Source organism: Ceratotherium simum, chromosome 8 (genome assembly GCF_057802395.1).
Source record: "Ceratotherium simum simum isolate JZ-2026a chromosome 8, ASM5780239v1, whole genome shotgun sequence".
NCBI classification, from domain to species: Eukaryota; Metazoa; Chordata; class Mammalia; order Perissodactyla; family Rhinocerotidae; genus Ceratotherium; species Ceratotherium simum.
The window spans coordinates 29845745-30062619 of NC_141907.1; the positions used below are offsets into that span (position 1 = coordinate 29845745).

General features: G+C 36.7%; 1 protein-coding gene across 5 annotated transcripts; it reads right to left on the reverse strand.

Moving 5' to 3' along the window:
• Positions 1-4407: 4407 nt before the first annotated feature.
• ARAP2 (ArfGAP with RhoGAP domain, ankyrin repeat and PH domain 2) lies at positions 4408-185902 on the reverse strand. Of its 5 annotated transcripts, none has more exons than XM_087434169.1 (33): positions 185838-185902; positions 170626-171688; positions 160893-160951; positions 159725-159801; positions 158918-159006; positions 157075-157428; positions 145270-145339; positions 138104-138224; positions 129676-129854; positions 117891-118006; positions 114754-114953; positions 111559-111644; positions 110611-110793; positions 105609-105783; positions 105019-105153; positions 93513-93657; positions 91262-91364; positions 90415-90613; positions 90157-90220; positions 77253-77416; positions 73628-73840; positions 70215-70320; positions 66679-66826; positions 65110-65178; positions 62460-62534; positions 59579-59696; positions 44374-44502; positions 31091-31230; positions 21859-21941; positions 20769-20804; positions 18517-18580; positions 11975-12109; positions 4408-6713 (listed from the first exon to the last, which is right to left on the reverse strand). In XM_087434169.1, exons 2-33 carry the CDS (start codon positions 171528-171530, stop codon positions 6330-6332), a joined length of 5124 nt encoding a protein of 1707 aa, XP_087290295.1. In that variant the 5' UTR covers positions 171531-171688; positions 185838-185902; the 3' UTR covers positions 4408-6329. The 5 variants fall into 5 exon arrangements, with proteins under 5 accessions (XP_087290295.1, XP_087290297.1, XP_014642182.1 ...); XM_087434171.1 differs by having other exon boundaries at positions 59579-59624; positions 158918-159009; XM_014786696.2 differs by having other exon boundaries at positions 158918-159009.
• Between the last annotated feature and the right edge of the window lie 30973 nt (positions 185903-216875).

The window sequence follows — 216875 nt, forward strand, 5'->3', positions numbered from 1 at the left end:
ATTAGCCCTAAGCTAACATCTGTTGCCAATCCTCCTCTTTTTACTGAGGAAGACTGGCCCTGGGCTAACATCCATGCCTATCTTCCTCTACTTTATATGGGACAGTGCCACGGCATGGCTTGACAAGCAGTACATCAGTCCCAGCCAGGGATCCAAACCTGCGAACCCCAGGCCACCAAAGCAGAGAGCACAAACTTAACCGCTATGCCACCAGGCTGGCCCCTATATGGTCGTTTTTTAATTCTGCCCCTCTCCCTGGGCTCTCAGTCCCTTGAGTCTCCAATTTTGCCTCCTTTGCTACACAAGGGTACAAAAGCTCTGCCGGTTTTTCTGTCTGTAAAAAGCATCTCTCAACCTGACCAAAGACCAGATTATTTTCCACATCTTGCACTGTGTAGAGAATCTCTAAATGCTCTCAGAAAAGGAGCAGCTTTACAATATCAGCGCACATCTCTAATGCTCCTACTTCTTCAGAATCTTGCTACCTTACCCCTATTCATTTCAGCAACAGCCTTTCCACAGATTTTTTTAAATCCATTGTTTCTAGCTGTTGGTGGGATTATTGCTCTTCTTCAAGCTACTTCATTATACCATGACTTCAGTTATTCAATATATATTTCACTAGTGACTATGAGATATGGTACAGGCACTATTCTAGATGCTGGGAATATAGTGATGAACCTAAGATTCTGCACTGGAAGAGGTATATCCTAGTGAAAGTAATTAGATCATTAAAATATATACTAATAAATATACAAATTATCAGGTGATAAGTCCTATGTAGAAAAGAAGATAAAGGGGATAGAAGGCGGTGATGCTATTTTACACGGCATGTTCAGAGAAGGTCTGTCTGGTAAGGAGACATTTGATGGTGACCTACATGAAGTTAACCGAGTGAGCCATGTGTATGTCTGGAGAGCATGTTGCTGACAGAGGAAATAGTAAGTGCAAAGCTCTAAGGTGTTTTCATGCCTGGTGATTTTGAGGAACATGTATGCTTGTAGCAGTGAGTGAAGAGTAGAAAGAGATGATAGAAGCAGCAGTTGGTGCATTGGTACCAATCATTTCAGGGCTTGTAATGTATAGAGACATTCCTTTTTAACTAACAGAAATAGGAAGCTATTCAAGGGTTATTAGGAGGAGAGACATGATCTCATATTTAAAATGATTACTTTGGCTTTTGCTTGTCTCCACACAGCACAAGGGGTTGGACAAGTTGAGTTTTGTCATTGTTCAGGTGAGAGATGATGATGGTCTGAGCAATCTTAATGCAGAGTTTAAAAGTGTGGACTCTTGGGCCGGCTCCGTGGCTTAGCGGTTAAGTGCGCGCGCTCTGATGCTGGCGGCCCGGGTTCGGATCCCGGGCGCGCCCCAAGGCACCACGTCTCCGACCAACCCGAGGCCGAGTCCCACGTACAGCAACTAGAAGGATGTGAACCTATGACATACAACTATCTACTGGGGCTTTGGGGGGAAAAAATGAATAAATAAAATCTTTAAAAAAAAAAAAAAAAAGTGTGGACTCTTGAGCTGGACTACCTGAGTTCAAGTGCCAACTCTGTCAACATTAGCTGAACAATCCTGCTTAATCTTTCTGTACCTGAGTCCTAGAAACGGTAGGACTGTAATGACTACACCTGAGTCCTAAAAATGGCAGGAAAGAGTGGAATGGAAAGGATGAGGAGTAGGTAAAGAGCTTTAGATATGGTGTATTTGAGATGACAGTTGGACACTCCAGTGGAAATGTAAATTACCTAGTCTGGAGCTTAATGGGTAGGTTGACTGAAGTTAAATATATTGGATGGTCAGACAATGTACTATATTAAAGCTATGAGATTAGATGAGTTTCTCCAGGAGTTAGGCTATATAGAGATGAGTATCCAGTAAATCTGAGAAGACTGACTAGTGAGAACAGAGGAAAACCACAAGATAGTAGTGTTCTGGAGACCAATCCTGGAATGTAGTCCACAAAGGAGGGGTGACCAACTATGTGAAATGCCACACATGGTGATAGTTCAAGTATGATGGCTGAAAATGACCATTTGAATTGGCAATGAAGTAGTTCTGACCTTGCCAGGGGCAGTTATGGTAGAATAGTGAGAAACAAAAGGCTGAATGAAAAGTGTTCAAAGAGAGAATGGGAGGCAAAAAGAGAAGGCAGCAAGTGAAATAAGTTTTACCAAGAGTTTTGTTGCAAATAGACAAGGCTATAGCTGGACGGGAAGATGAGATCCCCTCCAATGAGATACAAACGTGACTTTTATCTGATGAAGGTTAGTGTTGATCCAATCTTGATCATAGTGTGGCTCATCTGGTTTGGTTCAAATGACTTCTTGTCTCTCTCTAGTCTAGTGACTGCTCAGTTATGTAACTGAAAACCTCTCTGGTTGTTCTTTGAAAGGATTAATAATATTCTCTATCAGATGTTGTGAAGAATCAGCATCTTTACTCTGCTGGCATAGTGGTTCTTGATATCATAAAACTTGAATCTTTATAACTAGCCCCAAACTATAATTTTGCTGGGCCACAATTTTGAATTCTTTATTCTGTATTATTTCAGTGTTCAAGCTATTAGCTAGTTGACCTCTAAGTAGTTACATCTCCACATGGCTCTCTTATCCTCCATTATTCATTATGATAGCTGTAACTCTGATGTAATGCTACAAAGTTATTCTGAGATGTGGGGCAACCAGAGTGCAAGGACTAATACTTGCAAATACAAGGGAGTATCCTGCTCATCTGATGTACTAACAGATTAACAAAAAAAGGGGTGTATTAGTTTGCTAGGGCTGCCATTAACAAAATTCCACAGACTGGGTGGCTTAAAACATAGGAATTTGTTTTCTCACAGTTCCAGAGGCTGGAAGTCCAAGATCAAGATGTTGGCAGGTTTGGTTTCATCTGAGGTCTCTCCTTGGCCACCTCCTTGCTGTGTCTTCACACGGTCTTTTGTCTATGTGCACACACCCCTGGTGTTTCTTTGTGTGTTCAAATTTCCTCTTCTTATAAGGACGCCAGTCACATTTGATTAGGGGCCATGCTGTTAACCTCATTTTAACTTAATCACCTCTTGAAAGGCCTATTTCCAAATATTCCACATTCTGGGGTACTGGGGGTTAGGGTTTCAAAATATGGATTTTAGGGAACACAAATCAGCCCACAACCTGTGGTAATCTGTTCTATTAGTACACAACATATTTTAAAGAGGTTGAGGAAAAAAAACAGTTAGAAGCAATTTGAAACCCAGTAATAACACCAAACCAGTATTGACTGACCACATGAGAGCTAGAAAAACTAATACATTAATAACTAACATTTACTAAACCTCTAGTATGGAACAGGTATGTGATTTTATATATATACACACATGCACACATTGATACACACACACATAAATATAAATATATACATAGATATATGAGTAGATAAATAGAAATATATATAAAATTAGTTATCACAAAAAGCCTACAAGATAGGTGTTATTCCCACTTCTCAGAAGAGGATATTTAGATTCTGAACTTTAATCCAATAATTCACAAAAAGTCTTAAATCTGTAGAGGTATCTGAATTGTTAAAAACTTGACATTCAACATATAGTAGCCGTGATAGAGAAGATAGGGATTTACAATTTAGAACATTTTCAACAAAAAAATTAAAACAAAAAGAAACTATGGGACGTAAACAAGATGAATTTTAGTTACCTATAAGATGCATTTTTGTGTTCAGCATGTCCAGATGATTAGAGATAAACATGGTGATTGTACCTGACATAAAATTGTTCACACTGTAAATCTAATTCTGTCTTTTGTTGAGTGAATGATAATATGAAAGTCTTGGTGCAAATTTTGATGAGATGGTAAAAGTTTTAATCATCTTCTCCCCAGAGTATCAATAATTTGAGAAAACATGCAAATATTTGGATATTACAATCTGTCCAAATGATGCATTTTCAAAAATACTTTATATTGGAATATGGCTTATGTGTATTTTAGAAGTAAAAACTATTATATGAACAATGCAAATTGGCAACTAATAGTTATGTAAACAAGTCATATTTTTGCTTTAATTACTTTTGCTTAGTTTTAAATTCTCAGTGCCACTTTGATAAATCATCTACAAAATTACAAAAAAGTAATGATTTGTTTAGAGGTCAAATATGTAAAAGGCATGTCTAGTAATTAACTTTAGGCTATTGAAATGAAAGTCAGTATCATCAATCTGTGTCATTTCCGCATATATTCATCATTTAAAATAGAACAATATTCACATTGAAGCGTATGAAAATAATGACAGAGCTAGTTTGAAGTATATATTAAATTCAAATTTTTGAAAAGGGGAAAAAAAAGACTATTTCACAATAATAACCTTCAACTTCTGAAAATTATAATAAAGACAGTCACATTCAAGTGGACTTGTAAAACAATTTTAATTTTTACTCAAAGTATGAGATGTCATCATTAGTCCTTATCTTACGCTTGAAAAATGGAGACAATTGTACAGGAAAGAAAGGGAAACAGAAGCTATCAGATTTTAAGCTCAAGTTTCAAAAAACTCAGATAAGGCAGGTAAAAACTCCAGATACTTTCCCATTGTCTAAAATTGTCAAACATATTAATTTTCATATGCCTCCTTATTTCATAAAACATATATATTATCATTAGGATTAACAGTTTATTTTAGATTTTTTCCCTAAATACCATGATTTCTTGTTTTAAAGAAAAGCTCCCCAGTAGTGCTACCCACTTCATAAACTGACCTGCAGTTTTTTCTTTTTTAAAAAAATTCCAACCTATTTGGACTTGAAGAATAAATATCATATACCCAGGGTAAACTATTTTATCCCCACCAAATATAAGTGATCAGTATTTTACAATGAAGAAATTCATAGTATTTAATAGCATATTAACTGTACCAGGACTGGACTGACTGAAGTATGGGCCTTTGTATACAGACAAGTTCTGATAAAAAAGATATCTGAAAAATAGAAGGGGAAAAAAAGGAAATGCTAGGAATAACGCTTAGCTACATAAAGAATTTTTAATCAAAACTTACCAGATCTAATAAAATTCTAAAGAAACTGATGAAAAGCGATGCCCCTAATGTGAACTATAATTAAACTACTTGTCTGCCTTAGGAAAATCAGCTCAGTAGCTGATCTTTATGTGGAAACAAAAATAGAGGGCTTTGTCATTATTCATTAGGCACAGGAAGGAGACTACTGCTTTATTTAAAAAAAAAAGACTAGATTAACTGGTAGCCCCCCAAAGAGTAGTAGAGTTAAACTATCTCCCGCCCCAAAATGGCCATATGTTGTTTACTTCCAGTTAATTCTGACATTGCAGAGAAAGACATTACAACCTGACTTAAAATAACAAGAAATGAACATACAAAGTAAAATAACAAAAATCAAACAACAAAACAACAACAACAAAACCCTATGATGATGAATTTTGTTCGTACCAAAAGCGTAGTAAGAAACTGAAAAAAAATTGCTTGTAGATAGCAACAGTGCAAAGGTATCATGCCAGGTCCTGTGCACACAACCTCTTCAACGCAGTGTAAGTTTCTTCTCAGCAGCCACCTATGAAGGCCTGAAGTGTAGTGAATGTGTACTGTGGCTGCTTCACTAACACCATAAATAAGAGTGGCCAGGGCCATTATTCATGTCTGTTGGCTGAAAATTACTCTCGGAAAACACTTAGTCACTAGACTCTTTTTAAACAAGCAATTTCTCATTAACAAGTTCTGGTCAACAGTGAACTAGAATGAGTCTTAATGGACCTTCTTGGTTATTAGGACATTTGTTAACTCCTTGCCCGTTTTTAAAACTCCAGTGTTTGATAGGCAGCCACTAAAATAAACCCTCCCCCTTTTCAAATTACTTCCCTTTCATCTCCCTAAAGAGGACCCTATGTAAACCTAAAAACATATGGTAATATACAAAGTTTTCCAAAGTGCAAAATGTGTTACATATAGTTTCATAGGCTTCATTTAAACACAGCATTTTATACATTACAGTACAGTTTTGAGACTTCTGCTCATAAATTACACCACTTAACGGACAACTACTTTAAAAGGTTGGCCACTCAAAGTAACCCAATGCCTTCTTACACAAGGTTAATACAATTGAACTGTACAAGCTTTGTTCAGACCAAAATAAAGTTAATCTTACACTTATCACATATATACATACATATTTTTAAATGTTCTTTAAATGCTTACGTACAGCTAGACAAATCTCAAAAACCATGAATTATCTTACAGTTTGGTTTCTGGTTTGCTTACAAACATTGTACACAATATTAAAAAAAAATAATTTGTGAAACAACTCATTTTATTTCTTTCTGTAAGGTCTGCTCACCCTGTAACTCTTTTGGTTGGGTTCTTGACCGCTGTAGAACCACGCTAAGTTCTTCAATGACATTTGATGGTAACTTATTATCAGATCCCAAGGTAGCCTTGCCATTCCTGTCCTCAGTCTTCCTCAATGTCTTGAGACCTTTATGGCCTTTTTGTTGCTCACGAAGGACCTCAGCCTCTGTGTCCTCCAGACAGTTGAAACTTCGATGCTTTCTGGTACGATGTCGAAGTTTATCGTCCTTGTGCTCCAGGCAGTGGGCCACGATGGAGGCTTTCTCCTTTAAGCTAGAATCTCCAGACTCTCGATCACGATTTTCACTGAGCCGCAGCCTTTCAAGTTCTGCTCTGGCACTCTAAAAATAAAATAAAATATCTGACAGATTTGGCACAATTTCAGTTTAAAAAATACATTCCACATAAAAGCCGACGCTTCTCACATTAGAGCTTATTTCTATGACGTCAGTTCTAACTTTACTTTGGCACAAGTGACATGTCTGAATTTATATACTGATCTTAGAGCTACAAATTCAACTGAAACATAGACCATGGAAATTCATTTTAACATGCATTTAACATACCACTTTAAAGATGTCTTTAAGGTTATTCAAATTGACTCTCATTTCAAACTTGCCTCTTCCAATTCAATGCTGCTTGTTAGTGTCACCTATTCGTGCATCTGTAATTCCTACGGTGTCGTACCCACAGCACTGAGGAAAAACATGGTCTCCATGGCCACGTGAGTTGGGGAAATACTCCATACTACAGCTCTCTCTTTGAAATTCACAATACATATTAGCATATTAAAGACGCTGCAAAGTATTATGGCAAAGAAATCTGTTTGACTAGTGAAATCTTTTCCCCCCATATAATGCCTATTAGAATTCCACAGATATATATACATTTCAGTGTTTTCAAAACTATGTTTATGTATTAAAACCCACTTTTGTATCAGTAGATTAGAGTACACCTTCATCCAGTAAAATGTAAGGGCCTACAGGTACCAGAAATCCATTGTGACTCAACACCTGCAATGGTATACAGGTGGGCTTTCTTAACTAGTGTTCAGGACGTCTTGTGACTGGGCAATTTCTGGCGTACAGAACTTTCATCAGATTCTCAAAGGGGACTACAACTTTATCAAGTGTAAGATACAAGAACGAACGACAGAGAGTCAAGCATATAGGGGCACAGAGCCACAGAGAAAGGATAGCCAATAAACTGGGTCAGGGGGTAGGTGGCGTGAGAAGAAAAAAGTTATTTTTCATTTCATAAGTAAGAGTGGAAGGAATTTCTTCAAAATTTCCCCAGTAAAATTGCAAAGCACAGAAAGCAGAAATCTCGAGAAGTTTTTAAGTTATGAATGTTTGCTAATATATTAAGTATGAAATTAAGTAGCATAAACAGTATAGTAAAGATGTTTCATATAATAATGTTTAAAAGGCAATACTTCACCTTTCTCTATATTTTTCTACAGCACTTATCACTTTCTAAATAGACTATAAAGTTACTCCTATCTCTTGTGATTGTCGGCAGGCCCTGCTAGCAAGTCAACTCAATGCAAGCAGGGTTTTTGTTTTTCGCTTTGGTTTGACTGATTCACTGGAGTGTGAACCTAGAACAGTGCCTGCACACGGGAAATGATCAATAAATATTTTGTGAATAGTGAATGAAGGTTTAAAAAAATTCAAATGTGTAAGACTCTGCTCTATTTTCCTAAATTCCAGCAGATCCAGACACGAAATTATACCAGACAAATTCAAGCTGAATAAAAGTACTTTCATAAACATAATTTATAAATAATTTGCAATTTGGAGTTTTCTGTCAAGATTATGATTAAACATCTCAGATAAATATATTTCTTCTACTCTAAAACTGATAGAAAGAAATATTTATTATTTAACTTAATTTCAAAATTTCATTAGAAGGATATGTTAAAATATTGGGAAATAGCAGTGATGCACAACAATGTGAATGCAATTAACGCCACTAAACTATACACTTAAATGGTAAAAATGGGAAATTTTATGTTATGTGGATTTTATCACAATAAAATAAAAACAGCAAAAAAAACCCAAAAGGAAAAAAAAAATATGAAAGGTTAGTGAAAATGATGGCTAACTAGCATAGGAATGGGACTGGGAATTTATAAACAAATACTAATCCTGTTCAAGTTTCACTTGCATCTATTACTTGAAGAAAACTAAGGATCCATATAGAATGGTTTTACAGATCATAGTAACAGTTCTCATTATCTTTCAGCTATCAGCAGAAAGACTTTGGGAGTCTCTTAGATGTAGAACCTAGGGGCTAAGTATTAACACACGTAATGCTGAAATTTCAAGTTAACTATAATATTAGCCTAAATGATGTAACCTTACATGAAGGTGGGGAGAGGTGACGGAAGTGAATCGGTAAGAGTCAAGAGGATGGGACAGCGTGCTTTGTATGAACAATATGGTGTGCTGGAGTGCCCTGTAGGCTGTGGCGAAAGAAAGCCAAGGGCATGGATACTGGGGAAAGAAGGACAGAGTTTATGTGCTGCACTGTCCTTAAAAGATAAGGTGTTAATAACTTAAAAAGAAAGATAGAAAAGGTATGAAATTAGGGGAGCAAGAGGTGGCCTGGTCCAGACGATGCCAGTTTGTGCCAGAGGGTGTTTAGAGAAAACCATTTGTTTGAATGGAAATGATGATCTGAAATGGAGTCTGTCTCCCTGCAGAGACAGGAGTTTCTGCTGTCATAGCCAGGGCAAGGTGCAAGAATGGTTTCTCAGAGAAAATCTCTCACACGGCTTTAGTCTGTGCCTGCATATATTTTCCATTATATCCAGATGTGGGCCAATGGTTACGGAGATCTCATAATACCAAAAAGTGATATGACCAACATGTACAGCTTACAGTAGAAACTCTCTTAAATGACGTTCACCAGTAAACTCACTGTGTTAGTTGATAGTCTCCATGCTATAAAATATATAATTGTATCATTAATTTAATCCTCACAATAATGCTTTAAATTTTATGATTATTTACACTAAAAAGTATATTATTTATGGTTTAAGATGCAGAAATAGAAACTCAAGGAAATAACAATTTGCCCAAGGTCACATAAATGGGAGTTTGGAATGGGACCCCAGGTTGGCCTATCTGAAACCAATGTGCTTCTTTCTACCACATCAAACTGTGCTCCAGGATGGAGACAGGGGAGATAGGTATTTAATGGGCAGGATTCTAGGTCACTATTTTCTGCTTTAACTGCATCATTCTTCTTTGCTCATTATTTTTATTGGTTTTACAGAAGGCATTATTAAAAGGAATGGCAATTTTGGAAACTAGTGAATTATTCCATATTGTCTTCCAAGTTCCTTATTATTTTGTCTCAATGAATCTTAACTATGTGCCAGGCATTATTCTAATAAATTCCCATGTATCATAATATTTAATCCTTACAACCACCCTACGAGGTAAGGGCTTTTATTGTCCCCACCTGCTTACAGATAAAGAAACTGAGCACAGGAAAACTAAGCAGGTACCCAAGATTTTATAGGGAGTAAGTAGGAGAGCCATAGGTAGCATCTAGCTTGTGCATTCTTAAGCACTATGTTTGCCTCTTCATGTATAATTTCCTTTGCCAACAACTTACGTTCCCTGGCTTATTCAGCTAGCTCACTACTAATTTACTCAATTTTTCAGAAGTCGCTTCCTTCAGGAAGACTTTCCTGCCCAGATGAGGTAACTTCATACAACTTTCACTAGAACCTCATGAAAGCAAGACAAGTCACCAAATTTATCAATCTGCCAACAACTTGTTTGAAAAACAATTCTTCTTGAATATCTCCATTGATCCGACTATATTTTTTCTCATGAGTATATTCTACTTAGAAATATTTTAAGTCATGTTCCATTTTTAAAAGGATCAAACTGGTTAGTCATTTTATAAATGTTTTCTTATATATTTACATGATTCTAATCTAATTTTATAACAAACATTTTAATGGTTCACATGAAAAATTTTCAATTGTTATTAATTTTGTTTTAACGTTTTTTAAACTTTCAATGCTTTTGCCAACATAAGAACATTTAAAAATTCTTTGCCAAATTGTTGAATTACCACGTCGCTACATTTACGAAACTTACAAAAAAGCTTGGTTTACTTTAACTACTCATATATTTTCCAGCAATTAATATTTCAGGGAATTGTTTTAAGAGCCTTTAACGATTTCTTTGTAGTTTTAATTCATCAGTTTTCTGATCTTAAGCATGCTAAAAAAATTGTCTCTGAAATTTTGGATTTGGGATTAGGTAACAAACTATTGTATATTCAATCGTCATCTCAATTCAATACTGAATGGCGGTTAATGTATCTTGATCTTAATAACTTGGCTTTTGCTTTGCTCCATAATCAATCATAAGGCAATGTCAGGAGAAGCTGGGGTCACAGTAAGGCATACCTACTCCCTACATTTGCTCCATTTGTTCCACCTGTGTCCTTTAACCTGGGGTCCTGGGATGTGTGACTTGTAGCTAATCTAGAATCTTCAAATTCTAAGGAACCCATAGTTCTGCAGAGCAGTTTATTACCAAAAAAAACCTGTAAGTGCGGAATGGCAGGAGGAACAAGCTCATGATTTCCTGGAGTCTTATTCTCCCCTTCGATTATACCAATATCAGTGCAGAAAGACTGAGCAGGCAACAGAGGAAAGAAACCATCATTTTCAAAGCTTTTATCTTTTCGAGAAGAGGAATATTACAGTGAGAAAAATGTTCAAGGAAAGGTAGGCACTGAAAAACTTTTAAAACATCTGATCACTAAACTAAAATGCTTTAGTCTTTCAAGAGTTATTTCTGTTTGGCAAGCAAGAAATTCAAATAACTTAATCCCAAGTTTAGGCTCTAAGAAGAAATAATATTTTTCACATGCTTTTCTTTTTGCTTTGAGGGGCTCAATTAAGGCACTGAAACATGCATTAGTCTTAAAGTGTCTAATGAGTTTTGAGTGCAAACAGCCTATTCCTTTCCCGAAGAGACTGAACTTCAAGTCAAGATTGATGCTACTTATGTTCTCCCCTCCCCTCAAGGTGAAAAGGCAAACAAGTAGCAGCTTTCATGAAAGATGTCAGATATTCTTTATTGATACATCTTGCAGGTCCTTAAATTAACTGAGACACCCCATCAGTTCCCAAAACACTTTGATTGTTACTAGAAAGTCTAGTTACCATGGCTCCAGACACATTCTGCCATAGGCAGTTCACTTAGAAGTGAACTTCTAAGACTAATTTGAGACTGTAATTTTACCACCAGAACTTCTGTATATATATTTAAAATTGCTTTGCTACTTTAGGGATAAGAAAATAAGTGGCATTGTGCATTTTAATGGGTGGTCAATGACATTATTAAAACTAATCATTTAAGAGGTTAAAATATAAAACTTCAAAAGAGTGGCATAGGGTTATTCATAATGTTTTCTTGATGGCTGTGATTTTTACTACGCTTTTCAAAGTGATGATTATTGTGCTTTTGAAGCTAGTGAAGTAATTAATGCAGTTGCAGTTAATCACATTAAGACATAAGAAAACAAATGCTATAATTAATATAAAACAAACAAAATCCTAACTTACCTCGATATTTCTCCGGGCTTGGGTTGCATCTCTCTCAAGCTGGATGGGAATTAGAGGCAAACCTCCGATTTTGGGATTTTTGGTTATAGAACGTTTTCGCTCCTTTCCAGCTGGTGGCCGTATATCATTTTCATGCTGTAGAAACACAATTTCTTGCTGTTGGTGTGTGATTTTATTTTGTGATACACCATGTTATATAGTCACTTGGCTCCTCTTCCATACATCCAAATCAAATGGTTTGCTTTCCATGAGAATGCCATTTGTAATTATGATGTTGACTCTGGCGGTGGCATTGCTCGAGGATATAAAACTCTTAAGTGAACTGAGCTTTGAGGTCTCAGTTCAATTTCTAAGTTTCAACTACATGCCTGCTGTACCACTTATCAAATCAAAAAGGGGGAAATATTTAAGGAAACTGGCAAATCTCTTTGTGAGAGAAAAATAATACATTTGTCTACATTTCTAGGCCCTGTAATCAAAGTAACTATACATTCATTTTCTGTCTCCTCCAAAGATGACTTTAGAGTAAAAATAATTTGACCTTATATACCCCAAGTCAACCTAAAGCATGGTTATCAGAAAAATCAGCCTTATTTTATGACCTTTTGAAAAATCTGACTTTTTGATCTAATTGAATTTTAAATAAACGTTACTTTGTACACAGACATTTATAGCGAAAATCATTGTACAACAGAGAATGTGGCACACTGCATACTCTGGCCACTGAGCAATTACAGATATGAGTAGAGAAAAGTTAATTTTGCATTGGGGAGAAATATCCACAGGTAAAGACATAAGCTCATGAGTGATAAATCCTTGAGATATATATATAAAAGAAAAATCTTTAAAGAATTTTTCTACTCCTCAGGGTAGATTAACTTTTTAGAAGTTGGGCAAAGCAAATTGATTTTCAGACAACAACCTATGAAACAAATACAGAATACCAACTATAAAATGAGAAGTTTACAGATGTTAAGATGAAAATCATTTGGTAAACTATATAACTAAATGTCTACTCTTTATTTTCCTCTACTCTTAAGATTCAATAGATTCTTGTTCCTATGTTGCAATTAAAATTTCAATGTAGTGTTTTACAGCAAAGAAATTGTTTCAACAAATAGACTGTGTATCCATTATATAATAGCTAATTTATATTGAGGGCCATACTGCTAGACTTTATGCTTATCAATATACATACATCTCATTTAATCCTCAACGATCCTACAGTGTAAGTCCTATTATCACTAGACTTCGTGTATATGCATCAGATCTACCCTTGAATTTCAGTGAAGTGTTTACTTTGGTTCAGCAAATCTACAATGGTACATTATGCAATATTTCAGAGAGAAAGTTACAAGCTTCATAACATTATTTTTATGTCCAGGTGCCAAACCTGGTAAAAATAATTTTGATATTATATAACTGGGATGTAACCAACAGGCAAAGCTGGGAGAAAACTGGCTCGGAAGCAATTAGGTAACCTTATGAATTATGCTTACACTTTTATTCACTGATGTATAGTACATGTGCTAAATGATATTTTAAGGAACCTAAGAGCAAATGCAGTTTTCAAACACATATTTCTTTTTTTGACATGATATACCATGCTGTGAATACTGGCTAATTACTTCTCACTGGATTGATCCGAGAGGTGTTTTTCCCAATATCAGAAATCATTAGATCTAAGTAATATGTTCTGACAACATTTATATTATGTATAAGCGACTTCAAAAGTCATACTGCATGGATCATATAGCTGAGGCTCATACGTTCATTATTATAACCAATGATCACACCCCAAAATCTTCATTTCTGCCTCCCACTTTCTTACTTTCTGTCTTTATAGCTCTACTGAGGTACAACTGACAAATAAAATTGCAAGGTATTTAAAGTGTACCATGTGATGATTTGATATATGTATACATTATAAAAGGATTCCCCCCATCGAGTTAACTAACACATTCATCATCTCACTTATTTATCTGGGGGTGGGACATGAGAACACAAGTTCTACTCTCAGCAAATTTAAACTACACAATATAGTGTTATCAACTATAATCACTAGGTTATACATTAGATCCTCAGACCTTATTCATCTTATAACTGAGAGTTTGTACCCTTTTACCAAATTTTCTCTATTTCCCCCACCCTCTAGCAACTATTTTTCCACTCTCTATGAGCTTGACATTTTTTTTTTAGATTCCACATATAAGTGATACCATGCAGTATTTGTCTTTTTCTGTCTGGCTTATTTCACATAGCATGATGCCCTCCAGGTTCATCCATGTTGTTGCAGATAACAGATTTTCTTCTTTTTAAAGGCTGAATAACACTACATTATATATATGGAATATATACATATACACCACATTTTCTTTATCCATTCATCTGTTGACAGACACTTAGGCTGTTTCCATACCTCGGCTATAGCGAATAACGCTGCAATGAACATGGGTCTGCCTCTCACTTTCTGACCTTGACCTCTTACCCTTCCAACTCACTCAATTTAGCTTCATTCACTCTAAGTATTCTTTAGACTCCTTGAGACCTTCAATCCATTCTCCACCACCATTCTACTTTTCAATTTTTTTCCCACTTCCTTCATAGCCTGGCTTAGATTTCATGGTCAATCAATATACTCACCTCCTTGTAAATATCTTCAAGTCCTGTGCTCCTTCTCCCTCCATCCTATATGCCTGGCAAAGCCCCAAACCTAGTTAAACCCAATTCTACTTACTCTGTGGGTGCCTACCAACTGATGCAGAAAGAAAAAAATAGAAGATCACTCTGGGGATTCATCTCACTTTAAATTTAACCTTAAATTTCAAGTGAACACTCAGCATTACCTGGACGTTCTACTATATGGCAACTGGCTTCCTCACTCTCTGATTAGTTCTCCTCTTTTACTCTGCCCCCACACTTCTAATATCCCCAGCTCACTCACATGTGGGGACCTCACTACTTCAATTTAAAAAATGATTAGTAATCATTCAATAATTTCATTTTCCCATCATGAAATGTACCATTCTCTCCTCATCTGTAGCCATATAAGTGAGGCTCCCTTCTCTTCCAATCAGTATTTGCTCTGATTACAAATAACTTTTCTCCAAACATATCTATAATTGCTCAGTGGGCCAGAATATCTAGTCAATAACTTGAGAACAAACGTGCTACACTCTCTGTTGTACAATGATTTTTTCAGCAACAATGAACAAATGTGCACTTGCTTACATTGCTTCAAGTCTGCTCAGGGCCTCTGCTGGTTTAATAATCTTTCTCCTCCTCTATTAAATTTTTCTTCCAATTACTGGATTGTCTCCATCAGCATATATGCCAAGGATACACTCTCCCATCTTAAAGACAAACAAATCAAAACCCCAAAACCTACCTTGACCTCTTACTTCTATCTAGTCACAGCCTCATTTATCTTTATAGCAAATTCTTTAATAGAATTCTCTGTACCCATCACCTGGTTTTCTTCCTTCCTCAACTCTTCTCATTTCTTTTGCTGGTTTTTTCTTTTCTGTTTGACCTTTAAAGTCTGGAATGTCCCAGGGCTTATTTGTCCTCTCTTTCTCTCTCCCCCTACGCTCCCCTCTTTCTCATTCTATATTCTCATTCTCTCTTTCTCATTCTCTTTCTCTCCTCCCTCTCTCTCATCTCACCCAATCCTCCTACGGCTTTCAATACAACCTAAATGCTGACTTCCCCCAAATTTACATTTCAGCTTCAAACTTCTGCCTGAGTTTTTGACCTATGCATCCAACCTGCTACTCAGCATATCCATTTGTATGTCTAATAGGCATCTCAAAAATTTTTTTGTGTGTGTGAGGAAGATTGGTCCTGAGCTTACATATGTGGCTCTAACATATCTTCCTCTATTTTGTATGTGGGACACCACCACAGCATGGCTTGATGAGCGATGCATAAGTCTGTGCCCAGGATTCAAACCTGTGAACCCCGGGCTGTCGAAGTGGAGCATACGAACTTAACCACTATGCCACCGGGCCAGCCCCATAGGCATCTCAAATTTTACGTGGCCAACACAGAACTCTCAATTTTCTTCTGCATCTCTGATAATATCACTTACACTTGCCAGTTGTTTAAAAAACTAGGACTCTTCCTTGGTTTCTACTCCTTCTCTCAAACTGCTATAGCCGATCAATCTGCAAGCCTTATTGGTTCTACCTTCAAATATTCTTGAATTTGAATACGTCTTGCCAGATCCACTGTTACAACCCTAGTCCGAGCTGCCATTTTCCACACAGTTGTTCTCCCTGCTTCCATCTTTGACCCCTACAGTGCAGCCTCAACAAAGTAACCAATATTATTATTTTTTCAAGTAATATAAATCTGATTATATCGTTTCCTTGTTTCCCACTCAAACTCCTAAACTGGGACTACATGATCTGTCCCCTGCCTTCCTCATCGCTTACATCCTTTTTCACACAGGCCTTCATGATGCTCATAGAATATTACGACATGTCATGACCTTACTTTCCAGCCCCCAACCCTGGAATTCTCCCCCTCCTGCATATGTGCAGGACTCACTCCCTCATTCCAGACAGGGCTCAGCACACTGTCAGCTACTCAGAAAGGCATTCCCTGAGACTCTTTCTCAATTAGTGCCCTTTCTTCCCTCACACACACTGGCTTTCCTTTCCCTAGCTTATTTATTATTTTATTTTATCCCACTAATATCTATTTGAAATTTTATCCGGTTATTTATTTTCTTCTCTCTTTTGAATTTTAGAAATACTGAGTATGGACTCTGTAAGAGGCATTGGGTTCTGTGATGCGGATATACATACAGGTCTAATAAGACTGAAAGAGTCCTTCTTCTCATGGAGTTTATGTTTTAGTAGGAAAGACATATATGAAAAATCTAAATACACAAATGCTTTTTAATTAGCACTACCATGTTGAAGTATAGGCTACTAAGGGTTTCTATAGCGTGAAGGTCTTATTGGTCTGAAGGTCAGGGGAAGTTTCTCTCAGAATGTGACATAAAAGCTGAAATTTAGAGGACTTTTGAGGCAGAGATGAGGATGGGGATGGATATTAGAAAAGTATTCCGGGCACCAAAAAGAACTCATTGTAAAGGCACTCACTGTTGATTAGTGTGTGTGTGGGTGTGTGCATGTGTGGGTGTTGTAACATATATATTAACATTTGCTACTTTCCTGTCTGTTTCCCTATGGAAGTGAACCATTAAATCCTTAAATCCAAAAGGACCTTTGTGTTTATCTTAATCCTAAAAAGTGGAATGAACAGAGGAAAGGTAATTGGGCCGAGTCTCTGGGGCCAAGACAGCAAAGAATAGGTGAGGCAGGGAAAAATAACTTGGCCATGAGAGCAACCTCTGTTTCCTGGCTATTTATACCTTGATTTTCAACTACAGAGTCTACTGACTTCAACTATAAAAACAAAAATATCAATTTAGTTGCACCATAAATAGACACTGTACCAGTTTTCAACTCAATGTTCCAATTTTACTAAAATACTTCAAATTTAGTTTTCTTAAAGTAGGACTTGAATATCTGAATTTTTAAAAAGTCAAAAAAAAGAAGAAAAGTCTCTAAAAGTTAGTAACCAGTCTTTTTCAGCAACTGTATTCCCAGGTAGTAATAGTAGGTCAGGCTGAGAAGAGCAGTGTTTATTAACCACTGGAAAGGTTAATAAATTAAATGAATAGAGAAAATGGTTTTCAAAACAAATAAAGACTAGATTTTGGGGTGAATTAACTTTTCACTTGTAAGAGGAACAGGGACGTACAACCTTAGTAATAAAGAGTGGCAGCTTAATCATTACCAGTGAATTTCAATGCTCTTGTGGGAAGCATCACTGGGAATTCAGCCAGACAAGGTTGGGGGAAAAAAACCAATCCTATTAGTGGGACTATTTAACCCTTCCCCCAGAGTGAGTCCTCCTCTAGGGAGGAGAGTGAATGGGGAATTGAGTACAGGTGTTGGCCTATGGCATCCTTGGCTTTAAACCACTACTAAATGTACAATCCTAAGCAAACGATGGAACCTTTGACAACCTTTACTCCCTCATCTATAAGCAACGTCATGCACGGTTTGTTACAAGGAATACATAAGTTAACCCTTTTGAAGCATCTAGCACACAATAAGTATTAAAGAAATAGGTTCCTGTCCTTGTTTCTGGAAAAGCAGAGGTGCAGAGAGTAGGAGGCCATAAGGAGAATAAGAAGGAAAATAGCACACTTTTCTAAACGAAGATCAGTGTGGAACCCTGGTAGGATGAGAGCTGAGATAAGCCCGTCTTTTTACAGTACTACCATCTTGAAGCAACACACATCTCCTAAGCTAAGAAGGTGCTGGGCTGGCAAAAAGAGGTCTCCACAAAGAGAGTAAACTGTCTTTCAAAGAGAATGGATAAATCTGGATTCTCAAATATTTAAAAAATATGAATGAGAAAATAAAAGTATAGACATAAAACTCAAATTCTCTGAAAATCACCACCACACTTCCTATAAACAGTTGTTATACTTTACTGAACAGTTGAAACAGATATCATACCTGGGCAATAAAGAGACTGGCCATCCACTCCATCTGACTTTGTAAGCTATCACAACACAGATGCCTGCAAAACAAGTTCATAATTCAAAAAGACAATGGAATTCTCCGGTGTATTTGGTGATTAAGTGATCAGAAACCTATTTGAGTTTCTCCTAATTAATGATTCAATGCAATCAAAACGGGAGTATTTCAGGACAAGTTGCTTCTGGCTTCTGTTAAGTGTACAATATCAAAATAATAGTGTAAATATGCTAGTTTAAACAAAATACAGCTAAAGGCTTTGGTAACTGCTGAAAAATGATCGAAATATTTTTGGAAAGGCAGAAAGGTCAACGTCATTTGCTTTTTCAGGTACACAATGTTAAAACATCTTTTTCCCCAGAAACCCCGAGCCTAAGAAGCAAAGTATGTACACATTTTCTTAAGAGCAGATTTTTAAAAAAGGCTTAGACAATCTCCATTATGATTATAAACATTAACACCCACAAGACTCATGAAAAATGAACTACATGAAAAACCACTGCATGCCCAATAACACTGACTCAGTGACCTTTCATTGAAAAGCTACATAAAACAGAGATCTCGCCTTCAAGGTTCACATAGTCTATTAGGGGAGCCAAGCATGTAAACAAATAAATTATAACATGGTGAGAAAAAGAGAAAGTAAAGTTAAATGCAAACACAGAAACAGCACATTTGGGGATGAGGTGCAGTTTGTTTCCTAGAAGAGGAAAACTTTGTAACTGACATTAGAGTGGTACAATGGACCTTTCAACGTAATTATATTTTTTATATTCCTGTATATAAATAATTGGGGGAAAAAGTTAAAATGAAACTTCTAAAAAATTTTTGCTTCCTTCATTAGATTCTCATGAAAACACTGTCCCTTCACACAGCCATGTCTAAGAAAACTGTTCTCTCCACAAATCATTTTAATTATGCACCCATGTGTACAAAATACTGCAGATGCACAGAAGAAATAACGATTGGATGTGAGAGTTATTTGAGAAGACTTTTGGGATATTTGAGCCATGGTTTGAATGAAAAACGGTAGCTGAGTCAGCCAGATCCGCAGGAAGAGGATGGAAGTGACGAGGGGAGGGAGCAGCATATAGTGTGGGAAAAGGTTCAGGAAAGGGACCACGTATATCAAACAGGTAGATATGAAGCAGCAAGGCATGCATGGTGAATTCAAGACAAATTATTATTTTATCATTAAGCAAAAAAGGGAAAATTGTGGGAGATAAAGCTGATGGAGCCCCATATTAAAGGATCTTGCAGCTGTGCCAACAGTCCTGTACTTTATCCTGTAGGTATAGGATTCATAGAAGAGTTTTAAAGAAGGAAAGAAACATGATACATTTTAGAAAGTCGCTTTGGTGGCTGCGTGGAGTATGTACTAGAAAACAAAAGCAAAGTCAGAGACATGAAGAGCACTTAGGACTTCTGGAACAACCCAAGTCAATGAATGAAGGCAAGGCCCCAAGGATAGAGGGCATGGTGGATCAGAGAGATAATTAAGAGGCAGATCTGGTATAGCTCAGTGATGGATTAGACACAGGCAGGTGAGGGAGAAGGAGACACCTAGTACACTCTAGGGAGAGTGTCTAGATCCTGATGATGTCAATGGAAAAAGTACATATATGGAAAGAACAGGTTTGAGACCAAGATTTTTCTTTAAATTGAGTTTCGGCTAGTTTTTTTTTTTTTTTCTGAAGAGATCAGCCCTGTGCTAACATCTGCCAATCCTCCTCTTTTTTTGCTGAGTAAGACTGGCCCTGGGCTAACATCCGTGCCCATCTTCCTCCACTTTATATGGGACGCTGCCACAGCGTGGCTTGCCAAGCAGTGCGTCAGGGCGCGCCCGGGATCCAAACCGGCGAACCCCGGGCTGCCGCAGAGGAGCACGCGCACTTAACTGCTTGTGGAGTTTTGGCTAGTTCTTATCCTTTATTTAAAACTGAACTTTGCCTCCTTATCCCATAAAAGCTGGAATTGTTCACTCATATAAAAATTAGGAAGAAATCAGATATAGTTTCTCTTAAGAGGCAGTGGCAAATAGGATACAAGGGATTGAAATGGGCCCAAACCGAGAAGCAAATCTATTTTCCTCTTCTTAAGAGTATTTAGAAAAGGTTTTAGCTTACTTAGGTGAAACATTTCCTGACTGTAGATCTATCTGCCAAATAATAACATTATTTACTAAAGTTATCATCAATATATCAAATCCCAAAATTGCCAGCTGTACTTACCAGTGATGTTTTTCAGAATATACTGTCAATCCCCAACTGCATCACATGGGAAAAAAACACACATACATATTAAAAACGACAAATTTTACAAGACTGAAAATAGGATTAGCAGTTAAGGAGGTGATATTTAATGGTGGGAATACCAAAGAGAATAGATATCTGGAAGTGAATGATAAATGTTGAGGGATTTGGCTACAAATCTATGCTGAAGGGAGACAGGGAAGGAATCTCTTGATGTCATGGGGCAGAGGAGGAAATCTCTCAAAAGATACTCTTGGCTGAGTAAGGACAGATGTCTAGGAAAATGGCCAAAATAAGATAATATACATATTGACCTACTGATATTGTGAGAAATGGAAGAATGAGCCAATTGCAACACAAGTATATGTGCTGGGCTTAGAAATTAAGCATGGAGGCAAAAGTGAGGACAATTTCAGTAATAGAATCTCAAACTACATACAATTCGTTAAAATGAGATTTCACAGTATTAAGTATTAGTGCAAACATTAATTAGCTAATCAAAGTAATTTGTGATAAGAAAGTGTGGTATACACCAAATGCTGGGATGATTCAAGTATTAAAGCGGAACATAATGGATAAGAGGGGTCCACTTCCTCTCTATCATCTACACGCTACGGGTTTACTACCCAATTCAGCAAAACAAAAAGGGCAAATTACACAGCCAGGCATCACGAGGCTGGAGGGTAGCATTTGTTTTCCTGTATGTAGACTTCCCTGGAACACCCCTATGTCCCCAGACTGTGACTGATCACGGAATAGGATGTGGAGAAACCCATGTGTTTCCCAGTATACAGGGCCTTCTAAGGATTTCTTGCTTTACATAAAGGAGATGCAATCACCCAGGAGCTTGACCTTAGTCTCAGTGGGAATATCATCCCTCCTTATTTACCCAGACAAGTTTCCTTGGTCTGCAATAGGTCCCCTGCCACATGTCTGTGGCAACTTCAGGAATGTGTCTCAAGCTTAATTTATAAAAAGTTAGACTAATGCCACTGATTCCTAAATCCTTGAACAGACATATATTCCTGTAACTTTTTCTTTTCAACAATCCTTTCCTGTCAAACTTTACCTTGTTGGAGGCTTCATTTTCTTTTTCACTCCAAGATAAAACTTCATTGAACTGAGAGAAAACATTTTGTCATATTTACTACTCTGTAAGAAAAAGAAAATAATTTGTAATTAAACAGATTTTATAAGTATCCTTACATTTTCCTTGAGTGTTAATGACTAAATTTAAAACTGTTTAGTCTCTCCAAGGTTTCATGAATGTTTTACCAAGATTTTAGTAAATGAAGATTGTTTTGACTACAACGTTATAAATTTAAATAGATAATTTTGGATATGTATGTATGTTTACAAATGTGTGTATATCTATAAACAAACACACAAACACAGGTCAATAATTCTTTATTCAAGACACCTGGGACCAGATGTGTATCAGAATTGATAATTTTTCAACTTCTTCATATTTTAAAAATACACTACAATTCATGTGCAATGTTAAGTAACTCCACCACACCACCAGTGTTGTTTGGGCTAGCACGCTCTATTCAAATATATTCATAGTTCTGTACTGAAATGCATGACATTTATTAAAGTGTGAGATAAATAAAGGCTATGAATATTATGGACTGAATGTTTGTACCCCCTCAAATTCATATTGTGATATCTAATGCCCAACATGATGGTATTTGGAGGTGGGGGCCTTTCGGAGATACTTAGGTCATGAGGTTCAAGCCCTCATGAATAGGATTAATGCCCTTAAAAGGGCCCGGGGAGCTAGCTCGCTCTCTTTCCATCATGTGAGGATATAAGGAGAAGTCAGCAGTCTACAACCAGGAAAATGGCTCTACCAGAACCCAACCATGTTGGCACCATGATCCTGGAGTCTACAACCAGGAAAAGGGCTCTACCAGAACCCAACCACATTGGCACCATGATCCTGGACTTCCAAGAAATAAATTTTCTTTATAAACCACCCAGTCTATTGTACTTTGTTATAGCAGCCCAAATTACCTAAGACAAATATCTTCATTTTGGTTTGGGTCAGGTTTTGCCACCAAATGAGTTATGATTTTCTGTAGATTTTGGAGTTCATAATTATGGCAAACAGACTGTGAGCCTTTATGGAAACATAATGAACTATCTCAAATATCCATATTAATGAAAATCCTCACTAATAATTCATGAAAGTAGACTTAAAAAAATTTACATTTGCTCTGGATAATTATATATTCTCCATACAAATCCCAAAGTATTTATCTGAGATTAATATTTAAAAAAAGTAAATCCTTGAACATGGACCATCAGGAAAGCTGTCTGACAGAGGCAAAACTTGAATCATTATACTCTAATTTAAACCCTTAATATAAAACCACACACATTTTATTATTTATCATTGGATACCATGCAATAGATTTTATAAAGATAAGAGCTATGGAAATAACTATGAACACAGCCTTTCCTCACAACCTAAAAATTCTCAAGGAAATCTCTTGTTTCAAACTGTAGTCAGATAGCCTTCATAACTGAGAGCAAGAGGCTTGGAGTCATAGAGACCTGGGTACAAATCTGGCTTGCTACTTACTTAGCTTGTAACCTCATATTACTTCTCTCTGCCCTTATTTCTTGTTTGTAAACAGGGACAATAAAAATATTGACTATTTCATAGGGTTATCATGAAGATTAAATGAGAAAGTAAAGGGTTACTGTGAAAGGTTATCATACAAATTAAAGGAGAAAAATGCCTATAAAGGGTTTAGCCAGTAATTGTCATAGAGTAAGCACACAGGAAATTACAGCAATTGTTGTTACAATACATTTAAAACACACTGCTTCAGAGAAACAGCAAGAAAGACAAGTTGTCAGGACCCCAGGACAATGCACAAAAGCCCACTTAGCAAATATTTGGCTCAAATTACCACCAAGTTCTATACAAGTTAAACTTTTACTATGAAGTCCTTTCTTTATGAGATCAGTCAAATTTGAAAAGTAAAGGGTGGAAAATATGTTGGTAAAATTAAAACTTGGTTTCCGTAAAGAAAACAGGTTAGGAGAATATAGAGAAAATATAGAGAGAAAAAAGTAAGAGGAAGAAGATCAGGAACAATGTTTTGATGACCAACGGCCTCTGGCAGCGATGATAAGGCCTGGAACTTACATGGTGAATTTACTCCTAGTTACTATTATCAATGTTGCTCTTATTATCATGATAAATAATTAAAAAACATATTTTGGAGCTTTTTTTCCCTTATGGCTAGGTTTCTAGACATGGAATCACTGGGTCAAAGGATAGGAACATGATTAAAATTTTGGCTAAACTGATAGGATACGTTTACTTACAGTTGAACATATATTTGTGTATTTGCGAGCGATTTTCAGTTTTGATTTGGTCAACAATTTATCCAATTTTTTACTTATTTGTTTGCATTAGTTCTTTATATATCAAATACGAAACTGCCTTTTTAAGTGAAATATTCTACTCAAATTTCTATTTGCTCTTTACTCAATCCCATGGCCACGTAGCTTGAAGGGTTGCTATTTTTAAAGTTTTAATTCTTTTGTCAATCTAGAATACATATTTTATATACACTATGGATGAGAATTTAAATTGAAATTTTTTTGTGAAAAATTATCCCAGCTGTATTTATTAAACAAATCTTTCTTTAGATATGCATTTATGATGGCATATTGATCAAAATTCTGATATACAACTAACTCTTTTACCTGACTGTATGGTACCATTGCTCTCTCTGCCTATTTTTATGCCAGGATCATATTATCTAAGATATTTTAGTTTTATTGTACACCTTAATAGTTGGATGAGAAATATTTCACAATTATTTTACTTTTTATGCCCCCCAAACACTTGCAAGTATTCTTATCTGTTCATCCTTTGAGGTGAATTATCAAATCATTTTTGCCGAGTTCTAAAAGCAATTTCCTTTGGAATTTTGAAAAGAATTACATCAAAGCTATAAATCTATATTAGATATTACAAGAGTTTTCTTTTATTTCTATCAGTAAAATTCTGTAGTTTTCTTCATATAAGCCTCTACTTCTTATTAAGGTCATTTTCTGGTAGTTTATATGTTTTCTGGTAGTTTATATGTTTACCAGTCCAAACAAGGACTGGTTTTTGGGTATTGATTTTTTAGCATGCTACTTTACTGAACGTTAAGGAATTCGAACTATTTAATATGAAACAGTGAGGTAGCTTTGCGAGGCAGTAAGTATCCCATATAGAAAAAGTTAAGGAGAAGAGAACTTAAAAATGTACACAGAAGAGGAAATCCCGGACACTTCTGTCAGAGGTTAAATCAGATTACAACTGAGGTCAATGTCCCTCCCCGTAGTCAGACTGCTGTTCCCTTGGACACAGTCCCAAATGAGGCAGCAGGGTAGGGGGAGAGGAAGCGACCTCAGCAGTTTGGGTAAGATGGGACTTGCATATTTGAGAATGAGAAGCACTGTGCCTGAACGAGGCAGTCCTCATTTACACAGGCCATTGCAAAGTCCAGGAATGCCTACATTTTGGTACTTTGGGGAACAGACTGCGAGTCGGAAGTAATACAACTGATTCCCAAGCCACTCTTGACATGCAAGCTCATTACTTTACACCATATCCTGTCCAAAAAGAACACAGATGACATAATTTGAGAGGAGATCAGCAATGGTGGGAAGAAATCTTTTTTAGTTTCAATCTTTAAAGTGAATATGCATAAAGAGGAACTATAAGGATCCTAATGGAAAGTTCTATAAAAAGAAATCTCATTTGGCAAGAAAACTTTACTGTTGGCTTATTACAACTCTCTCTTTTGGTATCTGTATTTTCTGGAGAATTTCTTCAAAAAGTTCAATATACTGGAGTGTTATCAAGTCTGTAATGTGTTGCTTCAGGAACCATATTTTAAAATAAAGTTTTTAAATAAGCCAATTAAATTAGTGTGCTTAAAAAACTATTCTTGTGGTTAAAAGGAATTTGTTTATTACTGTATGCAATTTTTAACCAGCCCCCCTTACTCATTTGCTTTTTTTCATACCATTAACAGTGTAATGGTAAATTCTTTGAAACTTCTCACCTTTTATGTAAATCAAGTCTGAAAACATTTTAATTAACATTTTCTGTGCAGGGAAAATTCTCAAAACAAAATATATCTTCCCTTGTGTATTACCCTAATTTGTTGTTAATGAGCATTCATAAATTATCTCTAATTAACACATAGTCTCTTTAAATACACTTTCCAATTTGTAGTTTCTATTCCCTTCTCAGTAAATCATTTTCTAAATATATACAAGCACAAATATATTAACAGCAACTGTCAAAACCGGAGCCGAATCTTTATTCAAGTAAGTTAGGAGATTTTTACTATTGATTATTTACTGTAAAATCATCTGAAAAGTTAACATTGCCAATGATGTGACTGTCAATAACAAAAGGGACAGACCAGCAACATGAAAAAATAACCGGCAAAATAAAATCACGTGTTGAAAATAATAGCAGTTTGAGTTTAAAGGAAAACCATGTCTCTCATTTGCTTGCCTTAATGTGCAAACTAAAGTATCAGTTGCACTAATTCTGACAGATGTACAAATACAACTTTCAAACACTTAATAATTAGACTATAATTCTGTACCGAGGTCACTGTGATAGGAACAAAATGTGTTTAGCCCCCTTAAAGAGCAGTGTCTTTCTGACAAATACTATATGATCTCACTTATATGCAGAATCTAAAAAAGTCAAATTCATAGAAGCAGAGAGTAGAATGGTAATTGCCAGGGGCAGAGCGGTGGAGGATACGAGGAGATGCTGGTTAAAGGGTACAAAGTTTTAGTTATGGAGAATGAATAAGTTCTGGAGATCTAATATACAGCATGGTGACTATAGTTTATACCATATTGTATCCATAAGATTTGCTTAGAGAATAGATTTTAAATGTTCTCACCACAACACACAAAAAGATAACTAGGTGAGGTAATATATATGTTAATTAGCTTGATTATAGTAATCATTTCACAATGTATACATATATCAGAACATCATGTTGTACAACGTAAATATATACAATTTTTATTTGTCAATTATACTTCAATAAAGCTGGGAAAAAAAGAAATCATTCCAAATGTCAAAAAAAAAGCACTGTCTTTCAGACAAGCTCTCTAAACTATCACTGTCTACCAGTTTATGTGAATTATCTTAGACTGAGCAAGACGATCCTTTCAAAAGACACAAATTCTTAAAACAAAACATACTCTGTTAAGGGATATGAGATTCCTTATCTTGCTTACAGAAACAATCGATCTGAAAAAGTCACTTCTCCATGAACAGATTTCCTTGTGGCAGATTTTTAAATTTACATCAGCTTAGGGGAAAACATAATAAAAAACTGAGTTGTATAGATGGTCATATTTGAAAATATTTGCTACTATTTAAATGAAAAAGACTTATCCTCTTTAAATAAAATTCTGTCAGCAAAAACAAACCAAGCCAAAACAATGCAAAGTTATTGTTTCTTTACTAAGTCCCTGCATAGAGCCTTTGGAGTCAGACACCTGGAAATAAATTCTGACTGTCGCTTACTCGCTATGTGATCTTGGGCAAGTTATGCAATATCTTGGTAGGCTCCATTTCTTCATCTGTTAAGTGGGAGTACCAATAACATAGGGTTATTGTCAAGATAAAATGAGAGAATCCAAGTGAAATGCAGAGAATTCTGCTTTTCATAGAGTAACCACTTGAATGTTACTGGCTGCTACTATGATTGCACTGCTATTACTACTACTAGTGACTACCAGTTGTTTCTAGCAACTTTCTGTTGCTACACAATGGAAGTGTCGGTTCCTCAATGGGACTAAAAGCTCAGGTTGATTTTAAAATACCCTAAGCAGACATCCAACTATAAAAGTGATCTATAATCAACATATTATGTATTTAGAAGGGCAAGGATTAAGGAAGTCAGTCTAATGAAGATCAAGGTGGGTGAGCCGTTGAAGAAAATGAAACCAAATTCAATCGGATTCACTTGTAGATGGCTAGAATAATCAGCTGTGAAGTCTAGCATTTGCTTTCACAAACGCAAACCTAAAGTTCATGTAACCTTAAAATTTGATGTGTTCAGTTCACATAACCCCGAATTCTTATGTGCCTTATTTCTGCAAACTCCATTCTTCCTCTACTGAAAAAACTGAAGAATGATAATAAACAATAACAATCACTTGATACCCAGACTCCCTGCTGGGTCTATCAGATGGAATAACAAGGTGGGAGTTCAAGTAGGGTATATAATACAGCTATCTGAAAAGAGGGATAAGGGCTGCAGAATTCAGTGCTGTCTTATTAGTCTCCTGCCTGGGCATTCTACTGCCCTTGAAGAAAGTGAATATGAGATGTGTACTCAAAGTAAGAATGCTACTAAGATTTATTTATGCCCACATGGAGGCTTCCCTGCTGGAGGAACATGCAGGGAACGAGGTCAAAGCGTGTAGAGAGCTCAACAGAAGTCACAACAAAATGCAGCCGCAGAGCTTTGGAAAGCTGCTTAACAATTCATTCTTCATAACATGTTAAGAGATGTTACTAACCTGGTCTTTCTTTCTTTGTGCATCTCCACAACAGAACACAGTGAAGTGCTACATACTTAAAGTATGCAAGCCATGTTTATTCAAGTGAATTTTATAATTCAATATAAAAAGGTGTCTCACATGAAAAGATGTTCAAAATCATTAACTATCAGGGAAATGCAAATCAAAACTACAATGAGATATCACCTCACGCCCATCAGAATGGCTATAATTAACAAGACAGGAAACAACATGTATTGGAGAGGATGTGGAGAGAAGGGAACTCTCATACACTGCTGGTGGGAGTACAAACTCGTGCAGCCACTATGGAAAACAGTATGGAGATTCCTCAAAAAATCAAGGATAGAACTACCATATGATCCAGCTATTCCACTGCTGGGTATTTATCCAAAGAACTTGAAAACACCAACGCATAAAGATACATGCACCCTTGTGTTCATTGCAGCGTTATTCACAATAGCCAGGACTTGGAAGCAACCTAAGTGCCCATCAAGGGACGAATGGATAAAGAAGCTGTGGTATATATACACAATGGAATACTACTCAGCCATAAGAAATGATGAAATTCAGCCATTTGTGACAACATGGATGGACATTGAGGGTATTATGCAAAGTGAAATAAGTCAGAGGGAGAAGGTCAAATACCGTATGATTTCCTTCATTAAGTAGTAGATAATAACAACAATAAACAAACACATAGAGACAGAGATTGGATTGGTGGTTACCAGCGGGGAAGGGGGGAGGGAGGAGGGCGAAAGGGATAATTTGGCACATGTGTGTGGTGATGGGTTGTAATTAATATTTGGGTGGTGAATATGATGTAATCTATGCAGAAACATAAGTATAATGATGTACACCTGAAATTTATACAATGTTATAAACCAATGTTACTGCAATAAACAAAAAATTAAAAAAAAAAAAGGTGTCTCGATGTCCTGCTGTCACTCTACATTTAAAATAATTGCATGGGTATTGCTTGAATCTCAAGGAAATAGAGATGTTACTGTATACACCCATGTAAGCACCACCCAACACTGGACAGAGAACATCTATTTTTAACATCTTAGAAAGTACCCTACTTACTCTATCTCCTCACAATTCCACAGCAAGCTTTCTCCACACTCCAGGCAAACAATTCCTGACTTCTATCACTACAAACGGTTTTGCCTGTTCTCAGATTGCTTATGAACACACTCATATGGTACTATTCTGTGTTCTTTTGCTCAACAATGATTTGAAGATTCAAACACGTTGTTGCATGCATTAGCATTCACTTATTTTTATTGCTGAGTAGTATTCCATTATATGAATATATCATTCTCCTATTGATAGGTATGTGGAATGTTTCCAGGTTGCAGCTTTTATGAATAAAGCTGCTTATGAACATTCTTGAACAAGTGCTTTTGTGGACATGATATCTAGGAATAGAGCTGCTGGGTCATACATGTAAGATGTACAAATAACTTTATTTTAAAAACTACCAACAGCTCTACACAGCGTTTGTGTGATTTTACCCTTCCACCAGCAACTTATGACAGTTTTAGTTAATCAACATCCTTGTCAACATTAGGTGTTGTCACTCGTATTATTTCAGTCATAGTAATGGGTGTGTATTAGTATCTTGGGGTTTTAATTTGCATTACCCCAATGACTAATGATGTTAAGCACCTTCTGGCTCAATGGCTTATGCCAATGGCTTAATGCCATTCCTAAGTCTTCCATTATGTACTGTCTGTTCAATACTCTGCCCCACTGTTTATTGGGTTGTCTGTCTTTTTATTGTTGATTTGGAGGAGTTATTTATATTCTGGATATAAGTCCTTTTTTTTTTCAGATATATGTACCGTGAGTATATTTTTCTCAGTTTGAGACTTGCCTATTCATATCTTAGTGGACTCTTGTGATGAGCACGCTATTATTACTATATATATATAAATGTTTCACTGCTTAAAAAGAACTTTTACACATATTCTTATTTAAGCATTAAAACAATCTGGCATGCAGGACTCACTATCGTCATCATATTAGAGATTCAGAAATTGAGGTTGAGAGGTTAAGTTTCTTATTCACACAACCAACTCAGTGGATTTGAGATTTTCTGATGCTAAGTTCAATATTCTTATGGCTGTATCATTTATCTACTCTTTCTTTTTCATCTCTACTTCCCCTGCCCATTCTACAATTCTTTAACAAAAGCTTTTCGGGAATTCAAACTCAGAGAAATACGTCAATAAGATTCAATGAATAAATACAATATTACATGAGTCAATCCATTCAAACGTATAGGAAATATATTAATCAGATTTATTTTAACTTTTGGGTTTTGCCTTTTTATTTCACATTTTATTAATTTCCAATAGCTAAACTCAAGCCACTTTTGCCTTAGGGCATGACACATTCTCTCAGTCAACTTTATTGACTGAGTTGCTGATTTATATGCTAGCTTCTGTAACACATCATATATTAGACTTTTCTTTAGGACTTAGGTCATTCTCTCACTAAAAAATGTGAGGGGCTCAGAAAGGCCATATATGGAAGTCTTTACTGTGATACTGAGCACATTAATGTCATATCCCAGAGACTGAAAGAAATCATCAGCTTACTATGCATTTTATTTACTAAAGGCCTTGACTTCCAAGAGGGCTGAGAGAGGTATAAAATAAGAATATTAATACCCACACAAAAATGTATGCATATTCAAATACTACATATACAAATACCTTCACATCCTTGTAAAGAAAGAGATAACCATCTCGTAAAACGAAATATCGGTCTTGAAACTTATTTCCAGATAGTATTTTAGATGGCTCTTCTTTGATTTTCAAGACTCCCTCTTTGATACTTTCCAGGGCCCTCCTCTCTGTAAAGTACAACATTACTTTTGTAAGTTACATACATTTTCATTTATTTGGAATAGAATATAAAACATTTCTATATTTTCAGTTCTGATAATATAAATAATAAATTTGTTTCCTACAATTAAGAAGCCTATGGTTAATTTCTGGGAACACCGTGTGTCGAGGGGGTTTGAACAAGTCATGGATCCAGTGACCAGATCTATTTATGTCTATTTATAATTTAGAGGCCTGCCTCTGCTGTCCAATTAGCCACTGGCTAATGAGCACGTGCTTAGTCTCAATTGAGATGTGCTACAAATATAAAATATATACTGGATTTTGAAGACTTAGTACAAAAAAAGTAAAAATATCACAATTTTATAATATTGATTACATGTTGAAATGATAATATTTTGGATACATGAGTTTAAATAAAATATATAAGTAAAATTAATTTCACCTGTTTCTTTATGTATATACTTTTAATGTGGCTACTAGGCAATTTAAAAGTACATAATCAGCTTGCATTATATTTCTTTTGAACAGCACTCGTATAAACAATGCAAATACACAGGTAAAAAGGGAAACGTCTCCCAGAATTCTGACTCAGGAATCCAGAAATTCTTAAGGCATTAGAGAAATTCCTGTACATACGAAACAGGTAAGGGTAAAAAAAAAAAAGGCAAAACTGCTAGGGTAGAGCATTTAAAAACAATTGTATTTCACGTTCAATACTGGCCGGGTCCCACACTTAGAAATCATTTCAACTAATTCTATTAAAAAACAATTCTTGGTAAGAACACCAAATTTGTACTTGTATAAATTTATCAATATATCTCCAGTCTAAAACTTTCTCCTCGAAATCCAGACACTACTCGACTGCCTGCTTGAAAACTGAAGAATACTGGAAAGAAAAGGACCAGAAGCCAAATAGCCCTGACACGGTCATTATGGTGTCAACTTCTGCTTTTCCTGTAAAATAGGAGTAATGACACCTATCCTGCAGATTATTGTGGCCCTCAGATCAGACAATGTCCGCAAAAGATACAAGGTGGGGCACTATATTAGGACTAGGAGCTTTAGCAATTTCCTGGTATTAAGGTCATACAATTTTTAAATACTCATGCATAGTTTCTGAAATTTACAAAATAATTTGAATGGTGTTAGAAAGAATTCTTAGTCTTAAACCTAACAATCCCTTGGTTTGGAGAAAATCTTTACTTAGCAAATAACCCACAGATGTTCAGAATTATAATTAGCATAAGAAAACAAAAGTTAAAAAAATAAAAATAGTTGCTTATAACTCAAATATGAGCATGGAATGACTACCTGGAAGCAAAAATCCCCAGGATTAATGACATCACGGATCCTAACCACAAACTAACAAACAAACAAAGGTAATTAACAACCCCCAATAGTTTTCATGATATTACCTATTGACCACAGATAACATTCTTTTAATCACACTATCATACTAAAACAGGTTCTTTTTAGAAAGTTTGTGACTTTAAAATAATTTCTGAAAAACATATTGCTAAAATTTGTCTTCTGGTAAAATCTTAATATTCAATTTCATAGAAAAATACTTTAAAAGATATTTATAGCTAAATAGCTTCTATTTTAATTAAAGACAGCACTTTTCCAATTAAAAGACTTGAAAGAAGACATTTTAATACAAGTGGAAGATGAAGAAAAACATTACATAAAACTAACATTCAGTGAAATTCATATCACATCAATTCATTCATTTCTTCATAAAGTATTGAGGGTCTAGTATGCACTAGATTCTACTAATATACAATAAACCAGATGAGATGGTTTCTGCACTTCCAGTATAGTGTTGCAGACAAAGAGTTAAACATGGGCTAACAAATAATGCTTATACATCCTGATAGAATTACAGTAAGCAATTCAGAAAATATTTGGTGGCTCAGTGATTCAGCTGATTTAGAATAGAGAAGTGGAGAAAGGCATTTATAATATTGTTAGTTTAGAAATAGGTAAAGCATTTTTAAAAACACTAAATTACAATCAAGTTGTGAGATACAGATTATTATATATTGTTTAAGCCAAATTTCACTCATACCTTTTGACTGTAACTTTCTCATTTAGATTTTTGTTCTAATTAATAAATCTTTCAAATTTTACCCATAAAAAATAATCAAATGCTCAGTGTCTAAGCAAACCATTTGTAGGTCAAAGAGAAAACAAGTTTATGGAAAAAAACATTGTTTCTACCTTTGGGTGCATATTTGTTAAAATGTATTTTAATAATCATTGTATATAATTGAGTTATTAGCTAAATCTTGGAGCATACATTACCAAGGGACTCAAGAGGAAGGCTTTGAGAGGAATACATTTTAAGGAAGAGGTAAGAACAAAAATAACTCTGAAATATGAAGTTCTATGATAAATATTAAGGACTTAAAAGAATTTCTAAAAGCTCTCACAACTAAATTTCTGTCTGCTCTCAAAATGTTAAAATAAATAGATAAAATACCCACCACTTAAGGGCCAAAATGAAGCTATATACTTTGAGGGACATCATGCGTGACTCAGGGTAAAACAAAATTCAGGTTATGAATTAACTGGCTTCCAATAATTCATTTTTACAAACTTTTCCAGTATTACTTGGTCCCTCAACTTTGGGGTACTTTGATGTTATACTTTCACTCCCTCCACCTCATCCTGGGCAAAAAGCTTATTAACATAACCTTGGCTCCAGAAGAATCTGGTTCAGGCTAGCTGTGTCCACCATACCTGCTGTCCAGACCCTGTCCAGGTTTGAGCTCAACTCTAGTTTGTCAGAATACAAGTTTCATGCCCTGCCTGTCCCTTTGGAGCTGGAGTTCAAATTTCTCCTACTCAGATCTTTGCAGTGGGATCTCTGCTTTATAATTCTTGAGATTCTAGCCAGAACTCCTGTCTCCATGCTATACTTTGGGCTCCTCTCTTCCTTGAAATCTTGCTATCTTTGTAGTCTTTCATAGCACACTGATCTTTCTAGATCTCAAATTTTTCTAGCTCCTAACTTCAGAGCACTAGTATTTCTCATTCTACATATGCAGTCTTTTTGGCCACACCATTTGCTATAGTCTTTCAATACACACTGGATGCCTCTGATCCAATCAAAAAGAATGATTTCACATATATATGGTCCATAATATAAATCCTAGGCATGGTGCAATATAAGTTACTAAGCATGGAATACTTCTATGCAATAAGAATTAAAAAAAAAAAGAAAAAACACGACATATCGTGTATATTTGCTTTCAATTGAAAGAGAAACCAGCTATATAGCACATAATTAATGCATTAAAAGAAGCTATTAAGTAAGTGACTTGGGAAAACAATCTAATTTTTTTGCAGGTGTAACATCTGAAGATTTAATGTACTCCCCAAAGCACATATTTCCTTCAGAGAAAAATTATGGGATTTATCTTGATAGGTACAATTTCATCTACTACCTTTTTTGTCTTTCATTCGAATCAAATTCCAGCATACTGTTATCTCTAGAGAATCACAAACCCCCTTCCCTTCTTGGTGGTTGCTAGGACAGGAAAGGCTCGATTGGAGTTTCGTGAGGAGTCTTTTGAGTTAACACTGTGGGTAAGAAACTGGTATTCTTAGTTAAACTGTGCTATAATTTTGTTATCAATTAGAAGAGCCGTTAAAAATCAGATCTTTGAAACAAAAGAGAATGGCCAAATTTATTTAAACAGAACAGACATATTACCAGGACGATGAAACTGATACCCTCCCAAAAAAGTTTTTCCAAACCATCTGAAAACCTCAAGTTCTCATACAAAAACAGTAATTCCTAACTAGTGATCCCTAATCCCAATAAAATAACTGATCTGTGGAGGAGGTGGGAGGGTCCTGGGAAGGAGAGACAGAGACAGACAGAGACAGAGGAAGGAGGTGAGGAGAAGAAGGAGTGGAGAGGGAGAAATATAAATCTGGGAATGATATTTCTCAAATGTATACTCTCGCTTTATCCTTCATGTCCCGTCAGCTAGCAATTCAGCCTTTGTTCTTTCAGAATTTCTCTTTAGAGTTCAACTCCACTTCATTCCCAATGTCTTCACTCTAACCACTGCCTTTCCTATCTAACACCTGGATTCCAGGACTCCAGGACTCTATCCTCTGTTTTTCTAACGGCTTCAGCATACAATTCCAGATTCGTATGATGCAAATGCTTTCATCACATTAATCCCCTGTCCAAAGCTCTACTTTCTTACTCTTTAAAGCCATACTTTCCTAATATCAAAAGCCTAAATTTATTTTCCTGGCTTTTAAAGGGCTAAATAAATGGGAATTCTCCTATTCATTTCTATAAAATATTAAACTAAATATTGATAATTCAGTTGATCATTATACACTATTTGGAAAAACCAATCGCTGTCTCTACGGCGTGACTCAAGTTGGTCACCTGAATGACCCTGAGAGTAGTTCCATTCTCCTTGCTTCTATACAAATTCTATCCCCACTTCTGGAATGCAACTCATTCAAGAAATTTTTTCTAACTACTGCAGTTCATACTTGTTATTCATGTCTCTAAACACTATGCCCCTGAATGCATAAAAAGTCATATTTGTTTCATAATTTAGCTCTTAAATACATAATAATTTCATATTTCCTTTTTAAAACAACGTGTGCTTTGGATTTTCTGCCCCAACCTACATGAGAGCTAACATAGCACAGTGACTAAGAGCATATTCTGGATAGACTGCCTGGTTTGAATGACAACCACATCTAGACACTGGATCCCAGGCAGTAATCTCTAAATCTCAGTTTCCTCACCAGCATAATGGGATACAGACAGTACTCACCCAGTGGATTTGGTATGCAAAGTGTTTAGAACAGTGCCTGGCACATAGCAAGCCGAATGTATTGCTTGTTTAATGAATGAAGGATGGACATCATTTTTCTCTGTACTGCAGAGTCTGTAGTAAGCAATCAACGACGACTCTTCCAAAGGTCTGATTATTCACAGACTGAGTTTATAAGAGTTTCAAAAACTAAAATCTGATTTATCCTTGATTTCAATACAGTAAGTGGTGTAGGACAGAATACATGGCCTGCACTGGAGAGATCTTCACTCTAATGCCTGGTCCCCCACTTACCAGCAAGTCAGTCACCTTGAGGGAGTTATGTAATGCCTCCATGTCCTAATTTCTCCATTTGTAAAAGGCCTAGTAAGTACTAGTAAACAGCTCTTAAGGCTACTAGGAAGATGAAATGAGACGGTGTATGCAAAGCCTTCAGCCCAGCATCTGGTAAACAGTAAATGCTATGAACTACTGTTATCTCTCATATCTGTTATGTCATCTCTCTTCTACATGATCTGAGCAGTGACAAGCCAATATAGAACCAATGGGTCTATTTTTTAAGGTCTCTACTTGTCTCTCTTTTTCTTTTGCTGGCAAAATTCTTTCCTGAGGCCGACACATTATCTGAAAAAATTCCTTCTTCCAACTTCTACCCTTCTCATGTACTCTAAGGGCTGAAGGAAACAAATACAGCTTCCTTGAGAGACATCCTTTTGAAAATATAACAAACCAAGTGACATCTGACAATCAGCCTAATATATCTAAAAAGTTCTTTCAAATTCGAAATTATGCCTATACTCCTTTGTTTAGTATTGATTGTATAGAACACATGTATTCTTTATAATTTGGAGGGAGCAGAATTACTGATATATTTCACTCATTGTATAACATTCACTCAAAATGCATTTAGTAAAATTTAGTTCTACAACTGGGCAGAAACCAAACTGGACATCATAGCTGCTTGAAAGGAATCTATTTCTTAGGATAAGCCAAATATGTTCCCCTACTCCCAATCTATTTTCCTTTATGTTACTTGTATTGAAGAAGCAATGCTTAATAGAACTAGGAGTCTGATAACATCGGTCTGTAATTAGATTATCGATAAGCAGTAAAATTATAAATATACTTACTATTGGGGGATTGACCAGAAAAGTGCCAGAGATTCTATGCCATTTTCCTGATAATGTAGCAAATTGTAGAAAATAGAATACTACTTTTCTATTCTGTTTTTATTATTAGATTGAATTATAATAAACTATTTCTAAAATACAATTTAGTATACTAAATAATATATTTCTTTTATATTAAATTATGGTGTATTCTTTAGCATACTCTTAAATACACAGATAACACTTTAGAGTTTTTAAAATGTTCATATATTTCATCTCATGTGATTCTCATGCAACTTTCTAAAGTAGGGAGTACAGGTAATATGATCTCATTTTATAAATGAGAAAATTGTGGCTAACAAAGGTTATGTGACAAGGTTAGAAAGCAACTGTATTAGAATTACAGCTCAGGTCTCTTAATGTCTAACAGAATCCTGTCTTCTATACTGAGATACTTCTCTTATAAGTAATGATCATGATTATCACGATCACCACAACCATCATCTCCACAAAAACAATAAACGTCCAGGTGTCTTTCTTGACTTCGTGCACCATTTTACACTGTTAAACACTCTTTTTCCTAAAACTTAACTCCTTTGATGATTTCCATGGCACTGCTCTCTCCTTGTTTTCTTGCAACCTTTCTGACTGTTCCTTCACACACCAGCCTCTCTCGCTACATCCATCCCTTAAATGCTGGTATCCTATGCTCAACTCTCTAAATAGGTACTTAATTCCCTTCTACACAAATACCCATGGACAACTGATAGATAACTAAAAACCAACACATCCAAAACTGAATTCAGTGACCCCACCACTGTGTCACTCCAACCAGCAACTTCTATTCTCCCTATATTAATGTCTTGGGAAGCATCCAAACCAAGAAACCGAGACCACATACAGCTTTCTTGGTAATAATCTAATGGTAACTTGCTTTAGAAAGCATTCCCTAACTACCTAGATAAAAGTGAGTTTGCAGATCTGTGAAATGTTGTCAGTAGTTGTTCAGTTACAAAGTGTTTTTTTAATTTATATTTTAAAAAGTTGGGGCTGGCCTGGTGGCGTGGTGGTTAAGTTCATGTGCTCTGCTTCGGCAGCCTGGAGTTTGCGGGTTCGGATCCTAGGCACGGACCTATGCGCCACTCATCAAGCCATGCTGTGGCAGGCATCCCACATATATAATAGAGGAAGATGGGCACAGATGTTAGCTCAGGGCCAATCTTCCTCAGCAAAAAGAGGAGGATTGGCAACAGACGTTAGCTCAGGGCTAATCTTCCTCAACAAAAAAGACGTTTACTCGACATGTACTTTTAGTAGTAAAAGTACAAGAATAAAAAAGATGAAGTTTTGTTACAGGAGGACAACATGTACAAGAAAAATTAAACAAGGAAATGATATTTCTTTGAATGTGAGACATTTAGTGTTCAAAGAGATGTCAGTGATCATCTAGTTGAACCACGTTTCTGTGCTTGAAAGCTCTTCATAAACATCCTGGCCAACAGTAATCATTTATTGCATATTGTGTTTGTGGTCTTATATTTAAAGGGGCTTCAAACATTTAAATTTTCTGTTTCTTGTGGTAAAAACAATGTTGAACAATTCTTTAAATTTTCCTGCGTGAAACAGGGAGCTAACAGAAACTTACCAATTGGTTTTTTACTACAGAATTATATTATCAGAAGAAGTCAGGACATTCATACTCTATAGTGAAAATCAAAGACTACTAACAATTTCCAAGAAAATTTGTCCACTTGAAACGGACTAGGTATTACCTTCAACTTTTACACATCTTTGGATTTAAAAAGATTTGATGGGGAGTGGAATGTACATTATTTCAGCTAGACTATGATTTATGGACTCATGCTGTTTTTGCTGGAATTTTCTTAAGTCAGTTGATAGTGGATGGCTCAGTTTTCCAGGTTTGAATTTGCTGGAAGCAGTTGCATTTTGAACTATGCTATTCTAATGCAATTTTAATTTCAAAGCATCTGTCATATGCAGCCATCTAAATTTAGAAATCCACAGAGATCTGCAGTTGAGTTACATCTTATATCTTAAAAGTATTTCTTCCCCATTGAGATCATTAAAACTTGAGGTAATTTTAAAAATACTTCAGTGCTTTAGCAACAGAAAAGACTTTAGCAACATAAAACTATTTATTCTGGAACCTTACAGAAGCTGTAAATTTATGGCTTTACTTGCGATAGAGATGTTGAAACTTAACTCAATATAAGAGATGATAATAAAAGATGGTCTAATAAGATTAGCTGTGACAGGGCTGGCCCCGTGGCTTAGCAGTTAAGTGTGCACGCTCCACTAATGGCGGCCCGGGTTCGGATCCCGGGCGTGTACAGACGCACAGGTTCTCCGGCCATGCTGAGGCCGCGGCCTACATACAGCAACTAGAAGGATGTGCAACTATGACATACAACTATCTACTGGGGCTTTGGGGGAAAAAAAAAAGGAGGAGGATTGGCAATAGATGTTAGCTCAGAGCTGGTCCTCCTCAGCAAAAAGAGGAGGATTAGCATGGATGTTAGCTCAGGGCTGATCTTCCTCACAAAAAAATAAAAAAATTAATTAATTAAAAAAAAAGATTCTGATAAGATTAGCTATGACAAAGTCTAAATGGCAATTTAAGTGAATTTTTATTCTCCCTATCTCAAAGTCTCAGTCATAATCCTTGGTAGAAAAGAAATTTGAGGACTATTATCTTTCTTTTCAAGTTAATTACTTAACTCTTCATTACAATAATGGCAATGTCACAAAATGTTTCTAAGAAATAAAATGCTGCTTTTGAAAAACACAGAATTGATTTTTAAGTAGAGGCAACAAAAAAATCATTTACTCTCATATACTTCTGTAAAAGTGAAGTATGTAACTTTATTACCTTAAATGAATGAGCAGAAATTAAGTGTTAGATGATTCTAAAATCTATTCCTACTTATTATGTGTACATTTTAAACTGTTCAGATAAAGTGAGAAAATTGAGGAAATGAAAATCCCTAAACTACACTAAACCTCTAAAATTATTTGATAAAATTCTTGATTTAGCAAGAAGGTGGTGAAAATATAATATCAAACAAAAGTATATGCTTATAATTTGATACATAAAATCAGAAAAACTATCATAGAATTAACGAAATGCAAGTCACATATAGGTATGTAAATATATATATATTTATATGTGTAGATACAGAGATAGAGGAAAAGAGATACAGATACGTAGACAGTAAAGTTTGTGGCAACTAGGGATCAAGTGTGAGGGGACAGGGGGCAAGGGATGTGGTCGTGATACTTTACGTCTTAACAAAATGTTAACACATTAACTATTTGTTACTAAGAGAAAATGTAGTTGCAACCAACTACCTTTGTTTCACACCCTGCTAATTTCCACTCAGGCCCTAGGTTAGAGTAAGAAAATCTTAAGAAAGGAAAACAAATCCTTAACATTGTTCCCTTTCTGCTGTGAAGAGCAATGTGTTTCTGAGATGATTCCAGTTTTTCTGCTAACAAATTGACAGAGAAATCACATTTGATTTACTTTCATTACTTTTCTTTTGGATGCCAATTTCAAGGAGTATTAGGTGTAATGAATGGAGCAGTAATTCTGGTGTAGGTGATCACTGTGATTGATTTAGAAGACATCTGCTAAGTAGACTGAATATCTAAGTAACCTAAAATCTATCACAAAGTATGCCCCATTAGAAGGAAGCTCCAGGCTGCTGCAAGACACAACTATAGGAAAAGATCATGACTTTTTAAGAAATTGATTTAAAAAACAAACAACAGGGGCTGGCCAGGTGGCACAAGCGGTTAAGTGCGTGTGCTCCACTGCAGCGGCCCGGGGTTCGCCGGTTTGGATCCTGGGCGCGCACCGACGCACCACTTGGCAAGCCATGCTGTGCTGGTGTCCCATATAAAATGGAGGAAGATGCGCACAGATGTTAGCCCAGGGCCAGTCTTCCTCAGCAAAAGAAGAGGAGGATTGGCAGATGTTAGCACAGGGCTGATCTCCTCACAAAAAAAAGAAAAGAAAAGAAAAAAGAAAAAAATATATAAAAAACAAACAACAGGCCAGAGCTTCTTTAAAACGACAATCCTATATTCACACAGAGGCAGAACCGACCATAATGAAAGAGATTTTGCTTTGACAATCTGAATTTAAATCAATCTGTAATTAAAAACATTTATAAAACTTTTATTGGCTATAAAGTTTTTAAAATATTTACTTCATAGGCAATCCTATTTTTGACCAAAATTACATAACTACTACTATGAAATGGTCCAATTAATGTATTTCCTAACAGTATTACTCTAAAACTTGATTCTTTTTTTCATGCAAAGAGACATCATTTCCTGGTAGAAAGAACTGTAGGAATTATAATAACAAGTTGCAGATTGGTTTGGCTGAGGTAGGGATAGTGCAGGGACAGGGATATGTTTTACAGTCCCGACTCAGTCAGAGGAACGAAGGAGATATGAGAGTAACACAAAAGTTTCCTGACATTTTACTCTATAGAACATTCCATCCAGATCCCTATAACTATCATTTAAGCCGGCTGTTCACTGCTTAGATTCTCCAGTTTTTATGCAAGATGCTTGTCTAGACCTTACAGAGGCTGGATGCTTTCACAACAGAAGGACACACTCATAACTCCATAAAGAGGACACACAGGAATATGTGAGGCATCATTATAATGCCCAATCTTCCTACCCAGTTTGTGGATAGAACCAATGTACAGCTTGTCACTCAACCATTTTTTATTGCCCTTAAACAACAAAGATTTTACTCAGATGTGATTGCTCTCAGCCAGCTCGATCGGTACATTGCTGATTTTTTTTTCCCCCAAAGAGCAACAGCACTTAATAGTATCCTTGCTTTGGGTTACCCCTCACCCCCACCTGCACAAAACTTTCCTTTATATCATAGCCTTTTAAGATCTTATTCTTGTCTATTTTTATTCCCATAGCCAGTCCACTAGCATTCAAACAAAAGCTAAGGTATTATGTCTAGGTGTGGGTTTCAAGTATTTTAGAACATGGAGAATTAGAGACATTGCAAAGGAATATTAGGAAAAGGAAAAATTTCACCGGAAAGATAAAAATTTACCTGAAAAAATGACCTTATGTTCTAAAAGAAAACAACCTGTAAGAACCTATTATATATATATATTTCATAATGTTTCAGGACCTAGTTTACAAGCTCAATATTTTTTATTTCAAAGTTAAATGAAAGAATAACAGAATTTAAGAGCTAGAACAGATTTCGTAGATTATCTAAATTCAAGATTCTCAAGATCTTGGGCCAGATAATTTTTTGTCGTAAAGAGCTGTCCTGTGTATTGCAGGGTGTTTAGCAGCATCTCTGGTCTCTACTCACTAAAAACCAGAAGCACTCTCCCCACCTAGTTGTGACAGTCATAAATGTCTCCAGACACCACCCAATGTCCCCTGGGGAGGGGCAAAATTGCCCCTACCTGAGAACCACTGCTTTATTACAGGATGCATGTTGACTAGAGAGAATTTCTATTGCAATCCTTAAGACATATAGGGAGGATGTGGTCAAAATCAGATGGAGGAATAATAAAGAAATATAGAATAAGATAAAGTCTCTAAAAGGCCAAATTTCTGCAGCAAGAAGAATAATATTTATTCTGTTTATTTAGATACTAGTAAGACCAGAATGACACAGAAGTTGTTACACTGCCTGCATTTTATAAAAATACTTTCATGTAAGTATAAGATATGAAGAGTACTTTTAGGGACTGAATGTGTGTGTCCCGTAAAATTCATGTGTTGAAATCCTACCTCCCACTGTGATGGTATTACGAGGTGGGCCTTTGGGAAGTAATTAGGATTAGATGAGATCACAGGGGTGGAGCTCTCATGAATGGGATTAGCACCCTTATAAGAGTCACAAGAGAGCTTGCTGCCTCTCCCTGCCATGCAAGGATACAAGAAGTTCAAAGTTTCCAACATGGAAGAGGGCTCTCACCAGAACCCAACCATGCTGGCACCCTGATCTTGGACTTCCAGTCTCCAGACTGTGAAAAATAAATTTCTGTTGTTTATAAGCCACCCAGTCTATTGTATCTGTTATAGCACCCTGACTAGACTAAAACATTATCATGGAATCAGAAATTTATCAGATTAGCCTCACATTAACAACTTACTGACCTATGGCTATTAGCTAGAGAGCCTGCAATCATACCAAGTAGGTTTATCGCATTTAAGAGCTGTACCAACTTCCTGCCTTTTTTTTTTTTTTTTTAATAATTAGAAATAAGACCAGTCTGTTCTCAAATCCAATATTTAGTAACTGTGCAATGTGGGGCAAGTTACTTCATTTCTCAGAGCTTCTTTTTCCTCATTTGTAAAATATAAATGATGACATAACTCAAAAGGAAGTTAAAAAAAAGTTTAAATGAGCTTTGGGGTATGTAGAGCTTCGTTAATGATATGTCATTAATGAATAATAATGGTTATTAATATAAATTATAAAAGTTGTGGTAAATTTTGTCTTATAAAACTTGAATCCTTTACTTTTGGGGTTGGTTTATATACAGTGCTGGCAGGAAATCTTTTTCTAATCTGCCAGTTAACGACAACACAACAGAAGAATCAAAGTTTCAAAATAAAAGTTTTCTGATATCTCATACAGGTTCAGAGACTGTCTTATATGGTTCCCTTGTGCTAGCTAACTTCTTATTTAACCTTACATGTGTAGACGTCTTCTCCCAGTTGGATGGCAAGTCTCTTTATTGGAAATGTTTTATTTTGTATTTATTTGTTTTCCAGTACTACTGAGAAATAAATGAGAATTATAACAAGCACACAATCTCAGAGTTTGCAAAACGTATTGCTCAGATGCCCAGAGAAGTTTCAAAGGTAAATACAATTCAGGAAGAAGATTCACCATCTATCTAAAAATTAGGTAATCACATAAGCATGGCAAAAAATCCTTAAAAAATAAAGTATTCCTTCCAAAAACTTAAACTTGGTACCATCAATTTATCCAACTATTACCACAGTGCTACCCACATGGAAAATCTGACTCTAGCACTTGGTCTATACATTCTTTCTATCCTATAATACTACATCAGTAGATTCTGTATTTAGCTATTCATTTTTTACATTTTCAAATAACACTTGTGCCATAATAACTATCCTTTAACCACATGAATTTTCAATCGTAGTTGCAATGTAAAATAACAGCACCTACCATTATAGTGTTTAATTGTGTCAACAGTTAAGAATCTCTTCACCACAAGATAAGCAGAGCCAGGTTCAGCTAATGAACTCCACCGAAGCACCTGCTCCAACACATTTTCTGTGTAGTGAAGAGGGCGCTCTGCAAAAAACAAAACCAAATCACATTGAACAAAGAAATTAAGATATAATTTTTTTCTAATTATAAATGTAAAAAAATCCTTTTAAAAATACCTATATGCAATCATAAACATAACCATATCTTATGTTACACAAGAATAGTACTAGGACTACATACAAGAGACCTTAAGACCTAGATCATCATTAAGCATATAATAAAACACACCATATAAATGAATCTGTGCAGGGACATTTGTTTGCTACTCAACTATTCAAAAAAAATTCAGAGGTGCTATCATTTACACAAAATCTCAGAAATAAAGCTACCTTTTTGTAAAACAAATCAGTGTCTTACTCTATCTTCTTTTTAATTTAGATAACATTCTGGTTTGCTTATGAAAAGCTGCCTATTTGCACATGTAAATAAATAACTGTAAGAGAACTAGTAAAATTAATCTTGTCCAGTACTAAGAAATAACATAAATTAATCTTTTGTTTGTCCCAACAAGATTAGCATGTTATAATTTCTGATCAAAACTAGTGAACAACTTATAGCTATATACTCAAAGTCAATTAATATAAAATTATAAAATACAACTTCAACAGAGAACATATGAAAATAATCATAAAACAGTACTGAGTAATCTACGTTTAACTACTAGCAGAAATATCAGAAATATGTAGCAAAATTATACATTAACTGGTTGATATAACAGGCCAACAAGCAAGAAGTTAATGACATATTAAAGATTTTTCCTTGATAAATACTCAGCCATATACATTTTGTTTTAGGCAAGCATATTTTTAAAGCATCACAAGTTCTTAGAGAGACTTAAAAAAAAAACACAGGTTGAGGAGCAGGATCAAGATGGTGGAGTAGGAGGATCCTTAGCTCACCTCCTCCCACAGACACACCAAAAATACAACTAAATATAGAACAGCTGTCGCTGAGAACAACCTGAACACTAGCAGAGCAGATTTTCCACAACTAAGGAAATAAAGAAAAAGCCACATGGAGACGAGTAGGAAGAGCAGAGATGCAGTCCAGTGAGGACCCACACCCTTGGCATGGCAAACCACAAGCGGGAGGCATATCACAACTGTGGAGGACCTTCCAGATAAGCAAGGGGCCTGAGGCTCCCCTGCCTGGGGGGATCTGTACCAGGAAGACAAGCCTCCATAATGTCTGGCTGTGAAACCCAGCGAGGCTTATGTCCAGAACAGCTGAACGGCTATAGGAAACCAAGACTCCTCTCTTAAAGGATGTGCACACAAACTCACTCACTCTGAGGGCCAGCACAGAGGCAGCAGTTTGAAAAGTGCCTGGGTTATACGTGAAGGAGATTCATTGACTAATATTAGGGCACGTACCAGAGGGGCAGAGATCTGTTGGAACTTTCTCCAGGGATGGAAGCACTGGCGGGTGCCATTTTTCTTTTTTTACTCTCCTTCCACCTAGCTGACCCAGCCCTGGCAGGCATCATTTCTGATACTCTCCATCTACCTTGCTAGCACCTCTCACTCTGCACTAGTGTTCCCCTATGGACCCGCCCTGGCTGATGCTCCTTCGAAGCGGTTCCCGTCCCACCCCACCCAGCAAGAGGCTCCAGCTGTCACCAGAGCTCTTCCAAAATGCCTTCCGTCCTGGGGGGGCCAGCCTTGCACACAAGCATACCCACAGCACTTGTGGCCCAGGCACAACAAGAGGGCACACACAGCCTGTACAGGGAATACACTTGGAGCAACTAGTTCTGGTGACCAGGCGGGATGGCACTACTAGGCCCCACAGGACATCTTCTACATAAGGCCACTGCTTTAAGACCAGGAGACATAGCTGATCTACCTAACACAAAGAAACAAATATGGAAAGTTAGGCTAAATAAAGAGATAGAGGAATATGTTCCAAATGAAAGAACAAGATAAAACCTCAGAAAAAGAACTAAATGAAATGGAGATAAGATATCTACCAGACAAAGAGTACAAAGTACAGTCATGCACCACATAACAACACTCCAGTCAATGATGTACTGCAAATACACCATATATACAACAGTGGTGCCATAAGATTAGTACTCTATAGCCTAGGTGTGTAGCAGACTAAGTTTATCCAAGTACATTTTATGACGTTCGCACAACGATGAAAATGCCTAACATCATATTTCTCAGAATGTATCTTTGTCATTAAGCAACACATTACTGTAATGGTCATAAAGATGTTCACTGAACTCGGGAGAAGAATGGATGAACACAGTGAGAATTTCAACAAAGAGAAAGAAAATATAAAAAAGAACCAATCAGAACTGAAGAATACAATAACTGAAATGAAAAATACACTAAAGGGAATCAACAGCTGATTAGATGATGCAGAAGGATGGATTATAATCTGGAAGACAGGTTAGTATAAATCACCACATCAGAACATCAAAAAGAAAAACGAATTTTAAAAAAATGAGGATAGCTTAAGGGACCTCTGGGACAACATCAAGCATACTAACATTCACATTTTAGGGTCCCAAAAGGAGAAGAAAAAGAGAAGGGGGCAGAAAACCTATTTGAAGAAATAATGGCTGAAAATTTCCCCAACCTGGTGAAGGAAACAGACATCCAAGTCCAAGAAGCAGAGTCCCAAATAAGATGAACTCAAAGAGACCCACACCAAGACACATTATAATTAAAATCTCAAAAGTTAAAGATAAAGAGAAACTCTTAAAAGCAGCAAGAGAAACAACTAGTTATGTACAAGGGAATCGCATAAGACTATAACATAATTTTTCAGCAGAAACTTTATAGGCCAGAAGGGATTGCCGTGGTATATTCAAAGTGCTGAAAGGAAAAAACGTACAAGCAAGAATATTTTACCCAGCAAGGTTATCATTCAGAACTGAAGGAGAGATAACGAGTTTCCCAGACAAGCAAAAGCTAAAGAAGTTTATCACCACTAAACTGGCCTTACAAGAAATGTTAAAGCAACTTCTTTAAATGGAAAAGAAACGGCCACAACTAGAAATAAGAAAATTATGAAATAAAAAAACCTCACTGGTAATGGCAAACATATAGTAAAGGTAGTGGATCAACCATCTATACAGCTCATTGGAACATTAAAAGACAAATGTAGTAAAGTCATCTATATCTACAAAAATTAGATAAGGGATACACAAAATAAAAAGATGTAAAATATAACGTCAAACACATAAAATAGGGGGAGGAAGTAAAAATGTCATGCTTTTAGAACATGCTCAAACTTAAGTGACCATCAACTTAAAATAGACTGCTATATACATAGGTTGTTATATATGAACCTCATGGTAACAACAAACCAAGAACCTATAAAAGAGTCACAAAAATTAAAGAGAAAGGAATATAAACATAACACTAAAGAAAGTCATCAAATCACAAGGGAAAAGAACAAGAGAAGAAGAAAGGAACAGAGAAGAACTACAAAAACAAGCAGAAAACAATTAACAAAATGGCAATAAGCACATGCCTATTAATAATTACTTTAAAAGTAAACAGACTAGGGCCAGCCTGGCGGCTTAGCGGTTAAGTGCGCGCGCTCTGCTGCTGGCAGCCCGTGTTCGGATCCCTGGCACGAACCCTGGCACGCGCCGACGCACCACTTCTCCGGCCATGCTGGGGCCACGTCCCACATGCAGCAACTAGAAGGATGTGCAGCTATGACATACAGCTATCTACTGGGGCTTTGGGGGAAAAATAAATAAATAAAATCTTTAAAAAAAAAAAAAAAAGTAAACAGACTAAATGCTCCAATCAAAAGACACAGGGTGGCTGAATGGACAAAAAAACAAGACTCATATATATGCTACCTATAAGAGATTCACTTCAGATCTAAAGACACCCACAAACTGAAAGTGAAGGGATGGAAAAAGATATTCCATGCAAATGGAAACAAAAAGAAAGCTGGGAAAGCAATACTTATATCAGACAAAATATACTTTAAAACAAAGACTGTAACAAGAGACAAAGAAGGGCATTAAATAGGGCATTGATAAAGGGATCAATCCAACAAGAGGCTATACACTTGTACATATTTATGCACCCAACATAGGAGCACCTAAATACATAAAGCAAATATTAAAAGACATAAAAAGAGAAACTGACAGAAATATAACAACAGTAGGGAACTTTAACACTCCACTTACATTAATGGACAGATCACCCAGACAGAAAGTCAACAATGACACATTGACCTTAAACAAAACATTAGACCAGATGGACTTAACTGATATATACAGAACATTCTATCCAAAACCAGCAGAATACGCATTCTTTTCAAGTGCACTTGGAATGTTCTCCAGGATAGATCACATGTTAGGCCACAAAACAAGTCACAATAAATGTAAGAAGACAAATCATATCAAGCATCTTCTCCCATCACAAGGGTAGGAAACTAGAAATCAATTACAAGAAGAAAACTGGAGAAAACGCAAACACATGGAGGCTAAATAACATGCTACTAAACAACCCAAGTGTCAAGGAAGATATCAAAGAGGAAATCACAATATACCTTGAGACAAATGAAAATGAAGACACAACATTCCAAACTCTACAGGATGCAGCAAATGCAGTTCTAAGAGGGAAGTTTATAGCAATACAGGCCTACCTCAGGAAACAAGAAAAATCTAGAGCAATCTAACTTTACACCTAAAGGAACTAGAAAAAGAAGAACAAACAAAGCTCCAAGTTAGTAGAAGGAAGGAAATAATAAAGATCAGTGTGGAAATAAAGACTCAAGAAACAATACAAAATATCAACGAAACTAAGAGCAGGTTCTTTGAAAAGATAAAGTTGATAAACCTTTAGACAGACTGATCATGAAAAAAAGAGAGGGCCCAAATAAATGAAATCAGAAATTAAAGAGGAAATGTTACAACTGACATCACAGAAATACAAAGGATCATAAGAGATTACTACAAACATACAAACACCAGCCAATTTGACAACCTGGAAGAAATGGATAAATTCCTAGAAACATACAATCTTCCAAGACTGAATCAGGAAGAAATAGAAAATCTGAACAGACTGATTACTAGTAATGAAACTGAATCAGTAATCAAAAAACATCCCAACAAACAAAAGTCCAGGACCAAATGGTGAGAGGCAAATTGTACCAAATATTTAAAGTTAATACCTATCCTTCTGAAACTAATGCAAAAAAATAAAGAGGAAGGAATGATTCCAAACTCATTCTAGAAGGCCAGCATTACCCTGATACCAGAACAAGACAAAGACACTATAAAAAAAGAAAATTACAGGCCAATATCCCTGATGAACATAGATACAAAAAACCTCAACAAAATACTAGCAAGTCAAATTCAACAATACATCAAAAGGATCATATACCATAATCAAGTGGGATTTGAGGAATGCAAGGATGGTTCAATATATGAAAATCAATCAATGTGATACACCACATTAACAAAATGAAGGATAAAAATCATGTAATCATCTCAATAGATGCAGAAAAAGCATTTGACACAATTCAACATCCATTTATGGAAAAAACTCTCAACAAAGTGGGTATAGAGGAAAAATACCTTAACATAATAAAGGCTATATATGACATATCCACAGCTAATATCATATTCAACAGTGAAAAGCTGAAAGCATTTCCTCTAACATCAGGAACAATACAAGGATGCCCACTCTCACCACTTTTATTCAACATAATATTGGAAGTCCTAGCCACAGCAATCAGACAAGAAAAAAATAAAAGGCATCCAAATTGAAAAGGAAGAATTAAAACTGTCATTATTTACAGATGACATGATACTCTATATATAGAAAACCCAAAGACTCCATCAAAAAAAAATTAGAGCTAATAAATGAATTCAGTAAAGTTGCAAGATACAAAATCAATATACAGAAATCTGTTGCATTTCTATACACTAATAACAAATAAACAGAAGGAGAAATTAAGAAAACAATCCCATTTACAACCGCATCAAAAAGAATAAAATACCTATGAATAAATTTAACCAAGGAGGTAAAAGACCTGTACACTGAAAATTATAAGATACTGATGAAAGAAATTGAAGATGACACAAATAATTGGAAAGATATACCATGTTTTTGGATTGGAAGAATTAATATTGTTAAAATGTCCACCCAAAGCGATCTATAGATCCAAGGCAATCCCTATCAAAATATCAATGGCATTTTTCAAAGAAATAGAACAAATAATCTTAAAATTTGTATGGAACCACAAAAGACCCTGAGCAGCCAAAGCAAAGGTATATGCTCCCTGATTTCAGACTATACTATAAGCTAGTGTCATCAAAACTGTATGGTACTACTGGCACAAAAACAGACACAGAGATCAATGGTACAGAATAGAGAGCCCAGAAATAAACCCATGCTTATATGGTCAATTAATCTACAACAAAGGAGACAAGAATATACAATGGGAAAAAGACAGTCTCCTCAATAAATGCTGTTGGAAAAACTGGACAGCTACATGCAAAAGAATGAAACTGGAACACTTGCTTACATCATATACAAAAATAAACTCAAAGTGGACTGAAGACTTAAATGTAAGGCCTGACACCATAAAATTCCTAGAAGAAAACACAGACAGTCAGTTCTCTGACATCAGTCTAAGTAGTATTTTTTGGATCTGTCTCCTTAGGCAAAGGCAACAAAAACAAAAATAAATGGGACTATGTCAAACTAAAAAGCTTCTCCACAGCAAAGGAAACCATCAACAAAATGAAAAGGCAACCTACTGAATAGGAGAAGATATTTGCAAATGATGTACCTGATAAGGGGTTAATATCAAAAATATATAAAGAACTCATACAACTCAATATCAAAAAATAAACATTCTGATTAAAAAATGGGCAGTGGACCTGAATAGTCATTTTTCCAAAGAGGACATACAAATGTCCAACAAACACGAAAAGATGCTCAATATCACTAATTGCGAGGGACATGCAAATAAAAACCACAATGAGATATCACCTCACACCTGTCAGAATGGCTACTATCAAAAAGACAATAAATAACAAGTGTTGGTGAGGATGTGGAGAAAAGGAACCCTCATACACTGTTGGTGGGAATGCAAATTGGTGTAGCCACTATGAAACAGTATGGAGGTTCTTCAAAAACTTAAAAATAAAATTACCATACAATACAGCAATTCCACTTCTGGGTATTCATCCAAAGAAAACAAAAACAATAATTTGAAAAGATATATGCACCCCCATGTTCACTGCAGCATTATTTAAAAACAGACAAAATAAGGAAGCAACCAAAGTGTCTAGTGATACATGAATGGATAAAGAAAATGTCATACACAAACACACAATGGACTATTAGCCATAAAAAAGAATGAAATCTTGCCATTTGAGACAACACGGATAGATCTAGAGGATATTATGCTAAGTGAAACAAATCAGACAGAGAAAGACAAATACCATATGATTTTACTTACATGTGGAATCTAAAAACCAAACACAAAAACAAAAAATAAAAAAATAAAAACAAATTCATAGATACAAAGAACAAACTGGTAGCCTCCAGATAGGAGGGGGACAGGGAGATGGGCAAAGTACGTGAAGGAGACTAAGAGGTACAAACTTCCAGTTATAAAATAAATAAGTCAGAGGGATGTACTGTACAGCACAGGGAATATAGTTAATAATATTGTAATAACTTTGTATGGTGACAGATAGTTACTAGACTTGTCACGGTGATCATTTTGTAATATATGTGTCAAATCACTATGCTATTTTCTGAAACTAATATAATATTGTATGTCAACAAAAAAATTTTTTTAAAAACACAGGTTTTACAATTACAATCCAAGTTTTATAGGAAAGTTTTTTGCTGATCAAAATATGCCAATCAGTTAATAAAATGTTACAACAGAACCGTATGCTGGGAAAAAAGAAATTTAAACCTTTTCACAGTACACTGAAAATAGCATAATTGAAATAGCAAGAACATAAGCTCTAACATGATGATGATGATGTAGCTTTCCTAGTATCGTAGCCATATTTAAGTCAATTCAGCTCTTTCATATCCTCCTAAATGTAAAGCAAATAGCACTTGGTCTTTTCGTTTTTGGTTAAAGTAGTAATGCTAACGACAAACAAGAAAGAGTACGTTAATAGCATCATACTCATATATGACACAATATTTTAATGGATAATAAAATCACAAGTAAGAAAGACCAAATATATCACATCTTCCTTAATACTGGTCTCCCCTGCTATGATCACAGCATTCTCAATTATCCCAGGTCCACAGAAGAAGAAAACAAGTTTTCTGCTTCCAGTGTAAATAAGCAGATTTTTGCTTCCTATTCAATACAATGAAATGCAGTTTGCATCCTGTGCATACTGGAGCAAGCCTACTCATTATGATGCCAATTACAAAAACAAAACAGAACAATGATGCCATACATCTTGAAGACAAATCTACTTCTTGTTTACAAATATATCCCCTGCACACAGCAGAGTGCTGAGTACATAACAGAGCTTTAAGTACTCTAGGAATGAAGTACCGTATGAATTTCTATAGTGACCTATCAATTAACAGAAAATATTTATAAATGGATCAGCAGAAAAAATATAATTCTTGGTAAAATCAGACAAAATCTTTTGTGCTATATCAATTCTATTTTTCTTCAAATGATTTTCTAAAAGGTTTGGCAAAGATCAAAATTGCCCATAATTTGCCAAAGTTATAACTCAATTGTTGATTAACCCATAAATTGGTTGTCTTCTATTAATGGAGGTTATAATTAGAATTAGCTGTATTTAAAAATTAAACTCATTATAGAATAAGCACTCTCTTTTCATTTGGGTATTCTGTAATTCTTGGTTCCACTACTTGCAAACTCTGGGGGACAACTGATCCCATTAATAGTTGCCATTTCTGGAATAACAACTAGGTGATCAGATATTATATATACTGGATACTTTGCATCAGTTATCACTTCTAATTCTCACAACATTCTTTAGATATTATTATTATTCACATTATATATGTAAGGGAACTCAAAGACCAGCGAGATTCAGCCACTTGCCTAAAGTCAAACAGCTGGTTCAAGTAAGGAACAGAGATGTGAACCTCAAATCTATCAGACTTTACAGACCCAAAACTATTACACTTAGTTGTATTTGGGGCAAGTATGTAAACCCTCACATGATGATTTTCTCACATGTAATTGGGTGAAAAAGTATCAACTCAACAAGATTTTTTTGAGGACTGAACAAGGTAACATAAGCAAAGTGAAAAACAATATCATTTCACACTTTCTCCTTCACTTGTTCCCCTTCACTTTCCTATCCTTAGTGAGAGGATGGCAAGGAAATAACAGCAAGATAGTTTCAATACCCTACACTTAGGAAATTGATGATACTACATTTGGCTTGGAGGTGAGAATGATATTCTTAACTGGAAAAAAGTTACTAGATTGAAGTAAAAGCTTACTCTTCTTTATTACAAGATTAAATTGGTAAAGAGACTTCCAAATATCAGAACATTTATATTAAAGAAGGTCACTATTACAAGTAGATACTACAGTGACAGCTCTAAAGTGTTCTTGGTTACACTGAAAAATATCATTGCAGATATAGAGGCAAATATAGACTTGCAAAAAATTAGTCAAGTATGTTTTTCACATCAGTATCATTGAATGAAATACTTCAGGAGAATGAAAATCCTGAAGATCCAAATTCCTGCAAAAAGACAAAGCTGAAAAATGACATGAAAAGATATTTATTAGACCATCAAATGCTACAACTATAAAATGGCATTAAAATCCACCTTAAGAAAGAGATAAGAGGCAGGAAAAATTGGTTGTCATCAAATATTGTTGGAATATAAATTCCTACAAATAAGAAAGTTTTTATTATAGTTACAACCATCTGTTATGATAGATTACATGGTACATAAGTCATCTGGCATTGGGAATTACTAGAAATAAACAACTTATTTGTATACTATCCACAGAATAAAAATTGCTGACAACTCAGTGTAGATATTGGAGAACAACATGTAATGGCAGCAGTCCTTTAGCTAGGTAAATCACATTATCACTAGTTTAAAATCTTGTTCACACAGTAAACCTAGCCTTCCTTGTTCAAGAGAGAGTTATCTATTTTCCACTTGAAATAACATGTATTGTCCTTAAATTTCTGGCAGTAATGACAGAGTTACGACTGTGTCATTTACGACTTCCCCAATAATTAAATTCTTAGTGCCAAACTCAGAGCCGTGCAAGTCTTTCTCTGTCCTGTGCAAATAATCAGAGAGTGACGGCACTTTCTGTGTTGATCAAGAGAAGGGCCGGAAAGAATTCTGATTAAAAACGAATAAATCTTCCATATCACAGCCAGTATGAGGAAGAAACAAGAAAACATTTTGTTATGATGTTCCTGCATAAAAAGCAACAGCTTCATAAACTTGAACCTCTCAGTGAAGACCCACTTAAATGAGGCCCCTCAAGCAGTTAAATTTTTTCAGCATGTGAAGGACCTAGAAGGTATGGGGCTCCACTGGCAGAGGACAGGTTCAGTTTTCAGGTGAAGCGTTTAAAACAACAGCATACTTCAGAAGATTAGCTCTTGATGAAGGTGATATCCTTCCTAGGGTAGGTTTCAGCTTGCCCTAATGATTGGCAGCAGTGGGTCAAGGATGCTTGGCATCTTTCAAAGAAAGATATTTTTCTATCCAGTACAAATTTCAAATGTCCCACCAAACATTCATTTAGAGGGAAAACCTACTTATAAATTAACTGCGCCTAGCATCTAACTCAGCTTTACATATAAATTCTCAAAATATTTTTTTTTTAAAGGAACTATTTCTTTATTTTATTTATTTTTTTGTGAGGAAGATCAGCCCTGAGCTAACATCCATGCCAATACTCCTCTTTTTGCTGAGGAAGACCGGCCCTGAGCTAACATCTATTGCCAATCCTCCTCCTTTTTTTCCCTTTTTCTCCCCAAAGCCCCAGTAGATAGTTGTATGTCACAGTTGCACATCCTTCTAGATGCTGTATGTGGGACGCCGCGTCAGCATGGCTGGACAAGCGGTGCATCAGTGCACGCCCGGGATCTGAACCCAGCCGCCAGTAGCAGAGCGTGCACACTTAACCGCTAAGCCACAGGGCCGGCCCCTCAAAATATTTTCTATAGTTTTAATATGATGTATTTTTTCTGTGAATCTATCATATAAGCATAAAAAGATCATGTTTTGTTTGTAAGTATTTGTTTGTTTGTAAGAATTTTCTAAGAGTTGTTCACCATTGGCTATGGTCTGAATGTTTGTCCCACCCAAATTCATATGTTGAAACCTAATCCCAATGTGACGGTGTTAGGAGGTAGGGCCTTTGGGAGGTGATTAGTGCCCTTATAAAAGAGACCTCACAGAACTCCCTTCCACCACGTCAGAACACAGCCAAAAGACAGCCTCCTACAAACCAGGAAGGGGGCTCTCACCAGACACCAAATCTGCCAGCACCTTCGTCTTGGACTCCCAGCCTCCAGAACTGTGAGAAATAATTTTTGCTGTTTATAAGCCACTCAGCCTACAGAATTCTGTTACAGCAGCCCGAACGGAACTAAGACACCATTTCACCAATGATGGCAATGCTGCTAATGAAGTATGAGTCCCAAACTGACAAGTTGATGTCAGTCTGCATTTGTAGCTGTCACATCCATGATAATTCCATTTATAGGTTTAAGAATCTATTTTCATTTTCAACCATATAGGAGTGTCTGAGCATTTATATGTTATAACACATTTTTTCCTCTTACTTATATTATAATTAGAGTAGTATATTAATTTTTTAAAAAAATGAGTATAATTATCTCAGGAGAGTAAAGGGAACACTACAAAATATTTATTGTACAAAGGGGGTACTGAATATGACAGGGTAGAGAACTATTCTTTAACATTTACAGACACCTAAAATAAAATTCAGCACTTCTGGTTTACTTACTTATTTATCCAAGCACTTATTTATTTATTTTTGGTTACTTGGAGGATTTATATTTACATTAGAAAAAGCACCAATTCCCTGCTGACATTCTTCCTATCAACTACAACTTGTGACTGCCAATGCCTTCACTTTTATCTTCTTCTTCTTCTTCTATTTCACTTTATCTTCCCTGCATGTTACCTGAAATAAAGCTTTCAACATTTCAGAAGGTCAGGTGGAGCACACAGGTTCCATCTGGTTCAGCAAGCCAACATAATCACAGGCCCCTTTGCTGCTTTCCCAGCTTTGTTCCTCTAAAAGCAGTAAAAATAATCTTAGTTTTCTCTTCTGGCAATTTCCACTTGAGCAGCTGACCAAACATTAAAACCATGCCAAATTTGAATTCTTAACTCCATCAAATATATTCTTTCTTGGTCTACATGGGGTGTTTCTTTGATTATATATTTGGACATTCACAAATCAAAACAACTTGAAGTTTCCTAGTCTTTTGATATCTTCATCAGAATAACTTTTTCTTTAATTAGAGAGAAGGAACCCCCAAAAAAAAGAAAGCCACTCCAATACAATCTTACCATTTGTAATGTACTAATCATCACATGCAAGTTGATAATCAGTCATTTTCAGGGTACACATCCCTTTCATTTTCTCAGATGAATCTTAAAAAAAATGTTACCAGATATATTGCCATCTCTTCTAGCTATATATAATTCCCTCTTATTCCCATCCATTCTGCTTGCTCCTCTCAGTCGGGAGGACCAATGCCCAAAGGCTCAGAGCTCCAAAGCTGTGACACAGGGATATGCTTTGACTCAACCCTTGAGAGAATAAGAGCGGTAGGGAGAGGATGCCTACCCCAAATTCCATGATTCATTATTCTGCTGTGGACCTCCTAAAAAAAACAACAGAAACAAAAGCACATAGGAGACAATCAGTTGTCTAAGAGCTAGCCAGGCCCTTGAGATCTCCTAGTGGTTCCTAATCCACAAGCAGGAATCACATTTGAATACGTTTATTTGAGGACCAACAATCCAGGTCACTGAGGTTCAGAATCTATCTATTTTTTGTTCCACCTCGGTTAACATGATATTTGTAGGATATGTTCTATATCAATGCACTACACTAGAGGCAGTGAGAGATATAAAGGTCTAAAAGATATGGTAAATGTCCTAAAAAACATATGGTCTAGGGCAGAGCCAGGTATATACACATTATTATTCTACAAGTCAGATAGTATGCAGTATTATAGATCTATAAGCAAATAATCAGAAAAAGATCAGTGAGAACTATGTTCATCTAAACATCATCAAGGAGGAATGAACATTTGAGCTGGATCTTGAAGGATGGCGAGGCAATGACGAAATAATGAAAGAGCTTCAAAGGGTGGAACATATGATCCCATTTGTGATTTAGAAAGATAATTCTGGCAGTAATGCTGACAGTTATCTTTTACATATCTTTTTACAAATATGATGAAGCTGGTAACATAGCCTCTTTCCTTAAATCAAAAGACTCTACCACCTCTGCACCATATAGTAATGCAAAATTGTGCTTCACTTAGTCAATAGATTTTAATTGTATGGCAACTATGTACTAGGCATTATGTCAGATACTAGAAATAGAAAAAGAGAATCCCTCCTTCCTTCCAAGGAGCTCTCACCAAGAGAGACAAATATAAGTCCTAATAGGCACTATAAACAAAGATAAGACAAAGTGCAATGGAACCCTTAGTCTGGGTTTTAAAGAGAGTAAACAGGTGGGCCAGATGGGGGAAGAGTAAAGGTATATTTGGGAAACACCAGCTCCCCCACATTAGTCAACCACATAGAAGGGAAGAGAGTATCTATAAAGAAAATGTAAAATGAGAAAAGATGGCAAAGGAGATTGCAGCAGTGGAAACCCACCGCTTAGGGGGTAGACAAAGGAAGAATTGGCAAATGAGATAAAATGATTAGAGCGCCAGGAGGAGAATCCACTGACAACAGTGAAAACCTTCAAAGAACAAGAAAACGGTCACTAACAATAAATGCCACAGAAAGGACAAGTAAAGTAAAGCCTGAAGCAGATCACTGGACTTGGCAGTTGGAGGTCACAGGAGTCACTGCCAGAGCACTTTCTGTGAGTGGGGAAGACTATCGAGGAGACACCGTGTGAACTGACACCAAAGCACCAGAGTTGCTGAATCCTCACAATGAATACTGGAAAATAACATTTTAATACAAACTAGACTTTTAAAGAATTGTGCATGATAAAAAGAAATAAAGGATTAAAAACATCAAGGTGGAATAATGAAAGAAAGTATTTGATAATCCCATTTCCTTCCAACACTGATTACAACACTCCCAATAATACACAATGGGGTATTTCAATGTTGAATTTTAATTTTTATCTTGAGCCTGTGGGTGGCAAGATTTTACCTTCGGCAGTTTGACAGCTATACCTGAAAGGGTCCCAAGACCCTAGTAGGTATCAGCTAGACAGATGGTCAACATGCAAAGACACTCTGTATCTTATTTCTTTTTCCTAGAGGTCTTTAAAACCAAATGGTGTCATTAGAATGTTAAGCTTATTCAGCACTTTACTATTGGGGTAGTCAAGGTGTTTTAAAAGCTCTCTTTATCCTTCCATGTCTGAGATAAGAGATGACAGAAAAGCTGATTCACTCCAGTAAAGAGAGATGAAAAGGATAAAGCCAAAAAATAAGTTTCTGCTAGGCTTAACAGAAAATTATTTTTAAAAATAATCTTTTAAAGCAACATTCTTTGTTTTTGTTAAATAAGTAGCATATAGAATAAGGTGGATGGTGGTGGTGACACTTAGAATATTGTTACAAATCAAACTGCTTGCCTTTATAAACAAAGGCCTTACTTCCTGAGGCAACATAGAGAGCTAATGCTTTGCACTCTATTGTTAGAGTCAATAAAATAATCTAATTATTTTGATGAGTAAAATCACAGGAAAGTAACCTCAAGTGGCAATAACATACGTCAACACATACACTGAGGTAGAAGGGAATTCACAATAAGATGTTCATCTTTAGAAAAACCTAAAATGTTAGTAATGATTTGTCACAAAAATAGTATTTCTTCATATTACACAGAATTTAAGAAACCCTAGCATGAAAATCACTTACCTAGCTCTTCATTTTCAATGACTTCAAATGTGGCCCAGATATCACCCTGCATAGGAACGATATTTTTTATTGCTAACATATCATTAGTTAATTCTTCTGCTTCCATCACAGGAGATATCTGTAACAGAGGCAAAACTTCTTCAGAACATACGTCAGATACAGGAGGAGCCTTATGCTAGAGCATCAATACTCCCCTATCCACCATCTTATGATACCCCAAGTTTCTTCTTAGTATGTTTAACTACCTTCTCTAAGCACATAGAGAAAACAGCCTGTTTAGATCTTCTTCATAAAATGTAATACATTTTAATGTGAGTGCATAAAAAGATATCACAATATAGACATAATCAGGAAGAATTTTTTTTCTTACTTAGTGAGTAATTACATCACTCAAGGAGGGAAGAATTACCTGGTCATGAACAGAAAGGCCTTCACCAGACAGCAAATCCAAAGGCCTTCGAAGAGTAAAACTTTTCACATGTCAGTTCTATAAATCAAGAATTCAAAGTGGCTTGGTTTAGTCAGCCTTGGCCCTAAATTTACACAGCCAACTGCTGTCTGCCATGCCGAAAAGCCCCACGGTTTTGTGGTCTGTGGCGTGTCCTGCCATGCCAAGTGACAGACGGTGGGATACCAAAGTATGCTGGAGCCAGGGTTTCATGGCAAAGGGCAGAGTCTGCGGTGGCAGCCTAGGGGTCCGAGTCCCAAAGCCTCAGGCCAGTGCAGAAGTACACCATCCTCTTCGGGGACTTGGGGGATTTTTGATTTGTTTGTTCTTGTTTTTGATTCTGCCAATCTTAAATGCATGCTGATCAAAAGCAAGCTGACTTTCTTCAACTAGAACTTAGGGTTATAATGCTAAACAAATAGAAGATGTTTTAAGCATTAGAATATTGCAGCTGCAACCTAGTTTGCACGTTTTCAGTAAAAGTACATACCTATTTAAAAATTTCTTAGAAAAGGAATGTGCTCATTTCCATTTCTCCTGTCCATTAATGATCATAAGCATATGGCACATACATAAATAACAAAACATTTTTCATTACAGGTAACTTGTACAGTCTATCTTGAGGATTTCGTGGAATTTAGTGCTTTCTTTGGAATATATTAATGATACAGTGAAGTCCACTGTTTTCTATTCAGAAAATCCCAAAGAAATACAATCTTAAAAGAAAAAGAACTTAGCATCCGGGAAAAGGAGATGAAGCAGTAGAAACATTAGTAGACGAATCATTTCAATGATGCTGTTCATCTGCATGGATTTAAAATTTCTGGATTTAAAATTTTTTAAGAAGTATAGCCCTTTCTTAAAATAATAAATTACTGAGAAACCAAACTAGTACAAAAGGCAGCAAGGGAATGCCTCAGATTGACGTAGGAATGGAAGACCAGAACTTCACTCCTTGTCCCAGGAGACACCCAAGGCCCATCTTTAGAACATCTAGAACGCCACAAAGCATACTTTGGCAGTCATTAATCTAAGGCATATACAAATCAGTTTAATGAGCATCAGGTTTGGAATATGATGATCAAGGTCTGCACTCCGGCCTTGATGCTTTTAATTCCTAGTCTCTACTCATATAAACGTGAGACGTCACCTGCTTCACCTATTTGCTTGCGTTGAGGTAATGATCAGCTGAGATAAATATAACTCAAGGGTTCTGCAAAGTCTAAAGCATTAAATAAATGTCAAGGATTATTTTTGTTTAGTTTTTGTTGTTTGTTTAAGAGAACTTGGAGTTGTCGTAGGTAAAACTGGACAGTCCTTTATGAATATACACTCAAAATAACGTAAGAATTTTTCTCAGTTGTAATAGCTTCTGTTATGGCTTTATTAGTAAGAAAATTAAAATGAGCTACTAAAGTGTTTCTGTGTAGGTAGAGTTAAGTCATGTGCTTTGAATACCTCTTCTGGCATTAGTGATGGACTCGTGCTGTTGTATGATGAACATCACGCGTTCAGCGTTAAGAAGTACGATATGCCCAAGGAGTGGCAAGGCTACTGCCTCATAAGGACAAAGCCTATGATGGCAGTAGTTCAGCTTCATGTTGTAAGTAAGGTAACTGGTGCCACAGAGTTATAATACATAATCATTAAAAATACCGAAATTAACAATTACAATATATTTAACAAAACTAAGGGGCTAAAACTGAATTTCAACTGCTACATGGCAGAACATCTATTCCTCATACAGAGAATGTAGTCTAACTAAGTAGGAATCTGAAATATCAGTGTTTCTCTACCTAAGGCACACTAAATACTGAATACGGTAGCATGAGAGAGATCTTTTTAATTCAGAAAAAATGATCAATAGTCTCAAGAAGAAAAGAGCTATCCAATATCTAAGCAAATTGGAAGACTGGAAGCTAAAGTCTAGGATACAAGGGTAGGAGATTATTATTAATAACAACAATAATAGTACCAATAGTAATAGTTAATAAACACTTATATGCTGAGCAATTTGCTAAGTGTTACATGCATTATCTTATTGAATCCTTATATCAATGCTATGAGGTAAATACTGTAATTTTTCCTCATGTTACAGGTGAAACAATTGAGACTCAGACAGAGTAAATTAACTTGCCTCATGTTAACAAGTTGGGAAGGGGAGAAGCAAGTATTTGAGCTCAGGTTATTTTCCAGAACCTATAGAAAACCCTAACCATAACCTAAGCACGTAAGATGATGTTTTCTTTCCAAATAACCAAAACATGGAATTCCCAGAGAATATTGGTATGAAAGTCAATCTTTTCATCAGTCATGTTTGAATTAGACATGTAAAATAAAATGTAAGACACAACGGAAAATTCAAGATATGTAAACTAATGCTAACACCTGTGATTCCCAACAGTACTTTTTACAACCATCTTTAGCACTCACCCGAATTATAATACTGCAGTCGGGTTCCTTCCTTTCCACAAACACTTCAATTAACAAATCTCCAGCCTGAGAAACCTAGAAAAGGGCGGATGTGAGGACAGCAAATATAAGTATGCTGCAAGAACACACATATGACACTTAAGACAGAAAGTTCTAGTTCTATTTCTAAATATTTTATAATAATGAAATGAGCCAATTTCCCTGTTAACAGCATGATGACACCCATTTTCCAGATGCATTTGATTAAGGACAAGGAATCTACACAAATAACATAATCAGCAACAATAATCACAACGCGATTTTTTCATCTCTTACTCAAGAGTTTAGTGTCCTCAAATACCCTTACATTTTTACTGAAATAATGAATCTCACTACAATGGAAATATACTGACTTCAACAACAGAAGTTGCAAGAGCCATCACCATGTATGTTAACAGGATAAGCAAAACAAGGAGTGAAAATGAGCCATATGTAATTCTCTGAGATATAGTGTGGGCGTAATACCAATAATTAAAAGGGAAAATAGGTCCTGCTAAATTTTCAAAGAGATAATATGTCCAAAAATGGAAACTTGAGGATAAATTAGGTCAGAGCTATAATAAAACTGCAAATAGAGAAAGTATACTCAGCAAGAAAAAAAAAGTGAAGTGATAGGAAAAGAGAGTAATAAAGTAATAAAGATAAGTTTTTATTTTAATTTTCTTTAGTCAAGAATTAAGTGCTAAGTTATTTGGGTCACTATTATGCCCCCAGAAAACATAATAAGTGAAGAAGATACAAGCCAGAAAATAAAAAGCATAAGATAACACCACGTAGACTGAGAGTATTATGTGCAGAAGATTAACAAAGAACTAAATGAATCTATGAAAAATATTTTGAGTAGCTTTTTTCAGAAATTCCCTCAAGTTATGTAACCACTTAGAAATAATATCCATCACCCAATTTTTTAAAAGTGATCATAACGGAGAAACAATCATTCTGAAGTTAAATTTGCCTCAGAATAAAACCTGATGAGAAAATTTGTGGGGAAAACATTAAAAACATACTTTGAAGCAGTGTTCTCAATTATTCTGGCACTGTAGACTTAGAACAGCTTATTCCCAATTTTTCTTCCTCACTTTTGATGCTACACAAGAATTCTAGGGATGATACAGTTGACATTTTCACTTTTCACTGTGTTTGCATAAATAACTCTCCAGGAAGGACACATTTTAAAAATTAAAAAAGCAAACACAAAAGAACTCATAGAGTGAAGCCAAAAACAAAAATAGCTAAGAAATTCAAACAGGGATAAGACACAGAGACTATCAGAGAAATACTCCAGAGGAAAGTTTTGAATGGATTAGAGAAAAACTCAAGTTAAGAACAGATTTCTCCAAACTCTTCTACTTTTCTTTCACAATTACTCCATTTTATAGATAATTCTTTTCTTATTGTACTTACTTATACTTAATTAGAAAACATTCAAGACTCATTTTTTATTGTAATATGAATATAAAAGAAAAAATGCAGAAGGATAGTCAAACTTTATCTAAGAACAATATTGATAATGCTACCAAAGATGATCCCTTGGGCTCACACAATCCTTCATTTTATGACTGAAATTCTCCCCAAAAAGCAAGAGTCCCAGAGAACTAAGTGATTACAAGCCAGATTTTTTAGTGTTAGAGCCAATTCCTCTGGAGGCTGCATTAATTACTTGGGGTCAAAATGGAGAAGATACTTCCTTAGGTAATTAATGTCATAGTATCAGTACTCAGGGATGTAGGCACTAGAGTGAAAGCCCTTCCTCATCTCCTTCATATGGAAGGATAGCTCCGGTGACTTCTCCAATTAGTAGAGGATATTTCAGGAATTAGATGAATTTAGTGTGTTTGACTAAGAAGAAAGCATTTGCCTCATTCTCTGAGTGTCTCTATAAACAGAATATATTTGACCCATATCTATTATTTACATTGGTACCCTGAATCCACTACAACCCCTAATTATTAGAAGAGGATTAAATATCAATTTTTAGAAAGTCCAATGAATATTCATCAAACAAGGCAAGGTACCCTGGAAAACTATAGTGCAACCTGAACGCACAAATCCAATATAACGTGACTGAGGAAAGCAAGAGAAGATCTTAGAAAAGTCAACTTGAGACAGTAATCAGCATATGTGACAAAGATCACATTAGAAACATTCCCACTAATGTAATCATCTGAGAGCATGCAGAGCAAAAGCATATAAGAAATGATTCATGTTTTCAAAATCATAATGGAAAGAATCATTAGGGAGTCTGAATTTTCAATTTATTTTAGTATTTCTTTGGCTTTAAATGCTTCCTTTGAAATCCACTGGCATTTTCAATAGTGCTTTTATAACTAAAAATTGACTTTATAAAGGATATTTTGATAAGATTAAAACTGTTCTTTCCCTCTATATTTTGAAAAATTAACATACTTTGGCATTTTGTATATATGCATCATGCTGCAGATTACACAACTGTTTTATCTAGGTTCTTTTTTCCCCATGACTTTTACTTTGCTTCATATAGGAACTTGAAAATAAATACAACAAATGTCTTTACTTACAATGGAAGTTTTTGTTTTTTGTTGTTTTTTGTTTATTTTTTTTATTCTTTGGAGATCTAACTATTACTACTCACTTGAGTGTCTTTCCACTTGGTTATAAAGCTATTTTCTATGTCCATTTGTTTGACTTGGTCTTCTTTAACCTGTTTAAAATATAATTTGGGACATTCTAATAAAATACAAGGAGTGATGGCACTCATCCTCACATAACTCTTCAGGAATTTAAAGACTAACAAGTTAAAAATAAATGAGAATGGCCATCTTAATCAGCATGGGTCCACACAGCTAGGGCAGAAATAAAGCCAACAAGATAGAGCTTTATAAAGTTCAGAACATTTTATGATGATACCACTTCAGGCTACGGATTCCATCAACAGAAGCCCTATTGCTCAGGCGCCTTAATAAGCAATGGGGCTTATTGATGACTGGTTTGTTAGCATTTATGTAGGTTGAGAGACAAGACTCATTTCTCAAACTGAAATGTGCATTAAGAGCTTATGAAATTCCCACCATTAAGTCAAAGCTGGATTTAAAAAACTATGAAGGTAACCACTTAATTTTTATTAATTTAACAGTCAAAAAAAAAGAAAATAAAGAGAGCATGTAAAGCCACATATTTTTTTTTCTAATTCTTTCATTTCTCAGTATCAGAATTATTGCAAAGAAGCTGCTATTGATCAAAAACAGTGGACACATATAGAAAGAAATAAAAAGGAGATCAAAGAGCAAAGAGAATCCAACAACTCTGGTGTCCATTCCAATATAAATTAAGACACAAACTGTGTTATTTTATTAAAATATAGTTTCTTTCCCTTTGCTAACGAATCTTGTGATCAGTTATTACAAGAATGCAAGAACTCTAAAAATGATAATCTATTACATTAAATCATTTGATTTCATCTGGTATACCCATAGCCTGCAAAATAAGTAGTCTTATACAATACCATTTCATAGAATGCTCAAAAAGGTTAAATGACAAAACTAAGATTCCAGAAGTAGTTAAGCGATGGAGCTGGACTTTTGACCCAGATCCCCTAAATTCTCCTTCTCTTCAAATCCTGGGTTTATTTCCTCTATTTTTACTTCTTTGAACTAAGAAATCATCCCTATGCAAACGTTTTCTGATGAAACATGAAAATATTAACTTCACGAAATAGTAAATTGAAAAGTCAAATAATTAGATAAGAGATGACTGAGTAAAAACCACAGAATAAAATTTCAGAATTTTCTTTTATCCAATTTGGGGCACAATTAAAAGAAAACACTAAAATGTTTTAAATTGCAGAATTTAACAGCCTGGTGTTTATTACTGAACTTGTGAAATTCATAATTTAACACCTCTAAGTAGACATACTCAATGCACACACATACTGAAGAGAAAAAAAACATAAAAACACTATAAATAGAAATATTCTGTCCAACAGACACCAGATGGTAAAAAAGCTTTAAAAGCAGCCAAATTTAAATGAAGGGCTATAGCTTAAAAAGCTAGTTATACATAAAAAATTAAAGATCATATAACTATCTTTTCTTTATTTTTAAATATTCATAAAGACCTGAATAAAACATCCTTAAATATGTATTTTTGTTTGCAAATAGTAACATCGAAACTATTAAACAAGAGCAGGATATAAAATATTTACCTCAAATATTTCAACATAATTATTAATTAAGTCCTCGATCACATTCACTTCTTCACTAGTTTGTCCCTTAGTTTGAAACAAACAGGAGGAGAAGGCCAAGGCCAAATTATGGGCGTCCATGTGATTAATTTCTGAGCATTTCTGAACCCTGTTAGAGAAAAGCGTAGCTCATCACAACACATTTCTATCTGAAAATCTCATTGAACTACAAGTCATAATACTCATTTATCACTTTTAATACACACATATTGAAAGTTTCTGATATAAAAGGTACTGTGGTGATTTAAAGAAAAATACACGATTCTTTCTTCCAAGTAGCTTACAGTCTGGTTAACAACATAAGAAAAAACTACTGTTAAAGGAGATATTACTACAAGTTACAAAGCAGTCCTTGAATGTTGATTTCAAGGAGGGACCCACCATATATAAACAATTCCAGACAGTGGGACCACCTGTGACTAAGGCATAAAGGTATTCTTGCAGAAAAGTGTAAAATGACTTGCAAGACTGAAGCATGAATGAAAGAGGGAAAAGGGGGGCAGCAGGTGAGTAGAAAACAAGGCAAGAAAGGTGAATTGGGAGGCATAGAGTAGAGTTCCAAATTCAACATTCAGGGCTGGGCTGAACTTTCCAGAAAGCGCATATCAGGTGAGAAAATAACTGGCAGCATGTGTCTGTACGGTTATTCAAAACTGGATATTATCTCTCAAAAAGCAAACAATTTAAAAATACAATAACACTTTTCTGGGATATAACTAAGAATGCTTTTTTATAATGAACAAACAGGAACAGACGAGTCAACTCTCTGAATCAGTAGGCTACAACACTTGGGTCATACAAAGAGCATCATTTAAAGTAAGTTCAAAGTGATTTAAAGTAAGTAAGTAAACGTAAGTTCAAAGTGATTTAAAAACAACTACAGCCATCAGCCCAATAAAAGGAAATTTCCATTGATAAAAATGCACGAGACGAGAACTATAAGTGATACACATGGAAGTATCTGTTAATGCTCTCGATTTGTCACTGGCTGTATACATAGCAGCTGCTCAAGGGCCTGTCTAATTACATTTGCAAACTTTTTAAATACATACTAAACAAGAGAGACCAACTCCGTCAAAGAAATAAAACAAGATTAAGGTAGGTACAGCTGTCTATAAAGAGCAGAGATTCTAATAGGTACAAGAAAAAGTCAGTAAACATGACAGCAATATTATATATGATAATATGAGAAACATAATAAAACGCCAAATTGCATAGCAGAGACAGAGCAAGTACAATCATATGATTTATGAGATGCAAAAAGAATTACAAGTTATTAGAGGAGGATTAATAATTGTGGACACCCCTCTCAAAACCACTCCTATACTTTCACCACACTACACTGTAAACATGTGGAAAATTTATCTGCAAGTCTGTTACTAGAATCTAAGCATCTAAGAATCATTCTGTTACTAGAATCTAAGCATCTCACAGCCGGAGACTGTTGCTTTAATCACACTGTAGTGCGTAATAAATATCTGGTGAATGGAATTAAGTAAATGTTAGTCATGAAGAAGTGATCTTTTATCTAGGGCAGGAATGGAATTAAATGCTAAATCAACCTGACCTTATCCAAATTGACCTCTCTAACTTCTGACAACACTAGCAAACATTTCTGTCCTTCTAGAGACTTCTTTTTGCAAAAGCATTCTTTGACACTCTTCATCTCCCTTCTCTTTACTTTCTGTAGCTGCCTTAATTTATGGCATTAAGTACGTATTTTCCTTCCCTTCCTTTATTTCCCTGCTCCCTTTATTTCTCTGCCTAAGTGTTCCATATTCAGCCCATGTAGTCTCTTCTCATTCAGGCCTTCTCATCAGAAGCCCAAGGAAACTGTTCCTAATTAGTTTCTTTGCCTCTATTCTAACCTCGTCCCAACCCATCCCATTACAGGGGTTATTATTCCTAAACAGATTTGATCAGTCACTCCTTATCACCTAAAGGAATAAAATCCAAATGTTTTTGTATGACTTACAGAGCCTTTCGCAACCTCCTGCCAGCTAACTACAAACCATTTCAACTCTTTGCACACCTATTTCCTAGAAAATTTCCTTCACTCATTTCTCATTCCTATCTTTCTTTCATGCCCAGTTCACGCATTCCTTTAAATCTGAAGCATTCCCTGGATGTCAATACAGTATGACTCACTCAATCCCTCCTCTATAATTCAATGTCTCACGCTAAAATTTTCTGAATTAAAATCTGTCCCGATGTTGCTGTGTTTCCCTAAAAAATGTAAAATGCCCTGCAGCACCCGTTAGTTCACTGTGATGTCCCAGGGCTCCTTGGTACTCAGTTTAGGAACTATGGACTTAAGATTGTTTTTGTCTTTCCTGTATTACTATCAAATATTTCTGTTCACATGGAATCTTAATCGGCATTGTCTTGTACATAGTAGGAGCTAAAACATATGTTAGTTGAAGAAAAGAAAGGAGGGAGGAAGGATGGGAAGGAACTTGTTACCTCAAATTCAAATCTGAAATAAGAATTTTAAGAATAGCCATGGGTAACTCAATGTTTAAAATATTAACTTAATAAATTGTAGCAGCCTGGTCACATATTAAAATTTTTGAAGAAAATAATCTGTCTCAATGTCTCATGGGCACAGAGATAGGACTATATATTATATAGACTATATTTGTATGGTACAATAAGAAAATCAGTTTTACAGTAATGGAGTTTACATGGATGAGAAGTGGTGGTTAGGGAAGAAAGAGAAACGACAAATGAAGGATTTCTGAATCTAGACTCCGAACAAGGTACTTTTAGAATTCAGCTTCCTAGAAAAATATATTCAAGGGATTACTGCATCCATGCAGGAAGCTACAACAATATATTCCTTAAGCAATATTTACACTTATTAAAATTTTGTAATAATTCTTGCTGATAGCAAAACAAACCTTTTGTTTTAACTTAAAAGGTTATTTTCCAACACCCTCATCCTTCAGATCTCATTTCTCAAGCTACCATTATATTCCTCCTATCCTCCCAAATGCAGGGGACTATAAATGTTTTTGACTTATAACATTTCTCATCTGATTAAGAGTCTGATACCAAAATATTAGAGTCAAGTTAGATACAAACTGATAATAAAGAAATACGAGTTTATGAAGAGTCCACCATGAGAAAATACTGAGCTCATAGATTCCTGCTATAGAATTCTGGTTGCTACACTTCCTTCTCTTCTCCAGCTTCCCTCTTAAATGAGTTTTAAAATTCTTGCTTATGCACTAGACGTATTTGAGGATGCTGTACATGATTATTTGTAATTCATTTAAGAAATTCTCCAGTGTTATTTACCTGAAATGCATCTTGACTATAGAAAGAGACACTAAAGTGATAGGGTAATGGGAATTTCATTTTGAAAACATTCTTAAGATAGGTGAAAGTTTCATAGTCACATGAAGAAGGTTAACCACAGTACTTTAAATTTAAGAAACAACGACTTATTGAGTTCCATGTTTGAAATGTCTAGAACAGTTCATGAATCCACCCACCTGTAAAGGTGTTCAATTATAGCTGCCAATGTTGCTCGGTTGACCCCTGGAAGAGTACGTATAAATGCTCCATACTTTTTAATTCTTTCCTTATCATCTTGGGTATCTAGAGGTAAAAAAACAAACAAAAAAAAAACTTTAGACCTAAACTAATAATCTGTATTACAAATTTGCCTTTTAACAGCATTTTAAAACAATATTCACAATTGTATTTCACTAAGTGATATAATCAAGTTTCAAAAGAAAGACATTCAAACTTCTATCATTCTGGAAAAGTATTTACATAAACCTTCCATGGCTATATGCTATAGTTCTTATACTTTGTAATTCAAAATGAAGCACTTTCAAAACCCAGGATTATATTTTATCCTCTACTTTATGGACTACTGAATTTCACCTAATAGGAAGATAATCAATTAATGACTCAAACTAGAGTGCGAATTGAAATAAGCCAAAAGCATTTTAACTCTGGCTACAGAAAGATATCACTGTCTGTATTTGAAAATGACATCTCCGATCTTTTTTCCTTATGAAATTATAAAAATCTTCCCCAAACTATGAGCCATCCCAGAGCTATGAACTGTGCATTACTCTGAAGATCCATGTAAAGGGTCTTTTATCAGTCTTGGTATCGTCAACTCTTTGGAAACGGTAAGTGGACAACGGAAGAAGTCATGTGCAGACCCTGATAACTACGATACACACTTAGAGGAGAACAGATGCTCTGCCTCTGTCATGGACAGAACTTGGTTAGTCATGGAGAGGAAGATAAGAAGGAATTACCCTCCACTTTCCTAACCCCAAGAAGTCAAGAGAAACTAGACACAGGAACCTCCAAAGTTCTAGTAGTGGTGGTTTGGTCTAACCTATTAGCCCTCAGAGGAAATAAAATACCTTTCTTCAAATAAATAACTTGTGCTGACTTTGTAACTCAAGAGGACTGCACTTATATATTCCCTCTCAATTCCCAGCTACCTTTGGAAACAAGACTTTTTTATTTTCTGCTTAGCCCTACCTATTCTATTCACAGAGAGCCAGCAGCACATTAATGATTCTTTAAAAGTACACAGTCACTTGTAATAGGCATTAGGATCCCTGGGGAGGTAAGAAACTCTGTGACACATTTTTGAAGTACATTCCTATTCAAAACTGCAATGGATAGCTCTTTTGTACTGACTTAGCCTGCATATGAGATCTATAAAAGTAAACATGGTCATGCTGACTTAACTGCACTAGTAGCTGACTCTCTAAAAGCAAGAGGGGAAGCAACTAGAAGGATGTGCAACTATGACATACAATTATCTACTGGGGCTTTGGGGGGAAAAAAAAAAGCAAGAGGGGAAAACACCCAAATTACATGCAAAGACTATACCGGAAGTGAATTAAGAATTATCTATCATTCCTAGTATAATCCAGACATTTACCCTCATGCCATCTAGTTTCTAACTGTAGAGGTAATTGTGTATTCAATAAAATGTAATTAATACTACTACACTTATAACAAGAATTCATGCTAGTACAGCATCTTTTCACAAATCTTATAAGAATAAAATAGATGATATTTTCAAAATAAAGCTCAAGCAATTTGAAAGCAAATAGATAGATTTCAGGTCATATAGAAACTACAATGAACTAGTCAACTCGTCACAGACTTCAGACAGTTTAATGGTGTCTTTAGAAGGATAGACCATACATCATATAAATAGGTGGTATGCCACAGTACGGCATTCTTCACCCCAGGTGCACAAGACCCAAGAGAACTCTTCTATGAGGTCACCCAGAGAGTTCTGGTTTATCCTTGTCAGAGCCAACATGCAGCATTTGTGACAGATCAGGATGAGCTACGTTGAATCTAAAAGCAAAGGACTTTAAGGCTATTTGACCCAGTATCCAAAGCCTTCTTCAAGTAAATTCTCAAAGAATTCACATCCAGGTGAAAGGTGAACACGTTCCTCTCTGACACATTCTACCATTTGCCAACTCCTGGTGGACTGAACATTAAAGACATCTTTGTCAACGAATTTGACAATTTCAGCAAAAGCATGTTTGTCACAGATTTTTGATAACTGATTTTACAATAAAGACAAATTGTAAGTCTTTATAAAACAGATATAAATAACTTCATAGTTATAAATTACAATAAAATCTTCTTAAAACAAAAATAAGGGGGGCAAGACAATTGGGCTTAAAAAGATATATGATCTAATTCCATATTTTATATCCCAGAAAATTATATAATCAACTCTTCTTCTGATTAGAGTTAAACCCATTGATTTGAGAAATATCAAGTGGCAAAAGACTTCTGAATTAGGTAGTTAAATTGTGAAAAGCTTTATTTTAATAATAATACCACTGTCTCCTTGCTGACACTAATAAGGGTCATTCTTGGGATAATTTTTCAAACTCTGGGTGTTTTGTGACATCATTTCAAAATTAATCACTTCAAATGTCATATTTGTGTTTTAGATTAAGCAAATATCTTCAATGAAAAAACCATTTTTCAACAGAGGAATAGCGTATCGTCAAATTCAAAGGTCATTTTTGAAAAAAATCTTGAAACAGATTAAATATACAAGAGAAATACATTAGTAAATTGTGGTATTTAATAATAAATTTTAAAAATTGAAAAAAATGAAGATTGCAAATCATCATTTTGGAAGCATTACAGATATATGGGAAATGGTTGTGGTTTATTAATAAAGATTATATGTATAAATTGCAAGTGTGGGGACAGAGACTATAAAATAATATATAAAAATGAAAATAACTATCAGAAAGATGGGATTACAGGCAATGTATATATTTAAAAGTCTTTATGTTTCTATAAAGGGAGTTATTTTGAATTAATGGATGTAAACATAGGTTTTATTGAAATCAATTTGACCCAGTAACTAATTTAATAAACTGCTTTTCTAGAGTCATTTGTTAAATACATTCTCCTACAGTGTAGCAAAGCTTTTTTACTTCATTAGACAGAATCCAGGGAAAATGAACAAAGAAAGAGTAAAAACATTGTTATGGCTCTAAAGAGGTAAAATACTTGAGAAACAAAAGCCAAAAGAGCCATATAGGGAAATAGTGTAAAACTAATCTTGTGTTAAACCTTTCATTTTAATCTTAATGAGAAATTAACAGCACACATGGACTTGACTATAAAACTTTGAAGTTAAACAAAGTACTAAGAAATCTACTGAAAACTAAGTATTACTATAAAACACTATTTAGCAATTATTACTATAAATTTCTTCTGAGGTAGATATAAACAACTATTAATATTTGCACAATTTCTGTTCTGACCCATTATGTACATTGTTCCTTTCAATTAAATGTTCAGATAATCTAAGAAGATTTAAAAAATCTAATTAACCAATTAGAAGGCAAGCACTTATTATGTTCTATATGCTAGATATTACCTAGAGCAGAGATCCAGTATGGATAGAGCTCCTTAGTAAGAAGAGCATCGTCAATGTCGGAGAGAAAACTTTTCAACACGCCTGTCACATCTTCAAGCTGATGTTTTCCAGCCCTCAATTTGAAGCTTCTTGCATCCTTTTTGAAACTCTCCAGGAGTTCACTTATGCGCAAAGGATCGCCATTCTTTTGATAGATATATTTGCATCCTAAACCTTTGTTTAAAAGGAAAAAAAAGGTTATATGAAAAAAGTCTAACATCAAAATCCACTTTGATAAAAATAAAACAAACTTTTGTGTTGGATGATGAGCATGAGGAAATCACTATCCAAGAGTTGATATAAACATGCACGAGCAGACAAGGGTTTTTCCCCCTATTTTTAGTATTTAAAACATAAACCTGATGAACAAACCATTCCAGGCTCAGCTCTTAGCAAGTCCCGTCAGCCATTCCCCAGTTCTTTGTAGCGTCATTTTCAAATGTTCTTTTACCTCAACTGCCCTATCTTCACTTAAGTCTCTCAGAATACAAACTTGTTTCCAGTTTCACTGACAAAAGTGAGGCTCTCTGTATGTTTCCTCAGCCCCCTGCCCTCATATTTGTATGTTAATTTCTGTCTGGTCCCAACTTCACCTTCTGCCTGATGAAGAGTTGGGTCATCTCCTTTTCAGAGTTATTGATTCATCAAGTGCTCCAGATAAAATAAGAGGAGTAGGAGTGGTGAGGAGGAGGGGGAGTGGTGGTGGTGATGATGATGATGATGATGACGACGACGATGAAGACACAAACAGAAAAAAAAAAATCATCCCTTGTCCCCTCCCAGGTCTCTTGTCTCTCTTACAAAACCAAGCTGAGTTTCCTATATTAATTCTTTCTACCATCTCACATCCCTGTTAATCCTTTAACCACACAGTCTTGCTCTATGCCCAATTCCCACTCTACTTGGACCATCTTCATCAAGCATATCAATGACATCCTATTTTCTAGATGCGTTTCAGTTTCTATCTAATGAGAATCCCCTGCAGTGTTTGACACTCTAGATGAATCCCTGCTAAAATTCTTTTAATCTCGTGGCTTTCTTGATATTATGATCTCTTACCTTTTTTTCCCCCTTCCTTCCTCTACGGCTACTCCTCCGGTCTCCTATGCATTCTGCTCATCTAGTATTTACTGGTGGTTCCAGGAATCCATCCTCAATTCTCTTCTTCTTCTTCCCTCCCCTACAAAATTCTCTGGGCGAACCCATCCAACCTAACCACTTCAACTACTACATACATATTTTCACCTAGGTCTTACTTCTAAGATTTCAAACACACACACACATCCTTTAATATACATATACTATATAGACATACATGTAACACACACACACCATACTTAAACATATGGACAAATCAAAATAATCTTAGGAATTAATTCTTCCACCTTATTCACTACTCTTCACCTCCCAATCCCAACATGTTCTTTATCTTGTTCCTGTATCTCAATACATTTACACGTTCTGACATGTTCTGAGAAACGCGTCCTTAGCTGATTTCATCGTTGTGCGAACACTATAGAGTGACTTATACAAACCTAGTGGTATAGCCAACTGCATGCCATGGCTTTAGAGTACGAATGTTATGGGACCCCCGTCATATATGTGGTCTGTCGTTGACTGAAACGTCATTATGCAGCACACGACTGTATATGGCACTGCCTCCTCCCCAGTCCTTTACAAGTTAGAATCTTTCTTTCTTACCACATTAAAAAAAATACGATGTCACGTATATCTTTCATCATGACCTTGCTCTGTCAAAACTGTCCCCTTCTCTCCTTCCCATGTGCCCTTATTTTGAGCACTCGATTCCTCACCACGTTTTCACAATTTCCTCCCCTTATTCCACTGCATCCCTCCAGTCTGTCTCGACAATGATAATAGTGTGATCTGAGATACACGTCTGTTGGTCTCACCAATATGCTAAAAAATCTGGATACTGCCCTCCTACTGCCTAGATGGCAAGTTTGAGGATTTTATTCTGATATATAAGACCCTACAAGAATTAGCCTCTTTTATCTATCTGCTCTTCTCACACTAAATCCTGGACACATTTAACTACACAAAGCTCCCTGAATATACAACTTCCCTCATGACTCCACACCTGGGCACACACTGTTTCCTCCTCCTGGAATCCCTAGTCCCTTCTCCTAACTAGCTCCTATTTTTGTCTTAAAGACTCATGGTAGGCACCATGCCTCATCCAGAAAGCCCTCCATGACCATCCTACTCTGAATGAAATTCACCCCTACACCATAGACACTTGTACTAACCACTGAACCTCTCTACCATAGAATTCTGTAGACTTAAGATATAACTGCCCACTTGTTTGTCTTTGATACACATATCTGTAAACTAGAAGGCAAGAATCATCATGTCTTATTCTCTGTATACACCTAGCAGCTACACAGTGCCTAGAAGAACTCAGAAGGTATTCAATAAATGACTACTTAATGCAAGAATAAGCAAATTCTACAAAAAAAAATTGTGACTAAGTTTCTGAGATATATTCCTAGTTGAGTGAATTTCTAATAGCTGGTACTCTTAAGTTTAGTGGACTGAATGTGAATCTGAACATAATTTTGTTTACATAAAATAATTTCCCCCAAGAACTAACTACTGTAACTCATTAAAAAAAAACTTACCCTTACAAATTATACTGTGAAGTCAGTCAAGTTCAAATTTTCACAACACAAGCACAAAAAAAATCGCCCTTTAGATTTTAACCCAAAGGTCAGGAAGTTCAAAATAATTGTGACCATAAAGGCTCTGAGTTGATTAAAAGGAAGATTTTATTCTTAAATTAAAAGGTAGATAATATTCTTATATTAAAAATATAGTTAAGAAACTTCCACCTTTGAGAGTATTAAGGAAATATGTTAACAGAAAGAAGGATTTTGAAGAATTCACAGTAATTTGAAAAGAACCAGGAAGAATAAACGCATACTTTACTTTTCAGGCTTATCTAAAATGCTACCATAGCATATCAAATTAAAACGAAACTGGACGATGTAGGTATCAGTCAAGCTGTTTTTTATGTGCAAACTACTCATAAAAATATCTGTTACAATTAAGTCAAAACTATTACAATTAATAACCATGATTCTTAATACAAATGTGTGACCAATAGCATGTTGAATGAAATAAATACACACACACACTTTGTATGCATGCCAACAAAAAAGTAAATTCTTTCACACACTGCCCCATCGTTGACCACTTCTAAAAACACGCTTAGGCAGCACACTGCCTTCCCCTACACTTTATTCTAGGCTTGTAACTTTTAAAAAATATAGTCTTTAATCTATTTTTAATATACACTTTACAATATAGATTCTTTCAATATGTTACTGAAAATTTTTATGCATATAAAGGAAGAAGGAAATGGTAAAAATACATTATATAATTTAAATGAATTTTACTGGGAGAAGGAATGGCATTTAGCTGAACAGTAACCATGCTTTTATTTTTCACTGATGTATTTACAAATATAGCAGGCTCTAATTCAGTCCAACGGAGGTTCCACTTAAGAACCGCAAGAATGATATGCTGAGCTCTCAGGGTTGAATAAAAACTCTGTGATACTTACCATACTGTGTAACAAATGCTACACAGCTGTTCACAATAATGGGAACGTCATTTTTGCTGAGCTGTTGATCGTGTAATGCATGACCATCTGTACCTGCTGCTTTTTCAATTGCGGTATGCCAGACTGTGAAATCCAACTTGGTATGCCCATGGATGTATAATGTTCTGTAAAGTTTAAAAAGCATTTCAAATTATAATTTTGCTTTAAAAAAAACTCTTACTTCTCAACAGATTATCCTTAAATCCATATAAAGGTGATCTTGTTTCACCCCTCAGAAGAAAACCCTCCATCTATCACTAGCTTCCACTCAACCCCTCCTTTGCCTGCACAGCCACATCGCTCCATAGAGTACAGGAAGTCTTCTGAATTTGTGCTCTCACCTCCTTTCCTTCCCCAAGCCCTTTTATTCTGTTTCTGAATAACTGAACTGAAACTGTTCTGGCAAGCCTCACTAGTGACTTCTAATGGATATTTCTGGCTGTATTTTTCAAGATTTTAGAACTGCTGCTGATTTCATTTCTTAACAAAAAGAGAGAAAAAAATACCATCCAATTTGGCTTTCATAGAACAATTCTTTCTGGCTTTTCCTCCTATCTTTCCAGTCACTCAGTCTGTTTCTCAAGCTCACTTCCTCTTTCTGGAAGGGAAGCTGTAACCTCAGTGCACTCACATGAACTCCAAGGACCCTGCAAGGACATGTCCTTCAGGCCAGTGGTTTCATCCCCACATGTACGTTGCTAACTCCGAAATCCCTACCTCCAGGCTATAACTTTGTTTTACAAATCAGATCTCCATGTGATCCAAAAGCCGCAGCATAAAGTAGCTAAGGGACTGGGAAATGCAATCACTTCCCAAACCCAAACTGCAGCTCTGCTCTCACTTCCTTTGTGATCTTAGACAAGTTATCAATCTTCTCTCGGCCTCAGTTTCATCACTGGCAAAATGAGGATAATAATAGTACCTACCTCAGCACTCAATAAATGTAATATTAGTAACTAAGTAATAAACCATAATACTAATTAATATTTATTTTTGGACACCTTCGCCTCAATGCGCCACAGGCATCTCAAACCTTTCTCCCTCCTCCTACCAAACTGGTGCTATGATTCTCTACTTATCCCACCAGAAATTTAGGATTAATTAATTGCAGACTGGTCCCTCCCCACTCCTGCTCGGTCACTGCCACATGAATTCAGTCATAAAATTCTGTTGATTCCAGTTCCCTGACATATTTGCTCTGCCTCCTCTTCATTCCAACGCTGCCTTATTCCAAGTCTTTATATTGCTCCTTGAGGTCACTAAAACCCCTCCTAATAGGATTCTCTTCCCAATGATCTATCTCTCTAATCACTACTCCTCAGGGCTGCTAGAATGATCTTTCTAAAATGCAAAGCTAATGACCTCACTTTCTGATCATTGTCCTACAGCTCTGGAGTTTTCTAGATTAAAAGGCCTTCATGATCTGACCTATATTTTCTCCTTCAACTTTGCCTTTCCTGTACACTCAAGACACACTAAAAAAAAAAATTTCACATTTTTCTTGTCTTGGTAATAAATATTTCCTGCTCTTTGGTTGGCTATTCCAACTCCTCCCCAAAGTACATTCCAGGTGACCTTTCCTGATCTGTCCCTGATGTCCCTCCTATGCTTAGTGTGTAATAGGTGTCCCTTCTTAATCCTGAATGGCTGCTGTGCCCTCCATGATACCATCTGTTCTGTCTGTGTGAACGTTTTAGTGGCTAGACCCCCAACTTTGGGCAGGCAAGCAAGGGCAGCATTTCAGTATCTCTAGTCATTAGCACAGTGCCTGGCATTTAGTGGGTACATAACAACTTTCAAGACCTACCACTAGATCTAAAATTTGATTTGAAACACAAGCTAAAGTAATCACTGATGTATTTAAGTATATTTACACCAAAGTAAAACTATTTAATCTTGGTTTCAAACTAGGAGAGGGCTACTGTGGATTCAACCTAAAGAGAAAAGATTGAGCTGCATGAACTCTGGGCTGTTTCAGTGCCTTTTTTGGGTGGTGGGGAGAGTGGGTAAACTTGCACATTCCTGTTAATTCACTGGCCCTAATTTAAAAAGAAAATAAAAGTCCTCCTTTCTTTCCTTTGGTTTCTTTTCTTAAAATGCTCCTCTACGAAGACAAAGCTACCTCACTACACTCACTTCTAACATCTTCTGAACTTGCTAGAACTACTGCTTCTTCACTGACATTCCTGCCTGTAATCTTCATGGCTTGCTGTCTGACATCTGTATCTATTGTGCTATTTTCCACAACACCACAGCAGCCCTAACCTCCAGGTCTTGTAGTTTTCTTTTTGAAGAATTCTGACACTTGTTCTAATACTCTGATGTACTTTAGCCTTTTCTCTTTATATCATCTTTAGCTCAAAAGCATTCTATTGCTGGGTATTTGTCTAAATGAAACTGTATAATTCAGGTCCTATCTCTGAAAAATATCAGAGATATTTTGCATTATGCAGACTTAAACAAAATCATGACTTGCTAAATTCAGGACCTAAGGTGGACCTAAGGTAAAGAGAAGATTTAAATTTTTTCATCTTAGTTTTTTTTTTTTAGCCTGACAACTTAGCTCTCAATATGATGTAAAATATTTGAAACTGTTTGCTTATAAACAACTACAGTGGGTGAGTATTACAACTACAATGGGTGAGTATTTCAGCAGCCACCAGAAGAAATCCAAAATGCATTGGCCCTCTTAAAGCACCAGTGTAATTCTACTATTAACTGTGAGCGTTTCAAATTTCAAATTTTCTTTCGAGTCAAAAGAAATCCTGTGATGACAAGTTTAACTATCTCCTTGTGAACTAGTGAGGGGTAGAATAAGTAAAGACAAGTTAACTCCTGAGTCAACTTGTCAAAGACTGAATCCTAAAATACGTCACCTGGTGCAGTAGATGTTTGACATTTAATCACATCAGTTCAACAAGATTCCTCTCTGATGCTTATATAAATTCTGTGCACACTGAACGAAGCATCGAAAGATATTTTCAACACAAATGCTGGCCGACTTTATGATTTCAAGTGTTATCAAACAACGATTTTACATTTCTGGATAAGAATTCCAAAGAAACATTCATTTACGTCTTGCAAATCTGAAAAGTTATTTTGAAGAACTCTAATTATAGAGAGAATTATTCTAACTGTCCATTCTCCAAGCATAAATTTTAAAGGGTACTTTAAAGCCATAAAAAGAAACATCCCTATATCCTATAATGAATCAAGGCAGTTCAATAAGACCTAGAAATCAAGTCCCAGGACTAATAAAAACAATTTTCTCAAAACTGCAATATAATAACCACAAAGTGTCAACTATCATTTTTGAGCCTAGTCTACCGACAAGAATCAGAAGTATCTTCACAAATAATAGGATCAATAAATTTGACTGTATGAAAAATAAATTCACTTATATAACTACAGAACATTTTAAACACAACTAAAAAGCAAACAACAGGGCCGGCCCCATGGCTTAGCGATTAAGTGCGCACGCTCCGCTGCTGGCGACCCGGGTTCGGATCCTGGGCGCGCACTGACACACCGCTTCTCTGCCCATGCTTGAGGTCACGTCCCACATGCGGTAACTAGAAGGATGTGCAGCTATGACATACAACTATCTACTGGGGCTTTGGGGGAAATAAATAAATAAATAAAAATTAAAAAAAAAAAAGAAGCAAACACATTCCACAAATATGACTGAGAAAGATAATATCTTAAGCATATATATAAAAATAAAAACACTGAATCTTGTAGTATAAGTCAGTATTTGTTTTGCCAAAAAATACATTGTTTTGCTTTCATTTCTGAAAGATATTTTTGCTGAATAGAGCATTTCAGGTTAACAGCTGCTGGTTTGGTAGTTTTGTTTTGAGTTTGTTTTGGTTTGGTTTTTCACCAGCACTTTAAAACACTTCATTATACCATTTTCTGGTTTGCACTGTTCCTGACAAGACATTCTCATCTTTGACCCCTATATTTAATGTCTTTTTTCCTCTTAAATTTTTTTTTCCTCACACTCGTTTTCAGGAATTTGATTATGACATGTGTGGATGTCATTATCATGCTTAAGGTATGCTGATCTTAGTACACGTGTGGGCTTACAGTTTTTATCAAATTCAGAAAATGTTTAGCCACATTTCTTCAAAGATTTTTTTTTTACTCCATATTCTCTTCTCTCATTTTGGGATTCTAATTATACCTACATGAGACTGCTTGATATTGTCCCATAGATCACTGAGGCTCTGCTGAGTTTATTTAGTCTTTTCTCTTTGTGCTTAAGTTTTGATAATTCCTACTGTTATGCCTTTAAGTTTATTGATTATTTTTAGGTAGAGTCTACTCTTGAGTTAAGCCGATCCAATGAAATTTTCTTTTCCAATAGTGTATTCTTCAGCTTTAGACGTTCTATTTGATTGTTTTTTTAGTTATTCCATTTTTTCTCACTATGTTTATGTTTTCCTTTACATCTTTAAATATAGTTCTCATTTATAATATTTAAAAATCACCATTTAGATTCCTTGCTAATTCTGTTGTCCTTCTCATTTCTGGGTCTGTTCCTATCAACTGACTTGCAGCTTTTTCACATCACTAGTCACTTGAACCACACGCTAGACACTGAGTGTTAAGCTGAGTGTCAGGATTGTGTTGTCTTCCTTTAGAGAGCACCCATGTTTGTTTTGGCATCATCCGCCTGTTTGAACCCAGGCAACTAAATTACTTTTGGAGCAGCCGGTCCTTTGGTTCAAGTTTTTAAGCTAAGTGAGGTAAAAATAGAGCAGCCTTTACTCTGGGACTGGTTTAGCCTTAATATTACGGAGTTATCTTTCTGGGGTCCTGACTAATACCCTGTGTGTTTAATGGGTCTGTCTAATCTGGCTGGATGGAATTTGAACATACTCCAACGCTGCCTAAGCTCTGGGAATGGTTTAACTCATAGCAGCATGGGAGTTGTTTCTGCCTGGCCTCTTACAAGTTTCAACCTGCAAATATGTAAATTAGTATTGAGCCAAAGATGGAAAGGAACTCCTCGGAAGATTTCTGAAACTCTTTCTCTACATAACTCCCTCTGCTCTGGTACTCTATCCCACAAATTTTAGCTACTACAGATTCCCTGAACTCCTATCTCTAACTCTTCAATGTAGCAAAACCACCCACTCTGCGTGGGTCTTCCCCATTCCCTGGGCCACGGACTGAAAAACACCAAAAACAGAAAAGCAAGGTGATCTTAAGCCTTACTTCATTTGTTTCCCTTCTCTCCATGATCAGAGTCCTGGAACAACTAACGTCCCAAAGTCTGAAAATAGTTTGTTTCATATTTTGTCCACTTTTCTAGTTGTTTGAAGTGGGAGGGCATATACCATGCCAGTTATTTCTTTATTGCCAGAAATGGGAGTCTGGCACATTTTGTCATTGCATCCATAAATTACCCTCATTTTAGTTTATAGAAATACCGTATTTTTTCCTATACCTTCAGATAAGAGTCTGCTGTATAGACATGGAATTTTAGACAGAAAAAGGCAAACAATTATTTAAAAAATATGTAGATGCAGAGACTGTGTCACAAGAGTAATGCAGTAGAAAATATTATTTTAAATAGCTGTTTCTTCTGAAGCTAACAGTGTCAAGGCACCTGATTCCCCAAGAAAGGCAAAGCCTCCAGTTTTTCAATCTCATCTCTACACACTATCAGACAATCACCTAAAGGAATTTGAGTAAGAGCCCTGTTTCGAGTCTGCTAAAAACTAATGGTGTTCCACTGGCTGCAGAATGAATCCAAATCCTCATTTTTTTTTTTTTTTTGAGGAAGATTGGCCCTGAGCTAACATCTCTTGCCATTTTTCCTGTTTTCCTTTTTTTTTTCTCTGCAAAGCCCCAGTAGATAGTTGTATGTCATAGTCGTACATCCTTCGAGTTGCTCTACGTGGGATGCCACCTCAGCATGGCTTGATGAGCGGTGCATAGGTCCGCACCCAGGATCCAAACCACTGAACCTAAGGCCGCTGAAGCAGAGCGGGCAACTTAACCACTACGCCACCAGGCTGGCCCCCAAATCCTCACTTTTAACAATAATTTTTAAAACAGTTTTAAAATATCTTTTTAAAAAAAAATACATCTTCTGTGCCCTTATAAAGAGCCTACAATCCTTTCTAGAACAAGGCAAGTTATTAATTAAATTTAACTGATAATACTAATATGGTATCAATCCATATTCTTTTCAGGCGTATTGGCTCAAGCTTCCTCCTTAAGAAGTCAAGATTAAGGCCAACCTGAACTGAAGTTGTTCCCTAGCCCATCCTATTTCTCTGAACCTATTGCTTCCACCTAAGGAATACCTCAATCTCTCAGCCTCTTCATTTTATCCCACTGAAATCCTACCTAGGATTCCAGGTCCAGTTAAATATACTTCTTTTTTAAAAAAATGGATTATACTGATCCCATTTATCTAGGAAGGATCTTCTCACTCTTTTGCATTTTTTCACATTATATTACATTTATTTGTTCCTCAGCTTACACTCTAGCATATAGAAGGTACTTTGAGCTGACTGAAATAAATTTTTGAGGCAAATAATACATACTTTAAAATCCACCTTTTGTTAAATAATCATGAGTTCCCTTTATCATAATTTGCTTTAACAAAAGGTCACTTTATAATGTAAGTTTGAATAGTCCCTTTCTTTTTGCAAAACCTGTGGGAGTGGTGAGAGAAGAGAATCTCCCGTTTGCCCTGGCAACACTCAGATGAAACCATCTCTACAAAATAAATCAGCAGAAAGTTACAAAAGCACTCAAGTTGATATTGTGGGCAATCGGCTACTGTTTAATTTGCAATTACATGCACAATTTAGAAACCACTTTAAGATAATTCACCCTCCAGAGTATTGCTAACATATAAGCTGCTATAAAACACAACTCAAGGAGGGGAAAAAACATCACATGCAGTCAGTTGATATGAAATAAGAATCTTAAATTTAGAGTGTTAATCTCCCAAATTGAGAAAAGTAGCCTGTTCCATAATTGTGGAGCATAGTGATAAAGTGTTTATTTCCCAATGTTAGCTTCTTTATGTCTGGAATTTGCAATTAAAACTGAATGCCATCAGGCTTGGGAGCCATTAAGTGCATTATGCTTTACTATAGGTCAACCAAGGAATCTTAAAAAAACTAAAACAGAAAAACAAAACAAAAAACACACCAGTCTTTTCTATTTCTGATAACCCAGCTGAGTTATTCATACTGTATTTATTATAACCAATAATCTTTTTTAATAAAACCTTAGTAATAGGTGTCTTTGACAAATGGGCATGCAGCTATAGAATGTGGAGATGGTGAACACAACAGCTTATTTATCAGGAAGAGATATGCAGTGTGGGCTAAAGTGCAGAAATAGTTTTCAAATTTTAAGAAAAGGATGTTGTAACCTATTGAACATTTCAGTCAAAGTGGATACATAACCTACTGTACAGGAAAATGCCTTCTGACCTCATTGTGGTCCAGAACATTCACTAACAACAGATATTCAAAAACATGATTTTTTTCACACAAAAAAATCCTAAGGCCTAAAAAAAAAGCGCAGAATCTAAGTCCCAATAACATCAAATATCATGCCAGAAAGCCTTCAGTGTAATCAAGAAAGCTTTATTTTCCCAAATAATAACTTTTAAAGAATACACATTAAAGTGACACCATCTGGAACACCTTCTGCTCAGAGCTTTTCAGAGCATAACTGCTCTGTCCGTGGAAAATATTATTGCAATATTTTTCTGTCTGAAGACACTCATGCCATAGATAGATATAGAAAATTACCATGAAGATTAAAATATATATCTAAATAGTGACTATACTCAGTAGATGATTATCAATTTATGATCTTTTCCAGTTCAGGGGGTTCTTTCTCCTCCTTGTCATTAAGAAACATTAATATATTTTAGCACTTTAATCAAAAGTAGACAAGAACAGGGAAAAGATGTGAAATTAATTCACTAAATTTATTTATGATTTACAATTCTGGTTCAAGCTATTACTAGCAAAAAAATAAAGGTTAAAACTTACAGCTGGTTGGTTTCTCTCTCTTTCAATTATTCACACTATCTCTATATGCCATCAACATGAATAATTGGAAGTTGTTTTATTTCCTAAAGCCACAATTTCATCTGTCATTGACAAGTCTAACACATTCTACTTTAGCTTACAGTCATTATTTCCCAAAGGACTAATAGATCTAGAGAGAGAAGAAAAAGAGGGCAAGCAATGAAATTCTCTTATTTTGACACAGTATTAAAACGGCTCTTAAACAATCACATCTATAATTAACTGGCCTTGTTTGAGTACTAGGAGAGAAATACGTATTCCCTATCTTGGTAAATGATACAACCATTCAGTCATAAAGTCACGCAGGCCAAAAGTTCAGGAGTCCTCCCCTTATCTCTTAGTTCACAAAGCAACTGAAAACTATCAGACTGATATCTCTCTCAACATTCTACCACCAGATCTAGAAAGCTACCAACATCCAAAACCACCCATCAATTCCTCTTTTCTTCCTGTTATAACTGAAGGACCTTGCTCTCTTGTTGTCCTCTCTATCTTCAACCTCTCCCTTTTTGTGTGTCTTTACCATCAAAATTTAAACTTGAACAAGTTCAAGCCATCTAAAACAAACTGCACCTTTATTCTCTTCCTGGGTCAAATCCCTTCTACCTCTCCCTTCCTGGGTCAAATCCCTATTCACCTCCAGACATCCTTGACAAACTGCCCTAACCCGCTGTTTCAATTTACTCAGTTCCCAAACTTAATGTAATCCCGTTTCTGTTTTACCACTTCCACTGTCCTCAAAGTCACCAGATGGACTCAGCATCACTTATCGAATGGAATATTCCTCCCTGACAACCGCCCCCGCCTCCAAAATGCCATGTATTCATCAAGGCTCCAACATGTTACTTCCTCCTTTCTCACTCTACAGACTCTCCCCAAGTGATCTCACCTTCTTCCTTCTACACACGGATAACTCCAAAATCTGTATCTCCACCCCACTGACCTTTACACCAACATCGGATCCATAAATGTAACTTCCTCCCAGCAATTTCTCCTTACACGTTTGTAAGCACCTCATATGTTTAACATGTCTAAAATCAAACTCATTATCTCCAAGCTCTCTCCCAAACCTGCTCTTTTTCCAGTATTCCCTGTCTCAAGTCCAATTATTTACATAACATATATACATACATATATGTACATATACATGCGTGTATAAATACACAGATATACACGAGACCCTATTTTGCACCACACAAAGTGCCGTGTGCTAGTACAAATGAATGCTCTTTGTTCTGTCAGCGTTTATAACCCAGTGCACTCACCACTTCCCAGGCTGATTCTTTACTCTAGTCACACTTCTGATCTCTCTTCTTTCTGTTTCATCTTTAATTAGGTAAACATTGTATGGATACATATTTTTTTCCTAATAAAAAAATTATTTTCTAATAAAATGCCGAAATTTTACATTCTGGTAACATATTGTTTATCCAGGCTCCTGATACATCTGTTAATTCTTGACAGTGACCTGTACAAAAGTATCGGTAAATTAACACTTAGCACTTGTTTTATTTATTCATTTTTCCCCCCCAAAGCCCCAGTAGATAGTTGTATGTCATAGCTGCACATCCTTCTAGTTGCTGTGTGTGGGACGCGGCCTCAGCATGGCCGGAGAAGCGGTGCATCGGTGCGCGCCCGGGATCCGAACCCGGGCCGCCAGCAGCGGAGCACGCGCACTTAACCGCTAAGCCATGGGGCCAGCCCAGCACTTGTTTTAAAGAGAAAAAATTTTTAGGTCGTTAAGTTACAAATTGACCTTACCTTGATTTCAAAATGAACTATTCTCCTCAATATCATATAGGTACATAAGTGCTTAAAATAGTGCCTGGTACATGGTAAGTTCTATACGTTGTCATCATAGTATTATTGTTATTATCAGAATATTATTGATTTGGAGAAAACAGGAAAAGCAAGTAAAACCAAGATATAAGCATGTGATAAACACAGTTGTTTCCAAATGGTACATTTTGTATGGCAGCTATTCAAAGATATTTAAGGAAAATATCTTGGTTTTATATTTATCCCTGTACTTCTCCTACTCCCATCCCAGCACATTCCTTGTTCTTCACTTTCATAAAAATGCTTTCATCATAACTTGTTAATAACGCATGTAGATAAAAACTTTGAAATTATTATCAAAAACATGATTAAGCAGCTTTGATCATTAATTTGGAATTCCATTAGTTTTCAACTATTCCATGAATTCAATGTGTATCTGAGTTCACTTCGTGATTCCTGTACTCCAGCGAAAAGGTCAAGATGTTATGAAATAACAACGTTTCATCTTCTGGCTTCCGTATCTTGCATTCATGAGGGAGTGCACTGCATGCAATAAGCATTAAATAAAAATTCATCAAATTGAATAACTCTAATGCATGTCTGGTACATTTTAATTAAAGCTTGTGTACCACTGGTCAAATCCTTCACAGACTAAAAATGGTAGGAAAATATCTTGGCTATACTAACCTGATAAAAAATAAATATAAATGATAAATAAAATAAATTCAAATAGCAAGTAGCTCCTTGTTTATTTGTTTAGAAACAGAAGCTCTGTGAGCTCAGACACCAAAACTGTTTTGTTGACCATTTTTTCCTGCCATGGAGGCAGGAAGCATTCTGTAAATATTAATAAATGACTATAAAAATCACATTTGTGCTAGTATTTTAATGATATAACACTATCTATACATAATAGTACCTCATTATTATTTCTGAATATATAATTAATAGTACTGACAGTACAGTGAAGCCATCATCTGGTACCAAAAATCAGAATGTAAAGTATCATGAACAGTTATGATTCCAGAAATAAATAAGTGAAAACACAAAATCCTAATTATGCCTGTAAATTAAAAAACACCCTCTGACATAAATATCTAATCAGCAAGATGCTTGCTGTCTAAAGTTGGTGATGTCCTCCCATGAAGCTGAAGAAGACAGGTTCAGATAACTGTTGAAAGTCATTATTCATATTACCAGCAAGGAAAATAGCCAGAGGGAAGGCTAATTCAGCTATATTTTTATATATTTTTTTTTTTTTTGTAAAAAATCTTGCCCTCTTGTAGAGCTAAGCATTCTGAATCACTGTAATCAAGGGATTTTTAAAGCAAGTGACAAGAAATAAAGAAAAAAACAATTGGTTCAAGAGACTATGTCTTCCTAATTGTTGTGATATGATCCTAGCTGCTCCTTCCTAGGCTCTTGTTCTAGATCCTCCTCCTCTTTCTGACGTCTACATATTGGAGTCCCGGGGGCCACATCCTCAAATCTCTTTTCTCTCTATACTCTTTTTTCTAGGTGAATTCATTCAGTTCCTTGGCTGATGACTCTCAAACCTCTATCTCCAGCTACAACCTCTCCACTTATTCTAAGACTTGCATACCCAAATGCCCACTCACCACATCCAATTTGCTATCAAAGAGACATGTCCAAGTCATCATTTCCAAAACCAAATTCTTGATCTACTACCCCAAACTTACTAATATTCTACCTGTCCCCTCCCAGATTTGTTATCTGAAAAAACAGCACCATCATTCATGTCATTGCTCAGGCCAAAAACTTTGGGGTCATCCCTGACTCTTACACTCATCTCATCCATCAACAGATCCTCTCACCTCTACCTTCACAATATATCCAACCACTCCTCAACACTATGTTATCAGGTAAATCCTCTCTTGCCTGGCTCTGCAGCAGCACCCTAATTGGACACTCACTTTCACTCTTGTCCCCCAAAAGCTTATTCATCTGGAGTCAGAGGAGCCCATTCAAAACGTAGGTCAGATCCTTCCACTTCCCAGCTCTCAAACTGAGCAGCTTCCCATCATGCTTAGAATAAAATTCAAATTATACATATCATGACCGGTAAGGCCCTATATGATCAGGTCCAGGGATCTCTCTGAAATCGTTTCTTCCCACTCTCTAACTTCTTCAAATCTCCCCAGCCACAGCAGCTTCCTTGCAAACCTTAAACATGCCAAGTACAACACACTGTTAGGGTCTTCCAAACATCCTTGACCGTGCGCCTGGAACACTCTATCCAGACTGCTGCATAGTTTGCTTCTTCACTTTACGCAGATCTCTGATCAAAGATAGCTTCTCTCACCACCCTATCTAAAACAGAATACTGATCCATCAGGCTCTCTCTCTTTACCTTCTTTTTCTTCAAGCATTTAAAATTGAGGGACACAATACTAGGTAATTATCTTTTTGTCTGCTTATATTCTGTGCCCTCCACTAGTACACATGCTTCAGGAGGGCAGGGACCATGTCTGTTTTATTCACCACTGTATCCCCAATGCCTGTAACAGTACCTAATGCACAGTAGATGCTTAATATTTATTGAAAAACTGAATAAATTCAAGAAATCAGGTTTTAGCGATGCATGACTCACATGCATAGATATTTCAGGATATTATTTATATCCATCACATACCTACACTGAAAATATATTTACAACTACCAAAGTGCTTCCAAATACTTAAATGTGAATGTCCCAAAGGGAACTAGGTTAATATAAAACTACAATAATTGACCACACTGAGTCTGTCATAACAAATAAAAAAATATGCAAGCTTCACTGGTGTTCTCTTTCTACTGAAGAGTATATATATATATATATATATACTGTGTGTATATATATATATATATATACACACACACACATACACACACATACAATTCAGAAAATGTCCAAGAGGCTATAAAATAATGGTTCTCCCCCAAGAAGATAACCAAAATATCCCACTCCCTAGAGTTATTGCAATAAAGAACAAAAAGCAAAGTGCACTTACCTCCCTTTTTCTACCAAGAGCAAGACATCCATTTTTTCCCCATTTTGAACCATTGTGCTCATTGCTGGAGAGAAAGAAGAAAAGCATGAACATATTTTTTTAAAAACATTACACTAAACACCTATAAAAACACAATTATTAATACTACTTAGTCATATGTTCGGGAGTGAGCCATCATAATTTTATGTATAAGCTACCATTACTATATGCAATAAAGAATTTTGTCCAAATTATAAAACGAGAGAAAAAAAATCTTACTTAGCTCCTGCAGTCTTCTTAAGTGCATTCTATCTTCCTGAACTTCTTGCATTTGAAGGCAAAAACGCAAACTAGATTTGTCCATAGCAAACCAGCCTTTTCTCCACTGATCCAGTGCATGGCAATCTTTGTAGTAGAGTTGACCAATCAAATCATAGTCAGCTTCTGCTAAGTTTTCAGCAACAAAGGGAACAAAATGCTGTTAAAACAAATACAGAAAAGTAATAAAGACAGTGAAAATAGGAAATCCCTTCCATAGCTACAGATACGAGGGAAGGTAGAAAAATTATCTTTGTTTTTCTGTTTTAAAGATTTAAAAGTAACCTAAATTTCAAAACAATTATTTAAACTTGCTTTCAATCTTAAAACTGAACAGCTATAATGCCTTTTCACATGGCAGCATCTTAAGCCATTTTTTTTGAATATATATACAGAATTGAAATAGGAAGACATTCTCTTTGTTGATTTGTGGCATTTTTCAAAATGTCAACCTTCAATGTTTGTCTCCATTTATATCTTTTACTGTATCTGTTCTTTTCCCCTTTGTATTACCATGAATAAGACATCTACCTATAAAAAGACATACACAGAAATGACTTTATTATATTGGAAAGATTTTAATTATCAAAACATGGCATTAAGTTGAAGAATGATTTCTTCAAGGTCCTACATTAATTTCTTCTCTAATTCTTAACCTCTTTTGACTATCACCTATGAAAACCTAATAAAGTATGGACATTCCTCCCAGAATATTGTCTAAAATTTTGATGGACCTCTGAAGCTCAACCATAGACCCCAACATAAGAATCTGCTCTGGAATTAGGGTAATAATACAATATTTAAATACCTTGGCTATTGCCTCTGTCCATTTTCTTTGAGCTTGAGATGTTTCAGCTCCAAATAAAAATGCACGTTCTGAGGGTAAATAGATCTCAAAGGTAAAGATGGGCCTAGAGCATACATGAATAAAGAGATACCACTGATTATATTTGGCTTTTATTAAAAAAAAAAAATGAAGGTCAAATTTTTAATTAAATTCCTTTTGAAAACTGAATAATGCTGTGAAATCAATCAATCTATTTATCCATCTATCTACCTAGCATTTTCCTGTTGATCTTTTGTATTTTATTCAAATGAGTTAAATAGAACACATTGAATCAGACAAAAGGAATATTTTGCTGACTAAATCACTCTGCTGCACGACTTTGTTGATGCCCTGGACACTCATCAGTTGGCTGATGTGGCAAAGGGCTCTCTTCTGTCTCCTCTTCCCTCTTGGATCACTCCTTCTTGATTTACTCTCACCACCAGTTCAAAGCAAACACTGTCCAAACAGTTGTCTAATTAGCCCTCTTTGTCTTACTTAACAAATTTTGCTTCCATCATCTCATCTCATCTCATCCTAAAATTTCGTGTCCTTACCATAGATAAAATTAGACTAACACCCCATGTCCTGAATTCTTCCCTGGCTTTCTCATCCACGGCTCCAACTACTTCCTGGAACATGTTAAGTATGTATGCTGCCATTACCTAAAAAACTCAAAATACCCTACATATCAAAGTCATCTTCCTTCTTCCCCTTTTTCACCTCAGACTTGTAGTCTCTCCTTCACATTCCAATTTAGAGGCATCGCCATCTACCTCATCAACAAGCTCAAAACCTTGGAGTTTAATTTATTCTTCTCTTTCCCATCAGCTCTTCACCCAATCAGTCAGAGATTCAATCTTAGCCGTTCAATCTGAAGATTCTCTCAACCCACTGTTTTTCTTTTTAATTATTTCTTTCTCTAGCTAAACTCTCAGTAATTAGGATCTCTCTTCCTCCAATCTCTTCCTTACCATTTCAGCCAGCTTTCTTCCTAAAATACAAATCCGCATAACTCCTCAGGGGCTACATTACTGAGTTCAAACTCTATAATTTGCTATTTAAGGCAATTCAGAATCTGGCTGCAACAATTCTTTTTTAACCACATCTCCTTGTAGATGCTTTCTCTTGCACATCTACTTGTATCAGTAACATTCTATCAAGAGAGTCTTATTTTTTAATATGATTCTATGCTGACATAAACTAATATTATTTAAATTGTATTTTATTTACTAATTAAGCAACTTAACACACAGAATGCACTTATTCTCACATTCTACAGTAAGCCACATTAAACTGATTATTTATTTAGAATAAAAGCACTATTAAGATTAATACAAACACAAACAAATTAAGACAAAAACAAACCAACTAATAATCAGTTTGTTCACTTAAAAATATCAAATTACATTTACTAGAAAACAACAGTCATATCAACTAGCACATATTGGTCATTACGTAGTAATAGTAGTTTCATGTAATTTTATGTAAATAACATAGCTTTGCAAATCTCTTCTCTTTCTCATATAAAATTTTCATTAAAATATCATGTTTCTATGAAGCTGATTTTTGCAGATTTTAGTATTTATACTTTTCCATTAATTATATTACAAAATGTGATAAGATGTGGTGTGACCATCACACCAAAGATGGTCAGTTTCCAAAAATTTTCACAGAAATTCTATTAAACTACTTTGTGAATCAAATATATTAATAATGCTTACTCTTTTATAATTGCAACTTTTTTGAGACCATTAAAATGCCAAAGTAGACCTTTAAGGAATTTAGTGTTTCAATATGCTATTAAATATACTTAATATTTTTTGTTTTTTAATGGGCACAAGTCATCACTGAATATTTTCCTTTGTCATCTGTTTCAACCATGGTACATTTAATGCATGCATAAATTTTGCCATTAGTCCACTATTTTAAATAATGAGTAAATCATAAAAATTATTAGGACTACATGTTCAAGAATGGAATGCTAAAAATTTACTTAAGATTAGATGCAAACATATTAGCTTTCATGTTACCTAGTGTAATGTTTTAATTTTCCTACTTTTTAGTGAATTCCCTAAGGAATTTTCAGAAGCTGCAAAATGAGTAGGCCTTAAGAAACCATTAAACCCTTCTGCAAGAAGCAAGAACCGAAATGATAACAAAACCCTTATTACCTGGTATGATAAATATCAGAAAACACGTTCATCTCCTACCTGTTTAATGATAGACTTACCCAGTATTTAAATAGAAGTCTTCTTTGTGTACAGCCAGGCAGATAACTTCATTGATATTAACGGTGCCATTAGGTGTGGTAGACTTATCATTTTCATAGTAACTCAAGAAGCCTCCTTCCAAAACACACCACTTTTTATTTGTCTCTAAAAATTTAAAACAAAACAAATAATAAATTGAACTATATCATAAATATAACTTTTCAAAAATACATGTTTTAAAAAATGACCAGATCTGAATAAATACATTTATTAATTTCCTATTTTGTGTAAAAAGCATGCTATTGCTGCATGGGATACAAAGTTGTCACATTCTCATCGCTCAAGAAATTTACAATGTAGTAACAAGGGATGTACAAGACAAAAATAACTATGACACTGACGACTACAAAAGCAGGCAGATCCATAAAGAGACTGGTGCACAACTCTGAAAGAGCAAAGACTGATGTCTGTACAGAGAATTAGCAGGAAAAAAATGTAGCATAAAATGTAAGACTGTGGTTGATGTTAGGTAGGTATGCAAAGGAAGAAGGGATCTGACCCTGCGGTGCCTTAAAGCCTTGTTTAGGGGATTTAAAATTCATCTTCTAAGGGGGTCAGCACACTATGGCCTGCAGACCAAAACCAGATCATCACCTGTTTTTATAAATAAAGTTTTACTGCAACACAGCCACATCCACTCATTTACGGACTGTCTGTGGCTGCTTACTTGCTACAAGGGCAGAGATGACTTACAGCAGAGACCATCTGGCCCACAAAGCTTAAAATATTTACTATCCGGCCTTTTTCAGAAAAGTACTGAGCTTTGATTTTATAGCTGATGGTGAGCCATTGAAATGGTTTCAGCTAAAGAATATAACCAGATTTGAATTTTACCCACTCTGCTTACAGTGAAAAAATGCATTTGAGAATGTGATGCCAGAGGCGGGAGACCAGTTAGGACACAGTCGGCAGAAGTCTAAGCGACAGATGAAGGTGACCAAAAGCAGGACAGTGGTAGTAAGGATAAAGCTGGGGCGGGGAGAGATAGAGAGACAGACACAGAGAGGTGGAAGTGGGGAGGGAAAGAGAAACGCGTACATGCAGGTGTGTGTTTTAAAGTGATAAAACATATATTAATTGGATGCAGGGAGTAAGGGAGAACTTATTAATGGTTGTATCATTTTTAGCTTTGATTACAAAGTGGGCAGCAATGCCAACTTTTATTTAAAAGAAAATAAAGTAGAAACAGTTTAGTGCATGTAATATGAGTTTCCTTTGAAATACACTGAATGAGAGATATCGGCTGGAAAGCCAAGTAGAAATACTTATTAGGCAGATCACCCTATGGATTTGCATCCTGGAGGTAAAGAAAGGTCTCGATAACCAGAAAATCTTTAGAATACAGGTAGTAGTTAAAAATATAAAGTAACCAAGGATAAAATCTTAGAAAACTTAAAATGGTAAGGACTAACGAACGTAGAAGGGTCCACGAAAGCAATGAAGCAAATGAGATGAGACAGTGTATAAAACAGAAAAGGCGTAGAGCATTTCAAAAAGGAATGATTATCACTATTAAATATAGCAAAGAGATCTAATAAAATAAGGGCTGAAAAATATCTGTTGGTCTTCATAAGGCAGCAGTAACTGCCTACTTTCCTGAGAGTTCTGTGGAAGGAGCCAGGTTGCAGCATATTGACAACTAAATAGGAAGTAAGAAATGGAACCCTTACTCCACTAATGTGACCTGACTCCCCAGACCAAGTTAAGTATCTTCCTGCGGCATCCTTAGCACTATGTGGACCCTAGGAAGGTGGAATTGGAAATCAAAGACTCTGGGTTCTAATAACACCTCCATCACCAACTGAGTACCCTTGAAAACGAAGTTAACCGCTCTGGGCCTCAGGTTCTTCATCTGTAAAATGGGGATAAGAAAAGCATCTAACTCACAGGATTGCTGTGGTGATCAAATGATGCAATACATATAATGCACATAGAAAAGTGACTCTACATGTGGCTGTTCAAATATATACTACCATTTTAATACGATATAATCATTTCTATTCAATACAACAATTTAAAATGCTATTTTTAAATATAAATGTAATATTTGAGCAATATAACAATTTAGATTTATTTAGTTATCCATAAATGCTATAAGCAACTTGAGAACAAGGGCTATATTTTCTATTTCAAGAATCACCACATTGCTTAGCCTAGGGAAAGTTTGTTGAAATTATTATTTTCATAAATGAGGAACTAAGATTATTAAGTATGGAAATGGCTCAGAGGAAGTTGCCAACATTAAGAGAAACGCAAAGATAACAAACGTGTTGAAGAGTCATAAATAGAATTTCTTTTAAGCATAGGAGGATGGATCCATGTATGTATCTCCATTCCCTCTCAAAACTCCAAAAGAATGACACCGAAGATAGACAGTATAAACTCAAAAGGACAAAGAAAATCGAAGAGACCTACAGTACACAAGAAACAACTGAACTGTCTTAGAGGCAAATGTGGCACCTTCAGATATGCAAAAGAAGTCAACAAGAAATAAGCAATGTTCTACGTACAAAATTCCAGAAAGTCTTAGAGAGGCTAATACCTCAGGAAGTGTGGGATAAGGAGAGCTGAACCAAGTTTATTATATAAAGGCAGTTAAGCCCATGTATTTTCTCCCCTGTGCTAAGCAGCTAAGCAACAACCCCTCCTCACCCATGACTCTGGAGAAACTGGACCAGCCAGATTCTAAACTGGGAGACTCAAGCATTGCCTGGAGGTAAGGAGCCATTCTGGAAACAAAGCGGTTACATGACATTCTACACAACTCCTAGTTACCTCCCCACATTTACATACAAAATGCTGGAGCCAGTGATAACCAAGACCCCATCCCAATACTCAGCAAGAGACTGGTAGAGTCTTCTGACAACTGATCTTAAACATTTAAATGAAAACTTCCAATAGTAAAGACAGAGATCAAAAACAAAATAGCAGGGCCAGCCCCGTGGCGTAGCAGTTAAGTGCGCGCGCTCCGCTGCTGGCGGCTGGGCCAGATCCCGGGCGCACACGGACGCACCGCTTGTCAGGCCATGCTGTGGCAGCCTGCCACATAAAGTGGAGGAAGATGGGTACGGATGTTAGCCAAGGGCCGGTCTTCCTCAGCAAAAAAGTGGAGGACTGGCATGGATGTTAGCTCAGGGCCGATCTTCTCACAAAAGAAAAAGTAAATAAATAATCAAGCCAAAGAGGCAGATTTAAAAAAAAAAAGTAATAAATTTTAAAAACTATGATTAATATCAGACTGTTAAGGGAAGATACTGCAACTATAAACAAGAACAGCATGCTCTAAAAAGTACAATTAAGAAAATAAAAAATAATTTCTAATAAAAATACATCATAATTTTTAAAAATTTTTAAATTAAAAAGTAAGAGAAAGCTTGGAAAATGAACTCTTCCAAAAATAAAACAAGAGAGAGAAAAAAGATAATATAAGATGATCAATCCATAAGGCCCAATATCCAACCAAGTTACTTCTAAGAAAAGAGGAAAAGAATAGATGAAAAAATTTATCAAATGGATAATGTCTAAGAATGAATAAACAAGGAGAAATATCTGTTTTCCATTAAAACTATATGCACATATTGCTTTGGTAAAATAAAAATTAGACATAAAAATTGCTTATAAAGATTGTCAATTAATGTGTTGATCCAAATTAGGTCAAAAAAAAAAAAAAAAAAAGAATTTATGGCTAACCCAAAAGGCTTGGTTCCCTAACTAGCAATTCTCAGCAATCTCAAAGGTCTAGAAGCAGAAATAGTGAAAATGGACTGAAGAGGTTGGCCAAACTATTCTCTGACAGTTCTACCAGGGGTAGAAGAAAATTTCAAAAGAAACAAATTCTGGAGGGTAACAAGAATGCGTCTGAAATCAAAACAGGGATGCAAATAAAGGTGGAAGAGGGTTGATGAACCAGAATAGGAAATGGTCCAGGGTTCATGAACAAGAATAACAGAAAGGGTCAAAGAACTACATACAAATTAAGGCCCAACCACAAAAACGTAATCATGGGATTAACATTACTTTACATGTATACACTGAGCCAAACTCTGCGAATGCATCAACTATAATATGAGGTTATCATTTTGGAAAGTAGAGTAAATTATACAGGTTAATAGGACATCTGAGTCAATGCGGCCGTGAAAATAAACAGTGGTCCATACACACAAAAAAAATACTGGAGAAAATGAAACTTAGGCTAAAGGTGATTGTTACTGACTATGGAAATGATAAGGGGGGGAGAAGTTATTAATTGCTACAATTTAACTGAGTACTTAACAATGGAGGTCAAGAACTACTTCCTAAAGGCTGTGTATGCTTTCTCTTTTAACTGAGAAAATAAAATTCAGTGTAGTTTCTAAAAAGATGCAATGCTTATTTGCTAAAGTGTTGTCTAATGGAAGACAGTGGGGCTGGGAAGAAGGTGCCATTTCAGTATGGGTCTGTTCAGGCTTGTTTTATTCCTACTGAATTCTGAAAATTGCGTGCCAATATAAAGTGTGTATTTACTACTTCAGTCTTCTAGTGGGTTTGACATGATTATACATTCCAAAAGTATCCATGTTACTCTTTGCATTTAGCTTATTTTCCAGCTGAACCTTAGGCATTGAAAATGCAAACGCAAAAGAGTTCAAACAAAAGGGATGAACGCCAACCAGACACGATTTCATATAATCTGCCTTCACATTGCCAAAATTTGTTTTTAATCTTCATCACTCCTTTTTAATTCCCACTTTAAAAAACTAAAACAATGAGCCTCACTAACTGAGTAACAAAAAAAACAAATCATCCCATATATTTCCTATTGACATTAACATGTGAAAATTAAATTCTGAAAGATTTATTATTTTCTATAGGTTTTAAGGATATAATTCAAAGTCTATAGTTTACCACATAACTCTTTGAATAAGTAGGGTAAAATACTAAACTTACATGTTTCAAAAAAGTAATGCTAGAAAGGAAAGATTATGTGAAAATTTTAGTTTCCCTCCATAAAAGAAATTATTTTTTAATTATCACCCCACCATCCTGTTTCTGGACTCTAGAGATCGTACAAACTCTCAAATTGGTAAGTTAATGCTAAGAATTAAATTATATAAGCAAACCTCAATGCTGCATTTAAAATATTCATTAGATCTACAGGCATTGAGGCTAAAAAACAAGGTCTATAAATACCAATATAATGAATAAAGTCTGTAGTTCAGATAATTTCCTAATTTTGATCACTTGGTGGTTATTTCAGAGAATGCCTTTCTTTTTAAGAAATACACACAGAGGTACTTAGGAGTAAAGGGACATCAAGTCTGCGACTTACTCTTAAGTAAATCTGAAAATATGCATATACACACATACATTAACATATGTGTGTATATATACACACATACACAGAAAGAAAGAGGATAAAATAAACCTAAGATGTTAATACTTGGGATGTCTGGGTGAAAGGTATATGAGAATTCTTTATACTAGCAACTTTTCTGTAAGCTATGTTACAGAACTTCTGTAAGTTATGTTAAGTTACGAAATTATGTTAAAATAATTAAAAATAAAAAGTTAAAAGAAAATATATATGAAGTTACTCTTTAAATTTCCCTTTATCGTAGGTGGGGTGGTGGTGAGAAGAAAGAAAACAAGATGATGTGTTTAGCCTCAAAAACCTTCATGAGGAGAAACACTCAAAAGGTAGAAACACTGGGAGCTGTTAGATCATTGTCCTCTGAGAAATGGATTGCCAAACGCAAAGCTGAATCATAAGTGGCAGAAGAAAACAGCACAAAGAATTTCTTTATGGGTACAGGAAAAGAAAGCTAACAGAGACCCAATCAGTTTTTACTGGAAGGTGACATATTGTTCCACGGCTCTCAAATCCTGAGTCCCACTGTATACTCTGCACAGCTATATGAAAATCACGAAAGGCCATAATTTTTAAATGAATATTTACTACAGATTTCTAAAATATAAGAAAAGGAAAAGTATGAATGAATTGGAGTTACGAAATAATTTCAAAGCAATGTACTCAGTTGACTAGAATAACTTTCTTAAAGGATAAAGCAAAAAAGGTACATTTATTTAGTACATAGATGATCACTGGCACAGATTAGGAATTCCACTCCCTGTCCTCAGGCAGTTTGTAATCCGATAAAAGGAGTGTGTTTGGAATAATCATCATCAGGGGGTCCCTTTAGGGATTAGAATCCTTCACGGAGGGAAGCTACCCTCAGACTGGAGTGATAAGAAGGAACTTCACAGAAAAATATAGCTTTTGAAATAATCATTTATGATGGAAAAGGCATGTTTCTAAAATAATAAAAAATGCATTCTGAGCCACAATCATTCCATAATTCTGGGAAAGAACAATGTGAGGAAAGTCACAGGCAGGGGAAACTGCCGAAAACCTATTTGGCCAGAGAATCAGATTACACGTGAAGTTAGTAAATGGGAAAGGAGGAGACTGCAGGCTCACAGCAGAGGCCAGGCCCCAGGAGTCTCACATGACAGGTGGTCAGGAGTTGGTTCTTTTCTCAGTAGACAAGTGGGAGCCGTTGGAAGGTCTTAAACAAAAAGTGCCAAATGTATGATGCATAAAATAAATGTAAATGCAGAACCTAATTATGCAAATTCTAATGGGAAACAAATGACAGATCTCTTTAAAAAGGTGAGTACAAACTCATTTTAAGTCAGAAATACAGCTTGAGGAGATTTAGTCCTGTAGCATTATCACCACTATAACCCTTGATTAGTTCATTTTTATAAGTGAAAATGGGCCAGAGGTCAGACAAGGCAGGTACAATTACCTTTGAGGATTTATAATAACAAAGCTGTGACAGGGAATCTTAACATTCCTATTCATTTGGGAAGCAATGAAAAGCTTTAACAAAATTATCTTGGATTGCTTTGGTCTGCTTAGGCCAATTCAGACATGCTCTCCTGACTGTGACTTTGAGAAATGTCAATACTCTTCGTGACACCCTCTCTGCTACAGAAGAAGTCTTACTGTTAATTAGTTACCAGAAGATGACCAACAGAAATAAAATTGGGGCCACAGAATGGGTAACGCTCAGGACACAAGCTGTTTAATAGACAAGAGGTCATGTGTACGGTGGTTGGTCTGGCTAAAGGGCTTGTTCATTCCTTCTATTCAATCTTGATCCTTTTAGATCAGGGAAGAAAAACATCGCTGGAATTTACTCAAACACAGGTAAAGGACTCCAGAGGTGACCTATTGAAATACTTCTACGAAGTGATAAGGATACTATAGTTGAGTACTTTGGTTGTCAGCTACAGCCTCTAGGATATACCTAAACTCAAAGGCTAACTGGAAACCAGAGCATCTGTGTACACAGACAACTCCTCTGCTCCTCCTCTTCATCATCCCCTCATCATCATATTTATGTGCCTTGCATTCTTCTACACATTTTATATACAGTAACTCACTGAATCCTCAGACCAACCCTATTAGGTCAATTTTGTTATTACACACCCCTTCCTCGTACCCTGTTCACAGACACAAACGGTTCACTGACTTTCCCAAGATCACACAAGCACTCAGCATCAGAGCTGGGAGTAGAACCCAGGCAGTCAGCTGTGGAAGCTACCCTCTTAACCACTTCACATACTGCCTCTCTGTGCCTGTTATATGTTTGAAGCATGTATGTCCATTTTTAAAATGTATTAGGGGAGAGCAGAGGCCATACCTTCTAATACGTATGTGCACAATAAATCTGAGCTAGTTAAGGCGAAACTATTATTTTTTGAAACCACGAAGTTGTTTCCTGATGAAGAATTTCCTAAACTACTGGTATTCAGTGTCTACTGAAAATAGGAATACACACTAGGAATCCTTTTCATTTAAAATAAATGTGTTCTAGCCTTGGAGAAACATTTTTAAACTATACAAGCTAGGCATTTAGAGAACAAAAGATCCTCAAAATTCCTCAATTCTAATCTATGAAATTAAATATAAACAGATGATATAGAATTACAAGTAAACCATATCAACCACTTTCTTTTTCAAAATCAAATACTGTGTCAGCAAATCAAGGTAAAATACCAAGGGGAAAAATACGGTTGCGGAGAGAAAACAAAAAACAAGACCAGGATGCTATTATTCAGCTCTATACTTAGGTTTAACAAGAGCTATCAATCTTTCTTTTCATGAACGCTAAATTGAGAAGAAAAAGAAAAGTACAGATCAGTCTTCATAACCAGAGGCTAGAAGAACTTCAAACCTGAAAACCTGAACTGACAATCTGAAGCCTCTGTAACTCTCTGAAGGACTGCACGCATTTTATTTCCTGAGTTTTTTCTTGGTTTTTAATCATTCTGCTCTATGGCTGTCCTGACAAGCAATGATGGAGTAGCGCAGTCCAGGTGCTTGCCGTTTAGAGGCAAAGGTGAAAACCACACTTTAATCTCTCAATCTTACCAAACAATTCATTTTTTCCATAAAGCTCGTGCTCAATAGGAGTAATACCACTACAGAATCTTGAGGTTTCGAGGAAAGGAAATAAAGGAAAAATCACCAGAACTTGATGTTTCTTGGTAGTTCAACTTTTTCTTCTTCATTTTTAAATAGGCTCTTTCTGAACAAAATATGTTTTGTGCTAGCAATTATATATTTTTATATGCAGGTCAAAAACAAAATGTTAACAAGTCACTTGCACTTTTACACTGGTAGCAATATGATTAGAGAAATGGTCATTTATTCAATAAATATTTATCACGTGACTACTATGTGTCGACACTGCTTTAGGCACCAAAGATTTGATAATCCTAAATAAGCCAGAAAATGCTGATGCCTCACTGAGATTTCACTCCAGAAGGAGACAGAAACAAATCAATGAAGGAGGGATCATCTTCTGTGAATAAGCACTGTGATGGAAATAAGAGGCACAGTATGAAAGAGAAGAGCTGGCAATGGGAGCACACTTTTGTAAGATGCCAAAGAGATCTCTCCAACTAGGTAGCACTGAATTGATCCCTGAAAGATGAGGAGTCAGACTGAGGGAAGTGCCCTCCCTGCAGATTGAACAGCAATTGCAAAGGTCCAGAAGAGGCAGAAAAGAACACAACATCTTGCAGGAACAGAGAGGAAACCAGTGTGGCCAGGCATGTAGCACAGGGAGGAAAGATATGAGATGACGGGGGAGATACAAGAAGCTCTTTTAAGTCATAATAAGGAATAGGACTATATTCTGGAATGGGAAGCTGCTGAATGTACTTGAGCAATGGAAATACATGATCTGATTTACATTTTTATAGATAATTGAGTCTGTTTTTTAGAGAATGGTTTGGAGGGAAGCTAGGGCGGATACTGGCAGACAACTAAGGGGGTATTATAGCCCAGGCAGGACATGGTGGTGGCTGGGGCTAGGATGATATCAGTGGAGATGGGGAGTAGCCAACTGACTGACGCCCTATTTTGAGTCTGAAACGATCGACCTTCTGACAAATTGGATGGAAGAAATGAAGACCAGGAAAGAGTGTCTTGCAAGGAGATTATTCTCCAATGAAATCATATCTGTGTGCTGCATAGCCAAAGTACAAAAGTTCAATTTCATATTATTTAAAACAGAATGTTCCAAAATGAGAAAACATCCCTAATTAAACTACATATACAGAGAATGCACCAGTTTGTTTTTTGAAAGAAATTTTAACAAAAAATCCATAGTTAATTTATAAAAGATAAAAGGAGAGAATGATTTATTTACAAATATAAAACATCAATTCAGTCCTCAAGTGATTAAGAAAAACAATCTATTTCAAGAAAATACTAAAACAAACTGGTAAGTATAAATATTATAACCACAATTGCCAAAAAATAAGTAAAAGCTTATTTTTAGCCTGCCAATTGCTTATGATATATTGAAAAGCTTTAGGAAAAAATCTTGTATTTCAAAGTCTCTGTTTCCTCTTTGTATCAGTGGTTTGAAGGGTAGGTCTAAGATCTCCTACTATTTAGAAGAAACATACTAGAAAACTTGTAAACTTATTTACAAGTACATTAATTGCCTTCTTACTCAATTATTCTAATAATTGCTATAGTCAATTCACAGATTATTCAGGTACTTTTTTCCTCCTTCTGATCAGTCAACTTTCAACTACTCAAGGGTTAAATACTAATAAGGAGCAAGAGACGATGAGAAAATCTCTGTAAAATTTGCCATTTATTATTGGTTATGTTGAGTAAAGGAAGACATTAAAACCAATTGCTGAAAGAACCAACAACATCTAAACTCAAAGGATAAAAATGCTCTGCCATCCTAGTGTCACCCGGCCATGACACTTGGACCAAGACCAAAGTGTTACAGTAACAATTATAACACAAATCAGATCTAAAACTCTGCTTCATGCTGAGCGTTTCCATTTCTCATGTGAAAATCAGCATAATATCAGCATAATATCACTATCTTGCAGTTTTTATGAGGATTATAATTAACATATGTAAAGTACCTAAAGCAATGTCTTACACATAGTACATGCTCACTAAAGGATAGCTACTGTTTTCAGGAAAATCTAAGTATAGCTCATCCCAATATACTTCTGATTAGAGATATAAATTTTTTTTTTTTTGAAATAAAGCATTTTTACTGAAATAATCACTTCAAATGTACAAGGATCAGGATTAACACTCTAAAGTGAGGTTTTCATCCTATTGTTCCTTTGATTGAGTAATATAGCTGGATTATACCACCCAGGAAATTAATACCAGGCTCCTGAGCCTCTGAACGTCCACCTTCATTTGCCCTATTGATGAGCGATTGCTTAATCTCTCTTAAATTCTCTTTGTTCCAGTGAGACAGATCCCATTATATTTTCCTGCCTACATTTTAAAAATTAGTTCAAACGTATGTAAGATGAGCATGAGGCCTGTGTCTTACTCCTTTTTGTATTCCTACATGCCTGACACAAGGATCTGGACGGATAAAAATGCCTACTGTGACTATGCTCAGATAATTCCTCAAACCTAGAACAGGTTGCTAAATAAAATACCATTTTTTTTGGAACCATGCTTAAGCTTTATTTTACTTACACACACACAATAAGAACAAAATGAACTCCTTGATATCCCTTAGTATGCTGAGAGAATATGACTGAAAATTTGTCAGTTCTTCCTACGTGCTGACATTATCTACATTATCTCCCCAGTTAGGATGTCTGTCCTTAAGGGAAGGGGCTGAGTTTCACATTTCTTTGGAATAACCCTTAAATCCTGAAACAGAATTGCTTGGCCCTAAGGTAGACATCAGTGAATTCTGTTGAGAATTCACTCAGCATTCCAACCTCGAGGTAAGTCCCTGATGCAGCACACAAAATAATATCTGTGCCTGGAAGCATTTATAAATCCTCAAAAAATATTTCTCTACTGCAAGATCAAATTTAAAATCTTAAGGGAAAACACATCAAAATTTCTTTTGATAATGAAATAAAGTTTTATCAGATAACAAAATCTAAAAGGAGCAGAAAAGATACCTTCAAGCAGTTTTTTCTCTGAAGAGAGTTTAGAAGCAGCAGAAGGAGCCTGATATAAAAAGTCACAGAGGAACGTGGACTGGGACGACTCTTGACTTAATCCACCTTCAGAATGAACGTCATGTTGAGGGAAATCTAGAAAAATTACAGAAATAATACATTTGAAATATAAACAATTTTCCCTTGGCTTACAAACACGTAGGGGAGTTTTGATCCAGAAGAAAAACTACCTCACATATACCACAGAATAAATACACAGAGATATTTTACTTTGCATACAATTTGCAAATAAGCACTTAAGTTGTGTTTATCATTCATATGTGAAAATCAGATTTAATTTTGGTGAAAATGATTATGTGGAATTAACTATTTTAATCTTCCAGTTATATGATTAAAGAAACATAAAAAATTTATTGCCTAAACTTTTTCTTGAAATAAAATAAAGTCTTAAGCATGTTCCATCTTTTTTGGTAATTACATTTTTTTTCATTCTGACAATTTTTCTTGTTTGAGAAATAAACAGATGTGTGCTTCACTCCTTTTAGGGGTATGTCAGAAGAGAGCAGGGTAATGCAGGGATAGGAACTAACCTGAGAATTTGTTATGGTGGAGAAATTCCATTTGCAGACTCTGCCCAGCCTTCTTGGCCAGCAGATAGGGGGTGCTATGCACAGGGTCTCCAGTTGCACACATGACATCTGCTCCACTGAACAGCAAAGCCATTGTTTCCAGAACATCCGATTTCACTACAGCAGCACACAGAGCCTGGTTGTTAAAAGAAAATATACCTTTCACGGGAAGAAAATACAATTCTAGCCATTAAAAGAAGTGAAAGTCTGCCAATCATTTATAAGACGAAGTCTGTATTCCTTTTTAACGAAGATAGCTAATAATAATTATGCGCTGAATTAAGCACCAGGCTCAAAAGGCCTGCTTCGTATGAATTTAAATTACAACCCAAGACCTCCAAGTTTCAAATCATTGTTTTGTTGCTGTGATGTTCTAAACCTTCCCATCCATCATATTTGCTTTGCAAAACATGTTTTATGCTTATACACTATGATAATGGCTGATGCTCAGAAAATTCAAAACATTTCAAATGTAATAATGAAGTATCAAAAAGATATATGCACCCCTATGTTCACTGCAGCATTATTCACGATAGCCGAGATTTAGAAACAATCTAAGTGCCCACCAACTGATGAATGGATAAAGAAGATGTGCTATATATAAACAATGGAATACTACTCAGCTATAAAAAAAAGATGAAATCTTGCCATTTGCAACAACATGGATTGATCTTGAGAGAATTATGCTAAGCAAAATAAGTTAGGTGGAAAAAGTCAAATACTGTATGATTTCACCGATATGTGGAAGACAAAAACAATAACAAACAAACATAGATACACAAAATAGATCAGTGGTTACCAGAGGGGAAGTGGGGTGGGAGGAGAGTGAAAGGGGTAAAAGGGCACATATGTATGGTGACGGATGGACTTTTGGTGGTGAACATGATATAGTCTATACAGAAGTTGAAATATAATGATGTGCATCTGAAATTTACATAATGTTATAAACCAATGTTATCTCCATAAAAAACAAATTTAAAAAACTAAGGAAGTATCCCCTAAATTTTTTTGTCATATTAATATTGTATGTATGTATGTATTTTCCAGTCTAATAAGGATCTGTAGAATTTTTTAAATGTTATGCTTTGGGAATTTGAAAGATGAGCGCAAAGTAAATTTGGGACCTTTCCTTTTGTGGGGGTGGGAGTTTGGGTGGGGAGGAGGAACAGCAAGCAAGAGGCAATAAAACAACTCCATTGACTTGTGTTATACATCGTCATTGTACAAACACTAGGAACTTCTGTAACCTCTTTTTTTTTTTTCTGCCTTGAAGTAATAAGCTGTCTTCACATCTCTTCCCACTCTCCTTTCCTGCTTTCTCAATTTACTGGCTTCCCATTTTCTTCCAAACCCTCTGATTTTGGTACCTTGATTCCATCTGACTTTCTAGCCTCAGACTCACCACTCTACCCCTTCCCAACATGGTATACCTGGCAGATCACTGGTTAATCTGCCCTCTGTAATGCAACTCCAGCACAATTGCTCATTAAATATACTAACAGGCAGCTCAGAATGTACAGCTGGGAAGTCCCAGGATGCATTCACAGTTCCAGCCCTGGAGGTCAACTGTTAAAAAAAAGTACTTTATTTTCTCTACCATGGTCTAGCTGACCTCCAGAATCTCCTTTGCATCAGAATCAAGAAGCCTGAATTCTTATACCTGACTTCGTACTAATTTGCTAGATGAATCCCTACTCCTCCTTGGGTCTTAATTTTTCCTCACCTGCAAAATAAGGGTGTTGGAAAAGATAACAGCTAACATCCCTTCTACTGTAATAGCCTTAGACTGCCCTCTCATTTAATCACAAGTATTTCCTCTTATTCTCTCTCTCATCACCCTTTTGTTTTCCTTCACAGAACACTGTATTTGCTATGGTGTGTTTACTGCAGTCTAGCTGTTTATGGTCAGTCTCCCCTACTTGACTACCACTCTCAGGAATAAAAGAAGCACATTTACTTTTTACTACAATTATATCCCAAGCACCTAAAAAAGAACTCAACACTCGGTAAGTGTGCAATAAATATCTACTCGCCAAGAACATTCAATGGGGAAAGGATAGTCTCTTCAACAAATAGTGTTGGGAAACTAGATAACCACATACAGAAAGATGAATTTGGACCCCTATCTTACACCACACACAAAAATTAACTCAAAATGGATTAAAGACTTACACATAAGACATGATACCTTAAAACTCCTAGGAAAAAAACATTGTAAAGAAGCATCTTGACATTGGTCTTGGCAATGATTTTTTGTATATGACACCAAAGGCACAAACAACAAAAGAAAAAATCAATAAGGGGGACTATATCAAATTAGAAAGCTGCTGCAAGGCAAAAGAAATGATGAACAAAATGAAAACGCAACCTACAGGATGGGAGAAAATATTTACAAACCATACATTGGATGAGGGATTAATATCCAAAATATATGAAGAACTCATACAACTCAATAACAAAAAACAAACAATCCAATTAAAACAAGGGCAGAGGAACTGAATACACATTTTTCCAAGGAAGTCATCCAAACGGTCAACAGGTACCTGAAGAGACGTTCAACATCATCAATCATCAGGGAAATGCAAATCAAAACCACAATGAGATATCACCTCACACCTGTTAGAATGGCAATTACCAAGAAGACAAGAGATCACAAATGTTGGTGAGGATGTAGAGAAAAGGCAACTCTTGTGCACTATTGGTGGGAATGTAAATTGGTTCAGCCACTATGGAAAACAGTATAGAGATTCTTCAAAAAATTTAAAAGACAACTACCATATGATCCAACAATCCAACTTCTGGGTATATATTCAAAGGAAATGAAAACGGGATAGCAAAAAGACATCTATACTCTCAAGTTTACTGCAGCATTATTCATAGCAGCCAAGATATGGATACAATCTTAAGTGTCCATCAATTGATGTATGGATAAAGAGATGTATGTATGTACATATATACATACACATATATATATACACATACATATATATATACACACAGACACACTGGAATATTATTCAGCTATGAGAAAGAAGGAAATCCTGCCATTTGGCACAACATGGATGGACCTTGAAGGCATTATGCTTAGTGAGGTTAGCCAGACAGAGAAAGACTAATATTGCATGATATCAAAAGCCAAACTTGTAGGAACAGAGAGTAGAATGGTGGTTACCAAGGGCTGGGGTAGGGAGGGAAAATTGGGGATATGTTGTTTAAGGGTACAAACTTACAACTAGAAGATAAATAAGTTTTGGAGATCTAATGCACAGCATAGTGATTATAGTCAACAATACTGTATTCTATACTCCAAAACTGCTAATAGATCTTAAATGTTCTCACTACAAAAAAGAAATGATAATTATGTGATGTGGCAGAGGTGTTAGCTACAGCTACAGTAGTGATCGTATTGCAATACATAAATGTATCAAATTGACAAGTCGAACAACTTAAACTTATACAATGTTATAGGTAATTATATCTCAATTAAAAATATCTATTCAATAAAATAAATGTATTTTTTGTAAAAATTATTCATTGACATTAAGAGCATCATTTTTAAGAAGTTCAATGTAGAAGTAAATCTTAATGGATAGACTTCCCTATAATATTCTTAGGAAGAACTCAATTGCTAGTTAATTAGTATAAAACTTATCTGATATCTTAGCTCATGGGAACTGTGTGGTGTGGCAGACAGGGCCTCATTTGGGGACATCAGTATTTACTCACTGACAAGATTCCCATCACGGACAAAAAGAGAGAAACTATTAGGGCAAGATATACCCTGGTTCTCCAACCTCACCAATTACTTCCCAAAATCCACAACTTACTACCTATATTCTTATTTATATAGGGACCTCTGGTGCACAGAATTAATCATAATCCTTGGTTTATGATACTCTGTTATCATTATTCCACACGCTGGTATAATTGGTCAGTTCTTTTAATAATGTAATTAGCACTCATGAAAACACCACCCAAAACAAAATTAAATGTCTCAGTGATAACCTATATAAATATATGGTTCCCTACCCCATCCCATCTCCCTGACTCTCCCCAACTTTGGCACCCATCCTAAATCCTGCACTTATTGTGTGTCAGTGCTTTAAAACCAATTCTAATACCAAAGATGTACAAAGAAGAAAAACAGTTTATGGGAACTAAGCCAAGAGAAGAGAAATGTAAATAATTGTATAAATCTTATAATTTCTAGAGAAGTATGGAAAAGGTCTTTATTTTTTTATTTTCCAAAATATTCAGCATAATGCTACTTACCTGGGGATCTTTATGCAATAAGCCTTGCCATTAAAAGCATACTAAAGAACTGATAACCATGAAAGAATATATTCTCTAAGCATAAAAACAATAGGCATATAAAAGTGTATGTTTTAAATATCCATACATAGAAGAGCCTCCTGACAAACAAGCAATTGAAGCCGCAATTTAAAAAAGAAAATTGCTTTTCAAATTTTCTGGCAGGATGCTTAACAAATCCTTTGCCAAAAAGGTGAAGATCAAATGGCCAGCATAAAATGGTCACAAGAAAATCTGCAATCACTCAGCCAAAGGCAATTAACACTTCAAATCAACGGGACCAAACAAACCACTGGTGGTAATAATAAATTACTTGAGTAAATGACGTTAATTTTGATGACACCAAGTCAGCAATGTACAAGCTGAAGCTACATTCAGTATTCCAGGAAAAGTTGTCAAAGTTTTAAGAATAATGGGGTATGCCTAGGTTAGCTGGAAACTTCAGTTATGGATAAAGAGTTAATCTACTATTGGTAATGAATCCTTACGTGAAACAATGGGAAAACCACTGGCACAATCTTACAAAAGGAAATAAAATTAAATTAAACAATTTTATCGAAGACTAAAAGATTTTTTACTTCTTTTCAAAATCCTTCTGACATATTTAAAAAGACATTAACATCCATGTCTATCATTATGTTTTATTGGATACCTTATTTAATTCTTCTTTGGTGAGAGATGCCAAAAGGGTTTTTCTGAATCTTCCTTCTTTGTACTTCTGAGTGATAAAGTTTTTTCTCTTTTCTACTGGCGAGTCCATGTGTAACTCTTCATCTTTTTGAAGATTACCAGCCCAAAAGTCATTTGCTCTTTTGTTTCCAATGACAATAAAAAGCTGAATTATCAAAAAATTATAAAACGTTATCAGTTCATATCAGTTCACGTGAATCTGCAGAAAACTGATTCACATTACAGATTAAAGCATAACAGTATAAAATATGCAAAAACACAAGAAAGACCCAACTCTTTCAGGAATATGGAATGTGAAAGCAGATAACTATTTCTATTTTAAATATAGTCTAGCTGCTCTTCATAATGGTAAAAGATTAGCTAAGAAAGAAATTGCAAGCAACGCAAATTGTAGCAAAAGCATTATTATTCTTCGAAGCTCAAATTGAGACAGCTTCATTTAAAATGGCTAAGTAGGTGGGCTAATTTGGTTGAGAGTGGTACTAAAACCCAAGCAGAAAATGGAAATGGGAGACAGCGAGTTAGACATGATCACAGTTAATGACAGAGCAGGGCCAAGATAAAGAATAGGAAATTTTGCCAAATGTTTTCATTCACTTTTCTAATATTTTATCCATGCTGGGTTAAAAAGAAAGAAAGTAAATTCTGGCTTAAAAAAAAAAGCTGTCAAGCCTTTAAAAGTAGTTATTACTATTAAAGCTCCTTGTACTTTTTATTTTTAAAATAATTATCTCACTTAGGAAGCATTCTGAAGGTTAAAGCAGAAAGTTACCACTGTCAAACAGGCTGCGAGCCATTTTTATAATGCAGTCAGAACTTTATCAAAGAGCTCCTGAAGTAACCCACACCATCCACTGCATACCTCCTCCCTGATCTCTGCCAACCACCACCATAGTGAAATCAGACTTACCTCGATGAGTTCATTGCTCCAAATGCTTGCATCCATTTTCAGACTTCTAACCTTGGAATCTTTTGGTCCTAAAGATCTATGTTGACCTGAAGTCAAAAAACAATTGCATGTCTATTTTAATTCATATGTAAATGTCTATTTTACCTTTTAAAGAAAGTATACGTGTGTGTACATGTATATGTGTATTTATATATCTTTTCAACTTAAAACACACTAATATCTACTTTCCACCCTAGAATAGTGGTGGTAATTATACAGAAATCATAACCAACCACAATGAAGGTAACAGCAATCACCTTCATCACCACTCTGTACAGTATAAAACTACCCTTTTAAAAGTGTGTGTATGTATATGTGTACGTATGTATGTGTGCATATACATAAATTTATATAATTTTTTCATCGTCTGGTAATTAACTAGAAATTTTAGGTAACTGAAAACATCTTATAACAGGTCTGTATAAATTACATGTATGTGAATACAGACATTATCCCTCTACTCAAAAAAAATCTAGCTACAACTCTAATAAATGTGTACTTAAAAATCTGAAGTGGATTCTTTATTCTACTAGTATGCCTGGAAGAGAATAACAGCCCACAAGTCTATTATCATCAATTCAATTCTTCTATGTAAATCATCATTCAGTCATTACTAGGCATCCAGGCATGTGTCAGATGCTGTCTTTCTAAGCTGACAAGAAAAAAAGGTACAAAGCCATTATCCTTGATCTTAAGGACCTGTTGCCTTATGAGAAGGAAAGCTCATTCCTCTCTCTACATGAGGTAAGAGGTTCCTTTCCTCCCTTCTTCCAGAGAAATGGAAAGTACTGAGAGCACAAAGCCCTAGAATTCCCATGGCAGGAATTTGCATAGCTTTGCATTTATCAAGACTATGTAAAGGCCAGATCGGTCAAACTTAGAAGCATGTAGGAAGAACTGGAAGCAATGCCAGAGTAGCCCAGGCAAGAAATAATAGAATCTGAATTGACGCAGCAGGAAGAGAAAATAGAGGGCAGATTTAGAGACACTGAGAGGATAAAAACTGAGGGAACTTGTGGGCTTTGAGGAAAGGAATGGGTGAAGAGGGTCTCTCAGGTTTTAGGGTTGAGTGTAGGGTGGACAGTGTTACTGCGGACCAAGACTTAGAATGTGCAGTTTTATGTCAACAAGCCGGGCAGCAATGAGAGCTCCATTTGTAACATGCTATTTTCAAGGTATCTTGGGCAAATCCAAGTAGAGATTCTTTTAGGTAGAATCTCTTGTAGGTAGATATAAGAGTATGGCATCCAACAGAGTGAGAATCATCTGCTCAAAAATGAGTGTTGAATTCAAATGATAGATAACATCACTCAGGAATATCAGAGTGAGAGAGCCGAGGATGTAACCCAAGGGAACACACATATTTTAGGAGTGAGTGGAGGAAAAGTAACCTGAAAAAGGATGACCAGAGTAGTAAGAGCCCACTGAGAGAGAATGGTCTCTTGGAAGTTGAGGGAGGATGGGAAGTCATAGAGAGAGATTGGCTGAGAGAGTCAAATACTGCAGAGAAGACACTCAAGATAGGAACTGACCACACAGAAATTTTTTTTTTTTTTTTTAAAGATTTTATTTATTTATTTTTTCCCCCAAAGCCCCAGTAGATAGTTGTGTGTCATAGCTGCACATCCTTCTAGTTGCTGTATGTGGGACGCGGCCCCAGCGTGGCCAGAGAAGCAGCGCGCCGGTGGGAGCCCGGGATCCGAACCCGGGCCGCCAGCAGTGGAGCGCGCTCACTTAACCACCAAGCCACGGGGCCGGCCCTGACCACACAGAAATTGAGAGGTAAAATACATTGGTAAATGTGGTGAAAACATTTTTACTGGAGTAGAGAGAAAAGAAGGCTGATGACAGATGCTGAAGAAAAACCAAAAAGTTAAAGAAATGCAGAAAACCTGCACAGACTACTTCTCTTGAAAGTATGTTGTCTATGAAAGGAAAAAAGAACAGAAAATGATACATACAAGGGAATGGTAAGTTTCCAGAAAGCTGGTGTTAACAGGACAGATTTATGCAAGTTTATATGCTAAAACAAAAGAAACCATAGTTGAATAACTTACACAGAGAGTGAAAAAGTGATGCGTGAGGATCCTAAGAAGAAAGGAAGCATAAATAGAAAGAATATCCCTGGACAACACAAAGGTTGTCTCTTCCAGTGAGACTGATGAGAAGAAAAGGTTGGGAAAAAATACAAAGTAGAGGAGGATTAACTGATGCTTTTTGTTGTTGCTATTGATGTTAATTAGCTCCGGAGGAAATCTATCTTAGTGGGATGAGAAATGTGGTAGCATAGTGCTCTAGAAAAGTATTAAGGGTTTGAAGCGACTGTGCTTGTCTTTGCTCCAGCTGAGGTGGGCACGCCTCTCTATTCTCTCAGTGAAATCTGTACTCAAGTCTAATCTTGTGCTTATCAGACTCTATTGTAATTACTCTTCACATATTTGTGCAAAAAATGTCAAGTCTTATACATCTTTTTAATTCCCAGGACCAGCATGGTACCTGGTACAGCTGAAAAAGTTGAAGTAAAGTTTAGGTTGTGGCTAACTTTCTCCAAGACCTCCATGATCACATACCTAAGCTGGGGTCCATTCCCTCTACTCACTTGGACAATTGAGCTCCAAATACAATGAGCTGTCATAGTCTGTGAAGTGTAAGATCACCATAAGAAAACCAGTCATAATACCGGTTACTTTCATAAACTTCAATACGCCTGGAAAATGCTTCTATACAAAAATTCTCATTATAAGAGATACCAGATCTGATAAACCAAGTTCAGGGCTCTGAACAACCTTGATGTGAAAAACAGGTCTTACAAAATAGGACTGGGAAAAATGGACAAATCATACAAACAGCAAGTGCGTTCAGGGTATATTCTGAAACATATTCACCTAAAACCTAAAAATTTCAACACTGTCTTTTTAAAATCCATACATGGACCAGTAGGCACAAAAAAATGATTACACGCTTAAAAATCAATTTTTACATCTAAGTCATGCATAAGAGAAGTTGAGAATTATATTTCTAAATTTGATTTAAAGGGAATAAGCTCTGTTTTCATTTTTCACAACCATTAGCTGGGACACACTATATGTGACAATAAAGAGCATTCAGCGCCAATCTGCCACCAAACAGTGATGAGCATAACTTATCACTAATTACCTGCACACTTCTTACAGATGACAACGCAGAGATTGATGGATGCCCAGTCAGGATCCGGGGCTTTACAATCTGCACAGCTCCTGTTAGACTCATTGTACCAAATCTTCTCAGCTACTTCATAATCAGAGAGAGTTTCTGCTATCGACTGCTGCACAGCTTCAATCCACTCTTGTTTCTCTTTTTCCGACTCGGCTGTAAAGCTGAAACAATTAACGTTTCTGCGTTATCGATCTCTCTTGGAAAGGCCAATTAAGCAGTATGTTCAGTGTGCATATTCATTTCACTCACAAATTAAACAGCAGCTGAAAAAACGTGCCTTCTAGGCAGTTGGATAATCTTTTCTGTTAAAAATCATCTAATTTAGAAATCTTGTTTTCCTTTAACTTTCCACACTGCTTATGACTTTGTTTACATATCTTGAACCAAAATTAACATACACGTTTTTCTGACCAGGATATAAAAATTGCCTTGCTGGATCAAAAGCTTAAATGAGAGGTCATGTTTTTTCCTAAGCAGTGGTTATATAATAATCAATAAGAGATTGGCAGAATGTCAGGACAATGGGATTATTTTGCCAAGAAAGAATGCCATGATAGTCTAAAATTAAATTATCAACAACACCCACCAGAAATTTTGACTTTTTTTCAGTCTTAAAAATAAATTCTTTTTTTTTAATTAGAATAATGTCCAGATGGCTTTAAGAAACTGAGAAACCAAAAAAGTTTTAAGTGATTACTATTCTAACACAATTCTCACTCATTTTTAGCCATGTTCTGATTTATTTTAATTCTTAGTGTTTATTGGGTGCCCAAGTGAAAGGATAAAACATTAAACATCAGTTCACCCCTACAAGAAATATTTACTGAGTACCTATGATGTGCCAGGAAATGTGCTACAGTGTTTCATACTCAGTCAATGACCCACAAAATGATGCTTCATGTTAAAATGTTCTGTTCTGAAGATGAAAATGGTTTGAAATACAATAAAAATGACACATGACTAACATATTCTTAATCTATAAGAAAACTGAGTGGGCTACGTGGATTATATTTTTTGAAGCAGTTTATGGTTCCATCATCACTATACTATTTATTAATTTCTTAGTGGTTTCTGCTTCTACATAAAGACTGGTCACAGCCACCATAGTACAATGGAAAATAGATATTTGGTCTTTGTCGCTGGTACTCAAAGGTTCCTGCTTCAGGAACACAGGTTCCTGGTACGCAGCTCCCAAAACCCTTAGAATTCCCTAAGCGATAGAAGTGTCTTTTGTAGGCTAACGAGATAACTTGTGGCTGGGGGCCTAGACAGCTTCAGGATAGGAGCTGGTCACCAGAAAGACCAAGATGTGATTAAAGAGTTGGAACTTTCAGCCAGCCCCACCCCCTGACCTCTGGGAAGGGGAGAAGGGCTGGGGATTGAGTTAATCACCAATGGCCAAGGATTTACTCAATCATGCCTATGGAATGAAAACTCCATAAGATCCCCTAAACAACAGGATTGAGAGAGCTTCCAGGTTGGTAAGTACGTTGAGGTGCTGGGAGGGTGGCGCACCCAGGAGGGCATGGAAGCTCTGCACCACTAACCTCCTGTACCCTCCCTATCCTACACAGCTCTCCCATTTGGCCATTCCGGAGTGCATTCTTTATAACAAACTGGTAATAACTAAACTGTTTTCCTGAGTTCTGTGAGCCATTCTAGCAAATTATGAAACCTGGGGAAGAGGGGGTCATGGGAACCCCGATTTGTAACCAAGTTGGACAGAAGTGTGGGTAACCTGGGGACCCAATAATTGTGACTGGCCTCTGAAGTGAGGACAGTCTTGTGGAACCGAGTCCTTAAACCTGTGGGGTCTGATGCTCACTCCAAGCAGTTAGTGGCAGAATAGGACTGAATTGTAGGACACTCAGTTGATGTCTGAAGAGTTGGAGAATTGGTTGGTGTAAGGAAAAAATCTCACATATTTGGTGTCAGAAGTGTGAGTAAAAATAGCTTGGGCAATATCCACATTTTCACTTGGGGCTTGAATGAATCTGCATATTTGAAAATAAAGCTTGTTATTCTCTATGTGAGCATTTCTTTCTTAAAATTTGAGCCAGCAGACATACTTTGACAGATAAAATGAGTAATGGACTTGGTAGTATTTTTGAAATTGCTAGGTAAGCGCTAGTCCTTCAAAGGCCTCTGACAATTGCCTCTGACCTATATAATACCCTGTGGTATGTTGAATATTTGTGACAGATGAAGTAATATGGTTGAACTCAACAGATACTGATTTATGCCTCTTCTACGTACTAAAGCTATGCAATCATTATAGGTTATTAATACATTAAGAATATATATTAAGTTTCCTGTTTCATTGTCATAATGAAGCAATTACTAGAATAGCATAAGACAAAATATATAATGAAATGCTAAAATATTTGATCAATAAGTGCCATGAGATCCATTAAATCCAGCATGATTTTAAGGTGGAGTTCCTTTTAGGAAATCACTATGGAGCAACTACAATTAGGGACTGATCTTAAAGGACCAATTGTATTTGATTAGGCTAAAAGAAGGTAAATAACAATACAGCTTAAAGACAATGTAATATTCTCGTTTTATTTTTTTCCTTTAGAATGTGAAGTAATTTTTCATATATTTGTTGATAAAAAAATTAACATACTCACCAAGCCTACTAAGAAAAAGAGGTACAGTCATGCATCACTTAACAACGGGGATATGTTCTTGGAAATGCACCATTAGGCTATCTCGTCACTGTGCGAACATCATAGACTATACTTACACAAATCTAGATGGTATAACCTACTACCTAGGCCACTTGGTACTAATCTTATGGGACCACCATCATATATGTGGTCCATCGTTGCCCAAAACATTGTTATGCAGCACATGACTATAATAAGAAAAGAAACTACTTAAATCTCATGAAATTAGTATCTTTGCAGGTTGCATCATTATTCAAGTCACTTTTACAAGGTATTTTTACATACTGGTTAATAAATTAGACAATGTAAAAAAACATATTTTACTAAGTGTCCTATAGGAAATAAAATCACCACTGGCGATGTAAAAGTGGATCGCTCAAGCTTTCCTATGGCAGTACAAACACAAAATGTTTAAATGCAGCTTACCTAAAACTCCGATAGGGAGTGATTATTTCAAAAGACTGTTTCACAGTTCGATCCACTTGCTTTACATTTGCTACATTCATAGGAATTATAGTAATACCAAGTCCACTCTTAAAATCCTAGTTTGGAGAAAAACAAAACATTATAAAGAAACAAAAATATGGATTTTGAAAGTACAATGATATTCTCTAAAATCCAATAAATCCTCCTAAATTTTACTACACCTATGTATACGGAAATAAACAACTCATTAAAAAATGGATTGAGAGTGGTTTTCTTATTTTAGGTAGTCACTTCCAACATACGATAACATGGTGCCATTCCAAGTTTGACAGTCAGGCTATTGATAAAGTCTGGGTTTCTTTCACATGCAACATAAATTGACTAGGACACAGATATTGAACCACACATGACTTGTTGTTAAAAGTTAGGCACTTTTTCATCTTTATCCAGTCACTGAGGAAACTAACAGTTAACTAACTCTTACGATGTGCTCAGCAGTCTTCTAGCTGGGGGAGCCAAAGACACTGTGAGGTTGGTGTAATTACTATTTATATCACAAGAAGGGGAAACCGAGGCTCAGAGATAAAGTTACATGGAAAGTGCAGCTGGTTGTACATGGTAGAAAGAACTAGAACCGAAGCCATCTAATTGCTCTTTGTTTCACTATATGGTGTTACCTCTGCTTGGTCACATTATTTTTCTCCTCATTTACTCTCAAACAAAAGCCTTACGTGTTTTACAATTTTATCTCATTTCCAATATTTTATTACTTTCTCCTTCCTTCAATTGGATTCTTAAAAAGCTCCTTTAATGCTCTTTTGGTATGAAAACCGCCATTTGTTCAACCCCTACAGCCACTATGTTCAACTGTCTCACCAAAATTAGAAATTGTTCAGAAGGCTACAGAGTCTGCATTCTAAAAGCATTAAAGGTTGCAATAGATGGTCAGAAGGGTTTTGGAATCTGATTTATCAAACAAATCATCTCAATACTTTAAAAAAATATAATTAATCTGTCCCTCAAAAAATGAATTATCTATGTGAACAGATGCAGATTAAACGTGCTCTGAATTCCTAAATTAAATTATGACTGGAAAAAGTAGCCGTATAAAGACAGACTACAAAAAAATATTGGTCCGTATTCAATAAGGATACTTCAAGCAGAGACTGGAAAGGAAACAATTCCCAGGCCTTCTTCTCTTTCTCTCTCGTGTTATATAAGCTAAAGGTAAAAGTACTATTTTCCTATCTACCTTGCAGACAGAAGGGGCAATATGTCATAGTTTTGGTCAATAAAATATAAATAATTCCTGGCTTCTGGGAGGAAAGGGGGAGAGAAAAGCTTTGGAAAAAGAAAGACTTTCACCCCTTGCCTTTCCATCTTTCTGAGAAATAACAGCTAGAAGCACAGAAGCCATTTTACAATGTTAGAATCCTTGAGATGAAAAGCCTGAGGACAAATTCTTGTACTCTCAGGATGCCAGAGTGAGAAAAAAATAGGAAGCATCTTGTTCCCTGGTGGCATCAGCTCTCTACTGCCTACACCGAGGGATTTGTTAAAATAAATAAATCCCTATCTACTAAAGCTACCCTTCAGGTTGTCATCTGACACAAATGTATTCCTGACTGATAAGTGAAATAAAATAATGTTATAACAAATATTCCTCCACTTGTAAAGGTATCCAGTTTCCATCCACAAATTGCAGAAAAGCTTGTCTTCCTTTTTTATTAAATGTACAAGTTTTTAGTTAGAATGAGGAAATGACTCATTTACAAAACAAGTCATTAATTGAGTATTATTTTTTTCTGATGAAAGAACAAATGACTTGTTTTGTTAGGAGAAACAAGCCAGAAACTGAGAGTCAGTAATTTAAAAGAAAAGATGCAGAGACATGTTAAGTGTTGTAAAACAATTAGAAGAATGTGATACTCCTCCACTTTGTATAGTAAGCCCACTTAACAAAAAATAGTACTTAATAGATCTATATGAGGAGGGGAATCGAACTTTTCCAATCTGCCCATTTTAATCAGTTTCAGCATACTGGTACAGTGTTATACTTATTCAACTTAAAAAAACAAATTTTCGATTATCCATACCAATGCTCCTGCTGGACAATGCAAATGTTAGAGAAACCCCCAACGTATGTGATTGGAAACTGAAGCTTTCTTTTATAAATGAGGAAATAAGGTAGGGGTAGCAAGTTAAGATATTTTTAAAACAGCTTTCTGATGGCCCAGCTTGATACAGGAATAACTCCAGAATAAAATAGTTAGACTGCATGTCCTTAAAAAATTCTCCATAATGAAGCTTTTGACAAGAGCTGGGTATCAGACCACTCTCGGTTACATTCTCTGATGCGGGCCTAGCCTGCAGATACTGTGTGTTACTAAAGGCAGAGATACATACTCAGACCACCAGACTGGCAGATGGTAAGACTGACAACCTTTTATGGAAACTGATGAGCCTCATCAAGGCTCCAGACTAAATAGATGGCCCCTCATTCTTACAAGCAAGTCATGAAATGTCTACCTGGAAAGCTGCAATTTCTGTTAAAAACAAAATAAGTGAGGGTCGGCTCAAGGCCCCAAATGTTTCCCAAGCCAGGCAAAGATGATTCTTTAGCTGGAAAAAAAAACTGTAACCCATTTATCAGCTGCTTGCCATGGCCATATGGTTTTGAGTAATTAAAGTATCCACTGAACTCACCGGCACAAGTGGACTGTAAAACGTACAGCAGAGTGACAAAATAAATGTCAGTGCTCTCGAGAGCCATAAAATATGAAACAACTGCGTTTCTCATCAGAAATATTTGTGAGAACATTAAGCGATCTTTTCAGACAGTATTTAGAACACGTTTAGAATATATCTCATTCCTCGATCCTTATCAAAATTACCTGCGTTGATCTCTCTCTCCCACCCTGAGATTCTGATTCCATGCATCAAAGCAGAGCCTAGGAATCTTCAGTTAAAAAACAAAACTACAACCCTGTGATTTTCATATGTAGCCAACATTGAGAAACACTGAATTAGACAGCAGAACCAGTTGTAGGATCTAGACTGGGTCCAGCAATATGAGTCAGCAATATTTAAATATCAGGATATAAACACTTCCCTCTCTGCCGTCTCTAGAGCAAAAAAAAACTTGCAAGAGGACTATACAAAAACCATTTGAAATCATTAAGGTCAAAAATAGGCTGGCAGAACACAGTGACACATTGGATTGTCAAGATCCTGCTTGTCTTGGGTGCCAACCCTTGTGCTAATGTCCGGAGGCTTCAAAAGCATCAGTCTTTATTAAGCGTATACAGTACACTCCATAATTGGTTTATTATCCATTTGTGTAATGCTCTGAAGCTTACAAACAGCAATGAGTTCTCATTTGATTTTCTGAATATTTCTGTGAAGAAGGCAGAACAGATACAGACATTTTCAAAATGGGAAAATCTGTCCTGGCAAAATCGTGTTTATTAAGTACCGAGTGGGTGCTAGAAATTGTGCTAAGGCCCAGGTCTGTACAAAAGCATAACACTGGGCACCCGCCTTGGGGAAGCTTTAGCCTAAGGGAGGAATGAGAGAAAATTGTAGTAAGTGCAATGAAAGAAAAATGTATGGCTGTAGGGTAAGCACTGAATCCAGCCCAGAAGAGAGACAACTATGTTCATATGAAGCTTTCCAAAGGAGGTGCCACTTGACTGGACAAACGACAAAACCCAGACCAACTTGATCAAGCACACCTCTCTTGCTCCAGTTCACTCGTTTGCAAAATGTGATAACAGTCGTACCTATGGCATCAGTGTAGGAGGATTAAGTTACTACCTTAAAAATGCTTAGACAAATGACTGGCATGTAGTAAGTGCTCCATAGTCCTAGTCAGCGATTGTTATAATTATTGTTATTTTCTATCTCTTGAATTGGAAGCCAACAGAACATATTACCTGTTAAAAAGTTAATTACAAGAAAAAATATTTTAAAATAACTAGCAGGCATATACAAATTTTAAAAAATGGAATGGAATGTGAATGTTAAACTTTCAAGAAAATAAAAATAAATGACCCATTTACTACAATCCGATTGTCAGCACTAGTCTCATTTTGAAAAACAGCACAAGTCAGGAACAAGCCAAATTTTCAACCTTTAAAACGCTATAACTTGGATTGAAACAAACAATGGCATAAAAATTCAATAGGTAGATTATTACAGAAAGTATAAAGCTAAAAACAGATTCTGGATAAACAAAATATTTTACATTTAGTTTGCTGTCATAGAATGTAGAATCTCAAAAAGCATAAATCCCACCACTAGTACTACGTAACAATGGCCGTGCTTGGCAGAGTAGATCAGGACACTGCAAAGGTGGTAATGACCAAGTGGGCATGGGGAGTCAGACACGGGAGAATCTTGGCTGAGCCATTTACTGGCAGGTTATTTAGTTTATCTAGACCTCAATTCCTTCATTTATGAAAAGCCAGTAATATCTACCTTATATACTATTATAAAAATTGAATGAAGAAGTACAAATTGAGGGTCTAATAAATCCAGACAATCCTTTCAGCTGAGGGTTCTAAACACAGAATTTGTCTTCAATAAAAATATTTCCATTTTATTTATAACGACTGAAAGTATTCACACCAGTGATTCCATACTGAACATTCAGATTAGAATTTACCAAGATACTGAAATAGGTTATTTGTACAAATTTATAGCAACAGAATCTGGTTAAAACTACACAGTGAAAGAACAAAGTAAAAGTTTGAGTCCTAAACAGAAAAATTAAAGAAGGGTTTGTTAACCCCAAATTTGCTGAAATCTCAACCTATTTTTGGAAATACTGGATGCCAGGTTTCCATGCCAGGAATTTAAGAACTCGGTGCTTAAACTTTTGTTGAAAACAGATGTGGCATTGTATGACATTGGCACCAGATTTCCGGGGCAACACCAGATGCAGAGTTTGGCCAGATACAGAACCCAGAGAATCTGAGGCCACCGCCTACATCCTGCTGCTTCTTTCTCTGCCACACAACCCACAGCCCTATGAGGTCTATTTAAATTCCATTTGAGTTTCACTCCCATGCCAGACACCAGGGAACATTATGTTGGGGGAATGAGTCTCTTGTTATATCCTGATTTGAGCATGTTTAATCAAGTGAATTTTATGTAGTTATAAACTCAATGCCACAATTATCATTAAATGGATACACAAACCCACCAAGTAAGACATCTGGTTGTAATGAATTCACTAATAGTAACATGATATTCAAAAACTCATCAGGAAAAGATGGGAGACTGCCTGTCAGGACAACATAACAAATGGAAACCAAAGCCAATTGTGTTTGCCTCACATCCATTTGTAGAAATTCTGTTCGACTAGCAATACCATATATGTAACAGTATATATACTTCAGTGTACGTTTATATTTTATTATCTCATTTAAAATTTTTAAAATATCAGCTTATAGTCAGAAAGAGAAAGACAAATACCATATGATTTCACTCACATGTGTAAGATAAACAAACACACACACAGACACAGAAAAGTTTGGTGGTTACCAGAGGGGACAGGGAAGCAGGGAGGATGAAAGAGGTAAGGGGGGAACATTTGTATGGTGATGGATGGCAACTAGACCTTTGGTGGTGAACACAATGTAGTCTATACAAGAGTTGAAATATAATGATGTACACCTGAAATTTATATAATGTTATAAACCAATGTGACCTCAATAAAAAAAAAATACCGGGGGGCCGGCCCGGTGGCATAGCGGTTAAGTGCGCATGCTCCGCTGTGGCGGCCAGAGGGTTCGGATCCCGGGCACACACTGATGCACCACTTGTCAAGCCATGCTGTGGCGGCGTCCCATATAAAGTAGAGGATGATGGGCACGGATGTTAGCCCAGGGCCAGTCCTCCTCAGCAAAAAGAGGAGGATTGGCGACAGATGTTAGCTCAGGGCTAATCTTCCTCATGAATAAAAAAAAAATACTGGCTTATATACTACACCCATATCTTTTTTTTTTTTTTGGTGAGGAAGATCAGCCCTGAGCTAACATTCATGCCATTCCTCCTCTTTTTGCTGAGGAAGACCAGCCCTGAGCTAACATCTATTGCCAATCCTCCTCCTTTTTTTTCCCTTTTTCTCCCGAAAACCCCAGTAGATAGTTGTATGTCATAGTTGCACATCCTTCTAGTTGCTGTACGTGGGACTCTGCCTCAGTATGGCTGTGCAAGCAGTGCGTCGGTGCATGCCTGGGATCCAAACCCGGGCCGCCAGTAGCAGAGCTCGCACACTTAACCGCTAAGCCACGGGGCAGCCCCCCTACATCCATATCATTTTAAGATAAATAAATTTACAAAATAATTATTTTTCCAGAATACAGGAAATGTATAAGCCTTCAACTGATTAAAAAAACTAATTACATAAACAAAGTTTCTATACAACAAAAATTAACTGAAAAATGAGAAGAAAGCAATAGTTTAGAAAAAGTTGCAGAAAATACAACATGAAGAGTAATATCTTTACTATATGAAGAGCTTAAAGAAATTGTCAGAAAAGACAATAAAACCCCAATAGATAAATGAAGAAAGAAAATAAAAAGATAATTCGTAAAGAAAATAATTTTAAAGTAAAAATTCTTTAAAAGATAAGCTATCTAGTCAAGAAAACAGCTGTAAATGACCATTAATTCAACAATTTCATTCTACAAATGCTACTGAGTGTCAGCTACTTGCCTGGAGCTCCTGAAGACACAGCAGTGAATAAAGTAAAGATTCACACCATTAATTTGGGAACATAAAAATTAGAATATAACACTTTTGAGATTAAAATGAAACTGGTACCTATTCATGTAGCTAACAACATTTTAACTGTAAACAATTCTTTAGAAAAGGGTCATAGGAATTCTTGCCAAATAAACTAATCAAAAAGGAGGAAAAAGCTACATACAGAAGGCTATCAGAAATCTCATTTATTTATTCATCACTATGTGTTAGCCCCATCACAGGGTAACAGACATCTTTTGGGTTACCACTATATTCCTAGTGCCTAGAGCAGCACCAGAAATGAAAAAGTGCCCAATGAGCATTTGTAAAACGGATGAATAAATACAGAAACACGGTGAACTGTAGTCTGACCTATACAAACTCAATTACACAACTCATTTTATACAAAGTTGAAGTAACAATGTGGAAAAACTCATAATTACAATATATTGCAGGCATATAAGACATAAGCAGAGACAAGGAACAGAAGAAAATGTGCAAAAATTAAACACCTGGAGAGGTTGTGACATGGTGCTAAATATGTAAAGGGATGACATTTAATTTATGTGATAATAGCACCATAGTGTTTTGCAACTGCGTAATTAGGTAACGAATTTTAGCGTCTATTTTTACTTTGCCATCTTCCTCTCTAACAAATGTTTTTACTATCTCTTTGTAATTATTTCCACTTCTTACAGCCTAGCTAGAAAAAAAACAAAACAAACCTACCATTTCCTAAGGCATTTCTCCTACTTAGCCAAGAGCTACTTTAAGTTTGAGTTCCTACACACTGCTAATGAATGAAAGAGAAAGAAAGATGAAAAAAGTGAATCTTTGAACGGAGCAGTTGGGAAAACGAAAAGTCTCTGTTAATTCTATAGAGTTTAGACCTGTCAGTGAACTGTCTGAGAATGTGCAGACTGGCATCCCCCTTGCTATCATTATGCCGCTTCTCTTAAAAAGAAGGAATGTCAAAAATGAGTAAAGGCAATAGTTGTAACAGTCTGTTCTAATGGCTATTTTAGCTTGGAAATTCCTTGATTCAGTAGAAGGGCAGATCCAGAAAAGGTGAAGGAACTACTGAAAATGTATTTGTAGGGATGCTTGACATGGAATCTTCAGAACACCTACTGGAAACAGAGAAAAAGCTCTAGAAAAGATAAACAATAATCTACAAAATTAGAGTAAATTTCCAGACAGACATACACACAGAGTTAAAGGAACTGATGGGAAATAATAGTTTCAAATTGTTTTTCAAACACTTTACGCTGACTTTGCAAATGGATTTTTAATTTCTCCAATAGAGCATACTCTGGTAATAAAAGTCTGTGTTAAGAAAAAAGAATTAAATATTTAGGGCAGGATTTATAATGTGAAAAATTAAAATTTGATATAAAAATTGAGATTTTAGTGAAAACATACCAATAGTTATAGTTTAAAACTATACACATTAGTAACAATTTCTCAAATTTTAAAAATTTATTGACAATATTAATGATTTTCTAAACTTGCCACTTAAATGTTTGTACATTTCAAAATGTTCAGTCAGGAAAAAGATACACTTCCAAATGAAAGTTAATCAAAAAAAAGAGGCATAGCAACCCCAACTTGCGGGGAGAACTAAAGAAGTACTGATCTCATTAATGTTATTGATGGCTATTTTTGCACATTTTCCAACTCAGAAATATCTTGCTTACTTCACCTGGATGCTTATCATTTTTAAAGAAGAAAACACTCTTAGAGCAATATTTTACTGTGTGGGGTTTTTGGATCACCTGTCACTGAATCACCCAGGATGATGCTTTATCCAAATGCAGGTTCCAACACCCCATCCCCAGAAATTCTAAGTCAATGGGTCTGGAATGAGCCCACATGTGTGGAATTAAATAATGGCCTTAGAGATAGTAATCCATCTCTCTTCTTCATATGATGCCATTTAAGCCTAAAGAGATTAACTTAATTACCTGAGCCAATTAATAGCAGAGCAAAAACGAAAACCTACAATTGCTACTGCCCAGTCCAATGCTTCTGTTGCTTAATGAGCTTCTGAGCTTCCTTTTTAGTAACTCTTCAGCATATGCTGTAATAGCTACCCTTCCACCTCTATCCACTGCCTGTTTACTCTCTCTGGAGTAATCTCCAAAGTAAAGCAGTAAAACTATATATAAACAAAGGCAAGAAAAATGAAAATAGTTCATATGTTAGGGTGGTGCAGGTCAATTTTATTTATTTTTTTATTCCATTCATACTCTAAGTTATGTAGGCAATAAATCTGCTATTTTAAAAAATAATAATAATTAAGCTTTGATGTATGGAACTGAATTATATCCAACACAAATGAAAACACAGAGGTTAAATCTAACACCTCTTACATTCTTAATAATGAGCAGATTTTTTCCATTATGTTTAAAAAAAAAACTCACAAGATTACTTTGTGTGTTGTGTGTATAAAACTCTCAGAAGTTATATCAAACTATTTTATTTTTTTTAATGCTTTTCCTAAAATACTAGCTTAAAGCCCTATGGATTCATGAGAAAGACTTCTTATACAGCACGTCACCCCAGTTCTTCACACAATCTGCTCAGCCCTGCGAGAAAACCAATGGGCAACTTTGCTCTGGAGAGAAAGGCATACACCAGGATGTAAAAATAGATGAAACAAATGGTATGCCTGGGTCCAAATGTGGAAAGCCTTCCTTAATTTATCCATTCAGTCTTGAGCCAACTAATTCTTTAAGACTTGACTCAAGACCAAGTCCTTTAAGACCTAGCTCCATATAATATGATGCAACTTTTTTTAAAAGAACATATACACAAACAATAGTAAGCACTTTTTAAGGATGTCTGTGTGTGTGTGTGTGTGTGTGTGTGTGTATGCATGTTAATGCATTGAAAAGGACTTGAAATATACATACATCAAAAATAGATTTACTTCTCCAAAGATGTGGAGGGGTGCAGCATTAACGCTTCAATTTTTAAGGAGAATGTATTCATTACTTGTGTACCTGGAAGTGTTTCTAATTCCCAGACTTCATTAGATGCCCTTTTTTGCACATCTCTGTAACTCCCGCAGAAGTCTAAAAAAGCAGTGAGCTCACTATCTATCATAAATGCTGGTTTTGTCTTACTTTTCCTCCTGAAAGATAAGCCTTGTGTCCTCTTCAGTAAGCACATCATTTTTAGAGTGCCTGACATGGTATACAATGTTTGTTGAATGCACACTCTGAACCTCCTAGGCAACTAAGTTATTCAAGGAAAGAATCCTTAGGCTATTTCTAAAAGATCGCTAGTCAGAAATTTTCCTTTCAACACACACTTTAAAAAAGACAGTTTGGTATAGTGGCTAAGAAGCTAGGCTTAGAGTTATAAAGTTCTGCTTTTAAATTAAACTCTGCATGATGAACTGCAGATCAATCCTTAAACAAGTTACTCAATCGTCGTTTCCCTCATCTATAAAATATGGATGAGAATATCTTCCTCCTACATTTGTGGGGAAGATTAAAAGGGAATATTTATAAATTAATTAGCACAGTATCTGACACTCAACAAATGGTAGTCATCATTATTCTTTTTATCCTCAATTATTAATATTAAAACAATTGCATATAATTTTTTGCTAATCAGAAAGAGTTAATAAAATGTTAAAAACATCTACCTTACTTCTACAGAACAACAAACTCGAACAATCTAGCTAATGTAAGCAATGAAACTAATAATTTGAAGTCCATCGGGTCTATGCAAGCAAAAAATGAATACCTCAATTAATTTGGCAGAGTAACTTCCATACTGATACAGGGAAATTATGCATTTTTAACCTCCATTCCAATAAGAAAAGTTTTAATCATCTTACTTCAGACTAAAAATGTTCACATTCAGTTCCTACACATCATTAAGCTGTACATCACTATTCTTCTTGAGGAATATGCTAACTATCCAAGTTATTAACATGCCAACAGTGCTCAATGATGCCTTCCACAGTTAATTGGCCAAGAAATCTTATCCAAAAAAAACGTAATGAATAAGTTCACAGTGAAGTTCAGAGGATGCTTTGGATAAAGATCTGTAGTTAATTTTTTTGAAACCACTGTTTGTTTTGAGTTGATACCTCTTTTTTTATGAAAATAATCAGCATTTATATTTCACCTTATCATAACCAATTATAATATATCATAAAATGAGTTCATCTTAGATCAGCTATCCAAAGCACATCGCTTAATTCCACAAATAATTACTAAGCATCCAAGATATTCTAGGCCGAAAAATTAATAATTAATTCCCAAAAAGAGGTAAGGAAATAATTTTCTTATACATATTAAAAACCAGATATGTTAGAGAAAGGAAGTCTACAGAATCAAATGAAGTTAACAGAATTTGTTAAAACTTTATTTTAACATCAGTCTCCTCAAAACATTTAAATTCTCTATTGAGTCCTCTGATATTAACCAAATTCAATATCACAGTATCTCTAATTTATATATGTGATATGTATATGTATGTATGTGCACATGTGTATGCATGTATGTATATCAATCACTTGCCTCTAGTAAATTATTTCCTCTGCAAGCAACATACCTGTTCAAAAAGATAAAAAACAGACCTGAACACCCCGGTAAACTCAAGAAAATATGTTACCTGTGCCTACTCTATAATTTTCTATCACAAAAACAGAAGAAACACAACAGGTGCAGAACTGGGCCTATTTCATCAACAGCTGTAATGGTTAACTGGTTCTTAATTATTCTCTCACGTAGTTTTATAACGTTACTTCAGCTAAGGAATACTTTTCAAAAATTATCAATGATTCTACTTCCTCAGTCCCTTAAAAAGGCAATGTCCAGTCTCAAATTTGATGTAGATTACTTTCCTGCTGCTGGTGCAACTGAGAAAATTCAACAAAACAACTCTGTTGCATTTAGTACTCAAGGCAAAAGCAAGACTCTATACGTAAAAACACTAATAAGTTTAACGAACAAAACACAGTTGTTAATGTAATCAGGGAACCACAATTTGCAATTACTACAACATAGCTCACCTGTTCGTTTTTGCAAAGCCACACGCTGTTTCCACTTAACACAGTAAAAATTTTAGATTTATACCCTCTCAATTCAAGATAGCCACATTTCTCAGGTGGAACAACTGCTTGAGGCTGCGAGGAAAGGGGTTGCGATTTCAGTGCATTTAACAGTATGCTGATCCAGTCATTTCTCTCTTCTGAAAACAAAGACAGGAGAAAATACATACATCCATATTTATATGAGTTATACAGACATAGAAACATGAACAAAGGATCTACTCTCTCTGCCAACACATAATTCACAGATTCTTTCCCGCAACCAGAATCTAAGTGCTATTGCAGGCAGGGCCAAAGATTCCATTCTGTAAGGGAAAAGAAATAGCACTTACTACTCAGTTGTCCCGTAACTATTACCATTGGCTTCACCTGGGAACTTATCAGAAATGCAAAATCTCAGTTTTCACTCCAGACCTGATGAATCAGAATCTTCATTCTTAAGAAGATCCCCAGGTGATTCGAATCCATGTTAATGGTTTTAGATTATTCATAAGATTGGATTTTCTCTTTTAATGTTAGAAAGTAATATTGTTACCAAACAGTTAACAGATTGTACCTGGCAATTCAGTTACTCAAATGCCCCAAAAATCGTACTTTCTAATAGTCACTTGGAACTTACTCTGCTTAAGAGTATGCTTGCCTAGATATTCACTCACCCATTCCATTCTCACCAGTCGCTAACAATAGCATCTCATCTGGTAAATTAAAACTTAGTTCTCTCCTTTGGCAAAAGTTAAGTGACCTTCAACTATGTACAACACACTGTGTTACAGGCATAGGAATTCGATCTAGTCCCCAAAGAGCAATCAAAGCTATAAGTCAAGTTAGAGATGAACGCATAATGGAACACAGAATACTATAAATGTCATACAAATGGTATCAAAAAATATATGAGTCAATTCAATGGAGGTAAGTGATTTTCTGAAGGTCATACAGCAAGTTAGTATTAAAATTAGGAGAATCAAATGTTTTAACTCTCAGACACTTGTTCTTGGCACTATGAAAAAAGCACTATTTGTGCTAGGTCTTGAGAATGAGGAGCAATTCAAAAGACAAAACTGGGGTGTAGGTGAGGGAAGAGCAGAACTTTACAGCTCTAAGCAGAGGAAAACTTACGAACAAAAGCAGAAAGAACCAACATCTGTTCAGGGACTTACTGACAGAGGAGCATATCCATAATTTTGAACTCACAAGGAAATAATGGGGAAATGGCTAGAGATTCTGGAGTGCTTATGTAAGGAATTTTGTCTTTATTATGGAGGCAAAGGAAAATCATTTCAGGATTCTTAGCAAGGAAGGGACATGATTAGGATGATGATACATAGACCAAACTGGAAGTTTGGAGACCAGGAATAAGCAAGAAAGACTTAAATTACAATGAAAATGGAAACAAAAGAACATACGAATAATCAAGACATTAAAGGGACTAAAAAATAGCTGAGGTTTTAAATATGTTTGCAGGTGTTCACAAAAAAATTAAATTACTCAGAATGAAAAGTAGCTTGGTATCATGAATTTACCAGACAAAGAAGGTAGAAGGTTCCATTTTATTAACAGAACCACCTCAGGTTTTCAGTGCCCTGGCATGAGCATCTAGGCAGACTGAGAGCAACATGTGAATGAAGGTATTCTCTACAAGAGAAGACTCACAGAAGTAGATAAAGGTTTAATGGAAAAAGAGAAGAAACGGACAAACCTTGAGGTACAACTGTATCTATGAGGCTGGAAAATGGGCTAGCAAAAAACAACTGGAGAAGTGGTTATCAAGGCAAAAGGGAAAAAAACCAAACAGACTGAATTCCAGGTAGGAAAAATTTTCAAGAAGGAAAGAGTAAGTAGGAAGCAAGCTTGAGAAATTAAATAGTCTCTCAGATCCTTCTAAGACAGGTTTGGCCAGAATAACTTCATTGCGGATTGAAATGTCTCCATTTTAGACTTGCTCGCACTCAAACATGAATCCAATGTTACCTCACAATATGAGTCTTAATTTTTAAATCATCTTCATTCTCACTCACCTTCAAAACTACTAAAATCAGTTTCTTGTGTCTTTAATGACCAAGACCAAAATATTTATTAGAAACTCATTCAAAAACACTTTATTGCAGGTGTCACATAATGCCCAGGTAACAGTGCTTGTTCCTGTATATCAGGATGAAATATTTATTGAACCTCCCCAGCATCACTGTAAACTAAAAGACATGCAAATATTCAGGTAACTAAGTCAATGTCAACATACAGGAGCTGCTCTACATTTTACATCTACATAAACAGATCCAGACTGCACTATGATAATTCATTACATTTTCGGTAACAGCAACAGACTGTCCACCTAAGTTGGCTATGACTTGTGATCATTAGTTTCACACAAGATATTCCTGCCAAGTAAATGGTAGATGTTTTTTGTTTACATTAATCCATATAAATCACCGAGTTTGAAATATAGATCATAATTTAATGAAGTGGCCAAAGTGATTGTGGTTTTCCAGATTACTATTAGCATATATTTCAGTTTCTCAGGAAATAATTTGAAACTGGCAATTACATTAACTTAAGCATATTATGGCGGCATCTCAACAAATGGTTCCCTTACAGCCTAGAAGAATTATCTAGCTCCTGAGGGCCTCATTTACTAATAGGAAGTAAACAGTCATGAAGAAGAACAGGAATTAATAGTAACATTCAGTTTATTCTCAATTACCCAGGCCAATGGAGATAAACAGTGATACAGATAATTCAAACACAATAAAAGAGATTACAAGTGTCATTGGTACTTGGCTATGCAATATGTGCATCCTTGGACATGGGGAATATGCTTTGATAAGTCACAATATTCAAAAACAAATCATGATTTCCCCTTGGACAAAGCTAGGCACTATGCTAGCTTTCGTCCACTCTTCACACCAAGGTACTTTTATTCTTTCCAATAACAAATATTTATTGAGTTTCTGTCTTGATTTTAGCACTGTGCTAAGCATCATTCCTTCTGAGAACGTGCTTTGACCTAGAAATGGCTTTGCTCAAAGTAGAACACTCCAGGCTGGAAAAGGACAAAAAACGAGTAGGGGAAATAAAATTGCCACTTTCTTGGGATTATGCTAGAATGTAAATAAAAGGCAACAGCAATTCCCTCAAACCTCAAATTAGTTTTTCAGGCTTTCAGGAATGCCAACTTACAGTGTAAGAATCAAAAAAGCAGGTTAAAAAATCAACGGGAGAGACAATATTCTCTGGACTACTGGATTTAGCAGTAGGCATACTGATGAATAACAAAGGATTAATTATACTAGGGATTACTATGCAAGGGCCATGTAAAGCATTAATAACAGAGTCTAACAAAGTTTAGACAGACCCTTAGCTTTGATACGATAATATAATCTAACTAAAAATCTCTCAACGTAACCAATGATCAATATTAGAGAAGAAATTATGACACACTAGGGTTGTTCTTGAAATTGGTAACCATTCATTCACACAAGTATTTACTGAGTGCCTACTGTGTTGCAAGACCTACTGTGAATACCAGGAATGGAGCAGGGAACAAGACAGACCACGGCCTTACTCTCCTAGAGTTTACACTCTTCTCAAAGGAGGAGGCAATAAAATGTAGATATGTAATACATCACACAGCGACAAGTGCAATGGGACAAAATAAAGCACGAGATGAGGGGCATAAGAAGTTCTACTTTATATAGGGTAATAGAAAAAGCCTAGGAAGGCAGGCGATGGTTAAGCAAAAGCCTAAAGAAGTGGACGTGATGGAGCAAGTCAGGAGGATGGCTGGAGGAAGACCATTCCAGGATAAAGAAAGCAGCAGTGTCAAGGCCCCAAGGCAGCAGCAGGTTTGGCATGTTCAAGGAACAAGAGGCCCCTGAGTGAGTGAGGAGCACAGAAGGCGACAAGGACAGACAGACCAGGGCCAGATCATGAAGGGGCTCTCGGACATCATACATACTTTACTCTCAGTGAGTTGGAAAGACAACACAGCATCTGAAGTGGACTGACATGACCTGACTTCCTGGTTGAATGAGTGCTCTGGCAGCTGTATGGAAAATACGACCGTGGTCAATCAAGGGAGGTTATTACAAGAATCCAGATGGAAGTGGTAGCTTGTATTAGAGTGGTAGCAGTAGAGGTATTGAGAATTAGTCAGAATCCAGACATATTTCCAAAGTCAAATTGATAAGATTTGCTGATGGACTGGATGTGAAACAGGAGAGAGGAAAAGATTCAAGAATGACTCCACAGTGTGTGGCCTATTACATTAGGATAGTCGATCAAAGTATACAACAGAGAACTTTCAATTCCCCTGGCTCTCCCTCCACAGAGCAAACATTCCATGCCTTGCTTCTAAAAACACTGAAGATTCCAAAACTGAGGAGGATTGGCGCATGTTAGCTCAGGGCTGATCGCCTCACAAAAAAAAAAAAAAAAAAAAAAAAATGTGGGCCGGCCCCGTGGCTTGGTGGTTAAGTACGCGCGCTGCAATGCTGGTGGCCCGGGTTCGGATCCCGGGTGCGCATCGAGGCACCACTTCTCCGTCCATCCTGAGGCCGAGTCCCACATACAGCAACTAGAAGGATGTGCAGCTATGACATGCAACTATCTGCTGGGGCTTTGGGGGGAAAAAATAAAATAAATAAAATCTTTAAAAAAAAAATAAAAAAAAATAAAAATAAAAACACTGCAGATTCCAAAACTGGTAAGTCTGCTTACCCAAAACAACTAGGGGAATTTATGTTTTTTATCTCACGTGTTCTTTAAACAAAACAAAACAAAAAGTTTTACAGTATCATAGCTGCCCTACAGAGGGCTGTATGATGTTGTCTAGAAACAGAGTTGAGAATGACACACCTGCATGTCTCCCAGGGGTCTAGAACCGGCTAAGGCGGACAGGAACACGCGACCTGCCGATGAGAGCCAGTACTGAAAATGGCCCTGGAATGGGAATGCCCACTTAGAATTCCTAAGCCTTCTTCTAACTATGAGAACTGTCCACTTGCAACATCACCTGCTTTTCGAAGTGACACATCTGCATGTGTGACCAGAGGTGCCAGGCGAATACAGACTGACTGGAGAGATCATTAGCTGTATGACCCTCTGACTCATTCCAGTGGTTCTGCTTGAGGACAAAAGGAATCAGACTAAATTTCCTGTTTGAGGAAGAGTATTTTTTAAGTGTTATTACTTCAATCTAATTCACTTTCAACTAAGAGCATAACAATATATCACAAGGAAACCTGGGGGAATTAAAGCCTTTGAAAATTTGTGGGGAAAAGATGCCTAATTGTAACCCTACCTTGGCAATGCCAGTGAGCAATGCAGCACGTTAGAAATAGGGACCCTGGTTTCACGGGAGATAAAGGGTAGCCACTGTACATAGGTCATTCCAAACCTTTTCACCAAAAAATGAAGAATGCATCTCTGCTAGGACGTCAAACCACTTCCCCTTTCTGTTCTAAACTTTGATCTCACTTCTTGATTAGACTGAAACAAAGTTTAACTTGGCTTCAAGTTCATTAAGTCAAATATTTCATAAGCCACTATAGTTGATTTCTCAGTTCCCACAAAAATAAAACATAATCGATGATTTGTATACATGGAAGGATGACACAACATTTAATAAAATATATTTTGTATCTTGTTGAAGGCTCCATACTAAATATATAGATACACGTATACCATTTACATATATATACATATACACATACATAACATACACATCTCTACATACACTTACCTTTAAAAATGCGAGTTGTTACTATGTAAAAATGCCTTTCAATGAAAATAACTTAGTAATTTCATGTAGACAGTCTGTTTTTACTAAAGCAGTATTTTCATACTTTCAAAAATTAAAGACCTAAGACTTTAATAATTTATACCAAAGTTAATGAATTTCTTATACTAAGTTTACATCACAAAGATGAACTATTTATCACAGAAGGATTTATTGGTCGATTGTAAACACGTAACTTTTAAACATATGTGGGTTGATACATTCTACTCAAATAAAATATATCTCTTTAACTTCTAACTGCAGGAAGTAAATACGGCTAAACAGATTTTCACACAAGTTGGAAGCTTTATTTAGTATGTCTATCTTAAAATGTGGGCTATGTGGCATATGTGAAATCCACTTTGAGAAGCCAAAGGGAAGGTGATAAAGAAACAAGAAGCAAGAGTCACCTTCGGAGCAATGGAAACCAAAGCAGAAGGAAAGATCATCATGATAGCCAGCAGAAAGGAGCAATGGCACGTGTTTTAAGAAATATCCAAAGAGAAAAACTGTGATTCCAAATATAAATCCCATATCGAGTATCACAGCTGTGCACAACTTTCTGAATTTCAGGCAATGAATCACAAAAAGTGGCGTCTCACATAGGTAGTTCTATATAAAATGCTCTAGGGCAGGGGTTGCCAAACTTTTTCGGTAAAGGGCCACACAGTAAATATGTTAGGTTTTCCTGTAGGCTTTCCTGCAGTTTGCTGCAACTACTCAATGCTGCCACTGAGGCACAAAAGCAGCCATAAGGCAATATGTAAATGAATGAGAGTGGCTGTGCTCTAACAAGTCATTATTCACAAAAACAAGCAGTGGGTCAGATTTAGGCAACAGACCATGGTTTGCCAACTCCTGCTCTAGGCTATAGCTCTCGACATTTTTTTTTTTTTTATTTACCCATTTCATTCCCCAAAGCCCCAGTAGATAGTTGTATGTCATAGCTGCACATCCTTCTAGCTGCTGTATGTGGGACGTGGCCTCAGCAGGGCCAGAGAAGCGGTGCATCAGTGCGCATCTGGGATCCAAACCCGGGCTGCCAGTAGCGGAGTGCACTCACTTAACCGCTAAGCCACGGGGCCGGCCCCCCTCAACATTTTTTTTAATAGCAAGCAAGAAACACTTTTTACATTACACACATGCAATATATACACAGGCATGTTTCACAATACAATATGTACACTTACCAGAAGAGATGCACTTTGATATTTCTTATTCTATTTTATTTTTGTTTGTTTTTGAGCAATTTTTTTTGGTACCCTCAGAAACAACTAAGTTGATCTCACAAATGGATAGTGATTCTCAGTTTGAAAAAAGTTGCCCCAGTACGAACAGCAGCTGGGACTTATTCATTTACTGATTATCCCACGCAATAATGGAAGTTTTCTACAAATACATAACATTTATTGAATGCTTTCTATGTGCCATGCACTAGCCTATGTTCTAGGAATCTAGCAGTTTAAAAAAGACAAATAACGTCCCATAATAGCTAATATTGTTATAGTTTATAAAAGGTGAATATTCCTATGTGTAAAATGGGATAATAATTGTAATACCTACATACTTCATAAGACTATTGTGAAAATGAAGCATTTAGTAGGTCGTCTGACACATATCAAGCATTCACTAAGTTTTCCATATCACCATTATTCAAATAATTAAGCACCAAGAAACACTTTTAGAAAATCAAGTTGAGTTATAATCTATACTAAAATAAAGTAGGCTTTAAAATAGGTTAAAATTCTAATTCTTTGATTAATGAAGACGGCCTCACCTATCAGTCAAAGTACGAAACAGGGAGCTTTTAACCCCCCTAACCCCCCTGGCATTCCCTCCCCCAACCCTACAAAAAAGTCAGAAAAGATTTAAAGATTTAGACTACATCCACAGTTAAAACCTGCCATACATAAACTTCCATAAAACCAACATTTTAATAGTTATAAAAATTATTCTTGCATATTAAATAACTATTTTTGCATTATCAAAACAATGGCTAAAAGGTGAGCCCCATAAAAGCAGAGATCTTTATCTACTTTTTTTCACTACCATACCCCCAGAATTAGAAGTCCTTCGCATTTAGTAGATTCTAAGTATCTGTCACATGCAAAAATAGTGGACAAATGATTTGTCAACTTATTTTCAGCTTTCAAAAAATTAATATAAAATGTAAACTATTTAGGGGCCGGCCCCGTGGCTTAGCGGTTAAGTGCGCGCGCTCCGCTACTGGCGGCCCGGGTTCGGATCCCAGGCGCGCACCGACGCACCGCTTCTCCCGCCATGCTGAGGCTGCATCCCACATACAGCAACTAGAAGGATGTGCAACTATGACATACAACTATCTACTGGGGCTTTGGGGAAAAAAAGGAGGAGGATTGGCAATAGATGTTAGCTCAGAGCCGGTCTTCCTCAGCAAAAAGAGGAGGATTAGCACGGATGTTAGCTCAGGGCTGATCTTCCTCACAAAAAAAATAAATAAATAAAATGTAAACTATTTAAAAGTAATATATTTAAAGACTTCTTGACATTTCTAGCTTAACTGGTTTATTAATCTTCTGATTGGTCAGAAATTAATGTCTGTAAGTTTTATTTATAGGGATGAAGAAATCATCTTACCTTCTTTTTCAACTCTAAAAACAAAAATTCTTTGTGTTGTAACAACTTCAAATTTATTGTCTCCTTGTACTCGTACCGTAGATATAGCAGAAAGGGGAATTATTCCTTTTGAATACTTCTCCTGTATTGGTTAGAGAAAAAGATACATAAAAAGGATTAAAATGAAATTCTCTTGATCTTATCAAAAAATGGGACAATATTCACAAGTGCTTCTCTTTCACAATTTCAATCTAAATTTTTTAAATGACACACAAATAGTATATATCCTCATACACACTTAATATCCCAGAAGGAAAATATTAAATGCCCCTTTCAAGTGAGATGTCTTTTCAATTTTCTCTTCATCTGGAATTAAAAGGCAGAAAAATCAAATGCAAGCAATTGTACTAGACCAGCAATATATAGTCCCAAAGACAGCAGCATGTGCTTTAACACAAGCTGGTCAAAACGATTTTACGGTGTTTGCAGGCATCTGCTGGCCATAACAGGTACTGTAACTGAACCATTTCAAAACTAGTGCTGTTACATATTGTCAACAACAAGAATAGACCTAAGAAACGAGACTGTTGGATTATATCAATGAACCATCTTACTCAATGCTCTGATGATGAAGATCTTAACCTCACAAGCACAGCACTTGATTTTTTATTCCTCAAAGACTAAAGAGTAAAAAAAGACAGATTTGGCTGTTTGCAATTGGCATATATATATTACAGTTTTGCTCAAGGTCATTCTTAAGACTCTTGATAACTTTCTCAGTCTTCATCTTCCTGGACTCTCCTAAACCACTGGCATAATGACCACCCCACAATTTCAACTATTTAGTAAGGGGGTAATATTTACTGGGTCCTGGGTTGGAAAGAAAATTCAAAGAGTATTTATACATTCAAGCAGCCTCAGAATGAAAAACCAGCTAATGTAATGAGAGAAAAGTTTAAAACTGGGTACAAACCATGAGATATAAGAGTACAAAGATGGGAATTCTCAATTCTGCTTTAAAGAGGTCAGAGGTGTTTTCATAGACATGGTGACATTTGAGCCTGACTTTAAGAAACTTTAAGTTTAACCAAATAGATAAGTGGGTATGGAGGGGGCCATCCCAGCCAGAAAGATTGAATAATGGAGGTATAAAGTAGAGAAAACTCTAGAGGAGCCACAACGTAGAGTCAAAGGAGATGAGGCTGAAAACATACATCAAGGTCACATTATGGAAGGTCTTGAATATCAAAAGAGTTTGGGGCTGGCCCCGTAGCATAGTGGGTTAAGTTCAGCATGCTCCACTTTGGCAGCCCGGGTTCGCAGGTCTGGATCCTGGGTGCGGCCCTACACCACTCGTCAGCCATGCTGTGGCGGCAACCACATACAAAATAGAGGAAGACCAGCACAGATGTTAGCTCAAGGGTAATCTTCCTCACCAAAAAAGAAAAAAAGTTTGGACACATCCTTACGGGATTTCTTCTGCTCTTCCCTTCCACAGCATTATCCACAATGACCCTCAATTTGAGCAGGTCCCAAGTATCTGAAACAACTGTTGAAGAGGAGAATGTACTAAACCATTCCATGCAGAGAACAAGTGCCAAGTTCATATCCCTCCCAGCGGTAAACTCCTGCCATACATAGCAGATAGGTAAGAGATGGTCGTTGTCAGCACCATGGCATTCTACTGGGAGGTTTATGTTCTGCTAGTTGAGGAGATATACTATACCATCATGGAATTCCCTCTTAGTTATCTGACAGTTTCTTCTCCTCTACTGCCTCTGCTCCAATCTCCCAACCCTGACTTTATGTGCCCATCAAAATCCTATCCATTCTTTAGTGCCATCTTAAACACCAAGGCCATGAAGGCTTTCCTACGTCCTCCCATGGAGTCAAAATTGAATACAATATTTGAACTGTGATTTAAGAAGACGAGTGGGCAATCTCACAGAAAACGGAGAGGGATATCAAGAAATAAGTAATTATAAAATAACTTTTTCTTATTTTTCATTTTTTTGTTTTATCTTCTCTTGCTAAGAAAGAAAAATCCCTTCTTACTATTTCAACTGCCAACTTTATGTGGAGAATTCTGAAATCTGTCCCTTCCTTCCTTCTCCATTTCAGTCAACTCTACTCCCATATTTCGAGTCATCCATAGTGCACATAACTGCACCATAAGCACCTCAAACTTTAAACCTGAATTATCTCCTGAAAACATACCCTCTCCCTCTACATCTGCCCATTAAAACATCACTCTTCTAGTCAATCAGTCTTAAATAGAATAGTCTTTCACTTGGGTTGATCTTCTGCACCCACATAACTTGGGACTCTCCCCACAGTTACAGTGTCAACTTGCTCCTGGCCACTCCCTGATTCTTTCTAGTCACATGAGCCTTCTTAAGGTTCCCTGAACATATGGTTCTGCTCAACCCAGTGCCTCTGCATACTGTTTGTTCTGCAGGGAATAGTTTTCCATACCCATTTCACATAGTTACTGCCTCTGCATCTGCCATATTTTAGCATGAAGACATGCTCCTGAAGAAAGGCTTCTGACCAACCTCTTCTCTCATTTTTAGTATTTCTTCTAAATTCATTTTTTTAACATTTCCACTGGCCTATATAGCCTACACCCTGATAAATTAATGCCTGATTTGCTGCACAGTCTCCGGATTTGCCTCCCTACTTTCAGCTTGTTTTCCCTTTCCTGCACATTACTATTCACATGTCATATTTGGAGAAAATAAAGAAAAGATTTATGGAGGCAGAGAACAAGATGGGTCTTGAAGTCTGCACAGAATTTTAATGGATGGCAATGGCTAGAGAGATTCGTATGGAATGAAGAGCAAAAACATGGAAGTGAAAACACAGAAAAAGACACGCTCGCGTCTCCTGCAGTGTACACCCAGAGGCTACTGAAAAAGGTCATTGCAAAGAAATACATGACATGATTGGCTTACCAGAGGAAACTCAAGAAATGCAGGTGGGTTACAACGGCAATACTAGCAATACCAGACCACTAAGCGTCCTAGGAATTGAGAGGAGGGGGAGAATGTCTCCCCATTGTCAGGCAACCTAAGACACGGGAAGGGGCAGAGCACCTTCAGGACAGTGTAAGGGCCTCCCTGGCCGTGAGTCTGTAGTGGCTGACGCCAGCGAAAAATCAGAATGTCCAAAAACATTTACACTTTATCCCCTAGGTGACCCATCTGCAAATTTTAGGTTGCCTAAGAATTAGAGGAGCTTATAAAAATACACCTCTAGTGAGATAATTAACTTTTTGCTGAATAAAAGATTACCATTAACCCATTTTTCAAAGGAGAAAAATCCAGCAGCATTGCAGGAAAAGAAACAGGAATAAAAAAAGGAGACTCTCCCTCCTCTAGACCTCTTTAAGAGATTAGAAAACAATTCCTTAAAAAAATAACAACTCACCTACACGCCTGTAATAATGATATTATATTTAACAGATAAGTACTTATGGAAGAGTAATAAAAACAAATAAATTCCCCAGAAGTGATCAAAATGTACTTAACAAGCTAAATACTATGTCACTTTCACCTCAGGAAGTTGTAGTTTCTCTAATGACTAATTTATAATCTATTATAACATCCCAAGATAAATCTCGTTATTTTTAATACTGTAGAGTTGACTTAACATTTCTCTTCTAACAATACAGATAAAAACAATACAGAAAAAAAACCCTACTCAGTGGCAATAGACTCAAAATGACTGCATTTTTCAGTGTAAAATCTTCCTTAAGGAAAGAAATTTGAAAGGATCCCTTGATCCTGTAACACAGACATCTAGGTCAAGTTTGTCATTTATCTAGCACTTTCAGAGAATGAAATGACCACAGGGCAATTCTGCCCACAGCTGAGTGAGAATGGGGGTGAGTTAGACTTCTTGGAGGTGATAAGACATCAAGGCTATTGGGATGACGCCATTTTCAGTAATACAATGAAAGAGTCCTTGCAGAGACATGATTGAGTAGTATCGAGGAAAGTGGAAGAAAACGAGGGAAACAGACAACTCTGCACATTTCCTCTGGAAAGCACCACCACATGCTCCTCAGTGCACATTTGAACACTGCAAGACCCCACTCCTCGGTGCGCGTGACCACTAAAACTGCACACCCAGCTGACAGGGTAGCTGTGGCCACACCAATGCCTTCTGTTCACTGGCCGTGAAGTCCCATCTTCCCAGTCTACCAACTCATCTCTTTTGCCAGAAGGGTCACAACAGAAACTGCCTTTTTTTTTTTTCAGGAAACACCCATCCTAGTGGTTTTGTTTTTTGCCCAGATGAAACCAATCATCTGGATAGTAAGGGGATGAAATGCCACAGAAAATAATCACTTGAATTTTTTTAAAAAATTGATGTTAAACTAAATGACTTGTAATAATTCATTTCAATATGAATTTATCTCAATTTCAAACCAAGGCTGGATCATTTTTATTGCATCAACATCTAAAAATGGAGATATTGCACTGCAGTTGAGATGAGCTTTTAAAGGACAAACAGAGTGAGTCCAACCGGACACACATACTAGAAATTCTCTCTCCCAAATGATCCCCATTTAATAATAATTAATAATGATACCACCACCAACAGAGCCTCAGGACATGAAAGCCTGTCTTATTCCTGAATAAGACATTTCAATCCAACCAGAGAAGGGCACAGGTGCTGAAGAAAACTAGGGGTCAGAGTCCATCACATACAGAGACTACATTGTACCCATTCTAGGCATAGAAATTGTCTCAACATCCAAATGCACAGGCAAACTCAAAACAGTAACTAAGGCAGAAAACCAGCTTTTAAAAAATATTCATCCCAAGCCAGAAAGAGAAAGACAAACACTGTATGATCTCACTCATATGTGGAATATAAACCAACACATGGACAGAGAAAACTGTACTGTGGTTACCAGGGGCAATGGGGGTGGGGGCTGGGCACAAGGGGTAAAGGGAGACATATATATGGTGATGGACAAACAAAAACGTACAACCCAAAATTTCACAATGTTATAAACTATGAAAACATCAATAAAAAAAAAAAATTCATCCACTAGCTTGCAAACCTCAAAGAGATGTGTTTAAATCTATTTGATGCTTTGTCTGGATCACCGCAAAGTGAAACCAAACAATGCTCCTCTAAACCTTCTATTATTCTTGGTATTATAGCATGCAGTGTGTGTTATGTTGCAGTGTGTCTTACTTTCTGTCTAAAAACATATTCTCTTCTGCCCTGTAGGACTGAAGAATCAATATATGAGAGAGAGTCTAAACCTCTATTCGAGCCACAAATATCACCAATAACAGGCAGTGGAAATCTCTAAATAACGAGAAAATAATGTTAAATTATAAGCTATAAAATAAGAGAATGTGGTTAAGTATTAAATGAGTATGTTAAGAGAATGTCTATAGTTAAGACTATAAGATTATCTGATTTTAATTAACTAAAAGTATGGTATATTTATTAATTTCAGCTTTTTATTAAGGAAATTTTCAAATACAGAGAAGTTGAAAGATTAGTACCATGAAGACCCACATGTCCTCCACCGAGATTTTGCAACTGTTAACATCGTCAGTTCTTATTTTATCTAACTATGCATGTGTGCAAATATATATATTCGCAAATATAAATACAGTCGTCTCCCCTTATCTGAGGTTTCGCTTTCCTCAGTTTCAGTTGCCCCCATCAACCACAGTCTGAAAATATTAAATAGAAAATTTGAGAAATAAACAATTCACAAGTTTTAAATTGTGTACCATTCTGAGTATCGTGATGAAATCTCGCACCTTCCCACCCAGGACGTGAATCATCCCTTTGTCCAGTGGATTCAGACCGTATACACTACCCACCTGTTAGTCACTTAGTAGCCATATCTGTTACCAGATTGACTGTCATGGCATTGCAGTGTTTGTGTTCAAGCAACCCTTATTCTACTTAATAATGGCCCCAAATCACAAGAGTAATGATGCTGGCAATTCACATATACCAAAGAGAAGTTACTGTTGTTAAGCTCTTACTGTCCCTAATTTATAAATTAAACTATCATTGGCATGTATGTGTAGGAAAAACCATAGTATACATAGAGTTTGGTACTATCTGTAGTTTCAGGCATTCACTGGGGCTCTTGGAACATATCCTCCGAGGATAAGGAGGTCCTAGTGTATATATAGAGAGACAGAGAGGTAACAGTTGAAAAACATTTGCAGATATAATGACACTTCACTTCTAAATATTTCAGCCTACATCTCCCAAGAATAAAGACATTCTCATAACTAATGAGAAAGACATGATCAAAACAGTATCGTGTCATTAAGACTTAATTACCTAAAGAATATTTTGTAAACACTTTCACATCAAGATTTTCAATGAGCTCTAACTGCAGACAACCTTCCCAGCTTCATCCCCCACAAGTCTCCTTCATATACTCTATTTTCCAATCAGAGAAAACTACTCAATTCTACCATACATGGTACAAGTGAGTTCCTATCTGAGCATCTCATTGTTCTTTCTGCTATCAGGTCCTGTTCTCGGTAGGTTCTTTATACACAATCATTCCTCTTTTTCAAGACTATGGCAAATAAAATCTCAGGCAAGAAGCCTTCCTTGTTTCTTTCACAACCCCTTCTGGAGTACAAACTAACTTTTCCTTGCTTTGCCACTTCCTACTTATAGTTTCATTTTGTAAACATTCCTTAGTGCTCTCTAGGATAAAGGCAATTTCTTATTCAACTGTGTATCACTCACAGCAATTCCTGTAGTTTGTAGAAGATACTCCATAAATTATTAGATATCTGAATTTAAAAAATCTCAGCTTTGGGGCTGGCCCCATGGCACAGTGGTTAAGTTCGCACACTGTGCTTTGGCAGCCCGGGGTTTTCGGGCTCGGATCCCTGGCATGGACCTACACCTCTCACCAAGCCATGCTGGGGTGGTGTCCTACATACAAAATAGAGGAAGACTGGCACAGATGTTAGCTCAGGGACAATCTTCCTCACCAAAAATCCCAATTTTATGTGTCAAGGAAAAGTCAAATTATGAAAAGAGTATTTTATCCCATGCAAATTCTTTTCATGTTGATAATCCAACTTCTATGCTCAAAAACAAAATCGCTTACTTAGTTTACTGAAGTACACTTAGTGTGCATAAAGCAATCTTTGAAAAGTGCAAAATGTTCTTACCTTCTCATTATTGTAATAAGAAATGCTAAGGCCATCAAACTTCACCCATCTCTTCTGAAACATGCGTTTTCTGTAAAATATATGAAATTGTTATTTCACATTTAAGTACCATGAACTTGGATTTTAAATACATTTGCAATATGACTGTGTTGAGTACATTCCCATTTGCTGTTAAACAGTCTAGAAAATAGGCTATGATAATGTGCAGTTTTGGCAATGGTACAAAGGAAAAAATACGTACAATGACACTTTCTAATCAGTTGACCTAAATATTTTTAAAAAATGACTGTTAACAGTGTTGTCATCCACATTTGTAAGCTTGAGTGTAAAACAAAGTGTGGTCAGAAACACTATCATTGCACCCATGTCCCTTAATGGAGATAACCCTTTAATGAAGATAACATAAACTTTCATCCCTCATTAAGTTTATTACATTTATCTTATTTTACCGTAATTTTTGCTTTGGAGTCTGAATAATATTTGGCTAAAATAACAAAGCTTTGTCAATTGGATTTACATAAATTATTTAATTTTGATCAAATAAGCTGTAAAAGCCCTGTCTAAATATAGGGAATCATTTGCAATCATCCAAAATTCACTGAAACATTAACATTTTTCAAAAAAGAATCATATGAAAGGCAAATGCAGTTTAAAATGGTTACAGACTTGAGAAACAAAACAAAATAATGTCATCACATGTTTTCTATTTAAGCTTAAAAGAAAAAAAAAAACTTCTTCTATGTAAGGGAAAAGCGAAGAACCATTTCTACTTGGGTTTGGTTTTTGGTTTGGTCTGGTTTGGTTTCAGGCCCCTTCCCTGAAAGTCAGACAATCCTAAAGGCTTTGAATATCCTTTTCTCTACATGGCTCTCAGTTTGGATGGATAGAATCTAGATACTTTTAGCCCTTACCACAGATAATATATGGAAACTAACTTCCTGCTGGGAAAAAAAGTCATTTCTAAACAAATAGGTAAATAGCAAATATGTCTATCTTTTCCTTTTGCAATTTTCTAACATGTTTAAGATAAGAAATTGGCATAACTTTCTGTGGTTTTCAGAAGATTTAAAGACAGAAAAAGAACTTCAGCAAGTGTGGGGAACGCGTCTTTCGGTCTGTTTCCTGAGTACAACACATTTATTACTCAAGTGAAATATGGTGAGTCTCCCTCATGGATCGTTAGCCAATTTATTCTGCTTAAGATACAATTAGAGCAAATCTGATCAAATGGAGAAAAAGTTCGAAGTTCACCGTGCAGACATTTTCCCATATAAGCACTGAATTAATTATGAAGTAATAAGAACATGTAAAGACCTTAAAATCATATAACCACAACTACTACTCAGCCCTCTTTCCATCTTATTCCCTCATCTTTCTGCTTCTCTTTAACTTCTCTTGGTCTATAACGTGCTTTTTAACATTGCAACATCCAACAGTGTTATAGACATCTGGTTTTTACTTCTTTCACTGGTCCAGAGTTCTTCAAATTCCCAGCATTCAAAGTTAAAAGGTAAAGAATATAAAGCAAACACCCAATAATTACACAGTGGACAGATTTATCACTTCGCACTCATTTCATGTTTATCTCTGTCATACTTAAAGGCAGGTAAAAACACATCTTCCCACACAACCTCAACAGTAATTATGTAATTCAAGACTTTGTTTTGGGCCCCCCTCACTTTACATTGTAAATGGTGGTAAGACAGAGCTCAGTGGGACACAGACTCTTCCATTTTAGAATAAAAATAATCAACATCTATGGGGAGATAGAGGCCTTAGGACCTTCCATTATTCCTCAATTCCCTTTGCTAACTACTCCTTATCTTTCAGAGTTCCACCCAAACCACCCACACAGACATTCCTTCCCTGAGGAGCCAGTCCAAAGCAGATCACAAAGTTACTCTCTCAAAGCACCCTCTCCTTTTCCTCATAGCTCTTAACACAATCTCCAATTACATACATTTGTTTACTTGCTTAATACCGTCTCCCACACCTGCCCTTATGCTTTACAGGGACAAAGTCCAAGAATGTTTCATTGTCTACCATATGATCAGCAACTAACACAGAGACAAATATGGCACTAAAAAAAGAATTTGCTGGGTGAATGAGTGACATGATTAAGCACAGTCCCTTTAACAACAGAGCAAGATGACACACAAGTAAACCTCAAATGAACAGCACTCAATCAGCATCTTTCAAAAGAAAGGTTGGCAGAAAGCAGGTAGACTTCTGAAAACTCAGAATTAAATTCAAAGTTTCAAAACTTGCCAAAGCATAGAGTGAAAAAAGGTTTAGAACCTACTTTAACATGTTTTTCCAGCCTCTTGGACTCATCGCAGCCACCTGAACTAATTCCACTGTAATTATGTAAAATTAATCTACTACACACAATTAGAGGTTGCTAAAGGACTTTACAAGTTTTCTCCAACCTAAGTTATGCCTTTCCTTTAAACTTGAACAGCTTAATTTGTTTAGTAAATGTTTAAAAAAAAAAAAAAAGACAAGGTATAAAATACAATGTCACACTAGCCTGTGTTCCTACTATCACATGACACAAATTAGATCTGCACTAATGATGAATTATTACACAGAGAAAAGACTTTAAAGCCTCAGTCAACAAAGAACTTATTTGGCAGAATAATCTTGGCAATGAAAACAGCAAACACTTAGCTAGTGCTTTGTTCTAGGCACTGTTGCAAGCCATATACAAAGATTAATTCATTTAATCCTCAAAACAACCACATGAGACAACAAATATTATTATTCCCATTTCACAGATGAAGACACAGAGGCACTGGTAGGTTAAATAATATGCCCAAATTATGCAACTAGTAAAGAGCATATCTGGGAGTTAAATCCAGGCGGGCTGGTCCCAAAGTCTATGCCCTTAACCACTACACAAAACAGATTCTAGTCCATTTGATGGCAAGGCATCCTGGACATCCCTCTAGGCAGCGATAACATTTGACCTCTACCCATTTTATATGTGAGTTCAATTTTGCAAAGTGCTTCAGAATTCCTTCAGGAAAAAATGTAAAGCAGACATGGAACATATTAGCCTAGGTTTTATCCTCTTTTGTTTGTAGGGTTCTGAAGGGAAACATTTCTTTAAGAAGCTTTTTTAGAATAATGTATAAGGCTCGTGCAGTGTTATTGAACGGATTTCTGTAAACTCTTCCCTTGAGCTCTGCTAGGATAGGTGGTGTAAAGTTTCAACTGCTTTCATAAATACAGCCTCACCACCTGGTGTCAGTTTTTGTTGTCACAAGATTGTGTATCCTAAAAATTCTTTTTTAACAACAGTATATATACAAACAATTAAATCTCTATTTACAAAGTACTGACACAGAGGCATTCCTGTTTAATTTCATTCCCAAATGTTAGCAGGGTTTTTTTAAAAAAAAGATTACATCTTTTAGCTTAAAAATAAAATTTAAAAATTGAATAAGCATGCTAACCAAAGATTTTAATTTAAGGTGGCAGAGGCTACAAATTGCCGTCTTGAAACAGCACATAACTGGAGTAAAACTCGAACTAAGTCAAGTGTATAGTTTTTATTAATCATGGTAGTTAAATCATCACAAACATACTTCTCAGTCATTCTGAACGATATCTAAGAAAAAGATATCATCAACATGCTGTTCCAGATTCATCTGCCTTGTTCACATAATCCTAAAGAATTATATGCATATTTTACCTTATTCTCTGCTCTAACCCTAACTAGACTCAATATTTTTAGAACTACTATAATTTCTAAAAGTATATATTATTGTTTATTTATCTAATTACTCATTTTTTTCTTTAGCTAATTATCTACTTTAATTACTCTTTTAAGTCTGAGGCTTTTAAATGATGCAGTATTAATTATGAAACATTCTGTAGCTACAGATCCAAGGAATTATTATAATATTTCTATAAAATACCAGCACTTTTCCATTTTAAAGTGCCTTTTCTCACTTTTAAGCAAACCAAAATGACAGTTTCCAAGATTTTATGAACCAAAATGAGTTGGGGTCAAAAAAACAAAAGCAAAACAGAAAGTCTCTGAAATCCCAGCTTCCATGTCTGCTATACCTAACCCTTTAAATGAGGAAAAAACATTGTTATTTAATGTAAAATTCCAACTGCTAAAGGACTTTTGGAAGTCAATGATAAAGCTTGAATTTTAACGTGACTACAATTTTAACAATATTTACTAAGAGCTTAGTGCTTACATGACATGGTATATGAAAAGCTATCTTAAAAGATTCACACCTCTTTATTTTATGGAGTCACACTCTGAAAAAAAAAATCCAACATGAAACCAGCTTCTAGTTAAGATGATCAATTAAAAGCCTGCATTTATCTCTACTCTTTCCAAAACCTCAAAGGATTAAAAAACAAAAAATAAATCAATACCTACAAACCAACATTGACCAGAGAAGTAAATGATAGTAACAGTATTTAGAAATCAGGAAAGCAGAAGAAGGGATAGGGACTGACTTGGGAGGCTTCAGAGTGCTAACTGCCAAGCCTACAATAGACCAAATTGAGAGGAAAACCAGTTTACCCAAAAAATCTCAGAAAGTATCAGAAGATAGAGGCACCAAGTAACTCTAGAAGTGATTATGAAGGAGAGGAGGGTGCTGAGAATAGGAAGATTTGTTGAAAGGCAATTGAAGAGAGAAACTTGAATCCCTCGCCACTCCATCCCAGAATCCCTCTCTCACTTCACACTGCTGGAAAAGCACCCCTCCTCTTCCTCAACAGAATAGTAGAGTTTTATTACTGGAAAAGAACAAACAGCGCATCTCTGGACTGGGAGATTCAGACATGGCTGAAGGTAGTGGACAGTATTAAAAACAGCAGAATCAAATAAAAGTCTACAGCATAAACATTTATAATCAAAGTCCACTTTCCCTACTAAGCTCCCAAAAAGCTGTTTACCAGTCTTATTACCCTCTAGAAGGAGATTCATTTAAAAGATACCGGCATGAGGAGTCTCCAAGGAAACATATATGAGGAAAGGCCTAGCAAGATCATCTTACAAGAAACAGAAAGCAACACCCATCAGAGCCTGTTCTAATCAGCTTTGTAGTATCTCACTTTAAAATGAACAGCCCAAGACTGACAAAACATTGGAGGAAAATATCTCTAAGGTAAAAGAGAAGGAAGGACCACCCCCCACAAAAAAAAATTTTAAAGTAACAAATTCTAGAAGAAAAAAAAGCTTCAAAAAACATATTAATGGGGCCCGCCTGTGGTGCAAGCGGTTAAGTGCGCATGCTCCACTGCGGCGGCCCCGGGTTCACCTGTTCGGATCCCAGGCGTGCACCGACGCACCGCTTGTCAAGCCATGCTGTGGCAGCATCCCATATAAAGTGGAGGAAGGTCGGCATGGATGTTAGCCCAGGGCCAGTCTTCCTCAGCAAAAAAAGAGGAGGATTGGCAGATGTTAGTTCAGGGCCCATCTTCCTAACCAAAAAAAAAAAATTAATATCCTCAGAGAGATAAGAGAATATATTGTGTCCATGGAACAATAACAGTATGCTATAAAGATCAGTCAAAAGTAAGAAAGTGCTTCCTATATTAAAATAGGAAAACAAAAAACAAAACTAGGTTAGAAAATACAAACTAAGTAAGTTTTCTTAGAAGGCTACAGGATGATGAAACTGATACATGTATGGATTTTGGTTACTTCATAGAATTATAGTTCTGAGGAAGAATTTTGGGATAAAGGAATGATAAGTACATAAAAACTAAGCAAATCGAAAAAAGTCAACTACTATTAATTCCAAGGAAAACTCAAGGTTGCAAATGAAGGAAAAATTAATCATAATATGCTATATAGCTCATGTGAGCATTTACTCAGTCATAAGAATATAAAACTAAATACAGATATAACCTAAATATTTTAAATAAGTACATTAAAAGGATGATTAGACAGAAACTGTGTCTACGCTAGAAGGGGGGCTCACAGGGACAGTGGTGAAAACAAATAAACATTACATGCTATGGTAGTAGCACTTCAATAGTTAATTTCTAACACTGAAAAGTCAGAAAGAATCAGTATAAAAATATTATTAAGTATACAAAGTAAATATCAAAAGAAACTACTGAAAGAGTTGAAAGTAGCCACTTCTTGTGATAAAGTGGAAGAGGAGGAAAAGTTGCTATTTTTTTTAATAAGCCACACAGAACTTTCTGACACTTTAAACTATGTGCTTTTTATAGCTGCCAAAAAACTTAATTTTGAAAGTTTACTGTGAACACGTGATTTCTTTACCTTATATTTCCCAACGTTAAGAACTGACTAGAACTCACTTGCAGTAAAATTATCAAAAGTCACCTGAAATAAAATGATGCTCTTCTGAAGAGAAAGAAAGTGAGGTTTATCGAGCCCAGATTAAGTGTCAGGCCCAACGTGATCTACTTTTCCAACTGATCCCACAGAGGAAGTCTTGACCTTACACTTTTATGTGGGAAATGGAGGTTCTGAGCCACCGAGTCACACAGCAAATGAACGGTAGCTCATTAGAGAACTCTAATTTCACTCTGTCTGATTCCAACACCCTCATTCATTTCTCTGCAGCTAGATTGACAAAGAAATGAGTCGTGTGATTTTAATAAACACTAAAGCGACGAATTTTTTTTTCCCTCAAACTACAAATAAAATATTGAATCTTTCTATCTGCTTGGCACAGTCTTTACAAGTAATGTATGATTTGAGAAACGGCCTACTAGTTTGCCAGTATAAAAAGAAACTTTTTATCAAAGATTTAATATTCAATTTTCAGTTCAACAAAGTGATTGATACAGAACACCCTGGTCAGCTAGAGACTTGTCAACTTTCCACTACATTTGCTTTTCAGTGAAAGGCCAGCCACAGACAGCACTGCCAGGAGACTTGAGGTGCTCACACACCTGTGTACGAGGGTGGGGAACTGTTTCACTAAAGCGGCCTTGGAGACTCTGGGCCCTGGCTGGGAAACTAGTCACTGATAAAAGACCAACGGTATAAGTTCTGATCTCCCACCAAGTCATGGGCTACTGGCTTCTGGGTGATCTGACTCCCAACCACTGTCTGGGAGTTGACCTTTTCTTGGTATTTGACCACTGGCTTTTTCATTTCCCCTAGCTCTCTGTTCAACCTGAACATGCAATTCACCAGCAGTTTCTCCCTCCTGGTCCTAGAGGCCAACCTTGCATCTTCCAGAAAACAACCCCAACTAACCTCTGCTATCCATCTCATAGACTTCAGAACCTCCAGATATGGCCTCCCTCAGGGCCTTTTCAATCCCTCTAGCCAAAAATGTCTTTCATCTAAAAACGCCAGTTAAAATCTTATCAATTTTCCAAAGGCCAATTGAACTGCCACTTCTCCTCCCTGGAAGGTCTTTGAAGAAATGTTTTCTCAACCTCTCTGTAACCTCACAATTCTGTACTCTGTGGACCTTTCTGTACCAATTATTATACTCTGTCTTTTGGGTTTATTTTTATTGGCATATTTTTTCTGCCCTAAATGGAAGATACGAACAAGACAAGGAACACACGCCATCTTGCTCATCTTTGGATTCCTCCATAAATTCTTAAGTATAAATATTATATATTCAAATTGCTGAGTTAGCCTCATGTGTTCAGCTTCTGCTATCCCAAGCTAACATTACCACACAATGCTTCTCCATGGTTAAAAAATTAATAATTTTTTTTTTAAAAAAGAGGAATTTAGCTGAGTAAGAAATAAAGTCCTAAAACAACTTGTCAAGTAAAATATGAATTCCTCAAGATACCTCACAGTTTTTATAAACATGCTCAGTGCATTATGCTAAACACATAAACATCTTTAGAAAACAGCAAGTTAAAAAAGTCAAAAGGATTTCCTTGTCGCAGATATTCCAGGATATTTCAATATGTGCATCTCCTAGAAGAAGTATAGTACAGTACCTTCAACCATGTTCTCTTTACAGCAACTCACAGGATTCTTCTTCTGAGTTACAAATTTGGGAAATGCTGGAATAAATTATATCCAGTCTTTCATATTTGCGTCTATTCAGATTTGCTGAAAAGTTTGAGTTTATTAGTCACAGCTAGGAAAGGGAAGGGGGAAGACTTGGTTTTTTATCCTCAAAACCCAGTTTTTTAAAACAAGTACCATTTGTTAAGTTTTTCATCTGCTTGACCTGTTTGAAACACTAATAACAGATCCAAGTTCAACATTTCATCAAGTTTCTTCAATACAATTTTTAAAACCAACAGTGTCAGGCTATATTATAATTAGATCATTCAAATATTTAAATAGATTTTCATAATTTAAGCTCAATTGGAAATTTTTCAGTATTTCTTTAGCTGCATGATGTTACACAATTATTTTCTTACTAAATATTTGGCAGTTTTCACACACCGTGTATTGATTCAGAACTGGCATTTCCATTCCAAAAGCAAATAGACACTCAATCATGTGAAATAAATCCAGATTATGAATTTGATTATTTTGTTTAATGTCACTCATGACTGAGGATAGTTTCAAACACTATTTGGAGAGGATAACTGAGTGTGGCTATTTGTTTGTAAACTGTGTTTTGACAATAGATGTCAGTGACTTTCAGGGGGAAACAATTATAAAAAGAACACTGCGAGTCCCCTGCTCTGTTAATGTGTACCAGTGCTATCAATGGCACCTGCAGATTTTCAACCAATCTAGTGTTTAGAGTTCAGTTTTTATCACAAAATCCCTATGAATAAAACAAAACTAGCTATTTTAGAAAAATTAAAAGAAAAACTATGTTAAATGCTAGGGTTTTTACTGATTCATTCAACAACAAAAACTAACAGCGTCTACCATGTGCCAGGCAATGTTCTAGCTGCTGAGGATACTGCAGTAAACAAAAGCCAATATAGATGACTGTCCTCATGAAGCATACATGAAATAAATAAATCATCAAGCATACGAGCCCCGCAAAGAAAAATAAAGTAATTAAGGGAGGGATGGGGTGCTGGGAGAGAGGGGCAATCAGTGATCATTTTAAATTTGGAGTTCAGGGCCTCAATGCAAAGGAGACATTATAGTAAGAACTTGGGGGAGGTAAGGTATAAGCCACGTTACTCTCCAGGTAAGAGCAATCCAGGCAAAAAGAAGAACAAGTACAAAGGTCCCTGAAGAAGGCTCCTGCTCCTTATTACTTCTATATTTAATAGAATAATAAAAAGTAGTTTCCCTATTTTGTGATCTATCAGGTTACAACTTTCTATTTGGGGGAGAAGAAAGAAGCTGGTATAAGATTTTAGCCAACCCTCTCATCTACTTTATGTCTCTATGGCCCACAGGCCAAATCTGGTCCATTATCTGTGTTTATAAATCAAGTTTTATTGAAACACAGCCTAATTCACTTGTTTACATATTATCTGTAGCTGCTTTTCATGCTACAACTGAATTGCTGATCTCCAACAGAGATCATATGGCTTAACGATTAAAATATTATCTGGGGCCGGCCCCGTGGCTTAGCGGTTAAGTGCGTGCGCTCCGCTGCTGGCGGCCCGGGTTCGGATCCCGGGCACGCACCGACGCACCGCTTCTCCGGCCATGCTGAGGCCGTGTCCCACATACAGCAACTAGAAGGATGTGCAACTATGACATACAACTATCTACTGGGCCTTTGGGGGGAAAATAAAAAAAAAAAAAAAAAAAAAAATATATTATCTGATCCTTTATAGAAAAAGTTTGCTGATATCTCCTCTATAGAATTCAGGATGCCACCTAAATCAGTCCTACCTGCACCAGAGAGACTTGTGACCATGAGTTAAAGCTCAGTAACCTCACATTAGCAATGGGTAGGTACCACTCTGTCTAACTAAGGAGCATCTTAAACACCCTCACAATAGCCTACAGAGTCTAATTAGGAAAAGGAAAAACTCGCATTCTACTTCTGGTCTAATAAATACATGCTTTTTGGCCAGTTACCCGTATTTCTCTCAAGTCATACCAATACAATCATGTAGAAGAGTTTTTTAAATTTCTTGGTCATACAACGAGCTCTTTTGCATACTTTCCTATCTCCATCCATCCTGGTATCCAGGAGAAAAATTTCTAAGCCAGAAAACTCAATTATTTCTCGTACACTGGAAAAATATAAATCTTGGAAACTTACAGCATCTAACCTTAGGCAGGTTCAGAAAAGAAAGGCTGGAAAGTCTGAGTTCTGATAAAAACACAATGGAAATGTTCTAAGTGTCCCACCTTCACCAATAATGGGAGGCTTTCTCAGTGTGCCTACAGCAAACATATCAACCCTGTAAAGAGTGAGGTACCACCAGAGATCACGCAGGAAACCACAGCTGCTGGGGGCTCTGTCTGCTAAATCTTTAGGTACTCTGAAAGAGCACTAGGATCTCCCTAAACTTTAATTTTACAGAAATGAAACATCTGAGAATATTCAAGCTCACTGTTTCATTCCCCCAGTGTGTATATTTGAGCGCTGACTCATACCTTTGCTACTGGACTATGCATCTACCAATAATACTAATGACTGATAAAGAGTAGACACAGCTGACTACTTTGTCATCCTAATGTAACCAGAAAGGAGTGAGACGGGCCGGCCCAGTGGCTTAGTGGTTAAGTGCGCGTGCTCCGCTGCTGGCGGCCCGGGTTCGGATCCCGGGCGCACACTGATGCACCGCTTCTCTGGCCATGCTGAGGCCGCGTCCCACATACAGCAACTAGAAGGATGTGCAACTGTGACATACAACTATCTACTGGGGCTTTGGGGGAAAAATAAATAAAAAATTAAAAAAAAAAAAAAAAGGAGTGAGACAAAATAACTGATACTAAGAAGTACTCTATTTTGGTCTATTCAACATCTAATTTGCTAAAAGTAGGCAATCGTATAAAGTATTAGCCATACACTTAATAACCATAAAACTGTTGGAGTTTTTTTTGTTTTCTTAAGAAATGTAATTCCTGCTCCACTAGTCAACTGATGCTTCTTCTGGTCATTTTTTTACTAATGAAATTTATTTTAGGTCACACCAAGGCTTTCTAGAAATGATGCACATTTTGGGGGGGAACAGTAGAGAAAACCAGCACATTGTAAGGACTCAGCACATAACTACCTAAACATGAGGGGTTTAATCCCAAAATAATATAATAATTCATGAGGAACATTTCAAGTAAATATTTCAAAAAGACATCTAAAAACCAGGATGCCAGAAAACAATTCTAATTAAATATAATTCCTCCCCAAAGATTTCTTAATATTGTAAAATGCTTAAGGGACAGAAGTTTCAAAGAGAAACAACAAATCGGTTTTAAAAGTATAATACTCAAGGGACTCTGACCTTCCATGCAACAAACAAAAATCAAAACAGTATATCAGTAATAGTGAAGCCCCAAAGCCAACAATGCAGTACTTTCCCCTAACTACAATAAGCCTTGTATTCCCAAACAGAACACTGTTATCATATGAGCAAAGGCCGAACAGTGTGGGCCGCGTAATACTAACTCCATCTGTGTTGTTTTTCTTTGCTACAAACTGGGACACAGGATAGTGCATTTTGTTGCAAAGTTAGAAATTAACATTAAGGATCTAGATGTGAAATCATAACTTCTAGTTTTAATTTGCTATTCAGAACCTTAACCCAGCATTCCATACAGCACATTGCACATACCCCTCCTTATGACTTCTTATGCATTTGCCAAGTGTATTGCAAGTCCCTAAAAATTCTATGTGTATGCATGGGAGGGGGGTGAGGAGCGGAAGCAATCTAGCAGGTTTAGAAATGGATAAACTTGAAGTTTCAAAAGTCTGCTTATGAAAAAAAAAGAATACATACCCTTGAGGACAGAGTTTGTCCAGCCATCCCGATTTAACCTTCCTTGCAGATGATCCATAAAAACAGGCATAGGGAGATATTGTAGTTGAGGAAATGACTGATGAATCAGCATTTCCACTTGTGGAGCTTGACGGATAACTGTGCCTATTAACAGGGTCTAAATTCAATGCTTTCTGAGTCCTAGATTTAGACGCCTTTGAATTTTTTCTTTTCAAACTCTGAAAGCATTCTTCTACTGTTGAATATTCTGACTCAGAAGCAGAGTCTATGGGAAAATTGTTTTTGTCCTCTCGAGGTATCCAAATATCTTCCACTTTGTCCTCACTTATATTCTCCGTCCTGTTATCGTATATGCTAAACGGAAAAGAGTGGTATGAACATTTCAAAGCACTATATGTCATTTAAGCCACTGGTTACTTTTTAAATTTATAGACAACCAATCACAGAAATTTAAGGCTAGGAAAACCTTAGCGTTTAATTAACCCATCTGATAATTTTTAAAGCTCTTCCAGAAAAATTAAATAGAAATCTCTCATTATCCTAAGACACATTTGAACACTACTGGAAGTAGCATATCTTTTCCTATGTATCACTTAAACTGATCTGTTTATTTGGGGGTTTGAGTGCAGTCGGTAAGGATGGAGATTGACTGTATTCTTTGCCTCACAATTTAAACATCTTCGCCAGCACTATTAAGTGGCCAGCACAACCTCTCTTTCCTGTGCAACATCACAAACCCCTAACTCATCTATTTGGAGATCTTACTTCCAACTCTTTGCCCCTTCTCTGGCTCTCCACTAATTGACTCCAAAGACTCTATGTTCCATCAAAATGTAATAAAACAGGGAATATGCCTAACTGGTCAGAGTTTTAGGATTATTTTGCAACGCTAATGAGGAAAAACTGCACCACGTTACCTAGTAAACAAGAAAGGACCAGGATACATTCAGAAGGTAAAAGCTGTATAACATGTAAGATTTACTGGAACGCATTCATAATGGCTAAGCATGTTGCTATAGATTTAAGGAATGACAAATAGATTCACTCAGCCGTTTATGTATATAATAAAACTCAACACAAAGAAGTTTTTGCTAATCAATGAAACAGATACGCCTAGGGGTCAAATTACACCCTTCTGGATATAGTGTTCTAAAAACCATTACTTCCTTAAAGAATGATTTAACCTGGCCCCTTTCACATCTTGCACTGTAATAGGCGCGTATCAAATGCTTACCGAAGATACTCAATTATTCACTTTCAACTTAAGGAAACCCCTAACCGTGTTAGCCTTGGAAAATGAAGGATAAAATAGAAGAAGAAACAAATGATAGGTAATGATGCAGTACACCAAGTCCTAATAAAGCTGAGAGAAAAATAAAATTTAAGTTGGTGCCTCTCAAACTCTGTTTAATTTCACATATGATCCAAGTAACTGGACAATTGTCAAGCCACTTGTCAATGCTGAACTTCTAATAAAAAGGATACATTACATTTGTACAAACTCAGCACCTTACATAGTGACATTTTTTGCACTGTCCTTTCTCCTTCATGTTAACATAACTTCTCCTTAAAGTGCAATCATAGTCACCACATATTTGCCACTTTGGGGAAGGAAGAGTGGTTTCAATCAGGAAAAGACAAAAATAATCTGCTAGAGAATATCACTATATATTTGATTTACAGACTTTAAATTTAATTATTAAAATGAGCTCTGTTATCAAAACATTTAGAAAGATTTGAACTTACCAATGTAAACTATTTTCTTAGAAATATAATGTAAGAAGTCAACTTTGTATAAAATTTTATTCGAAAGAATTAATCACCATCAATCATGACCTCATACCTCGATTTGACCAAAAAAGCGTTTCTTCCAGTAGTTGCTTCCCCTTTGAGCTTTTCTTCATGGGTCCAAAATTCATTCTTTATAGACTTCTTCTATAAATAAAACATACACTTTTTTTACTGTAGCAATACTCTACAAAGAGCTACAATATCTGGGATTAGTTTTATCAAACAAACATCTAATTGCTTAAATCAATTTTCAGTAAAAATAATTTAATTAAGGAGACTATATTAAACAGTGGTCTTTTGATGCCTTTTTCAATAATGTTATTTAAATAATTAATATTATTTCAACTATGAAAAACAGAAGATGCTAACCAAGAACAAAATTCATTTACTTTTACTTCCCTGCTTTCTTTTTAGTCTTCCAACTTCTCTTTTATCAAAACCAAGAAATAAAACAGCAAAAAAGTACAAGTACTGGAGAGGAAAGACTGAGTAATAAGCTGAATAATTAAGAATAGTTAGAAGTCTGTACTTGAGCATAAGGCAAAGCAAAATCTAAGGGGGTTTGTTTTTGTTTTGTATGGGGTTTTTTGGTCTTTTTTTTAAAAGTAACTTATCTTGCGGCATATTTTAAAAACCCACTATCTGTATTCCTGAAATTGAATTGAAAATGTGTTTTTATGATGTATATTTAAAGTCATAATTTACCATGATTTTACTGAACAGAATTTTACTGGCTGGAAATTTCATTCTTCAAATATAACACGTTCTTCAAGCAGCTTATGGGAAAATGAAGAGGCAAACACAGGCAGAGGAGCAAAGAATTGAATGTGGAAAAAAAATTAAAATGTATGGAACTAACCTTGGAATTTTCTAGTTTCGGGAAGAGAAAGGTCTCTCCATAAGGAAGTATGGAAGATGAATTCTCCTCATTTGAATCTTTCGGGGAAATTATAGGATGAGAATGGAAAGATGTAAATAATGTAAAATATTGTTACAAAAAAAAAAGGCATGTGTTTATTTTATAGCAAAATCACTTCAGCTTTATTCTCTGCAAGTCCAAAATTATGCTCATAATTCTTACACCAAAATCAACTCTCCCCATGGTGTTCTTGATGTAGCACTCACTGTATCTACCCCTCACTTCACAATCAAGACATATTACTCCCTGTTTGTTAAAGTGTGATGTGTCATATATGTCCTTGCTAACCTCGAAAATCCACATAAACATAACCAAGCACACTTTCCACGTACAATGGAAATTGTTATGGTGCCATTTATAATGTTAAGTCCTAAATAAAAGAATAGTATTAACAGCAGAAAATTAAGCTTAATTCTATTACAATTTTCAATAACCAAATATTAAAAATTCGTGAACAGCTAAATGTTATATCACTCAAAATGCCAGAATCCACTTAATATAATCCCTCTAATACCACACCTACTACCACACCTGTAAATAATTTATTTCAAGAGAATTTCGACCATCCTTGAATTACACTGTTCTATAGGAAAGAATTCTCAACACTTGCATTTTCTTCTATGGCACTTTTTTTGTAAAGGTTCAGTGTTTGCCATTTTATTGTCAAGAAGAATGTTCCTGAAGTTGTATACGCAGAATTTTCAAAAAGAAAGAAAAGCTTCTGTCAATGATCGATTTACCAAAGAAACAATGTCAGCCTTTTCCTGTTACCATGGCAAAATTACTTTCCATAAATCTATGTCTTGTAGCTCAGACTGTCAGACAGCACTTAATTTAGTTAAACGCCTTTGACTGTGGCTAATGATAAATGAAGCCTGTACAAAAAAATCTTTTTATATTAGCATGTGCAAATTTCCAGGAGTCTTAGTATATATTACTGTCTTTTACTCACTCACCTTTAAAAGTGTCTGAAATACCACAAACCCTAGCAGACAGTTATTCTCATTATTCCACAGGTGGGCTGCCTTCTCGGCCACGATTTTAACACATTTAAGACTATCAAATGAGTGCTAACTAATTTACGGAGACTTTAAATGCTAAGACTCACTTTGCTGTGTCACAGATTTTCCAGTTGAGGTAGTAGCATTTCTTCTCTCTCGGAAATAGCTTAAAGCAAAGGGAAAAATAGGTTAAAATAGATAAGTAAAAATAGTTAAGTTACTCTCTTGAGTGAAGGATTAATTGTAAAGACACACATTCTTTTGGGTAGAAAGACCAATATTCAAAAATAAGTTTGATTTTAAATAAACAGAATGGTCAAATTCCACAAAGTGTTTTTCTAAATAGCCTTAAAGGAAGAGATTTCATTGGATTTTACAAGTGTCTGCGTCTCACATTTATAATTCACAAAAGTAAATGAACGTATTTGCCCAATGCTAGTATGCACATAATTTCAGCACTGCTAGCCATACCCTTGTGAGCAACAAATTTTCTAAATAGATTTTAGTATTTATGTAGCTTTTTGTCATTAGCTTTATAGTTTTGAGTCAAAAATTTGTCTGCCTCTATAAGCATAATATGAAAATACACAAGACCTCAATTTAAAAATGGACAAAAATTTGAATAGACACTTCTCAAAAGAAGATACACTAATGTGATACCAACCACCTACTCATTAGAATAACTAAACTTAAAGTTGTAAATACCAAGTGTTAGAGAGTATGCTGAACAACTAGAACATTTAAATACTGCTGGCAGGAATGTATAATTGCTTAGTAGTTTCTGATAAAGTTAAACATTTACCTAATTTAAGCTCCCAACTATCCAATCCTAGAAACTCAAAAGAATTGAAAACATACGTCCATAGAAAAATCATTCATGGTCTTTCTTCATAGCAGCTTGATCCTCAATAATCAAAAACTTGAAACAAATCAAATGTACATCAACAGGTGAATGATAAACAAGGGGTGGCAGAGGGACCCAACGCAATACTATCCAGCTTGAAAAAACAAAACTACTAAAAAGAAACAAACTAACACTAAACATAATATGAATGAACCTCAAAATTATCATGCTGACAAAAGAATCCAGGCACAAGGAAGTACACCTACATGATTCTATATGGGGGTGTGAAAGAGGGATGGGTTGTAAAAGGCCACTAAGAAACTCTGAGGAGTGATAGAACTGCTCTCTTTCTTGATTGTGGTGATAATTTTATAGGTTTACACATCTTTCAAAACTCAACAAATTATATGCTTTAAATTGGTACAGTTTATTATACAAATATACCTCAAAGAGTTGTTTAGAATTTAGCAAACTTACTGTTTATTAGGTTGATACATAAAATATAAACTATATTCCTAAATATTAGCAAACAAAATAAAAAATCAAAACCCAGGAGTAAATCTAACACAAGATTTGCAAGAAGTCAACTAGAAAACTAGAAATCATTACTGAGAAAATTAAAGAAAATCTAATTAAATGGAGGAATATATGAAAGACTGAATATTGCAAAGATGTGAATACTCACTATATTAATCTGTAGAGTCAATGAAATCCCAATCAAGAATTAGAGGGGTGGATATGTGTGCAGAATTTTAACAAGTTAATTCTAAAATTTATAAGAGAAAGCAAAAGACCAAGAATAACTAAAACATTTTTGAAAAACAAGGTGAGAAGACTTGCTCTACCAGGTATCAGGATGTATTATAACGCTATGGTAATTAAGACACTATGTTACTGATAGAATGATAGCTAAATAGATCAATGAAGTAGAATAAAGAGTCCATAAAGGGACTCCATTTTCATTTAAGACGAAGATGTCAGTCTTGAGCAATGAAGAAACCATGTTCTTAATAAGTAGATCACTTGTATATCCATATGGTATAAAAAATCTTTACTCCTACCTCAGACTACACACAGAAATCAATTCAAGATGGATTATAAATCCCAGCATGGTAGGCCAAACAATAAAGCTAGAAGATAAAATAGAACATCTTCATGTGTCTTAAGACACAAGAAGTTCTAACTCTAAAGGAAAATATGGGTAAATTGGACTAAATTAAAATTAAGAACTTTTATTCATTAAAAGTCACCATCAAGAAATAAAAAAGCAATATACAAAAGGGGAGAAAATATATTCAAAAAAGGGCTCATACCCATAGTGCATTAGTAACTTGTAAAAATCATTATGAAAGACAGAAAATGCAATTCAAAACACCAACCAAAAAAAAAGGGTAAATGACTTGAAAAGGCACCACACAAAAGAATATAGAACACGGTCAATGACCAATAAACACATTAAAAGGTGCTCAATTTCATTAATCATCAGAAAATACAAACTAAAATCACAATGAAATATCACTACCCACCCATCTATACAGCTAAAATTTTTTAAATAACCAAATGTTGTTGAGGGTATGAAACAAAAGGAATGCACATACACTGCTGGTGTTAATATGAATTAGTATAACCACTTTATAAGAACCATTTTCATCATCTACCAAAGTGGAAGATAAGCATATCCTATGACACAGCAAGTCTACTCCTAGATATATATTCAACAGACATGCACAGAAATATGCTCCAAGAATAAAACTACCCAAATGTATGTAAACATACAAATGGATAAATAAGTTGTGGGAGATTCACACTATTCAACAACAAAAATAACTGACATGTAGCAACATAGATGCATCTCAAAACACCATGTTGAGTAAAAGATGTCAGACATAAAACATTACTTGCTATATGATTTCATTTATATGAAATTCTAGAGTAGGCAATACTAATTTATAGTGAGATCAGTGGTTGCTTTGCAGGGGGTACGGTAATTTACTCCAAATGCGCAAAAGAGATTTTTGGAGGTGAAAGAAATGTTCTATTATCTTAATTGTGGTAGCGGTCACGAGGGTGTATATATTTGTCAAAATTCATCAACCTGTATACTTAAAATCAGTCTACTTTATTATATGTAAATTAGATATAAATAAAGCTGATTTACAAATGTGTGTACACATAAGTATATTATTTATATGTAAAATATCAGATGATGTTGAGAATATGAAATAATTGTCAACAGTAGAATGGATATCATGGTATATCCATTCAATGAAACATTATACAGCAGTGAAAATGAAGAACCAACAATAACAGGCAGCAACACAGATAAGTCTCAAAGTTAAGCTAAATGAGCTTAACTAAAATATTCACTATATGACTGCATATATTTTTTAAAAGTTCATAAAACTATATCATTTGGGACATACCTAAGAGGTAAAATATTTTTTAAAGGCAAGAAATCGTGGGGCCAGCCTAGTGGTGTAGTGGTTAAATTCGCACGCTCCACTTTGGCAGCCCAGGGTTCGCCAGTTCGGATCCTGGGCGCGAACCTATGCACCACTCATCAAGCCATGCTGTGGCGGAATCCCATATACAAAATAGAGGAAGATGGGCACAGATATTAGCTCAGGGCTAATCTTCCTCAGCAAAAAGAGGAAGATTGGCACTAGACGTTAGCTCAGGGCTGATCTTCCTCAACAAAAAAAATATATATATAAGCAAGAAATTGTTATTTAAAGTCAGGATAGAAGTTGTCTTTGGCAGGAGAGGGGCTTACAAGTTTACCAAAGGATTAAGAAATAATTCACCCTTTATTTGCTCATTATCTCCAGATTCTTGATACTGTTATACAGCTATAATTGTTTCCTCAAATTTGTATGTTACTGACACAGGTACATATTGATAATTTGAACCCTTGAGTAGAACGGCACTCAAATTTTCTACATCTTTGGTAACTTGTGCTAATAATAAATATTGCTAATTCTTATTAAGCATTTACTCTATGTCAGACACAGGTCTCAGATTTTGCAAAAATATACACACATAGTACATATATATCTATATAACCTATAGATTATACAGACTATATGGATATACATACATATAGTCACAAACATTCTCAGAAGTAAGAAGTATTATTATCTGCATTTTTTTAAAGAAGAAAATTGGCACACAAACCCGTTAATTAACTTTCCCACAGTCACACAGCTCATAAGTAACTAATTTGCAATTCAAACCCAAGCAGTCTATCTCCATAACCCCTATTCTAAACCACAATGCTTAAAAAAAAAATTCAACCTTGGGGCCGGCGTGGTGGCGTACTGGTTATGTTCACATGCTCCGCTTTGGCGGCCCAGGGTTCACAGGTTTGGATCCAGGTGTGGACCTACGCACCGCTTATCAAGCCATACTATGGCAGGTGTCCCACATATCAAGTAGAGGAAGATGGGCACGGATGTTAGCCCAGGGCCAATTTTCCTCAGCAAAAAGAGGAGGATTGGCAACAGATGTTAGCTCAAGGCTAATCCTCCTCACCAAAAAAAAAAAAAAGTTCAACCTTAATTTATTGAAAAAATATACAAATTTAAAAAAACGATTTTGAACTATTTACCAAGTCTATCAACCAGGTTCATTTGATCTACTGCAGAAGAAAGATTAGTTGAATACAGAAAACAAGCTGTTTTGAAAACTGGTGATTAGCAATTTATATTCTCATTTATCTACGAAAAAATTATCATAGCTTTTTATATTCTAATACCTATTACGCCCAAAGCAATATGTTAGAGTTTACATACCTACATCTCATATTTCATCCTCATAACAGCCCTATGAGGGAGGTCCCAGGGTCCTAATCCTACCAATAAGGAAAAGAGGCTCTCCCAGCCCAAGTCCCACAGCTAGTAAGAGGCAAAGCCAACATTCAAGGTCAATTCTGTCCTGCGTGCAAAGCCTGCAGTCTTTCCTCCTTTCGGCCTGCTATTTTCCCACTAGTTATCCTGAAAAAACTGCAGACTGCTTTTAAATTTGAAAAATAAAGCATAGATTTGCCAAAATTGAAAACCCACAAAGAAAAGCAGTAGTTATCACCCTCTCTTGTTACTATGCTTTTGTGATCTCAGTCTGGTTGTTACCTAACAGCTCTGAGCCTGGTTTCCTTTTTTATTGAAGAAAAATAAAAACAGGGCCTGCTGCCTAGGAATATTATGAGGGTTAATGAAATAATGCCTTTAAAGAACACAAGGTGTGCCCTACACAATGAAAACACTCAGCAAGAATGAGCCAATTGTTATTATTTTTACCAGAAAAAAGAATGGTTGGTCCTCCTAGTAAACTGAATGTGCACATTTGTTTCTTAAAGTACTTAAAAGTATGAACATTCTTCATCTGTAATAGTGAAAAATGTTAACAACCTAGTACAGAAATACATTGTGTTTTTTTCCTTTTAATAAAATACTATACAACAGTTATTGTATAAAATATGTGCACCGATGTGGACAAATCTCAAAAATAATATTAAGTGAAGCACCAACTTGCAAAAAAAAATAACTCTGATTATCAGAGTGAATCTTCAGCATACCTACAGATGTTATTTTGTCACATATTTTTTAATCACTAAAATTGCCAAGAAAAGCAGTGGCAGAAAGGTTATTAATTAATGTAAAGATCTCCCTTTATGATCTACGCTTACCTATTACTTAGGCAAGGCAGCCACACTAAAAATATAATCAATTACACACCACAAATGGACCATCATTTCTCAGAATGTTTTGTTTAAAAAAAAAAAATGCAGTTCTTACAATTCATAACAGACTAACTATAACAGATGAACTATGGGTCATTACAGAATTGAATTCAAAAGAAAACACCACAATCATTAGGCAGCAGTTTAAAACTGCCTTGAGGTCACATAATACCCAACTAAAACACACAAATCTGAATTCAGAAAACATGAGAGTGAGTATATTAACTACAGCACAGACCAAGAATGTAAATTTACAATGCACAGATAATTATCTCAATCTATGAAGTTCCAAAAAATGTCCTTAAGATAAGAATAAATGATAATTACAAAAGGATTACAACACAAAAGTCTACATCATTATCACAAAACTTTTTTTTAACTAGCAAAAGTTGCAGTTCAAAATATATTTTTTCAAAGTAGAGCTTTTTAATTATGAAAAATAAAAAAGTGTAAACGTAATGTCTTTTTACTTGTAAAAAGTATCCAGCAGATAGATACCTTTATCCTCTAACAATAAACCAAACTATTAACTATTTAAATTTTGATTCATTATTTAGATGCTCAAGTCAAAATTTTGCAAATATTGAAATAATCAGTCTATTTTTTCACAGAATTTATAGAAATGCATTTTAAAGGAAAAAAGTCTGAATTTTAGATTGTTATAGCATTTTCTGCTATAACATAAAATGTAAAGTTTTTCTTGAACATGAAAATGGATGAGTTTCTGTATTTTTCTTATTCAATGCAGCCAACAATTGCTTATTACTTTTCTTTATATTTTTTACTCATATATATTTAGATATTAAAGTCTAAAATACCATTATCCATTTCTAACATCTATATCATGTCTGTGTACATCTAGAGAAAAATATCTAAGATTTCTATTTTTAATAAAAAGTTCTAAGAAGGCTGGAGACTTCAGGTGGACGTTTCAAACTTTTGAAAATCCCTCAGTCAATACAGTACCTCAGTCTTAGAATAAGTTGTAACAGGTGAACTCCAATCACAGTGCAGCCTTGCATACCATCCTCCTCCCCTTTAATGTGCTTCCTTATTTCCCTCCCCTCAAAACATTCAGAGGCATAAGACCTAAAAGAGAGGGCTTTGTGACTTGTGCCAAGGATAAAATAGTTGCATGAAAGATGTATAAAAATCACTACACTGGGAAGGAGCATAAGAAAGGTACCTCACCTCCTCGGTAGCTGAAAAATACCTGTTCCTTCCTTCCAGCCTTGAGCACTAAGGAAGATCTTCATGGAAATATCACAGGATGTACCTATGACTCCCAGGGAAATGACAAAATGCTGGCAGGACTCCTTTCTGCTTGGAGACCTCGAGGGGAGGCCTTCAGGTGAAAGTGATAAGGAGGAGCTGGCTCTTCAAGCCTAGTCCTGACCTGGCCCTCAGGAGACAGGAGTTAAAAAGAGATCCCGAGGTTCATTGTCCAGCATAGCTGTATCCAGCCCAGTCCTCCCAAGAGAAGGAGCAGGCAAGAATTCAAGGAAGACGCCCAAGGCAAGAACAGAAAAAATCCATCTGACTAGAGAGTCCGTTGCATCAGATAAATTAGGAGGGGAGTGGGGTACATTTCCAGGGAGAGAGAAACAAAGGGCCTCACATCAGGAAAACACATCCAGCATCATATTCCTTTGAACAGTTATATGAAATGTTTTAACTAGTAAAGAAATTACGTTAAAAGCATTGGCCACAAAGACATATTTTTACTTGGTACATGAAAAAATGTACTAAATATTATTTAGATGTTATTTGATTAGAGAGAATTTCGGATTATATAATCTACATTTTATTTTTCAAGTCACATTATAACACTTCAAAATCTTGCAATTACTATTTGCAATTCAGGCGAGGACCACAAGGAAAAATAGATAGCGAAGTCTGAAAATAATGTACTTTCTGATTTTATGATTTGAGTACCACAAATGCATAGTTACCATTTATTGCCATAATCAAAGAAGAAAAGAAAGGTTACGATGGGTAATCCGGCAGTGCTATGACGCAGTTAGTACTAAATTATGTATTACTAATCTTAACATTATTTCAATTCTCATTTTCAAAGACTCATAGTCACAATGTGAAGAACAAGCTTTTCATATGATACAACGCTTATACTTACAACTAAATGATTCTCAAAAATTTATGAAAAATAGTACATCTTGTTTAAAACTTAAGCCAAATGTTTCTTATCTGAAGTCATCCTGATGGCTCCCAAAAGGATTCTGTTCTGGCAAAGACATAGTTTTAATGCGTGTACTCACAGCAGACTTTTCTCACTTTCTTTTAATTGTTTAGAATTAGCAAAATATTTTAAAACTAGAGTGTCATACAAAAACTGGTTAACTTCTATGTTCCTAATAAATACTCCAATTCTTATATAAGCTATCAATATGTTTAAGAATACTTACTAAATGAGTAGTTAAGAAAGTGGGTTCTGGAATCAGATGTACTAGAATAAAATCCCAGTTCACTACCCATGTGATCCTGGAAAAATTAACCTAATTTTTTAGGTTTTTCTTTTAGGTCTTTCAGTTTTTTCTTGTTAGAGTCATGGAGTCAATTCTGACACCTAGTGACCCTGTGTACAGCAGAGTAGAACCCTGCCTGGTCTTTTTGCACCATCCTCTCACTTCCGGTGCTATATCAGACAACGCTCTGCTGCTATTCATAGGGTTTTCATGGCCAATTTTTTTGGAAGTGGGTGGCCAGAGCCTTCTTCCTGGTCTGTCTTAGACTGGAAGCTCTGCTGAAACCCGTCCACCATGGGCGACCCTGCTGGTATTTGAAATACCAGAGGCATAGCTTTCAGCAACACACAGCCGCCACAGTGTGACAACCGACAGACCGATGGTGTGGTTCCCTGACCAGAAACGAACCTGGGTCACAGAGGTGAGAGTGCCAAATCTTAACCACTAGACCCACCAGGGCTGACCAAGGCTGTTAGCTTGGGGGGGAAAAATGTATGAATAATACCTACTTCACAAGGCCATTGTAAGAATTAGACAACACACGGAAAATTATAAACCAAACTAGCACCTAGGTGTTACTAAATGACACTCTTACTATTGATTTCCTAATAAATACTAGACATTGCTATTGGTACCAGGGATGCCAAAATAAAGATAAATTAGGGCCTCTGCCCCCTCAAAGAGTTTATGCTCTGATGGGAGGTACTTAAGTTAACATAGTCTTGTAAATTGCCGCATTTCTCTTGCAAATACTAAATTTTCACATTTTCTCTTGTGAAGACAATCAGGTCTTGCACTGTTAATTACCAAAGGTGCCTAAGGGCAAGAGAACCAGCAGCAGGGACAGAGTGGATACAAGGGGCCAGCCAAAGTGGATACAAGGAAGATCTTGCAGAAAGACCAGCCTAGAGCCAGGGCAGGAAATCTGTAATTGCGTTTAGTGCCACAGCAGTAACAGTCAAACCTGAGCAACCTCACGACTCTCAGGAGAGAGACAAGTGTTAGCTTTTCGTGAAAAAAAATTTCCCACCACAACCCTGGTGAAAACCACAACTGTTTTAGGTGTAACTTTGAGAAAGGGATGAAAGCTCTTTCTCTGTAAGTCAGCTCCTCTTAGACTCCACAGCTACCTCAGGGTACCGGTGACCCCACATGCTGTTAGGCCCCTCTTTAGAGTTCCGGTCTCTAGTGGACCTGGTCCCATACTGTACTGTTACCATCTTTTTACTTCTATCTTCTACACTGTACTTCAAGCCTCTTTATTCCTCTCTGTCTCCTTTGTGCCTAACACAGTGACGAGTGTCAAGTAGGTGCTCACTAGATGTATGTTGAATTACTAATTCACGCTAATCATTGTGCCAGGCAGTACAGACACAAACTCGGAAACACGGCCCTGCCAAAGAACAAATAATCTAGTGGGGAGACAGAGTCAGCAACTCAAATTTGAAAACTGAACTCATGGTAGAATATAATACCAGGAGTGGAGGAAGGTATGTGAAGGAATATCCAGGTAGAATTAGGGGAACAGAATTCCCACAATTAGATGGAGAAAGCTCAAGAGTCCCAGGCAGTTACAAGTTGGAAACAGATTCTGGGAAAGAGTGTACAAGAGCAATGGCATGATGAAAAAGTTGTAAAACAGAAGAAAGAAAAGGTTGGTTGAATAGGCAAATTAACATAAGTCAAATTTAGAAAGGAACACTGAAAGTATAATTGTCAAAAATAACTAAATTCCCTCATATTGAATATTTGCAGCTTATCATAAAAATTCTTACCTCCCTGAAACTCCTTTTGTCGTCCCTGGAATCTCTGGTACAGGCCGATGTCTCAGCATAAAAGATCGAGATGGTCTTGAAACCAACTTGCTCCGACTTCTCGTAGGTGTTAGGACCGGTGACGATGGAACATACAAATCATTTACAACCATTTCTCCTTGAAAATGAAAAAATGGGGATGGTGGTGGTCCTTGTAATAAACCATTAGTTCCATTTCCAGAATTTGCTTCTGAAAGTGAAGAGCCAAGGGAAGAAAGACATTCAGGGTCTGCATTAGGAAGCTTGCTCACATTTTCTGAGATCAAATCAACTTTTTCTGTTGGTGGCTCTTCAGTTGCGCAATCTGTAGTCTTCTTTGTAATTAAAGATTCTATCTTAATATTGTTACTACCAAACAGAGAATCTTGAAAAGAACCCAAATTCAGGTGTGGTTCTTTTTCTGGAATGGGAAAGTTGTGTTTAGGAAGAGATAGCTTATCATCTGATTTAAGAGACTGGCTATTTTCCACAGTAACATCATTTTGATCAAGATTTTTTGTAACAGTCTCCAACTGCATTGGGCTAGGTGTCTGAACACCACCTGAATCTGAAAGTTGTACGCAGGTATTCTGATCAGAAGGTGGGGCATGGCCATCCTTTGAGGTTTCATCCTTCTTCGTTTTATGAACATTTGCATATACTGGAATATCTTGCATTCTTGACAAGATTATCTGTAACTGTTTAAGTATCCTCCTCCGGTGTCCTGTAGGTGATATTCCAATTTTGTGTAGCACGCTGTCATTTATTGCTGCACAGTCTTTTACAGTATTAAAACCAAACTTACGGAAGTGTAAGAGATACTGCTCCAAATTAATGCTCATTAGGAAATCTTTGATATCAACATTTACTTCACTGACTGAGGACATAATGGTGGCTTCATTACTAAGCTGAGTTATAAAAAGCAGTACAATGGATACACACACAGGAGAGTGCACTTCTGTATTGGTTTTTCCTCTATCACTTGTGACAGAAAAATGTCTCAAAATGTTATTTTATCCACAGTGAATGCTCTATGTGCTTAAGCCTGGAAAAAAAGAAAATTCATTTATTAGAACATTTTAGTTATTAAAACCTAGTTTCACATTGTAAACTCCCCCTGAAGAAACACAATAGAAATGAAGATAATTACTTTCACTCACTGAGAGTTTAGAATCTTGGGCATTACTTTGCATGCCCTAGAAAGTGAATTCCTAGGCAGAGCATGGAAGGTACAGGACAGAAATACTATGGTAGTATCAAATGCTATTTTCAAAAAGGTAAAAAATGACTCTTAGGTATAAAAGTAACATGTGTCAAATATTTTATTCAACTCATTCACTAATGAAGGAATCAGTAAGATGGTAAGACTAGATCCAAGGTCATTTGTGGAACTGGTGTATACAGTCCATCAGAAAAGGCTTTTTTTTTTTAAGTGTTAGAATAAGATGGGTAAAAAAAAATGGTTAATGTCCTACAGGGCGATAAAACCATAACCTTCAGGGTTCTCTTTCTACTGGACAAAAACCTATAAGCTAACAGGTAATTTCCCAGTTCTGGGTACTAACCAAATAGTAAATAGAAAGTAGAGAACAAAAATTAGAATTAAATATCCCTAGGGTGGGCCTGTTAAACAGTACCCCCACAAGGCACTGAAATAACATGCTGCACATTCTTTTGATTTCCAAATCTTAGATAATTCGCCTTAACAGTAACCAGCTATTAACAACTTTCCCCTTTAACACACTTTCTTCAAAGACTCTTAAAAAGCACAGTTAGAACATATTTCTCAGGTCAATAATTTTCATTTCAAAAAAGCAGCAGCATTATATGTACAATATTGATATACAAGATAAGACTAGTTGACTAGTTAATTCTTAAATACGTTAGGTAACAGGAAATAAGTTAATATGAAAGTAAAAGGAAAAAGTTTAAAGGTCACATTTTCCTCCAATATACACAGCAGATTCATATAGGTTCATTTTTCTCCCAAACATCAAAAATTTTTTTTAAAAGTTGATTTATCTAGGTGCTGTTTATATGGCTGTGTTCAGTTTGTGAAAATGTATATGTGCAAATTTCTGTATATTATGCTTCAACAAAAAGAAAAAATACAGAATATGCATAACACCCATATACTGAAGTAATAAAATGAGACACACCCAAACAAGGTAAAGTTATCTGAACAAGCGCTGAGAATTTTTCTGGAAACAATGTTTGTGGAAATCACATCTCAAAACAGCTCTCCAAAAGACACAACTCAGACTCTGCATGTGTTACATGCCAACGGCCCACAAGCTATTGCCTCAACTACTTAAAATTATCAGCCAACACTGACAAACAGGTATATGGAAAAAAGGGAAAGCACATATCGTATTCAGGCAGCCCTGCAGGAGCAGAGAAATAAAAACACTAACGCATGACGAATGGAAAGAAATGTCTTAAGGTACCCTTCGGTCACATTCAAAATGATAAAATGTTAGGGAAAAAAGGAGAAAGTTAAACCTCAACCCCATATACAAACCTAATTTCAGATATATCACTCCTTTTCTACACAATTATTTTGTAAATAAATGTATTATCTAATTTTTTTGCACATCACACAATGGAAATAATTTTTGTCAAATCGGCTGGCACCTTGATCTTGGACTTCCCAGTCTCCTGAACTCTGAGAAAATAAATGTTTTTTTTGTTTTTTGGGTTTTTTTGCAGGGAAAGATTCGCCATGACCTAACATCTGTTGCCAATCTTCCTCTTTTTTTTCCCTCTTCCCAAAGCCCGAATACATGGTTGTATATTCTAGTTGTAAATCATTCTAGTTCCATTTTTTTTTTTTTTGATCATATCTAGTTTGGTGGAGAGTGTGAGGTTAGATAAAGGGGCTTTCTTTTTTCTTTTTTTAGGAAGATTGGCCCTGAGCTAATATCTGCTGCCAATCTTCCTCTTTTCCTTTTTTCTCCCTCAAGCCCCACTACATAGTTGTATATCCTAGTTGTAGGTCCTTCTAGTTCTTCTATGTGAGAGGCCGTATCAGCATGGCTTGATGAGCGGTGAGTAGGTCCCTGCCTAGGATCCAAATCCGTGAACCCCGGACTGCCAAAGTGGAATTCTCAAACTCAACCACTACGCCACCAGGCCGGTCCTGGTTCTAGTTCTTCTATGTGAGCCGCTGCCACAGCACGGCAAATGATAGACAAGTGGTGTGGTTCCACGACTCAGAAGTGAACCGGGGCTGCCAAAGCGGTAAGCGCCGAACTTTAACCACTAGGCCATCAGAGCTGGCTCAAAATGTCTGTTTTTTATGCCAGGCAGTCTGTGGTACTTTGTTGCAGCAGCTCGAAATGACTCATACACTCCTTGGTCCTCGCTGCCCTTGCCATGGTTCAGACTCTCATTATATCTCTTGTCTGGATTACTGCAACAATCTTTGAACAAATCCCTCAGCCCAGTCTCCAATATCAGTGAACCACTGAAAATCCAAATTTAACATGTCACTCTACATTCTCAACAGGATAAAGTCTAAGCTCCTTATCATGCCAACTATAGCCTGGTCTTGCTCTAATAATAATAATAGCAGCTACTATTGATGTAAACAGCAATTATATGCCAGACATCGTACTTCATATATATTTCCTGCAAGGTAGGTGTTCCTATGTACTAACTCCAAGCTCAAGTTCAACCCGTGCCAAACATTCTACCAACATCCTTCACTCTAGCTCATTATTGTTAATTATTGTTCCTGAGGCAACAAACTGTTTAATAGCCCCATACCTTTTGCATGTACTGTATCTACTTGCAGATCTGAACATTTTGCAAAATCCTAGACACTATTAAAAATTTTGAATAGGCAAGTATTACCTCTTCTGTGAAGGCTTTCTATCAACCCCTTAAAATAGAATGAATCACTCCCTTCTCCACATACATCTATAATTATGATTCTAGAGCTTTGCAAAGTGCTTGGAACATGTTTAAGAAACAGAAAAGAGGTTAGCAGGGATAGAAGAAGTGATTGAAAGGCCCATTTTGTTAGTTTTTTGGTGCGTGTGCCTGTGTGTTTCAATACACAAAGCTCTTTCCTTCCCTTCGAGTATACACATATACTTCACGGGTGGCTGAAGCAAGGGTGAATACCCAAATGTTCTACCCAAAATCATCTCTCACCTATCATTCAACTGCTGAATATAAACCCGATTCCTTTTCATGATGTGGAAGAGGCTCCCTTCCACAGGCTCTACAATACTCTCTGCACTTTAATGTCAGCTCCAACCTAAAATCACTGGACTTTTTAACTGTCTGATCACCCAAGGGTGTTCACAGATCCAGTTCTTTCTTTAGAGGCTTCTAGCCCATACACACATCATCAGCTGCAAAACGCTGGACATGCCCAACCCTACAAAAGTCTACCACGCGCAAACGCCTTAATATGAAATCGAAACCCTCCACATCTTGACCTCCACTTGGGCACACCAGCATGCGTGCTGTGTTCTGGTTAACGGCTCTTCAGGCCCTGGTCTGTGGATCTGCTGTACAGCAACAACTGTTGACAATGGGCCTAGGAATCTGTATCTGTAACACACCCCAAAGATGACTGGGACATGCAACAAAATTCAGTAATTACAGATTTAAAGTCCTCACACTCCCCAAATATGCTTTATACTATCCCATCTGAGGCCATCACTCTCTTCCCCTAGGATGGAATGTCCCTCCTAACACATTCCCCACGAGTCTGGACTGAGACTCAAATCCAACCTCCTCCACCTTCTAGCAGTGTAAACATAGGCACAGGTCTGTCTGTTTCCTTACCCATTAAATGGAAACACTCAAAGGTACCTAGCGCTGGTGAAGATTAAATGAGATTATCCATCAAAAGTGTTAAAACAGTGCTTAGTACATGTTAAGTGCTTAGTCAACATTCACATCATTATAATTATTTATTTTCATCACTACAGTCATGTTGCCACAGCTGAAATCTTTCCCATTCTTTGAACTCTAACTCAAATGCTGCTATCTTCACAGGGGTCTCTACTGAACAAGAAATAAACTCTCTTCTCTGTATTCCCACAGAATTTACTTCTTAGAGCATTTAATCACATTCCATTCATTCCATACTAACCAACCTACAGAAGCGGGATAGTGCAGCACAAAAGCCAAGATTTTGGAGCTAGACAACCTGGGTCAAATCTCAGTTCCACCACTAATTAGTTTTGTGAGTTTAGACAAGTATTTAACCTCTCTGTGCCTCAGTTTCCTCATCAGGAAAATAGAAGGAATAATAGTACCTTCTTCATAGGGCTGTTGTAAAGCATTGAGAACACCAACTATGCGTGACAAATGTTAAATAAAGTGTTTGCCATTACAGTTATTGTTTTATTATCCCATAATAAACTAATAACTCTGCCAAGATGATGGGGAGCCCATACAAGCTGCCCAACAAATGCTAGTCAAATTACTTGTTTATAAACACAATGCATGATGCAGACGTAGTACATGTTTAGAGAATGGACAAACAGTTGGCATTACAGACGTGGTTGTACACTTGTCCAGCATATCCTGACCCCTTTCAAAGAGGAAGTAAAAGGGAAGTAACATTTAGGAGCACCTGCTACATGCTTGACTTGTGGTATCACTTAATACACATTATTTTACTGTCTTATTGAGCTCTACCTTGAAACTACATCCAGAACCAACTACTCACCACCTCTCCTGCTCACATCCTAGTTCAAGCCACTAGCTTGTCTATTTTAGCCACTATCTTGACACTACAACAGCCTCCTGACGGATAGACCTGATTCTGTCCTGGCCCCCTGCCCTGCCACACAGTATATTCTCAATACAGCAGCCAGAATGATTCGTTTTATAACAAAAGTCACACTACATCACTCCCTGTGACTTCCCAACTTCATCTTCCCTGGCTTTCCCCTCCATCACTTAATCACCACCAAGTTAGTCGAAGCCCTATTCCCACCTCATAACCTTACCTCTCGCCCTTCCTAACATGTACCCATGGCTCACGGCCCACTCCATCACTTTAGTAGATGTCTGCTCAAATGTGCCCCTTCAGAGAGGCCTTCCCTAATCCCCCTACGCATACAAGCATGCCCTGTGCCTCATTACTCCTTATCCTTGCTTTAGCTGTCTTCGCAGCATTTGTTACTACAGTCATGCGCCACTTAACCGACATTTCAGTCAACGACGGACCGCATATACGATAGTGGTCCCATTAGATTAATATATATCCTAGGTGTACAGTGGGCTATACCATCTAGATTTGTATAGGTACACTCTATGATGTTCACACAACGACAAAATCACCTAACAATGCATTTCTCAGAATGTAGATAGACAAAACTATATCACCAAGTTTGTAAGAAGCAGAGACAGGACTCAAATACAGATTTCTCCAATCATCTAACCACCACAAGAGATCTTCAAATCAGGAGTCGGGGAAGGTAGGAAGGCAGCTAGAAGCATTCCAAGCCAACTATGGGGCTTTTAAAAATTCATGGGTTGGCCTTCCCCCTCCTAATGCCTCAAGTAAGGAAAACCACCACAGTGAGCCCCTCTCCACCCCCGCATCCCTCACCCATTAACACCAGAGCTTTGTCATATCTCCCAGTTGAGCTAGGAAAGAAAACAACTGAAAATCATGGGTCGCTTCATTAAACCATCAGGTAATTATTCAGTGTTGATAACTTCTGGAATCTCCTTTGCCTGACTCTAATATTTTATGGGAGGGAAAAAAGTAGCATAGCACAATTGAATTCAGTCATAAATTTAAGCCATTTTTTTTAAAAAAGCATATCATTTTAAAATCAGAAACATAACCTTAGAGTATTTAGAAACTGCAAGTGTGTCGAAATAATAGGCTTAACAATCATAGGATCACAAGACTGAAAGGAACCTTAGAAAACTCCTACTAAATAAAAAGAAGTTAGGCTGCCACATGAAAACAGCGAAACTTTTCAGTGTTATCAATAAAAGTCTTACAGATTCTAAGAACGAGAGTTGACTGTATTTCAGAGCAGTGGTTCCCAACAGAGCGGAACTATCTCCCAGGGGGAAATCCAGAAATGTGTGAGAAAATGCTTTTGCTGGTCATAATGACTGCCTGGCACCAACAGATAGGAAAGGTGACTTATAACAGCCTACAGTGATACCAAAGTAGAAACCTCAGGTACAATCTTTCCTCCTCCAGTTCTATACAACTAATCACGCCCACAGGGTACCTGGCACTATAGACAGGAGAAGTGTCTCTGCCTTCAAGTTGCTAATAAACTTATTGTGGAGAAATAGATAATCACTTAAAAATTTAGGGGCTCCACATGTATAACATGCTGAACTAGTTAGTTCAGGCTGCAGGTCTTAATAGAATTCCACCTTTCCTTCAGTACAGAATACAGTCACAAGAAATAGGTATCACGGTATTTGCACGTCAAACATACTCGTTGTTTAATACCAAGATATTAACTCCAAGTATTCATAAAGACAACACGTTCCACTTTGTTTCCCACAACCATGCAGAAGAGGAAGTGGTTTTGAGAAAATATGCTTGTTGTCGTATTACTCCCTCCTATAGTGTAGAGCACACTGCGAAATGTCAAAGGTCAACAACCCTAACTTATTGTTCTAGCCTGAGAGCTTAGCCCCCAGAACACTGTAAAACAGGTCATTTAGCATCCCTCTCCTCCACCATTCATTCACCTACCTGAATGGGGCAACACTACCACCATCAAGCCCATACAGGAAGCCCAGGCCCCTCAACCTGGTCATCTCTGGTCATCTCTGTTAACTGTGGTCACCCACAGGCTGAACACCTTCACTGCCCGGTGTTCTCTACCTTGACCACTATTCCTTCCCGCCCATCAAAACACACCCATCCTCTTTCATTCTCCCTCAGATTTATAGTGCTAATAATAATAGGCAATATTTGTGAAGTGTTTATAAACCATCTGTGTAGGATCTCATTTAATCCGTACAGCTGCTTTGGGAGGAAAGTCCCAGGGCCAAAGCCACACAGCAGATAAGCAGTGGAGCCAGAATCCTAAGAGTCTGACTCCACCACCTGTGGTACTGACTGGAAGGCCTCCTAATGGTTATACAATTAATGTAACAGTAGAGGGGTACCAAGGACTTCACATTTTCCCTCTCTTTTGACTGTCTAGCTATGCATAAGCACTTACAGTCACTAGGAAAATGCTGCTTAAGTATACTGTGCCCTGCAAGTTCAACTTTTATACACCTTTTCGGTTTGATTGTGGGTATGTGTTCACGTAAGTGGTTAAATAAGAAAGCCTACATTCATTTACAATTAAGTGTTTGAGATTTAAGAGACAATGACAAATGAAGGGAGAACACCTTTGAAATTACTGTAAAAGCAACAGTAATACACAATTTAATTAAAATTTATTTTGCATCTATCATTGCAGAAAGACAGCTAATGCAGAACTATATAGTATAACTGTTACAGTACAGTATGAAGCCAAAATCAAATAATCAAATAAATATGGCAAAACTAAGTATTCACTGCCCACCAGAGCAGTCAATGGTGATAAAAACAACACACACACCCCCACAACACACACACAAATCCAGCTTGACTAGAAGAGAAAGTATTCAAGTATTGTTCCAAAAGGTACTTGACCATGGTCTTAAAGGTTTAACTTGAAACGTGATGCAAAAGGAGACAGGGAGTGGAAGAACCCAAATGTTCACTCACACATGAATGGATAAAACAAAATGTGGCTTACACATACAACCAGATATTATGTGGCCTTAAAAAAGAAGGAGCGGGGCCAGCCCGGTGGCGTAGTGGTTAAGCTCATGCACTCCGATTCGGCAGCCTGGAGTTCGCAGGTTCGGATCCCGGGTGAGGACCTACACACTGCTCATCAAGCCACGTTGTGGCAGCCTCCCACATACAAAATAGAGAAAGATGGGCACAGATGTTAGCTCAGGGCCACTGTTCCTCAAGCAAGAAAAGAAGAAGATTGGCAATGGGTGTTAGCTCAGGGCCAAACTTCCTCACCGGAAAAAAAAAAAAAAAGGAGATTCTGCAATATGCTACAACATGGATGATCCTTGAGGACATTATGTTAAATGTAACAAGCTGGTCACAAAAGGACAAATACTGTATGATTCTAGTTATGTGAAGTATCTAAAGTACGATCAGCCCTCCATATTCGCAGCTTCCACATTCATGGATTCAACCAACCAGGATCAAAAGACCTACAACGATCATGTCTGCTCTGAACACTTACCGACTTTTTTTTTATTGTTATTATTTCCTAAACAATACAGTATAACAACTATTCATATAGCATTTACATTGTATTAGGTATTATAAGTAATCTGGAGATGATTTAAAGTATACAGGAGGATGTGCATAGGTTATATGCAAATACTATGCCATTTTACATAAGGGACTTGAGCAACCGCAGATTTTGGCCTCTGTGAGGGTCCTGGAACCAATGCCCCACAGATACCCAAGGACAACTGTAGTCAAACTCATTGAAACAGAAAGTACAATGGTGATTACCAGGGTCTGGGGGGAGGGGCAGTTGTTTAATGGGTATAGAGTTTCAGTTCTACAAGATGAAAAAGTTCTGGAGATCTGTTTCACAACAATATATATATACTTAACACTACTGAACTGTACACTTAAACAGTTAAGATGGCAAATTTGACGTTATGGGTTTTTTTTACCACAGTAAGAAGGAAACAGAGAGAGAGACTAGAAGATTTGGGCCAGCTTCTCAGCTTTTATTCGAACTGAACTCCCTGTACACACCTGAACTTTTTCCCTCCTTTGGGGGCCAGTTCAAGTCTTAAAGTGTGTACCACCATATCCACGAGTCTTTCCAACTATTCCGTTGCCCTTTAATCCCTCATTACTTCCACCCAGGCAGTAGTATAGGGAGCACAGTGCTCTGGAGTCAGGCTGCCTGAATTCCAATCTGGCCTTCCCCACTGGGTAACTATGCAACTTGATTAAGTTATTTAATTGCCCTGAAGCTCACTTTCCTCGTCTGTAAAATGAGGATAATATAATTTCTGTTCAGATTAAACAAGTAAAATAGGTAAGGTATATATAACAGTACCTGACATGAATTATACATGTACAATAAATGTTGGCTATTATTATTAATTCATCTGTTGTATACAATATTGCACTTGGCCATATTCATTATATTATTGCACTTGGTTTGAGTGGTATTCTTCTCTCTGCCTAGTAAAATTATATTCCCTTAAATTAGCACTATAAATTATTCTAATAAACCTACAAAGCACCTAACACAGCAGTAAACATAGTTTATTAATTTAGGAAAATATAAATGTGGTTACAGTAGTGAGAATGATGACTTTACCTGAAGACTTTAGACTTCGGACACGGAGCACAGTGATTACCAGTGATCCCAGCTCTGTCTTGTGCTAGCTGCATGACCTTAGGAAAGTTCTTTTATCTTTCTGAGCCTCACTGCTGTCATCTGTAAGCAGTGATAATAAAAGTGCCTACCTCACAGGGCTGTTTTGTGGATTATATGAGTATCTATGCATAAAGATCTCAGAAAAGTCCCTGGCAAGCAATAAGCATTTAATTAGTGTCTGCTAAATGGAGAATAACTGAGGTTTGAGCTGAAAATAGCCAGACTCCGGGCAAAAGCATCCCGCAGTTTGAATCAAGGAGAGGGACTGTTTTAAGTTATATTTTGATTATTTTATTTACTCTGTAATCGGAAAAATACAACCCTTTCAAAATCTAGAACTTAATACCTACTTCCACATCCGGTGAAGGTCAGAAGTGATGATTCCTTTACTTATTATGAGAAGTTATTAGTAGCATACGTAGTACCTAGGTTTAGGTGTTTTAGATAATATCTCAATAGTTAAGTGCTTGATAATCTCCTTAGCTTCAGTTAAGTTTTTCTCTTTCAAGCTGTCCATTTAGATTTTAAGTTAATTGGCTAACGTTTGAGCCTTGTTTTCAATTCTACTTCAGAGACCTTTAAAGTAGAGCCATAATTCTTAGGCAACCAGATAAAGAGTTCATATTCCTGAGTTCCTACAAGAGCAGAAGTGAGGATAATGAAAAGGCATAGTAAGCCAAAACCTGCATCACTGTGGAAGAGTCCCACCTTCGTGCCCCTAACACCCGGGCGGCTGCTTCTGTTCAGAGCCAGCCCCCTCCTACCCCGCTCTACAATGGAGCCACGTCTAGCTGAGAGGAGAATCAGATCCCTCAGAACACTTTATACGAACATGGGCACATATTCTTGAGGATTCGGTTCCATTTCATGCTATACTAAACATAGCTTTAATGCTTAATTTACTCAGGTCAAAACTAGCATGATACTATACTTCAATAAAAGGATTTTAAAATGTACACTTATGATATGTGCCCTTTTTTATATATACATTTTAATTTTAAAATTTTAGTACAAATGTGTACCCCACCATTTCTCTGAATTTGAGTCACTTTTAGACTAACAACCAGATGTTTCAAAATGGCCTACTGTGAACAGTTTCCTCTCTTCACATTTATAAACAGCACCCTGACCTTTTTTCCAACTGAATTTGAGGGCTTATTCCTATTGGCTCCATAATTGTTTAAGTTTCTTTCCTCAGGAAAAGAGGGTATCTCAGCAAATGTCTCCCAACTTATCGACTCATTTATTTACATTTATTCATTCAATAAATATTTAAGGAACACTAAATAAGGAACTACTCTCTCCAAGATAATAGCAGGAAATATTTGCAGGTCAAGATAACAGCACCTGTTATCTCATTTGAGAACAGTGTTAAGTGCTACAAAAAAAGTGAAGATGCAATGTCATCTCTCGAAGAGTTTAAAATCTAAAGGAGTAGATTAGATATGACTACATACAAGCAAAGGAAAATGGTACGCATGTCAACAGTCAGTTCTTTACTACTCGGTAAGTACCAGGAAAGAAGGAATATCAAAATTGGAAGACCCTATACCCCCAAAAAAAGCACCTCAATAGTAATGATAAGAAAAATCAAATTTTACGACCGTGACTTTCACATGGTTTACATTTTAAGTATTGTTTTATTTTTAATTACATAGATAAGTAGCACTATCATCTTTCACAAATGCCAAGGAACTCTAAAAATCTCAAATTAACTCCATGAACATAAATGAAATGTGCAGCAATTCAGAGCTTTGAGTATGGAGTGATCAGCGAAGCAGCAGTGGAGGGGAGTTTCAAGATGTATAGGAAGAAAGGCAGCAGGTAGAAACATCAGCATCTAAAGTAGAAGGAATGCCCTACAGGGGCATAGAGGGAGAAGATGTATTCAGGCAACAGCAAGGCGATGAGAATAGCTGGGACCGACCTAGGGTTCAACAGCTAATGAAAGGTGATGCCAGAAAAGGAGGCTAGAATTGGCTATGGAGGGCCTTGAACAGCAGGCTAAGGATTCTGAACTTCATCAAGATATTGTGAAAGAAAAGAGCCTTGGCAACTGCTTTCACCAGCACCACCTCCAGGAGCCCAAGTCATCTGATAATCAGCATGGAGACCACACTGCTCTTCTACTCTTCCCTGATCATCTCTCCAACTCCAAACTGGGTGAACCTCTTCCTAAAGCTACCTAAGGTAACCAGTAGAGTCCTTTTTTGCATCCCATTTTTGTGAGAACCATGAGGGCAGATACATTTTCTTATTATTCCTTCCCTGAGTATTTCCTCATCTACCCATCCACCTTCATACACAAAAAAAGCTAGAAAACAACTCTCCCCACCTCTTCACTAGTAGTTTTTACTCCTGAAGCTGCTCAAATGACTACTCCCCCCAGATCAGGACTCCTTTTTTCCTCCACAGGGGAGGTAAGGAACAAACTTACGCTGAGTCAAAAATGCAACAAAATTTCAGAGGTCAAATTTCTACCTAGAAAGGATCATGTGAAGAGACTACCATTGACTATTATTTCAACTAAGGAAATCAGCAAGCGAAATGGTTTAACCCATCATTATATATTTAATCTGGCCAATACTTTAAAAACAAAAACTAAAATCATCAACTACAGGGGTCCAGGACTTCCCAGAAAAGAGTAAGAAAACATCTCACAGCGTCTAATCTCTCATCAATCCACATTTAGTCAAATCTAAGAAATATTCCCAATATTAATAAGAAGTTCTCTACCTAATTAATATTTTACAGACAATTCCAAAAATCCCTCAGTTTAGTAAGTGCAAACATCGGATCCAATAATGAGTCAATAACTAAATGAGAAAAAAACACACTCATTAAAAGAAGGCTATTAAAGCAATGACCGTCATTTTTACTTACAATTTTACAGCCTCTTTCACTAAATGTTCTCAAAGGCGCAGGGAGGTGGGGTAGAAAGGAACAAAACAAAAAGAAATACCTTATTCGGTATCATGAAGTCTATAACCCAGAGTCCTAAGCAGGTTTTTCAAAACTTCATAGTTTCACAGTACTAATGCAAGAGTTTCCAAGAAAACTGCAATGCATTATAATCTGAGTCCTATACTCAACCACAGTGACTAAGAATTGCCTCTTAGCTGAAGTGTATTAATTGAGTAACTATGAGCCTCACACTGCTAGAAACTTGTACTGATATTAGATGATTAAGAATTTATTTTTACTTGTAGCATCAGCTTCTTTCATGGACAACCCATATAAAATTTGACAGGCTTAGAGAGGAAAGAAAAAATACAAACACACGCCCACATAAATAAGTTTTAACAAGTCATTTGACTTACCCTTTAGTTACATTTTAAATTAAATGAATCTTTGAGTACTGACAAATCAAGTCCATATAAAACACTCGGCGTTAAGACCCACCTTAACTGTGTATGTGTTAAATATATGTTTAAAAAGGAGCTATTTCCTGGGAGATAGTTTCCACTTTAGGCTTTAGCCTAGTTCTATGACCCATTTTCCTTTTTTCTTTCTTTTTTAAAACATTGTTAAACAGTAGAATGTCATGAGAATTTTCCCTCAATACTTCTCTTGTAAGTACATGAAAGTCATAACTAAGAGTTTAGAGGTATTTCTCTCTTTTTTCCTTAAAAAGCTAGCTTCCTTTTTAAAACAGCCATAACAATTTTCCAATTACTTATGGGCAACGTTCCATAAACTCGCGCGGGCGTAGCGGGCGTAGAGTGCTTAAGTGCGGGGAGAAATCAATACTGGGCTTGTACGTACAATACTATTACTGGTAATCACAATGACATCCGATTAAAAGTACTTTTAAAAATAGCTTCTCTTTAAATACACTTTTCTTTTTATAACCAAAAGGATATATTCCACTGAGCAGCCTACTTCAAGGACAACCTTGAAAAAAAAAAAAAGTCGCTATCACCATACAAACTTGCAACAGCCTAAAATGTCATGATTCCACACAAACTAGCTTCTATTTTTCCTCTAATTATCAAAGATTATAGTTCACAACATAATTTCACGAAGGCGTCCCCCAAATCGAAATAACTCCAGATCGCCGCAAGGAGGTGAAGGAAGTGTTTAAGAAGACAAGACAGGGTGAACTTACTTTACTAAATGAGATGGACACCCATTCTCCCAAGAGACCTGTCTCCATAAAGGAAACGAGAAAGATCAATCCGGTACACTCACGGCCGACAGGTCCCCGTGTAAGGTGCTGGGTTCAGGCAGGTGGAGGCCAAATGACTGTAATTAAAGTTAATCAACAGGCCTGTCCTCTCAAAGCGTCTAACAAGCAGGGTGCCAGGGAGCACAGAGATCGGAGCAAACCTCTCTCTGCCGAGTCAATAACTCGATGCCTGAAACTCACTAAAGGGCAGCTCCTTTTTATTTATTTATTTGGGGGGGGGGCGGGGGTCTAGTTGTCTATCCGGATTGTCCCCCTCCCAGGCCAAATCCCATTAGTAAGTGGAGTTTTTGTATCGCTTACCGCTTCTGGTTTCCTTTTAGACGCCCACATGCGGGAGCGAAATCCAAGGAGCAGAAAGCAGAGCCGAGCACTTTGCGCTCTGGAAATTTACCCGGAAAAGTGCCGAAAAGCCCCGGCCCGGCCTGAGACGGTCCTCCCACCCCGGCCCCGGCCACGCCGTCCAGCCACCCGCAGCCCCCGGTCCTCGCCTGGCGCGCGGGCAGCCGAGCTCGGGAGGCGAGGCGAGGCGGGCGGGGGAGCCCGGACGGCGGCGTGTCTCCCTGCCGGGCTCGCTCGGTCCTCACCCGTCTGTCCCAGGCGCGGGGCCTCCTCCTTCCCGGTCCCCGCCGGCTGCCCGCACCGGCTCTGCTGCGTGGCGGCGGCCGCGCGGGCGGCGCTGTCACTCGGCCGGCGCGCCGCGGCCGCCGCACCTGGAGGCGGGGAGCGCGGGCGGGCGCGCAGCTCCGGAAGCGCCGCGCCCGCCGCCGGCGCCCTGCCCAGGTGCTCCAGCGCCGCGCCTCGGCCGCTTCCTCTCGGCCCGCGGGGGCGGGGAGCCGGCGCCCGGCGCGGGGGAGCCGGGGCTCAGCGGCGAGGGCAGCCGAGCCAGCCGCCCCGGTTCCGCAGCATAGTTGGGCGGCTGACTCAGTCCGCCGCGACGTGGCCGCGCCTGGCACCCTCGCCACCTGGCGCGCCTCGGCCCCGAGGCTCCCGGGCCAGCGGGGCTGGGGAAGCCGCGAGGGCGCGTCCGGGAGCGGAGATCGGCGAGAGCATTACCCTCCCGGGAGGGAGCTGCCCCGTACCCCGGCCCCCTTGTCGGCCCCTGCCGGCCACTTGGTTTGTCGGTGCGCACTGATGGGGAATTGCTTGTCAAATGGGCGGAACCTCACACCACTGATTGTTAGTATTTCTCTACTAAGTACTTTCCATGTTACCTCAGCGTTTCCCAGGCTTAAGACTCATCTAGGGTGCTCATTTCCCCAGGCTGCTTCTTGGTCAAGTTGCATTCAATGGGCCTGGGAATCTATTTACCAAGCCCTGTGCTGATTAGTCTGAGCCCATTATATAGGATTCTCCTTCAAGTCGTCCCTGCGAGGAAGGGGTGAATAGCCCCATTTTCCAGTTGAGGAGTCTGAGGGAAAGAGCAACTTGCCCAAGCAGACACAGGTTTCAGGGATGGAGGTGATTTTCAATTTAGAGATGGACTCTTTCTCCTGAGGATTACAGCCTCCTCAGTGGTTTTCTAAATTCCCCTTTCTTGTGTTTTTCCCGTGGAAGGAAGGGATAACCACGTCCTGGTCCTTCTGGCACCTGATATTGTTAGATCCAGGAAGGATTTTTCCCTTGGAGTTGGACCTTGACACCCTGAGCTTGGAAGTGATAATAAGGAGGCAGCAAAAGACAATAAGGGGATCCCTCCCAAAAAAAACCCTTATGTGACCCCTGGAATACCTGAGTCCCTAAAATCCACTTGTTTGCTAATGAGTTCAAAGGCCAACTCCTTATTTTAATTTTTTTAATAAACGTCTCTTCACAAACTGTACTTGAAATTCTCTCCCTTAAAAGATGAAACGTCCTGGGCAGGCCCCTGGCTTAGCGGTTAAGTGCACGCGCTCCGCTACTAGCGGCCCAGTTCGGATCCCTGGCGCCCACCGACGCCGGCTTCTCCGGCCATGCTGAGGCCACGTCCCACATACAGCAACTAGAAGGATGTGCAACTATGACATACAGCTATCTACTGGGGCATTGGGGGAAAAAAAAAAGGAGGAGGATTGGCAATAGATGTTAGCTCAGAGCCAGTCCTCCTCAGCAAAAAAAAAAAAAAAGAGGATTAGCAGGGATGTTAGCTCAGGGCTGATCATCCCCACCAAAAAAAAAAAAAAGATGAAATGTCCTTATCTTTCCCCTATACCTGTTGATGGAAGTGAAGCAATTAGGGAAAGGGAGCTTATTATGATGACATAATTGGTGAGGTCCAGCGTGTGGGAAGGTTCCCAGGAACCCAGGCCCTGGGAGGCGTCATCTTCAGCAAAATACCTGCCCACCCAAAAGCACCCTCCAACCCTGGGGAGACTCTGAAGCAGCTGCGACATGCTCCTGAGACACCAAATCTCCCATTTCTTTTGAACCAAATAATTTATAGCAAGCCCTATTTCCAGCAGGAAAGTTTTCTTGACATTTTCTAAGGCTCGAGAATTGTCTTTTCTTTGGATTCCTATAGAATTTTATTTATATGGCTCCTTCCTGGCTTCATTTTAGGTCCATACTCTGTTTTGTTTTCTCTCTCAGAGTTCTCACATACTTTTAATTTATTTTTATCTTTGTAAGCCATCTTAAATCCTTTTCTGAACAAGGTGGGTTATAAATAAAAATTCTGACATCAGTTATGGTATGCCTCAGCACGTCAAGCATTGCTTCGTCCTCAAGTTACTTCTCTTGGTAGATTTTATAAAGTAATTGGGACTTTGTGCCTCTTTGCAACAATATCTTTGTTCCTTAGTTATTATTGTTATTTATTGTTTAAAAAATTTATTGAACACTTACTTTTTGATAGTTTGAGAATACAATGGTTAGCAAATACAATACGACCTCTGGATTTACAGTCTTCTCTGCAGGGAAATAAAGTTAAGGGCTGTAAGACTCACCAGTGATTTCATAATACCTCCAGGAAGTAAAAGAAAAACGTCCCCCCATTGAATGTGTACATTGTTTATAAGATGTATTCTGATTTTAAGAACCTTAATATATGGAGGAAAATAAAATATGTCTGAGAAAATATGGCAAAAACTACCTTTTATTTATTGCTCATTAATCATACCAGGTTCTAGCCCACACCTAAAATATGTTGTACATGTACAACTCTGTGAGTTGGAATTCCTTTTCAAATTTTATAAATATAGCCTTAATTGAGACTTAAAGAGGTTAAGTAGTAAATAGTGGATAAATTGAACACATCTAGGCTATATTCGTAGGCTATAAAATATTTAGCAGGCTTCACAGTGAGGCATTTTCAGAGAGCAAAGTAGAAAGAAAATTTACCATATAAGAATTGTGGTATGGAAATCTGTTTACTGCCAAGGCCACAGGAGTATATATTCCCAGTAATTTCCATCTAGGCTGGATTTATTCCAAAATGACCCACTCCCACCCCTATTTCCTCGATTTTTAGTAAGAGAACAGGTATAGCTATGTCCTTGCCAGACCATGTGTCTTTGCTCCCCCCATCCCTCCTACCCAGAATGCACTCTGCTTATGAGAGAGGCAATTTGAGAGAGTGGAAATCTTCCTCCTCTCCTCCTCTACCCCCTCCTTTTCCTCCTTCCCCTTTTCTTTACATGGTGGAAGCTAACACCCATAGAGCGTTTACGCCTGGTGCCATTCTCAGCACTTTACTTGTAAAAGCTCATTTAATTTTCTCAGCTGCTCCTTGAACAGAAAGTGTTATTATCCTCATGATAAGAAACTTAAGAAAGAGAGGTTGAGTAGGACCATAAGGAAGAGAGAATTCCAACCCAGTCTTCTCCAGGACGCACCATCTGCACTAGATTGCCTCCTAGGGAAAGCACACTGCCGGAACGGACAAGGCCTGTGTTCAAAACGAAGGCTGATCTGGTAGCTTGTGGCATTTTGAGTAAACTTGTTAACTTATCTGAGCCTCAGTTTCCCCATCTGTAAACTGGGAATAATAATACCTAACAGAATTTAATGTGATTACATATCTAAGACTCCTAGAAAATAGTAGTCCCTCAGTACATGTAGTTCTACCCTCTTTTCTCCAATTATTCTTCAAGACTAGGTTCAAATCCCACCTCCCTCTCCAGTCTTTCCAAATCTCTGATGCCCAGAATTATTTACACAACAGAATTTAAAGTAATCTCTCCATTTTTCTCTAAAGGAAAATCTAATGTTATTTTTGCCAAATATAAAATTTTAAGAATGTAGATTAACTAGGCATGTCTATTTATAATATTTATTTCATTTTAAATAAATATTTATAAAAGTAAAATTATATATTAATGCATAAATACTGCCTTTTCCATTCATATATTATAAAATAATTTTACCCAAATTTTAACATGCAACTTTGACATCAATGACTTTATCATGAAAGCCACACTTGAATCATCAGGGTTTTTTTTCCCCAGAGCATGTTATTTTCACTTCTGACTAAATTTTTGATGACACTTAATTTTCTGAATCCTTTTATGATTCTGTCACTGGGAATTGTATTACAAACCACAAGTTCCCACTTGCTTTATATTAAGAAGTTGGTTTTTCTCATTCATCCTAAATATGTACACATTAGTGATCTCCACCAGTTTTTGGTTTCTTGAATGGTTTTTAAAAGGATGCTTGCACTAACATGAAACACTTAAAATTGTGAGGTCATGTCCCCATTAATAATTATTTAGTCTGTTTTAAATATCTTCACCTCCTTGTCTTTTAAACCAATTTTGTCAGATGACCTCTGTGTGTATCCTAAACTAGAACTGACTGAGGATGCTTCAGGCTACACACCCCGCTCCGTACTCCAGTAGTTGACTGGTTCACAGTTCAGATTAATGTACAATAATTGAAGGAAGGTAGAGATCCTGTGACACATAGTAGATTCCATGTGCCAGGCATTGTTACACATTATGAACTCTTTTAATCCTCTCAACAGAGCTGGAAGGTAGATCCTATCATTATCTCCTTTTTTAGCCGGTGAAGAAACAGAGACACAAAAAGCTTATCTCATCTAAGAACTCACAAACAGTAAATAAGGGAGACAGAATTTGAACCCAGATAATGTGGATTCAAAGCCTAATGGCTTAAGCATTCTGCTGTGATGCCCCAGAGAAGCCTTCTAAAGTTTTGGCCATAAAGACCTCTTTTCTCGTGCCTAATGTTTAGGGGAAAATGATATGCCTTATATTCAGGCATATACAACGCCGACTCTTGGATTTTCCCATTGCCCTTTGTTTTTACCACTGTTGGAGGAGTACCCATGTCAGTGGGCTTTGCATTCAGGATATTGAGCTTTTCTTATTACTGTTTGTATTCCTGAAAAACCATCACCTTTGCAGAATACTCTTGTCAGTCAGCCTTGCATTATGGGTACTTGGAATCTTTTATTATGATTTGAATTCCCTGAAGTACCTATCATAAGGCCTTAGATAAATGTTTGTTTTATTAAATTGAAATACTTATATTTATTAAGTTGGCTCCTTTTGGTACTTTGTTACAAGTTTTGAGAGTTGCTTTGAAAGTTTTTTTAACTCTTTTTCACCACAAGAGAATGGCTTAGTGGATGTCTACTGTTAAGTAGATGAAGGAGCAGTGTAAAATATTCAATCAATTTAATTATTAACTAAAAGTTGATGGTATTGTGGAAATAATTTATTTTAAAATATAAGTTTTTCAGAAATCACTAAATAATATCAAGAAAAAAATGAACTAAGTTTTCCTATAAAACTAATATGTCAACATTCATTTAGGCACAAGAGATTAGATGATTTCATTGATGCTGATACACAAATTCTTACACTTTACCACTTCTGAAATGGAGATTCATCTTAAAATGAATTGTTGTTGGCCAGGCCACAGTCATAGCATAGTTGTCATTGCCCACATGTTCATGAACTTGATCACAGATGTTTCTGTTGTCAACATTTCATTTAAGTTACTTGCGTTGACAGTGCTACACATTGAGTTTAATTGTCATTCGAAATGTCTTCTAAAAGATTATACTAGGTTTCTACAAAAAGGCAAGGAAACAGAGCAGTGTGCTATTTGATAAAAATCTATGTCTAGGGGCCGGCCCGGTGGCGCAGCAGTTAAGTGTGTGTGCTCCACTTTGGCGGCCCGGGGTTCACACGTTCGGTTCCCGGGCACACACTGATGCACTGCTTGTCAAGCCATGCTGTGGCAGCGTCCCGTGTAAAGTATAGGAAGATGGGCACAGATGTTAGCCCAGGGCCAATCTTCCTCAGCAGAAGAGATGAGGATTGGCATCAGATGTTAGCTCAGGGCTGATCTTCTTCACACACACACACACACAAAAAAAAACTATGTCTAATTCTCAAAGAGCATTTTCATATATATACATAATAAAAATTCTAAATAAATAGTGTTATTTCATAGTTTAGGTCACAGTGATTTTTTTTCTCATGTTATAGAAAATATTCATGTATCCAAAAATAGATCACATTTTAGAGTTTTTGACATCCAGTAGTTTCTACCACTGCTAACATAAAAATCTAATTTTATTTTTCTATGGAAAAAAGTTCCTTAAGGAAAATCATTGTTAAGAGAAATCCAGAAAACCTAACTATTGCCCAATTGATCTGTAGATGAAATACATTAACTGAGTGTAAAATCATTGCTTCTACTTTGTTGTGTCAAGTTTTCTCATGTATTTCTGAAATTGTTTACTAAACATATCACAAAATTCTATTTCTTTGTGCTGTAGCTTGAAAATACTGTATAGCTCCATTTTTTTTCCTTTTTTGCTAAAAATGCTACTCATAATAAATAACTAACCTTGAAAGTTCTTCTGACATCCATCCAGAAAAAAAAGGAGGAGGGATTTAGAGAAACGAAAGATAGAGAGACAGAGATACAAAAGCAACAGCTGGAAATAGATCCCTCATAAAGCAATGAAATTAAACTGTTAAAAAAAACTAATTTGAAATGCACAGAATAATATCAGTGTAAAAGGTAAATGAAAAACAGGAAAAGGATTGATAAAACCTCATACCACAAACAATTGCCATAAAAGCAGAGGTCACAAACTAGCTGCTCATGGGCAGCATGAAGTCCAAGCATCTTTCAGACCACATAGAGTTCAGCAATTTTTAATTATTTTCCCAAATTTAGAAGATTTTACATTAAAATATGAATTTTCAGCTTCTCTTGAAAAATCAGAATGTCTGATAACACTGAACCCACATTCCCACAAAGCAAGTCTGAATGGATTGGAAAACTGGCGGCCCTTTTTGGACAGGACATACACTCTCTAGTTTGCTCTAGTGTCTACTCACCCTGTTTCTCTTTGAGGTTATAACTTAGGAGCTGTGGAATTTGAAACTACGGGATGTTGCCTGAAATTATAATCAGTGAAAAGACAAGCTATATGAGTGACCCTCAAGGCAAGCTTATGGACTTCTGAAACGGAAGTCTTAGAATATACAGCCCAGATCAAAAGTTAATACAGAACATAGTAAGAATGTTTTATCAGCAGAAGCAGCAGCAGTGTGATCATTGTCATAGCTAGCATCTATTGAGCTCTTAAAATAAGTCAAGTAACATGTAAAACACTTCACAGCTATTAATCATTCAACTATTTTTTGTAGATACTATCAAATGTGATGAGTCACAGAGATGCAGAGATAAACAAAGTAGACATACTTTATCTTTTTGGAGATTACAGTATGATAGCAGAGGCAGATATTACCCAAATAATTACATGTACGTATATATGATGTATATATATATATGACAGGTGTATATATTATTATACATACATATAGATATATATAACATATAGTAAGAGTATACTATATGTATAGTATACATATATGTAGATACATATATTACATATACTACACAGCATATCTATGCACGCATACATATGTATTTATATATTTACGTGTTTATACAACATACACATGTATGACTATGTTTAAACCATATGAATTTCCTATTTGTCTGTATTTAACCTCAAAAATGGTCGCTGCATATGGTTCAAATTAATACATTTTAATTGAGAATGGAGGAAATGCTTTTGCCCTACTCCCAACCTTTCCTTCATGCAAAGGGAGCTTCTAACCCTCCTGGCCTCTCTTTGCGCCCATCCCCCCTCTCCACACATTCTGCCCAGTGATGGTGTAGTACCTCGTTTATTCGGTGTATTTGGAAGAAGGAACCGGCCATATGAGCCCTGCTCTTTCATCTCCTCTTTCTCACAGAGAGCCAGAACTCTCTATTGCTCTTCCAAGCTGTAAGACCTGTGGGAGGTTTGAATCTATCCATAGCTTCCAGAGCCTGACATGTTGTCTAAAAGTGATAAAAGTAACATTGATTCGTCATCTGCCTGATTCCTGTCTATCTTTCCATTCATTTCAAACAAGGTACCCCAACACTTGTGGTATTAGGAATGAACAAGATTCTATGCATGAGAATCATAAGGGGAAGGAATGGGTTTGGGTTGGTAGATCAGAAGAGTCCTCTTCAAACAAGTGACATTTAAACTGAGAAGTAAAGGCTGGGTGGGAGTGAGCTCTGGGTACGGTGTGTGCCTGTGGGAGGACAGGGATATGTTCCAGGCAAAGAAGAGCATTTGTAAAACCTCTGAGGCAGCAAAAACCAGGAACTTTGGAGGAACTGAAAAATCTTTCAGCCAGATAGTGAATAAAGTAGAACAAGATGAAGTTGGAAGGACAGGCGGGTACATTATGTAGAGCCTTATAGGTCATGTCTAGGTTTGGGGATTTTATCAGAAGGGCAGTGGAAAGTCATTGAAGGCCTGAAGCAGAGGAGAACATAATTATTTCTTTATCTTATACAATCTTCAAAACAACTCTGGATGGAAGGTACTATTATTATGCCCAAGTATCCGCTGAATAAATTGAGATGCAGAGAGGTTAAATTTCAAATGTATTATTTGATAGCACATATGTATGATTCCAGGAACCATCCTCTTAATCACTCTTCTATTCCACTTATCCAAAAGATTAGCACACAGTCTAATCTGTAGAAATTTCAGGAAATATGTGCATTTGTAGACTATGACTTACAAATAATAGATATGACTAATTAACCAGCTTTTTGAGGGATTTATAAAAATTATTTGGTATTTGTAATTCCATACCTCTGTGTTTAGGAAAATAAAATGGACAATTGAGTCAATTCATCTTTCCAGTTTCTACAGTAGAATTCTAGTGTTAGGGAAGATTTAATTTTTTAACTGTAAGGTGCCTCTTTTGTGTTACATAAACAAATTCAATAATTTCCCCCAAGCCAGCTAATTAAAAATAGATTGGAGGAAAGGGAACAGAGGATAAGAATGTCCCAGCCCTTCATGAAAAAGTTTTGGTAGACTTGAGAATGAAGATGCTAAATTACTCTCTTTGTATCTAAGAGTGCCAGAAATGGACACATGATTTAAAAATTCATTCATCATTGACTTCATGTACAGTTTGTACATTGGTTACTGGCAACTTCTATGCCATCAGTGTCTGCTGTTCTTACTTTAGAAAACAAAGATCCATATATCCTGTTTCTCTGTCTGAAAAGGTAGTGTTGTCAGTTTCTTTAGAAAAGATATCTATCTGCCATTTGATCATTTTCTATGCGTGAAATATGACATACCATCTGGGTTATGCTGAACAGCAGGTGCACAGACCTTCAAAGACCTGACTCTCAAGCTTGCATTTCCTTCACTCCACATGGCTTCTGTAGCATCCTGTGTAATGGTTTTGTACCCTTTCCTGTGGAAACTCATACCCGCACTACCTCAGCTTCACTCTGGTTTAGCAATTGGAATACATGGTGTCTGCCCAGTACATTCTGCAAGCCTATTAAGGAGACCGTGGCAGTCACGCCTGATTGAACTTTTCTTTTTTTCACTTGTAAAGGAACTACTGCTTATGCATTCATTCAGCCATGAATGCTTGGCTTTTTCATTACAGTTACTAGGACACTAAAAAAGGAAGTTATTTTTGTTTTTTCATTCACCTCCAGAAAAGGAAGAAAATAAAATAGCACTGGAATCAGTCACTTGTCTTGATGCCCTGGGTGGGGACAATTTTTACTAAAGCAATAATAAAACAAAGGACACCGATTTAATTCATTAGATTATCTTCATCAAGTGCAGAGTGCACTTTCAAATAAAAAGCAAAACATTTATGCAATCATCTGATGTGTAAATGTTTTATGGAACCAGCTGATTCAATAGAGAACTATTAAATATAAAGAACTTTAGTCTTTCTTTCATCGTCCCTTCCAAACTCTGTTTTTGGACTTACTCTACTCCTGCCCCTGAATGAAATATAGGGCAGTTCCCCTAGATTTTCTGATCTGTGTTAAGGACAAGAACAAACTAATTTATGTGCTAAAAATGTCCAGTCTGATCTAGCATAACAGACTAATACCAGTGTTGTTCATTTAATATGAAACATACTGTCCTCAGTCACCACCCCCTTTCCAACAAGCCTGCTTTAGGTCTGGAAGCCTTCCCTGGGGTGGTGGGGAGAATCAGATGGCTAGACTTTTTTCTCTCACTTGCTCACCTCTTCCCTCATTCACGAGCTGCTGCTTCAGACCCCTCAAGGGTCAAGTCAATGGGAAAAGGAGATTGAGAGGAAGGGCAGTCTCTTAAGTAGTGGTGCAGCTATAATTTTCTGGCTCTTTCTCTCCTAGTTCTCTCCAACTCTGTCCCCACTCCACTCACCCCCTCTAATCTCCTCAACCACCACTGGAGTCTGGACTCTAGCTGCTGCTCCTGAGATACTGGAAATACTTCCTCTCAGCCAGTAGATTTTGACACCCCTCCTCAGCCCCTTTTTAGTACATTAAGTTCCTTTCTTTCAACAGACTGAGTGCCTACCTCAAATTTCTCTCATATACTCCACAGCCTTCAGCAAAGTTCAAGACACAAAGCCGGCATTTACTGCAAATATGTGAACTGTTGTCCTACCTTCTCAAAGCTAAACCTTCAAACTGCTTTACATACTACATCTAGCCTGACTAAGAATAATAAGCAAGAGCCTGTGGCCAAGTATATCATTTGGTAGACAAAAATTGTAAAAAGAATATGCCATTACATCAATGAGGCTGAGGTCTTTCATTTTTGCAGGAGTGCATGCATGCGTGCATGTGTGGGCGGTCATATTTCTTAAATACTACTCATATTTATTACTACCGGGCTCATATTTATTAACTACCCCCACGCAAGCTCAGTACATAAACATCTCTCTTAATCCTCACACCAACTCTATGAATTAGATTCTAATATTAGCCTAATTTTATAGATGAGGGTACTTAGAGGTTTAAGAGTTTAAGTAACTTGCGAAGGTCACACATCCTATAAACTGTAGAGCTGGAACTCAAGCTTAGCACCACCGTCAGAAGCATAGGCCTGTAATTACTACAACAGGCCACCCCGTCTTGGGACCAGAGTGTTATTAGCTTAATTAGTGAGTGGAGCTAGGCTATTAAAATGGATTCTTGCATCCACAGTCAAAGCTTTGCCTAGATAATAGACTTGAACAGCAGCTTTCCTCTCTCTGTTATTGATAGAAATCTTTCAATTGAGCAAGGTGTGTCTTGGGTACAGGCCTATACATGACTGTAATCTTTCTATTAAACAATACAAAACAATAACAACCCTAAGTCTTCAAAGTAGTCCATCCACTTCCTCACACACCTTCTTGCAAATTGTATCAATAACACAGCCAACAATGTCCTCATTCAAATTTCTTCTGACTGTTAATGAAACTTATAGTTTATTTAGTTATGAGTTCTGGGGGGTCTAGCTATGCATTTTGAATTCCAGTTTACAGGTTCCTTGTGGCATCTTTGAGCATTGAAGATAACCTTATTATGCATAATAGCTCATGAGAAAACAATGGGTTCAGTCAATAACATTACCAAGCAGGCCATCCACAAGCCACATTAGGATCATGGTGAATTCAGAGCAAATGGATTTGCTTTATAGGCAGGACGGTATATTGAAGCCTTGAAAAAATTAAGATTCTTGGCTATTAGGCCTACAGGGACCTCAGCGGCAAGGTTCAATGGAGAAAGAGAAAGCCGTAATTGGGCCTGAGAACAGGCTCTAGGAATGGTCATTATTTTAATGCATAGTGTCTAAAGGGGTTTAAGGAGCAAAGTTTAGATCCAAGAAAGCATTTGACTAATGGTTTAATCTGATAGGATGGTTATGCAGACAGAAAACCCATGCAGCTGCCCAATGGCCCTGCGTAAGCCAAACATGAAATTAGCATTTACAAACTAGGGTTTCATATTAGGTCTACACAATGCTTTATGAAAACAAGAGCTACTTGATCAAGTAAGTTTGGAAAATGCTTCAATCAATACTCTCGCCTAGAGATTTATGACATACATTATCATATTAAAGCCTTCACAGGAATCCTGCAAAAAAGAAACCTGTTTAACATTATTTAACTTAGCATTTCGTATATTTATTTGAACAGAAAACCATCTCTCTCTCTTTTTTTTTTTTTTGCTTCGGAAGACTGGCCCTGAGCTAACATCTGTTGCCAATCTTCCTCTTTTTGCTTGAGGAAGATTAGCCCTGAGCTGACATCTGTGCCCATGTTCCTCTATTTCATATGTGGGTCACTGCCACAGCATGGCTGACAAGTAGTGTAGGTCCGCACCCAGTATCCGAAGCCATGAACCCTGGCCACCAAAGTGGAGTGCACCCAACTTAACTACTATGCCACAGGGCCAGCCCCAGGAAACCATCTTTTTGTGTAACACCTTTAGTTTACTGAACCACACTTTCAGAAAAACTGATCCAGTGTAATTAGGGAACCTCATATCCCATGCTCAAGAAATAATGCTCAAAGATTAGTGACTATTACTTCTCATGGCTTCTTGGAGAAAAGCTATTGAGAATTTTTTGCTAGGTGTGGTTTAAAGGAAATTATCTTTAAAATGTTACCAGTGTGCATGTGTTCTAGATGTCTGTTCAAGGTCCATAGACTTCAAGCTGGAAATAGGGTTTACAAACGAGTGAAAATTATAGAGCCTTCAGGATATGGCCTCAATAGAAGGTCCATCCACCTCTTCATGGAAATAAAACAAGATGTCCCTATGGATAAAGTTAAGGTTTTTACTTAAAAATCAATTCTAGAATCCGAGTCAACTAACAACCAAGAAGTAATAAAGATTACAAAGTTCTATTCCATAGAAAAATTTAACCTAACAAATTTATGAGTAGATGGTAACAAATGCCAATATAAGCTCTAAAAGATCTCACTGAAGTATTCTTATGACATAGAATTGATTTAACTAGTTTAACCAAAGACATAACTTCCAAAGAAACTCTTGAAATAGTTATTTGCCAAAAATACATATATATAACTGAATGGGCTGACATATTGCTCTAATAATAATACTAGCTAACATTTTTGAGGCTTACTTTATGTCAAGTACAGAGGTGAGCACTTACATGAATTAACTGTTAATCCTCATAGCAACACACATTTTATAGAAGGGGAAGGAAACTGAGGATAACAAACTTTAAGTAGTTTGCTCAAATTCATAATGATAATAAGTAGTTGAGCCAGAGTTACCACTGTATTCAATATAGCATAGAATTTTTATGTATTTGAGTTTTATGAGTTAGGATACTTGTTTGGATGTGGTAAAAAAGGCCAAAATAACAGTCACTTAAATAAAATAGAAGCTTATTCCTCTCTTAGTTCATGTAAATGTAGTTCGGAACTGGATAAAGCACTTTCCATCTTTATTAACATGTAGCCTATATCTCATGGCCAAATATGGCTGCTCTAGATCTCACCATCACATCCACATCCCAGCTGGTAGGAAGGGAAGAAGAAAGTGCACAGTGTACTCTTTTATAGGCCAGACCTAGAAGTTGCCCCTTACTTTTACCCATATCCTATGGACTAGAATTTAATGAAATGCCTATCCCTAGCTTCAAGGAAGGCTGAGAAATGAAATCTTTATTCCGGGCATTCATGTGCTTGGTTAAAAATTCCAGGGTTCTATTACTAAAAGAATAAGGGGAGAATGCCTATTTGGGGAAAACTAGCAGTTTTTGTCACAGAGTCATTATTTACAAGCAGTTAATTACAGATCCCTCCAAAAATTGTCTTTTAGCTTTAGAATAGTTTATATTAGGCAATCTTTTCTGCTAGAAATTGAATAGCAGGGCCAGTTGGCTGGAATAGTGTGAAGTCTGAGTCAACGAAAAATTCCTTTTTTATAAGGATGGAAGACTGTTGATCTTTCTGCTGTCATGATGTAAGATACATCCAATTTCTACAAAAGTATTATAAAGTCATTGGAAATTATTGTCTGATCAATCTAGAGATCAAAAATACTCGCCATTGTCTCCATGGCGCTATTAAGATGCAGATTGTGTTAAAGCGTAAAGATCACCATTAAGCTCATGTGGATCAGTCCATGAATGATACATATTTACACGAGTCAAGATGTAGTCAGTAAAGCTATTAAGAGTCTTATTTATTCCTACTGGATTAAATGAATCATAAATAAGAAAACTAAATATGAGTAAGGTGTTATGCACTAATTAAAAGTGACATCATAGGCAATAAGGAATATTTATCCTAACTAAATACACATGCAAAAACCATCAAGCTATGAGATTAACTTGGACAACATATGAGAGAAAAATCTACATTAGAGCAATCTTTTCTGAAATCCATGAGGACAGAACACATCAAAAGAATTCTATAGAGGGGCCGGCCTGGTGGCGCAAGTGGTTAAGTGCACGCGCTCTGCTGCAGTGGCCTGGGGTTCGCTGGTTCGTATCCTGGGCGCCCACCGATGCACTGCTTGGCAAGCCATGCTGTGGCGGCATCCCATATAAAGTGGAGGAAGATGGGCATGGATGTTAGCCCAGGGCCAGTCTTCCTCAGCAAAAAAGGGAGGATTGGCAGATGTTAGCTCATCTTCCTCACAAAAAAAAAAAAAAAAAAATTCTATGGAAATGTCTATGAAGAACCATTTTCCTTTGGAAAAAAATATATGAAAAATCTATGGAACTACACAGAAATTATTGCAAATCTCACAAGTAAATGCTTCAATGTTTGAAGACTAATATTTTTCCATATTTTGCTTATTTTATCTGATAAACATTAATAGTGAATTTATCACTTTACAGAAGTCAATTTTTAAAAATTCTATTTTTATATGGCTTGTACCTATATAGAATTCTGATTTCTTTTAAATTTCTGTATTTTCATTTCACTTTCTTTTCTTTTTTACCTCTTCAAATATTTTCCCTGGTATTCACTTTTTTGAGAACACTGCAAATATCTACACCTCACTTCCATTAGTACTTTATAGCTTTCAAATCTCTTTCATATGCCATTTTCATTTACTCCTTGAAACTAATGGCATATTAATGAAAAGTACAATATCTTATTAGAGATCTCAGCTGCTCAATACATTTCTTAATTTTCTCTTATTTAACTAGTGAAATCCAGGGATTCTGATTTATGATCTTTTTAACTGATAGGACTTCTTCTTGTGCTCTGGAGCCTCCAAAGCACTAAGTATAACTACCGCACATTTTCTAATAAGTTCTTTGGACCCACAAATACAATTTCAAGGAATGTAGACCTTGAGTTTCCTAGGAGATCATGTACACACAGCAATATTCTTCAACAAATACGGGAGAAATTTATTCTTTGTAAATGTTATCAAACTTGGGAGAAATTTTTATATGGAATCCTAAGAATCATTGGGCCACGTAAATACATTGTAATACAATTTTTTTTAAAATTTAAAAGTCCAAATTTTTACACTTGTAGTAGTGGTCTTAGCTTAAAACCTCAGGTATTTTTATCTTTGGATTTAGATAAGGCTGGGCACATCTGATGGTTCTATGTTAGCAGTTTTGGAAATCTTTTTGTAGCAGAAGACTCCTTTGTTCAAATGAAATCTTCAGAGGAAATGAAAATAAAACAGATAAAATGGGCGATAACCTGGTTGAAGTAGGGCAGGCGTGGGTGTGGGACCTCTTCCCCTCTGTGGGAACAAGGGTAATTCTGAGTACTTCACTCTATCAGTGACACAGATTGCCCTTCAGCTCAGCCCCACGACTCAGATCTCTGCCATGGGGTGGGACTTGTAATAAAAGAGGCTGTAAAAGTGAAAGCTGTTTCTTACATGTCTACAAGATACTGAGAGTCCAACACAATAATAATATGTAACCTATGTCAGAGAAAGCAGCCCTGAAGAGCGGAGGTTATAATATGACAGATATTTCTGGAGCAAGGAGTGGGCGCGGTAGACTGAGCAGCAGATTGAGTAGCAGGTCCGTATTTGGACCTTCAGGGAAGATCTCACCTTTGATGCCTGTCAGCAGGACCTAAGTGTCATAGCTTCAAGGCCTTGGTATCCCAAGGAACCGGGAAGAAGAGGAAAACTGCAGATGCACCATAGTAGCTGATAGGATGTTTCTTGAGGGCATTTAAGACATACCCTAGAAACACTCATAAATAGTTAAGAAGAAGGAGGCAGGGAAGGAGATCTAAGCTCCTTTTTATTTGCTAGAAGCCATAAAATGGTGACTATATCAGACAGGGTCCAGTCAGGAGAACAGAATTCACATTGAGTGTTTCAACAAGGAGGATTTGATATAAGGAATGGTGACAGAGGTGTTGGAGGCCTTCAGAGAAAAAGGGAACATTAGGGTAAACCCAGAGCTAACAAGAGCAAGCAAGGACTGCCCCAAAGGTCTGTGGGAACAAAAGGAAAAGAAGGAAGTTACCTGAGTAACAGCTTAGGGGAAGGGCCTCATTGAGTGGAGGCTCTGACCTCTGATCAGGGTCCCACCTGGTTGGTGCTGGTTTCTCTAAGGCGTATGACAAGACTTGTTCTGGAAGTGCTAAAAGGAGTGGGAATAAACAGTCATTTTGGGGGTAGATTACCACTGCCAGGCAATACCGAGAGAAAAAACAAGAAAGAGGAGGGAAGTCCTTTCTGCCCTTCCTGCCTGCCTTGTAGACTCCCTCTAGTGACCCCTATTGGCAGAATGAAGTAGGACATCAGCGGGCAAAGCTGTACCATGCAGAGGCTTATAGGATAGAATTGGGGCTGATTAATAGATAAATAGAACAAGCACAGAAAAGAACTGTGTGACTATTATTATGGCCCTATATTTTTTCTCCCAGGTTGGTATGATAGCACTATTGGTGACATTATTTATTTTGATTCTTTATTGTTCAAAATTTATTATTTATTTTTTTTTATAATTTTTATTTATTGATTGATTTTTCCCCCAAAGCCCGAGTAGATAGTTGTATGTCATAGCTGCACATCCTTCTAGTTACTGCATGTGGGATGCGGCCTCAGCATGGCCGGAGAAGTGGTGCGTCGGTGCACGCCCGGGATCTGAACCCCGGCCGCCAGCAGCAGAGCTGGTGCACTTAACCACTAAGCCACGGTGCCGGCCCTATTGTTCAAAATTTAAAGTTGAAAAGCATACAAGAGATAAATGTCTTGTAAAATTACTCTCAGATAAAAAGTTTGATATAAATTATGGCAATGCCATTGTTTTTGAAAGATAATTTTCAACACTCACTTTTTTATATATTGACATAGTAATATTAAATAACTCTAGCACCTTGAAGAGCAGGCAATTTTAGACACATTAGAAATTATTTCATATTAAAGGCTTGACTGATAATGCCTGCTCTTAAAATTTTCTTGACTTAAATATTATCCTCTACTTTCTAGGATACAAAAATCTGGGGTCTCAACCAGGTGCATTTGTAGGTGTTTATACTTATTTAATTTTTTTGACAAAATTTTGACACCACACATCACATATTGTGAAATAGTACGATGAACTCTTGTACAGGAAAATGAGTGAAGTACTTTAACCTCAATGACTTCTGGCCAATTTTCGTCTTGGATATTGAGTATTTGAAACAAATGGATTGTGCTTGCCTTCATCCAAAACACAAGATATTGGACTCTGAAGACTGACCTCATGGATCTCAATCCATAGGCTAAGCCTAGACTGCCCATTCATTCAACAGATGTTTATTGCACTGTTACTCTATCAGTCAGGGTTCAGGCAGGGGAAGAGGATCCCTATGTGTTCTGGGAAAGAGGATTTATTATAGGAATTAGACTTTGCAGTTGTAGGAGGAGCTGGGGAAGTGAAGGTCTGGACAGGAGAGTTTAGAGGATCAGAGAAGTTAGCAAGCAACCAATCTGAGAAGCCAAGTATATCCAGTTGCTAAATTAGAACCATAAAAGAGGATCCATGGAAAGCTTTATGGAGAGTTGTTCTTTCTATGGAGACCAACTCGACAGGTTCATAGTCAAGCATCTGGGAGTATACATGAGGCCACTGTTGATCATCAGGGCCAGTAGGCTGGAAGAAGACCCACTAGCAGAGCAGAGGAGAACTAAGACACGCTGGAACCCACTGATGACCACTTCATCTGTCCGTCACCTCATCCGACTGCAAAATAGCTTTCAGAGAGTAATGTCTGCTGCAGCACTAATTTTCAAACCTCTTGCAAGTTCTCCTTTTGGCTACCTCTATAGGTAGGGGGACCATATAGTGAGGGGATTCTGGGAAACAGCTTTCAATTTAACCAAGATGATGTAATAGTCCATCACAGCTTGTCTGAGCAAGAAACTTATTAAGCAATCTTCTGTAAAATGGGAATAATAACAGGATGTTTGTGAGTATGAAATGACATAACACATGTAAAGATTTTAATAACGTCTGCCACATGGTGAACACTCAAAAAGTGATTTCTATTACTATATATTAAATAGATAAAGAAAAATGGAAAGTAGTATGATTAACTCTGCTCAAGGTAAATTAAGGCCATTATGTGTACATTGTTATGGTGGCCATGAGAATGTGTGTCTTTGGATCACTGACTGCTGAGAGTGTAACTATAAATAATGGCCCCAGCTGCTAAGCTCTGGAACTCATCACCTTAATTGTGCTAGGGCCCTGCCTTCCTATTGGCCCTCAGCCAATGACTGGGTGTGGCAGTGATACTAAAGTAGGTCTGTTCCTGGGAGATCTGGGATTCCTCTGGTGTCAGAGACTTTGGCTCAAGACCTCCCAGATGGCCACACTGAACTTTCCTTAGAACTGCAAGGCCCGTCTAGATTCCTTCCTTCCTTCCTTCCTTCCTTCCTTCCTTCCTTCCTTCCTTCCTTCCTTCCTCCCTCCCTCCCTCCCTTCCTTCCCTCTCTCCTTCACCCAAGGTCACACCAAGCCTCTCCCTGCTTCCTCCCCTTTTCTCTCACTGGCAGTTCCTCTAATAAGTTTCTAGCATGTTTAATCTGGTACTGGTGTTTGCTTCTTGGAGGACATGGACTAACACAAGCGCAAAATAAAAATGTCAATTCTAGGGCCGGCCCCGTGGCTTAGTGGTTAAGTGCGTGTGCTCCGCTGCTGTTCGGATCCCGGGCGCGCACTGACCCGCCGCTTCTCTGGCCATGCTGAGGCCGCGTCCCACATACAGCAACTAGAAGGATGTGCAGCTGTGACACACAACTATCTACTGGGGCTTTGGGGGGAAAAAATAAATAAATAAAATCTTTAAAAAAAAAAAAAAAAAAAGAAAAATGTCAATTCCTTAAGAAAATAAGGCCTAGCACCCAAAAGGGAAAAAAAGGAAAAATTAATAAACAGAGGATTAATTTAGAAAAACCGACTTTCATAATTTGATTACACCACCAACAAAAGCTACCTGGGTATTTATTCTAGACTTCTTGCTTTACATAGAGTTTCAAGATAAGAGTTTTTTTTACATGGAATTTATGTAGTTCACATACCCTGCCCTCCCTTACAGAAGCCAGGCTATGACTGGGCATCTTGTAGTTAGAAGGGGAAAATCCTGTTATCCTGAGACCACATTGATGAAGACCCATGGAAGCCACTCCCATTCCATGCCTCCCTACTTTCTTGTCTACTTCCACTGGGCCTTTGGCTGGAATGAAGCTATCCCTGGGTGAGTATCCTGAGAAGGGTATCAACTTTTCCCACATCTCAGGAAGTCCAAGCAGGTGGAGATACAGTTCATCCTGCTGTTTATAATGCAATAGTGAACAAACTGGCATCTATTCTAGCCCAAAGCATAGTTCATATAATATTTGAATAAAACTATAAGGGATGTTAAAAGATAAACCGAGGCATATTAAAAATTTTAAGAGTTTATTTGAGCAAAAATCAATTCAATCTGGCAGCACCTAACCTGAAGTGGTTAGGAGTGCTCCCCCTATAGGAGCCAGGGGAAAGACTCAAACAGAGGAAGTGCAGAAGCAACGAAAGGAAATTATTTGATTGGCTACAGTTTACAGCCTAGCTGGCTGTTTGTGATTGGTCGTCCTTAGTGTTTTGATTTCATGACCATGAGGCATTTATAGGCTCAGATTTGGTTTGCTTACCTAGGCCACCATGGCATTAGAGCCACAGCAATCTAATGGCCTCTGTGTTGAATGTCCAGTGTTAAGTTTAGGGATAAACTAATCCGCATTTCTTCAATTGCTTTAACCTCTATTCTATTACTGATAACCTGCTTCAATTAAGATTATCAATAATATGCATATCTAAGTTAATAACTCTATTGTCCTAAAGAAAATTCTTTTCCAGGAATACAATTTAATGTTCAAATGCTTTCACTGGGTTCAATCTAAGAAACATGAAGAAATTTTGATTCTTTTTCAAAGTCTCTTTTGGAGACCTTCTTCATTATTTTAGTGTTCTTTACATAAAGAGCTATAGGTTAAAATCATATAGGATTCAGTACCAGAATGTTTTATTCCCTCTTTCATCTAAAAAAGAGAACAAAAGACTTCATCCTGCCATGGCCCTGATGGCCAGGAAGCTCAATGTTAAGTTCAATGCTTAAGAACAATCTTATCTCTTTTCTAGTTATTTTTTTCTCTTTTTGTCTGTATGATTTCTGGTCTTTTGGTTTTATTTGTAATGATCATACTGTTTATGAGTTTAAATACCCTAAAATACTTGGATTTTTTTGGAAGGGAGGGGAATAAGTAGGCTACAAAATTTTAAATAAATTATATATATACACCCAAACCATGATTACAAATTACAGACCAAGTTTTAGAAAGAAATAATACTTAAAGAATTGTGAATAATTTAACAGTTCCAATTCAAGTGAATGTGTGAAGTTTACATCTTATAGCTTTCTTATTTAAAAGAACGAATCTTTCCCTTTCACCTGAGTCAGGTACTGGGACGTGGAACTAATTGGCAGCAGATGCAGCTCTGTAGTAAAGCCTCATATACCGCAGCTAGTTCTTTGCTCCGTGTCCTCATTCATAAAATAAGGAGATGGGATGAGGTGGACTTAAGGGATCATTTCCGGCTCTGGTATTGCATGATTCCTTATAAGTTTAAGCTAATTGGAGTCAACATTTAAACATATAATTCTCATAAGAGAACGCATTCAGGAATGACAAAAACAGGTGGTATCGGCCACAGAAAGTTTCCAAACTCGCATCTATTTACAAAGACACACTCAGGAAATGGACTCAAATGAAGCATTTCCTTTCAATTACATTTGACTATTATATCACATAAATCACATAATGAGGCTTTTGAAGTTCCAAGAACTCAAAATTCCATCCAGTGATCTGACATCATGAAAATGGATCCTTAACTGGTCAAAAGAACTAATTCATTATGGGGAAAAAATGATACTAAAAATATCTACAATTTCTTAGTCATTATACTAGTTTTGTGAAACGATAATCAGTTTGAAAACACACTTTTTTGGTATATATCGTGTAAAACAGATACCATGCTTGACAACAGTGGAGAATAGTCTTAATAAATATTTGGAAATAGAGTATTTTGTTTTGTTTCAAGCATAACTCTTAACAGTTACTTTATTCTAGCAGTCAAGATAAACAAAACAATCAGATCTGAAAGAATTTGCTGTTAACTTTGTTGTGAAATATCAGATAATCTTTACATGCTCAAACAGGTTGACAACTGCTCTTTTACCTGCCACACTAACATAAACTCCAAATAAAAATGTATAATAAAGGCAGATTACATAGCATTAGAACTGCTAATCTACTGACACACGGTAGATACTTAGTAAACATTTCTAATGAATGAACATAATGGTAAGGTATCTTGCTCAATTTAGGGTTTAAAATTAAAGATATTAGTGCTCACCAAAATGGATGGATTTTATTTCTCTACAACATATGGAACACATTTTAGAATGTGTGTGTAAATACACATGTATATGTAGATACCACTGATCTTATGTTTCTTGCGTGATGCATAGTTGTTGGAGGTAGTTGCTATTGTTTTTTTCTAAAATATTGAAAATGAACTCTTTACTTGTGGGAATTCCCTTGAGTCTGAGCTTACCAAGTGCTATAAGCTCTATTTTATCTTAGTATTGAGGGTTTCCAAAGGATGTAGCGTTCAAAACCTCAAAGGAAGCCATATTTTATGTAGCAGATGCAGTCAGCCACAGCACGAAAACAGCACTTTGCTGAAGGCTTATGAGAGATCCAAATGCTTTGAATCTCAAAATTCAGCTGAAAGGGTCTAGAAGTAGTTACCTGACATTATGTACTGCCATTGATTTACTGTTTCTGTATCCCAGAAAATCATTTGAGAGTAAACACAGGGGAAAAAAGTCATATTGGCAATTAACACAGAGTAGTAGTGTCACTGACTAGGTGCCTTGAGAAACTCAAAGGTGGGTTGGAAGCAATTAACTGTTTTTCTAATTTGTTTCTTTTCCTTTTGTATGTTAAGGAGATGTAACCACCAGCCATCCTGAAATTGACCAAGCCCCCGCCACAAGAGCTACGCCCATGACCTTTGCCTTATTTTTAATGCAAAGATCTTTCCAGGAGGAGCTTAGGCCTCGTTATGTGAAAGCATGTTCTCCAACTGAGCCTGCGCAAGCGAATACCTGCCTTTCCCTTTTGAATATGCATTCCCCAACTGAAATAAAATTTCCTGCTTCACTTTGTTCGGGGACGCCATGACTTTGGAAATGATTCCTCGTGGCGTCCTATTTGCTGCAAATACACTTTCCTTTGTGAGAGAACTTCCACTGGTGTAGCGTCTTATTTAACTCACAAGGAGATGAGCCCACTTGGTTCGGTAACAGTAGGAGAAATCCCAGGATCCCCTAGAGAAGAAGCAGGTGTGAGTAAAACTATTTCTTTCAACGCGATACATATTGTAGGTAAGAAAAAACAAAACTAAACGATGCTTACATGTTCATTCAAACTCACATCCACAAAGTTTTCTCTGGGCCAACCAAATTCAATGATATACCAGCCTGAGAGATTCAAGGATTGAGCAAAAAAATGTCATCGTTAAAAATAAATTGGTATATAACCTAGAGGGCTCCTTTTTTTTTTTTTTTTGTGAGCTCAAGATGTTGGCTGCTTCACAGTTCTTGTCCCCACAGAAACAGGATGTGCTTGGTATAACTTGATGATGAGTGAAATAACAGTCTTGTTGCTGCGGCTACATCCCTGGGGATGGCTTCACCGAGGAGTTCTCCTGACTGCTACACTCCTGGTCCATCTGTGTCTCTGCTGTTCTTTCTACAAGTTAGGGACTTTACCACAGGTTTGAAGTTGCATTTGAGGATGTCTAAAGTTATTTGTACTTAATATCTAACATTTACCGCTCCACTTGCCTGCCTGTGCTATTTGCTATTTCTTCCCTTTGCTTTCTTTGTCTATTCTCTAGCATTCATTCTTTTAAAACCCTGTTTTAAATTATGGTTAATTTGCTCTTTTGATGTAAATTTTTGGTTTCCTTTGATCCTTATCAAATGCAATGTTTAGTCACTCCTTCTAGAGTTTTAAAATCCACAAGGACAAGAATTGTTTCTTTTAAGCCACCTACAGGATTACTACAGAGCTTAGCACATAATAAACCCACAATATATATTGACTGGTGGGTAAATATCTCAATTCAGGGCTCCTGTCTCTGTAACATGTAGATGTACAGGTCAGTTGTCCTCACACTTATTCAGCAGTGATTTGTTGATAAACTGCTTGGCTTCTCTCCAGTGGATTATCCTTGATGATCTTGTTTTGCTGTTTGTGCTAGTCATGGCTCACCGGTGATCTTTGTCCCCAAGTGGGTTGCGTATCTATTACTGGCCCAAATCTCACAGTAAACTCTAGGGAGAAGAGCACCACTATCACACTGAAACAGTTAACATGGTGTGGAAGCTGAAGCTGTATCCACACAGCAAACTTGCTCAAGAATTCACTTGCCTTATTATATTCTGCTTTTTTGTTTATTTTGTATTAAACAAAAGGGCACTGCCGCAGCTGCTGGATTAAGTAATGGCTCAAAATATCAGTCTTCAAGGTCATGCAAACACACTACTATTTTTTCCTTTGGACAAGGATAAGGATTTCAACTCCTGTAAAAATCCTCAAAACACCCCTATAAACTCATAAATAAGCCTCCCGTGGATCACCTCTTCCTCTCAAAAAGCATACTGAAGATATTTTCTTGGTTTTTAAAATTCCTAGCATGTCCCCTACTATCTATTTTTGAAATGCTCCACTTTCTTTTTTTTTTTTTAATTTTTATTTATTTATTTTTCCCCCAAAGCCCCAGTCGATAGTTGTATGTCATAGCTGCACATCCTTCTAGTTGCTGTATGTGGGACGCGGCCTCAGCATGACGGGATAAGCGGTGCGTCGGTGCGCGCCCAGGATCCGAATGCGGGCCGCCAGTAGCGGAGCGCGCGCACTTAACCGCTAAGCCACGGGGCCGGCCCGTGAAATGCTCCACTTTCTGACTTCTTAAGAATGTTGAGATTGTTTTCCAGGTATTAAGTATAGAACTTATTGCCGAAATGAGAGCAAATGAAGTACGATAAAATATTTGGGAGTATGATACTTTTAAAAAATCTAGAATTTCTTAATGGGAATACTTTGAATATGTTAAAAATGCATGTTAAAATCTTATAGCTTATCCTACAAGGTAAAGTCTGAAGGCTCTTTGCCCTTCCCGTTATTGAATTGGTAATTATCAATTCTTTGTAAATTGCTCCTTTTGGCTATTCTAAGCTATCAGTAAGTTTTAAAGATTTAATGAATAAAATGTAGTCTTTAAAGTACACAAACAGAGGAGTCAGTTCCTCCCACGAAATAATGTAGGATGAATACATTATTTCTCTTGTACATCTGAAATAAGAGAAGTCCTCTAGTATTGAACATACTGGCATATTTCTCCTGGTACCGTCAGTCCCTCTTAGGATATAAATGAGACGCTGAGGGATTAACTCCTTCAAAACACAAGGAAGCCACTTCCCATACAGAGGCATTGATTTACTGTACTGTCCTGTGTAATCAAATGAATTCATACGGCACCTTCACTGAAATGCAGTTAAATTATTAATCCCTAAGCACCTAGTTTGTTTTCTGGGAACGATCTTAGACTTTAGAAAAATACAAACCAATTTAAGATTAAGGAGGGAGTACAACCATGTATATGCAGCAAAAGGGAGTATGAAAGGAGTGGTGGGGAAGACAAACTGGACTGTACTTTTAATTTAAACTAGAATTTTCTTACTCTCACCTCTACTTGGACAAAATGGCTTATGGCATCACTATCTACTAGGATTTTTGCTTTTAAAATAAAACTAATATTCTTAAGTAGTAACTATATATATATATTAAAAGTGTGGATCCGATTTTAAGATCCGATTTTCAAATAGCTCTTTCAGTTCCTTTGTAGGTAGCAGCCAAGAGTTGAAAAACGACTCTCATCTTGTGTTAGATAATACCATAGAGAGTATTTCTAACTTCAGCTTTAGTTTCTGTCTACTGGCTAGACCTATTTTAAATTTCCTAACCTGTTTAATGAGCTCCAAAAATAAATGTATATTATAAAGATAACTGAAGCACACTCACTATTTACAGAGAAAAGACACAGAGAGGGCATTTATGCAGTATGTGACCTAAATAACCCAAAGAAGATTTAATTCAATATGGGAACCTGGGATTACATTGGAGCTGTTATCTGGGTCTACTAGTAACTGTAACATCATCTTTAAAAGATGGCACAATCTTGGATTGTCTGTGTCGTAACAATGATTGAGTCCTTTGTGAAAATAGAGTTAATTCTTTCTTGTTCTCATTTTTATCACAAAGAGTTAAAAATAAAACTTAAATCAAATAAACTTCCCTTAAAATTTTATAGCCAATTCTGAATTAAGAAATGAACCAGTTAAAAATCATGCATTTCTGACAGTGCTCAAAATAACAGGGAATAAAAACTGTTCCCGATGATATCACTTCTCTGTGCAGACCTAACACATAGGCTGAGAGGTACCTGGAAGTCATACCTTTTGTTCCAGTCATACCTTTTGTTATGACTGGAAAGGTAGTGCATAGAAGCTTCCATTTTACCATTACAGATTCGTTCTTAAGAAATTCAAGGAATACTCACAGCCCTGCCAAGACTCTCGTGCAAATGGGTTTTTCCAAGTGCTTTTTGGCAGGTGATTCAAGGCAACAAAAGAAGAACAACATGGAAGATGTGCTGAAAGGGAGAGGCAGGTGGGAAACAGGGCCAGAAAGGAGACACCAAGGATGGTTTCATAATAAAAATGCTTGCTTAGGGCCAGCTATGCTGGCTGTTCCTCCCACTCGTTGCCACTCACCGAGATCTTAGGGTGCCCTGAACCTGGTGATGAGAGCAATGAGGAGGGGAAGTGATCCAAAAAAGAAAGATTGATAACCTTTTTTTTTCTGATATTGGAAATGGTTAATATGGTAGTGGAGGTAAAATGTGTCAAGATAAAAACGGTCTAAGAGAGGAGAAAGTTGTGGTTCCAAGGACCTTAATACTTTCCATTTATAATGAATTTCATTCCTGAGTAACAAATACACTTGAGGATTCAGTGTATACAATCTTGTTCTCCTAGTAATGATGGACACTGGGGAGTCCTGAGGTGGTCTCAGCCCACTCAAATTTAGTAGGAAGAGTTCAATTATTTCTGAAAAGCAGCAAATTGGGAATCCTTCAGCATCCTTTCCTCACTTCAAAATAGAGTTTCCATGATGTTGAGGGTGTAGTTCATGTTAAAGAATTTTTTTCTTGCAAATTTATTCTTGCAGTGTGAGGAATAAGACTTCTGATGACAATTCAACTTTCAAAGAGAAGAGTCCCTGTATGATGTGTCCAGAAATAAGTCTCTAAGAGATGCCATAGAGTATAGGTAAAAGAGTTATTCTGTGGAGGTGAGATCTAGAATAACACAGTTGTATTCCACTGGATTTTGCTATCATTGTCCAGAGGAAAGGAGGAGAACTTTGAGGATATGTAGTGTCAAAATGTATTAGACCCTTTCTTTTTCTCCTTTTTAAAAAGCTCTCTGTCTTCATTCATTTATTTCTTCTTAAAGTGACTTCTTCTTTCTCTTTACCAGAACTACACCTCAAATCGCTAATCATGCCCTGGTAGAAGTCAAGTGGTGAGGAAGCTATAGAAACATTCTAAATACTGGGATACCATAAAGTACACTGTAGCAATGCATCTGGCACACCCTCATTTGAAAATCTGCCTCATAAAATTTTGACAGAAAAGAAAACTGTCTAGTTTTCAATTCACATGAAAATTTACTTCATTGGTTTCATGTCATAGGCCTATGACTGTATAACGAGTCATAATCTTTACAAACACAATGACTCAACAGAGAAATGTTGCAAAGCTGTAATTTAAGCAAGTATTAATTTCAGAGGCCATTAATGCTATTAAAAAAGGAGCTTTTGCTAACCAAATAATGGATACCCTTAATTGCTTGTCAATTCTAATACAGTTACTAACACCCTGAACAAAGCATTTTCTTTACATAGTGACTGCAGAACTTACCAATCAGAACTTTCAACACTCAACTCCCAGGTATGAGAAAGCATCTCAAAATCAATAATTACTGTAATTGAATGGTAAAGATTCAAGAATTTACTTAAACACAAAAAAATGAGACTATCTCTGCAAATATGTCTGCTATAGTTTTTCAAATCTGGTGATTTAGTTTGAGTCAACTCCTTTACTTCTACTTCTCATCAACAGATAAAAATGACAAAAATGAAGGATGAGCTTCAAATCTATAAACTGCTCCATCACCATTTTTGTTGGCGTGTGTTTTTTTCTGGTGAGGAAGATTGGCCCTGAGCTAACATCCGTTGCCAATCTTCCTCTTTTAGCTGAGGGAGACTAGCCCTGAGCTAACATCTGTGCCCATCTTCCTCTGTTTTGTATGTGGGATGCCACCACAGCAAGGCTTGATGAGCAGTGCGTAGGTCCACGCCCGGGATTTGAACCTGCAAACCCTGGGCTGCCGAAGCAGAGCACACAAAATTAACCACTATGCCACTGGGTTGGCCCCTGGTGGCACATTTTTTTTTAGTGAGTTTTTCAGTTGTTTTAATTCAGATGAAAATCATTAATGGAGTTAGTTGCCTATGTGGCCCTTATTTGGAGTCCAGTTTTTAAAACTTGTTTAAAAAGAAAAAGAAAGGCATTTGTGACTTTTATGAGACAATTGGAAATTTGAACTCTGCCCAAATATTTGATGATATTAAGGAATTTTTTAAATTACTTTTTAAGGAGAATAGTATGATTTTTTTTTTTTAACAATGTGTGGATCGTTTATTAGATTTCATCATTGTCTTAATCACCAAACATTTGTTGACCTCTCCTGTTATCTAGAGCTCTGTGCTCCAGATGAATTATTTGATATTGGGCCATTACCAGGTGGTAATTATTCCACCTCTGTTTGAAGATCATGCCCAGCCCATTTGATTGCTTTTAATTTAAGTTCTTTCTTGGACACTTGCCACTGAATTCCAAATGTTTTCAAATGATAAATTACTCTTTATAAAGTTAATAGAGTATGTGTTAGCTGTTCTTAAGTAACCCATTTGATGTGAATATGTTATCTTAATTTTAATATCATTGCTAAAGGATCTGTAGTGAATGAAACATTTGGCCTTAGTTCTTTTTTAATATGTGCATTTAGTTTATATCAAAGTAATACATGTATATAGTTTTTAAAGAATCAAATAGTATGACAACAAGTTTGAAGAAAAGCAATAGACGCTTCTTGCCCTGCTCGCAACCCAAGTACCCATGTATCTGTCAATGCCCTCCAGCCAAAGGCCATCAGGAACACACCTGTAACTGAACAAGTAGGGCTTATTACTTCTTTAGGTGAGGTATAACTCACACCATGGGGATTCATGGAGTGTCTCAATTAAAGGGTGTGAAAATGGATTTATTATAGGATTGGGCTTTGGTTTGCAGGTGAGGAAGAAATATTCCTCTACCCTTCTAGGTTCTTCTGGCTGATCTGAGAATTAAATAGACATGAGGCAGAATAACAGGAGAAAACCAAACAAATTTAATAACATGTATACATTCGAGAAACCCAGGCAAACTAACTCATCAAAATGGCTGAAGCCACCCCCTTCAATACCATCTTCAGCTAAAGACAAAGGAGGATGTTGAGGGTAGTGGTTTGGGACTTCAAAGGGGAGGAAGGCAATTCACATGGAGATGGAAAAGCAAGTGTTTGGTAAACAAATGTTTGCTATACCTTGCAAAGACAGTGAGACATGGAGAGGACTTTGATCAAATGGACCTTGCTAGGTTCCTCCCAGTCTACCAGACCTAGTTCATATTATACTATAGCTATCTATGGTATTAGCTCCTTCCTGGAACAGGCCTTCTACTTAAATTCTTATAGGCAGTTAGGGGGAAGGTCAAAGTTTCTTCCTCAGTCTTTTGTTCTTAAAAATAATCAAGCCAGAGAGACACATTTTGGTAGCAAATTCTGCTCTCCTACAGGTTGTAGATATTTTGGGAAACTTTCCTGCTCTGGATTAGATGCTGTTTAAAAGTGGGGACAATTCTATGATTGGGTGTCTCAATAAATCATGTTTATAGGGAGGCAGACTAGAAAGATGTTAAAGCTACAGTGGTAAGAAGCAGCTCTCACTCATTAGCTAGAATAGGGAGATGTTTGGTATTTTGTGGCTTGGACAATGCTTTTGTCTTGTCTGTGTTTAGACATGGTTATAGGGTAGTCTTCATTTTGCCTTGATCAATCTTAGTCACAGAGTGGCCTTATCTGATATTGATGTTCTGTGAAATTCTTTATGTTCAACAGGAGAATACCAAGGCCTAGCTGTGAGTGTCAGGCTAGCCCGTAGCAACACCAAGGCCCAGCTGATAGAACTAGTTCCTGGAGGTCATGAGTTGTTTTTCTTTTTCCCACATCTTTCCTCAGAGGAAATCACATTCAATTTTTTAGCTGTTTCTTCTGGCACTTACCTCCAGATTCCTAAATATTAGTTTCTCCTTATTTTTAAATATTTGATTTACTTTTAAATATTTGACTTCCTACTGTAGAAATAAGCCTTTTGCTCTCATATCCATCCTACTATACTCCTTCTCCAAATACATGCCTCCTGTACCCATCCTGGTAATGTAATTATGTCATCCGTTTTTGTTAAAGTAATTACAGATTTTTTTTTTTTTTTTTTTTTTGGTGAGGGAGATCAGCCCTGAGCTAACATCTGTGCTAATCCTCCTCTTTTTGCCGAGGAAGACTGGCTCTGAGCTAACATCTATTGCCAATCTTCCTCCTTTTTTTCTTCCCCAAAGCCCCAGTAGATAGTTGTATGTCATAGTTGCACATCCTTCTAGTTGCTGTATGTGGGACACAGCCTCAGCATGGCTGGTGAAGTGGTGTGTCGGTGTGCGCCGGGGATCCGAACCTGGGCTGCCAGTAGCAGAGCGTGCACACTTAACCGCTAAGCCACGGGGCCAGCCCTAGATATTTTCATTATTATGGCTATGTAAATATTATTCACAGCAGGGCTGTACAGTATACTATGACTCTATATCCTTTCCTTTAGAATTCAGTTTTATTGATTGTTTCTTTTTATTTCACTTGCTCAGTTATCAATAATTCTTCTCCAAAATTCTCTAATAGAATTGCAAAACTTCTCTTAAAATGGTTAAAACTTTAGTACTTCTTTAGTTCCATTTCCCCCCCTTGCACACTGCCAATCTGGGACGCTCGGATGACTGCTGCTGTCTAGACTAGGAGCTCTCAAGGCCCATGGCATTACTGCCACCTGGGCCTTCATTCTAGGCATCTGATTTACCTCTCTCCTTTGCTGGATTTTCTATTTCCTGACTTTCTTGTATTACTCCACTGCTTTTGGCAGAGTATATCCCTTAGTAGCTTCCCAAGAAAAGGTACACAGGAGGCAAGTTTTGGGATATTTGCATACCTGAAAATGCCCTTTCTCTCCCTGCACACCTGAGTGATACTTTGGGGGAAACAGAATTCTAAATTAGAAGGAAGTTTACCTCAGAATATTGAAGTCACAGCTGTGTTATTTTCTAGGCATTGGTGTTGCTGTTGAGAAGTCCAACGCCTTCTGATTTATGTGTGACCTTTTTTCCTTCTTTGGACGCCATTAGGATCTTTGCCCTTGGTGTTTTGAATATTCATGGTGATATGACCAGTTATGATTTTTTTTTTCATTGTTCTGGGCCCTTTCAGTCTGGAATATCAAGCCCTTCCATT

What these genes read in the sequence shown, in the direction of transcription:
- ARAP2 (XM_014786696.2), bottom strand. Translation starts at nt 171,530, where the DNA reads ATGTCCTCAGTCAGTGAAGTAAATGTTGATATCAAAGATTTCCTAATG. An exon ending in ACAAAAGGAGTTTCAGGGAG is followed by an intron (nt 160,952 to 170,625) that starts GTAAGAATTTTT and finishes CTTTGCTTTAAG; the next exon opens with CTATTTCCGAGAGAGAAGAA. An exon ending in ACTCCCTATCGGAGTTTTAG is followed by an intron (nt 114,954 to 117,890) that starts GTAAGCTGCATT and finishes TAATTGTTTCAG; the next exon opens with CTTTACAGCCGAGTCGGAAA.